The sequence below is a fragment of the Crassostrea angulata genome, chromosome 1, assembly GCF_025612915.1.
Source record: "Crassostrea angulata isolate pt1a10 chromosome 1, ASM2561291v2, whole genome shotgun sequence".
NCBI lineage: Eukaryota > Metazoa > Mollusca > Bivalvia > Ostreida > Ostreidae > Magallana > Magallana angulata.
The window spans coordinates 1,618,699-1,880,543 of record NC_069111.1 but is presented as its reverse complement, the minus strand read 5'-3'; the positions used below and the strand labels follow the sequence as shown (position 1 = coordinate 1,880,543).

Here is a 261,845-nt window from a genome sequence, read left to right as displayed (position 1 = left end):
GTGCTGTAGTCCTGGACCATAGGCGTCGTGGTGGTGTTCAACATCAGAGTGGTTCTCTCCACTGGAAGTTCTACGTGGTATGACCAAGTCAAAATGCTACAATTTATTACATGTAGGCAACCTGAGTGTGGCAAGATATGATGATACTTGAATAAAATAATCATATGATAAGTGTCTGTCACTAATATGTAAACAAAGTTATGTTTCATAGCAACATGTAAAAAATAACAAAACAAATATGGCGCACACTTCCGGTCAATAAGTTCCGGAGAATCACTTCCGCCCAAGACATTCAAATAAATCAGCAAGTTTTATCTAATACAAAAAAATACGCATAGAATAACGTTCAAAGCTATACCATTCTAATACAAGGCTTTATCGATAGTATAAAACTGGTATTTCAACTTCCATACAAAAGATACGCTCGACTGCTCACACAGGTAAGTTTAACAGGTGAACGCTGGCCAAGGTTATATTTAGCTCAATAAACAAGAATTACTAGTCGAATACACTAAAACTGATACATGTAACATAAACTTACCACGGTCTGCTATCCGTGCCCACTTATAACATGGTTCATGCACAATGCATGCTGCAATATCGCTCAGTACAGCAAACAAGAGCTGCCCTCAAAATCGTGTCTCGTTACACGGCAGCCAACCCGGGAATGACCAGGTGTCAGCGGTTCTACCTGACTGCGCATTTGCAAAGACTTATGGGTAACCCGTCTTACAAAATCAAAGGGCCACGAAGCTAGCCTGGTGCTAGTATACAAGTGATTGTCACATATGTCATAGAAATGTTCTATCAGGTTCGAGCTGACTCACTTCCCCAGGTAGATAGGTGGGTCCCAGTCTCCGTTTCCCGTCTCGTTCATTGTCTCACTCAGTGATTTGTTTATTGTCCCGTATATTTTCATAGTGCAACACGTTTGTTTAAGATTCTATTGTGCTAAATTAACATAAGGAATATGCTAGGCGTTAAATTCGTGCCAAGCGGGTTAACTTTAGATTTGGGTTACTTGGACTTTTTTATGTTGTATCTTGGTAAGGATGGTAATAAAGGGAAGTTTTTAACTGTATACTAGTTTTTTTGTATACATTTGTATATCATTATGCTCATTAATAAAAAAAATCGATCGGTTCATAACAAATGTTTTCATTGTGCTAGAACTTGGAATAAATTTAATGTGACGTTGAAATAGTCGTAAATTGATTTGGTAAAGCACGAAATAAGATGAGCATTGCGATATTATAAGTTTCTAGAGTGTTATTATCATTACGATAAATTGGTGACGTGATTATATCATGGAACATGGAATTTGGTGTAAAAAAAAAAAAGCAATAACCACTACTAGTATACAATTACATTGGTACCGTGACTTAACTCTGGAACCGACAGGCTTGTTCCTGGCAGAGAACGATATCAAAACAAGGGTGAAGAACATTTTAGATATTGTTTAGATTTTGTGGTTTTGCTCTTCTATCAGAATTTTTTTCTGACATACTTGCATATGGCCCTATAAGTACGTGTAGAAGGAAAACATGTGTAGCTTGCATAGTGACCATTTAATGGTGTGAAGTGTACGAGGGTCAATAAAAAAATACGAAGACTTTTGTCATAGCTATGTTACTTTACGTCATATCATTACTAAATTTGGTAGACATAATTTAGCAATAGTTTCAGACAATTTGCAAGAAAAAAAGTTAATAAATTTCTTTATTTGTAAGAATTATTTAGAATTTAATCCTGCAAAAATGAGGTCACGGCGCACGGTCAAAATTTCTGTTATGTCAACAATAAACCATATAATGTTGAAAGTATTATCTCTATAAATTTGGCTTAAAACCAATTTATATTAAAACTTCAAATTTAGTATAGTCATGGTATTCTATGTACCAAATAATGACGGGATATATTGTTTTGTCGAACAGATATTAGTAACTAAAGTCAGATAGTCCTCTTTAGAATTGACTAAAAACATCGCCGTCGCCTGACGTCACGGCGCAACGAGAAGTGCAAATTAAATGGATTTAACTCAGGAAAAAGCCGATACAAGCTGTGAAAATGCTCAATGGTGCAAAAAATAAGTCAACAATTATTTGCAAGTTTGTGTTTAACTGTAATAAATTTTGTGGGGGTGGTGGTCATTGTATTTTGAATATGAGACAGTCCGAAAGAGAGTAGAATATCTGTAAATATTTGGTCATAAAAGAAGTAACGTCAACCAACGTTCAGGGTTATCCTGACTGTAAACTAAGATATACACGGTTAGAAAATGAAAACATTGAAGAACTAACTTATTGTTCTTGAGCAAATGTGTGCAAATAAGATGTTAAGTGGTTCAGTGCCATTTTAAATTGTAAGGAGAAAGGCACAAGAGACTAAGCGTGATATATAGATGTAATATATCTATAAACTGTGCGTGTTTAATTTTGACGTCATGTTTTGAACGTTACCGTGCGCCGTGGTGACAAAACATGTTGTTTTTAAAAAGGGGTAACAAAAATACCGTTTCAATAAATGGACTAAAACTTTGCATATCAATAAAATAAGTGTTAGTGCACAGATTAATCTGTTAACTATGACTTTCATGAAAAATATACGATAGACAGCCGCATTGTCTTCGTATTTTTTGATTGACCCTCGTAAATATTAAAGTCCTAACTTTTATTTTTCTAAAAATCTACGTAATACAGTCTTCAAAGAATGTTATTCTGTGTTATCGATGTCCAATGAGAGAGAAATATGTGATCTACATAAAAAGTGTATTTTGGCTTGGAAGTTCCTAGATAAAGTTTGTTTGCTCTAGATACATGGTCATAGGACGAGACGGGAGAGGAGATTGGTGGCATTTCCGCTATATATTCAAGACTTATCACCATCCTAGTAACACCAGCCAAATAAATATCGTCTGATTTTGGAGACAAGTAAAACGTCAAATAATTCACTCCCTGTTATTTAAAAGAAGTAAACATAAGTTTAAAATTGCATCAGCAGGCTTCTTCAATTGGTATTTTTTTTATTGCATAATATCACACAATACTGCATAATATTAAGGAAGAAACGCTTTCTGTTCTCGTTGATAGCATAAGTAATCTGCAATTTGCTAACTGATTTTATTTTTAAAATGAAATGAGTTTCTTTGTATACTGTATAAGATAACAAGGTATTAATTAAATGTTCTATATTTATTCATTAACAGATTCTCTTTTATATTGGTATGGGTGTTCTAGATGCTGTAGCATATGATATATCCTATACCTTGATTTGCGTGCAGATTGCCTGGAAGTCCGCGGAAATCAGGAGATTCTCTTCGCCTCAATTGTTTAAAAGACTTGTGAATTAGTTCCACCGTCGAGGAGTTCGCTTACGACGTTCTGTAGAGATTGTGCAGTCGCGAAATTATACGGATTGCGAAAGATAGTGATGTCTTCAGTTTCTACAGTGATGAAATATATTTGTGCTGTAATATGATGAATATACCAAATACTTGTGAAAAGTTATATTTCCTGTAAAGTTTACTTATTTCATTTTGAATATTACGTACTTGTACGTCATTATTTTGTGAACTTCTGAAACAATTAATTTGATTTACAGATATTTTAGTGACTTAAAAATTAAAGAAAAATTAAAGTTAAATGATTTATTTCTTTGTGTTTATTCCTGTGTCAATACCTCAATATCTTATTCGGTTTTTGTGTAGGGAGAGTGTCGTGGGATTATATTTAGCATGATTACATGACATGACATGTTCGTCTTTGGCATAAGCAGAACGTATCTACACATATGATTGGTTCTGACCGTTTAATTTACATTCGGAGAGTTTCTGTGTTATTCATAATTATTTGGGAAAACGCTAGTTCGAGTTAAAATATATATTATAGTTGTTCTGACAAGTTAAGAGAAACACACCCCCAGAGCGCGGTGTATGTAAAGTCAGGATTTGCCTTAGTGATGTATATGTTTATGTATGTGAGTGAAAACAGTCGTAATCACAGTCGGAGAAGGAAAACCTTCTGCACAGTGCGTACACAATCAGTGACCCTTTGACAGTAGTTTTAAAAAACATTATATTTTACTTTTACCTTGTGAATAAAATTGTGATAAATAGTATTGTGCAGGAGTTGCCATTTATTTCATAAATAACTCAGATAATATAAAATTAATGAAAAACGTTTTGCTAGATAACAGTTACAATGAAATATATTCATAGGACAGATATCATAAAAGAAGCCGTACATTTTGCATCTGAAACAAATTGAACAGTTATCCTCCCTTAAGGAAAAAAAGATAAAAAACAATTTCTGACAAAATATCTATGGTACATGATGTTTCATTTTATTTCACGATTTAATACAGAGAAAAGAACTGTATGTAAATGACAAATGTGGGATTATGTTTCTCTCGCCTTCAACATTGAAGTTTTGTGACGAATTTTTTTAATGAGGGTGGAAGAATGTTGAAATAATATTGAAAATAAGTGTAAACATCACAGTGACGTCATAATATAAAAAAAAAAACGTCAGGAGGAATGTCTTATTTTGATTATTGTTTTGGAGCGGAATATTAGTGTTTTCCGATGTTTTTTTCGACTGAGAAACATTGAGCACATACTTATTTAAAAAGTACCATTTTTAGTATAATGCGTTTGACCATATTAACAAAATCATATGAAAAAGTCGTAATTGAGTTGACCGGTGCTAAAGTTTTGATAAAGTTTATTTGATAAAGTGTGTATCTTTCAAATTATTCACATAAAATTAAAGACGTGTTTTGAAAAAACCATAATAGTTACTTTCTAAAGAACCCATCAACGGTATATCTGAAGTAAAAAGACATGATTTTTAATTGAAGAGAAATTAGAGAAACTAATGCAAAATTAAATCAAAAGCTGGTAGCTCGGTTTAAGATATGAATGTCAAAAACAAAGAATAAGGAAAATTTGAAAACGTATTCGATATGGTTTCTTGTCTGTACAGTATGCAACTAAATTAATGATACACTACTTCATGGATCGCAGTTCTCAGTACTCATATAGTTTCATTCTCTCAAATAACTCGTTGCATGGTTCGTCAAACTCTTTTCTGTTGTCTGATAATTTACTCTGTACAGATTAAGAATGTGAATGTTTCTTCTTTATCACATTTCTCAAAAGCTTGGTTCATACACTGACTGGTTCCAGCCTGCTGCTTTGGTCTGTTTGGTTTTGATTGTTGTTTTCTAATCCTTATGGAAAGGTTGCTTCTTTATTTTAAATACAGTCAGTTTTCGTAGTTTCGTTGTACAACGTGGCACAACGGCTTGCCTTTGACACAAAATGTTCGCTTACTGATTTATTCTTTGGCCTTTCTATTTTGAACGATGTTCGTTATCACCACATGTCATTTATAACTTTTCAGATCAAAATTTTTATCTATAAATCATAAAAGTAGCCTGTTTTTATTTTTGTTTGATTGAAATAATTAAAATCTTTAGATTTAATAATATTTGTTTTTATTGCTGCGAATTACATTTTAGGTTGAAATTTCATACTGCAGACACTTTTGATTTGATGAGGCGATTGAAATAGGACATACTTATAAAACATTTGAACGTCTCATAATGTATTTTTTTAGGTTTGTTTTAACCCGCTGTCTGTTTATGTATCTGAAATACTTTGTATCTAGCTTAGTTTAAAGGAATCTGTTCACTATCCCAAAAGGTGAGAACAGTACCTTATATCATTACCGTGACCTCATGTGATACTTAGTTTCACCTCTGCCATAGTTTGCATTTGCCTTAAAAATGTGTTTGAAAAACTTGTGTAAACATACGATCGAGGATTTGTTTCAACATGTTCTGACATTTCTACATCCTTGACTTATCTTCAACACTCACCAAAACTATTCAAGATATTTTAATTATTTCCATAAATGATTAATATGCATGGATGAATTCATCGTATATCAATGAAACAATTTATTTTTTAACTGCAACAGTATATTCAAGAAGCAGTTATATCAGACGCGGTTGCTAAAACATTCGGAGAAACTTTCAGAAAATTTGAAATCACAAAATTTATCAAAAGCAATCGCATCAAACTTGCGACTTTTCTACAATGTAGACAACCATTCCTTACGATAAATTAAAGTCCAAGCCTTTTACCATCATTGATTGCTGCTTTTATAATAAAAATTGATCTCTTAAATTTACATGCATAAAAAGATGCTTGTGTTTCTCATTGACAACATCTATGTAGTTTTTTAAAATCAGGTCTTCCAACAATCTGTTGGAATTCCCATGGGTACCAATTGCTCACCATTGTTAGCAGACACATTTCTATATTCATTTGAAGCAGAAATTATTCAAAGACATATACATGAAACTAATCACCCGTTGTGACCTTCAAATCGACATTTAGGTATATCGACAACGTATAATCAATTAAGAATTGAAACTTCCTTTCTTACGTTGGATCGATATATCCCAGTAAACTTTAAAAAGGGGATATCACACAGTCTGAGTCATCTGTTTTATATTTAGATATTTACTAGAAAAAGACATTAATTGTATCCTAACAATATAAACCTTTATGATTAACGTGATGACTTCAATTTTGTTTAGCAATTTAACTTCATCACCTGCATATGGATTTTCTTTCAATCAGTTAAATCGATGCGCAATGACATGCTTTACGTACGATCAATTTTTAAAACAAAGCAAGCTACTGACAAACAAGTTGATAAAATAATCAAGTCTTGAGTAAAGTAAACATTTCGTAAGTTCTATGGTTGATACAACGACCTTGTTAGCAAATACAATTTTTAGCTAGGTCGCATGCTGACTTTTTTTTCAAACTTAATTTTAGAACATTATCAATCACCGGATTGTCTAAATTGTGAAATTCATTCAAGGAAAACAGTTTGTAAAAGAGTTGTCCAAACTTATTTTCGAATCGTTTGTAAATTTGTAACCGTAAGATATCTGGATTTTGTAATATGTTGTGCTTCTATTTATATCTCCGTGTATATCTGTTGGCAGATAACATGAACAAAGATTTAATCTTATTGACTGTAAATGTTAAGAAATAAAGTGTTAAGTGTAAAAAAAAAATCTTCCTTGATAATACATGTACTTACAATGGGTAATTAACCTGAATGAATTGGTTTCGAATGTTATTACCGTTTTAATAAAACAAAATTCTCTCTTGATAGTGTGTTCCTCCTCAGTGACTTTTGATTTATAATCGTGGTTATTTCTGTGAGAGGCGTTTTAACGGTATTTCACGAGAGCAGGATTTGATCATGAGAAACCAGAATCAGTTTGTTTCTCTCTTAGTGATATTCAAAAACAAAATCCCATAATATACTGATTCCTAATTATACGCAAAGAATTAATGTCTGCTTATTAAATCGCGAGTACCAAATCTCGCGGATTTTAAATTTTCGCTTTTATTCACGGAAAGACGAATGTGCAAGGTAACTACGATAAAAATTAGGCGTTTGCGATTTTATATTCTTGCGATTTGATGCAAAACAGTTAAAATTGCTGAATTAAGCATTCGTTAAAAAAGGAATCTACGGAATATATATAGACAGGCCAGACTAGGATCAGTTTATTTCTCCCTAATTGATATGTTAAAAAAAAAAAAAACTACAGAATATAAATGCAGACAGGTAATCCTTCTTAAAATATTGATTAAGATATATATCTAGTACGCTTCATTTCTGTGTATAATTTACCCATCATTTTTCTATTAAACTTTCCAGAGGAGACAGCTTTTAAGGTTTAATTCTTTAATCTAATGAAGCAAGAGATCAAATATCATAGGGTTGAGTGCATTGAATGCTCGGCTGTACGGGCCTTATCTGTTTTAAACCCATTTACAACTAACTATGACTTATTTACTTGCGATGGTCTGGAAACTATTTAGATAAGGCTACTAAGTGATACATGTATGCCGTTTATGTTGACTTTAACTTCGCGAAGAAGAAAAACTATCCATACCTGATTATATGAAATCTACTCTAATGAGTATGTCACTTAGCCAATCGGTTAACTTAATTTTGACTAAGTGATTGGATCCCTCTCCTCAGAAATTTGTAAAGCTGAAGGACATTGTTTCGTACTTTAACAAAATAGATCCAGGAATAAAGTTGCATTAAACACAGAAGGTTATATGAATATACAGCAACTTGTTCAATAAGAAATTTAGTTGTATGTTAAAAATATGTGTTATTGTGTAACAGTGCATTCATTTTTTTTTCAATTATTTGTGAATGTTTTATAAAAGCTGAACTCTGTCTATCACTCAATTTCCCTGGATAATATACAGGTCTACAACTAATAAGGATTGTAAAGCAGTTTCCAAAGGAGACGTGACTGTAAGTACAAGCTCATTAGTCAAGTTGAAGTGTACACGGGAGAAGATGGCCACTTTTAACACCGACATACAGACTATCAGGTAAACAATTATTCAGTTCATAACTGCAACAATAAGAAACAAAACGATGTTCTTAAGGGTATATCCGCTTTATGAAAGATTTGGTTTTTTTCATTAAGCAACCAGAAGGTAGGGATTTTGGTTTGAACACGGTTAACGTAATTATAAAAAAGGGGTTATCCCAAAAACAAAAGGTCTAATACTTAGTACGCCAAACCATATTAAAATAAACGTCAGGAGCGATCCAGCCTCGCTTTATCGTTTTGTATTATCGAAATAGTATATGTGGCAAAGAATCGGTTTCTTTGGTTTTCAATTTTCTCTCTTTGAAATTTGTCCCAAAAGCACATCAACATTTTTAGTTGGAAACGAGCTTCCCGAAACCTCCAGACGTATAAAATCGGGTTTATAATGCTGTTCAAAAGCAAGACACCCAAAGCCACGGTGTGAATAAAACCAAAAGCAGCAGACGTGTTGATTTCCGGAATAACTTGTATCAAACAGTACGGCGAATAGCATATGCAGAAAAATCCAGTGATCATTGAGAGTTTGCCGACAATACCGTTGAGATCATTGTTTGGTTTATAATCTCTCTTGCCCATATATGGACTTGTAAATAGGTACGACATCAGATATCCATTCATCAAAATATTTGCGATTAATATGAAAATGCACGACCACTTGGCAACCATATTGACAGGGAGTCTTGGTGCTAAGTACAGTACTCCACAGTAAATCCCGTATGGAGACTCAGCATCGTAGAATATAAAGTACGTGAGTAATACAGCAATGAACCAACACACGACACACAGGATCAGGAGTAAACGCGTGGTCATGATTTTGTAATAGCTGATGGCGAATCTGATGGCACAACACCGGTCAATGTTAAACATGGTGATGGTCAGTAGGGAGACAATAATGAAGGGGCTAGCCAGATACTTCTTGTGGGTACAGTTGATGGCGATGTCATCGGGAACACACAACACGAGTCCGCCCAGAAGGTCCGTGATACTCAGATTGATGGACAGGATGCGGATCTGTACAAGCATTTTGCTACATCGGAACAGGATCACAATGGATATCAAGTTCTCCACACAGATAGGAACCCCCATCGGTATTATCACGGAGTTGGTCAGAATTTTGGATGACATTTGTATTGTCTCACTTCCTTGTCTGTAGCTCAAGAGGACTTTGTGAATAGTTTCTCTCGAGTGCGATGCTTGGTCTGAAGTGTTAGGCTTACTACCCACGAAGATAAATAAGATCAATAGAGCCAGTAGTGTCAAGAATCCATGACTGATACATTCTTCATATTAAAATATTTTTGAGTTTAGGCTCATTGCTCATTTCAAGTTTTAAAAGATTCTATTAACAAACCAAAGATTCCAATGTGGTGTACATAGAATTCATATAAAAAGGATCAAACTCTCTTAATGATGTTTGACATATAATGATCTCTAAAAATTCGAACATTATATGCTTCGTTTATATTGCTTTTAATAGCCTTTTCCTAGCTATATTGTTACTATTTGCTCCTTTAATTCATAAAACATGCCTTATAAAAGCCAAACATAATGGGTTTTTGGATTTTCTCGATTGTTGCAAAATATAAAGGAAAACTATAAAGCGGTCGTATTTTTCAATATATATTCGTCTTAATGAACTAAATGAGAAATTGAAAGGGTTTTATAAGTATTGCGTGTTATACTACTTTAATGTATTTCATCTTTTAGATGGTCAATATACAAGTTAACTGTTTCTATGAACCAGCTTATTATTTGTTTATTATGACATGTATGTATCACTGTTAGAACTTCAGATAGGAATAAAAAGTTTGTTGAAAAATATATTGAAAAAATCCATCTTTTTATCCAAATCCATATTTGGAATGACCCGTAAAACAAATAAAAAATCAATGAATTCTTGTTAATTTTTAGCCCAGTTGACTTTATCAAATCAATATACATCCCACTCAAATAAGAAAAAAGTGCTATATAAAATGTAAGGTATATACAAGGCTGTAAAATGTTACAGTAAATGATATCATGAGCAAAACTGTTTCATGTTAATTTGGCTATTACATGTACAAATTTTGATTTTCAATAATCTAAATTTTTGTAAAGGACAATATATCTACTGTTAAATTCTTTGCAATTAGATAATGAAAATTAAAAGGTTCTGTTTTTGTTACAAAAATGTGTTGCCCCTATAGATATAATGTTTATTTTGGGGGAATTATAAAATATTAAAGATGAAATTTTTGACCTATTATTAGATAATCGTCTTCAACGGTAATTTCATTTGAATATATATATTTCGTGGGAACGACTTTTATCAAAAAATATCTCAAGCATATGTCCTAAGGCAGCCACCGTAGAAATCACATCAAAAATATGTATGTAAAAAGTAATTACCCAGTGGCGTAATAATGTATAAATGACGTCATGAAGATTGTATTATTTTGTTAAATGAATGTTATGGGGCAAAATGGTGTTTTTTCATGTTTTTTTTTTTTTGAATGGGAAACATCGAGAGCATGCTTGTTCACGTACCATTTTTAAGTGTGCGGTGAATAATCGTACAAAGACATATGTAAAAATTGTACTTGAGCAGACCTGCGCTCTATAGTATCAAAGCCCCCAAAAAATGAAGGAAATATTACTTTATTCTCATTTGTCTAAAGTTGTGGGAATTTGCCCATTTTTGTGACGCCATAGATGAACAGCTATTGGACATTGTTTACTAATATTACGATTGATGTAATTAGCATCCTCTGTTTAATGTTTTGTAAAGATTTAATTAGGATACGATACTATTTAAAAATTGGTTAACATTGAGGGCAGATCTTTGACAATACCAAATAAAATCCTTAAACTTTAAGGTATTATGTTATTACCATTCATGTCTAAGAGAAAGGATACAAAAACTAAAGAGTTAATCATGAAATTGATAGGCATCTTTACTTCGATGTCGTGTTATTTAAGATCATATACTAATGTTTACTAGTACATGTACATCAAAAAAAAAATTCTTGACTTCGTTGACCACTGTTGTAAAAATGATTGAGAAACGGGTTGAGATTATTGAAGAAACTAGAGCCTCTATTAATGTTTGCACAAAACTCGGTCATTTGGTAAAGGAGATTATATTGAATTGTGGGAAGTTTATGGGTCTGATAAGGTAAGAGACAGAACAAAGAAAGTTTTGACTGGCACAGAGCCTTAAAGATGCAGCAAAATCTTGTAGACCCGTTGACTGTCGCAAATGTCTTAAAAGTAAGGGAAATAGTTTAAAGTATCGGCAGATACATAATTCGTGATTTTGCCAAAATTGTTGGCATATCGCAAATACGGATGCATTGTATTTTATTTTAAAGCATATTTTGAAAGTGCTAAAGCTTTCTGCCGAATGGATACCACAAATATTGACAGATGAGAAAAATCAGTTACGTTTACAAACCGCTAAGCAAATTCAATCAAGACGATTCACTGGCGTCGGAAGCAAATTGAAAGTGGGGGGCTAAACTAATCCTCAGAAATATCGCGGAAAAAAACCACTAATTCCCAAAATCATGGAAATCCTCATCCGTGGGGGGGGGGGGGGGGGGGGGGCTAGTATGCCTATGACTCCAACGTCTCAATCTTTCAAGGTAAATTTAGGAACAATTATCTTTGCTGCGAGAAAAAGTGGGGGGGGGGGGGGCTGAACACTCTATGATGATATGTCCCTAATGGTTAGGTCTAACTTTACAAATGCCTATGCGATTCATTCATATTCTTAATTATGACGAAACACTGGATCACTATTTCGAACCAGTAAGAAACATTTGAAACAAAACCTGGCTTACTATGCACTCTTTAACGCCTCTACCTGCCAGAAGAACCATTTTTCATTTTCTTAATCTTAAAAAGTTATTATATGAACGTCGTTACAAGTATGCTCTTGGTTCAGCCGTCAGCCAGTGCCTAGGTGGTCTACCTGAATTAGCGTACCGTGATGCATTTTAGAAATGGATTCAGAAATTGAAATTTTTGACAATTTCTTTGAAGGGATGAAATGCTCTTTCACTATTTGAATCGAATCTTTTTTACTTATGTGATATCGTACAATACACATTATATACCATATTACAATTTCAACCCTAGTACATGACAAGACCAAAAAAAAATGTTTTAGATAATAAACGTACAACAGACACGCTATTTTTCTATCATTGCTTAAAATATAAGAAATTCAATTGTGGTGGCATCTGAAACAAGTTAATCAAGCATGTATTTCGTATATATAATCAAGATTAGATAAGGTAAAAAATCAGTTCATATAAACACATATCAATTAACCGAGGCCAAATCGGCCAGGAACTTCAAACAGTTTTTTCCAAAACGAAATAGGAATATTCATAAAATGGTCGGAGATGCTACGCGCGCGGCTCTGTACGGGATTAGCGGTCAGCTGGAATCCCCGGCCATGGTTCCTGGCATCTGTCCTCAGAGTGACGATTGTGAAGTTACCCTTTGACACCAGGGTTGTGTTGGTCAGCTCCGAGCCACAGTACCTGAGAATACATATGAAGCAATCACTCAGTACTTATTAAGCATTGTTAATATAGAACTGTAGTCCTTATCGCTATACATCTATATTATGCATTCGAAAAAATCTACATAACACCAAACTGTAATTAATCATTTTGACGAATTTCAGTAAGATATGGAACAGTTTTTGTCCTCCTTGTCACCAAAACAAAGTACAAAGTATAACAAACATGATTTCATTTATAAAATCCATCTCCTCACACGGATCGCTCTTCATTCCAAAGGCAATCCATATCATCTCATGTAGTTTTCATTTTTTATAGAATGCGAAAAGGTGCGTTTGTTTTGCATTTTAACGGAATAAGGAACCTGGTGAATCAGTCATGTAACTTTTTATTTTTAATTTTGGCTTTTGATTTGATGAGAATTTATTCAATCGGGGTTTGAAATTCAAGTGAGGTGATTGATCTATCACCTTTGTGTAACATGTATTAAAACACATCAACAAATCATAAATAATCTTTTTTCTGCTTGTAACAAGTATGCATAAATGCACAGCCTACTTCATATTCTCTCTCTCTCTCTCTCTCTCTCTCTCTCTCTCTCTCTCTCTCTCTCTGTGTCTCTCTCTGTGTCTCTCTCTCTCTCTCTCTCTCTTACCTTTTCCCGGGGATAGATACATCTGTCTCCAGTTGAACCTCCAGGGAGTCTGATTGACAATTGTTGGAGTATTCCAGGAGGAAATCCTTGAAGGTAATCTCTATTCTATTGTTTCCGGATATCTGGGGAGATAACTTTACAGGTAGGATAACACGGCCATACATGTTGTCTACAACTTTTCATGAGCAACTTTTGCTACATTTTCCTTATATGGACATGGTAAATAAAGAACACTCTTGATACAAAAAAACACCAAATTGTCTCTATGAATATAAATATTCAGTTATTTGTCGACAATGAAGCACCTAACAATTATTTTTTTCACATATGGATTAATCCTGCAAAATTTCTTTGATAAAATCATGTAGAAAATCAATTGAAATTTGACTCAGCAATACAAGATATTTATATTTTGTGATTTGTTAATCATATATAGTCAATGACATTTAGTACATGTTAAGTGTTAACCAAATGTTTGAAATATCATTTTACATTCAGTGTAGATTTTCCCTTATGTTTGCATTGGAAATCTGTGGCCTTTATTTTTTCAGTAACATGCTAAACCTGATCACTGCGTATGAGCACAAAAAAGTCATCGTGCGTTTTGAATAAATTTATTATTGCAAGCTTAGATGAATCGTTTAAACTTACACAACCATTCTGATTTGTACTCATGAAAAACAATCGTTAAATCATATCTATTCGTTCATAAAAAAGAGTTTCTCAACAAAGTTTCTGGCACTATATTTTTAGCCTCGGAAGTGAAATGAATAACATGTTTTATAGCTATTTTCGTAGATGGGATAATCTTGGTTGAAATATTGATGTAAAAATTGATTTTAGCTCTGGTTTAATGTATTAACCATTTGGAGTTTCCGAAGAATTTTATTTTCTTATCAGATTCTAAAGAAGAACGTTTCATTTTTCCGAGAGACAGTGGTTTGGACTGAATATTTGTTGAATTTCTCTAAGTCATTGAAACGTTTTGCAGTGTTGTAAGAAGCACGGAGAAGGGTGACCGAGTGATAGTTGTGTGCTCATCCCTACCTTATAAATAAAGGAAGGCCTTTACTATTAAGTTTTTCTGTTTTTATGATATACTGAATTTCATATGAACAAAACTTTAACGGTGCACACAATCCCTCTAAGGATATATAAATAACATGTGATTGTACTTGGGTTGAGTGAAGATGTAGTTTTTGTCTATATAAAACAAGTAAACTCAAAAAACAGAGAAAGCTCTATAGGAAAGGCCTTTCTTTTTTTTAGTAGGAAGCACTCAACTTTTCACCGAATTTATTTCAATAAACGCCCACCGCCATCACAACAGGGCACGGTTAACTCTCTTTTCAATTTATTTCTTCAATAAATCTAAGCCCGGCAGACTTGTTTTCTCTAAAACATTGTCTAAATGGCATATTTATTGAAACATATATAATTCAATGTATCATTTTCAAATATCACATTTTACCGATGAAGAAAGGTTTTTTTTTTTATATATGTCGGTGGAAAATGCAAATTTTTAAAATACATGTAGTTCATAATTCAAAATGGATACATGTATGTAAATGTTATGAATATTAAAACATAAATTACGAAAAAAAAAATATTGCATGTCTGTCCTAATTTTATTTTTAACTTTCACAGTTATATAGAAAAGAGGAGGAATACATCCAATACATGAAGATAAAACAGAATTGTAAATGCTTTTATATTTTTATGTTTTGTTTATCAAAAGATCATTTCACCGCGAGGCCTAGCAGCAAATACCAATATACAGCCAGGTATTTATTCTGATTTTTTCTATCTTGCTCGGATGATTATTGTTTTTTAATGAGATGAAGATTTTGATTATTAAAATAGTTCTTGGATTCCTTTAATCTGTTGACATGGAAGGGGATCACATTTACGTCGTCTGCATAAAAAAGATGGTACTATGGTGTGTGTGACACTGAGCAGGATATTTGACCCGCTTAAGATGCAGTTTCGTAAAAATCCATATATGATAGACCTTTGTTTAAAGAATATATGATATACATGTAACCACTTTTGTTTAGAGTATAGTTCACCTCTTAGGTGAGAAATTTACCTTTAAAAAATTAATATTCCATTGGAAAATAAAAAAAAATCCCAAAGGAGAACTACCTATCCTACAGGAAACATTGAAAACCTCATATGATTTAATTTTGTAAAAATCGTATAGGAATTATATTTCTTGTAGGAGAGAATTATTTCTTGCAGGAATTTGTTTCAGATGGTTTTCCAATAGAATTTCTATCGGATTTTAAAGACCTGGGAGTTTTGTTCAAATTCTATAGGAATACGAGTTCTTTTCTTTCGGTAGGAAATGCCAAATATCCTCTAGGAAAATTGTTTTTTCTATGAGAAAAATGATTTTCCGGTTGGAATTTATTTTTTAAAGGTAAATATCTCACCTGGCATGTGAGATACAGCAATAACAGAATTGGTTTTAAACTCTTTAAGCGATGGTCATTTAATTTTTGGATACATGCAGCTTAAGCGGATGCAAAAATCCCACCTGGGCACTGGTATAATTGTCCAGCACAGTGATGTGTGTGTTTTGCGGTTTGGGTTTTTATTTTGGTTAACATATAGAGTGTAGTCCTTTAATGATTTTTGTATTCCCGTAGCTCTTTTATACATTGTTAACACAATAAAAGAATGTCGTTTGCTTATATCATATGAAGAGTATAAAGAAACACGAGGCCCATTGGCAACATCGCTCACCTGAGCAAACATAGGCATGATAAAATCAGCTTAATCGAGTCATAATACAAAAAATCTGGACAGTGTAGTATAATACATGCAGATCCTGTATAAATAAAAATCAATTTACCCCTTGGATATATGTTTGTAATCAAGTTCCTTTTCTAGCAGGATTATTTTATAGTCAGTGCTGAATATAACCTTCCACCATTGGTAACGATGGAGACAGCCAAAGATACAACACAATACCCTAATACTTCATTTATTGGATTGCAAACTAAAGGCCCTCGCCTCTTATCTTTCCTACCGAAACATCATATTTAGCAAACATGATTAGAAGGAAGAACAAAAATTGAATAAGTTCTACTGCAATTAAAAGTGCAGCGATTTTGAAAAACAAGCTGACCAAACAATAGTTTCTTCCTTGGTATGAAGCTTTAACTACGTGTGTCTAAAGATTATCTCACTTTTCACATTCAAACAAAATAAATTGATTTCATTTAAAAATAATAATTCTGCTTCTTTTTAAGTTGATCGTGTTTAATAGCTATGTAGCGTAACTTTTCATAATGAAGTGATTTAATTGTTTTGAATTTGAAATGTGGATTTATTTAAAAACGTACAGATTTTGTCTCATGTCATTGAAGAATCAAACTTTGGTCGGCTCATTTTAAATAACATCACTGTACTTCATCCATGTAAAGATTCCTCCTTTTTTAATTATTCTACGTTTACTTTTGCTTGCTAAATAACAATGTTTGGAAAAGAATGGCGACGAATTAGGTACCTTTTGCTGAACCAATTAAAATGATGCATTGAGATTCACTTGGACTGTACCTTTGGGTATCATCTCCCCGTTCATATTGACAGCAGTTTCAGTGCTTACAACCATAATGTCAGCTTTTATTTATTGAAGATGAATTAATGACTATTCGGTCCAATGTTGATGAAATAAATCACTTGTTTAATACGTGTGTTTACGAGAAAACTTATAAATAGAAAAAAAAGTTAATCACATTTTCAACAAAATTCTGTTTCATATCCTATTTACTTAATAAGGTAAAAATATTTATTTCTTGTATTTTTAAAATCTCAATTTTTCAAGTATTAAAATTTATTTTTGTTGATATTGACTATGTTAACAGCCATTGATTTTCTTTTCAAAGTGCGTTGACTTGATCCTAAAATTTACGCACTTTAAACAAAGAAATAATAGTGCGTTATTTTTTAAAATGCGTTAGTTACCATGTCCACATGAGCCCTAACATATAGCATACAGTTGCTATTTTACAGTCCATAATTCTTCTTAAAGCATCTGCATTGTCATATTGCATTTATGTACATGCTTCCACAAGTACATTTGTGCATTTGTATGAATTTTCAGAATTGTTTTTTTTTTTAAATAAAATTGTAATTGAACACATATAGAACATTCCACGAAAGATAATGGCGTTCTTCAGACAATGCAGTCCGTTCATTACCGACTAATGATTGTCACTAAAAAGCGAAGATATTCTGCAAGCAGCTATTGTTTACGGCACCCTTAAAGTATAATTGACAGAGATGTTCAGGTGTGACCAAGTTCAAAAGTTTGCTTACCTTGAAAACGTACTGACACGTGATATCCGGTGGATGGAGATCTGGGTAATTTGGTGACGTCACTTCCACGCCTCTGTTCGTTAGATAAAATACTCCACCGCATGACGGATCTGTTCAAAAGACAACTAAAAATGATTTTTTTTTCATTCTCATCGTAACTGCCCTAGACAGCAAAGAAATGACCACGCAAGGCTCGTATCCTAAAAAGTACGTTTCGAAAAAAAAACTAAGTCTATAATTCAGTAATTTCTTCGACGTTTACGACTATTGTCGAAGACTAAACTTTTAAGAATTTTATTTGAAAAAATATTATTTTTAAAAAAAAATTGTCGCCAATTCCTTTTATTATGATAGCAGTGAGAATGACAAACAAGTAGAACAATACATGATGATCCGGATTCTAGGTAATAAACAATTTTAGTGTCAAAATTCAAGACAGAACCAACTGACCTGAAATGAACAAACATACATACCAAAAGGCGCAACGCAGAGCACCCCGTTATCTGGCTGGAGTCCACAGCTCGTCACAGTTATGGCCGTACCGTTGAAAACAGCGCATGCGCGGTCGGAAGAGAGCTCTCCTGGATTGACAATCCTATAATTAAGATGCATCTCGGTTATTTGTTTTCATAGTTTATTACACTTGAGACATTCATGATTGAGATATAATTTGAGTGCAGACATTACTATATTTACCATTCAGGGTGTTTGAGCTCACTTCCGTCCGCCCACGTGTATAGACCGGAAGTCGTATTAAGTTGTAGCCCTAGCCAGAAAGTTTTAGCAGTTGACAACTCTCTATCCTCGAGAATAAGTTCTCCAGTTATTCTCTAAAAACATGAAATGGATGATTTACACGTTTCCTGTATGACCTTTTCACTTAAGACTGATAGGAAAAGTAAAGTTTCATTGGGTTTTATACTTTAAACCAAATTTATTCGCGTGCGAAAAAAAAAATACGAGATTCATGAGGACCTCGTCTTTGCTTCTGTTTCTCGATTATAACTCTGTTGGATTTGTTTGAGTTTTCTTCAAACCCTCGATTTCGATTAATAATTATTATCAACGAAATATTATATAGGTACATGTAGAAAATTGCAAAATAAAGTGGGTGCAAACGATAAAAACTCGAATGACTTTAAATAAGAAGTTTAGATTCAGCTCTAATTAATAAAGATTTTCGCACCATCAGTTCTGTGTCTGTGATGACCGGAAGCTGCCCACTGTTCTGCTGACAGAGATCGTGCGCCGTTTTCCAGGGCACTGTGGCGTGGGACAGGAACCTGTAACACGTCCCTGCCCTGTAGAACCACCCTGTACGACACGTCCAGTCAACAACTGTACAGAAAGGGAACAATGTAATGAACAGTAGTATTTTTTGTTTAGTAAAATCAGTATTTATGACCTTCTGATCATGACTGTGTACATTTTTTACTAGTATTCATTTTACTCGCAAGTGTATATTTTCATATCATTATCAGAATCGTGTCTATATATCAATCATTATAGATTATCATATGCATTTTTTTTTCATTATACACGATCGTATACGTATACAGTTTTTTACTCAATGTACAAGGTGTGTATCCTTCGACGTTATACATAATTGTGAATATATTCTTATGAGTATAGATGAATGAATACATTTTTTAATCATTATTAAACATAATTGTGTACATTTTTAATCGTTATAAATAAATGTGTAAGTAGTATAAGCCGCCTCGCTGGCCGGGTCAACTGAGTGCACTTTTCAGAGTTGACCCGGCCAGCGATGCGGCTGAAAATCTAGCTCCCTGAGATTTTAAGCTAATAATGCGGGGTGACCAATCTAAAGTAAGCACTTGATCCCATGTTTATAGTTGGCGCATCATAGATCCCGATTTATTAAATGATTTTTTTCCCTCCTTGCAGTATGAAATAATAAAAAAGCGAATAAACAGTCAACATTGGTTTATTGAGAAATGCACGAAAATACGAGAGTAAGCATTTTGACAAAATAGATAGAGAAAAATATTCAAACTTTTTTGTTTAAGACACAGAACAGCAAAGAAAACATCACAAAATCTGATATACCAGCCAGCGACTTCTTTTATTCTATTTTATTTTTTTGTTCGACTTCAAATTTTTACAAACACCAGTACATCTTTTTTATATTTAAGATTTTTAAAACAACAGTTCACCTTTTTTTTCACGGATTATTGTAGAAATCATAATAGACGCAAACACAGTAATAGACCTGACAGATGAAGATACTCGTTCCATACATATTCAGAGATCGTTTAAATGCCATAGACTAAAATCTGATATTCCAGCCAGCGAACAGGTTACACCATAACATGCAAGAGTTTCTATACTTTTTCTCTCAACAAAGCAGAGAACAATGCAGAGCCTTTTTGTGGCGCTGAATAACACTCGTTATATATTTCACTGAAGTACATATTGTCCTTACACGGCATTCTCTGTTTCAGGAAATCTTGAACTTCCCGCATTCTTTGTTCATCATTTTCAGGGATCGTGGCATCGAGCGGTAATTTTAGTAACGCATTTGGTGGTATGGTTAGATCCTCCCTCTCTGGTTTATTCCTGTAGGCCTTTTTAATCTGTTGGAAATTGTAGCGCACTACATCCAGATCCCATTGTGGTAGAGTGTATTCCGCTTTTAGAGAGAAAGTAGCAGCAAGTTTTCTTGGGGAGAGAGGTTCCTTTAGTTTTATCTGTCCCTTGATTTCATTTTGTTCGGCATTGTATAGAAGAGCAAAGCGTGTGCATTTTTCTTTGCATACGTCTCTCAGATCGTAAGTTAGTTCCTTACTTGCCTCTGAAATTTTGATACTCCACGATTTTCTCTTGGGAGATGTTGCAAAAGTTAATAGCAGTTCTTGGCGTTGTTTTTCTTTCTTGATTGCTTCTTTGATGTCAGCTTTCATAGAATCAGTGCTAGTTCCCACATCACGCATCCATCTTCCGCAAAATTCTCCAGGTCTTCTTGGACACATACGCGTATCAGCCCATGAAAATCTAGGCATATCTAACCTCAGTAGAGAGGGTCTTTCAGTGTTTGCCATTTTTTTTTTTAAAACACGTCCGGTCTCTATGAAGTCAGTGAAAGTAATGAGCAATTTTCTCTTATGCAAGCCTCTCTATTCCTTTAAAAGGCATTTATTTAATAATAGATCCGATGCAATAATTATTTTAAAAAAAGCAAATTTCTATAATTGGCCATTATATTTTCCAATTTAAGTGCACGCGGGTCTAAAAATAACAAAAAATATTTTCTTAAAAAAAAAATATATATATATAAAAATAGCAATTTTTCTATTTTAAAAATAGATCCGATGCAATTTCAAAATTAGCGAATTTCTATAAATGGCCATTATTTTTTCCATCTTTAGTGCACGCGGGTCTAAGAATAGTAAAAAAAAAAAATTCTAATAAAAAAATTTTAAAATAGCAATTTTTTCTATTTTAAAAATAGATCCGATGCAATTTCATTTCAAAATTAGCGAATTTCTATAAATGGCTATTATTTTTTCCAACTTTAGTGCACGCGGGTCTAAGAATAGTAAAAAATAATTTCTAATAAAAAAATTTTAAATAACATTTTTTTCTATTTCTAAAATAGATCCGATGCAATAATCATTTCAAAAAAATAGCAAATTTCTATAAATGGCCATTATTTTTTTCCAACTTTAGTGCACGCGGGTCTAAGAATAGCAAAAAAAATATATAATATTAAAAAAATTCTGATAATAGCATTTTTTTCTATACTAATAATAGACCCGATGCAATGTTTATTTTAATAAATAGCAATTTGTTTCTAAAATAACATTTATCGTTTATCTTAATAATAGATCCGATACGATATATTTTATAAATTTCTGTTTAAATAGTAGAGTTTAAGATAATAATCGACATTATTTTCTATTACCCAGTGGCAGTCACAGCAGAGCTATACATTCATCCTAAAATCATGGGAGCCTTTGCGAGTATGGTGCTACCCCAGCTAGATATGCCTTTTAAAGGTTGCGAGTTTGTAAATCTATGTTTAGAATCCGGAGGGTGGGAGGAGAAAAACAAGAAGAATATTGCTGAAATTTCGGAAATTTCACGAGAGATAGACAGCATAGATTTATATAGGAATGTAGTAATGGAATTAGCTCAGAATACCGACAGTCCCGGGAAATTGATGGTCATTCATTACATCGCCGAGGCAGTTAAAAAGCAGTTTTTACCTAAACTGACTGGCGTTTCTTATACAGATTATCAGCAAGATATCCTGGAGTTTATCTTATCCCCCGACAGAAGTAAAAAGTGGATAAAATGTCATCGACTTCATCAACAGATAGAAGCGATTCGTATTACAACCATTCAATTCGGTTGGATGAAGTTATTAAGTCTCAAAAATCTAAAGGAAAACGAGTGACTTTTGATACTGCACAGGATCAAATATATGTTTTACCTCCCGAAGACCGGAGGAGTCCGTGGATGTTCGTGGCCGTAGACCGTGTAAGAACTATGTGTAAATTGAGAAAATTGTTATGGACCTATATCAAACAACAGAGAACTTGAATTTTGTATGTGTGTATTTCACTGTATTCATCGATTAAAATTATTAAACATAACAAAATATTATGTTGTTTATAGTGTGCAAATTCTAATTCAAATTAAAAATGTATTTGTTATTAACAAAATGTTCTGCTTTTCCCGATTTATTTTTTTTATTAAAGTCAGGTATAATATCATGTATTTTAGTGTGTAGTTAAAAAACTGAGTTATTTAACATCAGGGAGTTCAAAGTGACGTCATAAAAAACTATGACTTCATAAGAATCCGTACATTACTGTCATCGATTTCTAGAACTTTCTAGAAAGCCAGCTATATTTTACCACCTTAAACTAATTAATATGCGTTCTAGAACTTTCTGTATTTTGATTTGTCCAATCAGGGTAGGCCACTCATCAGGGTAGGATCTACTGGTAATAAACAAGGGTAGAGTCAAGATGTAACTGCAGATTAAAGGATGTTTTAATTCACAATGGATTTGTTTAAACACATAAGGAATGACTGAAACAAAGGATATTTTATCATGTTTTCCCTTTTTTTCATGTGATTTATATCTGCTGGAGCTTTCTTAGAGTGTTTTTTTTTTAAAAAAATACCGGGAAAACAAAAGAATATACCCCAACGGAATGGGGCTCACCCAGGCGATTTCCTTAAATATCTGTGCGCACTTTGAGCCCATCACTTGTTATCAAGACCATATTCAAAATGTCAAGAATTCATTACATTATTTCGGGGATGCGATACCGGATTGTGCTGTTAGGGGAAGCGCAGCACTTTGAGAACGGGGAGGTGCACTACCGGACCATAGCGGAGATCGAGATCGGGCGGATCTCCCCCCTAGACGTCCGAGGAATGCGGGCGGCACAGCAGCACCAGCAGCAGCCCCCGCCATCGGCAGAGCAGCAGCCCCAAGCAGCGGCAGACCCTCCAGCCCCCCAGTCACCGCCTGCCCAGGCCAGTCCCCTCAGGAGGAGGAGGAGGAGAAGGGAGCACCCTTACAGGCCGCCGGCAATTATCCCCGTTCCTCTCAGGGATATGACACCACCCCCATCGCCGGCCATCCTCCCCGTGCCACGACCTAGCCGCCAGCGGCAAACGGCTAGAATGTCGACTAGCCAGCTGCCGAGGATTCTACATCAGTAGATCAGTAGGGCTTTTTAAAGCCAACCCCCACGGCCCTTTTAAGGGCCACCAGATTTTTAGAAAAGATGCCTCTATTATAGCAGAGAAACGAATTGTTTGTTTTGTCTAAATGTTTTTTGTTTTTCATTCGATTTCATTGTTAAATCATTGTTTCATTGATCTTGCTTTTTTTTTCCAGCGAACCCTGAGACTCTTGGTGTTATTTTGTATGATATATTTATAGATTACTTGTTAAGATATGACAAATAGTCTGTACATATGTCATAGGAAGATACCAACATTTCTTCAATTGATTAATGTTTTGTTTTTTTTAGAGAGAATTATTTCAACTTTATCTTATTTTTTTTTCAGCGAACCCTGAGACTCTTGATGTTTCTTTGTATGATGTATCTATAGGTTGCTTGTTTTTACAAAATAACAGACAACCTGTAGATATGTCATAGGAAGACACTAAAATTCTTCGTTTGTTTGTTTCAATGTTTTTTAGCGGCTCTTCAGTTCCAGTCATAGCAGTATCCCAGGGACGTTTTTTTGATTATGTCTTTGTGGATCATCATGTGGACATTGTTATGAATAAATACAGTACCCCAATGATGATCCAGAAAGGGACCATATCACATCAGCGGATCAACATATCAACGGATGAAAGAAAAGAAATTGGTGATGTCTTTGTTTAATATTATGTGTGATTAATTGAAAAATTAAGTTCAATGATTATGTATAATATTTTACAATGGGACCATATCACAACAGCAGATCAAAAATATACCAGAGAAAAATTGGTGATATCTTTGTGAGTACAATATGAGATCAATTGAAGAATAAGTTCATTGATCTCATATTATATTCCACAAAGTGACCAAAGAATCAGCAATACACTAGTGGAGGAAAAAATGTAGCATCTATGTTGGCTACTTCAAATTTTTAAAACACCAGTTCACCAGTTCACAATTTTGTTTTCATTTTTTACACATGTAATATGATTTTTGGTATATAAATATCAATTCACATATTCTTTTTATATCAATTACTTTTTAAAAGAAAAAATAAATTGATTTCATATTTTTTAATAAATTTATTGAACTATAACACAATCACAAATGCATACATAAGTGAGAATCTATTATATATACACTTATAATTTTTTAACAACAATTAACAGTTTAAATATTCACAATTAAACGTTCACATGATGTCACCCCGTACCGAATTTTGCCCTTTATTGGTTGGCTCTTCTTTAGGGATTACAAGCGCCTCCAAATAAATTTTCCTGCTGAGATTCCTCAGAGTTGTCATGCTCATAAACAGGTAGTCTCTCAACCATGTAGCTACATCCTTAAGGCACTCACGTAGTATGGTTTGAAAATGAAAGGACTCGGAATTTTTTTCCTGAGGTAGATAGATTTTCCACTCATTATGTTCGAATGAAGCAATTATATCTCTTTGAACGCACTCATTCATCAAGCAGACTTCTTTAATGTACTCTTCTCCATTGCGCACTACATCATCTGTGGTCCACTGGCGGTGCTTTTCTATCCCTTTCTGAAGAAAGCGCACGGTCTTCATTTCCTTTAGTTCCATTGCATTTATTTGTGTTGAAAAATAGAGCGCCATACGGCTAGGTGGTTTACTGGCGTTCAATTTCTCGAAGACTATATCCTCCGCTGCCATAAGACTTTCTACAAGACCCAAATATTCCTGTCTCAGGCTTCTTAGGATGGTTTTTTCTTCTTCCTCAGTTTTAATGTAAGGCTCAAAAAGCGGTGGCGTAGAAGTTCGTAGAGATGGAACACATTCCCCTCCGTTGGCTACTTCCATAATTTCCATGTTGTTTGAAATGTCAGAACAAGACGGATGAAATTAAACTGGCGATGCGCTCATTTATATGAGATATTAAATTCTAATATTAGATTATGATATCATTATGACATCATACCTTGTAATCCAACCGTTTTTGATTTAATAATAGTAACTCCTTAAACAGTAGTGTGATATCATTTTAAAAATAAATCCAAAGCAATTTTATGATAATAAATCAGATATCCAACCATAGATCAGATATATTATATTTCTTAAATGCTACAGAAAAAAAATAAACAACATATTTTTTTTTTTAATTAGAATGAACACAACGAAACATCAACAACAATATTAAAACATATTTTGCCAGAAACATTGACAAGTTTGTCCTTGATTTCTTTTAGCTTTACGGTAAGTCTCTCTAAACCACTCAGCTACATAATGATCCCGTTGAAGGGGGGATAACCTCGACGTCTTTGGGAATGGAAAAAGCCAGTCTAAAGCATTCATGTTCCCTCGATGGCGTTGTTGTAAATAATACACACAATATTGTCCACAGACGTCCGTAGAGTAATCCTGATAACGATTCCGATTGTAGTCCCATTGTTGAGCATGTCGAGCTATAAAATCTCTAATTTCATGGTGTAAGGGGGGTAATCCGTATGAATCAAAGTATTCAATGATGGGAGTATTCAAATAAAGGCACACCCAATGCATTCCTGGTCGATCGTGAGGATCTGTATTCACGACGATCGCTTTCTCGTAAGGTCTTAATTGATGGGGAATTAAATCCCTGGGATAGACGCCCGCAAAAGAACTGCCTAAGGATTGTGATAACACGGCTCGTAACTGTCCTGTATCCATAAGTTTTTTTTTTTTTTTTTTTTTGTCGTTTTTAGTAATCTATGTTCACTTCTCGCTGTTTGTTGATTTCCAACAAATTGTCAAATTCGGCATACACTAAACAGTTAAGCGTTTCGGCTGTGTTTTCTGCAAATTGAACTTCGATTCTTAAGTTCCCCGTTTCGATCAGATGAAACTTATCTAGCTGCGCTTCCTGGTCTTTAGTGAAATCAACACACCAAAGTGTGTATCCGTTTTTATACTCTTCCAAGGTAATGTCCGGAGCCCAATCTTCCCCTAATTTTCCGAGCCCTTGATACAGACTCAAGTAAGATCTCAGGTACAGATTGTTCTCAAAATCGGGCTCAAATGGTCTGGTGCTCATACTCTCGCCGTTGATGCTGATTTCTAACTTTTTCACTTTAGCGTTTTTGAAATTAAAGGGGTTTTTGGTTGAATCTCCGTTAAAGGCAGCATTGGCTACAAACCCCAACACCACTCGTTTCGGCATCTGTCCTTGAAAGAGATGATCGCTAATTTTAGATTGAGTGCCCGTGGGGATAGTGAATGTTTTTACTTCGACCCGTCTTAGGGGATATTTTGCTGTTTCAGCATTCAGGCGCTGATTGATGGCATTTAACACGGTTGGAGTAGGCTTGATTTTTCTCACCCACAACAACATATTCTCAATTTTTACTTTTCCACTGCTTAAGGCGGCCGTCATCATGTAGAAATCAGATTTCGCGCGATTGAATCTCAAGCGAAGGTCTACTCCGTTAGGTAGAAATTTATCTTGTTGAAACAAATCAATATAGAGTCGATCCATTAAAATAATTTTTTTACTGTCGTCCACGGCCTTGTGACGTTTACTTAACCCTACATTTCCGGATCCTGCAGGGTAACTCAAGACCAGGTCCGCTGCATCTATCTCAATTTCTTTGGCATCCTCATCATCCTCTTTTGCCCTAACATCAAATGTGTTAGTCGTAAGTTCAGCGGCAGCATAATTAAGATCTTCCATGTGTTCAGCGGTATCTTTCTCCCACAGACTACAAGCTTTCATTTGGGTGGTTAGAGTTCTCGGTTTGTATGAGAGCAATTTCTCCAGGTAGGCTTTGTACGGATAGGTATCCGTTCCGGGGGAAATGACTTTTCCATTGAGACTCACGTCGATTTCCGTGAACAGAGAATGTAAGATATTATTGACGGGAGTCGAGGTACTGTTGGCTCCCGTTAAATTAGTACCATCGGATTTGGTGAATTTACAACAGAGTTGTAGATAGGTTTGTGAGAGATCGAGATATTCATCTCCCTGTCCTTTAATATCAAATTCAATAGGGGCCGTATCAGACTGCAGGGTACTGGAAACAGGGTAATATTCTACCCATTTTGATTCTTCTAAAGCTACGTTCGTGGCAGGGACTTGAAACAGTTCTAAACTGTCCATCCCACACACACATGATTCTCGGTGCATCATCTTGAAGGGGGTATGATGTGTGACTAACGATTCAATGGGTAAAAATGTGTAGGGTAAGGTTGGGGACCGCCTTTTTATAGGTTCAATCAAAGATATCTGCCGTTCGAGATTTTTTAGCTGCGGGTGTCTTAGTTCTTTTTCTTTTTCTTTTGTGGGGGCCTTCCCGGGCCAGAACAATCCCTTGCTTGGGGGGTAAGTATTTCTTTTTCATAGTCCTTCCGGTCCTATGAACGGCCTGTAAACCGCGAGACTTTACGACTTGTTTTAAAGATCCTTTTTGGTTTAAGACATCGAAGCCTGCCTGGGCAGCGCTCTGTAAAGCCTGTTGCGTTCCCGTTTTCACTAAGTCATGTGCACCTTTACGTAAAAAGCGAGGGGCTTGTTGAACTCCCTTTTTCATGAGGGCCTTAGTGCCGTGTTTCATTAAGTGAGGCAAGTGTTTAGCTCCCGTTCTGATTAGTTCAGTGGCGAAACCTTTACCTCTTTGTCCTAAGATCTTATTGACGGTATTATCGATAGCAGTTCCCACTTTTCTCCTGACGACAGGCATCAGTGTCTTATTAAGTACAGATCCGACGATAGGAGCACGGAGGATGGGTAGATTTCGTCTCAGTTGTTGTTCCACGGCATGGACCCCTACGTTTCTAAGTGTTTGGGTACCGTGCCGCCTAAGCCCTTGCATAAATGTTCCTTTATTATTAAGGCTGTCTATGGCGGCATTCCCGGTGACCAAAATACCATGTTTAGCAGCCGTTTTTAAAGCATTTGTAACAAAACCACTTCCTTTCTGACGATGTTTAATTTTTTTTACCAACCCCCCTGCCAAATCGCCGAGAAGGGGAGCCACGGCACTCCCGACTAGGGGCAGTCCTAGTTTTAAAAGTGGTCCCAAAAATCCGTGTCCTCGTTGACGTAATAATCCGCGATGATAATCCATGACGACTGAGGAAGTTGTTTAATGATTCCTTTTTTTATACTTTTTTCTTCTAAGTCTCGACTTTTTTTTCCCTCCTCCTCCTCCTCCTCTTCCTCTCCCTTTCCCAAGCTGAGAGCCTACGGCACTCGCAATGAGTGAAGCAACGATGGGTAAAAAGAATCCACGTCCTCTCTGGCGTCTTCTTCGCCGCGGTGATTGCGGGTACACCATGTTTTTTTTTTTTTTTAAATGTTAAAAATGGTGCGTTTCGAGTCCTTATATAGAGAGGTTTAGTAGTGATGAAAGAAGGCGTAAAAACATTCTATGCAACACATTATACAGGTAACAACAGCAACCAAGATGGAAAAAGTCAAGCTATAGGGATCCATCTGTTTCAATAAAGTTTTTTAAAATGAAGTTTTAAGATGCTTTTTCCACTTATAAAGGGCATCACGGTGCCTAACGGAGTTCTGATCTGTATTTCGATGGTATCGAAATGCTTCTTACTCAATTTCAAATATTCGGCCCTCACAGGCTCCCATTTAGCTTGCATTTGATCGTGAGTACTGTGAGTTACGGGAACGACTCTTAGTAATTTCAAAGCATTAGACCCCACCATCTGAGGTTCTACCACATCGCAATACACGTACATCTGTTTCAAATTCTCGTACAAATCGATCGTGTTTGGAGCTAAATAGGTCACATTGATCCACTTTGTCATGCTCTCATCATTTGTGTTGAAGGCCTTTGTTCCAAACCCCATTTTTAAAGCTAGAGATACTGGGAAGCGAACACTAAAGGGGTTTTTAGTTCGGAGCAGCTCTCCGTTGTACTGATATTCAATCCGATCAAAATTTTCGTAGTACACTAGTTTCATGTTACTCTTCTGTTCTGGATGACCCATGGTTTCCCAGATTCTTTTCAAGCTTAAACTTAGACCCTCATTGATTTCAGAGATTAACGCCTTGGGGTGTACATAAGGACCAGAACGAAATTGAATTCGAAAAATTGTCACTCTTTTATTTTTAATTTCCTCAATTTTAACTTTTCGTCTTGCAGCTCTCTCATCGCGTGCCAAATAAGAATATGTCCAGTCTACTAGTGGGTCAAGTTTAGACAGACGTGTAGTATTCATTTCTTTCATCTGAAAACGATTGATTTTAAAAATGTCGGGATCATCCACAAATGCCTTGAAGTTTTGTGTGACTAAAATATCAAAATAGGATTCGTTTGCTAAAATGTTTTTAACAGAACTCCCGTACATCATTTCAGTCAAACCCATTTGCCATTCTCCATCTGTTAAATCGACTGTCTGAGGTAACAACGTTTTAAACTGAGCTACCGTATTTTCTGGAAAAGTCTCCATCGACCCATCACTGGGTAAGGTCAAATAGAACCCATCACTTCCAGCCATATTAATAATTACAATGAAACAATTATTTTCTAAACCCCTCTATTTATACCTTTATTTAATTTGACAATAATATACCCTCCAATATTCATCAATTTTTTTTTTATTTTTTTTTAACCTAGAAAAATTTAGTCATTTTTAAAAAAAACTTATATTCTGAACCATAACTACATATCAAAATTTGACATTAATAACCACACTTTTTTATACACATATATTTATTTCAAAACAGAAAAAACAAAGAACACATTCATTAATATTTTTTGAATGACAAAAAATCACTAATTATGAGGTTTTGTTTTTGTTTTTAGCCAGTCACACACTCTTGGATCTCCCCCGCTTTACTTTAATCGGAAATGGTCTCCGCATGTATAGGTACTCGTAAGGCACACAGGAGTCCACAAAATCATAACCTTTGGTAATCGTCTCATGAAAGTCTTTAGAACACTTTTTGAAATCATCTGTCCAGTCTCCCTCGATTAGAGTCCATGCAGGTTCGTGGTTTTTTGAAGGGTGAAACACATTCCATTGACATTTGACTTTCCATCGAAATTGTTCATATTTACTTTTGCCAATCATCCGGAAATATCTTTTTCCAGCGGGAATCGGAATTCTTTTGTATAAGTAGATTTTTCTCTCTTCCTGAGGAACGTGAGGATTCTGCATGAAATCATGTAAACAATTCTGTTTAGTAGACATCCATTCTCCCTTAAGGACTCCCTGAGGATCTATAATTTTCCACCGGTACTGTATTTCATTCATCTTAGGTGTGTCTCAGATCACAAAAAACCATGCAGCTTGATCTCAGCGCTCACGCTAATAATAAGTCAGTGACTAGCGCTGCACTTCATATTTAAGATGGAAAAATGATCACGTGACTTTTTTTCATGCAGATTCTGGTTTGTTGGAACTTTTGAGTTGGAGAGTAGGACTGGGCATAATGTAACCCACGGTCGAACTAAGACAAATCATCCAATATTCTCGATTAGAGTCATGTAAGACTAACATGACGATACAAGCGATTATTAATATCAGGCAGATCAGAAGTTGAGCAAAATACACAATTTCAGCTCTAGGAATCTTTTCACCAAACATTTTCCATTGATCACTCATTTGGGAAGTAGGAGATCTGTTTGAGGAATCCATGAGTCAAAGCTAGGAGGATATCCTTTCCAACGCACTTTGATTTCAGTTATGATTTTTTTTCCTACTCGCCGCTTTTTATAGTCTAATATTTCCTCCACTTCATATACATCGTCTTTTTTTATGACTTTTTGCATTTCTGATTCGTAAAATGTTCCTTCTAATTCTTCTCCATGATAGTCTTGTATTTTATATCTGTATGGAACAGCTCCCTGGACTCGACGAGAAATCGTAAATAACTCTCTGGTCCAGTTAGGCAGATATCCCTTTTCAAAAGTGCGTTTAGCTTTACTGATGCGCACTCTGTCACCTTTGTGAAATTTAGGAGTATAGAAAGTTGTAGATGAATTTTTTTTATACAGATTTTTCCACACTTGTAATACATTAGAGGCATTCACATCAGCTGGAGCTCTTTTTATACTGCGATGATACGAGTGATTGTAGGCGAACACAAGATCCGGTAAGATGTCAAGATATCGGCGAGTTTTATGACGGGTGAAATATCTCCACATGCGAGCTTTAAGTGTGCGTTGAAAGCGCTCCACGATACTTGCTTTTGTTTCTGCATTGCGAGTGGTAAAGAAATGAATGGATTTAAAAGCGCGTAAAAACTCCTTGTTTGTGAATTCCCTCCCCTGGTCCGACTGAATGCGAACGGGTTGTCGCCCGTCTTGTTTAATGATCTGTTGTAATCCTCGTATCATTTCCTTCCCTGTCTTTTGCTTTAATGGCACCACCCAAGCATATTTTGAGAGTACATCGATAGCACACAGTAAAAAGGTATAACCCTCGTTCTCTTTCTTTAACTGTGATACATCTGCTAAGTCTAATTGCCATTGCTCATCGATACCGGTCACTCGAGTTTGTTGTCGCTTAAATTTCCGACGAATGGGTTTATGCAGAGTATATGTTTCTTGTTCTTTTAACCATTTTCTAATATCCGTAAGTGATATAGGATACCCCTTAGCACGTACTTGACGGTATAGGGCTTGTACGCCTCCATATCCAGTCTTAGGATCATAATAAATCTCTCGTAATATGTCTTCTAAAATTTTTTTCTTTTTCTTCATTTCTTGCCCAATTTATCCCAATTTAAGATTTGTGCGTTTCCTCTCTTTTTTACTGTCTTTGATACTTTTGGCGTCATAAAGAAGGGAGAAGCTTGTGGTGTAGTAAACGTAAAAGCTTCCTGAAACCCAGTATCGTCGTCATTATCGTCTTTTTCATCTTGAAGGGGTTTAGGGGTACTGATTTTTCCAGGCTTTTGCATGGCTTTTATAATGTTTGGATTCTGTAGGTAATCCGTCGGCACATTGGTTTCTTTCAAGGCTTGAGCAAATTCGTCAATGCCGATCGGAGAGCGAAATGCTCTACGGGATTTAGTTCTCATTGTATTAGTTACCAGATCAACGATATTAGACTGGGGTATGCGTTTTCCTCGATAACTTATTTCTCCATCGGAGTTCCATTTTAAGACTTTAGTTTTTTTGAGGTGATCTAATAGAAGTCCTGCTCTCTTTTGCATCTGTTTGCTTACACTTTTAATCACCTGTTCTTCTAGTTCTGAGGAACTTGGGTCAGCAGCAACATCAGCAGCAGCCCCATCATCTTCGACTGCCTCTTTATCTTTTTCTGCGCTAGGTAATGGTGTTGTAAATGTCCTCTCCTTTCCTTGATCACGGGCTTGTTGTAAATAATTCCGATAACGATGTAATTGATGACCATAGAGGGCTACTTTTTCTTCTGGGTTTAAATCTTCTCTCCCTTGAATATGGTCTAACTGATGTCCTAAGCCAATGGTAGCTTGAAATTCGGGAGATTTAGGCAATTTACCTTTCAATTCTAGTAACATTGCTTCCGGAACTAACACCATTTTACGACTCATGATTTCAAGACAGTAAACTGAGGATTAGGGGAATGACTGGGAAAACACCTCCTTTTTGATTCAATATTAAAGTTCGTCTGCGTTTCTGTACTGACTGTGGTTGAACGAGGCGCCTCAAGATGTGTTTCTGAGGCGCGAGTTTTTTCTTCTGAGACGACTTTAGTGGTACATTACCTTTTAAGAGGTTGTAAGCAATCTCACAAATCTTTAAAATACAGTCATTAGAACAATGCTTTAAAACCTCATTTTTTAATTTTGATGAATATTTAGGCATCGATAATAATTGTAATATCGGTAAATGAGGTTTTAGTCGAGATTCACAACTGCAGGCTTTGTTCTTTTTCTTTTTCTTCTGGTTTGAACCCATCTTTGTTCACAATGATAGCTATATCTAGCTTGTGAGGGTTTTTATACTTTTTTAAGGAGGGGCATAGCCAAGATGAGTAGTTTTTTCGTGTTGATCTCTGGATTTTTTCAGTTTAAATTCCATGGGACAGTAGCGACATTCATATTTTCCTTTCTTGTTCTTCTTATCTGGGTCTTGTAACGGACTGAAACCTGTCACTTTACTAAACAATGAGGAAGATCTCGGGATGTGATGAACAGGAACTTTAATTCTGGGAAACACACTGGATTGAATATCAGGCGTTCTTTGACTCCCTATTGGCCCTGCCATCGCTCTATTCATTTTCATTTGAGCCATGGCTAATGTGGTATTGGGGGAAGGCTGGGTCAAAGGAACTTGTTCAGGAGGCTTTTTCTGTCTTGGAGGAAGTTTTACAATCAGTTTTTGTCCTTTCCGAGAGGTTTTCCTGGGAGATCTCTTTTTTCTAGGAGCTTTCCTTTTGCGTGAGGAAACCTTCCCTATGTCTACCATCCACTGGGGTAACTGTCTCAGTTTAGGAGCCTTGGAATTGATTACTTTTCCTATCACACTCTTGAGTCGTCGTCCTTGGGTTTTTTTTCTTGGTTTAGCTGTTCGGGCTTTGGCCAAATTCCATTTCAATAAATGACGAATGATGACTCCTCCAATAAATCCAGCCCCACCTCGTTTCAGAATAGCTCTTATTCTATTATCATCATTTACCTTTTTATTGGCAATGACCCTTAAATCCTCACGATGTTTATCAATGAAACGCTGTGTCTGTTTATTGATAGGAATGACTCCTTTCAATAAATTTTTAGCCCCGGTTAAAAACCATTTCATTAAGGCTTTTCGCCCCAGCTCAATAATTTCCGCGTGTTTCTCAGGATCTCGTTCATGTTGTAAGCGCCGTAATGTGTGTAGTAACTTCTTTCCAGTCATGATTTCAAATGATTCTGGGTATATGTAAACTCTAATATTTATACTCTAGGCATATACACTGTAAGGGTCTGAAACATGTGACTTCTCAGGCGTAATTCATCGGGGGTCTGAGGGCTTAAATCCACAATCAGGTACCCGTGGGGTATTCGAGTGGCATCATGATAGGCCGAGATTAAATGTGGCATATCTAATTGTCGACTCAACACGACAATTTGAGACTTGTCTCTAGGATTTTTAAACAAGACTAAATAATGAGCGTTTAAACTAATAGTGCGATGTTGAGCTGCTCGATCAAATACATTTTGAGTAATGTAAATAACACTAGTATTCCGATGATGGGCTTTTCTTGTAAACCAATCCACAATAGACTCGATAGCCCTGCCTCCCATCATATCATCAAAAATTAAGAGGTGTCGAGTCTCGATATCTGCTACCAATTTCTCATCATCTTCGGGAATATTGCGTATAAACTTTACGCGATGTTGTAGAGATTCGTAGGCTGGTTGCCATTCTCGATAACACCAGATGATTTTTTCGGGGGATGGGGAGATCCAATGAGTATTTTTTACTAGCTTTTTAACAAATTCAGTTTTTCCCGACTTAGAAGGGCCTGCTACCACCATGGTAAATTCATGTTTCAGTTGAAACGGAGTCAGTGTCTCGTAAGTGTACATCTTAAAGAATGAATGAAATTCATCAGAGGCCTTCTTTTTTATTGAATATATAAAAACAACAACATACATTCAATTTAATAGCCAAAGGGTAATGTCTTATAGTCTTTAGTAATTTGACGCTTGTCATAGACAATCTGAAATGTTTTAGTCAATGGCTTGGTTAAGAGCTCATGTCTCTTATTTCTTTGTATTTTGTGCGGATAGGTTACAATGACGTCCTCTAAGTCTTGATAAATCATTTTTTCTAAGGTGTCTAGGGTGATGATTTGAGAGGCGCGATAATTAAGAGTGATGCCCTTGACTTTCTGTACAATGTTTCCACAGTCTGTTTCAAAAGCATAATTCTTTGGGCCCCCTGACATAAACTTGATAATGTGACCCCCGTCTAATTCATCAGTCCATCCTCCTAAACTGTTGACAATTGTAGGATTAAACTCCCCCTGTTCTTGTTGATAAATGATACTGTCTGTATCGAAATATAACACACGTTCTCCCAGTTTTTCCAATGTCTCATACAAATGTAATCGTGCATGAGCCGTGGTGAAACAGGCTAACACCACGTTACCAAAGGGACATTCTTCCACGAATTCTTTTTTCTCCTCATAATTGATCAATATCATGTCAGAGTTAGGATCCTCCAAATTTTGTAAGAGTTCTACCCCTTTGACCTCTAAGCTGGTATCTTGTAATAATTGTTGAAATTCTGCTTCCTCTGTCAGGTATCGAGATTTCGGTAGCTGGATTCTTTGAGCGAATTTCCCCCACAGACAGTTTAAAAACAGTTTAGCTATAGTGCGTTTGACTGGGTTTTTCTCGACTTCTAGCAAATCTAACATGATACCTTCCCTTTGGTAAATATCATGTATGTATGCTTGTTTCTGTTCTTTACTTTCACAGTCGGGTGGAAATCCTGAAGCTTCTTGTTTGATTTTAAGAAAGGTGTCGATGTAAGCTTTGAACAAGGTCTCACTGCTTTGAGGGAAATGCCAGATTTCGTAAATGTGATCAATTTGGTAGCCAATTTCAACCGCTTTCTGTAGTTCTGTGGTTACCCATGTTCCCGTCAGACACCGATCTGAATCCGAATGTTGACATCTGTACTCGGGGTCTAGAGCCAATCGTTGTTTTGCACAGGTCCGACATAAAGGAAACAGTAATTTACCCCCTGTGCGATAGGGTAAGACGGGATGATACAGACCATGTGGGGGTAAGACGCGACATTTGATCAGTCCGAAGTAAGATCTCACATCTCCGAAATTTTCGGTCAGGATTTCGGGGTGGCCCACGGGGAAAGGTTTGTATTTCAAAACGTAAGGATACAGAGAACAAACATCTACATATCGCATATCTCCCTCTGTACAAAACAAACGAGTAGCATTGGTACGACCGCCGTACAAACTATCTCGGGGATTTAAAGGATCTTGAAAGTCTAAATGCTCTAAAAATGTCTGTAACTCTTCCTGGTTTTTCAGTTGTTGGTCAAATTCATGCTCCCAGATACTGACAACATTGTAACCTTCATCTCGTAATGCTTTTTCCCGTCGTAGAGTCTGCTCGTAGACTGTAGCATAAGTCCTATCAAAGTGATGAGGATGAATGTCTGTGACCCTATCTGGATAACATATAGGGCAGCCATGCCAGTAACAACCGTGGAATTCATACACAGTGTTGTTGACCTCATCGTAGCCATCTACTGTAAAATTCCCGAGTCTGACCTCCCCTCCGTTTTTGGCATGTCGAATAGACTTTTCCCGACCCTCCCAGGCCAACCAACGACATGCTTTAATGGAATACTGTCGAGCGGGATGGTATCCCAGATTAGGAATGATAGCTATGGTGTGTTCAGGCATGAAACTCCGTCGGTAAGCGAGATTTGCAGTGCTGGCAAAGGTTATAGCTTCTTGAAAAGGATTCACACGGACAAGGGTTTGAATAGTTGTTCTAAACTGAGCACAACAACGTCTTAAAATATCCACATCTGAAATACAATAGGCTAGGAATTCTTCTTGAAAATTAAACACATTTCCCTGCTGTTTCTCATACCAAGCGTAGAAAGCTTTGCGTCCCGAGGTACTCATGTCGTCTGGATTGTAGAAAGCGGGTGAGGGATAGACTCCTACATAATTCTGGTTCCGTTCGGTATTGAAAAAATGAGGAAAATATCCTTTTTTTAGTTCCCGGAAGCCGAAAGCAGAAGGCATTTTAGACAATGCAAAAGGCAAAAAGTTGTAAGAATCTATGAATTTTACCCCACAAATTTCCATAGATAATATTTTACTTCCGTTCATGATGACAGAGGGTTTGATACAGGCTTTGTGAACTATATAATTCAAGATAAATTGCCCGTCATACCCTTTAAAATTGTGAGCGATAACAATAGCCCCTTCGTGCACTAACTGTGATACGTTGTTAACCTTGCATTCAGGTTGTAATAGCCACTCTACAAAATGTTTTAAGGTATCTGGTCCTCGAAAGACGTGTTGACGGGGTCCTAAAGCCTGACAATTGGTACAGGGTTCGTTAACAGGTAAGTGATCGCAGTGTTGACAGACACGATGGGCCACACATAAATTCGGGATATGAATACCATGTTCTTGTGTGCATTCGAAATCGAAATAAATGTACAGCTGTAATTTGTCTTTTTTCTTTTTCTTTTCGGGTTTCTTCTGAACGTAACATTGGTGGTCCTTGTCAACAATTTTCTTACAGATCTTGCATTTTTTCTGGCCTCCACATTTGTGATTTGCTAACAATTTTTTAGCCATCCAGGACTGACAGTGCTGGCATCGATCCATCATACTGCAAACAGTGGTGCTAGTCTTAGAACTGTACGGTTTTAAGTGACTCTGGTAACATGTCATGCTCTTAAAAAAACCATGACATTCGGAACATTCGATGCAGCTGCCGTCCGGGGGGCAGGGGGTCTCGCTCAGACAAAAAGAGCAGCGATATTGACAAGTGGTACGATGTTCTTCAATGTGGCTGTATCCTACATCACAATCATCACAGTAATACTGGTGTTCACTAATCCCAGGCATAGAGAGTATAGTATCATAATGCCCTTGATCTAACAACACGTTTAAGCACTTGCCGTTTCCATATCCCTTGTATATTGGCTCTAATTTTAATGTAGAACTGTTTGCTTGGAATTGAAATATCTTCAAGCGAAATTCAGGGTACAACACCCCCTGTAAATTCCCCCACTCTAGAGGTCCACAAGAAGATAGAGTTGAATCACACCCGGCAAGTTCCATCAGCTCTAGAGCTTGTTTCTTTTGAACTGCACTTCTACAATCGGCTTCTTGTATCCGCTTCCATTGTTTTTGCCAGGCGTTAAAAGCTCCGGGGTCCTGTGGTTTTTTACTGTGTAGACGAGCAACTACAATAGCGCGAGGTAAACATAAAGAATCTGTGTTCTGAATACTCAGAATGGACTTTTTCCCTTTTTTGAATTTCTCCTTGTTTGTATATAGGTGTTTTTTCTTATTTCCACCACTTCCATGAGGATACTGGACATGAAAAAAATCAAACTGAACAGCTCCGTCCGTCATGGTGAAATCTCTTTTAGATTGTTGTACCCCTTTTATTTTAGCGAGTAATCCCTCAGCATTTAGATGCTTGCATTGAGTAAATTCATACCAAATGTCGGAATCTAAGGAGGGGTGTCGTATGTTTAATCGCAAATAATCGTCGGGGTCACAACGCATTTGTTCTTTTACTTCGTTTAACATCTCACTTATCACATTCCGAACGAAGGGAGAATGATCTTTCTGAGGTATTGGTTTAAAATTCACATTGTATACATTTTCTTGGACCTTAAATTTACGTGAACGACGACCTCGATCCAGTCTGATCTGATAGTACTTGGATTTTTCTCTCGTTTGGGCCAATTTCTTTTTCCGTTGAAGATTTCTTCTAAAAAGCCGTAAATGCTGAAGTATTTGGTTGTTTTCTTTTCTTAGTTTTAAACGTTCTTGCTTCAATCGATATTCTCTCAAACGGCGTTGCTCGCGGAGAAGACTCTTTTTAATAGATGTGAGCGTCATGATCAATTCTCTTCAAGTGCTTCGATCGAACACGCTTTTTATACATATAGGGAAATGAAATCAGATTTATTTTTAGAAATAAATATATGCTATTTGAAACAATTGTTTTTTAAACAATATATATGCTATTTCGTTATTTAATTAGATATTGCATAGGATCTATTAATAAGATAAAAAATTGTTAATTTTAGAAGAAAAAATTAGCTATTTTTAGAGCCGCGTGCAGCAAATATGGAAAAAAATAATAGCCAATTTTAGAAATGTGCTATTTTTAAAATATCTATTGCATCGGATCTATTTAGTATATAGCAAAAATGCTATTTTAAGAAAAAATTGCTATTTTTAGAGCCCCGTGCACAAGACTGCATAAGATTTATAAAGTAGCACATCGCTGCTTTTTCCCTCAGTCTTGCTCTGACATTAAACAGACATGGCGCAGAAACAACTAGACCGCTTTGATAGTCCAGACCCTGTCTCTGCCAGTTTAAATTATAATCATCCTACCACACTTAGGGAATCTATGAATTATTATCAGTCTATCACGGAATCGCAGGATGCAACGGATCTTGAACTGGCATGCTTGGATCAAGAAAAACCAGCTACTAAAGAAGATCTTGCTCTGCTCATGGCCACCCTAGATGGGAGCATCAACAATCTGATGAATCTCGCCAACGAAATCAGTGAAACCAGGAAAAGTATTACCAATGATCTACAGGCTCTAAGCGAACAAGTAGGTGAAATAAAAAATGAGACCAGGAATACGACACCTGTCACATCAAAAATCCCGACCAGGAAAACAAATCCCTGTTATATCTGCGGAGAACTAGGGCATTGGGCACCTGAATGTCCACAAAAGCAGGATCCTCCTAAAAAAAGCAAAGACAAAGATCCCTGCTATATTTGTCAAAACCTTGGACATTGGGCCTCCGAATGCCCTGAAAAAGAAAATAATCCACCAGCCGGTGACAAGAAAAAAACCTCGAGCCCTAGAAAACCGAATCTGAAAAGAGATAATACCATGCAAATCAACAATGAACCGCTTAAGAAAAAATCAAAGCTAGCTCTCGCAAAGAAAAAGTGACAGTATTTTGACTTTTTGTGTAATTGAACTATTTCAGTATTATTTCATGTAAATTTGAATTGTTTCAGTGTTATTTCATACTTGTTTTTATTTTCATACATTTCTCAATAAACCAATGTTCACTGTTTATTCGCTTTTTTATTATTTCATTATGCAAGGAGGGAAGGAAAAATCATTTAATAAATCGGGATCTATGATGCGCGAACTATAAACATGCGATCAAGTGCTTACTTTAGATTGGTCACCCCCGCATTATTAGCTTAAAATCTCAGGGAGCTAGATTTTCAGCCGCATCGCTGGCCGGGTCAACTCTGAAAAGTGCACTCAGTTGACCCGGCCAGCGAGGCGGCTTATACTACTTGTGTACATTTTTTTATCGTTATTCATAATCGTGTACATTTTTAATCATCATACATAATCTTGTTCATTTTTAATCATCATACATAATCTTGTTCATTTTTAATCATTATACATAATCTTGTACATTTTATGATCATACAACATGGCAATGGCAGTTTACATTTTTTTTATCATAAAACATGACCATGTTTATGACTTAATTTCTATAATATTAACATGTATATTTTCTGTCTATATATAATGTATGTCTACCCCCCCCCCCCCCCCGAAACTGTTCAAAATGTTCTAACAATAAATACATAACTACCAGTATTGCAAAAGACTAGTTTTTCCCTTCTTTTCATTTATTAATATTTAATTAATTAAATCCTTTAACAAATCATATATCTCACTTCTGTTCACTCCAGGAAGGCGCTTTTCGCAGTAGTTTCCATGGTAACCATCAGGACAGACGCACCTACACGGGGTCCCTGACGCTACTCCCCCGTTCTCACACCGCATCCACGGACACTGCCCTAGTATTATACTTTCATGTTAAATACTTAAATCTGATTGGTTTAGACGCAGTTGATAATCCGTTCTATTACCCTCAGCGTTAGCAACACACTTAGCATAACGGGTAACACAACGAATTGTTACATGCGCGTAAAGTATGCGCGTACGGTTCGCCGTGGAATTCACGTCATTTCGGTATAAAATCAGTAAAAAATCTCTAAAATTAAGACATTCAGTATAATAAAATAAATAGTGTCGGTTGACAATGGTTTCCTCGGGGTGTCAATTTCAACTGTTACCCTCCCAAACAGGCACTATTTATATACTGTATTACTAATATAACTAAAATGTACTGTAATGATTATATTACTAAAGTGTGCTGTAATATATGTACTTTTATTACTAAAGTGTGCTGTAATACTCATATCAACAAAATATACCGTAATACTTCTATCACTAAAATGTAATGTAATGATTATATTACTAAAGAGTGTTGTAATACAATGTACTTATATTACTAAAAGGTGTTGTAATACTTATATTACTATTATGTGCTTTAATTTATGTACCATTATTCTAAAGTGTGCTGTATAACTTACATTACTAAAATGTGCAGTAAAACTTATATTACAAAAATGTACTGTAAAACTTTTATTTGTGAAGTGTGTTGTAATACTTATATTACTAAAATGTGCTGTAATATTTATACTACTAAATTGTGCAGTAATACTTATATTACTAAAATGTGTTGTAATACTAAACTAATACTTAGACTTTGTTAAGACAAAGGGAAAAGATGTAGCATCGATCTATTCTTTCTGAAATAACCTAGCTCCTCAAATAAGAAACTTTAGCTTAATAAATGTAGGAGCTTCGCAAATATTAAAAGATAGCATTTTGTGTAAAACTTGAACATCTTACGGCAAGTAAAAATGTGCAATTTGTCAAAAAACCATATCCACACTGCACAGATCTATACGTCCTATGGTGTGTACAGAACGTCTCTAAAACGTATACCTACATGAACACAGATAGGCCCTGTTGATGTACAGGTTGTCTCTAAAACTGACGTCGGCAGCCGTTCCAATGATGGTCTGAAATTCTGGTGCTACTGTTACCATGGTATCATTTCCGTTCTTTGACCAAATCTACAAGAGAGAATGAATCTAAAGTTAAAAATTTTGTGTAAGTCTTTTGTTTGTTTGTAGGTGATTTAATCATTGTAAGATCTTCAATATACTGACATAAGGGTCTATCACCTTAGCATTATAGTGCATTATGCTTTTGTAGTCGTACGGTACGCCGTAGGTAAAATACATGTAGCCTCGATCTGATATGCTCATGAAGTTCCGGTCGGATCCGTTGTTTATATTTTCGGCCCGTAGCGTGATATACTGGTCCCGATCATCACGTGACATCGGATGGATCATCCCGAGGGCGTGTCCGAGTTCATGGACAATTGAAGGTATCTAAAAATTAACATATAAACTAGTTGGATAAGTTAGTAGCATCAATGACGATGCGGAATCCAGATCCGTAGCATCGTTCTCAAAGCGGATGGGCGATACAGAAGGTGGAGGGTTGTACAATCATTCCTTATGTAAGAATTTTTAAATGGACGCTCCCCACCCCTTTTGCTATGTGCATGTCTGCATGCACGAGTGTCGCCCAAGACTTACCCCCATGCAGCCGTCACTGAGCCCGAGTAGTTGAGGTTGCTGGGTGGGATTCCTACCAATGTCTGAAAAGCAACTGTCAAAACAGGGTACTAAACATTAAACTTCATACTGTAACTAAAAACAACTGTCAAATTAAAAGAGGTTACAAAACAAAAAGTTCCTTCGGGCTTTATTTGAATAGACCACGCCCCGACCAAAATAATCACTTTATAATATACTCAAAGAATGATTTTTATTCCTTAATTCCATACATATCATGTCTCATTGAAAGCAATGGGGCTTTGAACGTGAATTTCAAGTAAAAGATGTCTATAAGTAAGTTAAAAAGTGGTTAATATCATTATTGTGGTGAGATAATTGTCTGGGGTATACAGGATGTGTATATTTTTTATATGCGGAATTTATGCTAAGACTGAATGTGTATGATTGCTATATGCTACATGCTGTTTTCGGTTCAATGTTTACATTGTCCTTTAGTCCCCTCCTATACACTACTTTATCAGTTTGAATCACTAGTAAAGGTTGGATAAAACTATTAGTCTTTTTGTAGAACAGACGACAGAAAAACTTGTCGAAAAAATATGTCGAATTCTCCTCTGCTTAATTGACATTTTTTATATCTATGACTTTTATTGAATTTCATATTGCTTTCCTCGCTCCCATAAACATTTCTTACTTGAGTACTATTACATATGTAGTATCTAGATAAATGGACCTCCCTCGTAAATCTTAGGAAAAACTAATAAAAACGTAAGTCTTGCGACAGCTACTGGCAAGAGTATATCAAATGTATATTAAATCAAATACTTGTAGTCGGTCATTGGCCTATATATCCTATAAAAAAAAAATTTAACAATAACACTTATAAATGAAAATTGCTGTTGATAATATTTGCCTGTTTTAGTAAACAGGGAATTGATTCCTAGTCTGATATAGATTAATTTGACTTACTTACGAATTTCTCGATTTGTATAACTTTATGTATGCCTCCGATTGCGCATGCTCAGAGCGAGGGACAAATCGGACGCAGGTCTGTCTCTCCCACCTCTTCATTGCGACTTTTATTAGCGCCTTGGATGGTTCATCTGTAATAACAGCAAATCCGACCATTAAAAGATATCGGTAATCTGAACGTACTGTATATTACGAAAGTATGTAAGTATTACGAAAAGATGCGACAACGCTGGGGAAAGCGTAATTTATCATAAAAAAAAAGACTTCAAACGCCTTTTCAAAAGGTGTATTAACGCGATAAAATGGAGCAAAAAGGCATAATAACGCCTTCAATAAAAGTGTTACGATGCCTTTTTTAATAAAACAAATAGTTTTTAAGGACATTTGATTAATCAAAGTGTATTAAGTTTAGCTTTGACCTAGTTTGGAATATATTACGTTTTTTCTGAACGCTTTTAGGTTTAAATAAACCGTTAACTGTTATATCTCAGAGTTTACTCCTATAATTTTGTAACCTTTTAAAGTAATCAAATAACACGTTTGTAGGTATTTCAGAAATTGAAGAATTAATTGCGCAATGAAAATAAAAATCCGTCACTTTAATTACCATGGAATTTTGATATTGAGTTGAACAGGTCATAGAGCTAACGAGCTCAGTTTTGATCTTAGTCTGACATTTCCGCAATATATTCTTCTTGTAAAAAGAAGCTTGGGATCAAACTCAGCTCATTTTAAGTTTTATGTCCCCGGAATTCAAGGTAACGTCTGTAAAAATGTCCAAGGTCATTACAGGATTAAAACATTACCAAAGTCCTCGGGAATCTCGTACGGCACCACTCCACCGGGCCACGTCCACACGGGCACCACAGACCGGACCCCTCTCCCCCGGGCCCGACCCTGGGCCGACACTCCTGTCTGTCGATGAATGACCAACATCGAGTTATGTCAACTTAATGTTTGATTTGATTGAAAGAAAGCACAAATTTAACAAATGGGTGAAGTATGATATTATTAAAACAAAGCTCACCATATTTATGAATAAAACTAGGATTCCACACACAAGTAGGTTCGACATTTCGAGGAATGATTTTTCCCACAAGAACGATAATTTTGTAATTGCATTAATTTTACAGATGACTTGTAAGTTTCCGCGTGTATTTAAGGCGATCTATCATGACGAGTGATGAATTACACCTTGTTTCTACATTTCTATAGATAGTTTTTATCAGTTGGTTTTTTTTTATAAACTTAAAAGATTTACCGTTACCATTTAACCACATTAGCAAGATAGGACAGGTGTTTGTGGCGATTCGATCTCAGAGGTGGGCTGTAGAGACCAATCACTTCATCATCAATTGATCACGTTTAGAATGGAAAGAGATTCATGTACATGTAACTGATTGTTAATGAAAATTCTATCCATAGATTTATTGATCGATAGATCCATGGATATTTATGAATATCATATTTAGTTTATATTACTAATATGCACATCAAAAACTTCCAATTCTGCAAGGCCACTCACATACTCAAAACATAAAAAAAGCCCCCCCCCCCCCCCCCGCGCCCCATTTTTTAGAAAAGTATTTTGTTTTAAAAAAATGAATGCTGTTCCTCTCATACTTCTAAGAGGTGGGATAAGTAATTAATTTTTACAGATTTATCTGCTACTTGCTCTGTTTCTTTCAATCGTTGTACTCTTGGTTTTCAGAAAAATCACCTTTAATGATCGAGATTCTTCATGTTGTGATATCACGAAATCAAGACAGAGACCAGGGTATTGAACCAAAAAAAAAAATCAGTTGGTAGAAGTAACGACCTGTTGGAACGTACGTATGTTACAATAATAATGAACTGCTGGAACTACGACAATTTCGATTCCCTCGTTGCTAACACTGCACGGGTCCTTTTTTTTTTTACCCATAGAGCTTACACAAAGGGTTCTCCGGTTCTGAAATGTACCGTAAAGTGAATTATTTTTGCGTGATGCTACACTTTAATTGTTAATTAATTTGGCGATTTAAACCAAATCACTTAATTTCATAAAAATTGACAGGTGGGGGAGAGGGTAAGATAGCGCAAAGACCCATTTGGTTAGTCGTAAAATACAATTTCAAGTTTCATTTTTTTTCCAATTCAATCTATTAGATAATGTTTCAATACAAGCTTGCAAAAGCACACTTTTTAACAATTCATGGATTCAGTTTTGGATATTTTTATAACGCGGTGAGAAAAAAATTTCCTTTTGTGGTATCGAACTCACAGACCTCAAATAATGTAGCACAGACCCACTTTAAAAAATTAAAGCCATTGGAGTTCTAAAATATGACACTATTTGGAGATTTTGATACGCATAACAGTTTAAATCAACATATTCCAAGTATTAAATATTTTGAAGTGTTAAATCGATGATATTTCAAATATTTGTTGGTTATCAGATTTATTGATATTTGAATTTTTTTGGTACCTTATCCGTCCGTTTGTAAGCGTTTAACACGCCTTATCCACTCGTCGTCTTCATCTTTAATAAACTTTAAGTGATTTTTTTAATCCCGAACAAACTTCCCAATAATTTCTTCAAAGTGCTAAATTTTAAGCCCGCTAATAAGTCTATTTAACTATTTATAAGATTTTCTATGTGACTAACATTATTCATTCAGAAGCCTATTTCAGGCCTTGCCCTTTATGGTAGAACAAATTCATTCGATTTTTTCTAATTTTATTATTGATCACAGAAAAAAAATGATGTATGAAAACATTCAGCACTTGCAGAAGACGTTCAATTCTCAGGATTTGTTCATCTACTTCATAAAGTTCAAGGTCACAGAGGATAGAAAAGGAACAGTGAATATTGCATAGAGGTTCATGTATAATACTGTAAAACAGCTGTCACGGACAGGACAGTACACAATTTTTTTAAAAAGTTGGTAAAAAATCAAAAAATGTTGTCTATCATATGTTCTAGTACATTGTGCAAGAAAATAAAGAGAAATACATCTGCTTATAATTGTGATTCTCCAATCATTTTAAGCAAGTGATCTTACCATAGACGTCAAAACTGGGGGAGGGGGCTGGGGGAGGGCCCCATCTTTTTTTCGGGGGGAGGGGGGGGGGGTTTACAGTCTAGCCCCCCCCCCCCACTTTCAATTTCCTTCCGACGCCACTGCTTACAATCAGTTTGAAAGAAAGAATCAGGGATTATTAATTATATAAAACATATCAGTAAAGAAAACGTTGGTCAAAAAAATGGTGTTCATTATATATATTCTAGTATATTGTATATCAAGAAAGGTACATCTACTTTTAAAGTGGTCCTCCTATCAAACAATCTATCTCACGGTCTGTTTGACAAGCAGAACCGGGGATCATTGATCACATACTGAGCTACAGCAGGTATAGAGTCTGAGGTCAAAGATCGAATGCCTTATTGTTGATCACATCATATAAAACATAGCAGTAAACATGGTGGTATAACCTTACATTTGCAATGTACTACAGTAAACATCACAGAGGGGAATAACTACAGCTATCAATCAACTAAACACTAGGTGTAGATTATCATAATTATATAATACAGTCCTCACTACGTGTAGATTATCAACTAAACACTAGGTGTAGATTATCATAATTATATAATACAGTCCTCACTATGTGTAGATTATCATAATTATCATATACAGTCCTCACTACGTGTAGATAATCGTAATTATATAATACAGTCCTCACTATGTGTAGATTATCATAATTATCATATACAGTCCTCAAGTAGACAAACAAGGTGACTATTCTCTACAAAACAGCAAGACTGCTGGGGAGTGATCAGGAAAATAATAAAAAATGTGGTGGAAAATGACAGAAGATCACAGTAATATAATAAATACAGAGAACAGCTGTATATAGCACAAAAGTACTGGTACATACATTTATCCTCAGGATATAGACAGCAAAATGAAGTAAAACACACAGGGTGTTTAATCACGGATTTCCCTCATACGTGGAAATGGAGAAATCACAATTTGTGACCTTATGATGAAATAAGTCCAGTTTTTATTCATGATTAGTCCATCCATGAAATACAATGTACAATGTACATGTATTATGGAATCCCTGCATTTCGTGACAGATTATTAAGAATCATTCTAAAAAATTTATTGCTATTATGGGTACCCTTTATGCCCATAAATGAATGATAATCTTGAAAAATGATCTTTTAACACAAAACAGACTTTTGTTTTAGGTTTTGGACAATCTGGGAAAAGATACTACAGTGTCAGTTCTATGTAAAGACGTTAATGGCTTGAGTAACCGAGAGCCAAGCCTAATAAACCTGTAAACAAGTTTTAGTTAGACTTAGAGAGCACTTAATCTAGGACTCTAACAGTTGTCTGGGGTAGACTGTTACCATCTACCACTGGGGGTTTGAACCACTGACCTTAAACACATAAATGTATGTTAATGTTAACAATCATAATATAATTTTGATGGATACAAACATTATAGATACACAAACACTAAACATCCTGTATCTTATATCTCTCATACCAGAAATTAACAAGCACCATTTAAACATTTATACACATGACTAAAACTAACCACTATTCCAAGTACCGGTGTAAAAAACTGACAACATATTTTGAACGGTTTAAAAAAGTTACAAGTTTGTTCATGTTGTTTGCATAGATGGACAAAGAATAAGTAGAAAACAAACAGAAATTGCACAGCAATAATTTACAGCAGCACTCACTGATTTCACATTTAGAAAAGAATAGATGTGAAGTGTCTGTATATAAAGTATTCGAAGTATCTGTATAAAAAGTATTCATAGATGTGAAGTATCTGTATAAAAAATATTCACACATTATGAGGCTGACTGGAGGGAAAACTACAAGAGTTGGGACTAACTTCAGGAAGAAGATTGGTGTCTCTAAATCTACTAAACCAAACATATTAGTAAGAAATCGGTGCACATGTGAGACAAAACTTTGTGGACTTTATAAAAAAAATTGGACTATTACCAGTATCTACTACCAGTACATTGTATGTTAATTTCCACATTTCTCATTTACTTGTGCGATTCATCTAAAATTAATCAGATCAAATGATCCATTTGTTCACTCACGAGTGGATACAGAAGTATGAGGTTTTTTGACTGAGCAATATGACAGTCATTTGCTTGTCATTCCTATTACACCATAAGCAGCTTGTTATATTATTTCTATGGATCAGTTACTTATCAATAATTAATATATGGTGGTAAAAAACATTGTAAATTTCTATAAAAAAAAAGAGGGGTATAGATAAATCAATTAGAGAATGCTGAATTTCAGGCAAAAAAAAAATATAAATAAAAGTGCCCCAAAAAAATCTTGTTCAAGATTCACTTGAGTAATTCATACCTGACTAAAGGTAATGTAACTGCAGGTAATGTAACTTTTAAATTGTTGTAACAATAGAAAAATAGTACATCCTCCTCGCTATTAATTTGTATCAATCAAACATGACCACACCACATGAAACAGCTTTCTAAATCCGTACAATCTAACTGGAACTTTTCATCATGTGCTGGCCCTCATTTGTACTTTCTTTCTGTCGTCGAATAAACTTCTGATGAGTAGGACCTGGGTCAAGGCCACGGACAGCATGATGAACACCTGAACGCCCGACAGGAAGTTCACCCGCTGGAAGTTGTTCTCCTGCGTGTTCCGATCCCGTGCCTCAAAGTTCCGGAGCACCTGTTGATCAGAGCGAGCCTTGTCCAGATTATTGTTCACATTATCCAGCAGTTTCTGAAGGAAAAATAATATCAGCAGTATGAAATTTCAGAGGTCAATTAGACACAATGGTGATTGCTTTCGGATGTAACTGAATATATCTGGCTATAAAAATTGGTACGCTTTATTGCTATGGATGGAAAACCTTTTCATAAAATTGCAGTAACAGAATAGCTTCACCAAGAACTATAGGAAATTGATAGATAGCAGACAATGAAAAGTTATGATTCCTGGAATCAAATTCAAGAAATACCAGGCAAATGAATCTGTTTTTAAAATATTGAAATCAAATGGCTTGAAAACACTGTATAAATATTATAAACATGATGTTGTGATACTGAAGGTCAATTTGCATCATAATTTCGTGAGATATAAAATAAAGTAATGTAAAACATTTTTTTTATTTGCAAGTGAGAAAATTTTGCAAGCTTCATGGGAACCCCTTCATATATATTTGTAAAGTCTATTAACATCTCTGTTTGTCTGAATGTCTACATAGGCCTCAAAATATAGGTGGTGCAAATCACTTTATTACATTGTGGCTAATTAAAGTTAGTTAGCAATCGATCATTTGATAAGTAGTTTAATTGTCTCTTAAGGATCATACCTTACAAAGAAAGCCAACAGACCTACCTTAAAATCCTCCAGGGTCATGTCAACAATGGAGGCTAACTCCTCTTGGGCCGCCTTCCAGTCCTTTTTATCGTCATCTTCATCCTCTTCATCATCACCAGCGATGATTTCAAAGAAGACTAGCTTTCTAGCAAAGTGACTGAAGGAGTTGTCAAAGCAAACCTTGTAAACACCCAGATCAACGGCATCAAGTCTGAAATCAAAGTATTGAGAGTATTGAAATTGACAGAGGGACTTTGAAAAGCATCAATTCAAGTCTGAAATCAAAGTATTGAAAGGACTGAAACTGGGTGATTGAGATGTCAACGCAAACTCTAGGTCATCAGATTCCAGCCTAAAATCAGTTTAAACAACCAACTATATAAAGTTTGAGATAAAATTGAAGTGCTTTTGCTGATTTAGAAGGTTGGAATCTACAAATATACCAATCTTTGATTTCAAGATAAATAAACAACTAAGGCCAAAGAAAAAATTTGTTTCTTTCCGCTTTCCAGACTAACCCTAGCTTTTATCGTCTACTTTAAACTTTTTTTAAGGATTTTTGACTGAAGTTCGTCAATTTCCATTTTTATCTAATTTGGTAAAAAAAATTAATGAAATTTTGGTCACAAAAACACTTCAACAGTTTCTCTCTTCAAATCGGTGTAACTGATGGCTGTATGTCTCCACATGCTGAAGATAGCAATAATTCTCTCATCGCTGGCACTCGGAGGAAGAATCATATATATACTATCATTTTTTATTTTTTTAAAGTGAAAGTAGACAATGGCTTCCCGTAATAAACTTTGCAAGAAAGACCATGCCAGTGTTTGTTGTTTATACATGCATCATGTATCATAAGAATTCGTGTGTTGTTTAAACTTGATATAAAATATAAAAAGTAGTTCTCAGTTTATGACAATCAGCAGTGTCATTATCAAACTGGCACTTATATTGCTAACTACATAATGCAATAAAGAAAAAAAATAAGAAATTTTTTTTTTTAATTCTGACCAAACGACACTACTTTTATTAGCATGAAGGCAGACACAAACTTTTTTTTTTAGGCCCAAGGATAAAAATCTTAAAATATCAAATATTACAACTTTGGCAGATCAATTAGACTTTCATGTTTTCATGACAGTTCTAAACTGAAGAAAAACTCCATGTCATGATCAGATATTTCACTTTATGTGTTAACATTTAAATTATCCCCTATATATCTGCAAAAAGTCGTTAAGTGAATCTCTCTTACTTGTGAACAGCATCACTTTTCATCAGCTCAGACACCATTATTCTACCGTGAGGGGATGTCACCATAAAGTTAATGTCTAGGTCACCTCCATCTATAACCTGGCAAAGAATTAAAAAAAAATAAGTAACCATGTATTTAAGTTCCCTACCAAGATATATACATGTATATAGCAACTAAGAATGTCATTATGTACAATAGCAGGCCTGTGATTATTTGTTACATAACGTGTTACGTAATGTAATAAATTCTCAAGAAGAGGCACAGTAATGTGTAGGGAAACTTTTTTAAAACAACAATGGTAAGATAATGAATAATGACAGTTAAACTATGACATCATATGTTATTAATTTGTATTACTGAGGTATCCTTGGGATTCCTAGGGATTCTTTTGTGTATCCTTGGGGTCTATGGGGTTAAATGTGCCAAAACTTTGATATATTGTTTATATTCGAACAATTTAATAGCTAAATCATAGGTTGTAGTGTCGTGTAAATTATACCATGATTAGGAATTCACAAACCAAGATAACCTAACTCGACTTCTATTAGCGAGGTTAAACCCAGTGTGGTGGTCCTGGCGGTGACGGGCATGAACCACCTGGACCAAACTTGAATGCGCGATGACGTATATATTGCCCTTCACTTGCATGTCGTCGAAGATGAATATATTATAGCTGTACGTTATACCGATCGCTTACTACAATATATGTGGCGGTAATTGCCAAGAAATGTCCTACAAAATATCTGTAGTGTTTTTTTCTCTGCAGCATCACCAGCAACCCACAGTAACAGTTAGCGAGAAACGCTACACTGGGGTCGGTGAACCAAACCATGGAGTAATTCACACTGTCTCAACACCACAAAACAGTTAAAAATGTATGGTATATCTATTACTAATTAAAGATAAACACAACATACTTTGAATACTTGCATATTTACATCCACGATGAGTCCATTTCATAAAGAGAAGAATAAGAAAGTTTGAAGTTTATCTTTTAAATGTTCATCCCATTTCCAAATCGTCGAATTTGTTGTGCATGTCATACTTCTAATACATGTGTTAAATATTGTGTTTGCATATCGTAGCAGCGTGTAAGCAAACCAATATGCTAATAACCAGACATCCGTCGAACATTTTGGGGCGAGTATGGGGATTCAAAGATACAAATAGTCATCAATGGCCAAGATTTGACCCTTACCTACCTGGTATTCAATTTCAAAACTCGTTGGCTTCTTAATCTCCTCATAAAAACACTCTTCGTGACCCGGTTTGACATCTACCGTTAAATCAACTTCTAGTGTGTGCACAGAGATCACAAAATTAAAAATAACAGCAGCTAAAAACTTGAAAACTAAAGTTGTCGGCATTTTGCCACACAGCCCAAATTCTCACAGGAAGTAACAATTGTCGTTGTAATATCTGGCCCGAGATGCCGCAAGATCCGGCAAAAGATACCGATTAGCATAAATTTACAAAAATAATCACGCTAAAATGTGACAAATTTAGAATTTGAATTTTTTGATTGGTTGTTGGAAAAATAGTGTAATGTGTTTTGTGGGTTCTAACCACGAATGATATTAATTTTTCTTAACGTTACTTTACGTTTAGTTTGATTATTATAATTAAATGAAAATCACTTCACTTTGATCACAAATATGATTGAATGATATAATAAATTTTCCTTTTAACCCTCTGTGCTTGAAACCTTTATTTGTCTGAAACTCTACGTTCCAGCAAGTGTGCTGAACCAAAGCCTCCCAGACCGCAGTCTGAAACCTAGTGCCTTAAATCACTCTCTTGGCTTTGTATTAACTACTAGTACAGTACCGAAGAATATATAAATCTCAAATGGTCCGTCTGCATTAATTTGAGACACCGCAAATGAGACCTATAATTCTTACCCGTAGAGCTCCTTTCGCTTCTGCAGCAATCCGCCAACTGAACTCCGTTCAATAGCGCGCCGGCCTTTTATAGCCTCTAAAAAATCGCTTTCCGTCACGTGACTCGGGATCATCGTAACGTTTTATCTAATAACCAAACACAGAGGAAATTATCTGATTCAATGATGCTTTAATTGGAATATTTACTACAATACCCACGCCTCCGAAACTTATGCGTCCCGCATATTGATTGAACTGACGTGCTTTGTACAAACTACATACATATTTTCCAAAAGTTAAGTTTACTCTTATAATTTACAAACATGTGTTTTAACCGAGTGTTATCTTACACTGGCAACTAAGATGATTAGTTAATTTTCATATTCAAACTCTTCTTCCTCTATGATCTCTTCCACGTTCTTGTCATCTTTAACATAGCTAAAGGTGGTCTTGTGAAGTTTTCTCTTTTTGATTCTGGTTTGAGCAGCATGGCAAACATCTTCTGTTTGTGTGCTGGTTGAGCATTTTGAGGAGAAGTGGAATCGTTTTAGGGAAACGTTCTTATCGGGTAAGTTCAGAGGTACCCTTCTCTGAGGAGCAAATACCGGAACCGGTATTGTCGGCTTCCTTATTATCCTTCCTTTCTCTAAGGAACTGCTACATGAATTTTCTTCACCACCCTTCTCTTCTACCTTCTTGATCTCTTGTGGTACCTGACGCTCATTATCTTTCCCAGGCTCATCCACCTTACTTTCTTCAACCACGTCTTCCTCTTCACTAGAATCAATACTACTGGAGCTTGAATCGCTTTCATTGGATACTTCCCCAATTAGTTCTCCTGGGTCTTGCTCTAACCACTCTTTATCATCCTCGGTCTTCTTCTCCAGAACCTCCGCTGGGTGGAACTTCTTCTCATGACGCTGAAGGTAGGAACTCTTCTTAAAAAGTTTACCACATATCTTGCATGGAAACTTCCCTCCATTACACATCAGCAAGTGCTCCCGCCACTTATTGTCCTGAACTCCTTGTTCACACAATGGACACTTGTCCCTCGACTTTGCTTTGGTAATTTTAGTGTTTGGCATTTTCTGAAAATATATAAATAGATACATGTTATTTGTTTTGTCTAGCTAGACTGCAAATCATTTTTTTTTTTTCAAACAATAAACAAAACAAGTTTTATAACTCATAGTCTTCCAACCATTTAGGCGGTCGACGAATTCGCTTTTGCTCAGTCCCTTTTACTAACTCTTGAACAGTATCTAACTCGTTTGTTTCACCCAGTTCGAACGTGTCTGTCTCTTCAGCTTTTAAGATAGATTCATCTCTTGCCTCGGGCGTATCACACTCAAAATTCATTCAGAACTTGCTCTCTTTTCTTTCGCATCCTATCACAGTGAATAATTTGTTTGTCTCCTTTTCTGCCACAAGCTACCGCATAAAGTACATCCGACCACTGTTCAAGCACCTCAAATGGTCCTCGCCAAAACGAGGTGAGTTTTGGAGAGCAACCAACTTTTCTCTGAGGAAAGTACACAAATACTTTATCTCCTTTCTTGAACTTTTCCCACGACATTTTCATGTCATGATATTTCTTTTGCCGATTCATGGCATCTTCTATATGCTGACGGACGACATTGTGTGCACGCTCAAGTCTCTCCCGTAAGATCCAGACCCACTCATTCGGAGTTTCTTCTTTCATGTGTTCAGGCATCTCATACTGCAAGTCTAAAGGTAATGTAGTTTCCCTTCCTAACATAAGCATATTCGGTGTGAATTGAGTAGACTTATGTTCTGCAGACCGGTAGGCCATCATGACATAAGGAATGTGTTCATCCCAGTCTGTCTGATTTTCCTGTACAAATGCACTGAGCATAGAAGTCAATGTCCGGTTGAACCTTTCAACCATACCATCCGACTGAGGATGGTAGGCGGTGGTTCGTGTTTTCTGGATATGAAACAGTCGACATACTTCCCTAAACAATTCGCTTTCAAACTGCCTCCCCTGATCTGAATGTATTATTCTAGGCGTTCCTAGCCTAACAAATACTTCCTCTGCCATTATTTTTGCCACTGTTTTGGCTTCCATGTTTGGCATTGCGAACGCTTCCGTCCATTTCGTGAAGTAGTCTGAAACTACTAAGATGTATCTATTGCCCTTGGCAGTGATAGGTAATTCTCCCAGAATATCAGCTGCAATGCGGTCCATTGGCAAGCCTGATGGTACTAGTTGCATGGGTGCAATTTTCTTTTTATTTGGGTTTTTACGTTTGGTGCAAGTATCGCAGCCTGTTACATACTGTCTCACATCCTGCTGTAGACCAGGCCAATAATATCTTTGTCGAACCCTTGCTAATGTTTTATGTACGCCCAAATGTCCCGATGTTCTCTCATCATGGCAATATCTCAAAATGCTTCTTCTTCCAGATAGTGGTATCACTTGCTGCAGTATATCTTCTTTTGTCTCTAACACAGTCCACTTTCTACAAAGTATTTCGTCTGTTATAGTAAGTCTATGCCACTGACACCACAATGATCGAAGAAAATAACCTTTACTTCGAACGTCGTCAAAAACGGGTCTTCTTTCACTTTCTAGCCATGACTTTACAAGTGTTATGTCTTTATCATGTTCTTGCATTTCCAAAATTGACATTTTGCTTGTGTCTTCAGTCTCTTTCTGTTCGAACAATGCTCGTACCTGCGCTCTGGTTTCCTCAGATTTGCTAGAACAGTAGTCGTTTCCGCATTGTCTACACGGAATCCTACTTAGGGCATCTGCGTTTTTATGTAATCTTCCTGGCCTGTGTTGGATTTGTATCTCGTAGGTCGAAAGTGTCTCTATCCATCGTGCCAGCTGACCCTCTGCATCTTTCTTGTTCATTAACCACCTTAAAGAACTGTGGTCGGTTCTTACCAAGAAAGGTTTGCCGTACAGATAGTGCCTAAAATATTTCACAAAATGCACTATAGCTAGTAACTCTTTTCGTGTTACACAGTACTTGCGCTCGGCCTTAGTTAAACACCGACTTGCATAAGAGATGACTCGCTCATCTCCATCCTGTACTTGAGACAGTACAGCACCCATTGCCATGTCACTAGCATCCGTGTCTAGAATAAAAGGTTTCGTAAAATCCGGATGCGCTAACATCGGAGCTTTAACAAGTTTATCGCGCAAAACTTCAAATGCACTTTGGCACTCCTCTGACCATGTGAATTTATTGCCTTTCTGAGTTAAAGCATGAAGTGGTTTGGCAATGGCAGCAAAGCTGTGAACAAATTTTCTGTAGTAACTACAGAACCCTAAAAAGGACCTGAGCTCTGTGATGTTGCGGGGTTTAGGCCACTTGCGTATTGCTTCGGTTTTCTTAGGATCGGTAGAGATCCCATGTTCCGAAACAACATGTCCTAGATATTCAACTGTTTGTGCAAATAATGTGCACTTTTTGGCCTTCAGCTTTAGCCCTGCAGCAGCCAACTTTTCAAATACCTTCGCCAGATTGTTGTTCATCTCCTCAAATGTCTTTGCATACACAATTATATCGTCCAAGTAAATGAGACAGATATCCCATTGCAGTCCCGCCAACGTGGTTTCCATTAACCTTTCAAACGTTGCTGGGGCATTGCAGAGCCCAAATGGCATTACGTTGAAATGATACAACCCATTCCGAGTTACAAATGCCGTTTTAGCTTTATCATTTTGTTCCATTTCAATTTGCCAGTACCCTGAATGTAAGTCAAGAGTTGAGAACCATTTACAACCCGCAAGCTGGTCTAAAGTCTCGTCTATACGTGGCAATGGATAGGCGTCCTTTTCTGTGATAGCATTTAAACGCCTGTAGTCCACACAGAATCGCGTCGAGCCATCCTTTTTCTTAACTAACACAACTCTAGACGACCAGGGGCTATTGGACGGTTCTATAACTCCATGCTTTAGCATATCTTTAACATGTTTCTCTACTTCAGCATTCATATGCTCAGGAAGTCTCCTCGGAACTTCCCTTATTGGTTTGTTTTCACCCGTGTCAATTGTATGCTTAGCTAAGCCAGTTCGTCCAAGATCGTCGTCAGACTTGGTAAATAAATTTGCATGCCTACCTAAAAGTGACTTCACAATTTTCGATTTCTGTTTGCTCAAATTGGAACAGGTTTTCTTGAACAGAACTTGCAAATGTTCCGGCAACATAGCTGTATTTTCCAAGGTTCCAAGTTCTCCGTCAATCACATCAGCTATTGATGACAGTTGCCCAATTGTTGTTCCTGTTCGAATCATCATATCTTTATCTGAAGGATTCAACAATCTAATTGGAATGGTCTGACCACCTTTCACTAAAATACGGCCAACCATACCTCTATCTGAATTCAGAAATGTTTCGGACGGCTCCACAATGCCAACATCAAAATCCATTCGATCACCGTCTGGCACTATTACTTTTCCTGTCGCAATAATCTCGGATCTTGATGGCAAGGAGATGGTGTCTGAAGCTACGATTCTAAAACAGCCTATTCTGCCTTCGAATTCTAGCGCATGTGTTTCACCTCCCAGTATTAGACTTTTATCACTTAGACTAATAACGCCGTTATTAGCCGTCAAGCAATCTAAGCCCAGGACAGCCTCTACCTTCATGTCTGCAACAATCACATTCTGAAAAATCACCTTCTCTCCAAACTTGAACTGTACCAATGCCTTACCATAGACATGAAGAGGGGTACCTGAAGCGGATAGAATTTCCTGCTTTGTTTCAATAAGCTCTAAACTATTGTGTCTGTTAATAGAATCATAACTCTTCTTTGAGATGAGTGTCACAGTAGCACCAGTATCTACTAGTATCATGACAGGCTCATTATGAACAGTTCCACGTATGTACATGCCAGCTTCGCTTGGTTTCCTTTGAACTCCAACACAACCCTTATTCTGAACCTCTCGTGGAGTCTCATCGTTAGAAAACATTTTAACTTGTCCAGAACGCTCGATTGTGTTCTTATTCATTTTCTCATCGTCTTGTTTCTTTTTATCTTGCTTAGGCCTAACTCTACAATCTTTTTTAAAGTGTCCAATATTACCACACTTGTAGCACTTCAATGTATTTCGTGACGAAACATTCCTTTCTTGGTTTCTTCGTGGTCCATAATTTGTCTGTGCCTTCTGTTGCTGTTTCATCTTATTTATATCTTCCTGCAGAGACTGCAGCACTTCCTTTATCGATTTTACAGCATCTTCCAAACTCTCTGTTTTTGAATCAGGCATTGAACTTTCACTTACTGCTCCGCGGCATAATCCACTGTCTTCATGTCTCTTGCACTCCGATCCCACAAACGCGTGTAGCTCCACCGCATGCCTAATTGCATCGTTTAAGTTTACAGGTCTGGATTGCTTAATCCTGAGACGCATGTCAAAACTTGGTAATGCATCATTAAAATATTCTTTGGCTAGCGTTTCACACACATCCCCTGGAGCCGTAGGATATGCTAAGCGTGTTAAACGCCTAATGTCTTGTCCAAGCTGAGGTATAGACTCAGTTGCTTTCTGCCGTCTTTCTCTAAGTTGTGCCCTATACAGTTCGGTTTGATTGACAGGAGAAAAGCGTTCTTCCAGGGATTTACTCAGCTCTTTGAAGTTCATCTGCAAGTATTCGGGAAGATTCCCAAGCACCCCCTGGGCTTGACCTCTCAAAGAAACGGCCAAATACATTCCTTTCTCTGCTTCAGACCAGTGATTCAGACAAGCGCATGCATTGAAATGTGACCTATAGTCCAACCACGAAGTTGATCCGTCATATGTTGCAGGCTTTAGCTTGCTAGAATTATCCTTTTCTACTGGATCATTTGGCGTTCGAGCTCTATCAGCCTTATACTTCCGTGTTGTGATGTTTGTCTGAACGCGGTGCGGTGTTTCGAAGAACTCTTCATTATCCAGTACAGGTCTCACATATCTGGGACTATATTATTCGAATCATCCTCAGGGTGAGCTTCAAACTTTACTTTCGGACGAGCTCCGCCAAACTCAATACTACTTTTTGCACCCTTTGATTGTGCCGAAGCACCAATGCCAGAATCTCTGGCTGTAAGTGGTGTTGATTCTCTGTGATTCTCTTTTTCTTTCAAACGTATACTTTCGTCTGAAAGTTCCTTTATTTTTTCTTGGAGGAAACTTATTTCTTTATCAATATCATCCATAATTAGATCTAAACTTAATGTTTCAAACTACAAGCAATATGTTTATGGAAAAAAAAATTATAAATCTAATGTTTAGATCATCCCACCGCTGCCACCAAAATTTGTAATGTGTTTTGTGGGTTCTAACCACGAATGATATTAATTTTTCTTAACGTTACTTTACGTTTAGTTTGATTATTATAATTAAATGAAAATCACTTCACTTTGATCACAAATATGATTGAATGATATAATAAATTTTCCTTTTAACCCTCTGTGCTTGAAACCTTTATTTGTCTGAAACTCTACGTTCCAGCAAGTGTGCTGAACCAAAGCCTCCCAGACCGCAGTCTGAAACCTAGTGCCTTAAATCACTCTCTTGGCTTTGTATTAACTACTAGTACAGTACCGAAGAATATATAAATCTCAAATGGTCCGTCTGCATTAATTTGAGACACCGCAAATGAGACCTATAATTCTTACCCGTAGAGCTCCTTTCGCTTCTGCAGCAATCCGCCAACTGAACTCCGTTCAATAGCGCGCCGGCCTTTTATAGCCTCTAAAAAATCGCTTTCCGTCACGTGACTCGGGATCATCGTAACGTTTTATCTAATAACCAAACACAGAGGAAATTATCTGATTCAATGATGCTTTAATTGGAATATTTACTACAATAGATTTAAAAAAGCAAATTGGCGAATTGCTCACCTAAGCAGCAGATCTGAAGGGAGTTTTTCTATTCTTGCATAGTAACTTAGGCTAATTAATATTGAAAAGAAGAAAGGTTTTTAATATATAATTATTAAATTAATTTATAGTTATTAAATTAATATGTAGAAAATTGCTCCTTATGTTATAGTACAGGTGTCTGAGGACAAGATCCACCCCCCCCCCCCCCTTCCGTCCCACACACACAGTGCAGCTGAGCTTATAAGCTTTAAGAAGTATACCTTGAACTTCAATTTCACTGTTCATTTCCTTATTTTCAATTCAAATTTTTACATTGTCCCATAAAAGGGGGGGGGGGGGCAACTCCATGTTATTTCAATTTTTTGTAGGTAAATTTAATAAAAATCTAAAAATCTATGCTGCGTAAAAAAGTGGAGGAGGGGCAGCCCCCACCCCCTGATGCTACATGCCTGGTACATTTGACAATAAGAATGTAAACATTTTTTGAACTGACTTGTTTCTGTCCAAAACTGGCCAAAAATGTTGCCAAAAGATATAAAAGCAATAAATATGGCGTCCTAATCCGTGGGGGGGGGGGGGGGGGGGGGGTAGTATTTAACTTTAATTTCAATCCTCATTTCCTTATTTTCATATCAATTTTTTACATCCATCAAAAAAAGTGGGGGGGGGGGGGGGCAACTCCATCTTATCCTCAAATGTACAAGATAGCCGTACATCCCCTTTATAGTACCTACCTTCTTACAAAATAACAGGGCCTGCATTTTATGGGAGAGCGTCCAATGAGAACAGCTTACTTGAGCTTATAGTGAAGGTGAGTTAAAAGTCTTTAGTGCATTTTTTAAATATTTTATATTAAATATACATAAAATTTATTATAATCATTTACAAAGACACTATCATAACAATTATAACAAATACAAGAACATGCATATAAGGTCCAAAGTGTTGACAAATTAATCATCCTGCATGGATTCATCCTGGGAACCTATATTGAATGTTTCTACATAGTCCCCTCTGGGTATGAATTCCTTATTATCAGCCTCGGGACTAGTCTCTGAAGAAATACTTGTATCTTTCTGAGCAATGTCTGTTTCCTCCATTCCTTCATCAATTGACTGATCTCCCTTCTCCTTTGCTGTACTTTCTTCAGATTTCACATCTTCTTTCTTGTCTCTAGTATTGCTGTCAGAATTCAAATCTTCATTCCCCTCTCCAGAATTCCCATCATCCTTCACTTCTTCCTGTTTTGTTTCACTTTCCTCCTCTTCTTTGGCACGTTTAGATTCCACCTCAATGACATGAGCTTCAAGCTCCGACAAGTGCCTCTCTGCAATCACACGTTCGATTTCACATGGCGACAGAAAACTCTCAGAGCTTGTCAATTTGTTGTTGGTTGTATAGCCAGCAAACTCTGCACCTAAAACAACATAAACAAGTCCATTTAATTGTAATCATTTTTAACAACTGGCAATCCTAATATCAAGTTCAAATTAGGATAGCCAGCTAGTTCCCAATGTTACCCTTGGTGGCATGCAATATTCAAGATTATAAATGCCTGTATGATAGATTATGCATTTACCTGCCATGTAAGCAGCCTCTGAAGCATCATTCACGAGTCTCTGACACACAGACAATAGCATCATCAAGTCCTGGAAAACAAAAACAAGGCCAGGATTAAACAGACAGCTGCATCATCAAGTCCTGGAAAACAAAAACAAGGCCAGGATTAAACAGACAGCTGCATCATCAAGTCCTGGATAACAAAGACAATGCCAGGATTAAACAGACAGCAGCATCATCAAGTCCTGGAAAACAAAAACATGATATGGCCAGGATTAAACAGACAACAACAGCATTAAGTCCTGGAAAACAAAGAGAAGGACAGGATTAAACAGACAGCAGCATCATCAGGTCCTGGAAAACAAAGACAAGGCCAGGATTAAACAGACAGCAGCATCATCAAGTCCTGGAAAACAAATATAAGGCCAGGATAAAACAGACAGCAGCATCATCAAGTCCTGGAAAACAAAAACATGGCCATGCTTAAATGGAAAGCAGCATCACTAAGTCCTAGATAACAAAAACAAGGCCAGGATTAAATGGACAGCAGCATCATCAAGTCCTGGAAAACAAAGACAAGGACAGGATTAAACAGACAACAGCATCATCAAGTCCTGGAAAACAAAGACAAAGACAGGATAAAACAGACAGCAGCATCATCAAGTCCTGGAAAACAAAAACATGGCCATGATTAAATTGACAGCAGCATCACTAAGTCCTAGATAACAAAAACAAGGCCAGGATTAAATGGACAGCAGCATCATCAAGTCCTGGAAAACAAAGACAAGGACAGGATTAAACAGACAACAGCATCATCAAGTCCTGGAAAACAAAGACAAAGACAGAATAAAACAGACAGCAGCATCATCAAGTCCTGGAAAACAAAAACATGGCCATGATTAAATGGACAGCAGCATCACTAAGTCCTAGATAACAAAAACAAGGCCAGGATTAAATGGACAGCAGCATCATCAAGTCCTGGAAAACAAAGACAAGGACAGGATTAAACAGACAACAGCATCATCAAGTCCTGGAAAACAAAGACAAGGACAGGATTTAACAGACAGCAGCATCATCAAATCCTGGAAAACAAAGACAAGGACAGGATTAAACAGACAGCAGCATCATCAAGTCCTGGAAAACAAAGACAAGGACAGGATTAAACAGACAACAGCATCATCAAGTCCTGGAAAACAAAGACAAAGACAGAATAAAACAGACAGCAGCATCATCAAGTCCTGGAAAACAAAAACATGGCCATGCTTAAATGGAAAGCAGCATCACTAAGTCCTAGATAACAAAAACAAGGCCAGGATTAAATGGACAGCAGCATCATCAAGTCCTGGAAAACAAAGACAAGGACAGGATTAAACAGACAACAGCATCATCAAGTCCTGGAAAACAAAGACAAGGACAGGATTTAACAGACAGCAGCATCATCAAATCCTGGAAAACAAAGACAAGGACAGGATTAAACAGACAGCAGCATCATCAAGTCCTGGAAAACAAAGACAAGGACAGGATTAAACAGACAGCATCATCATCAAATCCTCGAAAACAAAAACATGGCCAGGATTTAACAGACAGCATCATCATCAAATCCTCGAAAACAAAAACATGGCCAGGATTGAGAGGGTTGGATGGTTAATGCCATTTTTAGACTATAGTAATCTCTGTAAGACGAGCTCTGTATAGAGATATACAAAAATATTAAAATTTTCAAATTAATATATTTGGAATTTTTTCAAACTATATTTAAAATAGTTTATTTGGCAATGTTTTTACCATCTTGTCTCCTTGACCTGCAGTTACTTAGTACAACTATACACACATGGCTGAACAATCAACATTCTTCTTGTTAGTCAATTTGTTTTTAATGTCCAAAAGTTAAATTATGTTTATCTAAATCAATTCAGCTGTCAAATTAAATGGGTGCAAGTGACCTAGGCTCAACAGATGTAGGTATGCCCACTGACATCGTCACGCTGTACCAACAGATGTAGGTATGCCCACTGACATCGTCACGCTGTACCAACAGATGTAGGTATGCCCACTGACATCGTCACGCTGTACCAACAGATGTAGGTATGCCCACAGATTGTACCAACCTGTCTCTTCTTCTTCAGGGACTTGACCTGGATCCTGGTCTCTACAATAAGTTCCTCCATCTTGTCCTGATCCGGATGACCCGGATTCTCCAGTCTCATCTCTATCAGCTTTATCATGGTGTAAATCCCCTACATCAGACACAAAGATAAGCAATAACAGGCAAACATGAAAAACTTCAATACCAATTATAAATACTGTAAACAGGGAAACATTCGCCCCCGTTTTATTTTTGCCCCTTTCGCCCTCGTTGTAAGCGGGCAAATTTAAGACTGGCCGAACTCTAATATCTCATAATATCTCTTTTTAGACACAACTGTGTCTGGGCGAATTCAAGATGGGGCGAAACTGTTTGCAAATGTAAAAAGGTGAATATTACACGAGGTGAAAATAACCCTGTATGCAGTAAGCTCTAACACGTTGTGATACTGATGGAAAGACAAACAAATACCCGTAAGTAAATACTGTAAAGGTCTTCAATTCCATGCTTTTTGATATTTCATGACTGTGAAATCATGTTTTTAATTATAATTATATATTAATAAATTATGCAGAGTACGGAAATCAAAGTTACGAAAGTACTGATAGGTAGCTGATTCAATGCATTTCACGTTTCTTTAGATTTTTTTGGTACATGTTTCTTCTTTTAAACATTTAAATGCAATATCCTTTATTGCCTTTTTCAAATAAAATGAATTAATTACTAAATGATGTACCTTTGAGTTTTTGTTCTCTGTTTTATTGAGTATCATGGTGACATAAGACAGAAGAGCTTTACCATACCCTTGTGTTTTTCGTCTATGTTACTGTAGAAGCATATATTTCATTGGATCAAAATTTCGTTGTTTTTAAACCAAATTAGATTTCGTTGGCATTTAATTTCGTAATATCATAATCTCTTTGTATTCATTAATACAAAGAGGTTTAACTGATCGTCATGGATTTAATTTTGTTGATTTATATTGCCAACGAAAATAACAAAATTAAATCCTCAACGAATATTTCTGCTTCTACGGTATATAGAGAACTATTGTGACATACAACATAAGGACTGTATGCTACATTTGTGTATTCACTTACAATAGAAGAACTGTATCATACCTTTGTGTATTCTTTGTGTTATATAGAGAACTATTGTGACATACAACATAAGAACTGTATGCTACATTTGTGTATTCACTTACAACATAAGAACTGTACCATAACTTTGTGTATTCTTTCACTGTGTTATATAGAGAACTATTGTGACATACAACAGAAGAGCTGAAAATTTGTGTTTTCTTCTCTTTGCTATATAGCTCAACGGTGACATACTTAGAAGGATTGTATCATGCATTTGTGTTTTCTTTCTCTGTATTATACAAAGTGTGGTGACATACGATAGAAGAGCTGTACCACGCCTTTGAGTATTCCTTCTCTGTGTTGTAAAGAGTCATGTTCATGACAGAAGAGTTGTACCATAACTTAATCTGTTTATTTCTTCTGTGTTATATAGAGCCATTGTGACAAACAACATAAGAGCTATGCTATACCTTTGTGTATTCCTTCTCTGTGTTGTATAGAGCCATGGTGACATATGACAGAAATGCTGATGCTGCCTCAGCACTTGCCACACTTGAGTTTTGGAGGAGCTTGGACATGGCATAGTCATCAACATTTGGAATCTATAGAAAAGAACTCTATATATATTAAGATTTGTGAAACATTTGTATTTTATCTTATATATCAATGACTGTAATTCCCCGATAACTTTCTGTACTGGAAACCATTCTTAAAGTTATTCTAAGGGCCATCATTCAACTAACTGCTTATTTTTATTTACATGTAATTGTCAATTGTTGAAAATTATAGTTTTCACACAAACTTTGATATAAACTTACTTTTCCTACTTACAGAACCCAATTTGAACCCGAGGAAGGCAAATAAATTTAAAAAAATGGCCTATAAAGTGCTCCTACTGATAATTTAGTTTTTATGAAATTGTCATCTTTATTGTGTTAATATTATCACTTTCAATTCACCATTATCTATAAGCTGTCATTACTCAGTGTCAGAAAATATGCTCGGTCTATACATGTAGTAATGTGAATATTTTTAGACCGACTTGTCTATGTAACGAATGCGGCCTGTGTTCTACCTGTAGTCAAATAAACGTTTTACACAATACCTTTTATACCTTTTTTTTTAAAATACCCTGGGGGGGGGGGGGGGGGGTCCAATTACATGCTCATCTCATAATTTTCTAACCATCCAAACATTTTCTTTCTTGCAATTATATATACCAATTATTTACTAATAAAGATAGTAATGAATATATTTTATTATCTTTGTGGTGAAAAACAATATTTAATAAACATTGTCATTTTTGAAGATTTAAGTGTCATCCCGGTAATTTTGTGTGTCATTTCGGTAAAAACTGTCATTTCGGTAAATACTGTCATTTCGGTTTTCCTAGTTAACTCAGGGTTATGGAATGAGATTTCCTCCCGAGTAAATTCGGGCTAATTGTTTACCTCCATTGCACTGACCACTGGCATTAAACATAATGTCACTGAGGACCCTGTAAAGATCTTGAGGAAGGTGCTACCACCAGAAAAAGTCGGCAATTTTCTACCCAAGACCTGTCGGACACATGACCGCAGGGCGCGAATTCTGACCCATGTGTTGCGAATCATTCCAACCGGATGTTTACGTTTTTAGCGCATGCAAATGACAATCGTTCTTACTCGGACGATTCCGGCGACGAAAATTACCTACCAGCGGAAATGACCGATCGAGTATTACGACTTACAACATATTTATAACTCGGTGCCTCATGGCCTCACCCATCTGCTTGTATCGAAAAAAGATAGACCACTGTTTTTAAAAGAGTTCATTACCACCTTTGTTATTAATGTCTCTCACCTGTCAGTAAATATACAGGTATTTACCTTTTAAAAAAAATCCTACATGAGAAGATATACTGAATAGTTCCCATAGGAAAAAAATTGCCTGAACGATATTTGGCGTTTCCTACCGGAATAATAGAACTTGCTATAGGGATATAAATACCGATAGGATTTGAATAAAACTCCAATAGGATTTTAAAATCCGATAGGACATATTAATTTCCTATAGGACAACTCCCTCTCTGAACTTCAGATTTCTGCAAGAAATACTTTTCTCCTATAGGAAATATCATGAATTCCTAAGGATTCCTACAGGATTTTAAATATTTCTTGTAGAAAAATTTTTCAGTCTCGTATGCTATGGGAATATACATGTATTATCTTCGGCCTGTGGGATATTAAATTTTTCAAGGGAAATATATCTTGATCACCTGTTAGGTGAAACACACTAAAAGCAAAAATGGTTATATATACTCTCCAGACAATGGTCTATCATTTGGTACATGTATGAATGGATTTTAACAAAACTGCATTAAAAATGCCACCTTGGCACTGTCATATATATCCTGCAAAGTCCTTTATATTAAGTATTTGTCGACATTTGGCATGTTGACATAATTACAGTATGCAGAAAAATAACTGGAATGTTAGGGACCTAAAATATTTTTATATGCACAGATGGGAACCGTAGGATTATGGAGGGTAATCGTGTTCAAAAATCCAGACATGTAAACTTGTAAATCCGAATATGCAATCGTGTTGATGTGTGAACCTGAGCATGAATATGTGTAATTCTGATCGAGTAACCTATAAAACTCGGGCGTAAACACGTGTAAGATTTGACTCAGTTCCTTCGCATGATGCACATTTTGCAACTTTATTGTTTACATTAGTTAATTAAACCTTCAACTTTGCACACTTTCAATCCGTAGTTTCTGCGTTCGTAACTCCAGGTTCGGCAATATCACATCTGACATGATACAAATTGACAAATGTAAAGTCTACAAGTTTGTCGAATTTTGACATGACCTTATATGGCAACTGCCTTGCTACGGGAAAAGGCATGCCGTAACCGCCGGACCGGAATGAACGAAAATTAAACATAATATTCAGCTTAACTGTTGCAATAAGCTTTTACTGAACGACACCTTTTCTATCGAAAACACCGGTATTATTTTTAGAAAAAATAATTGAGGTATGATTGAAACTGGACCAAACAGGAAGAGGTTCATGTAGAAAAAAAATCGTTGCCGATGTGACGAATGCGCTAATTTCCGTAATATAATTCTCATGGAATTATAAAAGGAAATGCCTAATATCTTATATCTCTAAAAAAAAAATGACATGTAATTTAAACTGGAATATAAGTAAATGCGTACTCTTTTCTAGAAATGAGACGGATCAAGAAATTTCCTAAGGGGGTAAATATATTTTGAGCGGCATTGGGTTCGAAGACCGCCGTGAGGTCCCATGTAACTCCATTGCTCTGAATTCTAAGAATTTTGAGAGTGAATTTTTAACCGGGTTTCCGACTATTGAAATAGTAAAAATTGCAGACGGGTGAATGGCTGTCAAAAAGGTACCCTTATTGTACCGATAACTCCTCGAACAGTTTTCAAGATAGGAAGTTGTTCTTTTGCAGATAATTTATACGTATATATCAGAAGTATGCAAATTGCTAGGATTTTGATTTCTGATAATTTATAAAAATATCAGCTGTTGAACTTAGTCATTTTTGGGCAAAAACATTGCATATAGAGTACCCCATTTTTACTCTTGTTATTTTTCTGAAATAGTTAGAATAAACGACCTGCAAGGATTTGGTAATTTTTCGCGGAAAAATTTATGTTACTTTACATGTATTTATACTTTTTATTGTTGTGTAAGTAAAAGATAAATAATAACACAATCTTCAATAATAATAAAAACTAGAGCAAAGCTCGTTGCAAAGCAACGAGTGGGTCTTCCGTTAATGTCGGAAGTAAAGCTGGAAGTTCCTGTAAGAAGCAGAGCTCTTAAACCAATAACAAGAGTACCTTAAATAAAAAGATGAAAAAATCGAATTATTCCTGGTACGACTTAACAAAAACCGAATAATTTTACGTACGACTTAACAAAAACCTTTCCCATTTCAAGAACGACTTAGCAAAAAAAATCCGAATGTGTTACAGTAGGACTTAACAATTAATTTTTAGGTACAAGTTAATTTAACCAAGAACTTGATACTAATTTCTTAACCAAAAACGCGGAATCAAAATTTCCGGAAAAATCATTTTTTGAACTCGTATATCTCTGTAATGCACCGTCCGATTTTAAAACGGCTTTCAGTGTTAGATTCAGCTAAATAAGCTCTATAAAACACATATTCATTTTTGATTTGATCAGAAAATTCATTTTTTCGAAAAATTTGATTCCCTTCCGGTTTCGACCGGAAGTGACAGATTTTCATTTCCAGCCTTATTACAGAGGTAAATCGATTATTTCATAAACATTGAAAATTTCAAGCCTCTATCTTAAAGCATTTTTGAGAAACGCCGCTGACAAAATGACTTTTTGAAAATTTTTAAAATGACGTAACGTAAAAACGGAAGTGACGTTTTCAAAGAAACTTCACAAACTTTGAGGTATTATAGTTTCACACAACCTCTGAAAATTTCATTAAAATCGGTTGTAAACTTTTTGAGTTATAAAGCCGAAAAGGAGTCAGAAAAAAAAATAAAAAGAATAATAACTAGAGCAAAGCTCGTTGCAAAGCAACGAGTGGGTCTTCCGTTAATGTCGGAAGTAAAGCTGGAAGTTCCTGTAAGAAGTAGAGCTCTTAAACCAATAATAAGAGTACCTTAAATAAAAAGATGAAAAAAATCGAATTATTCCTGGTACGACTTAACAAAAACCGAATAATTTTACGTACGACTTAACAAAAACCTTTCCGATTTCAAGAACGACTTAACAAAAAAAATCCGAATGTGTTACAGAACGACTTAACAATTGATTTTTAGGTACAAGTTAATTTAACCAAAACTTGATACTAATTTCTTAACCAAAAACGCGGAATCAAAATTTCCGGAAAAATCATTTTTTGAACTCGTATATCTCTGTAATGCATCGTCCGATTTTAAAACGGCTTTCAGTGTTAGATTCAGCTTAATAAGCTCTATAAAACACATATTCATTTTTGATTTGATCAGAAAATTTATTTTTTCGAAAAATTTGATTCCCTTCCGGTTTCGACCGGAAGTGACAGATTTTCATTTCCAGCCTTATTACAGATGTAAATCGATTAAATCATTAACCATTGAAAATTTCAAGCCTTTATCATAAAGCGTTTTTGAGAAACGCCGCGGACAAAATGACTTTTTGAAAATTTTAAAAATGACGTAACGTAAAAACGGAAGTGACGTTTTCAAAGAAACTTCACAAACTTTGAGGTATTATAGTTGCACACAACTTCTGAAAATTTCATCAAAATTGGTTGTAAACTTTTTGAGTTATAAAGCCGAAAAGGAGTCAGAAAAAAAAATAAAAAGAATAATAATAACTAGAGCAAAGCTCGTTGCAAAGCAACGAGTGGGTCTTCCGTTAATACCGGAAGTAAAGCTGGAAGCTCCTGTAAGAAGCAGAGCTCTTAAACCAATAACAAGAGTAACTAAAATAAAAAGATGAAAAAAATCGAATTATTCCTGGTACGACTTAACAAAATCCGAATGATTTTAAGTACGAATTAACAAAAACCTTTTTGATTTTAAGAACGACTTAACCAAAAAATCTGAATGTGTTTAAGTACGACTTAACAATTATTTTTGGTAAGAGTTAACTTTACTATTAACGTTATGCTATTTTTAAAACCAAGGACGCGGAATCAAAATTTCCGGAAAAATCAATTTTTAAATCCCGATATCTCAGTAATGCATCGTCCGATTTTAAAACGGCTTTTAGTGTTAGATTCAGCTTAATAAGCTCTACAAAACACATATTCGTTTTTGATTTGATCAGAAAATTCATTTTTTCGAAAAATTTGTTTCACTTCCGGTTTCGACCGGAAGTGACAGATTTTCATTTCGAGCCTTATTACAGAGGTAAATCGATTAAATCATAACCATTGAAAATTTCAAGTCTCTATCTTAAAGCATTTTTGAGAAACGCCGCGGACAAAATGACTTTTTGAAAATTTTAAAAATGACGTAACGTAAAAACGGAAGTGACGTTGTCAGGAAAACTTTAACATCTTTGAGGGATAATAGTGTGTCATTATCTCTGAAAGTTTCATCAAAATCGGTTGGAAACTTTTTGAGTTATAAAGCCGAGAAGGAGTCAGAAAAAAAAAGAAAAAGTATAATAATAACTAGAGCAAAGCTCGTTGCAAAGCAACGAGTGGGTCTTCCGTTAATGTCGGAAGTAAAGCTGGAAGTTCCTGTAAGAAGCAGAGCTCTTAAACCAATAACAAGAGTAACAAAAATAAAAAGATGAAAAAATCGAATTATTCCTGGTACGACTTAACAAAATCCGAATGATTTTTAGTACGACTTAACAAAAACCTTTCTGATTTCAAGAACGACTTCACAAAACAAATCCGAATGTTTTCAAGTACGACTTAACAATAATTTGGGTACGAGTTAATTTTAGTTTGAACATTACGCTATTTTTTAAACCAAGGACGCGGAATAAAAATTTCCGGAAAAATCAACTTTTGAACCCCGATATCTCTGTATATCTCTGTATTGCATCGTCCGATTTTAAAACGGACTTCAGTGTTAGTTTCAGCTTATTAAGGTCTACAAAACACATATTCATTTTTGATTTGATCAGAAAATTCATTTTTTCGAAAAATTTGTTTCACTTCCGGTTTCGACCGGAAGTGACAGATTTTCATTTCCAGCCTTATTACAGAGGTAAATCGACCAAATCATAATCATTGAAAATTTCAAGCCTCTATCTTAAAGCGTTTTTGAGAAACGCCGCGGACAAAATGACTTTTTGAAAATTTTAAAAATGACGTAACGTAAAAACGGAAGTGACGTTTTCAAAGAAACTTCACAAACTTTGAGGTATTACAGTTGCACACAACCTCTGAAAATTTCATTAAAATCGGTTGTAAACTTTTTGAGTTATAAAGCCGAAAAGGAGTCAGAAAAAAAAAATAAAAAGAACTAGAGCAAAGCTCGTTGCAAAGCAACGAGTGGGTCTTCCGTCAATGTCGGAAGTAAAGCTGGAAGTTCCTGTAAGAAGCAGAGCTCTTAAACCAACAACAAGAGTAACTAAAAGAAAAAAATGAAAAAAATCGAATTATTCCTGGTACGACTTAACAAAAGACGAATGATTTTAAGTACGACTTAACAAAAACTTTTCCGATTTCAAGTACGACTTAACAAAAAATTCCGAATGTGTTACAGTCTGACTTAACAAATATTTTTGGTACGAGTTAATTTTACTTTTAACATTACGCTATTTTTTAAACCAAGGACGCGGAATCAAAATTTCCGGAAAAATCAATTTTTAAACCCCAATATCTCTTTAATGCATCGTCCGATTTTAAAACGGATTTCAGTGTTACATTCAGCCTAATAAGCTCTACAAAACACATATTCATTTTTGATTTGATCAGAAAATTCATTTTTTCGAAAAATTTGTTTCACTTCCGGTTTCGACCGGAAGTGACAGATTTTCATTTCCAGCCTTATTACAAAGGTAAATCGACCAAATCATAACCATTGAAAATTTCAAGCCTCTATCTTTAAGTGTTTTTGAGAAACGCCGCGGACAAAATGACTTTTTGAAAAATTTTAAAATGACGTAACGTAAAAACGGAAGCGACGTGGTCAAGAAAACTTTAACATCTTTGCGGGATAATAGTTTCACATTATCTCTGAAAATTTCATCAAAATCGGTTGGAAACTTTTTGAGTTATAAAGCCGAGAAGGAGTCAGAAAAAAAAAGAAAAAGTATAATAATAATAAAAAGAAACCGAAGAATAACAAGAGGGTCTTCCGTTGAAAACGGAAGACCCTAATAATAACTAGAGCAAAGCTCGTTGCAAAGCAACGAGTGGGTTTTCCGTTAATGTCGGAAGTAAAGCTGGAAGTTCCTGTAAGAAGCAGAGCTCATAAAATAATTAAATAGTAACTAAAATATAAAAGATGAAAAAAATCGAATTATTCCTGGTACGACTTAACAAAATACGAATGATTTTAAGTACGACTTAACAAACACCTTTCCGATTTCAAGAACGACTTAACAAAAACAATCCAAATGTGTTCAAGTACGACTTAACAATTATTTTTGGTACGAGTTGATTTCACTTTAAACATTACGCTTTTTTTAAACCAAGGACGCGGAATCAAAATTTCCGGAAAAATCAATTTTTGAACCCCGATATCTCTGTAATGCATCGTCCGATTTTAAAACGGGTTTCGGTTTTAAATTAAGCTTAATAAAAGCTTCTTTGTTGCTTTATGATTAATATCAAATTATTGGTCAGAAAAGAGTTATTATGAAAAGACTTAGTAGCCCTTCTGGCCCCTAATTTGAGGGGTCAGCCCCTTTTCTTGATATCAAATAAAAGGTCTCGCTAATATAAACATATTTTGTTCTACAAGTGTTCATGAATTGTAAACCGTTCTCGAGATATCTGTACAAATGTGTTTTAGGGGCCGACCCTTTAACCCCTGACCGGGGCCACTAACAACAACATTTTTTGTATCACATTGTTAAGAACATTATTTTGAAGAACTTTTGTTCTACATTGCTTTTAAAAATATTTCTCCTTTTTCAGATATTAATGATCAGAGTTTTGAGTTCTGGCCCCTTGAAACCTCTAATTACTTAATATATGACTTAGGTATGGTACTGTATATATGAACAGCTGTACAATGAACATTTTTGCTTCTATAATTAATAACACAATATTGTTCAGTAAAGAGTTATTATAAGAAGACATTAGAGCCCTCTTGACCCCTAATTTGAGGGGCCAGCCCCTTTTTCTTGACATCAAATAAAAGGTCTTGTAAATATAAACATATTTTGTTTAACAAGTGTTCACAAAATGTTTACCGTTCTTGAGATATCTGTACAAATGTGTTTTAGGGGCCGACCCTTTAACTCCTAAATGGAGTCATCAACAAAAAAATTTAAGGTAGCATATTGTACAAAACATTATTTTGAACAACTTTTATTCTACATTGCTTTAAAAAATATTTCTCCTTTTTCAGATATTAATGATCAAAGTTTTGAACTTCTGGCCCCTTGAAACCCCTAATTACGTAATATATGACTTAAGTATGGTACTGTATATATGAACAGCTGTACAATGAACATTTTTGCTTCTATAATTAATAACACAATATTGTTCAGTAAAGAGTTATTATAAGAAGACATTAGAGCCCTCTTGGCCCCTAATTTGAGGGGACAGCCCTTTTTTCTTGATATCAAATAAAAGCCCGTGCAAATTGAAACAGCTTTTGCATTACATGTTTTAACAAAATATTTATACGTCAAAAGATATTACGGAAAATGTGCGAAAATTTTGTGAAAAAATTTGGTGCTAATTTTCAGGTTCAGGCGAGCTTCTAGGCCTTGCGCATTTTTCGCAATTGGAAGCATGGAGGGAAATCTACAGACATTCATCTACAATCCCTGCAAATTTCAAGCTTTTATCATGATTAGTTTCAGAGGAGATGCGTGGACAAAATGACCCTTAAAAATTTACAAAATCGTCCATATCTGAAACCGGAAGTGACGTAATCATTTGAAATTTTAATGATCAGTAGCAACATTGATGCTTTATAACTCCTAAAAATTTGGTGTAAATCGGTTGAATAGTTTCTGAGAAATAACGCTCCAAAAAAGTCAGAAAAAGAAAAAAAAGTATAATAATAAAGAAAAAGAAACCGTAGAATAACAGAAGGGTTTTCCGTTGAAAACGGAAAACCCTAATAATAATAGAAAGAAACCGAAGAATAACAAGAGGGTCTTCCGTTGGAAACGGAAGACCCTAATAATAACTAGAGCAAAGCTCGTTGCAAAGCAACGAGTGGGTCTTCCGTTAATGTCGGAAGTAAAGCTGGAAGTTCCTGTAAGAAACAGAGCTCTTAAACCAATAACAAGAGTAATTTAAATAAAAAGATGAAAAAATTCGAATTATTCCTGGTACGACTTAACAAAATACGAATGATTTTAAGTACGACTTAACAAAAACCTTTCCGATTTCAAGAACGAATTAACAAAAAAAAATCCGAATCTGTTTAGGTACGACTTAACAATTATTTTTGGTACGAGTTAACTTTACGATAAACATTATGCTATTTTTTAAACCAAGGACGCGGAATCAAAATTTCCGGAAAAATCCATTTTTAAACCCCGATATCTCTGTAATGCATTGTCCGATTTTAAAACGGCTTTCAGGGTTAGATTCAGCTTAATAAGCTTTACAAAACTCATATTCATTTTTGATTTGATCAGAAAATTCATTTTTTCGAAAAATTTGTTTCACTTCCGGTTTCGACCGGAAGTGACAGATTTTCATTTTGAGCCTTATTACAGAGGTAAATCGATTAAATCATAACCTTTCAAAATTTCAAGCCTCTATCTTAAAGCATTTTTGAGAAACGCCGCGGACAAAATGACTTTTTGAAAATTTTAAAAATGACGTAACGTAAAAATGGAAGTGACGTTGTCAAAAAAACTTCATCATCTTTGAGGGATAATAATTTCACATTATCTCTGAAAATTTCATCAAAATCGGTTAAAAACCTTTTGAGTTATAAAGCCGAGAAGGAGTCAGAAAAAAAAAGAAAAAGTATAATAATAATAACTAGAGCAAAGCTCGTTGCAAAGCAACGAGTGGGTCTTCCGTTAATGTCGGAAGTAAAGCTGGAAGTTCCTGTAAGAAGCAGAGCTCTTAAACCAAAAACAAGAGTAACTAAAAAAAAATATGAAAAAATCGAATTATTCCTAGTACGACTTAACAAAATCCGAATGATTTTAAGTACGACTTAACAAAAACCTACCTGATTTCAAGAACGACTTAACAAAAAAAATCCGAATGTGTTCAAGTACGACTTAACAATTATTTTTGGTACGAGTTAATAATACTTTGAACATTACGCTATTTTTTAAACCAAGGACGCGGAATCAAAATTTCCGGAAAAATCAATTTTTAAACCCCGATATCTCTGTAATGCATCGTCCGATTTTCAAACGGCTTTCAGTGTTAGATTCAGCTTAATAAACTCTACAAAACACTTATTCATTTTTGATTTGATCAGAAAATTCATTTTTTCGAAAAATTTGTTTCACTTCCGGTTTCGACCGGAAGTGACAGATTTTCATTTCCGGCCTTATTACAGAGGTAAATCGATTAAATCATAATCATTGAAAATTTCAAGCCTCTATCTTAGAGCGGTTTTGAGAAAAGTCCGGGACAAAATGACTTTTTAAAATTTTTAAAAATGACGTCACGTCAAAACGGAGGTGACGTTCTCTTTAAAACTTTAACATTTTTGAGGGACGCCAACTTGCAAAAATCTCTGAAAATTTCATCAAAATCGTTTAAAAACTTTTTGAGTTATGAAGCAAAAAAGGAGTCAGAAGAAAAGAAAAAGAATAATAACTAGAGCAAAGCTCGTTGCAAAGCAACGAGTGGGTCTTCCTTTAATGTCAGAAGTAAAGCTAGAAGATCTTGTAAAAAGCAGAGCTCTCAAACCAATAACAAAAGTAACTAAAATAAAAAGATGAAAATATCGAATTACTCCTGGTACGACTTAACAATTCCGAATGATTTTAAGTACGAATTAACAAAACCTTTTTTTGATTTTTTGAACGACTTAACAAAAAAAATCCGAATGTGTTTAAGTACGACTTAACAATTATTTTTGGTACGAGTTAACTGTACTATAAACATTACGCTATTTTTTAAACCAAGGACGCGGAATAAAAATTTCCGGAAAAATCAATTTTTAAACCCCGATATCTCTGTAATGCATCGTCCGATTTTAAAACGGCTTTCAGTTTTAGATTAAGCTTCATAAGTTCTACAAAACGCATATTCATTTTTGATTTGATCAGAAAATTCATTTTTTCGAAAAATTTGTTTCACTTCCGGTTTCAACCGGAAGTGACAGATTTTCATTTCGAGCCTTATTACAGAGGTAAATCGACCAAATCATAACCATTGAAAATTTCAAGCCTCTATCTTAAAGCGTTTTTGAGAAACGCAGCGGACAAAATGACTTTTTGAAAATTTTAAAAATGACGTAACGTTAAAACGGAAGTGATGTTTTCAAAGAAACTTCATAAACTTTGAGGTATTATAATTGCACATAATCTCTGAAAGTTTCATTAAAATCGGTTGTAAACTTTTTGAGTTATAAAGCCGAAAAGAAGTCAGAAAAAAAAATAAAAAGAATAATAATAACTAGAGCAAAGCTCGTTGCAAAGCAACGAGTGGGTCTTCCGTTAATGTCGGAAGTAAAGCTGGAAGTTCCTGTAAGAAGCAGAGCTCTTAAACCAATAACAATAGTACCTTAAATAAAAAGTTGAAAAAATCGAATTATTCCTGGTACGACTTAACAAAATCCGAATGATTTTACGTACGACTTAACAAAAACCTTTCCGATTTCAAGAACGACTAAACAAAAAAAATCCGAATGTGTTACAGTACGACTTAACAATTAATTTTTAGGTACAAGTTAATATAACCAAGAACTTGATACTAATTTCTTAACCAAAAACGCGGAATCAAAATTTCCGGAAAAATCATTTTTTGAACTCGTATATCTCTGTAATGCATCGTCCGATTTTAAAACGGATTTCGGTGTTAGATTCAGCTCAATAAGCTCTACAAAACACATATTCATTTTTGTTTTGATCTGAAAATTCATTTTTTCGAAAAATTTGATTCTCTTCCGGTTTCGACCGGAAGTGACAGATTTTCATTTCGAGCCTTATTACAGAGGTAAATCGATTAAATCATAATCATTGAAAATTTCAAGCCTCTATCTTAAAGCATTTTTGAGAAACGCCGCGGACAAAATGACTTTTTGAAAATTTTAAAAATGACGTAACGTAAAAACGGAAGTGACGTTTTCTAAGAAACTTCACAAACGTTGAGGTATTATAGTTGCAGACAACCTCTGAAAATTTCATCAAAATCAGTTGTAAACTTTTTGAGTTATAAAGCCGAAAAGAAGTCAGAAAAAAAAATAAAAAGAATAACTAGAGCAAAGCTCGTTGCAAAGCAACGAGTGGGTCTTCCGTTATTGTCGGAAGTAAAGCTGGAAGTTCCTGTAAGAAGTAAAGCTCTTAAACCAATAACAAGAGTAACAAAAATAAAAAGATGAAAAAAATCGAATTATTCCTGGTACGACTTAACAAAATCCGAATGATTTTAAGTACGACTTAACAAAAACCTTTCCGATTTCAAGAACGACTTAACAAAAAAAATCCGAATGTGTTCAAGTACGACTTAACAATTATTTTTGGTACGAGTTAGTTTTACTTTGAACATTACACTATTTTTTAAACCAAGGACGCGGAATAAAAATTTCCGGAAAAATCAATTTTTAAACCCCGATATCTCTGTAATGCATCGTCCGATTTTAAAACGGCTTTCAGTGTGAGATTCAGCTTAATAAGCTCTACAAAACACATATTCATTTTTGATTTGATCAGAAAATTCATTTTTTCGAAAAATTTGTTTCACTTCCAGTTTCGACCGGAAGTGACAGATTTTCATTTCGAGCCTTATTACAGAGGTAAATCGATTAAATCATAACCATTGAAAATTTCAAGCCTCTATCTTAAAGCGTTTTTGAGAAAAGTCCGGGACAAAATGACTTTTTGAAATTTTTAAAAATGACGTAACGTCAAAACGGGAGTGACGTTCTCTTTAAAACTTTAATATTTTTGAGGGACGCCAACTAACAAAAATCTCTGAAAATTTCATCAAAATTGGTTAAACACTTTTTGAGTTATGAAGCAAAAAAGGAGTCAGAAGAAAAGAAAAAGAATAATAATAATAACTAGAGCAAAGCTCGTTGCAAAGCAACGAGTGGGTCTTCCGTTAATGTCGGAAGTAAAGCTGGAAGTTCCTGTAAGAAGCAGAGTAACTAAAATAAAAAGATAAAAAAATCGAATTATTCCTGGTACGACTTAACAAAATACGAATGATTTAAAGTACGACTTAACAAAAACCTTTCCGATTTCAAGAACGACTTAACAAAAAAATCCGAATGTGTTATTGTACGACTTAACAATTATTTTTGGTACGAGTTAATTGTACTTTGAACATTATGCTATTTTTTAAACCAAGGACGCGGAATCAAAATTTCCGGAAAAATCAATTTTTAAACCCCGATATCTCTGTAATGCATCATCCGATTTTAATACGACTTTCAGTGTTAGATTCAGCTTAATAAGGTCTACAAAACACATATTCATTTTTGATTTGATCAGAAAATTCATTTTTTCGAAAATTTTGTTTCATTTCCGGTTTCGACTGGAAATGACAGATTTTCATTTCCGGCCTTATTACAGAGGTAAATCGACCAAATCATAACCATTGAAAATTTCAAGCCTCTATCTTAAAGCGTTTTTGAGAAAAGTCCGGGACAAAATGACTTTTTGAAATTTTTAAAAATGACGTCACGTCAAAACGGAGGTGACGTTCTCTTTAAAACTTTAGCATTTCTGAGGGACGCCAACTTGCAAAAATCTCTGAAAATTTCATCAATATCGGTTTTAAACCTTTTGAGTTATGAAGCAAAAAAGGAGTCAGAAGAAAAGAAAAAGAATAATAATAATAATAAAAAGAAACCGAAGAATAACAAGAGGGTCTTCCGTTGGAAACGGAAGACCCTAACTAGAGCAAAGCTCGTTGCAAAGCAACGAGTGGGTCTTCCGTTAATGTCGGAAGTAAAGCTGGAAGTTCCTGTAAGAAGCAGAGCTCTTAAACCAATAACAAGAGTAATTTTTAAAAAAGATGAAAAAATCGAATTATTCCTTGTACGACTTAACAAAATCCGAATGATTTTAAGTACGAATTAACAAAAACCTTTTTGATTTTAAGAACGACTTAACAAAAAAATCCGAATGTGTTTAAGTACGACTTAACAATTTTTTTTGTACGAGTTAACTTTACGATAAACATTATGCTATTTTTTAAACCAAGGACGCGGAATCAAAATTTCCGGAAAAATCAATTTTTAAACCCCGATATCTCTGTAATGCATCGTCCGATTTTTAAAAGGTTTTCAGTGTTAGGTTCAGCTTAATAAGCCCTACAAAACACATATTCATTTTTGAATAAATCAGAAAATTCATTTTTTCGAAAATTTTGTTTCACTTCCGGTTTCGAGCGGAAGTGACAGATTTTCATTTCCAGCCTTATTACAAAGGTAAATCGACCAAATCAGAACCATTAAAGATTTCAAGCCTCTATCTCAAAGCGTTTTTCAGAAAAGTCCGGGACAAAATGACTTTTTGAAATTTTTAAAAATGACGTCACGTCAAAACGGAGGTGACGTTCTCTTGAAAACTTTAACATTTTTGAGGGACGCCAACTTGCAAAAATCTCTGAAAATTTCATCAAAATCGGTTAAAAACTTTTTGAGTTATGAGGCAAAAAAGGAGTCAGAAGAAAAGAAAAAGAATAATAATAATAATAAAAAGAAACAATAGAATAACAAGAGGGTCTTCCGTTGGAAACGGAAGACCCTAATAATAAAAAGAAACCGAAGAATAACAAGAGGGTCTTCCGTTGAAAACGGAAGACCCTAACTAGACACGATCTCGTTGCGAGCAACGAGGAGGTCTTCCGTCCGATTTTTAGGATAAGGAATGACCTTACTCTTGATCTTCGTCAACGAAACTTATCCGGAAAAGGAGGCGGAATCTATGAGTGTAATGGGTGAAAGACTATCTATCCCTTTGGTGTGCCTTATTTGAGGGATCAACTCCTTTTCATTCGTTTTCGTTAAAAGGTATTTTTGTGTACCGCTAATAAGTGTTTAGAAATTGGTTACCGTTTTTGAGATATCTGGGAAAAATCGTTTTGATATCCAGTACTAAAACTCCTTTAAGGGGCTAGATAGCAAACAATATATGGTTGTACATTATAAAGTGTTGGACTTCTGGCCCCTTAAAATCCCTAATTACATAACATAGGAGGAAATGATTACCATGTGTAGGTAAATAACCTTAGAATGAAATTAATTGCCTCTATAACGTATCGCAAAATATTTCACACTAAAAAGTTATCATTAAAATTTTTTAGAGCCCCCTCAGTCCCTTATTTGAAGAGCCAGCCCCTTTTTCTTGATTTCATAAGAATGTTCTTGTCAATTTAAACACATTTTGTTCAACAAGTGTTTACAAATTTTGTACCGTTCTCGAGATATCTTGAGAGGGTCGTTTTAGGGGCCGACCCTGTAACTCCTTTTAGGGACCGCATAACAAAGAAATTATGACTGCAGATTGTTACGCTCAATATGTTGAGCATCTTTTGTTCAATATTGCTTTTCAGAATTGTCCTCTATTTTGAACTATTGAGCATCAAAGTTTTTGACCTCTGGCCCCTTAAATCCCCTAATTATGTAACATAGAAATTAATGATTGCCATGTGTAGGTGGATAACGTTAGAATAAACATAATTGCTTCTATAATGTATCACATAATATTTCACGGTAAAAAGTTATCATTAAAAGACTTTAGAGCTCCCTCAGCCCCTTATATAAAGGACCAGCCCCTTTTTCGTGATTTTAAATGAAAGCTCTAATCAATTCAAACACTTTTTGTTCAACCAGTGTTTACAAATTTTGTACCGTTCTCGAGATATCTTGAGAGGGTCGTTTTAGGGGCCGACCCTGTAACTCCTTTTAGGGACCGCATAACAAAGAAATTATGGCTGCAGATTGTTACGCTCAATATGTTGAGCATCTTTTGTTCAATATTGCTTTTCAAAATTGTCCTCTATTTTGAACAATTGAGCATCAAAGTTTTCGACCTCTGGCCCCTTAAATCCCCTTATTATGTACAATAGAAATTAATGATTGCCATGTGTAGGTGGATAACGTTAGAATAAACATAATTGCTTCTATAATGTATCACAAAATATTTCACGGTAAAAAGTTATCATTAAAAGACTTTAGAGCTCCCTCAGCCCCTTATATAAAGGGCCAGCCCCTTTTTCGTGATTTTAAATGAAAGCTCTAATCAATTCAAACACTTTTTGTTCAACAAGTGTTTACAAATTTTGTACCGTTCTCGAGATATCTTGAGAGGGTCGTTTTAGGGGCCGACCCTGTAACTCCTTTTAGGGACCGCATAACAAAGAAATTATGGTTGCAGATTGTTACGCTCAATATGTTGAGCATCTTTTGTTCAATATTGCTTTTCAAAATTGTCCTCTATTTTGAACTATTGAGCATCAAAGTTTTCGACCTCTGGCCCCTTAAATCCCCTAATTATGTAACATAGAAATTAATGATTGCCATGTGTAGGTGGATAACGTTAGAATAAACATAATTGCTTCTATAATGTATCACAAAATATTTCACGGTAAAAAGTTATCATTAAAAGACTTTAGAGCTCCCTCAGCCCCTTATATAAAGGACCAGCCCCTTTTTTGTGATTTTAAATGAAAGCTCTAATCAATTCAAACACTTTTTGTTCAACAAGTGTTTACAAATTTTGTACCGTTCTCGAGTTATCTTGAGAGGGTCGTTTTAGGGGCCGACCCTGTAACTCCTTTTAGGGACTGCATAACAAAGACATTATGGTTGCAGATTGTTAAGCTCAATATTTTGAGCATCTTTTGTTCAATATTGCTTTTCAAAATTGTCCTCTATTTTGAACTATTGAGCATCAAAGTTTTCGACCTCTGGCCCCTTAAATCCCTTAATTATGTAACATAGAAATAAATGATTGCCATGTGTAGGTGAATAACGTTAGAATAAACATAATTGCTTCTATAATGTATCACAAAATATTTCACGGTAAAAAGTTATCATTAAAAGACTTTAGAGCTCCCTCAGCCCCTTATATGAATGGCCAGCCCCTTTTTCATGATTTTAAATGAAAGCTCTAATCAATTCAAACACTTTTTGTTCAACAAGTGTTTACAAATTTTGTACCGTTCTCGAGATATCTTGAGAGGGTCGTTTTAGGGGCCGACCCTGTAACTCCTTTTAGGGACCGCATAACAAAGAAATTATGGCTGCAGATTGTTACGCTCAATATGTTGAGCATCTTTTGTTCAATATTGCTTTTCAAAATTGTCCTCCATTTTGAGATATTGAGCATCAAAGTTTACGACTTCTGGCCCCTTAAAATCCCTAATTACGTAACATAGGAGTAAATGATTGCCATGTGTAGGTGGATAACGTTAGAATGAACATAATTGCTTCTATAACATATCACAAAATATTTCACAGTGAAAAGTTATCATAAAAAGACTTTAGAGCCCCTTCAGCCCCTTATTTGAAGGGCCAGCCCCTTTTTCATGATGTCACATAAAAGGTCTTGACTTTACAAAGATTTTTTGTTCTACATGTTATAACAAAATACAGTCGAGGAAAGAGATATTGAAAGAAAACCATGAAAAATCACGACGCTTTTTTAACTCTAATTTTCGAGCTCAGGCGAACTTCAGCCCTATTGGTCACAGGAAAATATAAATACCAAATGTCAGATCTACAACCTTTTGTCTACAATCCCTGAAATTTTGAACTCAATATCTTAAATCGTTTAGGAGTTTACCCCTGGACAAGCCGACCCTCTGAAAATCGTTAAATTGTAAATAACTCAAAACCGGAAGTGACGTCATCATTAAAAAAAAAATCCAATAAGGTTCAGATCATTATCTATCAGACCTGAAAGTTTCATGTAAATCGATGGAGTAGTTTTAGAGAAATTGCGTACACAAAATTGGTTGGAAAAAAAAAAGAAAAATAACTAGAGCAAAGCTCGTTGCAAAGCAACGAGTGGGTCTTCCGTTAATGTCGGAAGTAATGCTAGAAGTTCCTGTAAGAAGCAGACCTCTAAAACCAATAACAAGAGAAACTAAAATAAAAAGATGAAAAATATCGAATCATTCCTGGTACGAATTACCAAAATCCGAATGATTTAAGTACGACTTAACAAAAACCTTTCCGATTTCAAGAACGACTTAACAAAAAAAATTCGAATGTATTCAAGTACGACTTAGCAATTATTTTTGGTACGAGTTAATTTTACTTTGAACATTATGCTATTTTTTAAACCAAGGACGCGGAATCAAAATTTCCGGAAAAGTCAATTTTTAAACCCCGATATCTCTGTAATGCATCGTCCGATTTTCAAACGGATTTCAGTTTCGTATTCAGCATGACCAGCTCTACAAACCTCGTAAACATTTGAAATTAAAACGAAAAATTCGAAAATTCAAAAATTTTAAAACGCTTCCGGTTTGGTCCGGAAGTGACGGAAACTAAATTCCAACCTTATGTCCAAATAAAAACGATCAATGCTTCAACACAGAAAATTCCCAGTCTTTATCTTAAAGCGTTTTTGAAAAACGCCCTGGACAAAATCACTTTTTGAAAATTTAAAATTTGACGTAACGTAAAAACGGATGTGACGTTGTAAATAAAAATTTAACATCTTTAAGACACAATAATGCTACATCATCCCTGAAAGTTTCATGTAAATCCGTTGAAAACTGTTGGAGATATTAAGGTTTAAAAAAGTCAGAAAAATAAAGAAAAAGAAAAAAAATAATAATAAAAAGAAACAATAGAATAACAAGAGGGTCTTCCGTTCAAAAACGGAAGACCCTAATAATAATAATAGAAAGAAACAATAGAATAACAAGAGGGTCTTCCGTTGGAAACGGAAGACCCTAAAAAGAAACCGAAGAATAACAAGAGGGTCTTCCGTTGAAAACGGAAGACCCTAATAATAGAAAGAAACAATAGAATAACAAGAGGGTCTTCCGTTGGAAACGGAAGACCCTAATAATAATAGAAAGAAACCGAAGAATAACAAGAGGGTCTTCCGTTGGAAACGGAAGACCCTAAAAATCAAAGTACTGAAAGTACTGAAAAGCGCTAACCTAGCTTGGTTCTAAGAAAATTTACTGTGTGCATGCGTAGGCGGAAATAAGCCTTATTGAAATTTTGGTTTATGTTTAATGAATATCAATTTAAAGTATCGAAGGCCAGATTTCTTTAAATATATGTTACTTTCTAAAGATGATGTGAATTAAAGCTGAACACGACTTGTATATGGATACTTGCCTGAAAAAAAGATATGTTAAAATCACAAATTATACCTTTTGAAGAGTAATTTATCACAGTATTTGACATTTTCCTGCAAAGAATCGATTTTATTTTTCTATATTTTAGCTTCTGAATACGCACTATATTTTTTCATCACTGCGTAGCATCCTGTGCTGATGTACGTAAGCCCCGCAAACCAATCGTATCTACTCGGCCATTTCCGTCACCCAGATAACTGGTTCCCTATACCTCTTACCAGTTTAAATGATGTATATTTCTGCTCATAGAGGGCAGTTATTCCTTGCACCGGAAATAGAAGTCTAACGACAATAAAGCGCTGAGCTATGCTTAGCGCTTTAAAAACTAGCGCATATTTTTTGTGCGCCGTAAATTGAAGTTTTACTATGGGAGGCACTGTAGCTCAAAGATCGTCCATCTGTATTTTTAGACAGGGAGCTACAGACCTGCAGCTAGTTCACAAGTGGCTGTAAAGCTGTATTATACTAGCTCTCCAGAAAATTTTCATCAGCCAACTTCACAAAGTGAGTCTGTATTGAACCGACATTCAGGACGTCATACTCAATCCCGTAATAATTGCTTAAAATAATTTTTAAAAAATGTCAATTTTTACCTGCATGATAGGTTTTTTTTCCTATATATTGCCGACAATGCAAAGAAACATTTCTTAAAATAATTTATACACATTTTAATTTCACGACATGCAGTTAACCTTATATTTGGAATTTTTATTCATTTTTTTAAAGAGGGTGTCGCTTCTTATGTCTCATATTACCGGGTAATCACAATCTCAAAACCAATGTCTTTAATCAAATAGTTTGTTTTTTTTATCGATAACTTTGCAACTCAGCTGACGGACCCCGTGTAATTTTTCGCGTGGGGGGGGGGGGGGGGGGTCTTGTCACAACTTTTTGGTAGCGATAAGGATGCATTTGGAGATATTTTCTAATTCAGCCGAGGCCTATACTTTAACAATTTGTTGCATGTACTCTAATAACAGTGGCGTCGGAAGCAAATTGAAGGGGGGGGGGGGGGCTAAACTAATCATGAAAAATATTGACAAAAATTCCCATAATCATGAAAATTCTAATCCGTGGGGGAGGGTATACCAATAACTCCAATCTTACCTGCCCAATTTTCCCCCCAAATCATGAAATTCCTAATCCGTGATGGTGGTGGTTGGGGGGGGGGGGGGGGGTGTGCTAGTATACCTACTATGACTCTAATTTTCAATATCACTATTAATATTTCATTCTCTTTAAGGTCTTTTAAGGAACAATTTTGTTTGTTGCGAGGAAAAAGTAGGGGGGGGGTGAATCCTCCCTGTTGCTATGTTCCTAATGGTTAGGTCTTACTTGGCAGAAAAAGTGGGGGGGGGGGCTAAGTTCCCCCCTCCCCTTTAGGCCCCCTCCCGGTTCAGACGCATATGAAGAAAAATGCGTATATATCTTTATACACGTGTATTTAAACAAAGTCATTAAATGTAATTTTTTTCAGTTCTAAGAGGATATCTGAAGCCGATCGAATTTTTTACTCGCATCTTTTATACATTCTCTTGATAAAATGTGCACCAATCTCATAATTTAATTTTCCGAAAAATAATACTCTATGAAATGTTGTTATCCAGAGATAATATGATTATAGGCTTGCCTAATATTTTTTTTCTATTTATTCCGTCCCTATTCCGGCGATAACGGCATGCCTTTACCTGCAGCTAACCTTTTTTTATCAGTGACGTCACTGTTTCCATATAAGGTCATGTCAAAATTCGACAAACTTGTAGACTTTACATTATGTCAGATATGCTATTGCCCAGCCTGAAGTTACGAATGCAGAAACTACGGATTGAAAGTGTGCAAAGTTGTAGGTTTAATTAACTAATGTAAACAATAAAGTTGCAAAATGTGCATCATGCGAAGGAACTGAGTCAAATCTTACACGTGTTTACGCCCGAGTTTTATAGGTTACACGATCAGAATTACACATATTCATGCTCAGGTTCACACATCAACACGATTGCATTTTCGGATTTACAAGTTTACATGTCTGGATTTTTGAACACGATTACCCTCCATATAAAATTGCATGCACTTCAAGTTTCGTTACAAATCGTTCTTTTTTCTCAATTTTAAAAACCGTATTATCAAGGGAACCTTCAAATTTTAAAATTTGTTGGAAAGGTAAAAAATTTTAATCCCCAGCGGGAATCGAATTCATGACTTACAGATTTGTAGTAAACCCCTATACCCACTGCACTACGATGTAGGTCATAACTTTGGGAAAGAATTAAACTATTTATAAAATTACACTTTATTTTATTGTTTATTTCGGTAAATAGTTCATCAGAACATGTAAGTGTCCCATACCATCTTAATAGCATTTGTCAGTGTGTTCAATCAAGAGACATAAAGCCAGTGTACATGTACAATTTTTGTCTTAAGTCGAAGATTGCCTCATGACCCTGGAGCCTTATCAATAACATACTCAAGGCCAATACATTAGTTCACTGACCAACTAAACAATATTTGAGGATGATTTTTTAAATGAAGGTTTACTAAAGGGGCTGCTTTAATGATTGCAGTGCCACTCTCTCTGATCTGAGTAGAGTGTTATTAAATTCGAACCACTGCCCCATGCCCGTTGAGTAGCGATTTAGATACATTATGAAATTACCGCATTGCAGGCTTAATTGCAATGGGAATATCTGAAACTGCCACCCCGGAAAATATTGCTGTAGCATGCAATACCAATACATTGCCTGTTTACAGCATAGGTACTCGACAACGTGGTTTTGCAGTAAATCGAACACTCCTTGCATTACAATTGAACAAGCGAGTGTTTGGCCCACGACATAGATTATTAATAAAGTACTAACTTCATATTGTTCAAATACATATCAAAGTAGTCAAAAGTGCAGTGTCACATGCTCCAATTAAATCCATAAAGCACCCGTAAAGGTCTCTTTGAACAAGCGATGCAGTTTTTGGAGCATTAATAACATACCATTTTTTAATGAACTCAAATTTGATTCCGATTAGGTACTACATGTATTTGCAAAAAAATTTGACATGCATGGATTCCTTCTATTTTACTATCTATTAATGTATTTTTATGATTTATGTCTTTTGGGATAAATTAAGTCCAAGAAACATTCAGAATAATGTTGAAAATCATTAAAAATTATAATGCATAGGCAATGAACTTTTGATATACAATGTTAGAAAATATTGCTAAGACATCAAATTCATTAAATACTGCGGATTTCTTATTTGTCAGACTGCAAGAAATTATGATCATCTTAATTAAAGGTCAGTGGTGTATTCCAGCCTCAAACTCGGATCGTAAGCATTCATATATTGCGTATAAGGACTATGCATGTAAGAGATGATAAATAAATGACAAGTTGAGTTTCTTATCTTTTTTATTTATTTATTAAAGCCAATACTCAAACTAAAACAGACATTCCTTGCTACACCCTATCACAATGTTTCAGACAATGTTGGCAATGATCAACGTAGTAAACCATAATGGGCTGTTTTAATGGCTCCCACATCTCTAGCTTTAACTTCACAGATTGCAACCATCACATTTACACGTGTAACAGTTAAGCTAAGTCATTTAATAGGAGATGTAAATACTGGACATGCATTTATCATTTACGCAACAGTCTAAACTGGTTCTTATCAGTAAATTGGTCAAATGGAGGACCAGCCATCACAGGCTTTTATAGTTGTGTACAACCTTGTAAGTTATACAATTTTTGAAATATCTCACATTTTAAAAAAAAAAATACAATTGATTGTGAATTTAGAATTTGCGAACAGTTTCCATCTTTCATGATATGGTCTAAAATAGTGGGTGGGGGGTTAAGTTTATATTTAAAAGATTTTAAATAGTTAACTACACCAGATCTTCTCAATATACACATATACACAAACATATACAAACATATTAAAAGTTATAAACTTACTCAAGTACTAACTGAACAACATTTGAGGGGGTATTAAAATCTTTAAGAAGTCATACAGTCAATGATACATCATATAACTTGTTCACTCCAAGAACAAACACACATACATATATATCTACAATGAACTCATCAAACTTGGAAAAAAAATCAATTACATCACCTTGAAAACCCAGACCACATTGATTCTTTGTTACAGACATTATGGCCCTTTAAACTTAAAACATGATGGCCCTTTAACCTTAAAGTCAATCAAAGTAAATATAAGTTTATCTACTGACATAATGTAATTTTCAAATCAAACAATTAGTTATTGGGGCTTCATAATTTTTGACATTCCACTTTATTCACATTTCAAAGTATTATTTAATTCTAAATTTAGTTACATCCAAGGAAATATTCATATCATGATTGATAAGAGTCTAAATTATTGCAACATATGAGCACCTTTAAAAAAACGAACAAACGAACAGATTTAAATCAAGTTGCTAACAAATATTGGCTAAAGGTCTATCATTTCTACATAACAGATCCCCTACTGGTCTGGGGTGAATGCCTTATTTGTATTATTACACCAAAAAGCCTCCACTTTATATAGTATTTTATACCAGTACTGTCATTTACATTATTTTAAATAATATTAAACAAGTTTTGTTATGCATCTGTGGACCCTATGATAAGTCCAAATGCAGAATGAATTTGCAAATCAACCCAGAAACTGTGTGGATCAAAAAAAGAACTTGGTAGGTGTCTCATCTAAATAAAAAGAAAAAAATTGACTTGAAATGAGGTCATACTTTAGATGACAGTGCTGGTAGTTGGATGTTGCCATTGTTACATCACAGTACTTTGATTATTATAACCCCCAAGAAAAACAGAGCAATGGAAAGACTTAATTACAGGATGTATGGAATCGAAAATACTATATAACAGTTCATAGATACAATATCAGACAAACCAAAAACAGTGACAATTGTAACAGGTTTATATTACTCTATTATAACAGGTGCCCCTCAACGGGTGCTTGGGAATGTCACACACTTCCACAGAGAATACACTCAATTCTCTACATCTGCAGTATACTGAGGAATCATCTTATTTCATGAGGGTCAATGTTTGTGAATAGACTGGTTGTGGACATAATTTTGCACCTGAATGTCCTAGAAAACAAACTTCCAAGTAAATCAAAACTTGTACAAAGTAAGTGTGGATGTGAATTCACTGATAAGTGGCATCCACAATTTTCGCGAACATTGAGCAACCATGAACAGTGCTGATTTCCCAGTATCTCCATTATATACACTACCTAGCTATACTTGAGTTTATACATCATCTATACATGGACAGAATTATGCCTGTGACACACTCACACATTCACTTAAGCCTCATGCCTTATCTTCACATACATACATCTCTACCAAAGGTTCCAACAGTTTACTCTCAATAAGAACAGAATGAATATTCTACCATTAGTTTATCATCCACGTTATTGTTTCACGCATTTTATGGCTATGTTGATACTTGTTGATTACCAATTTTGATGTATTTCACGGTTAAGCAAAAACATGACACCTTTTTTTATGTCTAATAATTCGTGCTTTTGACAAAATACACAAAAATTGATGGCCATAAACATTGATAAATCCATAGTGAGTTTGAGATTGATATAATGTGTGGGTAGTTACAAGTATACAGAGAACCCGATCCTTCGTATATAAATACAGGTATATATATATTCACCATCCATACATATTGAATACAAGAGTGAAGTACATGTATCAGAGTAACAGGATTGTCAACAAAAAATGATCTAGCACTACACACAGCTATATCTCGGGCTACAAGCACAGCTCACCATATAACTCTGTCCCTGTATTGGCAACAACAAACAGCACTTGGCCAATGATAAGTGTTTTAACAGTAAGTACAGAGAACTGAATCGTACTACAATGTACAATAATCAGGATACATTCAAGATATACAGTACAATATACAATACTGTATGTAAACCTGCAACACATGCTACATTTTGTGGTAGTTTATTAGAAGCATACCGCTAATGTACACAAACGATCAAGCTACGTTTATTCTCAACATCTCAGACCAGATAGTAACACCCTCATCAAGGGGAGACAATCCTCCTGTAATAACAACCTTACAGATACAGATCAAATACTTGGGTAACAAATGGTTCAAACACACAAGTCTTATGTATTGTTAGTTAACTGCTGGTACAGCAAGTGAAGTAGTATTTTAGCATTACATTGGCTGTAAAAATACTGAGACTGGACAATCACATATAACACTGTAACAGATCAACTTCTAATCACATTTCATCACTCCTCTGCCAGATTTCCTTCCATCACAGCACGAGTCAGCTTTCCTCTAATTAAAACTCAATGTGAGATTTTAAGTTTGGCTCCTTCAGCTGGAGTAGTTGTATTCAATGAGGTAGTCTGGGTAAGCTTGACTGCTGTCAAATATAACAAACACCTTTGGATTGTGGATATTATCCACGCACGAGTCATAACACTTCCCGTATGGGTCGTTGACGGGGTCGAGGGGCGGGGGCTTCCTGTAGGTGCTACTTCCTCCAGTGAACCTCCCTACAAGTACTTTTGCCATAAACATTTTGTGGAGTGTTTTCTCCCCTGATTCTGCTGGACGATGATGAAAAGGCTTTGGCGGAAAGTGTTGAATTGAGTGCAGAGCATGAAGCTTCCTTGTATAAACAGAGCTCCCTAAAGGATCTATGGATGTTGAAGAATCTTGTTGAGAAGGCCCAGGGTTCATTTGCTGAGAAGGCCCAGGGTTAATTTGTTGGGAAGGCCCAGGGTTCATTGCTTGTGATGGCCCAGGGTTCATCTGTTGTGAAGGCCCAGGGTTCATTTGTTGTGATGGCCCAGGGTTCATTTGCTGAGAAGACCCAGGGTTCATTGCTTGTGAAGGCCCAGGGTTCATTTGCTGAGAAGTCCCAGGATTCATTTGTTGAGAAGGTCCAAGGTTCATTGCTTGTGATGGCCCAGGGTTCATCTGTTGTGAAGGCCCAGGGTTCATTTGCTGAGAAGGCCCAGGGTTCATTTGTTGTAAAGGCCCAGGGTTCATCTGTTGTGAATGCCCAGGGTTTATTTGTTGAGAAGGCCCAGGGTTCATTTGTTGAGAAGGCCCAGGGTTCATTGCTTGTGATGGCCCAGGGTTTATTGCTTGTGATGGCCCAGGGTTCAGCTGCTGTGAAGGCCCAGGGTTCATTTGCTGAGAAGGTCCAGGGTTCATTTGTTGAGATGGCCCAGGGTTCATCTGCTGAGAAGGTCCAGGATTTGTTGTTGAATTTTGCATTGAGTTTGGCTGGTTCTGGACATCTGAGGAGACACCCGCTATGGTTTGCAGAGACTGGGGCTGCATGAACCCACTGGAATACTTCCGGCTGGCAAATGCACTCTGACTTCCATTTTGAAACAAATTCTGATTGGTCAGAATGTTCGGAGAGCTGCTGGAACTTGAGGCATTCTGAAAAGGCTGAATGCTTGGACCACTGAACTGATTTGGTCCTCCATTCTGTATATTATTGCTTGAGGAATTGGAATTAGATGAAGCATCCTGGGCAGTTCCTGTGGACAAAACCTGACCAGGAAACAGTTTATCATTCAGACTTGACGAATGGCCACTGTGCATAGCAAGGGCAGTCGCCAGTCTTCTAGTGTTACACTTAGACAGGTTTGTCAGATTTGGGTCAGTAGGCAGTGCGGCATTGTGCGTAAACTTTGAAAACCCTGACCCTCCAGCAGCAGAGCTTGAAGAAGCAGCAGGTGCCCCATTACTGCCGTCACCCGCAGTTCCGTAAAGCCTTCGCCTGCTAAATATGCTGGACGGGACGACAATCTGATTGGGCAGGGACACAAAGGAGAAGTGGGTGGAGTTCTGGAAGGGGACCATGCCCATCTGGAGCAGCGTGCCATGCATCATCTGAAAACTGCGGCGACGGTCTGCCTTGTCTGTGTACTGGTGAGAGTAGGAGGAATGGGCAGCAAAGTAGGAACCTGTAACAAAGAGCACCTGTCAATCACAGCTGTCAATCACAAACTTGTGTGGTTGGTGGATAGGCTACACGGTATGGATGGTTGAGATTATACAGTTCACCAGTATTTTGAGCAAGGTTTTCAATTGCGAGATAATGTTTCTGTTGATTGTGGTTTAAAATGTGGATTTAAAAAAGTATTTGAATTTTTGATTTTTTTCATGCAAGTCTTATTCGAATGTCAAAATATACAAAATGTCAAACCAGGATAAATCTTTTCCAAAGTGCTAGGAAGCAAAGATTTATTTGGAAAATACGGTACATAAATTTAATGATACAAAGGATAATTAAGAGGTCCAAAATCCGCTTAAAATCTCTATCATTTCAGTTGCTGAGTAAACAAATAATGAGACAAAAATTCTTGCAAGTTATTTTGGTTAATGAACCTTGAAAACAGTTTTTCAATACAATAACTAAACTGTATCTCAAATCAAAGATGGCTGAACTAAGAAAACATTTAATACAATAATTAATTGCATGAAAAATGATTTTGATTCATGGTCAAGTTACTTATTAATGAATTAATATGAAAAATCTCATTGAACTAAGGTATCTCACCATGACCATAGACGGTGCCATTTTTGCCGCAGACTCGCCAGTCAAAGCCCTTCCTACAGATGGCTTCCAGCACCGAGGCGTGCGTCCCGTGGAACAGGTATTTCTCCACTACCGCTAGGCCATCATTTTCATGTATCATCTCAGTCCTTTTACTGATAAACAAAAAAACAGAAATCTTTAGGTTATCTTACTGACAAACGTAAAAACAGATAGAGTTGGACAGGCACTCTTACATCATTTAAGAATTCTTTAAGGAACATTAGTAATTTAGATTCAAGATTCTCATTGTAGTGTTCGCTCTTCTTTTCTTTGATATGTATCTGAATTAAATGTGATAAAAATGGCCGCAATTGTTGAATCAAAATTTTTCAAAAACTTTGCCAAAGGAAAGACACACAGTCTAAGCCAGCCCTTCATATCAAATTCGAACTCCCATAAAGTGAAGCGCTATTGCTTTACTTCTCGACCTCTCTCAGTAGGCTTCATCTACTTACACAGTGAAGTACTTCCACTGTATGGGGTTCTGAATGCGACTAATCTTTACAATATCTGCCTGAGGGAAATGAAGAGTCTCGTAGAACTTGGAACACACTTCTATGTATTCTGGAGAGTCTGGAACCAAGTCCACCATCACATAGCCCTGTAAAGGTAACTGTTACACATCACTACACTAGTCTATTTATAGCCCTGTAAAGTAACTGTTACACATCAGTATAATAGTCGATTTATAGCCCTGTAAAGGTAACTGTTACACATCAGTACACTAGTCTATTTATAAATGCAACCACAATATATTTCTTATCATTATATACAAAAATTTCATTTATGAATCTTCACACTCAAAATTAAATGTGGGTTAAATAGGCTTTAAAGCTTCAATCCCCCGCCCCCAAATTTTTATACAAAAAAATGACAAAACAAATGTCATAAATGCATTGTTATAAATACAGTATACTGGAAATCCTCATAGATATTTACTTAACTTACTTACAAAAAAAAAAAAAAAAATTTCTCTGAAAAACATATCCACAGGAAATAATGACTGTATCAGATATAAACAACATGCAGAAATATTCAGGACAATAGATACATGTAGAAACATTTTTGTCATAACTGTCATTTCATTAACATTAAGACGAATCAATTTTCGTGGATTAAGAAAAATCCAGTGTTGAAGATATTTAAATTTGTGGAGTTTTTCTTTTGATGTCATTTCTAATAATTTTTCATTTCTGATAAATGTTTCATTTTATAGATTCATTCACAATAAAATCCTGGAAAATTGTTGATTGAGGAATATTGATGAAACTAGAAATAATATCAATTCATTTCTTCTAGTAATGTTAACCCAGAGTAAATAATATCCATTTATTTCATTTAACAATGTTAATCCGGAGTCCATTAGCCATCTGCAGAGATCCATACGATCTGGAGCACTGACCTGTCTTGGATCCATATAATCCCAATGTATCGGCCAGTCGGTTGGGTTTTTACGACTGTCCTCGGACTTCTCCTCCCAGTTGCTGGTCCTGTTGTCTGGTTCCTGGTCCTCCAGTGCCGTGTCATCGGAGGTCTTCTTGGCGATCATATTGGCGATGTACTCGATGTAGTCATCGTCTAGTTTAGTCTCAAGGATCTCTACAACCATGCTGGGTAACGACTGCTTTAGTTCACCTACACACAGAAAGAGAATTTAACCCACCTACACAGACAAAGAATTTAACTCATACATACAGAAAGAGAATATAACCCACCTACACAGACAAAGAATTTAACTCATACACACAGAAAGAGAATTTAACCCACCTACACAAACAAAGAATTTAACTCATACATACAGAAAGAAAATTTAACCCACCTACACAGACAAAGAATTTAACTCATACATACAGAAAGAGAATTTAACCCACCTATACAGACAAAGAATTTAACTCATACATACAGAAAGAGAATTTAACCCACCTATACAGACAAAGAATTTAACTCATACATACAGAAGGAAAATTGAACTTGCTTACACTAGAGAATTTAATTCACCTACACACAGATTTTACTTTTAAGCTCACATATGCTCAGATAAAGACTTTATATTACCATCACAAAGAGAGAGACTTTATATATCTACACAGACAGAGAATTTATTTCATCTACACAGATTCTGATTCACCTATACAGAGAGACTTCTCAGTTAATCAAGGCTGTCAGAACAATGCAGAATGAGGTACAATATCAACATGCCAACAATCATCTTCACTAACCAATTGTTTGATTTGTATCCCCTCATCACCACCTATATCAGCCAGGGCGGAGTTGAGGGGATTTAAATTGAACACTAGGCTAGTAAAGATATCCATGCGAGCAGAAATACTAAAAAAAAATTATGTAGTTATTAAAAACTATGTACATGTGAACTGACACATGTTTTGTTAACATTCAAAACTTAAATCTTCCTGATACTATTTATGATATTTTACAGTTTGTTACTATTTATAGATTTATACATTTTCCTTTTCCTATTAATAGCTGTTGTTTTTGTTGTACTCACTCATTGGATAATAACTGTCACAACCTCCCTGAACACAAAACAATGATTTCTGTAAAAAAAAAAAAAATACACAAAAAAGATACAGTAATGCTCACATGAATCATGATACCAAAACACATAACTGAGACCTACAGTGTATTATTCAGCATTTTAAATAATACCTTCACCTTAAGTGTATTATTTTGGCGTGTACGGTATTTGGCAGAAATTAGTTTTTTAACAAGTTGGCATGGATTTGAATACGCATATTCCTGAATGTGACTAATTTCATATATATGTGCATGTCATTTAGCACTGTACTTGATTTGGCGGAAGCCGCATTCCGCCAAAAACGCTAAATAGAATACACAGCCAAATGTAGTACGTTTACAGTATTACTGTACATAAAAACAAATAAACTTCTCCTTTATGCACAAATTTTACATAAAATCAGACACCGTTTATTCGAAATGCTTCAATCTCTATAAATTTTCTTTACTGGTACATGAATTAATTTGTAAAGTATTAAAAGCTTGTTATTATTGTTAAGATAATTTTGAAATCAAAGTTAACTTCTGTATACAGGATTGTTTTTGCCCTGCAGATTTTTTTTTGGTCCATCTACACTTGCAAAGTGTTTTCTCCCTCCCCCCATATTTGAATTCACCCTGACAATAGAATAAATGATTGATACTCTACCTAACACAATTTTGAATTTGCCATATTAAATTTGTCTGCTGACAACAAGGACAAAAATAAAACAGGGGGCGAATATTTCACTGTATATAGTGCTCATTGAGTTCCCTTTTTTTTTTTTTGGTAAAATAAACTCCGATATTATGTGTCAGTGACAGTCTGGACAACTGATTCTGTACCTTGGTTTTGCCGGTCAGAACAAGTTTGACTTGTTCCTCCAGACAGAAAGCACAGGTGGGATGTCCCTGGATACACCTGGATATCCGGAACCCCAGCAGTGAGATGTTACAGCTGGTGCATTTCTCTGACCCCCAGCTACTACAGGAAGGCTGGGGAGAGGTAGGGTGACTGGCGGCACTGAACCCAGGGTCACTGGCTTGTCGGAAGCAACTCTGCTTCTTTGGAGGCAGGTGCTTGGTGGAGGTCTCTATGGATATACTTAGAGAGCGACCCGTGATAACGTGGGTAGCAGGAGGTCCCCCCTGGGCCCCAGCGGACAGGTTTTGGTTGCTATCACAACCATTATTGTTCGTGTAGGAACTAGAGCCCGATTCTGACAGGAAATCCAAGTCCAACGCCTTCCATGCTTCACTGTCGAATAAATCTGTCTCTTTTTTAACCTTCTTGGCATTGAACGAATCATCCGTGGAGGAGGATAGAGACCGTTTACAGGACTGTTTGTTGTCGCTGTCTGAGGAGAAGTCGACCGGAATGTCGCCGACGCTGGTATTAGGGGGAATGACCGTGGGAACAGGCACAGAGCCCAAAACAGACAGATCAGTGGCAGACAGACTGGGCCCAGGCATTAAAGAGCTCTCAAACAGATCCATCTTCTTGTGGTACGGATCAAGGGTTTTAGAATCAGAATTATCACAGTTAGAGGGTACACAGAGGTTGTCTGACTTGGACAGTAGTTTGACGTTTGAGGAAAACGACTCTTTAAAGAAGTTTGTAAAGGTATTAGCAGTCTGCTCTGCAATGATCATGGTAGGGCTGCTAGAATCCAAATCAAGATCTGTGTCATCACCGGAGCACTTTTTTGACGACAGATTGAGAGGTGTGGCCACGGCTGATGAACTGTCCTCGTCATCACAATCATCAAGAGATAGGTCCACCTGAACCTCGCGACGCAAGCTCTGACAGGAGTGGACCGACTTGGATCCTGCCACACCCCCTGTCCCCATCTCTAGCCTTTGGACTGGCTTGACCGTTGTCTCCGCGACAATAATTACATCTAAATCCTCGTTCTTTTCCTCCCGGAGAATTTCAACATCACTGTCACTCTCATCTAAAAGAAATCAATACAACATTAAAATGTGCAATACTTATACTATGGTATGTGAATATGCGAAAGTTCAATAAAAAAAAAAAAAAAAAAAAAATCTACCCTAGCATGCAAGTGTCAAGTGACCTACAGTACGCTGTTCTTATATCACTCAATATATTCAATATCATAAATAATAAAATAAAAATCTGTATGGTGTTCTAGGTTTTGCTTCATAGAAATTTTGTCTTAAAAGGTTCGGTGTTCAAGACTAAATAACCTAAATATGATTATCAATATGAACTTCAGTCTTGTTTTGATGTCAACATCAGCACTTATAAACTGCTCCTAGCTTTAAAAGAACCACTGGCTTTTCCTATCAGATGTTTTATCTTGGCAGATATTTCAACTCATTACAGCTGCAAAAGTAACTGATATGATTTAAAGCATGCATTTCTATGTAATGTTGAACACAAATATTTGTTGTGGTTCAATATTCATGGATTTCTTAATTTACATCTTCAACAAATAATTAAATTTAGTGATAATTAATTTTTTTTTTAATTATTCATTAGACAACAAAATTATTTTTCAACGAACCTGTCAAAAACTAGCAACTTGGCCCCTTCAAATTTATATGTTTCCACAATACAAGTGATAAATACACAGGGCCCTTTTTAAGCACCCTGCTTCGTGAACTTTTCCATCTTAAGCCCCCCCCCCCCTCCACAACACCCTCTATTCCAATGTAAGTCATACACAACACAGTTTTCCTTTTTTATGCCATACAAAATTCAATACATGTACCACTTTACTTCTTTCTTCCTTCCCCATAATATAAAAAGATACATATTTATCCAATATATCATCCGTGCTCTTTTAAAGATACTCCACATCCACTATATATATAATGAGTCCCCCCCCCCCTATTTTTTTAGTATGTAAACTTTTTCATTCACATAAGTTCTCGTTTGCATGGCCCAAACCCCACCTACATTGTAAATCATTAAATGTGTAATTCATTGATTAGTTTATTTACTAAGTAACAGATCCTCTACTAAGCACCCCGTCCCCTTCTAGTTACCTATCAGTTAGTGATAGGCTCTAAGGCTTGGTGTATTTTTACAATGTATAACATACATGGATCAGTGCTCTTTTCCTTTGTATAAATTTTACTATAAGCATGTCATTCCAAATCTAAACATTTGGTATTTTATTACAACATACATCCCCAGGTTTGAAGGCAGACATGACAATTGCTCTCACAGTACCAAACATCACATGTGATCATATTTAATTATAAAATTAAATGTCTGTACATGTATTACTTTGATCACCTGCTGCGGTAGACTTATTTAGAATTTGTTTACTGAAAATAATTACGTGTTTAATGATATTATTTTCCTCTTTGAGCCTCAATATAAACACAGTTAATCTGTGAACACTGTACAAGAAGCCCAACATCAGAACCCATTTTAACAACAGCTTGGACTGTGGGTAGTTGCTTTAAACAGCAATGTGACGTAGGCCTGTTTATTTCATTACTAGCTCCTCAGATATGGCGCTTTGAAATCAAAAAGATTTGTCTGGTTTTTGAGCTAAGACTATGCAATCAGTGTATATTATGCAGATTTATGCTTGAAACCAGCGTCATCTTTAACTTGTTCCTAGACAAGAAATAGATTATTACATCCTACTAAAAGTCCACGGTCTTGTTAAAATGGTTCTCTCTTTTCATTTTCGTTATTTTTCCTTTCAAATTTCTGTGGCATTACTAGTACACCTACACGCCTTGACCTGGAGTTTATAACATTCATAAACTAGGCAACAGTACCATTCACAAATAAAACATGCATCACTGTAAACAGGAAAACAAAATAAGCTCATTCAATACAGTACATTATGTTATCTTAGGTACAGCTTAGTGTCTACGCTCTCTCTCTCTCTCTCTCTCTCTCTCTCTCTCTCTCTCTCTCTCTCTCTCTCTCTCTCAAGAACTGAGATTTTATTTGGATTGGATTATGCTTTTGTACTAGTTTGTTTCAAAGTTCAAAAATTAATTTTCCTTTCACTGATTCCCTTTGACATTGATCCAACAAATAACTGCTATATAACTGAAGTTTGCTTTCACTTTCACTTTCTTTACCGTTATCTTGGCACATGTGGGAAATTACTCAATTTCAAAATTTCTATTAACTTTTTTCCTTATAAATCTAATTATTACACAGAATCAATATGGTACTATTACCTAGAACTATTTATTTTTTAAAATATTTTATATATTTTTCTTCCTACCAACCCCCAAGTAGTTTTATTTTTAAGTGCTTTTTACACTGTGTGATAATGCCATGATAAAAAAAAATTATCATATTCTATTGATAACTTTTATCAGACAAGACCAATAAAAAAAGGTAAATTAAAATAATAATTGACATTTTTGTGACGGTGGTGTTTATCACCCAACCCCGGGTGTATTTTTCATGTTAACTGCATGGACACACAGAGATGACTTAAGACAAGGTCTGATTGTGCCTGGAAATTTCCATCATTTCCTCGTGTTCCTGGTTAAATTGTTCATCAGGATAACCTTCAAGTGATAGGAGTGCCATGAGTTTGCTAAAACATCAGCTTTTATTTACAGACCATATCAAATTGCGATCAGTGTCAAGTCTACATTTCCATTTTTCCTTTTTCATTCAAATTAGGATATTTTTATACATGGAAATTCAAAGACAAGAAACCAAAAATTAATCACTAAATCAATAGAAGTATACAGTACAAGAGTTTAGTGTCTATTTCAACGAAAACTTGTGTTTAGGCCCATCTTATTCAATGTGGCTGGCCCACTCCCAAAAATTGTATTCTTAACTTCGATCACAACTGCATTTATGACTCGGACCAGGGGGTCCAAGAAAGATCTGTCAGATGTGAAATTTCAAATGAAAAACACAAACCAAAAACTGTACAGTGTCTACGGAAGATCTAGAACAACACAACCGTCAATACCGCCCCAATCCCCTTAGATCCACCTAAATTGATCTTCCCAACTTGTAAACATTGAAGAATCCAATGGCGTACTTATGAAATTTTGCTTAATTTGAAGACGGAATCCTCGCCCTTTTCTTTATATAAACCTACCGTCCGAGGCAATGACGATTGCTAAACTCTCCGATGTCGCCATCTTCTGAGGAAACCCCTCGGGAATGGCCGTATTTTATCAGTAATGCCCCATTCTTTTCCACACCAATACACTCAGAATGAAGAAGGATAAAACCGGAAGTTATTGTGAATGAAGTCACGTGGTTGGATCAGGAATTTTTGTGCGTGGATCTAGAGTTTTAGAATGTAATATAATATTTTCCAAGAATAACTTTTGCAATTATTGACGTGGTATATACAGTTTCTCAGTTTTCATCATACAGCAGTTAAAGTGATTGTGGATCTACCAGCGAATGGTACGGAGCGAAAAACTTGAATGTCTGGTGTAGACCTGTGTTCACTCCAGTAATGTTCCAATTTCTAACTCCCTTTGTATAAATAGATATAGCACAATAAAACACATACACATGTTATAAACACTGCATGAGTGAAACCTCATCCTTTAATATATTGAGGGTGGATTTTCATGCGCGGAACCAGAAAATTTTTCCAGGATGGCGGGGTCAGACGGCTATTTGAGTTTACCGGGAGGAGGGGGGTCCGAGGCATATTTTGGGTAATTTAAAAAAATTCAATTTTGCAGAAGGGGGGGGGAGGACACCCCCCCCCCCCCCTAGTTCCGCGCATGAATTTTTTTGTTTGTTTGTGGGGTGTTTTTTTTGCTCAATTAAATCACATCAAACATCCATCATATTTTTTTGGGGGGGGGGGGGTGTACTGTCATTTTCCATGCCTCAATCTATATCACTGTAAGTCGTCCAAAGGCAAAGCAGAACCCCTTTTTAAGGATATATTTTCTTAAAGCACACAGACGTACATATAAAAAGCTTTTGTAAGACTCATTTTGATTTTGCTACTCCAGTGTCTGTCTACGTGTTAAAAATCGAACAAACCCAAGAATTTTTCCCACAAAAACTATAAATAAACAGGAACACACCTACTCGCTCGTGTTAACTTTCTTTTAAAAAGAGAGAACATAAATAGGCATTGTGCCTGCTGTTCAATCCATTTCAATGTATTTATATACTTGAACAAAATACTTCTTAAATTAAATTAACTTTCTTTTAAAATTAAATATAATTTCCCTAGAACATTGGTTTATATTTAAAAATGATGTCCGTATTTCGTTAACTTGTGTTTTTTTCTTTATATATAAATAAGAAGGATAACTGTCATTAAAAATAAACGTAGGTGTAAACACTTGTACATAAAATATTGCCTTTTCTTATAATTGTTTTTTTTTTTTTTATTTAATAGGTTCTCACTGTAGTTATATATATATCTCAGTCGGGAATATAGGAATATTGTGTAAATATGACGCGGACTCTGATCCGGTTTGGGCGGGGTAAGGGAAAGCTTTACAACATAGAACATTAAAGTACATTACATTGAACTTTACCTGGATTATATGCTCAGCTATGTAAAATGCCATTGATGAGCGAGATTAGATTTAATTTGTCAAATCTTTTATCACCATGGAGGCTACATGTAGGATTTCAAATATTTGACAAAGGACACTAGACTCCTCCAAACTAAGACCACCACAAAGGATTACCCATAACTGGTCACAGTATCGAAGTGACTCATATCACAAACCACGACAGGAACCAATAATTCTTCATCCCCGCATGCATGCATCGACCTACAAAGGAATTGGTGGCCTAGATATCCACAAAGGGGTTGGCGTCCTAGATATCCACAAAGGGTTTGGCGTCCTAGATATCCACAAAGGGTTTGGCGGCCTAGCTATCCACAAAGGGTTTGGGGGCCTAGCTATCCACAAAGGGTTTGGCGTCCTAGATATCCACAAAAGGTTTGGCGGCCTAGATATCCACAAAGAGTTTGGTGGCCTAGATACCCACAAAGGATTTGGCGTCCTAGATATCCGCAAAGGATTTGGCAGTCTAGATAGCCACAAAAAGGTTTGGTGGCCTAGATATCCACAAAGAGCTTGGTGGCCTAGATACCCACAAAAGGTTTGGCGGTCTAGATATCCACGAAGGGGTTTATCACCACAGATATCTATAAATATTTAACCTCCACATGGACTCGCCAACTTCTGAAGGCGAAAGAAACGCACAAATCTGATATCAACAAGCTTTGAGCGTCACAGTCTGTAAAAATCAAAGACTGTTACGGATATCAACATATCTATGACCATCGCAAATATCCAGAAATGTTCCACGCATCCTTTACCGCCCGCAGAGGCAAAAATTCTTTGACTGGACTGTTCCGAAACGACAGACAAATCATTAGAAGTATTTTAACAAGACGTCGGACTTTCGGTAGGACTTATTAAACTATTTTTTTCTTGCGGGAAAACAAGTTAAAAATGACGCTGGTTTCAAGCAAAATATATTCACCAATTGCGTAATCTTAGCTCGAAAGCCAGACAAATCTTGTTGATTTCAATGAGCCATGGCTGAGTGGCCAACGATAAAATAAATATGCCTACTATACGTCACATTGCTATTTGACACAACTACCCAAAGTCCAAGCTCTTGTTAAAATGGTTCTGAAACTAACGCATTTTAACTCTTCACACAATTTTCATATCAACCACAAAAAGAGAGAACAAGTAGTAGTTTTTAATCATAACATTACTAGCAAGAAAAAAAACTGTTTAAATTTGTGAAACCATGCAGCAAATCACTTTTTGTCCCCCATAAGCCCGATTGTTATGTCTGTAGGTAGACGTCGATTCACCAACCGTGGACAATTGGATGGACATAATAATAATCGCAGGCAAACAATTTTCATTGCGTGCTTTACAGTTTGAGATAAAAAAATAATAATAACATTTTTAACAAACTCGTCGTTATTATTTTTTTTTTTTTACAGGTAATCTATTCGGACAGTATATAACCATTGATATCACCAAGACTTTCTCAGTACATCACACGAGAGGCTATTCAGTCCAGATTACAGGACACCCCCTCACCTTACATTTAATGGATTATTGTACAACATAGAAAATGTTTGTTTGTAAGACAGTTTATTAGAACCACGGGATCTTTTGACCTGTTTTTGCGACCTCCTGTATCCTTTAGAATTAACCATATTGTTTTTTCGTGATAATGCAGTTCACGGGAAGATAGAATAAGTAAACAGAGCCATTATCTTTATTTAATCTAATTCCCACCTTTCAGGTGACACCAGTACCTGAGGAACGCATTAAAAATCATCAAAAATTCATCATGTTTCGCAAACCTTCCTTTGACAGGGTAAAGGAAAATGATGCGGGTATCACAACAAAGTTGTTTTCTGTTTTTGTCGACTCGAGATACAGATATGACTGGTGTGACAATCTGTCCCACTCACTTAACACCGTCAAATAAATTGTAGTAGTCAAAACTTTCGCACACCATCCGTAATTCAAAAAAATCCTAACATACCAGAATGGCAACCCTCGCTCCGCTAGTCAAAGGATTGGGGTGACATTTAGTGGCTACATGTCGCAAATTGACAGCGTTGTGACACTCAAAAATGAAAGAATTATTGCGTATTATATGTTTAATAATAAAGGTTTGAAAAATATTTGGGACTCAAAAAGGTATTTCTAGTAAAAAGAAGCTGTTTAACTCAAACTTCAATCTTTTCATGCTACGTTAAAGATTAAGTACATCTAAATTCCCAACATTCGACTTCTGAGTGGGGTAGGGTTTTTTTTATCTTCAAGCAGCTGTCCTCTAACAAGTCAATACTTTGGCCACATCACCAGAATGTCAATGACCTATTTCCTTATTCGAGTATAAATTTCATAATTTTTAATCACAATCAAATGCAAATATTTTTAATGGCACCCAAGTCGAACATCTTAAATTCAGATGTTATACTGTAAGTTCAAACAAATGTATTTCAGTGTATACAGGTAGTACACTGGCAGAACTTGTAGATTTTTTACTTTAGTACTACTTACACTCAAACGATACGGTTGAGTAGCGCGCACTACTACTGAAACCCGACATAGATGTAATACCCGACATAGAGGTCTGCTCTGAATGAAATCCAAACGCGCACTGCTTCTCAAACAGGAAATCCGTGCCTTTTTATACTGCAGGAGTTAAAGGTCAACATTGTGAATATCAAATTTTTTTGGTGACGTTGGTTGCCACGTGCCATTTCAAAATTCAAAATTATCAGGGATTGGCTAAGTCACGTTTTACTTCTTCTAAATTCCGCACCCCGATTGAGAAAGATTGATAAGCATAGCATTTTATAACTCACGCCTTTTACAAATACTGTAGTTTTTATGGATATCGGCATACAAGGGGCGGTTGAAGTTTATACTATATGATAACTGTTCTATTTATGGTTTGTACCCCACTTTGGTATTATAATCTTTCTTTGTGCGAGTGTGCGTGTATGTAGGGGGGCGGGGGGGGGGGGGGGGGGTCATGGGCTTTTTTTCTTTCTTGTATATACATACGTATCTGAAGTTTTGCTTGTAAGGATTTTTAACTTTTAAAAATTATTTACCAAAAACTTTATTGTGACCAGGCGATGGCTGACAGACCCATTAATTATTGCACTGTTTCCTAACCACTATACATGTAGTTACCATCCTGATTATACGGGCGAAAAATAGTTCTTAAAGAATGAATTTCCAATAGTTAAAGATAACTTACAACATTTGAACTTTACAGTAATATCTCCAACATTTAGTGAAACCATATGTTAATTGTTCCTCCCTTAGATATGACAATAGATAGTTACTCATCAAAGACAACAAGGATGAGTGGCACACATTACGATAGATACCCGACATAGTTGTGATACACGGTGGGTGATTGCCCTGACCCGAATACAGTCGCACACAAAAATGTTGGAAATTCAGGTAACAGCGTATTTAAACTATAATGACTTTAAAAAAATGGTTGCCTTTTATCAAATGACGTAAACCACAGGCACCTGTTACAAATTTTTCTCAGAAAAAAATTATATATACCTATAATTACAATGTAACTAATAATGTATTACTAAATATAGGGTATTTGTGTTTATTTTGAGAAAAATATATAACGTCGAGTGCCTGTGACGTAAATGTATCGTGGTTTCCCAATAACGATTCAAAAATGTTGGCATTTATTGTTATCTATATAACTAAAGTCTTTTTACTTGATATATTCATCTCTTACTTTCTTAAAAATGACTCAAATTTACTTAATTTTACAACCATTGCGAGTTCCGGGAAAGATGGATCACTTCAATGACTGTAAAATCGTCATTTGTTATTCTGATAAAATAACTAATTATCATATTTCTTTACATGTTAAGTTGGGCATTGTTGTTTGATGTCAGAAACTGGTGCGGGTAATTTAAGTAAATTTTCTATTTAAAAAAAGATTCTTTTAAAAAGACATTACTTTTTAGCTCACCTGAGCCAAAGGCTCAAGTGAGCTTTTCTGATCACAGTTTGTCCGTTGTCTGTCGTTGTCGTCGTCGTAATGGTCGCTGTCGTTGTAAACTTTTCACATTTTCATCTTCTTCTCAAGAACCACTTGGCAGATTTCAACCAAATTTGGCACAAAGCACTCATAGGTGAAGGGAATTCAAGTTTGTTCAAAAGAAGAGCCACGCCCTCTTTAAAGGGGAGATAATTGAGAATTATTGAAAATTTGTTGGTATTTTTCAAAAATCTTCTTCTCAAAAACTATTTGGCCTGAAAAGCCTAAACTTTTGTGGAGGCATCCTCAGATAGTGTAGATTCAAGTTTGTTCAAATCATGGTACCCGGGGGTAGGGTGGGGCCACAATTGGGGGATCAAGTTTAACATAGGAATATATAGATAAAATCTTTAAAATCTTTTTCTTAAAAACTATTAGGCCAGAAAAGCTCAAATTAAAATGGAAGCATCCTCAGGTAGTGTAGATTCAGATTTCTTCAAATCATGGTCCCCGGGGGTAGGGTGGGGCCACAATTGGGGGATAAAGTTTTACATAGGAATATATAGAGAAAATCATTAAAATTCTTCTTTTCAAAAACTATCAGGCCAGAAAAGCTCAAATTAAAATGAAAGCATCCTCAGGTAGTGTAGATTCAAGTTTGTTCAAATCATAGTCCCTGGGGGTAGGGTGGGGCCATAATGGGGGGATCAAGTTTTACATAGGAATATATAGAGAAAATCATTAAAAATCTTCTTTTCAAAATCTATTAGGCCAGGAAAGCTCAAATTTGAGTGGAAGCATCCTCAGATAGTGTGTATTCATGTTTGTTCAAATCATGGTACCCGGGGGTAGGATGGGGCCACAATGGGGGGATCAAATTTTACATAGGAATATGTAGAGAAAATCTTTAAAAATCTTTTTCTCAAAAACTATTAGGTCAGGAAAGCTCAAATTAAAATGGAAGCATCCTCAGGTAGTGTAGATTCAGGTTTCTTCAAATCATGGTCCCCGGGGGTAGGGTGGGGCCACAATTGGGGGATAAAGTTTTACATAGGAATATATTGAGAAAATCTTTAAAAATCTTCTTCTCAAAAACTATTTGGCCAAGAAAGCTCTAATTGGCGTGTAACTATCATCAGATAATGTAGATTCAGGTTTGTTCAAATCATGGTCCCTGGGGGTAGGGCGGGGCCACAATTGGGGATAAATATTTATATATAGAGAAAATGTTTAAAAATCTTCTTCTCAAAACTATTAAGCCAGGAAAGCCCAAATTTGAGTGGAAGCATCCCCAGATCGTATAGATTCAAGTTTCTTCAAATAGTAGTCCAGGGGTAGGATGAGGCCACAATGGGGGATGAATTTTTACATAGGAATATATATAGAAAATCTTTAAAAATCTTCTCTTAAAGACTATTTGGCCAGAAAAGCTTAAACTTGTGTAGAGGCATCCTCGGGTAGTGTAAATTCAATTTTGCAAAATCACAGTCCCTAGTGGTTGGGCGGGGCCGTGATGGCGGTTTGAATTTTTAAATAGGAATATATAGAGAAAATCTTTAAAAATATTCTGGGAAAGTTTTCGGTCCAAAACTCAGTACTTAGTGTGAAAGCACAGGTTATGCAGATTTAAGTTTGATGAAACCATGATTCCCTAGAGAAAAGTGGGGCCATTAAATGGGGGAGGGGGGTATATAGGAATAGAGAAAAATCTTCTTACAGGTACAACAACAAAAGGGGCTTGGTATTTACCAAAAAAAGAGGTGGATAAAATTTGGCAGATTTTCAATTTTTTTGTAGCAAGATCTACTATACTTAGTTGTCAAGATATTTTGATACTGTAATGCTAATTTGATCAGAATTAAGGCAATTGTTCCTCAGGTGAGCGATGTGGCCCCTAGGCCTCTTGTTTTATTTTCATCTGAAGTTGTGCTTTCTTGGTGAAATAAACAATGAAATTTTATACCGTGGTGCTATCATACCGATAAAACAGAAAATCGCTGCATGTCTCTTTTGTTTGTTTGTTTTGTTGTTGGGGTTTTTTTTTGGGGGGGGGGGGGGGTATTTTTTTTTCGATGGAAAGTCTTTTGTATTATGGCCAAGTACTGTACATGTATATATATTCTTAAAGGGGCATGTTCACGATTTAAGCCAAATTTTATTTTCCTATTTTTATTATTTACAATGCTTTAGGAATGCATTTCTAGTGATCAAGTGGAATTTGAGAGCCAGTCGTAGAGTTATAAGCAAGATACAGGGCTCACAATTCCTTGTCATGTAAACAAGGCTCGTATACCAGAAAAAAAAATCTTATTTTAGTTGATTTGTCTGTCTATTTATTCATTTTGAGCATAAATAAACAGTTCCTAACGTTTAACACATATATTCTAGGTCTAAAAGTGACCTAAAATGAAATAAAATTAAGTTTTTACTTTACATTCAAAACGTAAACAAAACCTTCATTTTCACTGCAAAGAAATGCAAGCTCCGTAACTCGCATATGACTCAACGAATAGCACCCAAATTTTAGTTGACTACTAAAAAGGCCTTAGTGGAGCACTGTAAACATTAAGATCGGAAAAATATTTAATACCATGGTGTTACTATACCGATAAAATGGAAAATCACTGCATGTTATTTTTTTCTCGGCGGAAATTTATTCATTGTATTGTGGCCAAATACTGTACATCTATATTTAAAGGGGCATGGTCACGATTTGGTTAAATTTTCTTCTTTCTTTTTTTATTATATTTACAATGCTTCAGTAATGTATTTATACTGATCAATCAAAATATGAGTGTCAATCGTAGTTATTAGCAAGATAGAGAACTCACAATCAAATTATTCTTTCTAATGTGAATAAGGCTCGTGCCATGTTTTTGTTTACAATGGTCCAATATACCGGTAAAAGTTTTATTTTATAAGCTGATTTTTTTACCTGCTAATTCGTTTTGAACATAATTTAACAGTTCCTACAGTTTGTTATTGATAATGGGTTATGGTTCTTTTGGCAATGAGTTCGATATTCAGAGTTGTTGTCAATGAGCAGTGAGCGTCGCCAGTCCTCTGAATAAATGATCATGTGTAATGGGATGATATCATTAAGAGGTGTCTTCTAATTAGTACATTAATCTACAGAACACTAACAGGAGTCTTAGTATAATAGAACGGCCACCCTTAAACAATAGTCTACTGATATTGTATTTTAGTCAGTAGTAAACTGTCGGTATGATATATAGTAAATTCCTCATTCATACCACAGAAAACTATAACAAAACTCTTAAGGTATTTAATGTATATTGAAGGGATATTGAACAATTTTGAATCATTTTAAACTAGTTAAATTTGTATTGCTAGATAACTATCAAAGTGAAATGAACCAAATTCATATGACAGACAACATATAAGGAGCTAGTCATTTCGGACTTTTTTTTTTTAAAGAGTTATCTTCCCTTGATGAAAAAAAGAAAATTTTAATTTCGTCAAAATGTCTGCGGTAAATGATTCATTGTAATTCATATCTAAATAAAGAAAAAGTTTATGCATGTATTAACCAAAAGAGTTTTAGGAATTTTAAGTTACTTTTTACAATATCTTAATAAAACATACATTGCCCATAGACTTCAATGCAAAATTCAAGGTGTAATTAGTTGGACCATAACCAAAATTTTGAAAATTCCTTTAGTGGAGTATTTTTATTTTATAACACCTTCAAAATGATATCATGATTAAGAATATCGGACCATTCATTTATAAGGTACAAAATGTGGTCATTATACATCGAATTAAACATCAGTAAAGAAAGATACATGTATCTATATAGTGTGTTGTACAACTTTTACAGACATAAATGATAATGGATATCTATCGTGTTAATTGTTCTTAGCAGCTGTAATATCTGGATATCAAACGTAATGTGCTACCAGTAATTACTGGATATAAAACGTAATGTGCTACCAGAAATTACAAGATATCATACGTATTGCAATATCAGAAATTAATGGATATCAAACTTATTGTTCTACCTGTAATTACATGATATCAAATTATACTATATCAGAAATTACAGGATATCAAACGTATTGTACTACCAGTAATTACATGATATCAATCGTATTGTACTACCAGTAATTACAGGATATCAAACGTATTGTTCTACCAGTAATTACTTGATATCAAACGTATTGTACCACCAGTAATTACAGGATATCAAACATATTGTACTTTCAGCAAATACTGGATATTAAACGTATTGTACATGTACTATAAGTAATTACTTGATATCAAACCTATTGTACTACCAGTAATTACAGGAAATTAAACTTATTGTACTATCAGCAAATACTGGATATTAAACGTATTGTACTATCAGTAATTACATGATATCAAACCTATTGTACTAACAGTAATTACATGATATCAAACCATTGTACTATCAGAAATTACATGATATCAAAACATTGTACTACCAGTAATAACAGGATATCAAACGTATTGTACTATCTGCAATTACTGGATATCAAACTATTGTACTATCAGAAATTACAGGATATCAAACGTATTGTACTACCAGTAATTACTGGATATCAAACGTATTGTACTACCAGTAATTACTGGATATCAAACGTATTGTACTACCAGTAATTGCAGAATATCAGGCGTATTGGGCTAACAGTAATTACTGGATATCAAACATATTGTACTATCAGCAATTACTGGATATCAATTGTATTGTACTACCAGTAATTACTGGATATCAAACGTATTGTACTATTTCAAAGACATAAGTAAATATTGTTTATCAAGCGTATAGAGTCATCTAAGACTTTATCAATTGATAGATATATACACAGCGTGTTGCACTATTTCTAGGACATCAGTTATAAAAGGTTATCTAGCATGTCGTTATATCTCATAAACATCAGCGAATAAAAGTTATCTAACCTGAAGTACTTAATCCAAGATGTCAGAAATTAAAGAATATGTAGCGTGCTGTAATAGTTATTTGAATATATCTAGCGAGTAGCACTAGTACTAAGACCTCAGTAATTAAATGATATCCAGAATGTTGTAATCTTTCTAAAACATTTGTAGTGTTCCAGTACAAAAGTAATTAAATGAAATCCGACTTGTAGTACTAAATCTAAGGCATCAGTAATGAAAGAATACATAGCGTGTTGTTATACTTCTAAAACATCACATTTACGGAGATCTAGCGCGGTGAACTATTTCTAAGACATTAATAATTCAAAAAAAAAAAATTATATAGCGTGAAGCGCTAGTTCTAACACATCAATCATTAGGGATATCTAGTTGTTGTATTAGTTCTATTACATCATTGATTCAATTTCATTTAGCATGTTCTATAATTTTCAGTCATCTAGCGTGTCAGTAATTAAATGAAATCTAGCGTGGTAATTACTTTTTTTAATGCACTACTAATTAAATACTATAGTTCATCTAGCTAGCGTGTTGTTTTATTTCTTATACATTAGTTATTCAATTAAATCTAGCGTGTACTTTTTCTAATACACAAGTGATTAAAGATGAATTATATCTAAAGTGTTGTACTTTTTCTAATACACCGATTAAAGAATTCATCTATAGCGGTTGTTTTATTGTTCTTAAGGCATCAGACATAAAATGGTGTTTAGTGTATTATACTATTTCAAAAATATCAGTTATAAAATTGGTTGTTGTATTCTTGTGATAAAAGTGCTAAAGTGCTAGAGACGTGTTTTATTATTTTCAAAGATTCTAAGACTTTAGAAATTAGAGGATATTTTGAATAAAGCTTATTCTGGGGCCATGTACTTTTCTAATGTTAAATCGACATCAGAAATCCACAGCTTTCTGATTACAGGATATCAGTCGAGCTGTTGTAATCTTTTGCTGTCTAATGAGGGACACCGTGAATTACTTCTGAGACACCAGTAATCCTTAGCCCCTCTTCCATCAGACACGACATCGCTGTCACTAAACACCACGTGCTTCCTGGCGCCCGATCACTCGGCTCTAACTATTACATTCGATTTGTCACATCTGTTGTGCGTAGATTTATACTCTGTATTATCCGTAGACAGACTAGATGATTTAAACTTTTTTCTATAATCTGTAAGACATGGCCAGATTCTGTGACGGGTGATTTCCTCCAAGTCTACCTTCGATGTCGACATTCCTTCTTCTTTCCAAGAAAACCATTCACTGAGCGCCGGATGGGTTAAACATCTTTCTTGATCAGTTTACGAAAAGATAACTTAACATCTGTTGAACACATTCAGTCATTTTTTGAGGTTGAGTGCTTGTTATAACATTTATGATATTTTAGAGGTATTGTCAAGTATTGTCAAGTGCTGCCTGCAGTTTTCCGTTAGGTGGTCCCTACCTGTAGGCCCGGTGCCTCTGTCCGTGGTAGAGGGTGGCGTCAGCAGATTTCTCCATGCGCTGTAAGTACATTTTATAAGTTGATATGTAGCTTAGATATTTTGATGGAGTCATTGATACTAGTGTAAGATCATGGTTTAGTTGTACGTGGGTATTGGCTATCACTGGTTGATACATGGGTACTGGCTGGTATATAGATATGTACTAACTAATATCTGGGTTCTGGTGAGTGTATCGCTGCTTGCTGGTATATAAGTACTGGCTGGTACATGATCACTAAGTAGTATATGGCTATAGTGGCTTGTATATTGTTGCTTTCTGGTATTTGGGTATTCCGGTTGGTATATGGATTCTGGCTGGTATGTATGTATTATATGGTAAATTCATGATAGTGGATGGTCGGCGGGTGTTGACTGGTAGATAAGTACTGGCTGGTATATTAGTACTGGCTGGTATATTAGTACTGGCTAGTATATTTGTACTGGCTGATATATTAGTATGGCTGGTATATTAGTACTGGCTGGTATATAAGTACTGGATGGTATATCAGTACTGACTGGTATATTAGTACTGGCTGGTATATTAGTACTGGCTGGTATATAAGTACTGGATGGTATATCAGTACTGACTGGTATATTAGTATGGCTGGTATATTAGTACTGGCTGGTATATAAGTACTGGATGGTATATCAGTACTGACTGGTATATTAGTACTGGCTGGTATATTAGTACTGGATGGTATATTAGTACTGGCTGGTATATTAGTATTGGATGGTATATCAGTACTGACTGGTATATTAGTACTGGCTAGTATATTTGTACTGGCTGATATATTAGTATGGCTGGTATATTAGTACTGGCTGGTATATTAGTATTGGATGGTATATCAGTACTGACTGGTATATTAGTACTGGCTAGTATATTTGTACTGGCTGATATATTAGTATGGCTGGTATATTAGTACTGGATGGTATATCAGTACTGACTGGTATATTAGTACTGGCTGGTATATTAGTACTGGCTGGTTTATTAGTACTGACTGGTATATTAGTACTGACTGGTATATTAGTACTGACTGGTGGTAAATAAGTACTGGCTGGTAAATGAGTATTTGCTGGTTAATACGTGCTTGATAGAACATAAGTATCGGCTGCTGTATCTGCAAGAAGGGTGGTTTTTGTTGGGTTGTACTGGTCTGCGGTATAAGGTGTATGGCTGATATTTTTGCGGCGGGGCGGTGGTCTGTGTTTGAGAGGTTCTTTCAGTCTCTCTTCTCTATCACAACTTCTCTCTGCCGATTCTGTGGGTTAACCTCGCCGTCTCTCTATCATCGCCCCTTCCTGTCGTGTCTGTGGGTTAACATTGCCGTATATCTATCATGGCCCCTCCCTGTCGTGTCTGTGGGTTAACATCGCCGTCTCTCTATCACGGCCCCTCCCTGTCGTGTCTTTGGGTTAAGATTGCCGTATATAACATTTTTGAATAAGTTTTCTCGTTATGTAACAAATAAGATGATTTTATTACTTTGCCCTGTAAATTGGTAATCACACCGGAAATAGTTATATTGCTCTACCGGAAAAAAGTTAGATTTCACAGGAAATGGTTATATCGCCCTTCCGAAACTGTTATATCACCCTCGCGTGCAATAATTCTGCATATTAATTACGTTGGGTCCGATATTTAGCTAAGAAAACGGAAACAGTTCCTCAAAAATAAAAATGTCATGACAGTGTCTGCTATTTAGAGAAACTTCCTTTAATTGTTTAATTTGAAAAATGATATTCTTTTTGAAATCATCGATCAGTATTTTACAAGAAAATTGATTTGTAAGATATGAAGATGCATTAATAATTGAAATAACCAGTTGATGAGGTAAATATATTCTTAAACAGATTTTTATTTTTTAAAATGTTATATAACATATATTACATGTCTTCTCGGGCGACAATACCAGAATATTTGTCCCTCGGTGACAGGAAAGCCCTAGAGTGTTATGTCACCCGATGGCGAAGGCAAAGGGCGACATAACACTCTAGGGTTTTCCTGTCTCGGGGCAAATATTCTGGTATGTCGCCCTCGGATCCATGTAATATAAATTATGTATAGTATCTATCATGGCCCTTCCCTGCCGTGTCTGTGGGTTAGCCTTGCCGTCTCTCTATCTCGGCCCCTCCCTGCCGTGTCTGTGGGTTATCCTCTCCGTCTATCAATCACGGCCCCTCCCTGCCGTGTCTGTGGGTTATCCTCTCCGTCTATCTATCACGGCCCCTCCCTGCCGTGTGTGTGGGTTAACATTGTCGTCTCTCTATCTCGGCCCCTCCCTAACGTGTCTGTGGGTTAACCTTGCCGTCTCTCTATCACGGCCCCTCCTGCCGTGTTTATGGGTATCCTCTCCGTCTATCTATCACGACCCCTCCTGCCGTGTCTGTGGGTTATCCTCTCCGTCTATCAATCACGGCCCCTCCCTGCCGTGTCTGTGGGTTATCCTCTCCGTCTATCTATCACGGCCCTCCCTGCCGTGTCTGTGGGTTATCCTCTCCGTCTATCAATCACGGCCCCTCCCTACCGTGTCTGTGGGTTATCCTAACCGTCTCTCTATCACGGCCCCTCCTGCCGTGTTTATGGGTATCCTCTCCGTCTATCTATCACGACCCCTCCTGCCGTGTCTGTGTGGTAACCTTGCCGTCTCTCTATCACGGCCCCTCCCTGCCGTGTCTGTGGGTTATCCTCTCCGTCTAACTATCACGGCCCCTCCCTGCCGTGTCTGTGGGTTAACCTTGCCGTCTCTCTATCACGGCCCCTCCCTGCCGTGTCTGTGGGTTATCCTCTCCGTCTAACTATCACGGCCCCTCCCTGCCGTGTCTGTGGGTTAACCTTGCCGTCTCTCTATCACGGCCCCTCCCTGCCGTGTCTGTGGGTTAACCTTGCCGTCTCTCTATCACTGCCCCTCCCTGCCGTGTCTGTGGGTTATCCTCTCCGTCTCTCTATCACGGCCCCTCCCTGCCGTGTCTGTGGGTTATCCTCTCCGTCTCTCTATCACGGCCCCTCCCTAACGTGTCTGTGGGTTAACCTTGCCGTCTCTCTATCACGGCCCCTCCCTGCCGTGTCTGTGGGTTAACCTTGCCGTCTCTCTATCACGGCCCCTCCCTGCCGTGTCTGTGGGTTAACCTTGCCGTCTCTCTATCACGGCCCCTCCCTGCCGTGTCTGTGGGTTATCCTCTCCGTCTATCAATCACGGCCCCTCCCTGCCGTGTCTGTGGGTTATCCTCTCCGTCTCTCTATCACGGCCCCTCCCTAACGTGTCTGTGGGTAAACCTTGCCGTCTCTCTATCACGGCCCCTCCCTGCCGTGTTTATGGTTATCCTCTCCGTTTATCTATCACGGCCCCTCCCTGCCGTGTCTGTGGGTTATCCTCTCCGTCTCTCTATCACGGCCCCTCCCTGCCGTGTCTGTGGGTTATCCTCTCCGTCTATCAATCACGGCCCCTCCCTGCCGTGTCTCTGGGTTAACCTTGCCGTCTCTCTATCACGGCCCCTCCCTGCCGTGTCTGTGGGTTAACCTTGCCGTCTCTCTATCACGGCCCCTCCCTACCGTGTCTGTGTAGTAACCTTGCCGTCTCTCTATCACTGCCCCTCCCTGCCGTGTCTGTGGGTTAACCTTGCCGTCTCTCTATCACGGCCCCTCCCTACCGTGTCTGTGGGTTATCCTCTCCGTCTATCAATCACGGCCCCTCCCTGCCGTGTCTGTGGGTTAACCTTGCCGTCTCTCTATCACGGCCCCTCCCTACCGTGTCTGTGGGTTATCCTCTCCGTCTCTCTATCACGGCCCCTCCCTGCCGTGTCTGTGGGTTAACCTTGCCGTCTCTCTATCACGGCCCCTCCCTACCGTGTCTGTGGGTTATCCTCTCCGTCTCTCTATCACTGCCCCTCCCTGCCGTGTCTGTGGGTTAACCTTGCCGTCTCTCTATCACGGTCCCTCCCTACCGTGTCTGTGGGTTAACCTTGCCGTCTCTCTATCACGGCCCCTCCTGCCGTGTTTATGGGTATCCTCTCCGTCTATCTATCACGGCCCCTCCCTAACGTGTCTGTGGGTTAACCTTGCCGCCTTTCTATCACGGCCCCTCCCTGTCCTGTCTGTGGGTTATCCTCTCCGTCTATCAATCACGGCCCCTCCCTGCCGTGTCTGTTGGTTAACCTTGCCGTCTCTCTATCACGGCCCCTCCCTGCCGTGTCTGTGGGTTATCCTCTCCGTCTATCCATCACGGCCCCTCCCTGCCGTGTCTCTGGGTTAACCTTGCCGTCTCTCTATCACGGCCCCTCCCTGCCGTGTCTGTGGGTTAACCTTGCCGTCTCTCTATCACGGCCCCATCCCTTCCGTGTCTGTGTAGTAACCTTGCCGTCTCTCTATCACTGCCCCTCCCTGCCGTGTCTGTGGGTTAACCTTGCCGTCTCTCTATCACGGCCCCTACCTGCCGTGTCTGTGTAGTAACCTTGCCGTCTCTCTATCTCGGCCCCTCCCTGCCGTGTCTGTGGGTTAACCTTGTCGTCTCTCTATCTCGGCCCCTCCCTACCGTGTCTGTGGGTTATCCTCTCCGTCTATCAATCACGGCCCCTCCCTGCCGTGTCTGTGTGGTAACCTTGCCGTCTATCTATCACGGCCCCTCCCTGCCGTGTCTGTGTGGTAACCTTGCCGTCTATCTATCACGGCCCCTCCCTGCCGTGTCTGTGGGTTTAATCTTGTCGTCTCTCTATCTCGGCCCCTCCCTACCGTGTCTGTGGGTTATCCTCTCCGTCTATCAATCACGGCCCCTCCCTGCCGTGTCTGTGGGTTAACCTTGCCGTCTCTCTATCACGCCCCTCCCTGCCGTGTCTGCGGGTTAACCTTGCCGTCTCTCTATCACGCCCCTCCCTGCCGTGTCTGTGGGTTAACCTTGCCGTCTCTCTATCACGGCCCCTCCCTGCCGTGTCTGTGGGTTAACCTTGCCGTCTATCTATCACGGCCCCTCCCTGCCGTGTCTGTGGGTTAACCTTGCCGCCTTTCTATCTCGGCCCCTCCCTACCGTGTCTGTGGGTTAACCTCGCCGTCTATCTATCACGGCCCCTCCTGCCGTGTATGTGGGTTAACCTTGCCGTCTCTCTATCACGCCCCTCCCTGCCGTGTCTGTGGGTTAACCTTGCCGTCTCTCTATCACGCCCCTCCCTGCCGTGTCTGTGGGTTAACCTTGCCGCCTTTCTATCACGGCCCCTCCTGCCGTGTCTGTGGGTTATCCTCTCCGTCTATCTATCACGGCCCCTCCCTGCCGTGTCTGTGGGTTAACCTTGTCGTCTCTCTATCTCGGCCCCTCCCTACCGTGTCTGTGGGTTAACCTCGCCGTCTATCTATCACGGCCCCTCCCTGCCGTGTCTGTGGGTAAACCTTGCCGTCTCTCTATCTCGGCCCCTCCCTACCGTGTCTGTGGGTTATCCTCTCCGTCTATCTATCACGGCCCCTCCCTGCCGTGTCTGTGGGTTATCCTCTCCGTCTGTCTATCACGGCCCCTCCCTGCCGTGTCTGTGGGTTATCCTCTCCGTCCATCTATCACGGCCCCTCCCTGCCGTGTCTGTGGGTTAACCTTGCCGTCTCTCTATCACGGCCCCTCCTGCCGTGTCTGTGGGTTATCCTCTCCGTCTATCTATCACGGCCCCTCCCTGCCGTGTCTGTGGGTAAACCTTGCCGTCTATCTATCACGGCCCCTCCCTGCCGTGTATGTGGGTTATCCTCTCCGTCTGTCTATCACGGCCCCTCCCTGCCGTGTCTATGGGTTATCCTCTCCGTCTGTCTATCACGGCCCCTCCCTGCCGTGTCTGTGGGTTATCCTCTCCGTCCATCTATCACGGCCCCTCCCTGCCGTGTCTGTGGGTTATCCTCTCCGTCCATCTATCACGGCCCCTCCCTGCCGTGTTTATGGGTATCCTCTCCGTCTATCTATCACGGTTAACCTGTAACCTCGCCGTCTCTCTATCACGACCCCTCCTGCCGTGTCTGTGGGTTATCCTCTCCGTCTATCTATCAGGGCCCCTCCCTGTCGTTTCTGTGGGTTAACCAGACCCTTGGAAGGACAATCAATGAATGGATTTGAAAGATTAATGCATGTTGCAACAAGGCCGACCAAATTCCATTGTCTAATGGATTGTCTTCCTTCTAATGTTTGGCAGGTTCTTAATGGCGATAGCGTTTTGGGGGTTTCTTCCTAATTTAAGTGGGAAGAAATCAGTTGCGGCCACGGGTCGAACATTTCTGTAAATTGAATTATCTGTTCGTTAAATGACTATAAGTGTTTATTGAGAACTCAGCCCTGACAAAACGCTATCCTTTCTCCACATAGACGTGTTGATTTAACTATAATAACGGGATCGATATGCAGGCTTGATTGGTTTGTTAACTGGAGGTGTATCGTTTCTCCCGTCCGCATTGTATTTCGTCTGTCTGTGTGTAGCGCACTGTCTCTGCTAGGTGGGCGGGGCCCCAGCACACGCAGGCATTGATCCGTGTCAAGTCGCAGCTGCCAGATGCTGATGTGCATTACCTAACTTCCATCTATCGAGGCTTCTCTGGCTTTACTGCTTTAATGAGTGGGGAGAAAAGTCAATTAGCCCCGCAGTGCGCCTGGTAGCCTTTGATTAGTTGTCGTTTGAACTTTATACCTGTGTTCTTGTGTCTCTCTATTTTGTGGTTGGAGTTATCCAAAGGAAAAGAAAAATGAGCAAAGGATATTAAATTAAAGGTAAAATTTATTTTATTTAATAATCAACTTTGGCAAAGTTGTTTTTATTTTTACTTCATTGTAAATAATGCCAAATAAATTTATAGAGAGAGAGAGAGAGAGAGAGAATGAGAGAGAGAGGAGAGAGAGAATATTCAGCAGTCAGTTAAACTGGTATCCTTTTTCTGGTCAGCATCATTTAAATATTTGACCAATCGACCACTGGGCCGGTCAATTTGTGCTTAACGTAAATTTAATGTACCTTAAAGTTCTATAGATATAGTACATGTATACTCTAAAATCAGTTTCATGCAGTGTAAATATTTACTAACACGAAAACCATTAAAAATGTTAAAGTATCGCAATGGTCAATATATATACGGGTATATCTGTTCATGACGCGGTCAATTTCTGTATATAAACCTCAGACCGACCCGACCATCTTTCTGGGTTTTCACCAATGGACCGGGGCCTGCTATTATCGACAGACAGTTAAGGCCCCTGCTACTACCCCCCCCCCCCCACTTGCCGTCTGAGAGAGAGAGAGAGAGAGAGAGAGAGAGAGAGAGAGAGAGAGAGATGTACATTCTCTAAGAGGACAAACGACCACTCCATCGTTTCGTTTAGACGTGTTTTAGCTGCCATCTGTATTGGGACGACAGTTTATCTATTGGATAATGATCGCTGTATACATTGTGTATATTCACACAGAACACGCTGATTTCTGGGTGTTTAAGGATCAATAAAACATTCTAAACATTCTATACATATTTATTAATGAGCGTAATACACAATACTTTAAAGCTATTGTGTTTATTCTATCAAATATAACACCAATGTTTGGTTATTGAAAAACAAATCAATTGCAAGTGAGTTGTGGATAGAAGCACTTCTATAGATTCTAAGTGGAGATAGCCATATGTTTTGTACAGGTAAACTGTAATCTTATTTGAAACTTGTGTAAGGGCACGGTATATGTAAGATCATACAGGCCTACTTTTGTTAAGGAATAATATGAAAGCAATGTGACACTTATTTCTAAAGCGCCACCTGTTGGGTGCTGGATCTGCTGAAATACATGATCGAGAGCGGTCTCCGTTGTTGTCTTGTCCTTGGAAGCATCGGGGTTTTTTTTTAGAATAAAAAAACACAGCATACAAGAGATACAGCAGCGGATTCCAGCAGATATTTCAGTACGCCCCCTCCTCCCCTTGCGATGGTCTGTTAGGGATGAATTCCGTCGCTCAGCGAGCAATGCTGCTCGGATCTCGATGCTAGTTGACGACTGACAATAGAATACCGTAATGGGTCCTCCTCTCTTTGATGTCAACAAAGCCAGTGAAATCAGTGACATTATATCCAGACATTTATCACCGATCACACTAAGATGTGATTTAGATAGCGCTGAAATCAATACTGTTCATTTTATGACTCGATTCCACAGAAATAAAATTTACAAAGAGTGTCCTTCTTCAAAGAAACAAAACAAATGGTAAATATTTCTATATGAAGTAACCAGAGTGCATGAAATATTGAATCCAAGTTTTATTGATTGACACGTTATATTTCCGTAAAACGGTCTTTGATAATTGCTTTAACATTTATGGGTTTTATTTCTCATCACCCCCTCCTCTTATTTCAACTCATACAGCGTTCAACTATGTAAGAATTGAACTGATACAAACTGCTGAATGTTGGTTACCTCACGTGACCTTTATGATATCTGACTGCAACATTGTACACCTTACCCCGGGCAGTTGTTCTTGTGGTGAGACTTCCGGTGTAGCAAGGTCTCTTCCGGTGCCAACAGTCTGACTCTCATGGTCTCTATCAATAAAAGTACTAACGATTACTGTGTGTCAAACTTTATAAGTTCATTTCATGTATTTCGTCCTTGAAAAAAGGAGGTTAACAGGTATTGGATGGATGGATGGAGGGATGGATGGATGGATGGATGGGTTAGAATGCATGCATACCATTAGGTCTCAACGAGACTATTTTATCAAGATCTTTTTAAAATGATAGTTCTGCTGTACATGGAGAATAACCCTTTCATAACCTTGACCCCAATCTATTTTCTGTCAGCCGAAATAAGAAAACAACCCTTACATGTGGCTTATATAATCATTTGTATAAAGAGTTGAATGAATCAACGGAAGAAGGTTCTGAGTCCTACCCTAACTTGACATCAAAGTAGAATTATGAACCAGAAAACATGGAGGATTCCCTCCCCGCTGTCTGTCGGGTCTGATGGAGCTACAGAGGACGGACAGTAAGGGGGATTCCAGCACCCCACCGTCACCCCTGGAGTGCACCTAATCTTGGCGCGTTTAGTGATGCATGCGCGTGAGGAGGTTGCATTTCGCCCCCTCAGGTTTTTTTCTGTCTAGATTTGTGTAATGGAGTTAATTGCTTTCATATTGCTTGCTCCAATTTAAGCAGGGCATTTTAATCAAATGAGCATGATATTGAAAATTTATCTGCTATTTAAAATCGTCTGATTTTTAATTGATACCGATCAGGAATCACATTGTAACATCTAATGTACCTGAGTAAAATTACTAAGGGATAAGAATGAAAAAAAAACTCACTCGGTCATATCATTTAAAATCGACGGAGAGTAGAAATACATTAAAGTTTCTAAAATTAGGCCTATAAATCTATAAATAAAATGATTCATTAGGAGCATGTACCCTTTTATTCAATGACCCTGGCATTATGACGTTTCCGTGTGTTCCATTCATCTACAGTCCAATCAGCTTGCGTTTGGCGTTTTCTGAAGTATGAAGCTTTGCAATGTACAAAACAGCAACAAGTGTAACTAACCTACAAAATCATCATCCGCAATGTATAAGGACACAGCATACATTAATTAGATTTGTGGGTTAATTAATGTCGCTATCCTGTATGGAGGAAATTTGCATGGTGAAAACATGTTGAAAGTTTCTCATTTGTGCTATAGCCTTATAGCCTTCGAAAAGAAATTAACAAACTGTATTTTGATAGATTGGCAATTATATAACCTTTCAAAAACTGTTAAGGTTTTTTTATATAACTTATCTTTAGATAGATGGTAATAATAGAAATAAAGCATGAAAAAAATTATCTTTAGACTCATTTGCTGTATTTTTAACCTTCCTCAGTTTGGATATACGTATTTCGAAACACGTATGTACGCAACTCGTCTAAATGAGGACTTACCCCACATGTGTCTTGGATAGGTTTTGTTTACTATTAAAATCTAACTTTGTATACGGCAAAGGGTTAATTCTGTGTCTGTACTTTCCTCTGTGTTTCTTCAGAGAGCCTGTACATGTAATACATAAGGGGTTGTTATTGAAATTAGAATAGTCAAATGAATGGAATAAGATAATGCTTTTTTTACTTTAACTGTGCTAATATTAACTAATTCGTTAATTACAGTATTTTGTCGTGTTTTTTTTTTGGGGGGGGGGGGGGCAGTTTAGCTACTGATACGAAATACCGGAAGTGACCCGCAATACGCTATTTAAAGTGATGGTGTCGCTTTGTCAAAGATAGAATTTATTGGTGAAATATATTTGTTTCCTAACAATAATTTTTCTTTTCTGTTGATACCAAACAACCATGTATAATTATGAATTTTACATATTTTGCAACCAAGCTCTGAAAACGTGATTTGAAATACCCCAAATGACTATATACAGATAATTCTTAAAATTAAATATTTTTCGGACATCAAAGACGTCTTTCTTTGTAATATGTTTACATTTTCAACTGTCTTTATCTGTGATAACATTACGAATCAACTTTGAACCCAAAAACCCAACAGAACCATTTTAACAAGGGCTTGGACTTTAGGTAGTTGTCTCAAACAGCAATGTGACGTAGGTCTGTCAATTGCATTGCTGGCAACTCGGCAATGGCTCTTTGACATCAACAAGATTTGTCTGGCCCTTGAGCAAAGACTACGCAATCTGTGTATATTTTACTTGAAACCATCGCCATGTTTAACGTGTTTTTTGACGCAAGAAAAAGATAGTTACATCTTACCGAAAGTCCAAGGTTCTAACTTCATAAAACATGAGTGACACAAAATGGGTGTGCTAAGCCGCGTAGTAAAATATAGCATGTGCTACATTAAAAAAATAGTGGTTTTAAAATAATGTTGTAATGGAAATATAAGTAATAAGGAATCATTCTTTGAATATTATAAAGTGATAATTTCTGTCAGAGCGTGGTCAAATCTATCATAACGCCCTTCGGGATTTATTGGATTTGACCACGCCCCGATCGAAATTATCTCCTCATAATACTCAAAGAATGATTCATTATTTCTTAAATAAATTGCATCGACTGGGCAGATGCCGATACTGGACGGCTAAATTAAATATGTCCGTTTGACGAATTTCGATTATAAAAGTTGTTTCTAATCGATGATGATTTAGTTTTTTAAAGGGCCTTAAGATACCTAATTTATGATTATTGTTATCTTTAGAAAACTGAAAGAATTGTTACCAGTGCATTGGGACAAGTATTTTTAACCGGGTTTTCCAACGGAAAAATCCGGTTATTAAAATGGTGAAAATGGCGGGCGGGCGGCTGCCAAATACAGTTCTCAAGATAGGAAGTTGTTCTTTTGCAGATCAATTGTACATATATTAGAGGTGTGCGTATTGCTAGGATTTTGATTTCTGATAATTTATTAAAAAAAATACCAGCTTTTGAACTCAGTCATTTTATGGCAAAATATTGCATATAGGGTACCATCATTGTACGGATAACTCCTCCTACAGTTCTCAAAATAGGAAGTTGCTCTTTTGCAAATCAATTGTACATATATCAGAGGTGTGCATGTGCTAGGATTTTGATTTCCGATAATTTATGACAAAAATACCAGCTCTTGAACTTAATCATTTTTGGCAAAATAGTGCATATAGGGTACCCTCATTGTACGGATAACTCCCCCTACAGTTCTCAAGATAGGAAGTTGTTCTTTTGCAGATCAATTATAAATATATCAGAGGTGTGCATGTGCTAGGATTTTGATTTCCGATAATTTATGATAAAAATACCAGCTTTTGAACTTAGTCATTTTTTGGCAAAATATTGCATAATGGGTACTCCATTTCACTGGATACGGGTTGACATGGATTATTGATACAGTTCACATAAATGAAAACCCGGTTTGCTGTCACATTGACAGCTTTTCACTTGTATAGAGGTTGGCTCTGGGGCTGAATGGGTCCGGGGTGGTAGGGTCATATACATGTAATGGTTGGTGGGTTAGTGTTGTAGACTTCCTGTCTAGTACTGTAGACTTCCTGTCCGGCACTCTAAACTTCCTGTCCAGTACTGTAGATTTCCTGTCCAATACTGAAGATTTCCTGTCCGGTAATGTACACTTCCTGTCCAGTACTGTAGATTTCCTTTCCGGTAATGTAGACTTACTGTCCGATATTGTAGATTTCCTGTCTGATATTGTAGACTTCCCGTCCGATACTGTAGACTTCCTGTAAGTACTGTAGATTTCCTGTCCGGTACTGTAGACTTGCTGTCCGGCACTCTAGACTTCCTGTCCTGTACTGTAGATTTCCTGTCCGATACTGTATACTTCCTGTCCAATATTGTAGATTTCCTGTCCGGTAATGTAGACTTCCTGTCCGAAACTGTAGACTTCCTGTCCGATACTGTAGACTTCCTGTCCGATACTGTAGACTTCCTGTCCGATACTGTAGACTTCCTGTCCGATACTGTAGACTTCCTGTCCGATATTGTAGATTTCCTGTCCGGTAATGTAGACTTCCTGTCCGATATTGTAGATTTTCTGTCCAGTACTGTAGACTTCCTGTCCGGTACTGTAGACTTCCTGTCCGATACAGTAGACTTCCTGTCCGATACTTCTGTTCGGACGATTCACCAATGATGAACTCCTGAGCGTGTTGCTTTGGCAGTGTTGCATGCGAGACAAACGACTATTACAAACAATGTTCTTTTCATGTTTATTTTTGTGGTACATTGTATGTATTCTTTGCAAAAACTAATGCTAATTACATTAATGAAGAAATAACTCGATGTTAATGAAATTCGGCCGAGTTCTTCCCACACACCAGTGAGGCTTAACTCATACATTCGGTTGTGCACATTATTTTTGCATTTGTTTAGTTGGCTATAACATATTCGGTCTATATCGAATTCGGTGTAAATGAACACAAGATCAAAGTGAATGACGCCATTTAGCCCACTGTACATATACTTTGGGTTTTGTAGATTGCTTATTCGAGCATTCATGAGCATCTCACATGGAGGAGACAGCTGCATGCCACTATATAGTTCCATTAATGCAATCAGCTATCATTGCTGAAAATTGAGAAATTACTTGTATCAATCTAAGATTCCAGCTATTGCTTACAATCAAATAATTCAGAGAGAGAGAGAGAGAGAGAGAGAGAGAGAGAGAGAGAGAGAGAGAGAGAGAGAGAGAGAGAGAGAGAATGAATATGGTATTATGAATGTTGTGAAATATTAACCTAGATCTATCACGGTTTAATGTGAGTAGCACATTGTGTACAGAGAGAGAGCTCATTGTAGCGTGTATCCTGTCAACATTCCATGGACCCCGACCTAATCACCGCATCACCGACCGCCGTAATACTAGCAGACTCTCAGATCAAAAGTCTGCAGGTCCCCGCTGATGACGGGTTACGCTATAGATAGATGGTTCTTGTGTATTATATCTTACTGCAGGTGAATTTATAACGTGATAAACAGTCCACGGGAACAAAACAGCATTAAATACATCCATCTTATTGCATACTCTCTCTCTCTCTCTCTCTCTCTCTCTCTCTCTCTCTCTCTCTCTCTCTCTCTCTCTCACTCACTCACCTACAGAACTATTGAATTCCGAGACATTAATTATGAATGTCAGATGATGTGAGCGTTATCAGCTTCCGTTAGTATCACTGATTAGATTATAGTTCTGGGGTTCTTAGTGACTCTACATACCGGTACTGGATACTCCCTAATGGCGGATTAATACTCGTTACTTACAGGTGCGCCACCTAGACACCCCACAGATGACGCCGAGGCAGGCTCTGCTTTCTTGCTATAGTGTGTTCGTGGACGCTGAGTGAGTCATGCAGTCCGGATACCCCAAACATCGGTGTTACGCCGACTTCACCCATCGCTCCTTTGCCGAGTTCATCAAACTTCACAATGCCTCGGCTCTGCGCCTGGCGCTTTTGGGTAAGTCATCGCCCCCATCCAGCCCCACCCCACTTTTTATGCCTTATGGCCCCTCTACACCCCGTGTCTTATGCATGGAAATCGAGAACTATTTTTGTTAAATGTTGAACTTGTAGATCAGTTGTTTTTAGTTAGTGCCGCTAACCAACAGATACCGCGGGTTCGAATGCAGCAGGAACGTTTTTGTTGAATAGCAATAAAAATCTAAAATTTATATCATCCCCCAGAAACTACAGTTTCTATAATGTTTAAGTCGTGTATATGCAGAAATATTCTTGAAGGATACATCAGTTTAATTGCAGGTTTAAAAAACTCTTCCCAAAGTGTGGAGTAAACTTAAAGGCAATTGCGCCTTGCTTAAATCAATCTAAAGAACTTCATTTGGGGGGTAGAGAAATTTGCGCTGTGAATTAGTTTTCTATCTTGCCCGTTCATGCAATTTGCAATTAGTTACGATGTACCAACAGATCCACCTCATAGCACGCATCAAGATGCCCGTACAATTCATGTCTATCTATCTATATAGCTTTGTTCAAACACAGACTGACAAAGGATGATTTTATCTCGTACACTGACGATCTACTTTTAATCAAAATTTTCCCCGAAACCACGTCAGAACCGATCCATAGAAATAAAGGGTATCCAAAACTAGCATCAGGTTTCCTTATTTGTAGACACACAATCAATATGACGTCACTAGCAGACGACATACTAATTGTGATAACTCGTTTTTAGCAGAAACTTCACAGAAATTTGATTAGAATGTAATTCGCTTTGCGAAAGCCGATGGCATCTTTTTTGGGGTTACAAAAACAAATGGTGAATTCGTGTTCTCTTCTTTCGATAAAGTCTACACACAGACCCAAATGGTTCTCTCTGCGGAAGGTGTATATATTTAGTGATCGGAAGTCGATGTGTTTCGTCTTTCCATTATAAATGTGACAACACGTGCATGTGCGGGTCTTTTTTGTTATTAAGAGATTATTGGATGACCACAGTTTTTAACTGAGTTTTCTCCTGTTATATACGCATGCACGTACCAGTGTTATTAGGCAAAGTCTAATCTGATATATCACAGTATTCTTTAACATAAATTTATTGACAAATTTATTATGAGCTAAGCCGACTGGTTATTTATTTTTTTATTTATGTATTCATTTATTTATTTTATTATTTTTTGTATTATTTAATTTATTCTGGTAAATAAAGCTGATCATTACAATGGATGCAGACCAGTCATCTACAATAAGTTAGACAAATAGCATGGACTACAATTTTTTAAGACATCTGTCTGTCTGCTTATATATTAATAACGTAAAGAAAGTACAGATACACAATACAAAAAACACACAATTCAGAGTTCCCTTCCCTCCACTCTAATTGCTTGCATCTGTTGGTGACCCTTTGGTCTTCCTGTAGGCTCGCTCTAAGGCCACCGGTAATGAGGGTTTATGGAAGAAGTCTGGTCCGAGAGGAGTAGATCCTCGTTTTATTGTCCGACCAATAAAATCTGGCAAATTAGAACAACTAATTAACTCGTCCTTCCTGTTGCTGTCCGGTGGCCATTGATCAAAGGAGCCCTATTACCAGCCGTGACGTCATTGGTCCGCCGCCGGAAGCAAAACGAGGGGAGGGGGAAGTAGATCTACTGTAATTTGGACTTATGGGAGGAAATCATGATTTTGTATTAGTTGATGAAGTTCTGGTGAATGTAAGATTTAAATACTTTGGAGTCCCAAAACTTCGGTACATAGGACTGGACGTGGTTCTACCATTTATATCCCTCTATCGATTGAAACATTCATACCCTGTCGGCACAATTGTGTGATATCATATTATGATAAAACGTGCGTAAATTAATATCCTATGGATATCAAATTTATCATTTACAGTGTAAGAATCTATGAAAATTATTCGTATCAAATTAAGCATTGCGCAAAAACCGGAAAATGAAAAACTACGAAAATCCTCGTAAGCAGTGATTTTTGTTATGAAGATTGGAGGGGCGGCATCTGTCAAATACATATCATAGGAACAAAATCAATGCTGTTATAAGGATCTCTCTCTCTCTCTCTCTCTCTCTCTCTCTCTCTCTCATATACTCACTCTTTGACCTCAAGGGCAGTATGTTCGTTTCGCTTTAACTTATGGCATCGCAAAGAAATGATACAGAGAGGTCCTTTATTAAGAAAAACCGGACCGGGTCCGGACCAACAAACCGCTTTGTTTGGCAGACAATGCCAAATTTTTAAAATTGATTTTAAAACATAGATTTGTCCTGAAAAGTTTACTGTTTGTGCTCTTCATTGTTCTTTGGTAGCACTTAAAGATTACAGATCAATGCGTCGGCACTGGTGGGAAAAAAGTTGAAATTAGAATGGTAGGCCGGCCATGTTCCTATAACTCTCCAGAGGGGACTGCGATGATCCGTAAGACCGACATAAAAGCAATATTTTCGACGTTTTCAGTTTTTTGTTTTGTTTTGTTTTGTTTTTGTGGGGTTTTTTGTGGGTTTTGTTTTTTTTGGGTTTTTTTGAATAACCAATAAAAATCATTGGCCTAGTTTTAAGTATCAGAACCAACAAAGCGGAATTTTAAAACAATGAAAATAATTAATTATCAAATTAGAGGAAAAAATACTCTGTCTACAAATTCCTAAGTTAGTGCAGCCTTGGTATAGATTCGAGTAATCAATAATTTACAAATTATTGATCATCGTAATTCAGTATGCTCCAGTGGGAATGCAGATAATAAAAAAAAAAATAAAAATGAAGAGATTGATAAATGATTTGAATGCATGTTTATTTTATTATTTATGCTTTTTGCAGTTACATTTCAGATTCAAATCAAAATTATTGATCAAATAGGGGTCCTTAACAGACAACAAAATGATCGTACAACTGTATGATTGTATGTAAATAAAACAATATGCACAATATACAGAAAAATAAGATGGAAAGAGCTGTATGATTGAAAGGAGTATATAAGTAACAGATCGCTGAGTCTTTGGTATTCATGAAAAATGAAACTACAGAAAATTATTTAAATCTTCAGAACACAAGTAGAGGACAAAAAATGATTGATCAAAAATGATTCTCGTACATGTATATTGAGCTAGACAACAATTTATTATACTTGCATATTTTGAATTAACTTTGTGTTAATACATATACATGTATAACGAATGTTTGGTTGGAATTTTAGTGCATAAACATATACAAATAGTTCTAACACAATCTTTAACAACTTACGAGGTTCTTTCCATGTATAACAATTGACAACTGCAAGTCCGTGTGATAGGTAGAATTTGAAGTACATTGTATGCATAGTAATATTAAAATGGTTAAATTATTGAACAAGCGTAGATGTATTTATAAATATTGACAGTAATGCATTGAAAAAACGAATGTTTGATTGCTTTCAATGTTTATATCAAAATTAACAACGTAATGTTTGATTGTATTTTGTATACTATATCAGGAGTCTGATTATAACGTAATTGATGACGTCAGTCAAATTCTGGATTTCATTCAGTGCCCTGGTTTAGGTTCCTATTACAATGTCTGGGTTATTTCCAGCCCTGGGTATAGTCCCTGGCTTATCAGGTGTCTCTCCAGATTCTCCGGTGTAAGTCAATATTTGCATTCCATCCTCCTACAATTTACACAGTGAGTTTTAATAGGGTATAAAATGGCGGGCCACTTCTGGCGCCAACTCACAACAAAGCACACATATTCATTTCGAGAGTGAGCAATGATTTATAAATTGATCAGAGCGAAACATAAAACCAATTTCTTCACTATGGTTATCAAAATCCATCGTTCCATTCACTTTGATTCGGGGGCGGGATGAGGAAGAAGCGTTAATTACGGTACTGTAAATATTGGTCCCCCGCCCCCACCCCCAAGTTTTTAAGTGGTGTTTTGAGCACCCTTTGTAAGCCCAGCTATCTCTGTAACGAAATTAAAATACACACCGACGCAGTGGATACAAACTCCTATTGTTTTTCCTTGTCAGCAAAACAAGTTTTATTGTATTTCATTGTGATGAAGTCATGGACTGTTAAATTGGTCCTCCGGTGGGAGTGAGTGATATAGGTCACGCACAGGTGAACAATGGACAGGTATACGTGTCCCCCTACTCACTCCGGACGTTTCCAATCAGCCGTATTGATTTTCATAAAAGCTCTTAAAAGTTATGACATTGACATTCACAGAAACCGTTTTAAAGTCAGTAGACCATTATAAGCAATTTTTGCGGAATTACTCGGTTTTTTTTTTTTAGGTTTTTAGCGCAAGCATTCCACATACTTTTAAATAATCCAAGAGCCATTAGCCCGTACTATACCAGAAAAGCAATTCTTCATTTTCTCACAATGATTTTTAAGGGTTTAAGGTAGTTTCCTTATGCACTTAAAACCCTCTGAAGCATAACTTTAGTATATCATTTTGCTAATTATTATGTTCTACCACGGCAATGAGTTCAATACAATTATTGGGGGCAGTATATGTTATGCACTTGTAGAAACATTTAGCAAAGCCCGGGGTCTCTCTTCCTCCGAGTAGAATCAACAAATTCCTGTGTTTTGATCCCCCTAATTCAGTGGATCATTACGTTGTATCATCATAAGGCTTCAGTAATGCTGTGACTGGAAATATCGTAAGAATGTGATTGAGGAACTCGCCATTAATCTTAGCACAGGTTCACTTGGTGTGTTATATCAATATCAATAAATTTGGTATTTATTTCTGAAAATTTTTCTCTCTATGTGAAAATATTCCATATCCATGGAGAGTAAATTCGGAAAAAGAATTCGAACGCGCACCAGGCCCTGAGATACACAAGTAAAGCGCACCCCCCCCCCCCCCACCCCAATTCTATAAAAGAGAAAAATCACCAACTGTTGTGGAATAATGCATTCACTTAGAATTAAATGCGTTACATCAATATAGATACTTAGCGTCTATTCTTATTGCAATAATTGAGACGTAACACATGTTTACTCTCGCTCATACATGTAATATATTATGCATCTAAATGTAATAAAAATCTGCAAAAACGTAAGGTTCTGATGAAAGACGGTGACAAAAATGTCCCGCGATCTGGTGATCTTGTAAAAAAAATTACAGAACTTTAGAAAATATCTGTCTCTCCGATTATAGTCGGTTTGTTGCTTGTTTTGTTTCAGTATCTGATTTCGCCCGGCAGATGGCGGCAGTGTATGAACAGTTTGCCAAAGACATACAGACAATCATTTCAGCATTCAAAGCCAAGTACAGTGATCTCAATCATGATAGGTGAGAGAGAGAGAGAGAGAGAGAGAGAGAGAGAGAGAGAGAGAGAGAGAGAGAGAGTTGAGTTTTTAACTCAATTTAATGGTTTATTGACGTCACCATGTTGGCATAGTCAAAATGAAATCAAATGACAGACAAGGGAATATTATAACATAAAGGTTATAGCATGCAAGACAATTTTTAAGTTATGCAATTACAACTTTTTATCTATTTTTTTTTTATTTCTGGATCCAAATTTCGGAACATTGTGGTTAGTTGGGTGGGAATCAAAACATCGGTCTTTATGATCAAGGGACACCACTCTGATTAAAGATATTGACAAGTTACAATAATTGATCATTACTGACGGTTGATTATGTCTAAAATGTTGATTTGGTGTCTTAAACACACAGACCCACGGACACACCTTCCACGATCCTGTCCGCCTGGGAATGTCTCCTGTACGGGACGGAAAACGACGCACAGGTAAAACTAATCATACAGGTGAAACTTATCACACAGGTAAAACAATAATCACATAGATAAAACTAATCACACGGGAAAAACTGAACATACAGATAAAAATGAACACAAAAACACATAGGTAAAACTGAACAAGCAGGTAAACCCGAAAACACAAGTAAAACTAATCACACAAGTAAAACTAATCACACAGGTAAAACCAATCACATAGGTAAAACTAGTCACACAGGTAAAACTAAACACATAAGTAAAACTTATCAAACACGTATAACTAATTACACAAGTAAAACTAAATAACAGGTAAAACTGAACATATAGGTAAAACTGAACAAGCAGGTAAACCCAAAAACACAGGTAACACTAATCACGCAGGTAAAACTGAACACATAAATAAAATTTATCACACAGGTAAAACAAATCACATAGGTAAAACCAATTACACAGGTAAAACTAAACATAAAGGTAAAACTGAACACATAAGTTAAACTGAACAAGCAGGTAAACCCGAAAACACAGCTAAAACTAATCACACAGGTAAAACTAATCACACAGGTACAACTAATCACAGGTAAAACCAAACATACAAGTAAAACTATACCCATAGGTAAAATTGAACACACATGTTAAACTGAACACATAAGTAAAACTTATCAGACAGGTAAAACACAAGTAAATCTAACGACACAGGAAAAACACGGGTACCACTATTCACACAGGTAAAACTGAACAATTCGCTTAAACTGAACACGGGTTAAACTGAAAATGTGCAAAGCCAATATCACAAACACTGATAATCTACATTAATTCGAGCAAATGCCAGCAGATAATTTATAGATGAAAAAAAGACAAATCCTGCAACTTAAAATGACTTTCTGTAGAGAAGTTTGTCCTTCAACATAGTTGACAAGTACATATACCCAGGGGATATGTCCTCTTATCAGGTGTAGCTTTTTGTTCTGTATGATGTAAAATGACACCGATTATCTCCGTTCCCCAGGCACACATGGACGTAGCGGTGCTCCTGAGGAAGAACGTGTACCGTCCCCTGGAGGAGGTGGCCGTCCACAAACAGACCCAGACCCACAAACTGAACGGCTACCGAGACCAGCTGGAGGAGACCATGGACAAGGTGGAGCACGACCTACAAGTCGTGAGTAATTGTGACGTCATCTTTTGTTAAACCGGGTCAAGTCAGTCTCTTATTGTCCTACAAACCGTCCGATACGTTACTTGAAGCTGTCTGGTATGTTTCTACTTGTGTATTCCGTTCCAAGTCTTATGTATCTTCAACGATCGTATCATATCGGATGTATTTCTATCAGGTGACTGCACTGTCGTATCAGGTTGTATACGTAAACTTAGCACTGCGATCTACAACAGTTGTCTTAATGCATCAATGGAAGCTGTATTAAGTCGCATGTCTTGTTTTTCATAACAAAATTGATAGTGCTATTATCAACTAAGATCATGACGAGTTCTTTGAACGCCAATCAACTTTATCTTAAGGTCAATTATGTCTTCTGTGTTTCTGTCAGCTATGCGTTGTACCAAGAAATAGAGTGTACATGTATTTGATCAAATAATGTCATCTAAGCTCACCGCTCGTTAAATAGTCTCATATTGTTAATTCTGTATTTACACCCACTCAGTTTCAAAAATTTACAATATGACACATGCACATGCACAACGCATATAAAAGTTCTCGTCACTCGTCTATTTACACCAAGTAATTCATTAGGAAACAGTTGTACCTGTTTCTGTCACTATGTCCTTAACATTCTCCATAAATAAGTTACCCTACATTTTATCTATGAACAATTCACATATGTTTTCTATCATAAAGTCGCCAAATGTTTCTATGCGTATCTGTTGACAATTATTAATACAATTTGTCTTTTTCTGAACGTTTTCCACGGAATAGACAATTGTTTTCCAACTTTTAAACTGTACATTTCCTCTTCTTAGTGATTTATAGAGAAACAAGATGTAAAATAATTGAAAATGTTAATTTATCTTATTCGTTAAAAACAGCCCCCGCAAGACAGATCCAGTTTAATAACGTGCGATACTAGTAATTTTTTTGCAAAATTTTCAATCTTTCAACAGAATTGAAAAATTAACAAATAAAACAGATCCTGAATAGCGATATCAAAACAAGGCGCTTTTTAAATCAATGTCAATGATTTCAAATCTATTAATGATTCATCAAGCGTGTAGGCACATAACTATGTAACATACATGTAGTATAGAAAGAATATTTCGTCGAGTAATAATTCATATATGTGTGAAGTCAAACTTTCTAAATGTCATCATTAATACTAAAACACAAATATTATCGATTACACACTGAATTTAGAACGCACTTCAAATTACATTTATGAATTCTATAAATTTACATTATTTTTTTTGCATTAACATCATCAAACTTTCTGACCAATAATGAGATTTGGAAGGTATTATATTAATTTTTTTAGGGGGAGGGGTAGTTTTAGGCCATTATATTTAAAAACATCTGTACAACCAGCGCACTATCCTTTAATAAATTCAAGATTATTTTTACATGCATGTATTCTTCGTTTTGAAATTGTATGTATTGAATTGAAAATCTGTGAAGGAGTCGCACTTCTTTTTATCACCAGGTCGTACACATCCTCTATCAAAGAATTATATACATGCATCTGAAGTTTTCTCTATCAGCAAGCAAAGATCCATTTGTTTTACAAACATGTACTTCTCTACATCATTTTCTATCAACAAGTCATACAGATTCTTTTGCCAACACTTAAGTCTTACATTCCCTAATTCCCTAGAAATAGGTCATACATATATATATATATATATATATATATATATATATATATATATATATATATATATATATATATATATATATATATATATATATATATATATATATGTATGTGTCCTATTTCAACTATTTTCCCTAACTTTTTTTGTATTGCCGAGAGCTTGTATTTTCTTATCCAGCTATTGATACGTCTTCAACACCTGTCTCTCTCTCTTGTCCTGGTCTATGTAAGATATTGGATTATGAAATCAATCTAATTACTCCAGTGTGGCTCGGTGGTGAAGACTGATGAATAAGTAACAAGTCTACATCACTGACCTTTAGAAGTCCGACAATTTCCGCACCACAGATGTAAAATCCGAATTTGCCCTTTACTCAAAATCCATTGATTGTGTTTTTATTCGATTTTTAACACCCAGAGAGAGAGAGAGAGAGAGAGAGAGAGAGAGAGAGAGAGAGAGAGAGAGAGAGAGAGAGAGAGAGAGAGAGATTTTTTAATTGTTTCCCCTGATCGTTGCACAAATGCAAGAACAGTTTTAAATCATCTTGGACAAAAAAGAAATTAAATACGATTTGCTAAGGGTGTAAATATTGAGTTTTTAAAAATGTTTATACATTTGAATTTCTGAAAAAAGGGTTCAGATAAAGAGTTATTTGCATTTTGACTGAGGTGGTCAAATAAAATTGTAAAAAATTATATGCTACAAATGGTTCATCTATAACTTTTCAAGTTGATACAGATTATGTGATGACCAAATAATATTTTATTCAAGAAATACATGTATTTAGGAATATTAGTCTCTCTCTCTCTCTCTCTCTCTCTCTCTCTCTCTCTCTCTCTCTCTCTCTCTCTCTCTGACCGCCGTCCCCTGTCTCCCCACAGGCCGAGGAGAACTACCAGAGGTCAGTGAAGGCCTCACCCACCGGCTCTAACTTCGTGGCCCGCCAACAATTCCACACCGCTCACAACGAATACCTGTGTCACCTGTGTGCTTCCAACAGAACCATTGAGGAGTTCCACTACCTCGTCCCACAGGTGTTAGAGGTAAGGTCGCCAAGTGAACAGAAAATTATATTTAAACAAAATACGAAATAAACAATTTATAACAAATAATGTGATGCTGTAGGCATTTTGAAAAATCCTTTGCTTCAAAAACTCAACGCAGGTCGAAAAAATGATTTTATTTTGCACAAGACACCATTTGAACCACGGGTTTTTCGAGACCATTGTAAGAACTAAGAGACCGATAGAAAGCCCGTGGGTTCCGACGATGTAATAATGCAGCAGTGTATATACAATCTACAGTATTGACTTTTCTGGTTATGTATTGTTTGCTAAAAATACTTACATGTCTTTTAATTCAGTGGTGTATATTTTATATCAGAAAGGTCGGTAGGTTCTTATCCCCCCCCCCCCAACAATAAAGCCGCTGCCCGGCCTAGTCTCCGACTATGACGTATTTTTCATCATTTATTACAGGAGCTGGAGGAGATCTATATTGACACAAGTAACACGGTGAACATCGCCATGGAGAGTCACGCGCTGATGTTACTGACCAAGGTAAGAAAGACAACTCTAGCTAAATCAAAGTGAGATAACTCTGTTATAACTGTCAGACTCGAGGGAGTTCGATGCGCTCTTTCAATGTGATGAGCAATTTAGCAGATTCTGCTGACTGTCTTCCTTCTGATCTACTCATTTCCATACTAATAACATCACCCTTAGATATTTGATCAGGTTGAATTTAATTTGTCATGCCGCGAAATACCGTGTGACTTGGGGATTAAAGAGTTCGTCTTGAGGGGACCACGTGGTTCTGTATCGTCAGATACTGTTAGTAATCTTATTTATCCAGCCTCTTACGATTTAGTGTAAATTCCTACGAGAAAAGAAATATTGTGGGAGTATACGTGGTTGGAAATACATTTCATTAAAATCTAGCTACATTGTACAACAGATTGGACATTTGTAAGAGCAGCCTTTTAATATAAGCAGACTGTTCATATAAGCGGATTTTAGTGGATTTTTTTTTTCATAAGTTGCCTTTTATTATAAGCCAATATCTAATATAATAAGCGTACTTTTTTAAAAGCGGAATTTTTGTTATAAGCAGCCTTTTATATAAGACTTTTTATTACAACCGGAATTTTTATCACAAGCAGTCTTCTGTTATAAGCCAACTCTTATTTTAGCGGACTTTTAATCATCAGTGAACTTTTTTATTTTAAGCGGAATTTTTATTTTATAAGTGACCTTTTATTATAAGCAGACTTTTCTTAAAAGCGGATTTTTTTATTAGCAGATTTTTTTTATCATAATTGGCCTTTTATTATATTAAGCATACTTTACAATAAACGATATCTAATCCACACTTTCCAAAAGTAGCATCCATTTGCAGGGTCAACCCAAAGGTCAATATGAACACAATAAATCCCTTCTAGGCGGCGGGCCTGTGATGAAATCTCTTTGAATTTGATTTATTCTTTTAATGTGTGGGTTGCCACATCCTGGGGCACTCAAAACACAACAGAAACGGACTTTTGAGGTCAAATGACAGAGTTACAAACTTCTAAACTACAAAGGCTACTGTGAGAAATCTATGACTTTTTTCCCTACAGATGGCAACCAAGGGACATAACTTTTTGAAAGTGTGGATTGGTCCATTATAAGTTGACTTTTTATATTTAAAAGCAGACTTTGATTATAAGCAGACTTTTTATTTTACGCGGACTGTAATCTTACTTTTAATTGTCAGGCGGATGAGCAACACCATCGTTACAAGGAAATGTTAAAGGTCTGCCGCCAGGTGACGCCACAGTCAGACATCACTTATTTCCTGTCAGCCATAGAAATGGAGCCAACAAAGATAGAACTGTCCACGCACACTTTTAGACCCAGTGATGTCAGCATCTACAACGCAGAGGTACGCTGATGTGTGTAAAGCATGTCAACTGAAGAGAGTAATCTCCCTTTGGTCGTGACCTTTCGTAGGAGTTATGTCCCTTCATACCCCCATGCACAGTGAATAATGTCATCTTCTTCACTAGATAATGATATCTGATCCCTAATCTATTTATTTCTGTTTGTTTTTTCCCACCCCCATCCCAACCCCGTCTGTGGACTAACTGGATACTGAGATTACCAAAGACATGCTTATGGTCAGTAATATTATCACTAGAAACTCGAGAAATGCATTGTTAACCTACACAGTACACATAAAGGCCCACAAACAGACCAGTTTTATAAACTTCTGTGTATGAATTCTTCCCAAAAATTCAATCTACACAAACCAGAAGTTACATGTACATCCCATAATAACATAAATGGTTGATACGTGGGTTGACTGAAGTAATTGGCAGTAAACACTGCTGTATTCCTCGCACACAATTGTTTGATAAATAAGTAATGAGAAAGAATGTTCAACTGCTATTAAATTACATTGTTATACTTTCATGTTAAATACTGAGATCTGATTGGTTAAGACGCAGTTAATAATATTTACTATTACCCTCAGCGTTAGCAACGCACTTGGCAACGGGTAACATTAAAAAATGTTACATGCGCGAAAATTATGCGCGTACGGTTCGCTGTAGAATTCACGTTATTCCTATATAAAAGCAGTAAAATTTTCTTAAAAATTTTAAAAAAGACATTCAGTATAACAAAATAAATAGTGCCTGTTTGGGAGGATAACAGTTGAAATTGACACCCCTCGAAAACCATTGTCAACCTCCGCTTCGCGTCGGTTGACAATGGTTTTCTCGGGGTGTCAATTTCAACTGTTACCCTCCCAAACAGGCACTATTTATATAATACAGCACTCTTTTTACATTATCCACATGTACTAGTAGTTTCTAATTGTAGTTTTGAATGTAATTTGATATTGAAGAGGTGACATTTATTGGCTGAATCATGGATTCTTGGAATTGAATAACTTTATAACGATTATGTTAGTTATAGAAAAAACACAACCTACTGAAAATTAGTTAGATCATGGAAATTTGTGTGGGCCGATTTTTGCAAATATTTCATTTTTCACAGGTTGGTGGGGATTTAATTTTGTGGAAGAGATTTTTTAGATAATAAATAATCAATTTTCATGACTCGTCGAGGACGTAAATTGTTGGATAGAGGACCCTTATACCATTGATCAAAATCCACAAAAAATTGAGCCCTAGTAAAGTCTAATGATTTCTCTGTATTAAGTTTTGATATATACATTTTTTATTACTCTTTAATACACTTACATGGGCAGTAACCTTTTATTTCTTTGTGTGTCTATTGGTTAAGAGGATGAAATAAGGAGGAGTTGATGACTCCCTGGTACAGCTGATTGGGATAGAATTTCCGTAAAAACACGATTCTGAAGGACAACCATCGCCCTATGATTTATGATGTGCTTACTGCCAAATTAGATTGTCAAGAATTTTTTTTTTCGCAAAAATTGGTTGCGTAGAAAGTGATTTCAAAAACCATGTGTGCTCAATGTGTAGTGCATATACGCAGGTCAGGCGGTAAACAGCTTTATTTCAGGTGAACGTTACTCCTAGTTTATTATGCCTACTTTCGACTTCAGGTGTTATTTCACCGCTCCAGGTTTCACTCGGTTTGCAACTTATTTGTTTCATTAGATTACAACAGACCCAAGATCAGTTCCAAGAAATTATTCAAGATCATGGCTGTTTTCCTGTAGCCAATTATTGCTGTAGCTTTTGATATTTTGTGACCTTTATTTTACCTTGAAATGGAAAGGAAGACATGTGGTGCATTGAGTGCATCAAAGATCTAATTTATTACATGTTTTGAGTATAATGCTATATGGTGCAGAAATATGAGTACACTATATAAGCATCTTTCCTTTCATAACTCTGGATCAATGTTGCAGATTTTATCGAATTATGATAGTTTTGAGAGTTGAAGATTCTTGAGCAAAATTATGGAATTGCAGGTTCTACAGAGATTTCACTCAGCCTGTTTTTCTACTGATGCTTTCTATAACAAGTGCTCACAGATGGGAAAAAAATCCACAGCAGCTTTCAAAGGATCGCAGATAGGAAGAAACAAGTTGCTAATGTATAATATTGTTAAAGCATTTCATTATAGTAGCTTGAGAAAAACACATCATCGATTTATGGGGATTTTGATGGTTTTCAAGCAGTGAGAAATCTAGTTGAATGCAGTATCATTTTTTGAGAGTATTCTTCTGCAATCATAACAAAGCAAGGCTTTTGATAAAATAATGGCGCTGTTTTCACAAGATTTATGTCAGACATTTTAATTTGCTTCAAAAAGACTTTTGTCAGGAAAATAAAAGAAATATTTTTTTGCCCATGTAGAAACAGAATGTCTGAAATAAGATGATGAACTTCACTAAAGTCCCAACTTTCAAGGTCATTCAAGGACACTTGAGGTCACTTTGAACATTACAGGCCCTTAGTTATAGGACCCTTAGAGTGATGATGTAAAACAAAGCTGAACAATGGCCTGACAAAGTTAATCATTTCTGCCTTTGCTGCTTAATGTGTTTAGCTTCTATCTGACATAATCTGACACACAACCCAAAATAAGTGGCACTTTCTCCCGGCTTTCCCTTGAGAGCCTTACTTCACTGGCAAATAGAACCAGGGCAGTCATCAAAGACAGTGGCTAAATATTTACAAGCACACTGAGTGCTGGTAGGTTTAAGAGAGAGAGAGAGAAAGAGAGATTTTCCTGTTCTGTCACAAAAATTTGCAGACAATAATAAACTATAATAGAAAGGAAAATCCTGAAGATAGAGTTTATGAAGAGAGAATGAGGGAGAGAGAAAGAGGGAGAGAGAAAGAGGGAAAGAGAGTCTTGAGATCAGGTGTATTGTGTAGATAAAACAAAGCATCTGGAGGCATTGTCCTGCATTCTGTTGGAGGTCTGTGAACAAGCCCTTATGGCAGGTGCTCTCTGGTTCCCAGTCAGGATCCATCACAGTTCATTAAGTAATTGGTCTTCTCCAGGCTCTGCCAAATCAGGGCTGACCAGTCTGAATCCTGAAGATGCTTGCAGTCAACAAGTGCTTGTCTCGCGGATATCTATGGATCATGTTCTCAGTTTGAATCGCTTTCTGACGTAAAGCCTCCGCGTCCCTGTAACTGGCATGCACTTCAGGCTCTGTGTTGTGTGTGAATTTGATTGTTCCCTGTTAGATCTATGTTGTGCACTTTATGCCTGGTTTATAAATGTAACGAACTAAGTCATATTGCTGCTTCAACACAGAGGGATTAATTTAGGGTTTGATGTCAAATGTTTGTTTACTTTGTCGGTTTTGACTTTACTCTGTATTATTAAGATAATGGATTTTGTTGATGTAATAGATGCGATGGAAATATGTTTTCAAATTCCAAGATCAAAACCTGCCTATCAGATATTTGTTAACTGCGTGCCGTGATGTGTTGTTAACAGTGATGGAGTAATAGTTACTTTGTAACTCCTACAGACACTTTTCTATAATTAACTTAAAGATCAAGAAAATATTCTAAAACCCAGCTGCAATGTTTTCCAAGAAAAATCGTCTCTGGAATGAAATTCTGAACAGAAATGGAATATCTACAGTTGATATCTTTTATTGATATGTATGCATGTTGATATGACCCTGTTATTAAATACCTGTCAATTATTTACTTGAGACACCTTCACTGTTAAATATATCAACTGCATTCACATAGAAAATGTTTTACATATCTAAGAAAAATATGACAGTTTTATAGAGTATGCAGACAGTAAGGTCACAGTTCAATGTATTTTAGAGCTGCCTCTATCTGACAGACAGATATTCAGTGATACAGGGGGACCCCGTCTAGAGAAACGCCCCCCTGGGATGACGTTGTTTGGGTGGGTCAGACTTGGCCCTATCTTGATAGAGATTGATACCAAGACTTTATATAAGTGTGTTATATATGATCAGTCAATTATGAGCTACACTGCCGGGAGCTGACATTACATAGGGACCAGTCAATTTCTCAATGTTAGATTAGAAAATGGGTGTTATTGAATTGATTGTTGCTGCTTCAGAAGCAATTTAAACAAAAAAAGACAAGAATATTTTGCAAGACAACCAATCCATTTTTCTTTGAATCAGTAATTATAGGAGTTCTGAAATTTGGGTTTCTCCAACAAATGCTTTATCAGTGTCAGTAATCTTCTATCTAGTGGATATGTGATGTATCATTCATAATGGACCTTTCTTTGCATTAATGATAATGGTCATGAAGTTTGTCTCTACATGATTTTTTTTCTAATACATGGACTAACAGATCAGGTATCAGATATATTAAATAGCAAACAAGATGCTGACTTGGCCCAAAGTCTAACCATAAAACAGAATATTATTTAATAAATATTTACCGAACCAATCCTGATTTTAACACCAAATTTGTTTGGCTTGTATAATTTAACTTGTAAAATACTGCATTGTTTTCCTTTCTTTTTAAATCAAATGGATAAAAATTAACATCTCCTTTATATTTCTAATTGATGAAAACAAGACTCATATGCCTGGTACATTAACCAATAAGAAATTATATTACATGTATGAATATTATGCAAATACTTGAAACTCATCCTTTTTCATCCAAGCCGCAAATCATATTTTCTGTAATTGAATAAACTACCCTTTATGTTGATGTTACTTACCTTTTATCATGATCAGCTGGAAAGTTTGCCATATTGATGACTTTAATATACAAGTATATGATATCAAGTTCAACATTTAATTACTCAGGGTAGTACATGTACCCCTTTTTTTTTATAAAAGGTTATAAAATTAAAGTTCAGAACTAAATGTAACATTGTGAAATACACCCAGTGTCTTTGACTATACAGTTTGCAGCAATCAGTACATGGTTAGGACAAAGGTCACCTGAAGGTCTTTGGTATTTGCCAGAGCTTTCAGGGATTGTTGAACTTTTCCATCTCACTTTTTAAAGAGATCTTGAATTGGTCTTATGATGTAGCAAAATCACTGAATTCTGTTCAGAGCCTAGCTGACACATGTTTTTTACTGTTGTGTAGACTTTGACGGTTAACCAGCTTATTGTTAACCAACACACGGAACCAATCATCTTGGAGCGGCGACAGAAACTCCAGAAAGAGGCTGCCATCCTGACATCGTACATCAAACACAACCAGGACAGCATCCACACCCTGATGATGATCTGTCAAAGGTCAGTACACAGGGTCAAAGGTCAAGGTCAAAGACAAAAATTTAAGAGATTTAATATGCAAAATTCAGAACAGTATTCAATGTATAATATATGAATGTGCTCATGGTATATTGAGAGACGAACTGATGAATCTGTCAAATTGAATAAATTTTGGGGCCAAAGGTCAAAGACAACAGTTGATTATAAGATTTTTACTAAATTCAGAACATTGATATCATGTACGTGTGCCTATGGCATACTGAGAGACTAATTTGAGAATGACATATTGCGACCAAGATTATTAAGGTTTAGATTAGTATCTCCAACTATTTTCAAAGGGGCTTTCATGAATGTTAAGAGTAAAATTTAAGCAGGTATTGAAGTTAAAGGGTACCTGCAGTGCCGGTCAATTTTTGATATATTGGAGATCTATGTGTAAAAACATCATCCTGAAAATTTTACAGCGATCGTATAAGTAGTTTTCGAGATATTTGGGGAAAACCCGATTTCACACCTGAACGAGTTTTGAATCAAGCAGATTTGGCGCGAGATGAACTGTGACGTCACGGGGTCAACGCCGCTGTATGAGAAACAGGAATATCGTATGAAAACTGTTCGTTTTCTTGCATTGTTTTATCGATATATGAATATTTTTTTCTGTTGTTTTATTTCCTTATCAACCCTGGATGACTAATTATACTGTTGTTTGAGTTTAACCCGTATTTTATCGAACAAAAATGCCGAATTCGGACAATTGTTTGCTTCATGAATTTCGTCAAATGTGTAACACATTTTACATATAAATGCACACCATATGTAGCAAAATGACAATTTATCAAAGCATTATTGTTATAAGAAACATATTTTGTTAATATTGTCATTCTTTCCAATGATTTCTCAGTGACATTATTAACTGATTAATACTGAATATTGATAATACATAATGATATTTCGTAAAAGGTAACTCGGGGTCTATTCCTCGTATAAGGCATAAAATTACAAATGATGTCGCCCGATTATTCAATAATATTGATATCGGACCAATAACAATCAAAATAGTATGCACACGGGATTATAAACGGATCAAGGCGAAAGTCCAAGATGGCTGTCTCGTATTCTATTAAAAATACGATAATGGAATTTAATTTTACATTTATTTACATCCTTTGTCAAAATGTTCCAGTTTATTCAGATTTCATAATGATTCGTTGTCAATATTACAATTTCAGCTGTACGGAGTTATAAAGCGTTTAATTGCTGACCATAGCGCTCGAAAGAAAGTTGCACTTTATTAAATAAGAAATTATAAAGACCATCGTAATTGCTTCCGAAATAATTACTTGATCACATAAAAAAGGTTTCAATTGCTGAATTGTAAATTTGGTCATTATTTGAGTGATTAGGTAAGTAACAATAAAGGCATTTACTTCGAACATTAGTTTTACTATTTAATAGTATCATGCATGATTCTTTAATCACTGACGGACTATACACATGTTTTAGCTGACGATTGCTTGATTTTACACAGTCTAAATTATTTTTCTGTTTTATCTTTTAACAATTGAGTAGCTAATTATACACAAATCAATTTACCGTCTAGAGGTGTGAAATCCTCTCTTCGTTCACCAGACTCGTGTACCTTGTGTATACATACCCTAGATACACGTGTGTTTGGAGCAGTGGCTTCGTTAGTTTACCTGTTTACCTGTGTCATTGCCTCGGATCACTCGTGTGTGAAAGGATATTATGTAATCAAAAAATGAATAATAAACATAAATTTGCCCATGTAAGCGTTTTAAGATATCGTATTCATCGGTAAAAAGGCGACGAGAATAACAAATTTTAAAATCCTTCAAACAGAATCCTGATTGTAATAAAATAATAACGGATATAAATTTCTAGATCTGCAATACTTAAAAAAACAAGATAATTCAAAACATCAGATCTATATCAATCATTTTGGCTGAAAAATCGAATTTAATTTGTATAGCTTTGTAAGGAAATTTCCCTCCTGTTGACCTCGTGACGTCACTTCCGCTGAAGCCTCGTTATCGCCTAATTCTGTTTTCTCTTGATTAGATTTCCAAAAGCAGGTAAAAATAGCCACTTTGAAGAGGCGTAACTCCGTTATTTTTGCACCGATTTCGATGAAGTTTTTTGCATTAAATTTTAGCAAATAAACTCTTTAACATATGTTTCACATCGGCTGGGCTGCAGGTACCCTTTAAAATGGTAAGATATGGTCCATTTTCAATGATTATTTTATTCAGGTGTTTCAAGTTTCTCTGATTTCACTTCCAAAAATAAGAGTCTCATGTTCCCCCTTCCCCTTTTAATGCTTGTAAACAGAAAGTACTAGTGAAAATGTCATCAGAGTTCAATATTCCCAGATAACCATTTGATATACAATCTATAGACCTTCATTGTTTCCTTGAAATAAGATTAATGTATGAATTTCAAAAGGATTAATGGCTGCTAATTGAGTTTGTTGATTTCTGTGAACTGTTTATACCTCCCTGGACCAGTATATAGGGTCCGTTCATTGAAGTGAAGGAAATCAATGATTGGATGTTCCTGACAGACAGCAAGAAGATGCCGCTCATAATTTGATATAGCTAAATAATGCTTTTCTGGAGAGGGTGAATTACTGAAGAGGTTTGATCAGCAGATCTCTGGTAAATATATGTATGCCCAAGCTGTGTTATGGAACTTGAGGATAAGGGGAGAGAACTGAGGATCAGATGTCCAAGAGTGGTCCAAGGCCTTTCAAAAGTCCAATAGCATTACCCAAGACCTACAAAATTCCATACAAAATGCCTTAGGACCTACCAAAGTCCAACAGGAATTTTGTAAAAAATGAATGGTCTATTGACATGCTGTATTTGACCTGAGCCTCATGTACATTGTAATCTGTTATGCTGTAGTCATGTTTCCCCACCGGATGTTTTATGAGGGACAGGAATTGATTTGTGGGGGGAGACATGGCCAATTACTGCACCTCATCCTGCTAATCTTGTCAGTCGGGATCCCACGGGACTCGGTAGCCCAGAAATGATTTGGAGATTTCTGAATGAGAGACCACAAAACTCAAGATTTTCTATAGTCTCAGAGCATGGACACATAGAACTACATTCAAAGTTTCCAAGGATGCTTCCCATTATCTTACATGTAGTAGTTTTGTTTTAATTAAGGATGATTTGATTCGTACATATTTTTATTGTGCTAATATACAACTGGATGGGGCACAAGTTCTAAAGATACTTATCCCATCATCAACTAGGTAATCAGTTATTTTATTTCCTCTTGTACAATGATATATGGACCTGACCAGTTTTGAACTTCAAATATATGGGGAATAGTAATATGAAATCCAGTATCCTATCGCTGTTATGTATAGATCCATGTACAAAGCATAATTACAATATTACATTAATTTGTTCCTATCGAACCAACTTTTGAGAGTAAAATCTCTTGTTTCTATAATAGAATTTTCAGACATGTCGAAATTCAATAAAAATTGGCTTTCATTAACTGGTGATATCAGAATTTATGAATCCAGAGTAACAGACAGGAATTTCTAAATGTGTTTTGAATATTATCGTGAATGCTCTTAACCATACAAAAAAAGTTTTAAATGTTGTGTTTGAAATATTTTTAGTTTATCCTGAAAATAAACACATCAGAGTCATGCGCTCAGAATTACATCTTTAGAATTAAAAAAAAAAAGGCGGAGGGGGGATTTATTGTTAAATGCACGCGCACTGCATCACAATAAGCATCAGTTCCTTTTTACTCCTTACACCTGGAGAAGGAAGAAGCTCGGTAAAGTAGAAGATCAGTCGGATCGGAGGCCCGTGATTCATTTACCGGGTTTCTCCGCTAATTAGTCTTTGATTACAAATAACTTTGACTGTTTTCATTTTCTACCTCTGCTTCATCGCCTGATTGAAGATTGAACATCAAACAGCGCAGCTTTCTCCTTCAGACACTTGCAAAGAGAAATGATTTCTGGTGGTATTGATCCACCGGCCCACACTTAAATATTAATAACCCTTGTATGCTCCTCTCTGGAACTATATAGTTTTGTACAGGAATTATTTCATTTCTTAAGTTCCCAGTCTCAGAGCCTGGTTATAAGTACATTTACACTGAAGTATCAAAGTAGTTCTACTGTAAACTAGAGAGGAAGAGCTTCTCTTGATTTTATTGTCCTGAAGGGGTAGAGGTGTATATAACAGGTGTATGGAGAGGAGGGGATGTATACTTATGTCTAACATTGTTACAGCAAAAGAATAATTTTTCCTTGGGATAAAAAAATATGTTTCATTAAGGGGAGGGGAATATATTGATTTTTGTAGATTGGAAAGGGGAGGGGGTAAGAAGGTTATATTGAGGAGGGGGGGTCCATATGATAATTGTACTGAGAAGAGAGTTCTATACAGTCTATGTACAGCTCTCTGTGAGATGAAGCAGTGATAAGCTGATCATAATAGAAGGAAATGCCCTGATGCACAGATAAAGTACATCTCCTGCTGAGCTCTCCCTGAGACTTTGGTGTCTGGTCAGCTAATCCCCTCCCCCTCACTGTCTCACTACCCTGCTCTTCTTACTCCATACTGTACCACTGGGTTCCAGGAAGCTCCAGTCGAAACTAAGTGTGTGGAGCCGACAAATCATCCTGTACAGAGAGTTTTGTCATTGTCAGAGTGGACAATTATAAGTTGGAACCTTCCGCTGACATTGGAGAAATATCTGAATCAGGGGTCCTGAGTTTGCTGTGAGAGTCGTCTGCTGACTGGTTATGTCTGAATGATTATGTTGATGGATTAATGACAATGTCAGGATCTTGTTTTGTACCGGACAAACACAGTAGTTGTGGCTGCTGTAAGTGAAGGAGAGGGAGAGTAAACTTCCCAGTTACAGTGCCCCTGTGTTCTTGGGCTCCCATTCAATTGGAAAGGGAATTAATCATATTTCAGAGAGAACTATCATATACAGGTACCAATAGGCAATGAACATGTGAAAGTTATTATCTTTTCTGTGGCAGAGCTAAAAAACTGGTGTGTTTGAGACAACATCTTCAGGCTTGTTTTTTATGCAGGATGACAAAATGTGTAACTCTTAGATAATAACACATCAGCAAGCTAACCAAGAGTTCCATCACAGAAAAAGCAAAATTTCTATCAGCTGTAAATTGAAAAGAAATCTTCCTCATGAATAATTGCAGTATGTAGACACTTTACATGTACATTTAATTAGGAGTTTTGTGTATTTCTTGATCAGCGGAGAACTTTAAAGACTGCCGCACTGTTGTGAGTGGCTCAGTGGTTGCGGGTCTCGGCCGAGCCACAATACGCCAGTAGAGGGGAAACCTCGGCTGTTTATACTTGAAACTTATTATACTCCTGTTGGATGTTTGGCAAAACAAACAGAAATTGGAGAATACTTCAGCCATTTATGTTTCTTCCTTCAATATTTGATTTGGAAAAAAATCCCAGCTACCTGCAGCCACTGGGAATTGCTTCTCAGAAGCTGAGACTCTCAGGAGAAGTCAGAAGGAGGGATAAGTTAGGTAGGAGATGCCAAGTGACATCATCACATGCAATGTAATGGAGAGATTTTGACAGTGCTCCATACAAGTTTTTTTTTACAGTCATTAATTGAAGAGGCTGCACAGTCGCCAGAATCCTGATGGTTAAAGGCAAAATCTGATTCTGTTCTGAGTCTGTGTGAAATCCCTAGGTGGAATTTTAATGCTCACTTCTTCCAACCATGCATAATATACAAAGGACACTCTAGTAGTTGCTGTGACATTGTGGTTTTTTTTAAATTGATGAATAAGCAGTGAGGATCTTTGTGTGTGTTGATTGGACTGACACTATCTGAGTAGGCGACGTAAAAACACCAAGCTTTACCTTTATTGATAATTGTGTTAAGGATAACGTGATGTCAGTTTTTGAGGCAGAGCCATCAATGCGACAGAGAGCCGGGGAGCAGAGGAATGGGGATCCTTACAAAGGGAGTTTACTCCGTACAGAGGGCTCCGTGTCACGACAAAATAGTGGCGAAGAGGAGCTAAAAATTCGTAGACAGATGCATAAACAGGAGAGTAAGGACAGCGGAATAGTGACGGAAATGTCCACGCGACCAAAGGATTACGCCCGCAGTAAAACCGAAAAAATCCACCGCTCCGACAGTAGTAAAACCAAGTCCCGTAAAAGTGATAGTTTTAAGTCGAGTGTTAAGAGAAGTCAAAGCATGAAAGCCCCTAATTCTGGCCGACATTTATCACAGTCCTCAAACAAAAGTACGGGAAACCTTAAAGACATGGACGACAGTAACCAGGTGAGAACAGTTTTCTAATTTGTACTTCTATTTTTTACAGAAACTTAGCAAATCATCTTTATTCAAAAGTGTATGAAACCCAAGGAGACATGTGTTGCAAACGCAATGAAATACGGCTGGCAAATTTGCAATTAGCTTCCATCCGAGCCCAGGTAAGCCTGATGAAGAAGCTTGTTTTTTATCTCGTATTGATTTAGGCTTTAAAGTTGATTTTAATGAATCCAGGAATTAACTGACTTATCCTATATAGAGAGGTGATAAAGTTCATTAGATGGAGCAGAGATTAGTGATAGCGAGGGCTATGGTTGAAATCTGCATATTCAGTCTGGGAAAGAGCCTTCGATTAAATCTCTATTAGACATTGCAGTTATGAGGCATGTTCCAAGTTCATTTGAATTGTGACTGACAAAGTATAATAAGTGTGTATATTTATAAGAATGTGCACCAAGTGACGTAGAATAAAGGGGGGGGGGATTTATCCTAGAACCGCTGACCTGATACCTGTTGGTGTGAATAACTAAACAAAATTTATAGCTTGAGAAAGAAAAAACTGCCAAAAAGCAAACGGCTGAACAATAAAGATATGACAGTTCGGCGCAGGGAGTTTCAGTGTAGAGGCTGGGGGATGTTCTTGTCTCGTGTATCTTTATGGCTTTTTAGATTATTGTTTTTTTGCAAGTTTTCCCATTCCTAGCTCGGTAGTGGTTTTATTAAATATCTGATAAATGGCTCCAGCGTTTAACTTTTACGCTACACCCAAAAGCTCATCAGTTCTGCTCCTGAGACAGAAAAAAAATGGCAGGTTTTTTACCCTGCAGCATCATAGTTGATTTATGTTTGAAAAGAACAGGCCCAATGTCATTTTTTTGGGGTAATTAATCTATAGACCGCCCCACAGAATTTTCCCTGAGATATTATAACCATCTGGTGATTTCATCTATGATGCTTTTATTTTCTGAACTTTTTGGGGTGGAAAATCAATCAGCTCCTTGTACTGTGTGGATAGATTTCAAAACTAGCTGATTCAAGGGAAGGAGTGTTTTTGGGATGTTTCATGTAATTTGTTCATGGGAAAATTCAAAATTGCAAAAAATTGAAAGAACTGTAAAGAATACATTAAAAGAAGAATCTTTTCAATTTTAATTATTATATTTATAAAAAGATTTTTGACAACCACTCTAACTTAATTAGTAGGGCGAAGCGCAATCGGGTACATAAAAATTAAACAGTGTGTGACATACTTAATCATAATTCTTGGTTCTACCCTACTTTATTTTCTTTTTCATGAAAAATTAAAATGCATTCAGTAGCAGTTGATGGGTTGTGTTTTAATATTGATGAGACTGGAGGCTGAGTAGGCACTGGTACGCTGATATATCATACATAAATTAAACATGTAATTAACAGTTTGACAACAACCTATTACAGAAGTAGTCCACCGATATCTTTTAATTAGGTTAACGAACTACAAGGTTAACCTGAAGCAGACTGGCATAAGTAGAGAGACTTCGGATAACTAAATCTCTCTCCAAGATGCACAATCCAACATTTATAGACTATTTTAATCTTCTTCAGAAGAAAAGCTATGTAAAAAGATTCAGGAAAATTAAAGCTAAAAATATTTTTTACTTAATGATAATTTATGGCTGAAAGATATTCATGTTTAAATTTTGCAGACAAATCTTATGGTTAATTTGTTGATCATTTGGACTCCTTGAAACTCAGCGAAAAGTCATTTATTGTCGCTTCTTTAAATTTAGGGTGAAAAAGTTATAGGCATGCAGTCATTCCTGTAGGATATTGTGTGGGCTAAACTGAATATTAGAAAGAATGTAAATTAGCATGATGATGCATATAAAACTATTTACTTATTAGATATAAATGGTTAGTCCATCAGTAGTAAACAGTGGTGTTTCCCTCATCACTGGTGTTCAAGCTCTGCTGGTCGCTGGCATATTGCCTCTGTGTAACTCAGAGAGAGAGAGAGAGAGAGAGAGAGAGAGAGAGAGAGAGTGTATTGTCTAAGATAAATGTTATCAAGCGTGACCCCTCTCATGTCAGATGAAGAGAGTTGAGTGTTGAGTGAATTTGAGTCAATAAGTGCGTTATAAGATGAAGAGGCAAGGTGTCATCTGATGCATTAATGGATAAGCCCAGGGAATTGTATAGGATATCGTAGGAAAAGCCTTCGCTTGTCAGGTGTTAATAGAAAGTGATCACCAGTAAGTAACCCCACTGAGGAGAGAGACCGCTCTCTGTCTGATGCCCAATCCATGCATGTTTTCAATACATGATAAAATACTGATTAAAGCAAAGCAGCTTATTATGATAAAAAACAAACAACTTGATCTTCCAGTAAATCAACAACCCCCTCCCCACCATAACAAATTGAGCCCCCCCCCCCCCCCCCCCCACCTCACTTCGGCAGGTTGTTTGGATGCTTCCATGCCAGGGTATTAATTAATATGACTACTGGTATAATTACTTCCTGATGGTGCTGGAATGTCTGCCACTATGTTGGTATGTTATGGTTTCAATGCTTCATATCTCTTGATCCATCGCTGATGGCTGATTTATATCAAATAAATCACACTGCCCAAGTCAGGGGAGATAATGATGGATGTTATCTATAACTCCAGATCGGATTTACTGCCCCTGGTTGTCTCCCTTTTTTTGCGGTAGACCTATTTATTTATGTCTCCTTTTTTGTGATAGATCTATTTATGACTGGTTGAGTGTCCTAATGCAGTGATCACTCAGGCCCATGAGAAAGTGGCAAAAATAGATAGTCATCCTGTCTAAATACTTTAAGCTGAGAGCTAATGAAATTTCTGACAAGCTCCCTGCAGATGAATTACCAGTGAACTAATGTATATACTCTCTCTCTCTCTCTCTCTCTCTCTCTCTCTCTCTCTCTCTCTCTCTCTTCCCTCTCTCTCAGCATCTTTAAGTTTGTTGACCTTTCAGAATTGTGATTTTTCACTAGGATATTGATATGTACCAGTTACCCAGCAGTTACTACTGTTGATTCTTTTATATGATATACCCCTTTATCTTCTCTTTCTCTTTCTAAAACACTGACAATGTATAGATATAGACAGATAGAAGAATTACAGGAACCGGGTGAGTCTGTGTGCCACCTTCTGTTTATGAGTCTATTCTATTGATATGACCTGACGTGAATCAAGGTTGTTTGATAAGGCAAAAGGTCAAGATTAACATCTGTCTACACCAGTGTTCCATCAAGACAATAACACATAAATACTCAGATTGTCTGTAACTGGTACCTGATGTTTCAAGGTTGGTAGGAATCACCTTCTGGACCTCCATTAAATTAGATCAACTGTAAATGTTTCATATTTAGCATGCATGATATTTGGTGAAGATTGGTTTCTCAGCTAGTCGAATGAATCTTAATTGGTGTTGTTATTTTTATATATATATATTGATGAACTTTATTAATGAAAGCTACTTTATGATAAAATTCACAGCTTAAAAAAATGAGTATATTACAGTAACTGCTTACAATTTATCAGGCCATGAAAAAGAGTGACTTTTAGTGTATTTGACAGACTTTGTCAGCTTCTACTTTCTGGATGTTGTAGATTGAGGCGCTGTCTCCCAAACAGAACGGCTCAGTGGAGAGTCTGGACCAGGACAGTAAGAAATCCTCGGCCACCATCAAAAGCATGTGGAAGAAGGCCTTCAAGAGTCTCAAGAGCACCTCAGACACTAAGCTGGTGAGTCGGAGACCTCAATACTATCTTTCTCAATGTGAAATATCTCTCTCAACTTCCCCACACAGGGCCAAATCTTTAACTGCCTTACACAAGGCTAAATATCTCTCTCAACTACTTTACATAGGGCCAAATATATCTATCAACTATCTCAAACAGGGCAAAATATCTCTCACCTCAGACACAAGCTGGTGAGTCTCAGACCTATCTCGCTCAGGATGTTATATCCTTATAAAATTTCTCACACAGGGCAAAATATCTCTCAGCTCAAATATTAATAAGCCTGTGAGTCAGGGACCTCAAAACTATCTCACTCAGGATGAAATAGCTGTCTCACTTGTCTCACACTAAGCAAAATAGATCATAATAAAAGACCTCAATACTATCTAAAAAGCAAAACATCTCCCTCAAATATCTCGCACCAAACAAAATATCTTGTTGTCAAATACCTCTTATCCATCTCACACAAGGAAAATATCTATCTCAAACTGAGCAAAATATCTTATATTCAAAGACCTCAAATCTATCTCACACAAGCAAAATATCACTCTCAACTACCTCCCTCAGGGCCAAGGCCAAGATTCTCTTTAAACTGTATCACAAGAGCAAAATAATTTTGTATTCACAAACCTCTAAACTATCTCACACTATGAAAAATATCTCTCTCAACTATCTCCACAGAGCAATATATCCTTTAAACTATCTCACATTGAGCAAAATAACATTCTCATCTATCTCACACCAAGCAATATATTTCGTATTCACAAACCTCTAAACTAAAATCACCTCAGTTATAACAAAGGGACCTTTGAACTGTCTTTTGTACAGTAGAGTGATGAGTTGAGGGACCTTTAAATGAGAATCACCTACTTAAAATCAATTCTATTGTCTGTATAACAAAAACTTACATCTCAATCAGAAAGATTGGCAGTCAGGAGATGAGAAGAACTCAGCATCTCTTTATGAAGTAGCTCAGTTCTTCTAATTACAAGATCAGTCATATGGAGACAAACTGCTGGATCTAGTTAAACAATTGAATTAAATAATTAGTACACCCTACTCATGTGTTTTAAATGTAATTAAAGGTATCTCATGCTCTATAGAAACTTCAGGGGGAAGGGGGGGTTGATACTGCTGGAGATTGCCTGAGTTTTAAGAGTGCAGCATGCACCAGTTTGTGAAATACTTCTGTCATTGGAAACACCTGTGAATTGAGAGGAATTACATTCTAGAAGATCTCTTCATGCTGGGGAGCCTCTACTGATCTGTAATATCTGAAACGAGAGTACTGCTGCCCTGATATGAGAAATCCTCTGCAATAAGAAAAACATGCCATCGGGCTTCTGATCCCTTCATCTTTCACTGCAGTGAGGACTGAATGCATCTGCAATACCCTCAGGCATGTTGTCATGCATCAGTGTCCATTGAGATATAAACAATGGGGTTATCTCTGTTCTAGTCAGACTCAGAGGGGGGGGGGGGGCAGCCATTGATTGGGGTGGTACAGATGGAGCATTGTCAGTGTATTATGGACCATCAGGGCTAGATATTGTCAGTGTATTATGGACCATCAGGGCTAGATATTGCCAGTGTATTATGGACCATCAGGGCTAGATATTGTCAGTGTATAATGGACCATCAGGGCTAGATATTGTCAGTGTATAATGGACCATCAGGGCTAGATATTGTCAGTGTATTATGGACCATCAGGGCTAGATATTGTCAGTGTATTATGGACCATCAGGGCTAGATATTGTCAGTGTATAATGGACCATCAGGGCTAGATATTGTCTGTATTATGGACCATCAGGGCTAGATATTGTCTGTATTATGGACCATCAGGGCTAAATATTGTCAGCGTATAATGGACCATCAGGGCTAGATATTGTCAGTGTCATCAGGGCTAGATATGCAAATTTGTAGCAGATGAGTAGACAGTTTACCTGTCCAGTAGGTATCTAAAACACCTGGGTAAAGTTAGAGAAGTTGAAATAGGGAGAGAGTCACATTGATTGATAGCCTTATTTGGAAGTAACATTTCATATGGACAAAACCAAAAACATGTATCGATAGAGCATTGTTTTTCTAATAAATTCTAATAAAACACCGTTAAATAATTGATTCTAACCCCAAATCCCCCCACCCCCACTCCCAACACAGAAACTTCCAACCCAAGTCAGATGTAAAAATTGTAAACCCCCTAGTACTCAATGTATTAACAATGCTGCTATCCTCAAGTATTATGGTTCTATCCATATTGTCAGTACAAAAAGAATGAGGTACAGTTATATGAGTGGGGCTGCCTTAAATTTCAATAATTTTGTCTTTTCAGTCTTATGAAATGAAAAAAATCATCCCAATTATTTCAATCTTCTTACATATAAAGTTAAGACATTTATTAGCTAACATGCTATTAGCATTTACAAATTCTAAATAGTCTTAAATTCTTTTGTTGATTGTAATCCTGGTGCTGAAGTCAGCACAAATGTAGAAATTAGAATAATTATGGACTGGTTGTAAAAATGAGAATTAAGCTAGGTCCGATGCTCAATATATGATTTGTTCAGTATTGAAATTGAGCCCCTGCTGCCATTAGATAGCTAGGGATGGATTATCATAATGCTCACAGGAAATTAAGCTTCCCAAAATCATTACGCTAAATGATTAAAAAAATAGCAGTCCATTACATCAAAAAGTCAATAACAAAATCCATTAGATTTTCAACATATTAACTCATCAACCTCTTAATAAATATGTTATTAGAAAATGAAATGCCTGCTTTATTGATGCGGACCACAAGGATATTAGCATTCAACATTTTTGACAGATTTGTCTTGTGTTTTTAGCTCTTGCGTCTGAAAAATGTTTTTTAAAGATCCCAGTGGTACTTTTCCGATCGAATTCGTGCTGTAGCAATTGTAGAATTGTCAGAAATAGAAAGCTGAGTGTGAAGTCATGGAGATCTTTCTAAAACTGGACATGTTTTTCTGGGCTTCTGTGGTTTGATTCGTGTCAGATCGGGTCACAGAGGTCGTAGTGTTCTGTACCAATTAACTGGGAGAGAGCCCAGATCCTGGGTTTTGACAGACATATTCTATGATTCAATCAGTATATTTGGGAGCCTCCAAATTGTAAGAGGGATACAGTTGTATATGTAGTGATAATATCTTATTGTAGCCCTTACTTACATTTTCCCTAAAGTTAGACAAGGACATGGAGAAACACCCCAAACGCATCCTGGGTGAGCTAAAAAATCCCTCCTCAGCATTTTGCTCCCTCTTATTTATTATAAAGCTACCGGTACATTGTAAATGTATAGTTATCAGGGTTGTTAATCATCTTAGCAATTTATGACTTTTCAAAATCTATTTTTTATGTATGCATGGAAAGAAGGTGGGGGTACTTGTTTAGGGGGATAGTGGGGATGTAGTGTGGGAGTGTCAAAAGGTATTAGATAATGTGTACAACTCACATGAACACTTTGAATGAATCATATTGTAACAAATAAGTCAGCAGAACTACCTGCAGAAATAAGTGGCAGAGCAGAGAGTGGTTGAGTTACACAGTAAGGCAGATGGACACCACATGTAGATTGATCAGTGCCACTTTTTTGCCATGGTTGTGATGGAGATACATGTAGATGTATTGGACGCTATTCCTGGGTCTGTGTAACAAGTGACACATGTTACCAGCTTAGTCAGGGAGTCGGCCATTGTGGGGGGAGTTTCTGTTAGTGTGGGGGTTGTGAGGAATCTATGTCAGAATTTATACTGAGGAGTCAACTGAAGGTTTTATGAGACAAAATATTAACTACTTTTGTGTTAGTGTAGTTCATGAGTAATTCGAAGGAAAGATTTACTGATTAATCAAGACTTAATGTGAATCATGTGGAAAAAAGTGGTGCAGAAATTGAAACTGAATCGTGATGATGCGACCTTAGAGTCTGAGAGAAGGGAGGTCAAGGACAGAGGCCAGGAGTCCTTGACCTCTTCACGCAGTGCTCCAGAACTCATCAACAATAATGTCAACCTCAATGCAAAGGTCGACACAGAACTGCTGGTAAGGACTTCCGCGAGTGTCTACATTATAATGCTGGGGTGAGAGGTTGAAGTACCGGTAACTGTAGGGGTGGTAGATTTTCAAAGGTTACCTAAAGTTCTCTTGCTGTCAATCACTTACTAGAAAGTCTAACTGTATGTGTATTGTCAACATGGCAAGGCATGTAGGTTTTATGTACGGAAGTAGAATGGACACAGACCCTGTGGCTTGCTACTGTGGTTTCATTAATATTCAAGGGTATCAATTTTTGTGGATAAAATGAAAATCACAGTTTTAAGAATACGTAAATTCGTGGCCAATGACCCTATCAATACAAATTATAACTACAAATTGCACTTCAATGAACATTTAATTTCATGGATAAACTTAACAACGAAATCCACTAAAATTGGTGTTCAACGAATATTGATGAAACCACAGTATTATGGTTTGTTTTTTTATCTGTCATCTTTTCTGCTAAGTTTACCAATTCTCCCTCTGTAATGTGTAATGTATGGTATTTTGTGGGGGTGGGGGTTTCTGTGTGTATACTGTTGATGTAGACAGGAGATACTGAGTGTTGGCCAGCCCTGTACCTGTTTTCTCGAGATCTCAGACCTCCCTAGAGTCTGACCTTGATCTACAACCATCTGTTGTCAGCAAGTCTGTGTTAGACAGCTATACTGCTGTATAGTAATGGCTACCACAAGGTCAGTATCAGAGGCCAATTACAGCTACTAGTAGGTACATATAGCTGTGTACTTATCTTCCTTAGTATTGGAGGGGGCTGTAGGGTAAGCAATGAGAACTTTCCTTGTATGGAAGGAGTTAAAGTGAGGTGGTCTTTTTGTAGTGTTTAACCCAGAACTTCGAAGATACCAGTCCCCCCACTTGACACTAGACAAAAGTATTTTTGTTTTGAACATGCTTGGATATCTCCTATGTAATATGTGGATGTGTTATGTGTAATTGTAACTAACTTTTGTTTTAGCTAAGGTATCTATTCCTTTAGGGGTTTTCTTGTCCTTGACATCACTCAAGGTTAACATATCCCCTGACCAATAGACTTCAAATTCTGTGAGGTCTTTGAACCCTAAAGATTTCTCTCTATTTCGTAAAAGAGTTAAGAAGGCTTTCCTCTGAGGAAAAAAAAAAGGATGAAGTTAGATGCAGTTTGCATGAATTCCTGCTAAAGCAGATAGGGACTGCTTGTGTATTCTGGAGGCAATATTCTGGTAAACCTCTCCTGTGGTTTGTTGTTGTTTTGGTCTGAGTAAGTTAGAACTGGGTTACGCACCATAAGAGGGTGTGAAATATTCATTACAAGATATACAGTACAGTTAGATTGGATTGGTGGAGTTTGGGGAATTGAAGCTTTCTATAAATGGGTACAGTTGTAAATAGATATGCATAAGAATAAGGGTTCTCATGGAAAAAGTTTCGAGATATCAGACTAGTTGTCTGTGTAAGAGGATTGTCATGGCTAAAAAATAAGTGTAAATTTTCAAATCTTGATTATGATTAAGTAAGATTTCAGAAGTTGTTGATTGATGGTACAAGACTGTTGAAGTGATGTTTAAATTTTGTTGCTTCATTGTTTAAGTCGTGGAATATAAACTTGTTGAGATGTGATGGAAGCTTATGGAATCCACAATTAAGGTTTGAAGTGATGCTTTCAGCGCAGTATGATGAATTTGTTTACAGCCTGTTGGTCTCAGCCAGTTGTAGACAACTGGAAGCAGGTAATTTTTCTTCCTGGCATTATATGGACAGCGAACTAGCTAATTGTTTGTTTCAGCATCGGAACTCTTCAGTCAATATTATCGCTGATACTTGTCAATGTTTGTCAGACACTTGTTATAAGAGCTCAATATTATGATAAGACTTGATGTAATATAGACACCCAGGAAACGATGTCTTGCCAATATTCAGGGCAGTGAAATCATGTTTGTTTACAGAAGAGCTTGTTCTCTTGATTGCTGCTCTGTAAATCAGTTTAAAGTCTAATTAGGCCTAACAGTGGTGCATATGTAACACTGGATACCATTTGACAGCCACTGAACACCTCTGGGAACTTTTGTTGTCCTATGCACTTGACAACCATGTGAACTCATGTCCATTCACAATTCTGTTACACTTGATATTCATTGACAACCATTAGAAACACCTCAGGGAAAGCTGTTATAACTCCAAATATGAGAGCAACTATTCGGAACACCTCAAGTGACTTCTGTTGTAGAAATTGATATCATTTGTCAACCATTAAGAGCACATCCAAATTGTAATTTTTAAATCAAAGTACAAATATAGCTTTTGTAGTTAATGTTTCCAATAATAATTTACTGTAAACCTGGTCTTATAAAGGAGTGGAAAATATCTGAAAAAAATTATGGTTATAGATTCCTTGATAATAATCCCCTGTCTAATACTGAATCCCTTGTCTGATACTGAATCCCTTGTCTGATACTGAATCCCTTGTCTGATACTGAATCCCTTGTCTGATACTGAATCACAAGTCCGATAATTACAATATCACCTAGTCTCTTGTTTTATACTGAATCCCTTGTCTGATAACAAAATCCCTCATCTGATGATGAGTCCCTTGTCATACGATGAATCCATTTTCTTACAATGAATTACTGGTCTGATATTGAATTTCTTGTAATATAACAAATTCCTTGTCTTATAATAAATCCCTTGTCTTACAATTAATCCATTATCTTATAATAATTATATCTCTTGTCTAGCAATGAATCTCTTGCCTTATAATGAATCACTTGTTTGCTAGTGAATCTCTTGTCTGATAATCCCTTATCTGACAATGAATTCCTCGTCTTATAATAAATCCCATTTCCTACAATAAATCCCTTATATGGCAGTGAATCTCCTATCTGATAATGAATCCCTGGTCTGAAAATAAATCCCTTGTCTTACAATGAATCCCTTATCTTATAATAAATCCCTTTTCTGATATTAAATCCCTTGTCTGATAATGAATCTCTTGTCTGATAATGAATCCCGGGTCTTGTAATTAAACCCTCGTCTTATAATGAATCCCATTTCCTACAATAAATCCCTTATCTTGCAGTGAATCCCTTATCTTATAATAAATCCCTTCTCTAATATCAAATCCCTTGTCTGATAATGAATCACTGGTCTTTTAATTAAACCCTTTTCTGCTACTGAATCCCTTGTCTAATAATGAAACTCTAGTAGTATGATATTAAAATCCTGTCTGATAATGAAACTCTTGTCGCATAACGAATCCCTTGTCTGATAATAAATCCCTTATTTGAAAAGGAATTCCTGTTTACATAAAATAAAAAGGCCAACATTTGCCATTCTCAGCATCATTGGCTATAGTTTAAGTGAAATAATATTGAATGAAGAACATGTAGATCATCAACGATAGATATTAATACATGTGTGTATCTTTATTGAGTACGGTAAGTGTTTTTTGCCTTTCATTTTTTTTTTCAGATTATGAATTTTTATTTATTTCATTTCCCCCTTTTTTTGTAGACCAAAAAGGGGAGTTTGATCAAGAAGAAGCAGAATTCTCAAGAAGTGGAAGTAGAGGAGAATGCTGAACGTAAGTGTTTCCATGGCAACACATGCCTTGATATGGTTAAAGGAAAAAACTTACTAAAGCACTGGCATAAAATTTGTCAACAAAAGGAATGTACTTTATATGCAATCTTCATTTATCTGTTCTGTGTAAAAATCAAAATTCTTCAAAAGAGGTCTGAGGAGGCATGATCAGCAATTAATTTTCTTAATATTTCATACAGTTAGATATATTGTAATAATTATATTGAAAGAAACGCAGGTTAGTTGCTATGGGTATTCAAAGCTCAGATGAAAAACTTGGCAAATTTTAACTTTCATATGAAAAGGTTAGACAGAATAACATATATATGCTATCAAAAGTAAAATCATAAATCTATTTTGACAATATTGTTAATTAATTTGTAAATTATAGAAAAACATATTATGTGGTTAATCAAATTTGTAAGGAATCTGCCCTGGTATCTTCTGAATAATTTTGAAATTTTGAAAAAGTGATACTTTTAAAGCCCAATTGGATTGCTCTGGAAAATTTAAAATTCCTTTAAATGTTTTTAAAATTGTATAACATATATGAAAACAGATACCCATTCCTATAGAAACAAGGTAGAAAAAAGAGGAAATTGAAAAATCATTAGTGATTTTAAAAGGCTAGGTTGCATTATTGTTTTTGACAGATTTTTTTACCATTTTGTTATTCCCACAACTACTGAGTGAAATATTATAACTTTTGGAATACAATGTTCTTGTATAAGTTACCATGGTAACATTCATAAAATACCAGTATAGATTTACCCATATTTTTCTTTCACTTGAAAATAGAAACATTTTTGCTTTTCACATTTCACTGTACTTATTTTAGACTGTTGTGACTTCTTAATAAAATTTGTCCAAAGAGTAGCTAAAACTGTCATTTCTCCATTTCAAACCTTTATTACCATGGCAAGGAGGTCACATTTAGCAAAAGTTTAAGGATGTTGTGCTTTATCAATTTTAAAGAGCATCAAACTAAAAAAAAGTTAAGGAATTTTGGCAGAGATTAATGAGTTAGAATTATATGTTCATAAAATTGGATGGTCAGACCAGTCGACTACCGGCGCCAGATACCTCAGTTGGTAGAGCACCTACCTAGAGATTTTGGGGGCCCGGGTTCGAATCCCGGTCCGGTCTGTCATTATTTCTCCCATCCCGTTACAAAAATATAAATGTAATTGTATATCATTGTTGAATATTACAGCACATTGGTTTAACTATAGACAATAGCTAGAAGATTAGGCAATGACAGGCCTCTCTTTGCAATTAGGCTAAGTTTTTATTAACCTAGATATATATTTTTTCTTTTTCTGAGAACTTTGTCCATCTATTGACAGTTGTAATACTCAGTGGAATAGAAATGACCATCATTACATGCATTAACAAATTCTATATATGGTTGGTTTATAAGAGTTCTTCCTTTGGGAGACTCTCTATTCTAGGAGGCTGCACTGGTCAGTTGATGAGATCTGTCAAGTACTGACAGGATGTGATGGATATTGATACAGTGCTTTAGTGGTAGATAAATGATGGTTAAATATAAAGTTACATTTAACTTGGGAAATCTCAAAGCCCTCAAGCCTAGACTGATTCCATTGCCAGTCTGCACACATATAAGCAAGGAGTTTATTTGTACATACATCAGAGTGTGGGGATCAGATCTTGATTTCTTCATCATTGCTGATAGTTTTATTGCTCGGATTGTCAGAATTTAATCCCTATGCGATTATCTTAATGTCAGTAAATGTAACCTTTTTTATCAGATGAACCTACAAAGACAGAAGATTTTGCTCCCATGACCTTTGTGCACTTATCAATTTTACTCAATTTTTTAACTTAATTTGAAAGTAAATAATCTTTTTCCCAGTGAATTCTTTTTAATCCAATGGTTCCCCACAGGATCTAATTAAGAATTGATTTGTGTTTTAAAAGGGAAGATTCCCATACTGTGATATTGAAGAGGTCCCTGTTAAAGCTATCAGAACTTTGACAACCATCATAAAGATTTTGAATGTTTTGTGATATTTTGAGTCGGTAGGAGTCTATAAGTGGAGTGAGCATCATAAGTACGTAGGTAGTGATGACGCACAATAACGCTGGAGAAATCATTTAAATGTGTTCGCCTCGGCAGGCTAACCCCTTCAGTTGCTGGCACAACTTCCATAATGTGCCGCTAATTTTTTCAGACCTCGATCGTCTCTTTGTTTTGTTATGCATCGTTTGCTATTCATAGAAAAGGTACTCACCTTTTAAAAAAAAAGAACCTGTAGAAAAAGGGTTCTCTGCCTGTCCTAGCTGTCGGCGGAACATTCGGTGTATTCCATAGGTTAATCTGGTTTCTGACCCCATATTTATTTATAAGTAATTCCTATTCATATTATGACTTAGCTGACAGAGAGAAGGACAAATTTACTTTGACATTTTGGAGTGTTTCCCTGGCAGAACTGCCATTGTCTGTAACAAATAAAGTCCCTTCTCTCCATTGTTGACACTTCAGTAATTAAGGTAATAACGTGTTTCAGACAGTTTGTACTGGTAGCTAAAACTGTAAACACAATATCAGCCTCCACTGGTGCTTTTAGTTCAAGCCTATAAGAATAAACCAAAGACTAAAATTTTCAAAGTGTGGAAGAATTGATTTTCCTATGGTTCAAGCCCATTAAAGTTAACACACTGAAAAATGGAAGAGATACTTTTCTTCTCAATTAATCCAATGTCCAGTGTCACATGTAAGTTAGGGCTTATATTATGGGGGTAGGAGTTGGGGGTTAACCATTAGCTAGTTGTCATCAGAAGTTTTGGGGGTGGGAGTCGGGGTTAACCATTAGATAGTTGTCATCAGAAGTTTTGGGGGTGGGAGTCTGGGTTAACCATTAGCTAGTTGTTATCGGAAGTTTCGGGGGTGGGAGTCGGGATTAACCATTAGCTAGTTGTCATCAGAAGTTTTGGGGGTGGGAGTCAGGGTTAACCATTAGCTAGTTGTCATCAGAAGTTTTGGGCTCTGACTGTCCTTGAGGTATATAAAGATACAAGACCCTAGTGTAACAGACAATGACCAGATGAAAGATCATTTGACATGACAATTTGTGGTTTCTTTATTCATTGAAAAGTTTCCATGGATATCATTGTTGAGTCAACCCATGTGCAAAATCAAATGTTTATTGTGGAAAGAAACGCAACAAAATTTATTATTGGAATGACTACTGTGAGTAGTGTCCACAAATTTATGTATCCTTGAAACTGTGAATTTTACTAAATCTAGGAATATTGCTGTCCTCTGATTATTGAAAACACAGTACATGTATCAACTTCCCAACATGTATGTATCACAATGTGTGAAAAATCAGCTGTCTTCAGGTTTATGAAGAGTCTAGCAAGTGATCAAGATATCATAGCTTCAATAAATATCTTGATTGATACACTAATTGAAGAAAATTTCTATAAAGATCTATATAATGATATTGAAACCCAGAACCACATCAAACAAGCACCTGTTTCTGATTGTGCACTCTCTCTCTCTCTCTCTCTCTCTCTCTCTCTCTCTCTCTCTCTCTCTCTCTCTCTCTCTCTCTCTCTCTCTCTGCTGTCTGTGTTTTCTCCATGCTGAGCAGACTGTGAAACATTCTGTCTGCAATGAGTGACAAGTTCACCACTGTTGATTTCTAGCTGGCCAGTGTCTGTTAACTGTTGATTTCTAGCTGGCCAGTCTCTGTTAACTAGCTGTTGAAACAGCCTCTGTAACAATGGTAATAAGAAAAAAAAGTCAGGTGAATGTCCCATACCTATGGTTAGATGATTGAATGATGAATTCTGTTCTTTGATATCGAGCTCTAGTTGTAAGGTCAAGATCTCCCACATGAAAGGAGCATACAGGTGTCTGGACTTTGGTACATATGAATTCTGTTTATCATGCTTAATAACTACTGCTTTGCTAAAAAAAATGTTCATGGCATAATTTCTTTGTAAAAATAATGAACAAATGTGTTTAAACTGTCATTTCAATGATAAAATAAAACAAGATACATTTATCCTAGTCTGACAAATTGAATGCATCTGGATTGCCTTAAACTTACCACCCAGATTTCAAAAATAATATTAAAATAAGTTCCAATACATGCACGGTATCTATATTACTTTTTAACATGATTTTAAACCATAACCTTAACCCTGATTTAAAATGGAATGCAAATGAAAGATTTCAGTTTTTAAAAATTGGTGTTGTTTTCATGAAAATGGACTTGGGAGGTTTATAGGTTTTAGCCACAGGTGAAAAATGTTTAGTATGTGTAAAGGACATTTAAATGTTGGAATTACTATAACATAGGCTATTTATGATTGAAAAAAAGTTATCAATTGTTGCTCTTGAAAACTTATCTATAATTTGAACTGATTCTTAACAATTGGGTTAGGATCAGCATTGATTTAGATAAATTAGCTATTCATTGTATAAAAAAAATGAATTGCTGTTTTTTGAAACTTGTCTCACTAAATTGAATTTTTAGCAGGGGAGATTGACCCGGTTTACAGCCTGCTGAAGTGTGCAGCAGACCTTCCCAAGGCCAGCAAGCCAAGCTGTGGGATCCATGCGCAGTGTTCCGGCCACCACTCGTCCGCCTCCACCAAGGGCGAGTCCAGCAGTACGAGCACATCCAAGACAACAAGCCCCGCCTCCTCAGGTAAGCCACACCCACCTGTAGACACTGACACCTGTCAATCTATAGTGATGGCTGTTTGATAGCATCTAGTAATGAGTGTTGGGTAAGCACCCATAGCTAGGTATTTTGTAAAGAAAAAAATACTTGTTTTTGTAATTCAATTAATAGTTGTATTTACATGTAGTTGTTGGTAAAGTAAAATTTAGTGAAATTTCAACTCTCTAGTTTGTACCATGGAGATTTAGTCATAGTCACATTGCAGTTGTATTACTCTGTTTTCAAAATCAGATGATCAGTTTGATACCTGGTAATTCATTAGCTCGGGTGTTATAGCAGTTATTAAGTAGTTGTAGTTCGAAGTATCCCCAGGCATTGTCAATATTATAATTGACTGATTCATTTTCAATCTAAAAAACAAAATCCATTATACACAAAAATATAGACACTTATACATTAAAATAACATCTATGGGACCTAATACAATGAAATATTACTTCACTGAAGAATTTAAATCAGTTTGCCAGAATACTTATTGTGTGCTAAATGTTGTTGAGCGCTTACTGTCTACTCATTGTGTATAGAACAATTCTGTCAAGTATCTGATGTCACTAACAAACTAACACTTATTAACACACATATCAGCTCTCTTTTTAACTTGTTAGGTGTCAAGGAAAGAGCTCTACCACAATGAGGCCTTGCCAATCAGGGATCTTCTACAAGCTTAATTGTGATTGGCCGATATAACACTTCTTACAAGCAAGCTGATTGGCTATATATAAATAGCTAATCTATGCAAACCTCTCATTGGCTGCTTTCATTTTGAATGTTGCTTGGAGGAACACTGTTGTTTATCATGTCTGATAAAGTTTGATATCTTTGAATCTATTTGTAGATACAGTTTACTGTTAAAAGATTCTTGATAAGCAGTTTGTTTTTCAAAGCAATTTGTTTTTCGAAGCAATTTGTTTTTCGAAGCTATTTGTCATCACTTGCTCTCTGTTGGAAATCTACTAAGATATCCAATTGACTTTAAATCAAGTTGTACACTTTTATTACATTGTTATTTTGTTTTGCTTTACTAAGCTTAAGAGCATTTTTTCATATGCTTTCACACTTTTGCTAAAGCTGCACTGTCTATATATTAAGCTTATAACTTTTTCTTTTTTTTTGCGACTTCCTTTTTTCAGCTTCAGCTTGGCATTTGAATTTTTCTATTGTCAATATGAATTAACAGCATATTTTAAAAGAGTCGCTGTTTTAAGACAGACATTGTTTTTGACAGGCCCAGCTGACCCAAGCTTAGGCGGTGATTTCAAGAATTACTACAAACAAACCTGCCCAGTCATCAAAAAGCAGAGCTCTTCTCCCTTCATAATTCCTTTTTGACCGCGACCTTTGACCTTGGGTCACTTCCTGTCTACACTCGGTTACTTCTTGCCTACACTTGCCAGACCTAGGCAATCCTCATACATTGCCTGGTTTACAATGACAAAATGGCTTTGTTACAATGTTAGAGCCAAAGTCAACCAATTCCATTGTGAAACTAAATTTATTGTGATTTAAAGCTATTTCTAACAAATTTTTCTAACAAAATATTTCTAACTGTATATTTGTTAACAATCTTTTCTCCCAAGTTTTTAACTAATTGTTTATCCGAAGTTAATTTAACTTTTTTCTGAGAAAAGATTTATGACATTAAATTATGGTATAGTCCAACAAGATAAGACTACTCTCATCTTTCTGATCGAAAGTATCAACAACCGCCAAATCTTCTGGGTATACCTACATACCACAAATAACAAATTATCAGCCCAAAGTTATCAGTAAGCCCCAAAGTTTGTAAGTAACACACTATACCATTGGACAGTATTGAACATTAACTCTATATTGTTGATTCCGTTAAGTCTTTTTGTCATCTATGACTGTAACCAACTGTAATTATGTGTGATATTTGTAACCTTTTTGTATTGTAATAACCCCCTCCCCTTTGAGCTATTATATCGCCCTCCCCTACCCTTTACTCCCTTCAGTGCATCCTAGAACATTCCTTTCTGACGTTTAACCCTACATGGTAATTTTTATTGATGGTTTTCCATTAGGACCACTTTGTGGCTATGTATTGTTTACATTTAGCTTTCTTGTAGATTGACAGTCTTTTATCTTACCTTTGTAAGCAACATCCTGCTTTTATGAAGTTTTGACATTGATTGAACTCTGTAAAAATTGTCTATACTCTTGTTTTGAAAGGCAGTAATAGCTTGACCTACTTTTTATATTGGCTTTTGACACCAATTTTTTTTTGGTTGATTGTTTTTGTTCTGGCTTAATTCATTTCAATTAAACAGAAGTAAAATGCACCGGCTGTTTTCTTTTCAAATTGTAAAAACTTGCTGCTTTCTATTTTTAATTTTTTTCTTAAGTCAACTGTTAAAAGCCAGCAATCTGTTTTGTAATTTACACTTTGCTAAATTTCTGCAAACATTTCTTCTTTTATTTTTACCCTGTAAAGAAAACACTTATCCATTCTGTGAATGAGAAATAAAGAGATGAAGAACAACAGCTTTATTTTCATCTCACTTTTTGTAATTTTGACAATGGAAATTATATACCGGGTATTTCTTTTATGGGTCCATACAATTTAGCTTTCGTAATTAAAAATTTTTTGCAATAAAACCTGAAATGTTACAGCCATGTGTTGAGAAGATTTTGTGGCTAATTTTTCTATGTGTACACGTTATACTGCTCTGCCGCTGTTGTATTGACTTTCATGTTGAATTGTCATGTTGTTCAAATGGGATTTTATCAATCCTATAATGCCCTATCTTTTTTACAAACATTTTCCATTTTTTCATTGTTGTTATTTCTATATATATATATGTATGTAGATATTAATCATTTTCAATCAGCATTTTGTGATAACATTAGTGTGTAAAGAATTGTTTTTGTTTGACTTTGATATTACACACATAGATTTATTATTGTCTGCACAGTACCTTGTTTCTTACTCTGAAATCAAGTCAGAACTTTTGATGTAGCCGTATTTTTTACCATAATTGATCCTATTACCGTCCCAAACAGTGAGAAAGCGTGTATCGGCAAATTTTTTTGTGTTGTAATTGATCCTCTTGTTAATAAATTGATATACCGATGTCATATGCGGTAATATTTTGGACCCTGCGAAATATTGATTACATATACTTTTAAATCAGATGTGCTGTTTTGAATCAATTCAAGAACTACCTCCTTTTTGAAAAATAATGTATTATATATTAATTGTTTTGTCATTAAAAGAAAAAAGTGCAATGATGCTTGGTTACTGGTCAAAAGCTTTTGATTGCATCACTTTAGGACATCAATAGGAACAAGTATGGTAATCTAAACTTGATTTTGATGACTTAACACGTTACTTCAAAGTTCTTTGCTCTTTTTCCTCTGTTATGGTTCAAGCATATATGACAAATGTTTTACTAGCTGTATTGCTTTTTTTTTGGTTTAATTACCAGCCCTGTATAACTGGACTCTTCTGAGAGGTGCTGTATTTGCTTAATTTAGCAGTATCATTTCAAGTGTTAAAAAATCAATTGTAAAAAAACGTGAATCTTATACTTATATAGTCACTGATTCAGAAGTCACAAAAAAGTTATGCAGTAAAAAAACCAGAATAATTCTATTTCAGCATCGAAAAAGCACCCACAGAAAAAAACAGTTCTACAGTAATTTGTTTTGTTCCTGATGGATGTCTATAGCAGATGTTTTGTTGTTGTTTTTGATATTTTCTTAAGATTTTCTTTTATTTCAATATACGCCTTCCTTTATAGGCATACAGATCTATGACTCTTTGAACCTTTGACCTACCCCACCCAGGTTAACTTACTGGGAGGGATGGTGAAGGGGACAATACACCATTAAATTAGTAATTGTACGACTAATGTTGTCCGTGTAGAATTTAAACAAGAAGAATCAAGTTACAGCTAGAAGCATTGTGTGTGTCACTTGTTCTCAATATATTATTTTTTTTGTCCTTACTATTGATTATAGAACATTAAATCTTTGTGAAAGTGATAGAAAACAAGTTTTGTCAGTGAGGTTGATACACTGTAATATGACATTTGTTGGTCTAGTAATAAAGACAATATACTGTAATACATCTTCTGTTTCTCCATTCTGGGTCTGGCTCTGTAGCCATCTTAATGACTCTCACCTCGGTGACAGACTGGAGTTTTATATCGGCCAGCTATTGCCTTTGTTCTAATTTCTGGCTGTCCGGAGGCAGGGTTCCGTTATTGTCACATTACTGCTGGGCGCTAATTTCTGTGTCATGTTGGCTTTGTCCCACGCTATTATACTTATTGGTATTACACTTATTGGTGTTATACCGGCTCTGTGCGGTAGATAGGAGATGAGATTCTGGCTAGACAACGTTATGGCTAATCAAGCTAGAGTCATTCCAGTGAAATATATTGAAAGTTAAGTAGTTTATTGTCTTTCAGTTCAAGAATGATAAGGTCTAGTGGAAGTTCATGAAAGGTTTCTGTGACACTAAAATAAATACATTATTCATAAATGGTAATAATCAAAGTACCATCATGTGCGACGGTTCTGAGTGATACTCTATATTAGCTCTGTGAAGTTTCTACATTCTGTTTGTAGCAAGCCACAGTCCGAAAAATCGGCGAAAAAAGTTGAATTCTCGCATGAAAAGTTTTTCGTTGGACACCCCTGAACCGTCGAAACATCTGCTGGCAATCGACGAGACGACAAAGAAAAAGAGCAGCTCCTTTACTAACACATGTTTTGGAGGTGACTTTATGTTAACCAGTGCTAACTCTTTGTTGATGTCTTACCCTCCCTGTCTTATCTGTTTTCAGCCATTCCTCTTAATTAATCATCTAGCTAATTATCCCTTTTCCTAATTACAGTTATTTCCTGGCTGTGTATAACTGAAGCACCCTTTTAATATTGTGGTATATTATTTGCAAAATCTTAATATGATTTGAAGTAATTTGAGCTCAGTATTATTCTAATCAATTTTTGTGTGTGTGTAATGTAGAGCTATTAATTCTAACTACCTATCAATTTTAATTCTCTCAGTATTAATTTGCAAAAAGATTAAAAAATTAATGTAACACAACAATTTTCATCATCTTGTCTGTGGTAAATCTTTTTCATATCATAAGTAGGATGACAAATTTATTTGATTTATATGTACAAGCTTAAATCAAGAATATGAATTGAAGAAGGAAAAGGGGTGACACAAGGGATTCATTAAATGTCAGATCCCCCTCGTAATGATTTAGAAATCGATGCCACTACAATTCTCAGAGCGCCTAGAGACAAGGCTTACTTGTAGATGATATTTTTCTCTCTGTCAACTTTTAGTTGTAGTCCTTTAATTTGTAATAAATCTTAGTTCATTTCTGACAAATATTATGTAGCTTTACAGTTTTTTTTTCTCTTAATGATATTCCCATGGCTTTTGATGATAAAAATCTCTATTTTCTCTCTTTTTGTCTTGACTTCTTTTTCCTAAATCTGTTATCTCCCTTTCTCCAATTGTTATATTAATTAATTCCCTTTGACTGAAGGCGACTGTTTTGCCCTTTTTTCCTGACCTTTGGCAATGTTGTGAGTTATCCCCCTTTGTGATCTGACTTCTCTTTTCCTACATAGGTCCACTAAATTCGCGGCTGGCTCCAGAGAATGTAGGTAAGTACCCTGCGGGCGGGCTCCGAGGTCGACCTGCCACTCGGGGTCAGAAACATGATGCATGCCTTTTTTTTATCAACACAAAAATAAGCAATTTCAGTATTATACTCCACATCTATTTGTATGCATTACTCGTTCATTATTACAGAGATTATATATGTACTTATCCCCAATTAAAAGAAGACAATTGTTTTTCTATAGTCTTTCATCCTGGTTAAAAGCATTCATTCTGATGTATATTTTGAGATATTAATGAACTTGCGAATTAACTTACCGATAAATGCAACTCAATTCATACAAGAATTAATTGGCTTCACATGGAACAGTTTAGAATGCTTTCTTATAAATCAACTGGCAGTTTATAAGTCATATGGTGCCCCAACCCAGTTTATATTCATAACAATTGGGTAGGTTACGAATTCATTACTATAGTAAACTTTTATGCCTACAATTTCAAAATGAGTTTCAAAATTATTGAAATTAATATCTTTACATAAGTTAACCATGATTTTCAGGTAAAAACATTTAGACAAGTTTTGTAAATTAGAAATATTTTACTGAAAATAAAGAAATCTTAAGTCACCTTTAAATAGTATCTGAGATGCAAAAAATAGTGTTTTTGATTATCTAATACGACATATCTTCCCTTCTTCAGTAGTATTTCAGACAATATACGATTCACATTGTTTTACCTGAAAACTTATCAATATACATGCACATATGAATTTATTACACTGTTTGAATAATAAGTTGATTGGAAATTAAATTATATTGCTAATACATCTTACAGACTTGAACACAAGCAAAATCTCGTTAATCACTGTGGATGATTACAGAACCTTACAGGAACCATGTATATATTTGACAAGTTGCCATGACTAGGCAAAGTTTTGCTATAACCATGAATTTGCTATGTCTGTGTTTGTACTAAAGGAGTTTTACTGTAGAAAGTTTAGTTCCTTCTGTAAGTGTGTAGCCTGATTGAAGAGGCATAATTGTTTCAATATTGGTTTCCATCTAACGCTAAAGAACTGAAGAAATAATAAATGGGAAAAAGGTAGCATCATAAACGATATCATTAATTTAATTGTTTAAATTGTCTGTCTCATATAACAAAAGATCATAAAAGATTTTCTCTTGTCGGTTTACAACACACAGCTATTAATCTGTAATTTGTTTTTCTTCAGGACCTTTATAATTTAACCAAACAGAAGCATGATAGAAGTTGTTTTTATCTTACCCTTGAAAATAATCGCCTTTTTATGACAACAAATAAGGAAGCTACTACAGAACATTGATAATTTGATAGCTCAAACTTATCGAGCCGTTTAATAATAATTCACAAATCAGGTGGAAGTAGAAATATTAAATTTGATTTAAGGCTTAATGCACTGTACATAGTACGTAGTTTAAATTTTCTAAAGGCACTCCAATTTACTGAACTGCATGCAGCACCAATTTCTACATTCCCTTAGTTTTACATCACTGAACACAAAATCAATCATCTAGATGCATTCCTAACTTTCAAATCATAATTACCACAGTGTACAGCTATTTCTGGGACAAGTTATCATATAACGTGCATAATTTAAATTATCGTAAATGGCAATGCATTGCATGTTGTTTGTGAAATACATGAATGAACGATTTTGCAATTCTTGAATTATTCATGTGTCAGTTAAAGGATGAAATTATTTCATTTTCCATTACAACACATTCAGTTGAGAAACACCTATCATAGAAATATGCCAAGAAAAATATGATACTATAAACAAAGAAAGAAAGTTATGTACATGTATATTTAAACAATGATGTATATATTAAAAAGATTTAATGATTATACTGAACATAGAAGTTCATTATTTTGTAAGGATTATAATAAAATGTTTATCAAACATGATTACAAAAGATAATATTACATAAGATCTACGATTGCATTCTGTAGAGTGACAAATTTTGATGATAATGTGTCTTTGCTATAAAATACTTGTATATCCAAAAATGTATTGTCTAAGTAAGATTTACACCTGTGACCTCTGACAAATTGAGTGTAACCGTTTTATTTGTAAACAATCTTGCCATTTGTTTTAAACAGGGTCCACAAGCCCCGATGAGAAGTATGTATTTTCAGCAGCAAATCTACGCAAGAAGTTTGCTAGTTCCTCCAATCGAGCGAGTTCCCTGGAGCTGGAGGACAAACTGAGCTACACTCAATCACCAAAGGATTCCCCAGTAAGCACCAAATATAACTTGTGTTTGGTTTGGGAGATAGATCTACAAGTGGCGGGTCCTTTGTTAGTTACTAATATGTGATTGATTTGTAAGATAGATATAGGACTGGGAGATTCCTAAATAATTAGATAAGTTGTAATGGCTAGTTCATGAGATAGATCTAGGACTGGGGGATTCCCTAATTAGGGCTGTCTGTGATTGGTTCATGAGATAGATCTAGGACTGGGGGATTCCCTAATTAGGGCTGTCTGTGATTTGTTTATGAGATAGATCTAAGACTGGGAGATTCCCTAATTAGGGCTGTCTGTGATTTGTTCATGAGATAGATCTAGGACTGGGGGATTCCCAAATTAGGGCTGTCTGTGATTTGTTCATGAGATAGATCTAAGACTGGGAGATTCCCTAATTAGGGCTGTCTGTGATTTGTTCATGAGATAGATCTAGGACTGGGGGATTCCCAAATTAGGGCTGTCTGTGATTGGTTCATGAGATAGATCTAGGACTGGGAGATTCCCAAATTAGGGCTTGTTGTGATTGGTTCATGAGATAGATTTAGGACTGGGAGATTCCCAAATTAGGACTGCCTGTGATTTGTTCATGAGATAGATCTAGGACTGGGAGATTCCCTGATTAGGGCTTGCTGTGATTGGCTCATGAGATAGATCTAGGAGTGGGAGATTCCCAAACAAGGGCTGTCTGTGATTTGTTCATGAGATAGATCTAGGACTGGGGGATTCCCTAATTAGGGCTGTCTGTGATTTGTTCATGAGATAGATCTAAGACTGGGAGATTCCCTAATTAGGGCTGTCTGTGATTTGTTCGTGAGATAGATCTAGGACTGGGGGATTCCCAAATTAGGGCTGTCTGTGATTGGTTCATGAGATAGATCTAGGACTGGGGGATTCCCAAATTAGGGCTGTCTGTGATTTGTTCATGAGATAGATCTAAGACTGGGAGATTCCCAAATTAGGGCTGTCTGTGATTGGTTCATGAGATAGATCTAAGACTGGGAGATTCCCTAATTAGGGCTGTCTGTGATTTGTTCATGAGATAGATCTATGACTGGGGGATTCCCAAATTAGGGCTTGTTGTGATTGGTTCATGAGATAGATCTAGGACTGGGAGATTCCCAAACAAGAGCTGTCTGTGATTTGTTCATGAGATAGATCTAGGACTGGGGGATTCCCAAATTAGGGCTGTCTGTGATTGGTTCATGAGATAGATCTAGGACTGGGAGATTCCCAAACAAGGGCTGTCTGTGATTTGTTCATGAGATAGATCTAGGACTGGGGGATTCCCAAACAAGGGCTGTCTGTGATTGGTTCATGAGATAGATCTAGGACTGGGAGATTCCCAAATTAGGGCTGCCTGTGATTGGTTCATGAGATAGATCTAGGACTGGGAGATTCCCAAATTAGGGCTGTCTGTGATTGGTTCATGAGATAGATCTAGGACTGGGGGATTCCCAAATTAGGGCTGCCTGTGAATGGTTCATGAGATAGATCTAGGACTGGGAGATTCCCTAATTAGGGCTTGTTGTGATTGGTTCATGAGATAGATCTAGGACTGGGAGATTCCTTAATTAGGGCTGTCTGTGATTGGTTCATGAGATAGATCTAGGAGTGGGAGATTCCCAAACAAGGGCTGTCTGTGATTGGTTCATGAGATAGATCTAGGACTGGGAGATTCCCTAATTAGGACTGTCTGTGATTGGTTCATGAGATAGATCTAGGACTGGGGGATTCCCTAATTAGGACTGCCTGTGATTGGTTCGTGAGATAGATTTAGGACAGGGGGATTCTCTACATAGAGGCTGCCTGCGATTAGTTCGTGAGATAGATTTAGGAATGGAGATTCCCTACTTAGGGGCTGCCTGTAATTGGTTCTTGAGATAGATCTAGGACTGGGGGATTCCCTACATAGAGGCTGCCTGTGATTTGTTGTGAGATAGATCTAGGACATTTAGGGGCTGCCTGTGATTGGTTTGTGAGAAAAGTTTAGGACTGGGAGATTCTCCTGTAAATGGCTATGATTCCACACTATCTATATAAATTTTGTTGTGGGGGATGGTTGCATTAACACATTCTTTCCTCCTAAAAAACCATGAGAATTTAAAATGTGCCATTTTTTTCTTTTGACATATTGTTGATGTCATCATTTCCTAATTAAAGCAAAATAGTAGTGGAAACATGCTATCTTTTACACACACTATTTCAGGATGTAAATGTGCATTTGCTAGAGTTTTAGCAGCTTTTAAGTTTTGGGCATATGTTAAAGGAAGCCGTACATCATTCTTTGGGAAAGCTTAGTTCACTTTAAGTAAATCTGTGGTACATGCACTTACATGCAGACTTCAGAACCCTGCACTTAGCTTGATTCAGCAATGAATTGAATGCAATCTCTTAATATTCATGTTAAATCATTCATTTCATTGCTGAATTTCAAATTTCATGTACCATTACATACTGCATGCATGATTCTCTTGTCAATGAATGTCCCTTGGTGGCAATAACAACTGTTTCATTTTTAACCCATTACATCAAACCTTTTAAATTTTTAACAAAATTATTTTAGGAAAAACATGAGATATATTCTTTTTCCAAGCTACTGAATGATTTCATGACTTTTTCATTCTGTATTGTCAGTTGCAAGATTAATGATTAATGGTTTCCATTAAAACAACAGCTGTGACAATAATACAACTGCTATTCTGTTAATATTGATAAGTACGTTTAAGAGAGAAGCTAAAGTACTCTTAGGTAAGGTTACCTGTTAAAAAAGAAATAGAGATGATTGTTAGTCAAATTCCATGGAGAGAAATATGGTGTTGGACTCAGAGTTACCGTTTATCATCTGAAATTTTTCTAATTTTACTTCCAGAAAAGCCAAAAGAAACAGAATACTCAGTTGTACGTTGTGTTGTACAATTTCAAAGGAAAAGAAAAAGACGACCTTGACCTTAGGTATGAATCAAGGTCACACAGGTCAGATTTGTCGTAGTGGTTAATACTGTTAAAGATTTAAATTTACCTCCCATATCAAACTCTAGGTGGACTCTCTTACTTTTGTGTGAATTAGTACAGAATTTCACAATCAAAAGCCACATCTGGTCATAAAAACATGCTTTTTTTTTCAATAACAAGACACTGGCCACATCAAATGACTTCTCTGAGTCCTTTCCAATGACAAACCTGTACACTGCTCTATATCAATGACTAGCCGTTAGATTTGTCAATTTTCTGCGTCTTGTATTGACCGAGTCTGAGTCTGAGTGTAATCTTGTTTTTGGCAGGGCGGGGTGGAGGGTCAATGTGTTGGACAGCTCTGATCAGGACTGGTGGAAGGTAAGTGACCTTCACATTGTCTTAGCGGTCAGTCTGTGAAGTTTCACAAGGTGGTGAGAGAACTGTTGAAGTGAAACTTGCATGTTTTTATTTAAAGAATAGTTCTTTTTTAAGAGAATAAAATAGTTTTGTATTTCTTTTGTTAAGAAAGTACTATAAAATAGTATGTACACTATTAAAAGAAGACATCTACATATTTTTAAATTTGCTCTGTTTTATTTTTCAGGGTAAATGCAATGGCAAGGTTGGTTATTTTCCAGCGACTTACCTGATCCCGATCCAGACCGGACAGCGCGTGTTTCAGGTGATCCATTCCATGCACCTGACGGAGGGGGGCAACGGGATGAAGCTCCACAAGGACCAGGTAAATTTACACCTGTAAATTACCATCGATTATCTTCCCTGTCCCTAATTGACATTTTCTAGCTGTTCCTTGTTCTGTATGTAGATTTCTTTTTGTCAAGTATCATTATTGATTATCTGCTCCAAAAGGAAAGAAGTTTGAAATGAGGATGAAGAAATAAAGGAAAGAGGAACTTGTGTTGAATAGATAAGAATGGAGCAGAAGGGAGGGAGGGGAATTTAAAGACCATAATCTGTGTCACAATGCTTACCATCAGTGACAGTTATTTATTATTTTTGACTTTCAGATCGTGTTACAGATAGGGGAGGAGAATATGGGAATGGTTCGTGTCCAAGCAGCCAACAAAAAGCATGCCCTGTGTCCCCTCAAATACCTGAAGGAGGTATAACAGGGCACAGGTATAAACACCTGGGCAGGTGTGACAAAGACAGAAACCTGACAGGTGTGTAAACATGATTTTGTGTAAAGCATACTCAATCCTACAGCCAAAGATGTCCACAAACAAACATTGCCATACATATCAGGAAGGACAACCATGTCTGAACAAGTGGTTAGGATTTTGAACGGATCGCTCAAAAAAGGAAAGAGTTCTGAAACAGCGGCCAGAGGAATCCTATAGTGAAGGGGACAGTACTCTGATAAATCCCAAAACCAACGAAAAATCTGATGTTCTGAATTTAATTCACAGCATCACTTATACGCATAGTGTTTTTTAATTGATGTGAAAGGCCTTTTATGGGGTCTGTCATTCAGATTTTTCTGTTTATATATATCTTAAAAATACATGTAGCCATTATGGATGTAAATATTTTTTACCGTTGTTTTTATCTTTTACACTTTGGTGAAACATGCAAACAAATGAAATAGCTTTCATGCGAGAAGATTTTAAGTTTCAACACTTGATGTTTGCTGTGTGATTTATGAGACGTAATTGCTTAGATGATCTTTGCATTAAATTCTAGAGTTACAATTTTGATTTCTGGTACCACCATGTAATTCAGTGCGGCCTCTGTTGAAGGTTGACTTGTTATTGCTATCTTGGTGGTGTGTGTACATGTATTTGGAGAGGGTTTACATAGACTATGCCTGTTACACAATTTATTTGAATTTCAATAAAAAACATGTTTCAATATGATAGTACATGTATGTGCATGTATAGATTGTTTTATTTCATTACGATGTCTTTCATTTTGTATCCAATGAGATTTGTAAATTTCTTGCAATATGTATGTTATTATATATGGCTGAAGCATGAAATGGACCAAGAGTGTGGCACATGTTTATGAGTGTGGAATTTTCGTATAGATTGTTTCCTGATTTATGTTAATGTTCACCATGACTTTATATATATATATATGTGACATTGTTTACTATCTGTTGACCATCAAATTTGATTTTATTTGGCAATTTATGAATGATTAACTCGTTTACAGTGACTAATATTTGCAATCAATTTTTTTTCATAATAAAACAAAGGGCAAAAAATATTAAAGACCTGGTTTGTAATGAGAAATATTCCGAATAATGTGATTCTTGTGAACTTGAGAATATTTCTTGTAATCAATTGAAAGTTGGATTAAGGTGATGATTTGACTGCTCGCATGAGTGTGTCCTGACCAGTATTTAATTTTTGTTGGCCTATTTTACACTAGTTTGTTATGCCATAGATCTTTAACATACACATAGGAATTATTGTGAATGCATGTTTCAAAGGGGCCAGTCATTGTCAATTTGTTTTTATAACTTTGTGTAGAGATGGTGAAGTCATTATTCAAATGATTTTGACATAATTTAATTGTACAGATAAAAAATTTGGATTGGGCACAAGTTCAGAGACATACAGACTGCCTTCTCTCTTTTTGTGAAAATAATTTATGTTTTCAATTTGAGGGTTTATCGTATACAGGTTTATTTTCGCCCTGTATATTTTTCGCCCTTCTACACTTGCAAACAGTTGCACCTTGTCTTAAACTTGCCTAAAGTTGGGTGAAAAAAGATAACTTAAGACATTGGAATTTGCCCAGTCTTAAATTTGCCCACCAAGGACAGGGGTGAGATGGGCTGAAATAAAACAGGGGCAAATAGTTCATTGTATACAGTATTCATGTATAAACTAATATATTTGTTAAATGTAGAATCTATATGTTTGTATCTGGCCATTGTTTTTGTTACTAGCAGTCTTAAAGGTTTCATAGATAGGTCTAAAATTGGCAAGAGTATTTTCTTCTTTTTTTTTTTAAATAAAACATAATTAATTGGGGTAGTTTCATAGAGATTTTTGAGGAGTATGACTAAGGTTATTTTGTCACAGTGTGAATTTTACTGCCATTCATTATTTATCCATCAGATTGAGTAAGATACCAAACATTTTATTTCAAATGCATGCAGATGTTCCGATCGCCACAATTTAGGAAAGGGAAGCAACTGGTGACTCTAGAACCAGACAGGTCTTTAGATCTGTTCTTAATGTTTACCATACATTCACATTGTTTACGATTAAATGTTCATTTTATGACCCATCTCTTTGCTATAGCCCTGTAATTGTTGATACAGAGTTGTGTATACCCTCAGTATATATCTACCTACCCACCAAAAGCATTATCAACATGGCTTATTATTACCTCCCACAACTAATTTTGATGTTGTACAGGCAAAGTATGTGCCAAGATGATAGAACTCAATAAACTGTTGTTTTTGTTTTACCATTGCTCGTTATGTTTCTTACTATATAGATAATCCAGAGGCCATAACTGGATAAACAAGTATGACTTGGATGATCAAGTGGTCATTATTGGATAGACAAGTCTGAATACGGATGATCTAGGGGCCATAACTGGATAAACAAGTCTGACTTGGATGATCAAGTGGTCATTATTGGATAAACAAGTCTGAATACGGATGATCCAGGGGCCATAAATGGATAAACAAGTCTGACTTGGATGATAAAGGGGTCATTATTGGATAAACAAGTCTGAATACGGATGATCCAGAGGCCATAACTGGATAAACAAGTATGACTTGGATGATCAAGTGGTCATTATTGGATAGACAAGTCTGAATACGGATGATCCAGAGGCCATACCTGGATACACAAGTCTTACTTTGCTTTAAGAGAGCTGGATAGACATCATTTTGGGCTATGTTTACCTCCTTTAGATGAAGAGCTCTCTAAAGATAAAAAAAAGTTCAAATCTTAAAGCTTAAATGTTTGGATTTTCTGTTTACTTAACAATAGTTTATGGCCAAAAATATTGAAATTTAAGGCAGATCTGATGGTTACTTTGTTGACCCACCAGCCTCCTTAAACTCTTGCACAATGGTAGTACATGTAGTGTGTACTTGTATTTGAGGTAATGGCACTCAATATTTAGCATTTTTAGAGTTTGAACATCTCTTTCCATTTGCTCTCTTTCCAAACCAAAGTACCATAAATATGACAGTTTTTTTCCTTCTTTCCATACAGACAGTAACTATGGATGTAATACAAAAGATTTTTATTGTTGTTTTTTTGGTCACCACAAATCTATATTGGATTTACTGCAAGTACATTGTGCAAAAAAAAAATCAACATAAACCAAATGAAATCTTTGACAGATCCTCACAATGGAGGAATGAACACAATCACTGCTGCATGTTACAAATAGGAACACAAATATACTGCAATAAAAATTTAAGAAATAAAAATTTACTCATTTTTAAAAATCAACATTAGGCAAGCTCTAATCAAACGTCTAAAAATCACCATGTGTGCAAGGTTTGAAAGAAATAAAAATCTACAGAGTCACAAAATTCTGAACACAGTGGATAATGTTGAACATTTTAAGACAAAAACCAAGGAGTGAACAAAATGGGGTCAAGGTCACTAAACACTGTACACATAGCACTAGGTGAAATTAATCTGTGATGTTTCCGCAAAACATTGTAATATACTGTACATCTGAATCAAAGTTGTAATATGAAAAAAAAAACAATCTTATGGAAGCATACAAGAACACTTGATTGCTCCATTATTATAACAGATAGGTAGGTATAAGTGTCAACACGCCACTGAAATCTACTCATTAAATAGCCTACAATGGATTATACTGTAACACGACGTTACTAAAGCAAAGATTGAGCCACTGGTTAGATCATCAGATCCAAGGAAGGAAACAGGGGTGAAGCAGTTGATGGTGATCATATTGTGGAGCAAAGAAAGTTTTTACCATTGAAAAATATCTAGATCTGGGCTTTTAAATCTAAAACTCTGGATGACAAATTTCTAAATCTAAGCATATTGGACAAGTTAAGAAAAACCCAAAGTGAACCCTCTATATATCACCAGAGTAAGCTAATCTACTCCTACATCCTTGTCTAAGCTCCAACCCTAGGTTCCCAATCCTCTTGGTTTACGCTGAACCCCTGATCTCTTGGTTGGAGCTGAACACCCATAAACCATTGATTTAGGCTGATCCCCTGATCCCTTGGTCTGAACTGAATCCCTGATCCCCTAGTCCTGCTCTGATCTCCAGATCCCCTTGGTCCGAGCTGAACCCCTGGGTCTGAAATGAACCTCTCAAACCCTTGATCTATTCTGAACCCACTTTATTCCCTTGGTCTGATTGAGCTGAACCCCTCCCCCCTTATTGGTCTGTGCTGAACCCCTCCCCCCTTATTAGTCTGAGCTGAACCAGTGATCCCTTGGTCTGAGCTGAACCAGTGAGCTCCTGTACAGTGCTGCCTTCAAGGGTTTGTGTCTAGCATGAAGCAATTCACAAAGGAAACTTCATTTTGGCACTTTAACATACAATATTTCATGCCTCCATTTAAATATTAACCTAGCATTCATTCTCGCTATTTACACTTATTATACATTCAAATATCCTCAAACAAATCAGAACAATATGTGAGCAATACTCGTCAACATGTCTCAAAGGGTTTACATAGTTCAATAAAAGATAAAAGCTTGCCATTTCTTCATTAAAAAGCCAGGTAACTAAACGCAAGGAAGACCCCTGTGTACCGCAGAACAACAAACACTAACAGAACAATGTATGATCAACATATTAGGTACAGGATACATCTGTTATAAGTATAAAATCTTAACAAAACAGCCCCGCTTGTCCTCCACTTGGCATAGTCTAACAGACACTGCAGTGTCTCTCAGCCACGACATAGTTTCACTATGTCAAGGAATAGTCTCGATCAACAACAGCATAGTTTCACATAGACATGGAATAGTTTCACTCAGCTATGGTGTAGTCTCACTCAGCTTTGGTGTAGTCTCACTCAGCTATGGTGTAGTCTCACTTAGACATGGAATAGTCTCACTCAGCTATGGTGTAGTCTCACTCAGCTATGGTGTAGTCTCACTTAGACATGGAATAGTCTCACTTAGACATGGAATAGTCTCACTCAGCTATGGTGTAGTCTCACTCAGCTATAGTGTAGTCTCACTTAGACATGGATTAGGCTCACTAAGCCATTGCATAGTCTCACTATGTCACAGAATAGTCATGCTCAACAATGACATAGTCTCACTATATTTCATATAGCTGCTGTGAAGTCTCTAAACTAGTGGTATGAACTTTTCAAAGGCAACCAGTAACTGGGAGCCCTGGTATCCTTCACAGAAGAGACGGTAGCCGAGTGGTGGTGTGGGGACAAGCAGTGTGGGACAAGTTATATTAGTGAAATGTATTGAGCAGTTCACTAAAACATCAGCTGCCTCACAACAGAAAACAGGCTAACTAAGCTTTCTGTCTGAACACAAAATGGCTTTCTGCACCAAGATTGCATAGACAAATGTGTAAGGGTACATTGTGAAAAATATAGAGAACATGATCCATACAACAAGGTTTAAAACTTCAGATCTATTTACAACATATGACACATAGTGCTCGATTTACTTTCTAATATACACATGATTTGAAATCATCTCCTCACACACTCACAATTCTTCAACATTGGAGGGAAGATGACTCTAGCAGACCTGAAATCTCGCTCAGTTAGACTGGCGATGTCTGGAATGTTTTGAACACAGCGGCGACTAGGCTCATGGACGGCATCTAACTACTCGGGGTCACTGAGGAATTCTGGGTAAGGGGACTTGTGCAGGTAAGAATTCCATATAAACTGCCATTCCCTGTAGTGAAAAAATTACAATTAGTACACAAAATAAACACTGACAACTCATGGTCCTGTCTATATATTGCAGGTAACAGCATTGTTTAATAGCACTGATCCTGTCATTTATTGCATTGTTTACCTGTTGCTAAGGTAGTGGGGCCTGTTAAGGGGGCAGCACTAATTGTAAGGACTTGTGTTGTGGAGGGTGACGTCACAGAATCAATTCGGATCTCATCCCAAATACCAGAGCTCTGAAACAAGGGAGATAACCTCAATTTTAATCACAGTTTTCATGAAATATTGTAAAATGCATTCTTGATTTTCTTTTATTCTTATACAAATATGTGAATATTTATGTTGTTAATTCTGTAAAACCATGATAAAAAAGGTTGGAGCATGCATGGATAGTTCTTAGAGGAATGTTCTCAAATAAGGAAACTAGTATGCATTTGAATACTGGTGTCATTACTTCTTTAACACTTAGCAGTTCTAAACCCTTTCTACACATCAGTGGGTAACATTTATAGATGAGGAAGGTTATATTGGGCTCATTGATCCCTTACCTGGAAGTTGATATCTGGGAGTTCGTGCTCGAGTCCGATCCCGTTCTCTAGGATGTTGACGTCGGTCGTCAGGTAAGCCGTCTTCTGATCTCTGATTGGCTGCTTTGGGGAGGGTGGTTCATTTGGTGACCCCACTGGACCTGCCTTCCCCGCCTCTATCAACTCCAGATTTTCTGTAATGTAACAGTTATGTAACCAGTAATGTAATGTAACTAGTACAAGTGTAACAGAAAGACAAACAGTCATACATAGATTTCACTAACAAATCAAATAATGAATAATAGTTTCTCTTTTGAAAACTGTGTTAATTTCACAAGCACTTATTTTTTTTCACAAACTAGTTCATTCTTTTATATCTTGTATACTTTATTTTTCTATCTTTTTTTTTTTTTTTTATCTGAGTTACTCCAAAATCTCTCTAAATATACATAAAAGTGCCAATTTTGAAGAAAGTTTTAAATTCAATCACAATTCATATTCCAGTTTTAAATGTTGCAAAATCTTCCATAACTTATACAATCAATATCAGTCATTATGTAATCTTGCACATAATTGTAATGGTTTTAAAAAATTGTACTGACTATAATGATTAAAAATGTAACTTTACTTTGTGAGTAACAATGCCATTTTCTATTAACATTCAATGATCATAAAAAAGCAAGTTTTCAAACACTCCATTAATTAAGACACCTCTCTGACAGAATAAATCATGTAGATGATAGGGACTTAATCCTATCCATCAATTAACAGGCTGTATTGACTGTGGGTGCCATTGCCCTGTTTATGATTTATGACAGGTTTCTGTATCAATATTGTTATTTGCAGTGTGGAGTTTTACTGGCAGATAAGGACTGACAACTCTGTTACTGCTGGTCACTCACAGAGTGACACCTGTCAAAAGCCTGGCCCTGACTACAGGTGATCATTAGTGACCTTAATTAATGCTCCTCCTCAGGTGAGGGGCTTACCTGCCTACTCTCACTGCGCTCTACATGGGCCACTAACCCATTGGTATGCAGGTCACTCTCTCTGTTACATGTTAATTAACCCATGAATAATCCATTACATCACAGGATTAATGATAAGCCAATAAACTTTTCTTCAATTTATGTACTTTATGATTATTATTTATGATAATCCCAAATATTCTAAACAGCTTAAGGTCCATCTCATCAGTACATTCACAAAGTACCTTTCAGGGTTATTTTCTGCTGTTTGATTTTCAATTCATTTAAATTAAGAGTCTGATTAATTAGCATTTATTGATTCTTGTTAGCTTTGACATTTACCGGGTAACTGCATTAACTTAATTCTCATGGCCCAGAGTTACTTCCCATTGATAAACTCTTCTATACCCTTACAATCAGTGTCAATTACACTCTATATAGAGGTGTTATAATCGGGACTCCAAGGGCTCTAACTCTTGGTGAATCACTCAGGTGTAAAATTTTCCCCTCAGGGCACCCCTTGTAAAGACCTACTGTTAACATACACATCTGCCCTAAGTCAATTTGTGTATACAGTATCAGAAAATCTCCTGTTCTTTATCTAGGTAGCCTTTGATGTTTAATCAATTAGATAATTGTATTATAAATAAGTCTTTGATGTCAGCTAAAAGAATGTTGTTGTTATAAGACATAACTGTATCGGCCATGAAGACTAACTTACTGATCTGAATGTCTGCATACAAAAATCAAAACTCATGCATCTTTGGATGTCATTATCAAATTTCTCAATAATCTAATTAATTAATCCTACTTTAATTCCTGATTTATTTGTGATCATGTTAAGATATTTCATTCATCAATGTAATTATACATACCTGGATCAGACATGCTCTTTAATATTGAATCCAGGTCCTTCTTTCTGTGCTTTGCAATTTCATCCTCCATTTTTTCTATTTTGGCCGGATTGAGAGCCCAGAGACAACCTTTCTTTGTATTTCCATTCAGTTTGGGGGAATCCACTTTCTCAAAACATTTATTTAATGAGAGATTGTGTCGAACTGAATTCTACAAGAGAATATATAAAAACATATATATAATTTTTAACCAATATTTCAATTATTGATTGCTTAAATTAAAAATAAATTAAATTTGAACAAGTTTATTCCATTTGAAATCTTATCAAGAGAAGCTTCAATTTCATTGTTAAAAACGTGGGTTAAACCACAAATCATTGAAATCATTTTCATTGCAAACGGAATATTGAATCAAAAATAATTTTGGAAAATAGTATGATCAAGCACCTATTTAAAAAATCCTTGATTTTGGAGAATATTCTCTTTAGTAAGGTATACTTTTTTTTCTCAATGACATGCAGTTTTACTATTAGTTTTGGAGGATATTCTCTCTAGGAAGGCATACTTTTTTTTCTCAATGACATACAGTTTTACTATCAGTCACAGTTCACTGCTTACAAACCCGGATGGTAAACCCCAAATTTATGAATACCAAAGGAAATATCCTGAAGTGAACTTTAAACTTCCCGTTGTAATTTAAATCCCACCGCCCTCCCTAAGCCACCTGTTTAAATATGGTGCGCAGTAGGCCAGAATAAATTTAAACTTATCCGTATGAAATTACATATACATACCTTCCATCCATCAGGGGCCGTTTTGAAGTATGGGAAATGTTCACTGTAAAAAGAAAATCAGACATTGCTTTAATATCTATGCTACAAGAAAAGAAAACTTTACATGATCAAACATGATTAATGTCAACGTAAAGTTATTAAAACATATGAAAGGTTTTCATAAATATAAAAAAATATTTTTCTACTTTCTCTTTAGTTTTTTTCCCCCTGATAACAGATCATTGAGTGTGAAGTTCAAAGGAGCAGGACCATTTATTTATTGGTGATGTGTATCAATAGCTCTTTGTAATAGTGTATTCAGAAATGATGTTTAATTAATACATGTTTTAGCAATACCTGCTAAATACATGATATAGATATATATGAGTAAATTTAAAAAGAATAGGATAAACTATTTTAATATGCATCAGAGTTGAGCAGCTTGTGCACATATTTACTTGAAGAATGATATTCGGGAAAGTGATATTCTTATTGGAACAAAACCTAAAATTTACTCTTCACAATCTGATCTCCTATATTGAGCATGCATTTTATTTAAGCTAGTACTTGATGTACATATTCCAATATGATTTCATCAAATAAGGACATTTTAAGCAAGTAAATCGACTAACATTTTAAAGTTCTGCTACACAGAATACTGAATAAAAGATAGGTAAAATCCATAGCCACTCACGTCATGAAGCTATATATTTCACTGACAGGAAGACTTCCATGGCGACTGTTCTTTAAAGCCATGGCGATCAGACAACTATATGAATACACAGGCTTAGGGAACACTTTTTCTTGGTCTTCCATTAAATCTATGGGCGACACAGCACTATTGGATATAGACACTGTTACTGGTTTCGACACTCTGCTGGGAGAATGCACAGACACCGAGTTTCCTTGTAAAGACGATAACTGGTTGTTGTTTTTCTCGTTGAATTGTGGATTTAGACTTACGACATTTTCAATTTTTAGTCCAAGGTTTGACCCATACACAGAGCCCTGTAGATTGACTGCTGTGGAGTTTGGCTTCGTCTGTGTGCTTACTTGTGAGAACGCCGTCTTTTTCGGCGAGCTGTGGTGAGTTGGGCGTACTGCGATGGGCATCACAGATTGTGGGTTGACAATCAGGTTTGGATTGTTGTTGTCTATCTCAAAAGAGGAGTCCATCATATTCTGAACTTTGGCCACATCATTCCACTGAATATTTTGTATCCAGTCATCAATGGACGGCCCTGTGTTGTCGAAGTCAAAAGCACTGTTGGCATGGTTGCTGTTATCATTATTTAGGAAATCGGCGTTTGCCAGAATTTTCTCCATTTCACTTTGAATATCGTGGGAGTCCATCGACACAGTGTCTAGAAAATCCATGTCGGACGGATTACAATACGCCATGCTTAACATTGTGCTCTGGCGCAGACTTCACTCTACAACAAAAAATTACAAATGGTGTCATCTTTAAACCCTAAAAGAAAGCCTACAACACACGTGGAGAGTATTTACACTCTAATTTTTCAAACTTGGCGCAAACATAACGTCATGTTTTGAACGAGATTCAAGTCTCGGACCAGCGAGGTAAATTCAAACTTCGGACATGACAAATATTGACTTCAAGCAGTGATCGATTGATTGCACACACAAAATGGCTACATATCGGTTAAAAATCATGAAATATATCACTTACCACGACTGTCACTTGTTCCAACAGTAGTTTAAAGTGTATCTCACGTAGTTTCACTTTTTGAACAAGGAATTTCGGATGTTATCCCAAGAGCCTTACAACTATAGTAAAATCCCGAGATCAACCTAACGAACAAAGAGAACCACTACAGTTTGAATGAAGTGATGTGATTGGTTGACCTATATTTTCCGATTTGAAGTAGCCCCAGTTTTCATTGGCTGTTCCATGGCGATGACCTTGTATACACCCCTTATTTGGAAAATCACCTACCGTAACTAACAGGTGCCCGTACTTGTAAATAAATCATAGAAAAATGTAGGATTTCGCTAGGGCATATTTTGAAATGTTTACATAATGAATGTTATTGATTATGTAGGTGCACTTATTATTTAACTTGGCTATTTATTTGATACTCTGTATAGAATCGATGCTAGGGGATTTTTTGAAGGAGAAATTGGAACCAATTTTTAAATGTTTGCGCCGGTTTGAAAGAACTTTGAGGAAGAGGAAAAGGTGGAATTTAAAACCTTAATGTGATAACTAAAAACCGGAAACATTATGCAATAAAATATTTCCTAGAACAAATTCATAGCGTATTAGACTGCAATCAGTTAATAAAGGAATTTACGAAATATATAACCTCACTAAATAACATCAAAAGATTTTTTAGGTGTAATATGATAGAATTCTCTCTCTCTTTTCGTAAATCAATCTTATAGTAATTTTTTTTAAAAGTGATTTGTATGAATGGCTTTGTACAAAAGCATTTGGGTTTCCCCCCGAATTTCATAAGGTTTGAAATTATTATTTTTACACGGAATATTGATTTGTTTTCTTACCTTTTTATATTTTTAGACTAATTATTGAATCAATCTGGTTATGTATATTTACATTTTAAAGAGACGTCTATTATATGTTTATATTATATTATATATATATATATACCAATCCAGAGTCTTCGGAAGTATAGAGCATCTATTAATTTTGATTCTACAATATGATAGATCACGTTTGATAATTACACATATTGCATTGTATATAAATGAATCAATATATAAATTAGAATATACATACACTTACATGTAATATAATCAGCCCTGCCCTTTTAAAACACCTTTTAAGTCCAGAGCGTTATTTAGAAATGTTTTATGATAATTGTGTAGATTATGAATCTTCAGTGAATGCAAAACGCCATAAAAATCGACGGAAAACTAGTATACATCTAGGGACGTATAATAATACTACATGCAGTAAAATTAGCATATATATACGGTTCTGATTCACCAAATAAAGAACTTGTTTTAATGCTCAACTAACTACTGCAATAAATATTTAGTAACTCAGACAGATCGTAAAAAATGTCATAGCGATTGTAAATTATATACATCCAACATTTTTTTTAATTTATTAGAAGCGTCGTTCTATATCTATAATTAACAACCGTTATTATAACACTGTATTAACGTTATAATTCTGACTCATATTTGTCACTGATAAGCAATTTTCTAATTAACGGTAAATCTTTGAGGTTTCGTTTGAATTCTGAACCAATCAATTATTGAAAATGTTGAATAGCTTTCAAATTGGAAAATTCAAACTCAAGAAATACTAGATGGCATGTAATAAAACTCAAACCATAAATCAATAATTCAATATACATGGACACTAATTGATCTTTGTAGATATGGAATAATACTACAAACGTTTATCTAATTAATTAATTATAAATGACAAACAGAGTATATATCTAGATCTACCTATGAATTGAAGACACGTGATAGAGCAGTATTTATGACCTGGGGTATTTTTACAATTTCATTGGTCTCTTTTTAATTTCCCCGTTAAGAAATTCTGTTATTTGTCATTTAATTTTCTGTCACACTCACTTTAACGGTACTCCTCTGGCATTTGACACCGATCGAGGCTGGCCGTCATGCTTCACATGGAGAGGTTGTAATTGCGGGGAGGGGGGCCTCTATTTCCAAATTTATACAACTTTGAAATAAGTATACCTTCGATATTTACGTGCACTTGGCACCTTCTTTTAACATCAATACTATATCGCAAAATATCAATAAATCATTGCTTTCCAAAGAATCATAATTATTTGAGGGTAGCTGCAGGTCTTTAGCTCCTGGTCTGAAGAAAATTGGATGGACGACTTCCCAGGTCATCTATCCGAATATTTTAGACCGCGAGCTACAGACCTGCAGCTCATTCAAGGAGCAAATTTTCCTTGATTGTGAATTTCTTAGACAGCTAGGTTCATACCAACGGATATGATTTAATTTTCATTAAGGAGTAATTTAAGAAGATGATATTGTTGTATAGTTGTGTGGACGTTAATTTGTGGGCAAGGGATACCAACAAAATCCATCATACTAAGACATTATGAATCCACAAAATTGGCTGTATGCTTGTATATCACCATCCGCCATGCTGTAAAATTTTTACTTCTTTTCCATTACTTTCATGCGAGATACTGTTTTAAGTCCTATATTCAAATGCCCAATTGTGATGAAATTCATAGATTCAGTTTAGTGCAAACCTACAGGACAAGTCATTTGTTACAATACCAGTACTATACAGAAATCGCTCCACAATACATGTACAAACTAAGCTTAACAATGATGTTCTCAGTGCATTTATTCAGCAGTTTACAAGTCATAATACAGTTTTGGGCTAAATTGCACTATATACATGTATGTGATGTATAAATCATATACTGCATTAAATACTTTTGAATTCTATCTAACAATACATTGCACTATTTAAGTACGAATATAAATTTAAAAGTCGTACAAAATCCGTAATTTTCTCACCATATTACTTAAATCTCTGCATACAATCATATAAATAATCTTTTACAACAAAAAAATTTGGCAGATTCCACCTCTGACACGGCAATGCTTTCAGTGACTTCACACACCTCATTTATTTATTTACTGCCATTTATTGCAAGTGCTAACGAAAACAGAGTTCTGTCCCTTGATAACCATCATAATTACACAGAAATCCTAGAATTTCAGAGAATTCCTGAATACCGACACAAACATTCCTTGGAAGTTACATGTACTCTGTCGTTAGCTAGCACATTCATAGATCACATGTTGACAGTTAATATACAGAGTTTTAATTTACAGAATAGTTGATGTGTGTTTATAACAAAATGCAGATTTTGGTAAATTGAAACAAAGCTAAATGTTTATAAAACTTCACACAACATCGATCACTTCTCATCTCATCAATGACAGATTGTCAACAATCTTTGATAAAAAGGCACATTGTCAGAACTCTTGTAAGTGAAAAAACATTGTGAAAATGTTTGGCTATCTAAGTTTGTATAAAAAAGCACTAAGCATTAATTAAAAAAAAATCTTGACATAAATAACACACACACCACATCAGAGACAAGTTAGCACCATTGCTGTCAGACCGGCAACCCGGCCCGCATCAGTGACCTTTACCTTTCAAGGTTACTGAATTTTAAATTACTCAGATTCTATCAGAGACTTCACTCTTCCAATTTGTTCAATTAACTGGTAGTAATACAGTCTTTTCCACATCTAAGCAAGTTTTGGTTAAAAGTAAAAATAGAAATAGCTATAAATATGTCTAATAATGCAAAAATAAGAACAACAAAAAATAGATATCACTCAGCTATGCATACAGAAATCAACATTAATAAAAATGATGAATAGAAACAAAACAATCACAGATCTGTTGCTTCATATCACTACTCAATTCTGAAGAATACAGTTCATCCTTCAGGATCATATCCGTTAAATAGCCGAAATAAAATTGATAGAAATAACTGAAAATTTATAAAGACTGAATGCGAATCAACCCCTGGGAGCCTTATAACAGAGTCCCAGGCCCATGCTACATAAAACAATAGATATGTCAGTCACATGTTACACCTAGGTATATATACGCGATACACACTACCGGACCCCCTCAACTCGTCCCCGGGGTGTTCCGGTCCTGGGTAATAGAAGATCCTAGAGACATCCGACTCACGAGGTGTACCAGGGTCTGCGTCTGAGCCAGCGGATTGTGTAGCCAGAATCCACGCGGATTTTGATGGAGGCTGCCTCTGCCGCTCGCACCGTCTCTTTGACGGCCTGCATCAGGTTCTGGGCATTTCCCACCAACATCTCCGTCGCTTCCTGGTCCTCTTTAGAACCTACAAATACCCACAATGCACTGTTACAAACACATACCACATTGTTTTAGAGGCTCAGTGTCCTCTACTTTGTCTGTCTTTCCTGTCTTTATATGTAACGTAATGATTTTACTTTCAATCTAATAGTTAAACACTGCTATAATCTAAAGCTATTGGAAGACTTTTTGGGTAATGAGGGTAAACAGTGCTATTGTCTCTAACCATAGAGCTTCTGTATAATTTTTTATGACAATGCAGGGTCAGTACACATGCTCAGAACCCGGGGACGAGGCAATGGCTTGTTGATGCTCAAATCTTTTTACTTTGCTCCAGATTTTAAATAATTGACATAATTAAAATAAGAAATAACCAACCTATGATGTACATTCTGTATTTACAGATTTATGCATACAGATAGAATTTTTTTTTACAGCTGCAAATTTGTAAGTATGTTTAACTTTGATGATTCTTTTGAGGGACTGCAGAGAATGGTTTAGGAGCTACATTTATCATCCGGTCAATGTGACTTTGAACCGGGAATCTTCTTGCATGGGATCAGTACATCAGTACCACAGGCCCCTAAGAACTGAGCTGTAATGACTAATGACTACTTCATTTCAATCTTTGGTGTATGTAAAGAGAAAAATGTGCTGTAGATTCCAAATTATATACAATGAATCCATATAAAATCCATATAAAATCATGAGAAACATCCCTTGCAAATTTTAAAATCTTGCTTTTATTATTTTGGACAGTTCTAAAACCACATGAAATTTTAACAAAAATTTGGTACTTACGACCTTTATGTCTCGCCATTTGATACAAAACTGCGGAATAAGGTACTCACATAAAATAAGGAATCTACAGTACCGGTACATATGTAACTTATAGAAAAAAGAAGACTCAAAGACTACTTGGCATAAAATAGTTTCCAGAAAATAAGGATGGAATTCTTTTAAAAACAAGTGGAGATAACTGAGTAAATATAGCTGAAAATGTCAGAAAATGTCAGGGTTTGCACTCATTCCATGACCAGTTATAAGAAGCTTCTCCAAATCAATTAGTAAATTTTGCCTATTATAATTAAGTACTTGCAGTTTTCTTCAAACAGTATCTATATTCAGGGGAATAATTGAAGACAAGTTTGTGAGCCTACTACAAATACAGAAATGTTGGTGCAGAGGAAACTTTGTTTGGATTGCAAAATTCTTTTTTTTTAATTTAAAATTCCATAAAATCAACCTAATATGGTTTGAAAAGATATGCAAAATTTTATCTTCATTTTTATTTTTACAGTACATTGATTCTAGAAATGAGCCAAACCCTGCTTTGAGTCTACATTACAGGAGAGAATTGATGGTCGTCTACACTGTGTAACTGATTAATGAGGGGGGAGATCAAACAGCACTTACTAGATTCTGTTTCCATGGAATCCAAGAAAATGCACAAAAAGAAAAAAAAGCCAAAATGCAAGATCAGTTAGATGAACACAAAGCAAGATTAGCAAGCACACAACAGCACACAGCACAAAAAACAGTGCATATAAAAGTAAAAATGACAAGCAAATGATTGTTCTGTCACAACTTGAAATGAGTTTTAAGGACATAGCAACAGTCATTATTGTATCTAAAACCAATCTTTATTAAAAAAAAAAAGTTTGGTAAGGTTGAGCACATTTTGTCATACTCTATGAGATGTTTGAAGATTTGCTTAATGTGACTACAGGAAACATGCTGGTAGATATAAGAAGGCTATAGTCTTGTACTGTCATGTCTGGTAGATATAAGAAGGCTATAGTCTTGTACTGTCATGATTGGGGGTACACACCTCTTGCTGATTACAAACCACCTGTCTCAGAGTACACAGCCAGAATACACATATTTACAGTCATAAACAAAGTGTACCAGCACATGCATAACAATAATTGTCCATATAAACAAATTTTCCTACATAGTTTAGTACCCAAAGAATTGCTATACAGAGCTAGCCAAATAGATTAATCAGATATACATATATGATAGTGGTATAAGGTTAATTTTGATATACCAGGTAGGTATAAAAGTTTCCAAGTGTATGGAGAGAGAGAGAAGTCAGCTTATTGAAACAATGTAGGCATGCTTTGATAGGATTTTCTCACGGATAAAAATAACGATTTCAATAATATGATAGTTATAGAGCTCAGATAACAACACATTTTGATGAAAGACTTAAAGAATATTTCAAATAATAGTATGATATCAATATCTGTTTTTACATCTCACAGATGAAATCTATAGGAACTTAGCAACTATCTCAAATATATGCCTATATAAATTTTAATTTGGTAACCGTTTCTTTTCTCCTATAGATGCAATTCCATACCAAGGTGCATATACATCTATCATGGGTGACTGAGCTTTTGTTACAGCTTGTTAATCCTTGTCTCCCTTAATCCCCTTACGATGTTAGATAAGTAAAGTAGGCAAGACTAAGTTCTTAACATCTGCCTTATGTATCATTTAGGGCAACTTTACATAGTGTATATTGGGTGAAATTGTAAAACCCTGGCTTTATACACCTAATATTTAGGGCTTAAAAAATGACAAAGCTAAGCTTTGGGCAAAATATTGCCACCCCAAGGCAGTGATAGTGACATCTCCAACTCAAACAATCTCAATGGGACTTCAAACAACACTGTGTTTGTAATATTGAACTCATTCCATGTTAGTAACTACGGTAGACTTGTTCTGTTCCAATAACACAATGCATTCAATTTGGTGGATCTAGATTTTTTTCTTTCTGTGCCTATTACACACACAAAACACAGAGTCAGACATGTTAATGAGGGGGTGGGGCTTCATGCCTACAAATTCTTTACCACACTCTATCTCGCTGCCGTCTGGGGCTGGTATAGGCTCTACATAAAATATCACTCATCATCAGACATTGTCAACTGTGCATGTTCATCTTATCCCCAGTAAGCTAATTTTAAATTTCCATTTTAAAGCATTATGAAATCATTGTTTCTGTACATTAACAAGTAAGACTACAAAGTTTGGGTGAAAGCTGAAATAACTGACCTTAACCTGATGAAGATTTGACTATGCAAGACATCACTCATTGTAAAACATTTTCAACATTCTATGTAACTATATCAAGGAAGTTGTAACATTCCATTTTGAAGTATTATAAAATCATTGATGTTCATGTACATTAACAAATTTTTGTTAAGAGTAAAAATATTTGACCTTGACCCAGTGACCTACCCTGGGCTCCTAACATGGTGGCCTTGACTGTAGACAGGATCTTCAGCTGTGTGCCAATGGTTGGGATCCGCTCACACACTTGTAAGAGATTCTACAACCAGAGTGAAAATTGTTATACTTCTAAAGAAAACATCAAAAACATCAATTTTCTCCACTGAAATCTTATAGATTTCTGTATCACTCTACATTATTATCTTTTCAAAGACTTGGTTGACAAACACAATGCATGTGAAGCTACAGTTTCTTAATATACTTTGGATTAATTTTTCTCCATTTGACATGACAACAGTGGAGTCTAACTTTCCAGTCACACCACTGTGATCAATAATCAACAGGAGTATGTTTTCAAACTCTAAGTGAAGAAAACAGAGCATGTTAATCAGAATCCAATTTCATCAGATTTCAATGAAGCAAATATTCTACAGCTGACAAGACAATGATGGAGTCTGACCTTCCTCATCTGTTTGTCTGTACATTCCGCTGCCAGTTTCTTGGCGAGTCGTGTCACTTCCTCTGAGGACTCTGCGATGGATTTAGCCGTAGCGATAAGGTCCTTCTTACTTCCTCCCTCTCCTCTTTAAGAATAAGGAAATGTTCATGAAAACCCGCTCAAAAATAGATGACACAAAACAAAGCTGATTTTATACATACCAAGAGGGAAAATCTCAATACCTTCACAATTCATGTACCAATCAAACACTGTTACATTGATGACTAAATAAAACTTTCGAAAAATGATTTGGAAATAAATGACAAAATAAAATTGATCTTATTCTGTTATAGTTAATATCAGGCATTGGTTGTAAATCTTGTAGTAAAGCAGCTGGATGCTTGAAAAAATTAAAAAAATGAAAATGAGTTGTTTGAATAATTGTTATATGAGAAAATAAGGCAGTGAGCATGCAAAAAGCAACTGCTTTCATTAAAATTAGACCAAGAAATGGTTAGGCAAATCTCGTTGGTGGAAGATTTTCCAGAGAGGCCTGCGCAGAAGACATTATATATACCCAAGTACGGGCGATTCCTTCAGACCCAGCACTGAGTTGAGGCCCTTGAAATCGAACGGAATCCTGTCCACAGTTGTGTTCCAAATAAATACATTAATTCATAATTCTTGTTCAATGAATGAACACTGTTATATCAGTTTATTAGAGTCACAGCAAATTACATGAATAATCCTTTGAGCAAATATCAGTTTATCAAATTCACATCGAATCTAATTTGAATAAACATAATATGAGCTAGTTCAATAACTAAGCAATGATTTAGGGACACTGGGCTGAGATGCTGAATTTCAACTATTTTCCTGATATTTACTTCAAGCATGTGTACCAGGTATTTTTTTTAGTGATATTCTAACCCCAAATCAACATCTCATACCTTTCCAATAACTGGGAAAGCAATGTATTATGATGTATTGTACATTTTTGTGTATTACTTAGGCATACACAAAAACATAGGGGAACCTGCCTGTATAATTTTGATTCCAATTGGTCTTGACTTAGTTTTAAAATTTTTGTTTTAACAATGTTTTTTTTTTATTTTGCAACAATGAACTAAAATTTAAGTTAATCTGTAGCACTTTATTGTTATTCAAACTGAGTTTGAACATGAATATTCATTTTTCTGACCCCTATTGGTATATTAAGAACAACATTAACACTGACATTAATATGGTCATTATCTCTATATTTAGTAACATGGTTATATGTTTTGATCTCTTTATGTATTGTCCCAATCGCAACTTCTCGGGCCTTTCTGGCAGGCTCAGAAAAACACCTTGAATGTATTTACATTACCGGATATTAAAATCTTATACAATGCGGAGTTGCTTCCCATTAAAATGAGTATCGGCTAGACAGCCATGTGTGTTGCTTTTGTGATATGTTTAAGGGTATTTCATTGACTTTAATGAAGTCTAGCTTACATCTCAACTGATCGTAAAATGTATTGTATTTATATCAAGTTTTTTTAAAAAAGGGGGGCTGTTATGGATGCCTATGTAATACATTCAAGATGCTTTTCCAAGCCTACCGGAAAGATCCGCGAAGTTGTGATTGCTATTGTCCTTGCTGACATTAGCCTGACCTATGTATTCAGTAACCCCCTTACTGTCCTGACATTAGCCTGACCTCTGTATTCAGTAACCCCCGTACTGACCTGACATTAGCCTGACCTCTGTATTCAGTAACCCCCGTACTGTCCTGACATTAGCCTGACCTCTGTATTCAGTAACCCCCTTACTGACCTGACATTAGCCTGACCTCTGTATTCAGTAACCCCCGTACTGACCTGACATTAGCCTGACCTCTGTATTCAGTAACCCCCATACTGACCTGACATTAGCCTGACCTCTGAATTCAGTAACCCCCGTACTGACCTGACATTAGCCTGACCTCTGTATTCAGTGACCCCCGTACTGACCTGACATTAGCCTGACCTCTGTATTCAGTAACCCCCGTACTGACCTGACATTAGCCTGACCTCTGTATTCAGTAACCCCTGTACTGACCTGACATTAGCCTGACCTCTGTATTCAGTAACCCCCTTACTGTCCTGACATTAGCCTGACCTATGTATTCAGTAACCCCCTTACTGTCCTGACATTAGCCTGACCTCTGTATTCAGTGACCCCCGTACTGACCTGACTAGCTGACTGAGCTTGGCCATCAGTAAGGCCATTTTTTTGGCAGCAGCGATGATGTCATTGTCCTTACTGGACCACTGCTTGGCCTCCATGTGGAGAGCATGGGCTGCCATCTGCAAAGAATAAATCCATATACAACCATGCAAAATTTTTAATAAAGCCAAAAAACTACCAGTAGTTTTTTGATAAACATTAATTCAAATTCAATTCAATGAAGTCAGTTTTATTCTCCTGATTTTGAAATATATTTAAAGCCTATCTGATATATAGAGTTACATTAATAAGAAATCAAAATAGTTTGTGTTTAATTACACATAGTCCAATTGCAAATCAGCAGAAAGATTGACTTGACTACTGTCACAGACAACCCCAGTAACTTACCATGATTGGCTGGTTCGCCTGGGGGGTTGGGAAGGCCGCCTCATCCTCATCGTCCGTCTCTGGGGGCGGGGGTCTGGGGGGTGTGGCATTGTCATTGGGGAGTGGAGGTCTGGGTGGAGCTCCACCATCTGTAAACACCAACAATAACAGTGAGATGTGACCATAAATAACATTGGGTGGCAGCTACTCAAGCATTGCAGTATACAACTAAAGAGTATATCTTAATCATTCTCTGTAATAAACTGATTAAATTAAATTTGAAAAATGTATATGCCATATCTATATGAGTCAAAATACATGTTCAAATACACCAATACTTCATTTATAAAAGAAATGTTTAGATACATGTTTATTCTTCAAACGTTACACATTCTGAATTCTCAATGTAAATAAAATTCATGAGTGATGCTGACATGCAAAAGAATGGTGATGTTAATGTGATTTATCATTTCAAGATCTAAAATAAAATATGATTGTTGATGCGGTTGTCCAGGAGATCTGTGGAGATAAAAGGTTAGGTCAGGGTGAACCATGAAGGTCAAAGGTCAAACAGGAGATCTGGAAACAAAAGTGAGGTCAGACTGCCATGCCTTGTTGACCCAGACTGTGGAGTAGACCCATTGTCTGAGAGTCCATGCCTTGTTGACCCAGACTGTGGAGTAGACCCATTGTCTGAGAGTCAGACTTCCTTCTCCAGATTATTTGTCTTTTATATCATCAGTAATCCACACAATCTGGGGTCTCCTACTCTATAACTAGTGAGAAGACAACATCCAACATACCAATCAAAACGGACAGTTACTTTAACACTGTGGATTGTCATATAACGGCTAGGAGAGAGAGAAAGAAAGATAGAGAAACTGTTGGTATGGTTACCGAGTGCAGACAGTGATCTACAAGAGGATTAACTCTCTACTGTACAGATGTATCTATCAGAACAGTTATTCTTTCTCTCCATCCTGTTATCTTTCATTACATCTTACTTTAGACCAAGATTTTTAATATTAGGTAATTATCTCAATATAAAACTTCTCTAGTATCCAATGTTTCAAATGAAAAGGTAAGAAAGATTACTAGTATTTTACTTTTTCCATTTTTTTGGAGTGTATCTTTTCATTTTTATGATTTTACAACAAAAGCAAACCTTGAAATAAGGAGGGAAAAGGGAAAAAAAAAATATCTATCAAAGTATAATCAACATAACAGTCATCAGATGGTAAAATGAGCCAATAAATTAAACTTAAAAAACCAAAAGAAATGAGCATTGGGGCGATGGATAACTAAACATAAGGCAAAGTGACACACTGAAACATAAAATATAAACAATGCACAAGAAGGCAGGGTTAATAATGCACGCTTAGTACAGCACCTCTGCCATAGAACCCGTACTCCTGTGGGGGCGGGGGTACGGGGGGTGGGGGCACCAACGGAGCACAGGACTGTCCCTGGTATAGGGGGTCCTGATGTAGGGTCGCTGAAAATTAAAACTGTTCAATCAGTACAAAGAATATATGTATATTAATGACCATATGCATAAAGCAATACACAATATAAAATACATATAATACAAATCTAAGCTAATGTCCATATCTCTAACATTTAACTGACAATATTTCTATCAGGATTGGTATATTTATGCTTTATAGTGACAAAAGCCAAGAGATATATGACTGTTTACATATGCCCAGCATTTTTCAATGCTATTTTTGATGCTGATGCAATACAATAAGCTTTATGATAAAATCCTGAGTTAAGCAGCATGATGAGGAATATCATGTCCATGTATAACCAAAAACATACTGATCAGCCAGAAATAAACAGGAGAGTATAAAACGTTTCATCACAAAGTACAAACATTGCAATAATCTATGAACAAAAATTAACATAAGAAAAATGAACCAAAGATATGACAAAAAAAATAAATTGAAAATGAAAAAAAAAAATGAAATGATAAAAAAGAAAATAAACAAAACGAAAGACAGATGAAAAGTAAAACAGATTTAGTATAACGCTAATTGAATCCAGCCTGTAAAAATTGAAGCTTTCTTTAGAAAATGAACAAAAATAAAAACACAAGACTTAGTCCAGAATAAAAAAAAATGAAATCTGTTGATAGATTCGGCCAATCAGAGGCAAAAGCTGTATTTATTACGGGGCAATACCTTGGGGCTGGTACATGATAGGTCCGTCAGCGAACTGGTCCGGCACTAGAGACGGTAAATAAACAACAAGATGATGAGATGAGATTGATGATTGGACGATTGATGAGCGAAGACGTCACAGAGATACAATAAGTGGTATTTGTATAAAATGTGCTATAATATATCAACAAACTAAAACCTGTGTTAGAACAGTTAGGATAAAACATCAGAATATCTCATAAAACAGGTGTTAGTGCCCACTCTATACACAGTGCACAGACAACCGAATACAGGGGTGCAAAAATGGGACAAATTCTCCGGATAAAATCTACAGTATGTGGTTACTTAAATTAACTGTGGTTTATTAATCAATTGTTTCATCAGCAAAATTTGTAAATCAGTAACAGCACTTAAGTAATTACTCCGAACTACCTGGAGAAAGTCAACAATGTCTCACAAATTCAAGTTTTACCTTTACTGTAATCAAAACTTTTCACATTGCTCTCCATTCAAAAAACTATAAAGTGTTGTCATGTTATAAGATCAGAGCAAACTTAATTGATAAGACATAAAGAACAGTTCCTAAACATTGACATAAACCACAGCTGATGTGTTAGTGGGAGGAGTGTGGTAATAGGGTGGTATAACACGGTGCTCAGTCTTACATGCAGGGGGAGTTTCCTCTGGGGGCTCAGGCTCACTGTCTGTAAAACACAACATCAGTAGATCTAACAATACCCCACTAACATACAACGGACACACAACAACACACTAAGATACACATGTACAGCAACATACATACATACAGACACAAGGTACATCTAACAATACCCCACAAACACACACAAGGTCTCACATTAAAAAACAGACAGTGACAGAAAAATTGGGCAAATATTTCTCTAAATCCTCAAAGAGGATCCGAACATATGCTGCTACACATGCCTAATTGAGCTGCAATCTAGAATATAAATTACTATGCATAGAATATCGAGTATCAACATTTTTCAAGTTGGGTTTTTTTGTCCACTCTAAAAGGTATGGTGATACTAATGTAGCATATATCTGAATACATCTTGATAGGAATGGAAACTAATATTCCAGATCTGTTTTTATTTCATTATTAAAGGGCAATATGAAATAAGTGTATGTTATCTAATGATGTTAACAATATCACTTAGAATTGTGTCTTATTTATCTCTATCAGAACCACTCACAAAGTAGGAACTTCCAAAAATGTTTCGGAATGCTTTGGAGGAATACATTGCTCATCTCTTATTTTGTAAGCCTCTGGCCATTAATTAGTTTAACTATAAAAGAAGTTAATATCTGTTTATCGGACTTTCCCTATCGCTATTTTATCTTGTGAACCAAATGTTCATGCATCAATTTTTAGAGGCGGGAGAACACTCCAATCCACCAAGCACAGAACGGCATGCTGGGAAGCCATCTACCTCTAGTGTTCACATTTCTATAGTGAGGGTCACTGTGGGGGGAGAAGACTGGAGCCCTGGGGGGTCGCGGACTGACCGGGACAGGCGCAGCCTGAGGCCGGGCTCGGCTGGGGGTGATCGGCTCCCACCGAGGGGGGCCATACAAGTCTACGTAAAAATGTCAACAATAGGGTTACAACAGTTACTGGTTTCTAAAGCGCAGCTAGTTACTGGTTTCTACAAAGCAAGAGGTCGTTATAACAATGGAAACATGGAGCTCTACTAATTCGGGTATAGTATTTTCTGACAATTTCATAAATAGATGTAATCTTGATGGATTTTGTATGGCATTTCTAGGATTATTATGATACACAATGTATGACAAAGAATACATGTAGTAACTTAGAATGTTAAAACTACAATATTTTACAAGAGATACATGTATACAAAGTAGTATAATCTAATGTATAAATTCTTTTTTTAAATATCTATACATACAATTTCACAATACAATGTACATACATCTATATCAAAAATTCATATAAACTACACATATTCAATCTATTATAAATATAATTTACCTTTAACTCCAAGATCAATTACATGTTATATACATCCCATACACCTAATATCGAATATTTGAAAGGATCCTAATACAAACAGAGTTCTACATGCCAATATTGTAAATAACTGTACCATTATAATCAGAAGCCTACTATATCAAGCTTGTATAAAACATTGGTTTATCTACACTATAAGCAATGATTACAGACATACCTGATATTTTGAGTTCGGACAGGTCTGGGGGAGGGGGTGGGGGAAACTGGTCAACTCCAGCATCCACGGTAACCGCTCCCCTCACATCACGGACAGCATCAATCAGCTACACACAAAACAACGGCCATTACAAGTATGTTTATAAGTGTTAGAAAAAATTGGACAGTTTTACTATTATTAATACAAGTACATAATTTAATGTTTGGGAAGCCATTCAAATCATTTTGAGTTTAGTTTTTAGAAATGCAAAGATAAATGATGACTTTAGAAGTTACAAAATTATATGTAATTAATCACTTATTATTCCAGTGTAGATTTTATGTTGATATCAAAGAGATTCATAATATTACACACGTACTCTGATTGGATGAGACAGAACAATAAATGTTAGGTACACTCTGATTGGGTACGATGGAATGTTACGTACAGTTTGATTGGCTTTCCTCCAGTTCTGCTGGGCGTTTGTGTCTGCTGGATTCATGGAGACTCCTTTGGCTCCTTGTACCATGGGGGCAATGGCTGGAATCAACAGAGAACAGACAGTTAGTACCGGGCTACAGTTCTATAAGTCACTAAGGCACCAATGTATAACTATAGACTGACTACTGGTAAATGTACAAGTCATCGCATGTACTAGTTAGTACTTGATTGCTGATCGACTTTATAGTTTATATAGCACAGAAATAATATTCCGGTACTGGTACTCTCTTTTCTCATAATGATAGAGACAAAAACTATAAAACAATAATTTGGATTACAGTTTTTCAAAACAGCTGTTTAGTAAACCTTAGTACCGTAATCGGCCATTCTTGTTTATGATGACAGAATTTTACAGTTAGCAAGAGTCTTTAATATTAAATGTTAACAATTACTCAGTGTTCTTTGATTGTAAACATATCAAAAGATAACAATAATTCTGATTTCCTTTATAGTTAACCAGTTGTTATCATTAGAAACATTGCAAGTTGTTAGCAAGCAGAATAAAGAGTGAATTAAACCGATACCTACATTCTACCACACCTAAATCTGTGCAGATACAAATCAATTTAGAAAATTTAAATAAATAATATGTAAAATTAATCAATCCCTTATTTTTAAAAACAGCCCTTGACACAGTACAGTAAAACACGCTTATAACAAAGTCCCAGGGACGGACGATTTTAATTCGTTATATGCGTAATTCGTTATATCCATCAAGTTTACAACATGTAATGAAGTCTCAGGGAATGAAAATAACTTCGCTGTAAGCATCAATTCATTAAAAGCGTGTTCGCTATAACCATGTTTTACTGTATAAGTTTGCAAAATCTGATCACCATGACGAAACAGAATAAAAGCTTTCAAATTATAACATTTCGATCATCAACATTTTATCATTATGATACAATTATATCAAATGCTGCGTAACTGACTAGTCTAGTTTAACAATAATGATAGGGATGTAACTCCTTACTTGCGCGTAGATTAGAGGCCGCCTGGTTGACGTGGTCCACATATTTTGGGTCCTCGCTATTCTCCGCCTCCTGTTGCGCCACCTGCAGGACACGGTTTGCTCGCCGCGCAATGTTTGAGGCGTGGGCCCCGATACGAGGGGGGTCCTTCATCTGTATAGCATCCTCCACTCTCTCTGTGTCCCGCATAATCCCCTCCTCTGTAATACATACAAAGTGTCACAAAATCTTTATGAGCAGCAGAAAGAAGGGGATAGAATACATTACAGAATCGTCTTCTCTGTAATAAACACAGTGTCACTAAATCTTTACTGAGATTTTCGGAAACACAACACTCAGTTAGCTGATTTTCCTGCTAGCATATACAGAGACATCACAATAAAAGTGTTTTAGCTGTACCTTGTGGAAATGTTACAAATGACATACCAGTAGGTATGTTCTTGGCAGGACAGATGTAATGAGATCATCGGTCTTTAGCCTTAATTTATAACAACGCTTCCCTTTGAGGGAGGAGGTTGGGGAATAATTATATCTGAGGCCTTGTAGATCTACTGTATAATGTGGTCACATTTGTTCACTAAATTATGTGCTCTGACTGATTATATCCACCCTCAGCCTTGATGAGGAACTGGGAAGAGGGAGGGGTATATCTTGTAGTGGGCACTTAGTGTCTGACCTTACCCACCCATCCTAAGCCTTGATGAGGGCAGGGTAGAGGTATATATAATAGGCTACATTATGGGCACTAAGCTAATAATGACACCTACCCTCAGCCTTGATGAGGGCCGATGAGTCGACCGCCTCGTCCACCAGTCCCCGAAGTCTCTCCATGTTGTCCATCCAGCGCTTCTTCATCAGGTCAAAGTGCTCCTGGGCTGCTTGGTTCCCGGGGTCCTGGAACACAATCTTGGCTGCTGTGGTTACCTGGGGGGTCAGGTCATCCACCTAGGGAGGGAGAAATAGTGAAGGTCAATGAAACAAAGTCTTAGGAGAATGATGGTATAGTAAATCTAAGATTCTATAAGAAAGAAATCAACCAAGAAAATAATGACACAATTTTTCCTGCTTAAGCTGAATTCATGACAAACTATGAACTAGTAGTGATTGATTACTTCATTTTCATATACCAGGTAACTTTCAAGTACATTGCTTCTCATTCATCTACATGAACTTGAAATATTTCTCAATGAAGCTTCATATATCTTATCTAGACTAAGTGTTACATTCCATCTTATCACTGTAGGACTAATCATATTTCCACTTAAAACAGTTTCTCAACAGAATTGTCCACCCTTTGAGACCACCTTTTAAAAGTTGTTTGCCCTCACCCAACTCCGTCTCTAAACATTGGTTATTCAGGCTGAGTTGGGTACTCTACTTTTTTTACTTCTGTCAGGGGAGGGTGGACAAACAATTTTGAAATATGGTCTCAGTTAAAGCCTCCTCAGAGTTCTGTATGATGTAAATCTCACCTGAGCCGAGGTTTTGAAGATCTCCTCGACCGTTTTCTTGTTGCGACATCCTCCAGCAGTGGCCACCATTTTTGCTGTGTCAGCAAGTTTATTTGCATGTCCCTCAAAATTCTGAGATTTTTCTGCAAAGTTCTGGTCTCTACCTGGAGTACCTGTTATACAAAGGGCGGTAATTATTGCCAGAAATCACAAATATTTACACAATACAACATTGCTGTTTACAACAAATTTTATCAAGAAAACATTATACACTACTACAGTAAATGAAAATATATGTAACTCATAGAGGATGAAACACAAAATAAGTGATAAACACACTTACCGATAGGAACAATGGATGCCTCACTGAGATGTTTAAGAGGAGTAGAGATGTCGATGAAATCCTCAGCCACCTACAAAATAAGTCGCCTAATTATCTATTGTGTACCAACAATACAGGTTTTTCCCTATGAAAAACACTTTTTATGATCAATGATGATAAATGAACTGATATCATTAATATCAGTACTGGTAATCAATAGACTGATTTATAGGAACTCTTCAGTGAGATATATACCTGGTTAATGAGGGCCTCTTTGATTTTATTTTTCAACTGGAACAGCTTCTCTGACAAATGATTGGCTATGGCTCGGGCTTGAGGCGAATTTCCCTAAAATCACAATAGCCAACATAAGAAATGAGTCCCAAAGAGTCGTAATACATGGCAGCTGATTGGATGATGTTCACCATTACCTGCCCATTCCTAATGAGATCTGCCAGCTGATTGGTCAGTATCTCAGTCTCGTCACACAAACGTAATAGTTCCTTCCTCATGGGCTCGGGACAAGAGTTGGCGATCTTCCTCCCCTCCGACACGACCAGACGAGTGGCCTGCTCACCTGTAGTAGGTACACAAGCAAAAGTAGAACTAAGGAACTCAGAAACTCAAGTACACAAGCAAGGTGAATAGGACTCAGATACTGTGGAACATGCTGCTCTTGTGTTCATTTGTAAACATTTCAATAATCTTCAATAACTTCAAGATAATTTAACAGTTAATATCTGTTATAATGTTATAAATATTTTTGACAACAAATCAGCCTATTCTGGTGATCAAAGATACAAAAATACATCTAAAAGAAATATATATAATACAGTAGCCACCAATCTTAAACTCGGGCAGGGGTTGAGGTTGAAAAAATGAATATTACCTCAACCTTGTTTATACTCTTTTATATTTGAAAGGTATCAATTTGGTACCTATAATATTGGTTGGTATTGATCTACTAACTAATAAATTGGTAGCTATAAATTTGGTAGCTATTTATATGGTTCTTTAACAGACAGCCAATCAGGGGCTCTGACCTAGTCCTTTGTCGTCCATCCCAGGGTTGGCCAGCCATGTCCGGGCCTGTTCTACTTTGCCGTCCACTGTGGGAGCAGGGCGACGGATCCCACTCCGCTCCGTGTTGGCAATGGCTACATTGGTCATGTTCTGGAGATCTCCCAGCTTCTTCTGGATTTCTCGGGCCAATGACATGGCTTGTGGGGAATCCCCCTGTCATGTGAAGGAAAATACCATCTTATCACTCATGTAATGATAAATTATAATCCCTATCAAGCTGTAAAACACAGTATCAGAAAGTATTGATGACATGGAGTGAAGAGATGAACCTTTACAAACAGCATGCAATATTTTTTTGCTACAAAATGTAAGGTTGACAAGTTGACAAGCCTTGTCTTTACGAACCTTTCCGAGCTGTCTCAGCTCACACAGGGCATCCACCATTGACTCAATGTCTCCCACCGTCTTGAGGATTTGATCCCGGTCGGCTGGGTTGGTACATCTTTCTGCGATCTTCCTGGCATCGTCCAACACCTGGTGAAGGGCTTTATCTCCTACAATAAAAACACTGCACATGAACTATCAACATTAATAAGAATGTTGTATGATAATAATCCTTTATAAAATGTAAATTAAATGCAGTTTAGTTTCAAAAGCAAATCTTGAACTTTGACCTACCCAAACTACCAATCAGAGCGGCTGGATCTTGTAGCCAATCAGTGGCCTGCTTCATCTTCTGTTCAATACCACTCTGTAACCAGAAAATCAAATAGTGCAGGTTATTAAAAATGCTGCTTCAAGTACATGTACATGAACATTCTAATCATTCTAAATAACGCGAGATCTCCCGTTGCGTTACAGACCTGGGCCTTCTTCATGACGGTGATGTCATCTGCGTCCCATTCCTCCTCGTCGTACGTCGTCAGCTGTAGCACGCGGATTATCTCGTGGATCTCATCCGACATCTTCCTCACCAGGTAATCTCTGTTGGCCTGGGTGTCCTGGGGGTTCTTACCTGTATAATATAAAGCATAGAGACTATTATCATAGTCAACAGACTTATGATACTAAAGATATATGTACTAACAAATGATTGAAATTTAGTTTGAGTAATTAATTAGTGCAACTATTTCCTAGCTCCTTGACTGAGTAAAGGCTTTAACTCTCACCTGAACCTCTCTTTGAGTGATTGACCACTGATTATCATTCCAATCGTGACTCACTTTTCCAACACCTGAGTTCCGTCTGAGTTACTGACCACACAGGGTCTTACCTGAGACCTTGTCTGATTGACACTCACCTGAGTCCTTGACTGTGATGAAGGTTTTGATGCCACTGATCAGTACAGGTGTGAGGTTTTTCACCTGTTCCAGGGACCGGACCAGCATCTCCCGGTGAACCTGGTGGGTCAGCTCCTTCTCCCTGGCGTCCACTTCCTTTGTCATGCGGGTCAGTACTGGGGTCAGGTTCTGAAAAACAGATATAGGGCAAGTTGACATGGGATCTAACTTACCAACTGACCATGACATGGATTCAAATGTGCTTTATGACTTAACATAGGATCAGATCTACGATTTGACCTAGACATAGGATAAAATCTACAATATGATCTAGAAATAGGATCAAATCAACAATTTGACCTAGAAATAAGATCAAATCTACAATATGACCTAGAAATAGGATCAAATCTACAATATGACCTAGAAATAGGATCAAATCTACAATATGACCTAGATATAGGATCAAATCTGCCTTGCCATGGTAGAAGATGATCACTCTTACCCTGACATAGGTGACCAGATCTTCCATCACTCTTACCCTGGCATAGGTGACTAGATCTTCCATCATTCTTACCCTGGCATAGGTGACTAGATCTTCCATCACTCTTACCCTGGCATAGGTGACTAGATCTTCCATCATTCTTACCCTGACATAGGTGACCAGATCTTCCATCACTCTTACCCTGACATAGGTGACTAGATCTTCCATCACTCTTACCCTGGCATAGGTGACTAGATCTTCCATCACTCTTACCCTGACATAGTTGACTAGATCTTCCATCACTCTTACCCTGACATAGGTGACCAGATCTTCCATCCTCTCCACCACCTCTGTGATAGCCAGGTACTCCAGCACATTCTTACACACACGGATGATCTTCCTGACCTCAGACTCATCAAAGGCCAGCAACAGAGAGGAGGTCCCCTGGAGGATGCCTACAAAACAAACACAGCAATCAAATACAGTAGGGAAGAGGTCCCCTGGAGGATGCCTACAAAACAAACACAACAATCACTACACTAATATAGGTAACCCTCTTGACTTTAATGACCTAGTATGATTTTACACATTTCATTAAAAAAATTAAATAATGGAGGAATGAGGCTATACTTTAAAAAAGCATAAACACGAAATGTGTTGTTGGAAAAAAAATCAAACCTGTAGATGCTGACAGGCAGAACATTTATCTCCATTATACATTGAGAAGTTAAAATTGGGAGACTGTAAAGATAAATGTAGATGTTGACAGATGGTTTACTTACCTCTGGAGCCCTCAATGAGCTTCTTCCTTGCGGGGGCAGAGTAAGGGTCTGCCCTCAACATCTCCGAGGCCTGGAGGAGCAGCAGGGACGCCTCCTCCACACGATTGAGGGCGGGGGGCATATCCTGCTTAAGAATCTGGTCCTCACTGCTATTAATTGTGTCATATCCCACCTGTATAATTAAATAGATAAAGGTGAACAACCAAGGTACACATCAAAGTAATGCAAATATACATCAAAACAAACTACATGTTTATTTTATCTCATCTACAATACCAAAAAAAGTCAACCATACTTTGAAACTTACGATATTAAACTCTTTCCTTAATATATCTTGAAAAGAAACTCAGCTATGGAACACTTTACCACCTCCAACCCAGAAAGGGGCCTAACCCATGAATCAAACATGAATACATATGGTTTGAAATTCACTTAAATGTATCTTTAGGTTGATTTTATCTGAATAGCCCTCAGTCTTCCCCATATGTATCATGTACACTGACATCAGCTATATTTACAATATAAAGACCAAAAGTCATATTACACTATCGATCCATTTGCATCATCTAAAACCCTGAATATGTACCCGACAAACATGCCATTGCTGGAGAATTTGTTTGGTTTTACATTATCCTCACATTAATTAGTTTAGACTAATTTTTTACATATAAAAATCAAAAACATGTTTTCTCTTTCACAAAAGGTGAAGACACAATACAGACATAATAAACTGATGTTAGAATTGTTTGAGGTAGCTTTCAATGTCAATATATTCTGTTGGGAGAAAGGAAATTGAATCAAAACTAATCATTTGACCTTAAAGCTGACATGAATTCATAAATACGCATTATTTCCCTTTTTTCTCCGCCTACCGCCATATTAGTTGTCGATTTCTATTGTTCTGTTCATCGCTACACACCCCCTATATAAGGCCGAGAATACTATTCATGCTTCACCGCATTCAGGAATTTCGGATGGAAACGTTGTTACTTTCTTGGATTTACTATCATTTAGCTACTGTGTTGGATGTAGTGTCGCTGGGGTTTTCAAGAAGATGCAGACGTTATGCACTCTGTATGAACGACACACATGTTCGATGTGCATGCGAAGTAAGGCAGCACAGTCTGAGCAAAATAATACAGATAACTTGGAAATCCTTTCAAAGAATAAATATATCTTGTATTTCATTGATTGTTGTTTTCTTTATTCTTTATTACTACATTTTACTACAGTGTGTAGTTTATGCATTTTGAAGTCCGTGCAACGTGAATGCCTCGATCGGAAAGAAACTGACCGTAACTTTCTCAACCGGTATATATACCCCAGTGGCAGTAGAGGAGCGATCGAAAATAATATGGCAACCAAATGCTTTTATGAATTCATGTCAGCTTTAAGCTTTCAGAATGACCTTGAATATACCTGTCACTTCAATAAGAATGACCATGAATTTACATTTTTTTATGACTGTGATTTTGTTCTCTCAAAATATGAAAAAATGCTTTTGGTACACCCAAATCTATGTCCTCACCCCTGTCATCTATTTACACAAGTGCCTTTTGACTACGTCATTCTTCAATATCTGTGAGATCCAGAAAGCACATTTTAAATTTATTTAATTTCATAGAAATTATAAAATTCAAAGACAGATTATAGTGTTGTCTCATTTAAACATTTCCCTTGAAGTAATTTTAGATCTTATTTAGCATGTTTAGGGATAATACAAACTCTGTGTTTTTAAATTACAAGACAGGACATGATTTAGAGGTCCCTTAACATTACATAAACTTCCTACTCATAAAACCACCAAATATAGCAAACAAGGAAATTTATTTACATATACATTATTTTTAAGAAATCCCACTAATAGGTCCTTGGTGGTAAGAGGGCTGTTTGTGAGAGCCACCTTCTTACGTTTGTTTTAGAATTTGAATCTTTGTCAACACAGCAAACAATACCAGGACCAGGACAGAAAGCCAGGAAGAACCCCCGCATCAGGACGGAAGTCATTCAATCAGTCCACTTATAGATCAATGGAATGTTTAAACAAATCTCAAGTACTCAGAAAAACCTAAATACAGTACAGAACCTAAATATAGCGTAGCATGCTGCACTTAAAAACTCCCAGAGTTTGGAATGTGTGTTAATATACACTACCAGTATATTTTGAGGACTTAGGCTTTCTATACCCCAACCTCCACAACTGTGAATTGATGACTAAAACAAGTATAAATGCTCTAAATATCTCATTTGTTTGCTTTCTCTTTAATTAATCATTATTAGGCAGAATTGTATACTGCTCACAAACCCATTTCTCTTTCTAACTCCTTCATCCTCTCAGTAAGTGTTACAAACCCTGGTTGATTGTGATGAAATCATTAATTCCCCCCTACCTCCCTCCCAGTGCCCACTACAACTGAGAACATCTTATATGACTAGCCCTATCTGCTCACACATTTTATCAAAACCCCATCACCCCTCCCTGCTGAGGTGGAATTTCATTCATACACTGATCATACTCTTCATCATTAATATGTACAGTAAATGTATACAGTGTTATTTCGACCCGTGTAATTTTCGTCCTTCTACACTTGCAAACAATTTCGCCCTGTCTTGAATTCACCCAGACACAGTTGAGTTTAAAGAGATATAATATGAGACATTGAAAATCGCCCAGTTTTAAAATCACCTGCTGAAAAGGGGCAAATATATTGGGGGTGGGGGGATGTATACAGTATTTGTACATGTGTATATTGTACACTGCTTTAATAATCCCTCCCATCAAACACACACACATACACCCCAAACAATGCCCCTTCTACACAGACATGATTCCCCCTAACTTTACAGGTCTGACCTCCGCCTTTAACTGATGCATTAGTCATCGATGTCTCTGAGTGATTAACATCAAACAAAGGAACAATGTAATTATGTATGCAGACCAATGCAGTATCAATATTACTCAGATATCATCACCTGCACCATATCTGCAGGCCACAGAAGATTCGTGTTACTGGAACCCCCCACCTCCCCTCCTAAACAATCAAAATTGTAAGAGACAAGTTTATCTCAATATATATTATACAGACTCTGAGGGTATCAATTCTGCAGAAAACTGCTCATGCACATCAGGAAATGTGATGTTATTTCTATAAGAGGAAACAGTAACGAATTTTAATTCCCTGTACACAGTATTAACCAACAGACTAAAATTTGTTCCAAAGATTCCAAACTTATTTCACTTTTTTACCTACCAAAGACTTATGTTCTAAATCAATATATAAATGTTTTATATTAATTGCTTTAAAAAATATTTTTAAATACAAAATTAATTTTTATTAATAAATGACCCTACTGAGAGACCTGTCTATTACAACACCTTGATAACCCGACACAAAGTAGCAGGTAAATGATGACGACTACCGTACTAGGCGCTGCTGTAAGAGAGACTGACCTTGACCAGGTTGTCGACCGCCAGTTTGACCGTCTGTACGGGGCGGGCCAGGTCCGGCATGGCGTTCCCATCCTCAGCCTCTTCATGGAGAATGACCAGTCTGGACACCTAAAACACACACACAAAGTTAGATACAGGGTTATGTAAAATCTCACAAACACAGATACAGGAAAAACTTCATACATTGTACTGTATAGTTATACAACTAGAATTAGAACTGTTCATGATGGACCAATATCATTTGCACAAGATGGAGTAATAACCCATGCAGTTTTTGATGATGTAACCTTGACCTTTTGCATTGATATCAAAACAAGGTCATAATGCACCATTAGATCATGGACAATCTTTCTGAAAGGTATGGATCCCGTTCCTTTTTTCTTTTTCTTGTAAATGTTATGGAACAGATATGAAACAAATATGGATTGAGAGTTTGATAGAACAGACAGATGACAGATGAACAGGATACCAGGGACCCAACAATTTGCTTGTACTAGTTAGCAGAGCTGGAAGATTCTCTACTTATATAATGCTAGTAATGACTGAGTTAACTGTCATTCCCTGATAAAGTCACCAAATGTCTGAATTTAAAAATAAACATGATTTGATTTTGATTACTGCAGCATTCACAGCAAAATTACATGTAAACGCATTACAAAAACTTCAACCATATCTGATAGATGAGGCATCTAGCCACTGAACAATAATTGTTACAAGCTTCCTGAGAGACTTTTTTATGAACACTTTGAATGCTATTGTACATAGAGCACTATTGATACTGCTGTAACATTATTGTTGCTCTCCCAATAGTTCCACTGGTTTTACTTATTAATTCCGATTAATTTCAGATTAGGCATGTCAGCAGTATTCATTCTCTCCTTCTGATGTTATATCACTGATTACAGGAATTACCAATAATGTTAATCCTTAATGAAAGGGAGATAAATCACCCAATGCACTGATTCTTCTTAAGAAATCAAGGCAGGCACTTCAAAAGCTAATCACCAAATCACCAGATTAACTGGATCAATCACAGAGTGAAATGTTAATACCTAAAGCTCACTTTAATCTCTCACTCTCTCACCCTCTCTTATGAACATTTGACAACCAAGTATCTTTTTTATTGTCTCTTCAAAGCCCTCATCTACATTTTTTCTCTTCTCTCTTTCCCTTCCTGCCTTCAGTCTCCATCATATGTTTTAAAATTCCTAATCTCTCTCTCTCTCTCTCTCTGTCTCTCTCTCTCTCTCTCTGCCTTCAGTCTCCATCATCTGTTGTGTACACTGTGTGATGCTGACAGGAACACAAGGAACATGACAATCATTGTAACTACACAATACCAGAGATGTCTGAGAGATTCCAGGTGTAAACACAGCGGGTCATCAACATGTGGTGTGTGTGCTCCTGTAGCAGCTTCCGATTCCTACACCCCCCTATATCAGGCCATGTTCCTGTTGACGCCCCCACTTCCACTTATTTCTATCCACCCTACTACCATCCAACACCCTTTTCAGCTGAAATATTTTAGCTACATCCTACATGTATCTATTACAATTCCTCAGCCTATCAGTGAATGCACATCTGGTTAACTGTTAATGGTTATGTTGTGGTTTTTAGTGCAAACTATCAAAGCTTCATTGTATCCTCCTGCTCTTACATCCCTACTGCTTACATCCCCTCCCCCATTACACCAGCAAATCTGACTGTGTGGTTGATCTGTGTGGTTCATACTAAAGCAATATCTCTTACACCTGAGTGTGTGGTTTACAGTAAACTAGGCTGTTTTCTAATGCTCTATAACAGACTAGCACACATCCCACCCCCTCACTCCCCCACACTGGATGTGTGGTGTTCACTAAGCTTAGTGTAGTGTTCTCATCTATAGTTACACCCCAACCCCCGAACCCCACACAAAATTATTAAATACTAAACCTTTCCCTTGAATGGGTGTTACTGTACCAAACTAAGATACACACATCTCACCTTCCGACCCCTCCCCCAAATCTGTGAGTGTGTGCTGTACATGATCCCTCACACACCCCCATTCCCTACACATTGTACACTTGGCTTGTAGCTGGGCTATCAACACCCCCCCCCCCCCCCCATAATCAGAATCACACACAGCATGTTCTTACACTCAGAATACACAACTGTCTCACTACATCAATCCTATCTCCAAACAGTTGCAATCCAAACTAAAAAACAACTATCAAAATATTTCAAATTCCCAAACCCTCCTGATTCAGCTTTATCAACATAAAGGTTATGATGCCACACAAACATGTGTATCTTCCTGTATATCAACATCTTCGCCAGCCAAGGGTTTTCGGTCCACTTTGCTCCCCATAAACCCTTGGCGGATTTCATTACGAAAACTCGGTGATGTGGTGGCGCTATCTAGCGAGCAACTTGAGTTGCGCCCCTTGCATATTTACATTTTAATCGAAGTAAACAACGGGTTTTATATACACTACGGCATTAATACAACTTGAAAACATGTTGACTACCGAATATCGGAACATAATTAACGATGCTATTAAATACGAATTAAGTTATAACCATGGGAAAGCACGGAATGTTCTATTCATAGTGTTTTGTAAGGATCTGTACCGGGAGTGAAAAAGTCGCCGATTTATATGAAAGCTTTCATGCCATAAAGCCAGGTATCGTTGTCGTGAATAATGCGAACCAAACAAATAAAATAAAACAGAGCTCATTGAACCTTTAAAAGCAATAACCATAAGCAAGAACGAATATACTAACAGGATAGGCAACTTCTACATTCGCCATGTTTACTTCCCATGCTATCACGCGAGCATTGACAAGTTTGCAGAACTATGTATAATCCCAGTAAAATACGTAGGTTTTTAAAGCGATCTGGTTAGACCATCGTTGGGGAGGCACTGTACTCGAGAACTTGTGCCTCAACTTGTTAAAAGCACCGAATGTTTTACCAAATATCACACACGTGTTTTCTTTTAAAGTTTTTATTTACAAGCACTGCGATTGGATCAGCTACTCCCAGCTGCAGCCAATCATAAAACGGAGCTTGTCACCGAGTTTTCGTAATGAAATCCGCCAAGGGTTTATGGGGAGCAAAGTGGACCGAAAACCCTTGGCTAGCGAAGATGGTATATCAATGACCCAATATTATTCAAACTGAGCACAGATCTATAGATACTCATAAATAGATAGACAATTGATATCATATAAAAATCTGCACAGACAGCTGCCAATAGTGCAGAAACGACCTTGACCTTTTCTTTATGACTGGTCAGAGTCTGTTGAATCAGATTCAATCCTGAGCCAACATTCCTCAGAGCATTGGATCATTCCACTGGAAACATTTGACCATCTGTGTAATATTACTACTGGAAGATCTAGAGATGTGGGAGCCTGTATGAATCATACTAAGTACATGTAGCTGTTTTTTCCAAATCTTGATGCTTTAATTATCACTTTGGGTGTTAGACTCCTGCGGGAAGTCTAATGAGGTCAGACTACACAAACGAGTGGAATGTGACCCCTTAATTCATTAACAAACTATAGCAATCAGATCTCACCCCCCTCCACAGAGGAAGGTAGAGCACTGACTCAGCTTCCACATGCTACGGCGTTCAGGGCATAAAGACGCATTTTTCTTTTCTTAGTGGGGTATATTGTTCATGAAATATTCAGCAGGTCTAGATACCAAACTGAACAGAGGGGGATTGTGAGTGTGGAATTTAAAGTGACGGCATGTGGAAGAATGTTGATAAACTGTTTTATATAAGTACTCCACTACAATACCATCACCATCCCTGAGTGTTAGTACCACAGGTTGCTACCGAGTGATGACTTAGCACTTCCTTATTAGCATGAGTGCAAATAATTAAAAAAAGCTGTAACATGTACTTCACTATCAATCCAATTACGTTGGCTAAATAATGAGTCCATGATTGCATGTACATTTTTAGTTATAAATAAGACATTATAAATCCTACGCCTGTTCTAAGACAGTTAACAAAGTTTTATTTTGGCTTTTATTTGTCCTTGACCTTTTCACCCACCCCCTCATTTCAAGGTAAGATCATGCGATTCCTGTTTAGAAATGAGATGTCATCAGGTGTGAGTTAGTCAACTTTTTACGCTTCATGCTCTGTGAAGACTGCACATAAATTTGTAAACTAAAACCTCCTTCCAATAAAATTATTTCCAGACAAGAACAAGCTACTTCGTGATTAGCTTTCACTATCTGCTGGATGCAGTGGGTTTTTGTTTGTGATTACTTATACATGAAGATGAGCTGTCTAGACAACCTGACCAATAAACCAAACCCCCCCCCCCCCCCCCCCATCCATAGAGATTTAGAAAGGGAGAGGTAAGAGGATGACCAACTGTCAGTTTTGCTTGCTCAAACAAATATTAATCTGATCACTTCTCATAATAGGCCATTAATACTTTCTAACAATTTTTTGACAGAACAAAAATAAGGAACATTTACTTGTGATTGATTTTATTCCACATAGGATAGGCTTAGCCCCAGCTCCACATAGGATAGGCTTAGCCCCAGCTCCACATAGGATAGGCTTAGCCCCAGCTGACTGGGGTTAATCCCAATAATGCAATTGGTCTAATAGTTGGTGGGGTTTTTTTTATCTTTGACTGATAAAGCTTTGATGAGATATTGCTATGATTGTATACTTTTTGTCTACAGTAGTAGCATGTGTACATGTTGCTTGGTGTGGTGATAAATCCTCCCTGTGGTAGGGCCAAACAAACATTATTCCAGTAAAGAGAAGGCTGATGCCCTTCATGAGGATGTAATAACACTCTTTTATCAAAAACAATTGGAAGGAATCACAGAATCTTAATTGTGATCTCATTCATGAGAAGTTAGTCACTCAGAGCAATTGGCACAGCCCCACGGCAACAAGTAGCAGGGCATCAAAAGCCATCACCGATACGCTCATCCATCTGTCAGAATGAATTGTTCATTTCCTTGTCAATATCATTTTGCCAATCTTCAAGAATATGTCCCTCCCAGCTAATGGACCATTCAACAGCTCATGCTGTAGTTTTTATAACAATGACATCTAAGTGACTCAGCCTCCCTATTCCCAAAATCAACTGTATCTAATTATCACTGTCTACACATCTGTTCTGCTCTCCCATCTTTTTTGCTTTGTTAAAGTAATACCCTACATTAAATCTAATCACACATTTAAATCTGTCAATTGTTATAATTTACAAAATTACCCAAAATTTACACAGCATAATGCAACATAACAGTTGCAAGAGAAGGGCTTTCTGCATCAGTGATCGTAGATATTACAGGTTTCTTTGTCGGATAAAAAAAACCTGTGTTATGTGGGAAAACTCTGCTTATCTGACATTTATGTAATAATAGGTTATGTGGATTGTGTGATCATGTGTTAGATAGTGATAGGTCAAAATAATATGTATCACTTCTTATTTATTATGAAATCTATATATCACTTGATGGATCTCTCTCTCCCTTTCTCTCTCACTCTCTCGTCTCTTTCACTGATCTATGAACTCTCTATTGCATTTAATACAAACCTTAATTATTTTAAGACGAGTATTTTATAAATGAGGATATCAACAATTTTAATTGTTTTAATTAGACAACAAGTACTTTGCACATGAAGTGGTTTGTGACATTATGCATTGAGGGCTGTCACGATATATTTGTCTACTTAATTTTGTTTTCAAGTGCAAAAATATAGAGAACTCAGAAGAAAACATGTTTATTATCATGACAATGTACCACTGTCACGATCTGATTAAAATACAGATCTCTACATAAGCGCACAGTGCAGAGAGCTGTGCGCTTATGTAGAGATCTGTATTTTAATCAGATTGGCATTGTCATTAATGTTTTTTGCAACTTTTCTAACAGCTGGAAAATAACCATGATAACATGATTTTTTTTTAATTTCCAAGACTTTACAATTGTTTTACATGATTTATTTAATTCCAGGTGAATTTAATATAAATGTTTTCTCGACAATTTCTACATCTCATTCTATGACAGATATGAAGATGTAAATACAAGGGGCAGACAACTTTACCTACCTGCTGTGCCACTGGCTCCAGAATGCTTTCTATGGTTTTTGTGTGGAACACAGGCATCTTGAATAATCCCGAGTCCAGAAACACAACCAGCTACAAATGCAGCCTGAAAACTTATCACTTAAACACTTCCGTCCTGCCCTCGGATCGCAATAATTAAATCACAAGTATTCGACAGCCAAACTCTGGAAAATCCGGAAGTAACTTTCACTTCGTAGACTTAGTTTCGTATTCAAGCGGCCTTCAATATATGTTTAAAAATTCTTTTTCTGTATGGTATTGTATACTTAAAATATAATTAGGAACCTATATAAAGTTTTCTGTGCATCAGATTGTTTTTAAGTTATTGAAAAACGCGAATAGAAACTTGAGAAGGCGCGTGCTAATTACCATATTTGGAAAGTCGACCCCTGATCAACAAGGTCAACCGGAACAGGTGCGCTTATTTGTTTATTTCACTATAATTAATCATATGTCAACTGTCGGATCAAATTATTTCAGATATGAACAAAACTAGTCTTAACTCTTAATTTTCTGGGAATATTAATAAACATTAAGTAAAATAATTTAATCGATTTTCTTTTATTTAGAAATGGCTTGTAAATATTTGTAAATGTTTTACTTTTAAAATTTACTTTGAATTTTAAAAAGGTGATCGCTAATCGTTTACATTTTATTTCACCATAAAATTTAGGCGATAAAACAACGCACCAATTACTTCGGTGAAATTTTATCCACACTTTCATTCATTATCTCAAACAAATCGATCGATCAATCAATCAATCACTATAACTAACTCAATTAATCAATAAGTTTTTGCACAGAACGCTCAATTTAATTGATTCTTGACAGACTTTAGTGATATTTTAGTTCAGCCAAAAAAAGATGAATGAATAAATAAATAAACAAAACACAACAAGAGAAACACACACACAACTCCCGTCAATTAAACTTCAAAATCCTTATCCATTGAGAAGGAGGAGGAGGGGAGAGAACAGGGACGCGCACACTTTCTTGGCTTGTCGATTTCCCCGTACCATTATAATGTCTTATAAGATATAATTTAACACGCATCGGTTAATTAATAATACATATAAATTATAGCACACAAAGCATCAATGATAAACCTTCATTAAATACATGTATTGATTTTTTTCCTCTATTGAAAAAAAGATCCATTTAGATTCGATCGCCGAACAGAGTATACTGTACTTGCCGCAGAAAACCAAACTATGCTCTATTGATGCATACTAATTTTGAGTCAATTCTGGATTGTGATTTCATTTTTGTCGACGATGATAAAAAGGTTTGAAAATAATTCTACTTTAAACAAAAATATTGTCAACATAGTTATGTTGCATGTTGACATAACTATCTTGCATTTCATCATATTTATCTTGCATGTCGACATAATTAATAGAAAAATAACTTGTACACAAGGGGCAGAGATATGCCACCATAAATCCGAGATTTTTTAAGTAAAAATTTAATAATTTGTTTTTTTTATTTAGATTAATTTGATAAATATAGCCCCAATGAATTATGTTGCATGTAGACATAACTATCTTGCATGTCGACATATTTGATAAAAAAAAATAACTTGCACACAAGGGACAGAAATATGCCACCATAGTTTTGTGAAAAGAAATTGATTTCCAATTTCTTCCAAATGGACATATCTCTCTAGGCACGTAGCATCGATTTTGAAAAGGGGTGGGGGGAGGTGGAGTTGGGCAAGACTCGATCATCCAAAAAATCTTGACAAGCTAAAAAAAAATAACTTTCCAGATATCAAGAAAATCGTTATCCGTGGGGGGTGGATACCATAGTATACCTATAACTTAAATTACACTTTTTAATTTCCTATTTTATTTTCATTTCATTTTTTTTACATACTCTCGAAAAAGTGGGGAGGGGCAGCTCCATGCGCCATATGTAAATTCATTTTTTTAATATGTAAATTTAAGAAAAATATTTACTGCGAGAAAAAGTGTGGGGGCACCCCCCCCCCCCCCCTACATATATGTACCTACTCTCCTCCTCCTCCCTCTCTAATTTAAGGCTTGGGGTAAAATGCTGACGATGGACCCTCCACTTTGGAGGGTCCATAGTGGAGGGGGTGGAGCTTGGCGTGTCAGTCTTAATTCAGAGTCCGATTGATCTGTCGTTCCAATTATGTTATCAGAAACAGAATGGGGCACATTGTTTTATTTATATGACTTTTAAACACAAGCACATAAAACTTCTCTCCCCTAATTGACGATGACGAATGGTGGCACTTTCATTTAGGTGCTGGGTTTTTTAAAAGTACATATTGTTCATTAGTTCTACACAAGGTGTTTATAGTAAAAATATTACAGTTGCATTATTGCTGAAATGGACAAAATTTTTAAAATTTATAACAGCTTATGAATTTTATTCTACAAAAGTGTAAGTCTTGTAAAAATGATTAATTCATTTTATATTACATTTCCTTTAAATGTCCCTATGTCCTGAAGATAATTGTGCTGAAATTTCTAAATGCACTATGACATGGCGAGACATTTCAAACACCGGACATTGTCTCCGACAACAATCCGCATTGTTAATACATATTTTGCAACGAAGCTGACACTCTTGGTGACTTGGAATTCGGACTCAGATATTTCCGATAATCATATTGTTTGAGAACAAGATCATCGGGTGGTTTTCTTAATTTTTCTGTAAATAATTGTCAACATCCATAGCATTTTTTTTACTTTTAATATATTAACATTTGTTACTCGGGGGAAAAAAGATAAATCTCTCCCAACGTTGAGGTGAGTTAACCTCCTGTTCACAGTCTCACTGGACTCAGAATAATTGTTACACAAACATAGAGTAATTTATGTATCCTGATAAAGTTCATTTGAAGTTGCTAAATTCATTAAATGTTAGGACCTCCCTCTCCTTTTTTTTTTAAATATCTAATAAACAACCCATATGTTTTAGCTATTTGGTGCATGATAAATTGGAATGACAGATCAAACGGACTCTGAATTAAGACTGACACGCCAAGCTCCACCCCCTCCACTATGGACCCTCCAAAGTGGAGGGTCCATCGTCAGCATTTTACCCAAAAGCCCTTATTTAATCCGGAAAAGTTATTTATTAGCGTCATATTTGTACATCCGGTTTATTTTTATCCCGAATTTGCTGTGCGGGGTCCATCACGTCGACACAGGTTTGTAGAAAATCTATCTGTGTCACTAGACAGGAAAGGTATCTGTAAACTGAAGTTAATTGTGTCTCATATTCTACGATAGTTTTACTTTTAAAGGCAATAAAGAATCGATGCCTTTTCTTTTGTGTTTAAAAACCGGTTTGTCCTTGAGCATACGTTACATTACACTGCAAAGAATCGGCCAATGTTGTTATTTTACATTTTGACAGATTGAATAGCTACACGTATTTTTCTACAGGTGATGGAGTTGGAGGCTTCTACTTTAGCGGAGATCCCTGTAAGCAACTTTAAATGATAATTTCTCATTTTCTGAATCACTTTCAAATTGAAACTAAATTTTCTGCATATTTATGAAAACAAGCTACACAATGATACAAGACATTTAGAGTGAAAATCTGCAATTTTCCTTGCCTTTGTGACATGTATGGTTTTGTATTGATATTCCGGATATTTAATGTTTTTATTTTTAATATTCTATTCATTTTTATTCCACTGAATGGAGTACATACACAAAATATTACTTTTAAGTAAGTTTACAGTTTTATTTTTATGGACTTGTTTGTTTCTTTATATTTTGCAAATTTTTAATATGTCACTCAATTTTTGTGACACCTATTACATTGTTTTATAAAGGCAAGGGTGAATAAAATCATCGTAGAAGGCATTAAGAAGACGAAGGATGATTTCATACAGAAGAAACTTGAAAGTATATTTACAGCAAGTACAGTCGAGGAGGTAGGAAGGAGTAACTGACTGAAGTATTTATAAACTCGAAAATACAGTTATATCTATTGAATAATTTACGTAAAATGTGAGAGAGATACACTGAATTGTACACCTTTGTTTCGTAGATGCTGTTGCTGTGTCAGTCAGCGAAAATGGATCTCAGTCGGATGAACATCTTCAAATCGGTCCAAATCAAGATAGACACAACAAAAAATGGTATGTACGAGTATGTAAGTGTCCATCCACATGTATATGAATCAAAAATACATTCAACTACAATCTTGTCTAACTATATGAGGGTAATGAATTAAAACACCTCTCCAAGTTTTGAGTTGATGTTGGTGCAATCAAAAATCTTCAGAGCTCTCAGTTGTCTATAATTGGAGGGGACTGAATGACCCAGTTCAATTCTGGTATATGGAAAATAGGTCCCTTTTTTTTCCAACTGAGACCCCCCCCCCTCACAAAATTGTCATTTAATATTGAAACATAAGAAAATCTTAAAATTAGTTACTGTTGTGTCAATTTTTCCAATTCCCTCTGAATAGTCACCAGTTTTCCAAACTGTTGTATTCTGGTCATGATCTGATACTGACGTCACAGATACTTGGTGAAATGTCCTTGTAACAGAAATCAGATATAAGATCTTAATTATTGGGGCAGCTCTCTGTTTGTAGTGGATGAAGACGACAGATATGATGTGACGTTTCATATGAAGGAGAAGCGCTGGTTTGGTGGGGGAATTCATGCCACATTTGGTGGAGAAAACAATGCTACAATGGTAAAAGTCTATGCTTTATCAATATTATAAATAAAGAAGGAATTGTCAATTTATACAGGTCTGCTAATACATATAACTGATCATTTACATAAAATCAATGATACAGCAATTAAAAGTCATTATAAAGAATCTAAGAGAACACACCATTATTATAGACTATAGACATATTGGGTAACTGTTTCACATTTTATCAATTTATCAGAAATGAATAGATTTTCAGTGGATTTAGATATGGTTAGCTACTAATACAGAGGACACAATCACTGATTTAATCCTGCTTTGTTTGACTCTCTAAGGTCAGCCGCCTACAGTTTCCCAACACGTTTGGTCGAGCAGAGAACGTTGCCCTGGAATACAACAAAAGTCTGAAGGGGGACCACGGAGGGGCGCTCCGCTTCTCCAAACCATTAAACGGCAACCCGGATGTCAGGTAAACAACATCCTAAAGGACAAGGAGGACATTACAATAACTCTTTGTTACATCATTTAAAGTTAATGTCTTCATGAAATAGTACAAGAATCAAGCTCAAGCAAGAATCTTGCTATATAATTTTACATCAATCATTTACTAGACTCTTATCTTTGAAACATCTTGTATCATACAATTTAGAAATGAATTCATGACATCAGAGACTAGCAGAAAGAACAGATCTAGGGGAATTCATTTCATGTATTTATAAATAGTCCTAATTCCATTCTCAGTCCCTGTTTATCTTAATGTACCACACTATGTTTACAGGATTTTGATGTACTTTGATTGCACTTTGTTGACAGGTTTTCTACATCTGTATACAAAATGAACTTAGAGTATCCCTGGAGCGGATTCAAAGAAACATCAAGGGGTGTCAACTTTGATTTCACAGTGAGTAAACTAACATTTGGAAAAAAATCTCCTTTGTTTAAAATATCTTTAAAGAATTTTTTTATTTTGCTTTTAAAGGTACATATTCAAAATATTATGAAAATTTGACATTTTAAACATAACATTTGTATATCTTGCCCATTAATTCATGCATTGAATATCAGTAATTTTGATTCAGTTTCCCTCAAATTTTGGTGACCACTGTTTGCGATGGGAGGGTGTCTGGAGAGATTTACGGACCATGAACAGGTCAACTTCCTTCACAGTCAGAGAACAAGCCGGCCATTCCTTAAAGTCCAGTATCAAAGTAAGTCCAGTGTCAAAGTAAGTCCAGTGTCAATTGAAAGTAAGTCATTTTTTAAACTTTATTCCAGTGTCAAATCAAGCATCAGAGTAGGTTTTAAGTCCATGCAGTTTAATAGTTAATCAAATATCAAAGTAAGTCCATTGTCAAAGTAAGTCCAGCATCAAAGTAAGTTCAGTGTCAAAGTAAGTCTTTTGTCAAAGAAAGTCAAGTGACAAAGTAAGTCCAGTTTAAAAGTAAATCAAGTGTCAAAATAAGATCAATGTTGAAGAAAAGTCATTGTCAGAATAGTTTAGCGGCGAAGTGAGTCCACGGAACAAATAAGTAAGTTAAGAGTGAAATTAAGTCCAGAGTCCAAGTAAGTTCAGTTTCAATGTATGTCTCGTGTCAATGTAAGTCCAGTGTCAATGCAAGTCCAGTGTCAAAGTAAGTCCAGTGTCAAAGTAGATCTAGTTTCAAATTAAGACAGTTCTAATAGTTAGTCCGATACCAAGGTATCTTTAATTTCAAAGTGGTTTTGGGTGTAAAAGTAAGCTTAGTGTTAAAGTCATTCCTGTGTTAAGCATTTCCAGTGTCAGAATTAGTGTCAAAGAATGTCTGGTGTTATTACTAAAGAACTAAAATAAGTCTAGTGTGTAGGCCTGTATCTTCTACAGTAAGTTTGATTGACATTAAATTTTGTCCAATTAGGGTAAGTTATCTATATTCCCAAAAATCACTGTGTTTATTATCAAAATAATATTTTGTTGCTGTTAACTCTTATATATTACCTGTGTTTTATCTTAAATTTGTTTACTAATACATGTAGTATATAGTGAGTGAAGGTTGAATTATCAGCCTAGCACAGATGAACACTAAAGCTTAGATGTCATGTTTTCTTTATTTACCAGCACCAGTTCACACGAGACGAGAGAGACAGCCCCATCTTACCTAGTCGCGGATCACTCATCAAAATGGAGCAGGTGAACACACACCACCCTTCCCTCAAAAAAATCTTTAAAATCATAAACCATTATTATTTCATAATTTGTACAAAATCCATTGTCAGAACCTTTCATCCTTCATTTCATCAAACAAAACATATGAAATTATCAAAATTGAAAATACAAACAATACAAAGCAAACAGCACCGAGACACAATTATAAAGCTACTGAGACTTTGCAAAAAAACCAATGAAAAACAAATTATCAGATTGAAAGCGTCATAAGATTTTGCACCTTATTTCTGGGTTTCTATTGACAGGAATTTGCAGGTCTTGGAGGAAATGTGGAATTTTTTAGACATGATATGGAATTGCAGTTTAACAAAAAATTGATATTGGACAGTGTAAGTAGAATGTGGAAACTAAGAACAGGATATCACATGATCAAAAAAATCTGTTCAGAAAATTATCTGAACTAAAAACTAAACTTAATATTGATACATGTATATAATATATAAATATTTTTTATCATCCATCATAATTATGTAATACGTTACATGTACCTCATTTTGCAATAATAAATTTTTCATTTCCTTTTTCTATTATTATTCTTCCATCAGAAAAATAACAATGACTTGGTCTCTTGTGTATTCTTTTTGTCAAAGACTTCTGTCCATTATCTAGGTCATTCAGTTGTCCCTGGCCGGAGGGATCATGAAGAACCCCAACCCTAACACCGAGATACGCATCAACGACCGCTTCTTCCTGGGGGGTCCGCTGACTTTGCGAGGGTTCAACACCAAGGGTGTGGGTCCTCATAGCGAGGGTGAGTCCAGTGGTCAGCGACCTAGTTACATAGGTCACTGTAGTGATCATAGACTCCGTGAGGAGTTACTGTACATTTTTATCTACATGTACAGTGTACTCCCCAGTAAGCTTACAGCAAAACTCACATATAGCAATTTAAGGTACCTCACCTTAAGAAAAACTTTGTTATAACCCTAATTTGCTATTTGGTTAAAGCAAGTTCATAAGAAATCTTACAGCGAATTCATTTTAAGAAGTCTTATAACTACTTGGTTATCGGGCAATTTTCTGAAGGTTTATATAAGGACCTTGCCAGAACATGAATAAGAATTTGTTTTAGCTGTAAATTTTGCTATGTCCATGTTTGTTATATTAATATGTACATATTGTGCACATGGTTTCTGTATTGACAGATTAATTAGTGTGGTGGTTTTGATGGTTATGTTTAGCTAAACATGTACTAAAGCTAGTATTTTATCTGTTGACAGGGAACGCTCTGGGTGGTGACGTCTACTGGGCCAGTGGCCTACATTTGTACACACCCCTCCCATTCAGGCCAGGCAAAGGCGGATTTGGCGATTTCTTCCGCTCACATTTCTTTGTAAATGCTGGGAATGTTTATAACATACAGACAGGTAGGAAAGTAGTAGGAAAAACTTGGTATCCCAAACATGTCTGGTATTCAGTCATTGTAATTGTTGTCCCATACCACTAACTACTACGAATACCAAGTATCTGTTAGTTTTTGTAATCTACTGTACACATCTCTTTGGATGTACTCTCAAATACATGTGTTGGATAAGAGAATTGGATCTTGAATGAGCTATCATTACAATTTAAAAGTTCATAACCTCACCTTGAAATAATGTACAGCCAGGTATATTTATGTCTTTTTTCAGATAAACCCATCATAGAAAACTTACGTGGGCTATCTGAGGAGTTCCGCCTGGCATATGGAGCGGGCATTGTGCTGATGATGGGCAACATAGCCCGGCTAGAGCTTAACTATGTGGTGCCCGTCAGAGCCCAGACTGGTGACAGGTGAGAGAGAGAGAGAGAGAGAGAGAGAGAGAGAGAGAGAGAGAGAGAGAGAGAGAGAGAGAGATCTCCTTATATGAAAGAGGGAAAATAGGCAATGGAGAAAAAAGAGATGAGTAACAAGATCAATAGAGGAAGAAAATGTACAAAAAAAAATGAATAGAAAAATTGTTGAGGAAGCACCAGTAATGTCAGATGGAACATATTTTTATCATCAAAAACTCATACATGTAATGATTCAAAAACAATTACCGGTGTATGTAAAAAAATAAAAGGTAATTGAGAAAAAAATCAACCTCTATAATAAAAATTTGACCCTTTATTTCAGTATAAATTCGGGTTTGCAGTTTGGCATTGGAGTGACCTTTCTGTGATGGAGTGAAGTCATGTGATCTTCATGGGATTATTCATTGTGACATTATACCGGACATAAGGATAAATGTGTGTGTTGAGAAAAAAGACAGAAAATAAACGGGATGACTTGGTTATTGGTGCCTTTTTTTAATGCCCCAACACGGTTACACCCCACGGATATGTTTTATAGAATGAAATAAATGCTTATTGAATATTATTGTATAATTTACTGCAGTTTGTGTCATTTCACACATGAGAGTGTATTGCCTCCCCTACACATCAGGCTGTCTAGGGGTCAGACACCAGTGATACAAGGTGGCCTCTCATAATGAAAATACAAGTAATGAGGAATGCAGCACATCAGCCTTCCTAGACACAATCACTGGTGACTTGCTACCATAGTGTCAGTATAAGGTTTCTGTGGTTTTGTTGGAAAGAAATCTAAAACTGATAAGTTCCATAGGGACCCACAAACCTGTATAGTCAATACTCTGTTATTGCATTTTACATTACATATGATTTTAAATAGGAACAAATCAGTGAAATTCCTCAATTTATCTGCATAATTTGTGATACCAAAGATAAACTCATATGATGATTTCAATTGATATGTAATTTAAATGGGAACAAATTTGCTCAATTCCTGAATACTGGTATAACTGCATATGTAATGGCATATAATATTTTATACCAAAATAAACCTGAATAAGACACAATGCTTTGATTACATTTTAATTGATTACGTTTTAATTGATTACGTTTTAATACTACATGCATCTTGTCCTGGGCAGCACTTTTGACATTGTAGAATGTGTTAAATACAAAATATAGACTTGTCGAATAAAGGATACATGTACATTTGTACAAAAGATTTAGATGAGGCATATAATACAAAAAAACGGTATTACAATCAAAGAGAAAAACATATACAATGTACAAGTAACTTGCATATATTATGAACATCAATGTTACACATAAAATGAGTGGTTGTATTCTTATACATTTAATGCATGTATATATATACATTAAACATATTTTACGCTTGTTTAACAAGAATGTAAACATCCAATGACAAATTGAAATATCACAATTGACATGTAGAGTGTACATATAGAATCATTTCAATAAGAGTATACATAGTAAATTCACTTTTTGAATTCAGTGTTGGGGTCAGATCATATTATCAGAATTTGGTTTCTTCTCTCTCTTGGGGAGATGACCTGGGTTGTTCATTGTTGACAGTCAGGGTACAGACATAGGTCCCTTCTGTCCCCCCACCCCCAGGGGTCACACTGTCCACCTGTGTACCACTCACTATATCACTGTATTGTTCACTCTCAGACTTATTTCGAGGTACACCATTACTTATAATCTTACTCACACTGTTCAGCTTCTGCTCAGTCAAAGAGTCCTTCCGGTCACTCACAGGATGTCCAGGGGAGGAGCTTGGGTCAGACCCCGCTTCCTCCCTGTCACTCACTGAGAGAGAGGGGCTAACCACAGCATGCCCCGATTTCTTTCTGCTTTCCTTTACAGCTAGGGCGGGGCTCTCAACAGGAGACACAACAGGAGAAACAAGCTGCTCGTTCTCCTCAATAATTCTAGAGCGGAGAATGAAGTTAGGGTTAGTCCTTGCGTTTGAGGTACAGTTATTGTAATTGGAGGAGCTGCTGTCTATTTCGAGGGAGGAACTGCTAGAGGGCCCAGGGTCCACGCTGTTTGACCTCTGTATGATGTCCATTGGCTCCGTGTTACTGACCGTCTGGTTGTCCAGGGACAGCGACCTCAGTGGTCTCCCCTCTAGGAGCCCAGGGGTGGAGGCACGGGCTCCTGTAAATAACGCTCTCTCCCTGTCAGAAAGGAAAATCACACTGCTGATTTGAGCAATTCATCATGGAAGCAAAAAAAAAAATCAGTCCATAGATTAAATCAAGTGTTTCATAAAGGTAAGATGGATGATTATATTTATTGTTTACCAATTTGTTTACATCACATTATCCAAAAGAGAAATTCAAAACTCTTTTAAACTGAAAAAATACAACTCATTAATTAGGAGCATGAACAAAGAAGATATCAAAATAATTAACTTGCACAAGTAACTAGGAGTGTACAATCACAGTGCAATGTGTGCAAAAGTGAAGGTTAAATGAACAGAAATTACGAGGATTGTTTTACACAAAGCTTGTCAACACAATTTACCTGTCCAACCATAACATGCTGTGATAAAAGATGAAATAATCCTGATATACCAAATATCTTTAACTTGAAATGTACTAGAATGAATGTTACAAGTATTTGACTTGAATTTAAACTGGTTACATTACAAATCTTTGACTTGACTAGTTCCTCACTGACCTGGTTCCCAGCACTTACCGGTTCTCAGCCTTAGGTTGGAACTGAACATGTGCTTTCTGATCGGGAGATAACTCCTTATTTTTGCTGGACAAAAGCCCTAGACTCTTTGCTTGCTGGATTTTCTGCAATGATTAGTGGGTTAGTTTGTGAGTTTGTGGCTACAATCTATTCCTCTACAAAACACCAGAAGTGTTAGTCAATACACAAATACAGATACACAAATCTATAAACATTAATACAGGTGTGGTAGAGTGCTTAAGACAAGGGTGCTATGTTCTGGTGAGCCACACAGGCCCTGTGAGATTACAGTTTGTGTGTAAGCTTTGTGTTAGCTCTGCTGGGGACACAACATTGAAGCAGTGAAGCAAGAGCAGTTCATAGATCAATGGCCTACCTCTTCTTCTTACTATTCTTTTTGAGAGATTCCTGATTAATTAAAGGATAAATAAATCACTTAATGAATGTACATGCATTAAGAAATAATTAAGTAGCATTCTTGATTATTAGATATTTAGCAATTATTTTTTAGAAATATTATTTTGAAATGTTAGTATGTAGTAAAGTAACAAATTAGATATCATTTTTTTTAAAAATTGTCACGGCAATAAAGAATGAATAAAGATAAAAAATAGTAAACAAAAATAATATATTAAAATTTTTGAGGACTTCCAAATTTAAAACACAAACAACAACAATAACTGACAAAATGGGAACCTCTGCTGTCCTTATTTGCTACAATCATTGTAATACATGTACAAAGATATTGTAATATATAAAATTACTGTAATTGGCACAAATGTACAGAGCTCTGTAACTCTCATAACATTACTTGAAAATTTATAAGAGTCAATAAGTTACATCATTTTGCTTTTGAATTTTTTAATGCTTGGTTTTTTTTTAATGTATTAAATATGGAGGAAAAAAAATTCAATGGAAATTAGAATCTGAATAATGAAAATACCTGAAGATGTTCAATTGCCTGAAACACACAACTTCAAAGCTTTCAAAGTGTATGAACCACACCATATAACTTATTTTTTTCCAATAAATATTTATTGTTAGAGTCTTATTATCTATGATTTTGAAACACAACACCTGATTTCAGTACAGACACGTCACAAACAGACAGAACACAGAAGACTCGGATACTATAAGGTCAGACACACACAGTTTCTGGCACAGATCTTGGGCAACAGTTAGGTGTGTATCATTACTCCCCCTCCCAGGGAGTGGGTCACTTCTCCCCCTCCATCTCCTCATCCTCTAGGATAGGGTTGGCCCCCAGGGTTTGCCTTCTCTGTCTACTACCTCCATGGGGAGAGGGGGGCAGCATTGAGCGTGGGGCCACACATGGACAGGAATTTAGGCGTGGTCGGATGAAGCCGGAAAACGCGGGGTGGGGTTTATTTACCTTCCACTTGGACATGACCTTGGTCCGGTGGTTGGAGGCATGCTTCAGACACAGCTGACTGATGGAGCGGACAAACGCCCCATGTCCGTGTTTTGCATCGTGACCCGATACGTGCTGAGAGTGAGTGGGCTGGCCCATCTCGGTGGGGACGATCAGGAGAACCACTTTATGACTCTTCTCTGGCTGCAAAAAAACAGAGCAGGTGGACTCATTTAGTCACCATTTACATTATAATATCGACTTCAAGTAAATTTAAGTTCAAGTTTCTTTGTAAGAAAGGAAGGACAGGATGTGTTAGGTACCAGTAGTTCTAGTTTTAGAACGGTCCAAGGAATGTAGCAGGGTGCTGTAAACCCTTCTTTAGTGAACACATTCTGGGCGTGTCCTACACAAAACACAAAAAGGCAGACACTGTTACAGTATGTATTATGAAGATTGCTGTCACTTTGAAGAAAATAAAATAATGAATTTAATCAAATTAAGTAATAAAAGTACTGACATGCAATAAACTTAGTAGGAATGACTTGATCATCAACAAATTTATTTTGGTACAAGAATTTGCAGAGATAATTACTTCCAGTCCAATGGATGACACTGGATCTTATAAATCCCTGTCTTTTGATCAAAGCCTAACATTAGTTTAACCTTTTCGTGATTTATAAAGTGTTCTACAAGTAGAAGTCATGAAGTACACACCATTGATTAGAACTACATCACTCATGGTTGAGTCGACTGTGAACACATCAATGTCATCAGAGTCCAGCAGGTAGGAGTTCTCCAGCTGTAGCTTGATCTTCTCCTTGGTCCAGCCCTGAAACAAACAAACAAGTTCATGTACAGCATTGATTCCTTCTCTCCAAATCATCAACAGATAAAGCAACTTCTGCCCAATGACAGGCTGTTTAACCAGTAACAGGCAAACCGACCAATGACTGTCTGCCCAGTAAGACCTAGATTGCTCAAACGGACTGACCTGGTAGGCAGTCTGCTTCATCAGTATGGAGGTGGCGATGCGGTTGGCACACACATGCCAGAGTCGGTACTCCAGTGATGGCTCGCTGTCCTGGAATTCCTCCAACGCTTTCTCCATGTCCTCACCACTGATAAACAACACCTACAACACAATGTTATATATTTACAGAAATAACACATACAACACACAACATTATATATTTACAGAAACATCACCTACAACACAATGTTATATTTTTACAGAAATAACACATACAACACACAACATTATATATTTACAGAAACATCACCTACAACACAATGTTATATATTTACAGAAATAACACATACAACACACAACATTATATATTTACAGAAACATCACCTACAACACAATGTTATATTTTTACAGAAATAACACATACAACACACAACATTATATATTTACAGAAACATCACCTACAACACAATGTTATATATTTACAGAAATAACACATACAACACACAACATTATATATTTACAGAAACATCACCTACAACACAATGTTATATTTTTACAGAAATAACACATACAACACACAACATTATATATTTACAGAAACATCACCTACAACACAATGTTATATATTTACAGAAATAACACATACAACACACAACATTATATATTTACAGAAACATCACCTACAACACGTTATATATTTACAGAAATAACACATACAACACACAACATTATATATTTACAGAAACAACACCTGTACTAGGATATTTACCTGGATAAAGTACACAGACAACAGAATAAGCCTGTACTAGGATATTTACCTGGACGGCTGTCTCACAGGTGACGGTAGCTGACCGCGGTCTCTTGGTCAGCAGCCCCATCTCCCCAATGATGTTCCCCGAGGTCAAGAAGTCAATCAGATTGGCCTTGACCTGCAGCCCCGACCCACTGACAGGCTTACCCTCGTAGATGATTGGTTTACCAGGCTGTGTGGTGGACTCCAGCTGTTAAAGGTTATATTTACAAATATTAGATGACATGGATATGATGACATGATTGAAGAAAATCAGATCTGCATGTGGAATCACTACAGAAGGAAAGAAAGTGATAAAGAACTAAACTATAAATATGTGGAGCAGCTGTAAAATCTCACTACAGAAAAGAAAGAAGCAAAAAACAGAAGGTCATTAATTTATGTATGTTCTGGAATAGCTGTAAAATCTAACTACCGGGTACAGACAGAGTCAGACACAGTAAAAAGGCAGATAATTTGTGTGTAGAAAAGCTGTAAAATCTATCCTTAGAAGATGAAAAGAAAAGAAAACAGAGAAAATAATTTAGGGAAATCAAATAACAAATCGGTGGAATATATTCAACAAAATCTTTTCTCGGAAGGTGGATAAATTTGTGGGGGGGGGGGGGGGGGGTGGGGGACAGAAATCTCTCTATGGAATAGCTGTAAAATCTTACCAAGAGCTATGAAAGAAAAGAAGTTGTATGTGGAGACAATATCTACTTGTGGAATAGTTATGAAATCTAAATGCAGATAAGGGAAAGAAACCAAAAAGTGGGTGAGCATCCTAGTATTCTAGTATCTATCTGTAGAATAGCTGTAAAACAAAACTCTCACTAGAGATGGAGAGAAAAGCACTGAATGTGGACTAGACTATTAGTCCCTGGAATAGCTTATAATAATGAGGACATACAGACCTGGTACAAGTGATCACATTGTATAGCTTTAGTAATCTGTAACAGAAATGTCAGCATGTACCGAGCATCATTGTCAGTGAGGAGGTTTGGGGATTTATACAGGTTCCCGGGGTGGAGACTTACCCGCACCATCCCAGACACAATGATGTAGATTCCTCCCGGCGGGTCTCCCTCGTAGATTATCACATCTTCGTAGTTGTAACTGATTAGTTTGGCCTGATTCTGTAAATGACATAAAAAAGATCATATTAGTGTCTAAATCCTTGAAGTAAAAGTTCTGAATCAATGTACAAGATGGTATTCATGTTCTTCACATGGGTTACCTTGATGTAGGCGATGAGCTTGGCATCGTTTCTGAGCCAGAAGACATGCTTCAACATGTAGTCAGGAGGTGGCAGGGGCAGACTGGGAGGGAAACTCAACAGCCGCTTCATCTTCTCTTCTATCATCTACAACATACACCGACTTATCAAAATCCAAAGAAAATAATTCATCATACACAAAAACTTGCCAGAGACCTTTCCTTTTCCTTTTTCCACTTTCCTTTTTATTTAGACCTACCTTTTCTTTGACTTTTGTATTTGGTCTGACCTTCTCCACGACCTTTGTAAGTCTGACATTCTCTCTGATCTCTTCATATAGTCTAAAAATAACATTTGATCTGACCTGAGACTAACCTACGTCTCACCTATGGTTGACCTTTGTCTGAACTTCTTTTTGACCTCTGTCTCAATGTGACCTTCTTGGTGACCTTTGCATCAAGTCTGACATTCTCTTTAAATTTTGTATATAGTTTGACTAACATTTGGTATGATCTAAGCTCTAAGGTTGACCTTTGGCTGACATTATCTTTAACTTTTGTCTGACCTTCTCTTTGACGTTTGTCTAACCTTCTGTTTGACCTTTGACCTACCTTCTCTAGCTTGGTGCCCTCCGCCTCCTCCAGGATCCCGTCCATCAGCAATTCATGGACGCCATCCCTCAGGTTGTTGAGCACGCTGCGGATCGCCTGACGTGTTTTGATGGACAGGGCGATGTCAGGGTGCTGCTTCTGTAACATACCTACAATCAACATAAATAGTCACATGTTAAGAGACAACTGTAATAAAGCTTCTTAGAGACAATTTCAATAAACAGTCCTCTCAAAGACAATTGTAATGGACAGTCAAATCTCAGAGACAATCAAACTGAACAGTCAACTCTGGTGTACCCAGAGACAAGATAACATCCTGATGGTTTAAGTCAAGAACTCTTAAAGACTGCTGAATACTTTTCAGATTACATCCAAACAACAATTCTCTGGATTTTGTTACACAATTACCCAGACTATCATCAAATTGCTTCAGACACTTACCCAGACATCGGATGACGTCAAGCCGCCCATTATCACTGGACTGTTTGAGGTTCTTGGCGATGTCCTTCTGGTCGATCATGTGATCTATCAGCTTCCTGACCTCCTCCTCCCCCGCCACGTAGCCCCGCCCCACGTCATAGCCGTAACTCAGCTGTTTACTGATCTGTCGCTTCAACAGCTTCACAATCAGAGGCATCAGCGGCTAAACAAGGAGGATGCATGTTTTGTAAATTTATCTGGTTATACCATTCATATTTTACTAAATTCTGGGTATTTTTATAAAGATGTCTTTGTTATCATTTCGTTACAATAAGAATTGTTCTCTCAAGATCAATGTCCACACTTCATTTAGAATTATACAGCCACCATTAAATGATAAAGCCACAATCACATCCATACATGTACTGTATACAGTGAAATATTTGTCCACCTATTAATATCACTCCTTTTGCCCTGGTTGACAGCGGGCAAATTTAAGACTTGGCAAATTGCATTGTCCTAATTATCTCTCTTTAAACACAACTTTGTCTTGTTGAATTCAAGATGGGGGGGGGGGGGGGGGGGGGAACCGTTTGAAATCAAAGGAGGGCGAGAATAACCCTGTATACAGTATTCCGAGTTATTTTACATCTATCACTGACCTCCAGCAGCCGGAAGAGTCTAATGACCCTGAAGAGGAGGAAGATGACGATGATGATGGCCACAGCATTGTGATCTTCACCGTACACAGCGGGGAGGGAGAAGCCGATGATGATGTCCAGCAGACCCAGCGAGATGATGACCAGACACAGCTTGTTCCAGCCAGTCCTGATGTACTCCTGTCTCTGGACAAGCACCTGTTGAAAAACCAATTACACAGTCAGTCAGTTCAAATGTAAAAAAGGGAGAATAAGTAGTTCTCAAGTCAATGGGGGATTATACATGTCACTGGAACTATATTAATATGGGTATCATAAATAAAATATTTTGTTACCTTTACAATTTGTTTTCCTTTGAAAGGTACATGTATATTTTAAAATCAAAAGCCTATAAACTATATATGATAATTTTTCTCAAACTATAGATTTTCCCCAAAACATCAATAATTCAATTTAAACAATAACTGCAAAAATGCTGATACCTTGGCAACACACTCCATGATGTAGAGCGCCACAAACATGACATTGAGGCTGCGGAAGATGTTGCGTTTGTCCTTCCAGTCGTCATGGTACTGACAGACGATGGAGAAGGCCACATTGACCATGTCGATGATGATGATGGAGACCATGGTCAGGTAGAAGGCCTGGTGCTGGGTCACCGTGTACAGGTGTCGCACCACCCCCGATTTAGGGGTGGGGATCATAACCTGACCAATCAGACGCAACACAAATCTTTTCTGGAATTAATAGAACAGAAATTTGAATGTGAGTTTGATTTCTAAGGTTGTTCTCAAGTAACCTTGACCTCAACAATTAAGTTTTTGTAAAATTTGCAAAGTTGAAATTGGGAATAAAATTTCAGATCATACTAGACAGATGGCCATTCGGACTTGCAATGTACGTTGGTATATACTGACATCAGAACTTTGTAAACAAGTAGAGCCTAAATCTACATTCTGTTCTTTAAATACTTACCACATTTACATAAAACTTGGGCACTTCCCAGCTCTTTTTGATTTCATCTACATCTAAGAATCTGGAATAAGTTGAGGTCATTAATAAAACTGATTCTAAAAGGGTATCTCGAGTTCTCTGAATATACACCTAATATTAGTGCTCCTATTAATCATTGACAACCGGACTTACTTCCCCTGTTTGTCTGCGGCGGTATCTGTACAGTCATGAAGTTTGCGGACGGCTTCCCTCGACAGCATGCCTTGTTCAAACTGTCGCCAGTAACTCATCTAAAATCATAATAAACAAATAAATAAAAAATCAGGGTGACTAAAATAATCACTATCACTTTTTTTTTGGCAGCTTTAAGATCAACTTCATGGTAATTTACCATAGCTAGTCAAAAGAACTGTACAATAGATTGACAGGTACAGTACAACAGTACAACATAAACTGTACAGTAGATTGTCAGTAACAGTACAACAGATCAACATAAACTGTACAGTAGATTGACAGGTACAGTACAACAGTACAACATAAACTGTACAGTAGATTGACAGTAACAGTACAACAGATCCACATAAACTGTACAGTAGATTGACAGTAACAGTACAACAGATCCACATAAACTGTACAGTAGATTGACAGTAACAGTACAACAGATCAACATAAACTGTACAGCTTAATACTGAACAGTACTTTACAAAGGATTGACAGTTATTGTACAGCAGATTGACATATAAAGTACATCACCTTCTCTGCCTTGAGCATCCTGAGGATGGCTTCATTGGTCATGTCCCGGAGCTCCTTGCGAGTGTACTGGGCAGGGAGTTTGGCATCACACTCAGGACAGATTGAGTTCGGCCGGACGTCAAGCGAGTCCTCAACCTCAGCTTCCTCCTGCGTTGTGATGTACGGGTCATCAATTTCACAGCTCTTCTCTACTGTGTCCCAGTCAGCGTCGGCCAAAAACCTGATCAAATGTCAACGATACTTTCTTGTTGTATTATCATATGTGTGTTGTAGATTTCTTTATTTTATGCAAAAATTTTTTTTTTGCAAAATTTCAATTTCGGAGCATCAAACCACCAAAAATTTCATGGTGAATTCATAATGCTAAGGTTTATGTAAATTAATCAATGTATTTAAATGAGATAGTACATTACAAATGAATTATGATAAAATAATAAATAAATATGAGCAAAACATGTTTGCAATGTCAATCATTTACTATATGATAGTAAATAGAAAGTTTGGACAATTTTATGGTGCTTTTCAAAGTTAAACAAGTCCACTTTTGATATCTTAGTTTTACTTTCCCCAACATTCTTTTTGTGTAAATTAAGACTAATATCAGAAGATTATTGTCCTTTAGAATCTTGACAACTCAGCAAATGATTTAATATAAGATACCAAGTACTGAAACAACCAAATGTGAATAGAAGTTTATTAGCTCCCGTGAGCAGAGTGGTGCTGGACCTACAGATATATCATCTATATGACCAGGAAAGTCTAGACTTCTCTGATTAAGGTACCGTGAGCTTTTACCTGTCTGATTTTAACATGTTTAATGTCTTTTCCCGCATGTCTTCCAGAAATCGCAGTGAGTTGGCCATGGACATTTTCTTGGCAGGGGAGATGTCACTCATTCCTGCAAAATTATCATAATTGTAAAACATGAGTTATAAAATCATGATTCTTTTTCAGCACAAGGAACAAGATGAATTTGCTTAATATAGTACATTAAAAAAAGTCCCTATTTTGATTACTGACCAAGAACATTGAGGAGAGCAGAGCAGGTGGTGGCGTTGATCAACAGAGTCAGGAACACAATACCCGATACATGGACCAGGACCTACAGGTAAAAATAAAGGTACAGGTAACTCAAAACTTGATAAATGGACTAAAATCTATGGATAGAAGTGTCATAGACTATGATACAATTGAATCAGAAACTACAGGTACTTGTTACTCAGAGCACAGAGAGCACCAAATTCAGGTTCTGTTAAGATGGTATGCAAGGTGAGAAAACACTACTGAAAATTGTGTCATTTGATTTATACAAGGACTTACTAGATATATACCGGTAACTACAAAAACACAATTATCAGACAACGTTTCAGTATGTACACCCTTACACCACACATGCAGTGAATATCGGCCGTCTACTCACCCGGATGCCGACAGTCTCAGAGTCAATCTCATCGTGATGGGCCACCTGTAGGGCCAGGGCTAGCCCCACAGCCCCCCTCAGACCGCCCCACGTCATCACCATACCCTCCTGCCAGGACAGACCATACCCTGTGTGTCGTAGAATCGGACTGAAGATGGCGATCACCAGGCCTCTACAAAACAGAATACAATATATATTATCACCTCACCACATGTCACTGTGACAGACTAGAGAAATATATATACCCATACCTATATAATGTGTGTAACTGTCCATTAGCCAGCAAATTCACATTCATATCATTTTAATGAATATTCTGTTTAATTTTATCCCCCCCCCCCCCCCCCCCGAAGACTTTGAGTTGATGCATGTTGAACTTCGAAATGGTCACAGTAAGCAATCCCTGTCCAACACCTGAGGGGGGCTGCTCTGATGTTCACATAGTTATAAATCCATTGTGTAATCAACATAAACACTGCATTTATAGGGACTTTCTACTACTGTACAGATTTCTTGTCACCATTAAAATGTTTGTACCGGTATATGTCATTCTATGTAGAACTATTTATGTACAGTTTGACCAATTATCTTTTAATTTGACCCATAGAAATTAAGCTGGAATAAGATCAAAATATTTGTTTTATTTGAAATATACTGCAAATGCTCCATCTTAGCTTCACAAGCCAACAAACCAAAAATAACTATTTCGTGTCACATCAATGACAGTAGGTAAAAAGTCTTTAAAAAAAACACCAAAACTTTGTATGCACTAAAGAAACAGTATATTTATTTGTGTAGATAAGTGTGAAACTGGATATCCAGTTCCAAAGATTTTCAATCTTTCTACAGAAATGAAAACTTTTTAATATTTTTTTATAACATGCTTTTTTATGAGTCACCTAGGTGTAGACTGGGAGTCTGTGAGACAGGAGAATGCCCTTATCTTCACACCTATAGGACTGTTAACGTCCCCAGCTCTGCACCGCACAGGTAGCAAGTCAGACGTGTTTTTACCTGGCCGTTACCACACGCTTAATTGTTGTTTATTTTCATTACTTTACTTTCATTAATGACCTCATTTGTCAGACTGCTACATAACACTGACTTCCAACAGCCGAGCATTGACAAATAGCTCTAGGTCCCCGTTATGTATCGTATCTTATACTGCACCTTGCCATCTAGATTGTTTGACATTTGAAGTGTCTTAAATATGGTTTATGTCAATAATAAAAGGTCCATTAAAATAAAAAGATACAAACCTTATGACAAATATTCCAAAGTACAATGCAAACATGTAAAACCAGTCGATGCCGTGGATTTCAAAAATGGCTTTCTCTGCGATCACCATGCCAACAATGATGAAGATGAGGGTGTTTGCTATGTAGGCCAGGGTCTCCCAAAATCTGCAATCACAAACCAACCGTCAATACCTTAGGCAAGACAATATATTTGTTTCATTTTTTCTGCTAACAGTATACCAAAATTTATGGCAACCTTAAGCAAGGTTTTATTAAAGAACTTCTTACATAGTCGCAATTCTTTTTGGTCTCATAGACAATTTGGTCAATATGTAGCTAGAGATTTTACAATACATTTTCTCCAAATTACTTCAATACATGTATCTATATTTACATTACACAGGTATAATTAAATGATAAATAATTTACGTTATTTATAAATTTAGTCGTATGTCAAAAGCTTTTTAACACAAAGAGGTTAATTGTAGTATATCATATCATTACACAATAGCGATACACAATGGTTTGGACACAAAAATGAGGTGTATAACTGGTGTAACCATGTCTACCTGTGAAGGAAGTGCTCCACCTCAGGACTGATCATGGTCTTCTCGGAGTTCATGGTGACCCCCAGGACCACCGTGGCCAGCACCCCCGACACCCCCAGGTACTCCTCACCTACAGACACACAAACAACGATAGATATACTCCTCACCTAGACACACAAACAAAGGTAGTGATCAGTAAAGCTCTGGCTCAATTCAGGCTGAACTCACCCTGTAGTAAGTCAGGTATGTGGAGGCTTAACTAATCTGTAGTAAGTCTGGTATGTAAAGGCTTAACTTACCTATGTAGAAAGCGAGGTATGTGGAGGCTAATCATACTTATAGCTAAGTAGAAGGTCAGGTATGTGGAGGCTTATTTTACCTATGTAGAAAGCCTGGTATGTGGAGGCTAGGCTTACCTTTGTAGAAAGTCACTTTAAGTAAGGTATGTGGAGGCTTAGCTTACTTATGAAGAAAGCCAGGTATGTGGAAGCTTAACTTACCTATGCACAGGTCAGGTATGTGGATGTTTTACTAACCTATATAGAAGGTCAGGTATGTGGAGGCCAGGGTGATTGTGATTTCTACCAGAGCATCGTTGAAGACTCGGGACAAACAGAACAGAGTGATTTTAGCTGTAAAGAACCCCCACAGTGGGCCCCCTAGGGCAACCTGTAGGAACCCCACCACTATCTCTCCACCTGTAATAGACAATGAAAGGGAAAAGTGTTTGTGTTTACTTTTTTTTACCGAACAGCTAAAAAGTTTACAAACAACAACATAATTATATACATATCTGTACTCATGAAATCAACACTACTATAGTATGTGTCTACGCAAAGTAACTATGCTCGCAGTTCATTTAACAACTATTCTAGAAAAACTTAAATCTTAAATTGTAGGTAATCTCTCTCTCTCTTTCTCTCTCTCTCATATATATGTACTGTCTAGATTTGAAAGAAACCAAATCTTACCCATATCTGTGTTAGCAATAAAAGATTAAAAGAGTTGATAGAATAATAAAATGATCATATTTTGCAGTTTTCCAATAATATGGATATGTTTAAAAGGAACAAGCATACATGTAACTTAAATCTAATCACTTGTGTTTTCCCTACCAGTGAGGCCTTCCTCTGATGTTGCCAGTTTAACAAAGACGTTGTAAAAGACGATGGCTGTTCCATCATTTATCAATGACTCCCCCTCTACAACCATAGCCAGCTGCTTAGAGGCACCTAAGTACAGTTGGAAGAAAATTATATACTGGTATATAAATAAAATCATGATACTGTAAAATCGTCATATGTTTATTTGTTAGGTTCTCCCAACAACAATTTAACACCACAAGGCACAACAATTGGCCCCCACAAATCTCAATGATTCAACGGTAATAAAAATGTATTATAATGTCCACAAATGAATAAACTGTTGTTAAGTATCCTTTTTCATCATGTGATGTGTGGCGACTGACCTAGATCTCTCAGTAGGGCCACCACCGCCACTGGATCTGTGGCACTGAGGATGGAGCCAAACATCATGCCGATGTTCCAGTCCCAGTCATAGGTAAACAGGTACCTGGCCAGCAGACAGGTGAACAGGGACGCCACCGCTGGACCAAAGAAAGCATTGATTGAAAGATACATAGCAAGGTAAGGGGAGTTAATGGATTGATACATAGATTGATTGAATGATTAATTGCTTGATTTCATGGGAAAGGTCTCAATATGTACATCCTTGAGGGCCCTTAATTGGTAAATAAAGAAATTGAAATTGAATTGTATTTGACCTTTCAATGTTAAAAAAAAAATCTCATGACTTTTAAAGTATCTGGAAACTAACTAACATCTTTCCAAGACTATTTTGTAAAAACTTATCAGCACGTTGACTTTAACCTCCCAATAGTGTTGCAACAAGGCAGACATCAAACTGTACCCAACTAAGCAGGTTTAAAAATTTACCTAACCCAGGAATGGCCAGGAGTAAAACCTGCATAAAAGTCTTCATAAATGTATGGACCTCCATTCCAAACGCTGACTCAAAGATAAGTACAGGCAGAAATATGAACAGTAGAAGGTGGGGGTCTGTCTCCACCACACGGGCGTAGGAGTGGACTGTGGCATTGTTTGTGGATAGCAGCCCAAACAGCACCCCCAGGACCAATAGCACCACAGTGTAGGGCAGCCGGATCTTCAGCCCATGGATGATCTGTCTAACTAGGGCTGAAAGTGAATGTCATGTGGGAAAAAAATTAGGCATATCAAAAGTAACATTCTGGTTTGTTTACAGCACATTTTGAGTGAAGAAATTTTTGTATATTTGAATCTGTTACAAAGTTTACTGTAATGATTTTCGAGAAAAAAATCAAATGTATAATATAAAAAAATATATAAATCTATAACTCACCTCCCAAGGCACAGCAAAAGAAAATGAAAAATATGATGTTGAGCGCATGTGACGCTTCATTGTGGTAAGTTTTACTGGGTATTCTTGGTGTGTTCGGCGGTGTAAAATTCGATGTAGCATTAGGTGCAGTTAGCATATTTGTTCGCATGGCGGATGATTTTCTGCTGCCAGGCTTCTCTGTACAGTTCTACGGTATGAATTTATCTGTAAATATTAAAAATACATTGTTTTCATTCTGCCGGAAGTCAAAATCATTCACGTCATCACCATAACTGTGCTCATGACGTCACAAGGTCATATGCGCGAAGCGCACTAACCAACCAGTCCGGTAATTAATATTCCCAATATTTGACTATATAGATGCGACCCTCTCCTCGATATCAGGGTTGGTTTTCAGACCGTAACCCATCTCTTGTATGATTCTTTTTTCGGGAAATGTTGCTCGAACTCTCTTTTATCTTTATTTTCGCCACCAATTTTATTTAATTTGATGCGCTCAAAATTCACTTTTCTTTGTATTAAGACTTTGATTACTGAAAGTTAGCCGCGAAGACATGCTATGATATAAATCAACTTCCTACTTTAATGAAAGTAACTGTATTGAAAAATCAAAGCGAAGTTTGTTTCATTTTTTTTGGGGGGGGGGGGGGTGGGGGGGGGGGACCCCGTATGCAATATATTTTTTTAAGCGGGAGATGTTTCAGTCATTAATTTTGGTACTGAATATTACAAATGTACCGATTATTAATTTGTTGTGAAGAATTATTTAGAATGTTTAAAGCAGAAAGGAAATACAACTTATAAATAATCATAGGTACACTCAGGTGCCAAAAGTATGTTACCTTTTTTTTCTTTTCACTATATATTTCATTGAAAACCAACTTTTTTCAAGACTCACTTAAAAACTCCTTGACCGATTTTAAAAAGGCTTGGATTGATAAATTCCAAATTTCTCTGACTTTTTTTGGCATCATATTTAATTATTTTCCCAACTTCAGTTCTTGAGATTTGCATGATGTTTACAATCCAAAGTAAGATTTTTCGGCTCTAATATTGCAGAGCACTTGAAAAATATCTTCGTGTTGTGTTTGAAATATGAAATTTTGCATATGAGTTGTCAAAAAACTATTTCATTGTTTGTCAAAAAGTGCAAATTGAATCTACTTTAATCAATAAAAATTTCATCAAAATTTGATAAAAATTAACATTAAAAAACCCCTTTTAAACATAAGCCTTGTTTTCAATGAAATATATATGGAAAAAAGAAAAGTTGACATACTTCTGGCACGTTAGAGTAGAAAAACAAACCAGTAAAATAATAGCCTTACCTAAAAGACTCTAAGCATTTAAAGCTATTTACAGGAATATCCATCTATGCGTGTAGAAATCGTTGACTTAATTCACTGGCACAAAATTTCCACTCACTGTTAGAAAACACTTTGTCAATTGCTGATTTCAAAACATGACAACAAAATTTATATTTTCCAGATAAACTAGTATTTACATATTCATGGGAAAACACCACGAGAGTGAATGAAAAACTATAAGTATATGCAACCGCAAATCGACTCGTGGAGATGGAGTGAGGGGGCCGTTTCATCATGATTATAAACTTCTTGTTTTTATTGATAACGACAGGATTAATGTCCTTATTAATTTCATTACATGTATATTAATTAATTGGAGGAGCTTGTATTATAGAGTACGTGTGATACTAGAGCGTATAAGAACATCGGTCGAGCGAGGAAGTGGGGACGGGAACTTGACATGTGTCCTTGTCACTGATACCTGTCCATTTCGACCAATCGGTGTCAAGCAAGTTTGATTCATTCACTGTGACGTCACTTTAATTAAATTTTACCGATTAGATTTAAGTTACACACAATAAAAAGCCATTTTGAGAGCGAGAGAGAGAGGGGGGGGGGGGTTATGGTGAGAGTTTAATTGCCATAAGCCTGTGAGAAAACTGTAAAATCGTTGGAACTTTATGTTGTCCCATTAATTGTAGAGGATTACTGCTACATCCCAACGAACATAACTAAACAGTTCAATACAGCTTAGCTAGGGATCAAAGAAGTCGCAAGATAACATTTTTTCCTTAGATCTCTTTTTCTCTAGCTAAACGGCTAAATTATAACGAATAAAAATATATTACATGCATGTTGATGTCTTTCACCAATACATTAGCCCGTCCATGTATATATGAATTCATTAATTCAATTTCAAGTATTTAACTGCTTGGCAAAGGAACAAAAAAATAGTTCAAACAACTGACCATGAATTGCTTCCTTTTGCCACACACCGTATACTGTATAGGAGAACGTCTGATCGAACACGAAGAAATATATAATAAAATCTCTCAAGTTTCTTAATTGGTTGACTTGGATGTCGAATTTGGATCAACCCCAACCAAAAAAAAAAAAATACAAAATCTATGATGCAAAATGTCTTAATAAGCTTTTTTAAACATACATTTTGTTGTACAACTGAAGGAAAAATCTATTGGTAGCAGTTATTCCACGAAATACCTACATGTTATAAGCACTCTGCATGTGCGTACAATAAAAAACCTATGGAATTTAAAACATTTGAAATCTACTTTCCAGATTTACTTAATTTATGCAGTGATCAAGGATTTTTTCGGTAAACATCACAATGTTTCAAGACAAACACAAACTATTTTTGAAAATGAGACTGCTCTTCAATGCAATTCATTTTCAATGTAGTTAGTTAATGTACGTGCAGAGAGAGAGAGAGAGAGAGAGAGAGAGAGAGAGAGAGAGAGAGAGAGAGAGAGAGAGAGAGAGAGAGAGAGATTTTATTTTATCCATCCCGACCCTTGAAATTTAAGATGTAGTAACTTACCCTGAGAAAAGAAAGTACAATATCCGACAGTGTTCATTGATTCCGATTCTGTGTCATTTTCACTCAGTCACCGAGTCTCCTATTGTTCCAGGTTATGTCCCCTGTTTCCAGCGCCTAATCCCCGCCAGATGGTGTGATTTATGTTCGCGGGGTTTTGTCAAACGACCGGACTTAATATCCTCGCATCATAAGACTAGAAACGAGTAATGGCGAGGGATGGCCGAGTCTTATTAATTGCACCAGCTGGGCGGGGCCATTAAATGCAGGCCTTTGAAAGATGTTGAAACTTTATTTTCACGTGAAGAATTGTTTATAACGTCATATAATCTGGACAGAATATACAATGAAAATTAAAATGAATTTCTATGGCTTTTATATCAGATAAGTGTTTTTGAGCGTGAATCAAAAAACAGATAATTACAACCTCCAAATGATCTGTTGATGTAACATTTTTAAAGTTAAAAAACAAACAAGAATCGTATTCCTATACGTCATTTTTAAACCTCAGTATCAAGCTTCGAAGTAGAAGATTCTTCGGTCAGGACATTTTCCGGCTTAATGGAGTGTAATTAGGGGAATTAATTATCCTTCTATAAGGGGCAATAAATGTTTGACAAGCTTTGACCTGGATGAACTCTCTGTCCCAGTGGCAAAGAAGCAGACGACACCATGTGACGTCAGACATACTTATCTCGACCACTGACAACTAACTGGCTGAAATGTGTCGCCAAACTTGTTATTGTCTGTTCATACATAACATGTAATAGCGGTGTAGTACGTATATTGAAGCAATTGTCGGGGAATATTTTCAAAAATCACCGAAATCAAATTATTCAACAGCAGTCTAAATATGCTTAAGCAAATCGGCAAATCTAAATTTAGGAGAGTATATGATTATGCGCATGTACCCTGGGCAGTTTTATACCTAATGGAATGGATGCAGTACTTGGTAAACTTTAAATTATAACACGGTGCTTTGATATTAGGGCCCAAGTATAAAGTATGCTATTCTATAAACACAAAGGACAGGTTTTCAAAAAACATTAAAAAAAAACATATCACACGTCAAAGATGCGCTAAGTTATTTTCATCTCAATTTGTCTTCCGAATTGTCAGAATTAGGTCTAAGGTATTACATTCTGTCATAATGTAGTATGATAAATGAAATTATATACCGAATACGAGTCATTTCTACGCGAGATTATAGATGTTGCTTCCAAAATCGGGGTCAAAGAAAAACGAAGATTTTTAGATGTTTTTTTTTTTTTTATAGAAACTATTTTAATTAGATTTAGAAACAATAATTATATCGGTTGAAATGTGTAGATTTTCACTTATATCATACGTTCTCTGATTTTAATTTGAAATATACATCATATAAATATACGTGTATATTATTTATGATTTAGTTTTTCTACGGGCATATATAATTTGTGTGAATGTGACTTAATGTTGAAAACAAGTCCAGAATCTAGACTTGGACTTGTTTTAATAAATTCTCTATCAATCACTGACAGGAAATAATTACCAACTCACTGATACAATGTTGATTGTAAGTTTTATAAGTATAATGATTTACTCATAAATGTGATGAGGGAGGTTTTGCCTGGAGATTAATTAATAAATTCACACGTGCTCTGCGTTACGATTGTCAAAACAGAAAACAAAATCGGACATAAATCAACTCCTTGTCGTAGAAAAGTACAAAAGTTAAAGTCCGCCAATCGCCATACAGTAACTGTATTGTTCTAGATTGTCACAAACAAAAACCAGCACAAACAAATTGACACATTCACATCAGCATTAATTGTGTACTGTATCAGCGATATTTTGATTGAAGAATATCCAGTGTAGTAATTGTTTATATTTGCACTTTTTCCTCCCTTAATTTTTGAATGGCTTCCCGGAAAATGACTATTTAATGAGTACGATGTATCTATAGTAAATAGAATATTACACATCTGTCGATCGTCATGTCTTCTCCCGGAGGAATGCTGACATTTGAGGGGACAACAATTGTAATTTGTCGGGTCGGTAGTTGACCGATTAATGAGGAAAGTCTACACTCAATTCTCGCATCTTTTTAATTTCATTCACAGCTCTTAATGTTCACGAACAATTTTAAATGGAAAAATTAACTAAACATTACTTCTATACAAATATTTGGACTGTAAACGTACAGTGTTTTGTTAACTTTTTATCTCATACAATTACTTGATAGTAAAAAATAATTACTTTAATTTTATCTCACAATATCCAAACTCAAAGAATCATATTGTATATATCTGTATAATGTGCTGCAATATACATGTAGTAGATCCAAATTTTAATTTAAAATAAAAATAAAAACAACCTAAACCATAGAGTTACCTAAAAAATCTAACAATAGAAATAATTTTGTAACCACGCAGAAAATTCAAATTTCCAATACTGTAATACTGTGACAAGTCAGGGAATCTAGGATATACAGTGCCAGTTATTTTGTAAAAACTCAGTCAAATATATTACTGAGCGTGTGCGGATCTAGAAAGGGGGGATCTGGACCCCCCCCCCCCCCCTTCAAAATTAAAGTTTCTTTAGATTTCATTATAAAATCACCAAAAATATGCCTCAGAACACCCCCCCCCCCCTCCTTGCAAACTAAAATTACCGTCGGACCCCCAGAGACATTTTCTGGATCCGCGCATGTTGAGTATTAAAGAATTATACTACTTCATAAAGTCGTAAATAGTCTATATATAAGTCACTGTTTACTCATCTGTCCTTTACAACACTTTCGATCAAATAATAATTTTTTTTGCCATATACCAATTTTGATTCCCATTAATCCAAAATACAAGACACATTAAGTAAATCTCAATATCTACAGGTCCTTTGTAGTGTAGAAATGTAATTATAGTGGCAAGTGCTCGCTGATTTAAAATTAACAAAAGAACAAAAATGTTATCTATCACCAGTCATCTTATATTGTTACACGTATGTAGTTCTGCACTACATGTAACTATTTTTTGGCTATAAAAAAATCTACATTTTCGTTCCAAATTTCTAATACCTGTTATTGTTCGCGTGTACACATTTCTTGAACCTTTAATCGTCTTCAAACGCACTATTTTAATAGAGTATAATTTATTTAGTGACAGTGTTAATTCAAATACCTTTAATAAATGATGATAAAGATAAACTGAACTCTATTTTACACTTTTGAGGTAGATTAAGCGTGAATTATTTTGTGATCGATCAAAAGTTTCTATATCGAGAGCTTGTAGTCTTAAAGGATACAGACCGAAACGCTGGCTGTTTCTTCAGTGGAAAGTACTGATAGACAATATAATAAATATATCCATTAGATAACGAGAGAGAGAGAGAGAGAGAGAGAGAGAGAGAGAGAGAGAGAGAGAGAGAGAGAGAGAGAGAGAGATAGACGGACGGACGGGGGTTACTTCATTTTCTGCTATGTCCGCTACCTTCAAAAGCATGACCCACCAAAGAAAGCATTTTATCATTTGATTCCGACTCCTCAGTTACCGAGTGCGTTGTAATATTGTAGTCTGGAACATAAAAATCTTCGCAAATATTAGGAAGAAATAGCAACAATAGTAATATTTTTCAAAGTCTTTATTAATTAGAGAACAATGAAATAAGCCTATAGGCCCATAAGCTCACCTGAGTTTTTGTATCATTCCCTAAGTTAACCTTTACTCCTAAAAATAAATTTTCCAAGAATTCTGACAAAACAGAATATTGATTTTAAGAAATTAAGAATATTTATCACAAAATCAGGTGGGTAATTATGTGACTTATATATGCTACCCTTTGTAAGATTCAGACATTCCTTTATTATGAATCATGATTACATGATAGTGCAATACTTATTGTGTTAGATTTAAGTTCAGTGATTTAAATTTCCAAAGTAATTTAGAAAGGTAATACTTTTGATTTTATTAACAAAAAGTTGTAAAAATTATTTTGTTTTTAAAGTTGTACAATCAATTTTATTAGGAAAAATTTTGCACGTAATCTGGTTTAAAAGATGATGTACAAAATAAATTGCTAGAAAAGAAAATAAAGTTAAATTTTTAAAGTTATTCTGTTGATTATAAGTACAAATTATTTTGATATGTACGGTAAAGGTTTGTCATTTCAATTTCTGTGTGAAAGTATACCACTGTATATTCAATACTTCAACTCGATGCTTCAGTCATTACTGAAATATAAATCAACTCATTGATGCCTAAATTTAATAAAGTCTCAAAAAATATATATCAAAATCTGAAAAAATGATATACATGTAGTAGGCATAGGTCTGTTAACATGAAAGTTAACATGATGTCAGTCTGTCTCAAAGCTATAAACTCAATTCTAAAAGAAAATAAAAGGACAACTAGAGCAGAGCTCGTGGCAAAGCCACGAGTAGGTCTTCCGTTGTTGCTGCGGGTTGAAAATATATGTGATATGGTGTCAAACGACAATAATGACTAAACTTTCAGTTCTGCTTTTGTTTTAAAAAAGTGTTGTGATTGAAAGCCTGTATATAAAACATGTTTTGAAAAGAAAGGAAGAAAATGCTGTATGAAAACTGTCGAACACAGTTTGTGTAATCATTTCAAAAATTCTTTAAAAAATGAGACATCATGTTAAATGGCGAGTTAAATCAAAGGGTAACAAGCATTGTTATAAACAGTATGCACTCATGACTCATGTCAGGAATTGTATTTTTCTTTTAAAACCGAACACGCCTACAAAACACGTAACCTTTTCTCTAAGATAACTCCTTTATTCAAATCTTTCTAAATTTTTGAAGACTATATGCAAGTTTAGAATTGTTACGTGCGGACAAACTTTAGTAATTAGTCAAAATTGATGGCATCTCTGAACTTTTCTATAGGGAAATGTGGGTCGTCTGATATCATTTAATGATACGAGTAGACTTGGACATTCAAAATAATATATAATCAGCTAAAAAAAAAAAAGATCAGCGGGAGTATTTATGCAAAAGCGAGCATCTAAATTTTACACCAGATGGTTCTGTTTCATAAAGACACCGCTGTGTAACGTAATGTAATTAAATAACCTTATTTACAGACTGAATAGCACCTCTCTCGACGATGTAATAATATGCAAAATCCTTATTTTTATGTCAGTGGGTTGATTTATAAAATTGAAAAAAAAAACTTCAATTGCGCTTGCGTAAATTGGAATTCTGGGAAGGAATTAGACAGTCCGTATTAGAGAAATTCGAAGAAGTTATGAAACTGGTCAGTTTCTAGATCAAACTGCGCATTGATGTATTAAAAAACTATTATGTGTATCGTCTTGTAGCCACGGTCCGGAATCCGTATGTGCAGTCATACATTGTATGTATATCGATACACCTTTACCTCCTCACCTACATCCATACAAATGAGGGTGCAACTTTCATAAACACATGCATAGTATTATAGTTCTGGAAACTATTTATCTTGTATTTTAATATATTGGGTATTCATTGTTCACCTAAAATTATTATTCCACTGGCTGTAGCTAACCTTGTAAGTAAATTAAGTTGCATCACAACCTCATAATACACAACTTCAATTCATTTTTTTTTTATAAATTTTCATACAATTAGCAATAAATAAAATCCCCAATAACGCACTTAAGTGTAACTTTGAGAAGCGCATATATTTTTTGGATATGTCGCTATATTATAGTTTCAAAGAAATAAGAAATCTGTCGACACTTGCAGTACTTTGATGATTTCTATGGCGATCGACTGCATTGCATAATGTAGTCGTATTTCTAAAGAACAAAATTTCCTTTGACTTCCAACTTTCAATTATAATATATTATGAATTATTCTGTTCATAACTATAGAAGTTTAGTTTAACGGGTTAATTTATTAGCCACACTCTCAGGTAACGATTCCACATCTTTAATGTAAAGATGACTGACTTCGAATAATAGTCTTATTGTTATTAAAAAGCACCTTCCAACTGTTACTCAATTACATATGTTCTGAGTTGTGTGTGCTAAAGTGACACAAGATTTTCGGTCGCACGTGGCGATTGAATTAACACAGACTGACCGAATAAACAATCGGGTGGGAAAGTGAAACACGTTGAATAGAAAATGTTACACATAGGAAGAAGTCACCAAAAATGATTTTCGACAGATCTGGATATCTTTTCGCCAATTTAAAAAAAATCCAGCGCAAGCACTTGTCAGCGGGGCGGGAGGAGGGGATGGGGACGCAGCAATGAATTCGCTTCCACACTCAAACGAACAACCATGTATTAGAAAAACTACAGAGTGATTGATATGGGACCGATAGAATCTAATCTTCAGTTGTTTAAAACTCATGTGAATATTTCTTTCAAATAATCATTCAGGACAATTCAGGACATTCTTTTATCGTGCTAGCACCTACCGCAAACATGTAACATGGAACTTTGATTATAATTTGAGTTGATTTTTAAACTATCTTGTACGCTATAGTATAATTAAATCAATGCTCAATCAGCTGTACAAGCAAACTAAATTTATCTTTTCATCTTAATCCTATATAATAGTTGAAAACATAATAAGTATAGTTCTGTCCGTGCAAAATATGAAACATGAGCGCGTAATAAGGTACATGTAGAAGAACACGAGCCGACTGCGGATCACTTGTCCACTCGCGCTTTATCTCCTCGGCCATGTGCGAGGGATGATCATCATTTAATATTGGGGGAGGGGTGGGGGTTAATTTTTAAATTTTTTTAGATATACAAACCAGCCATTAATTTATGTCTGACAATGTTTCCGATTTGGAGTAATATCGTTCATTAGTTTTCATTTTCACTCCAATGTTTAATTAAATAAATACAAGATGGACAAACTTTTATAACATAACATTAAAACAGTTCTTGTATTTACGGCTATATAAACTCAAACACATTCTTCTTCATCTAAGTATGCGTCGCGGTGTGCGAATCTTGTGTATTAGATAACCGCTTACCGCTAGGTAGTGCAGCCGTGGCTCATCTCCTCGGCCATGGACGAAGGATAGATTACGTAAAGGTTCAACGCACAGACACGCACAGCTCAGAACCCAGGACGATTTGAAAAGTTTGCAGTATAATGACCATATTCTATTAAATAAAAGTTCTTTATTTTAAACTTAAAACCCACAATTGATCTATGTCTAATATTGCTTTAGATTGAGAATGACATTGCTCTTATTTATTAACTGAACAATTTCTTAATTGACACCGAATCGTTTAGTCGATAAACTTTTATGTGTAATCAAAACTAAAACAATTCTTCAGTTGGCGGCTAAATAAACTCGTATATGAGAGACGCAACTCTCGTGTATTAGATATCCGCTGACCGCTAGGTAGCCCAGCCGCGACCATGGTGACCGATTTTCTCGGCCGCGGGCGAGGGAGAGTTTCGTTAACTTGGCCAAATTGCCGCGAGTACTGGTCAACACGTATTACTTTTTCCCTCATATTATGCAATACCCGAACACAAAAACAGTTTTATGAGATCAATAAAGTCACAAACAACATTTTTTGCAGCGACGCCCATATCGAAAAACTTACCGTTTTAGAGTTATGAAGCAAAGACTTTTAAGGGATCTAGACCCCTCATTTTAGGGGCTAGCCCCTTTTTGATGGTATCAAATGAAAGCTCTTAATATTCTGCACAACTTTTGTTCTATATGTGTCTAGAAAAAATTTACAACTAAAAAGTTATTGAGCAAAGATATAAGCAAAATTTAACATTTTTTGAAACATTAATTTCGATGTAATTTTTTAGGAAGTATACGTGGGTTAATCAAACATGTAAAACTAGGAGGACAACGTTCAAGATGTCTACATTAAGGATTTGTAAATTAAAACTACTTGCTACGGATCAACTCGGAGCCTTTGCAGGTACACGAGACCCACTAAAAAAATATTCAAAGGGGAATAACTCAAAACCGGAAGTAGCGATTTCAAATTGTTTTGTGCTATAGTAAGCTATTGTCATTGCCAATAAACCCTGAAAATTTGAATAAAATCTAATGACAAACAAGCGAGATATTACAGTTTAAAGAAACGTCTAGAAGAAAAAGAAGAAGAACTAGAGCAGAGCTCGTTGCAAAGCAACGAGTAGGTCTTCCGTCGAAGCTGCGTGAGTTGAAATAAAAAGAATACAATCGTCAATGTAATGAAACATATACTTGTAAAACCGTGCTCTACGATCCATGTTCTCTATAACTTATTTAATAACATCCCACTCGACGATGTGACCTTTAAAGTATGAATAAACGTAGGTTTTAATAAACAAGTTTCAAAATAATGTGATAGCATTATCTCTTATAAATCGAATTCTCATTCGTCTATTTCAACCAAGATAAGTTTTGCCAACCCAAATTGTAAATAATATCTTTCCGTTATGCTTTCCATTAGATAGTTTGATGGCTTTATTTTTTATAAATCTAGCTAATACTCGATCGTCTATAGACACATGCTCTTCACGATGACTGTTTAGTACACGAGTGGTATTTTAGGTTCATCAGTAATGTTGAAATAAATATTCGAGCTATAAGCCACGATTTCGCTTATAAGTTGAACTTTGTCTTTAAATTGTACTGAAAGGGACATTAGGGATATTTGAGATTAAGTTATAAATAATATCAAATATTGATAAGCTTTTTTAATGCGTTCTAGTATTTTATTTCATTTGGTTATATCTTAAATTTGGCTGAAGAAAGTATTTCTTCATGTCATCTGAATAAGGGTTTTACCAAGAGTTTCATTTTTTAATTTTATTGAATTCGGCTAAATGAAAATAATTTACTTTGTAAAACGAAGTAATTTTGTATCGTATTGATATTTACGAATGTATGTGGACAGGATATACCATTTAAATGATAACTATACTTAAGAAATTTTAAAGTGTATGCATTCGTTTTTCCATGCATGGATATAATTTTAATCTTGAAAGACAAGTTTTCTTTAACACAGAAGCTGGTAAATTACTTTTCTACATTATCTTTTAAGTGCGTATTTCAACGATTAGTTTGAATCGCATGTATTGTATACAATAACGGGCATTGCAGTAGTTTTCCCAGTAAGTTATCCCAAAATCTCCCCCGATTATACATTTTGGCCGATATAGCGATGCGTTTAGTGACGACACTATTTGAGGTTACAGTTGAACAGGTCGAATCACGGGTTGCAGCTTATTAATGAAGCGTTTTATTGTCCGATTTGATGTCCCGCCCACCCCTACACTATATTGATATTTCATTCCTAAATGCGAGCTATGACGTTTTACTTTGTATGAAAACTACAAAAATGAATCAAATATTAATACCGAAAAAGTTGACCAGGGGTTGTTCTTTCAATAATCACTTTTTGTTTCTATGGCGTAAAGATTGATGTTTTAAACAGGTTACCAAATTCATTTATCATTATAGTGCTTTATAGATAAATTCAATCATTCTTTATAATAACGCATCAATATAATTTGTGGCATTATTTATTTTGTGGAGCTTAAATCAAAGAATTCACAAAAGATATTGCAGATATTACATTTTATAGAACATAAATCGATCAATGGCACAACTGACATGTGCCTTCAAACATACTAGTACATAAATCTTTTTACGGTGCAAACTAGTACATTATTGTAGATTGATCTGTGATTGATTCTATTTTGTAACTCAGTCTGTAGTTACCTCAAAATTCATCAATTACTATAAATGTTGACGCTTTATTTTCCGCAGACTCTCTAAACCTCGCTAACCGATGACGAAGTGTTAAATATACTAGCAGGTCGTGTCGCCATTTTACAGTTTTAGACTTTTTTATTTTACGTAGATGGTGACGATGTTTCAAAGATTTTAGTGCAGATTTATTGAAAGTAAATGAGTGCAGACATTTACTGAAACACGTCTAATGGATTTACAATGTATCAACTCGAATTTTCCCATGGATCAATTTTGGTACAAATTTGGAACAAGCTATTCACTCACGTAATATTCCAAATTTAGTCCATTGTGAACGGTAACGTAACATATATTTGTTCAGAGTTTCTCGAGATTTTTTTTATTGACATAAACTGAATACGGTCATTCGATGAACGAAGAACAATTCGTATTTGTTTAAACTATAAATGCACCAACATTGTTTACACATACACATATACGTTAACATCACCCTGTTTGTTCTTAAATGCCTTTTATTTTTAACTAGCAAATTTAATTTTATTATTAGTTTTTTTTCCTGATGTTTGTTAGTACGTGATATGTATTTAATAGACGGAAGGGTTTATAAAATATACGCGAATCAAAATGTTTGCTCCAAATCGCAAGTGTAATACACACCTATTAGAAGATATAATTACTCAACGCAATGCTGTATCGACCGCAGGGTATACTTTCAAGCGATATTTAGCTATACCTCCATGGGAAAGCAGAATCTGAAAACTTGTTTTTTAAAGAAAGCACAGTTTAAATCAACCCAACAAAAACAAAGCAAAGACTTTCTATACATAAATTTTGTCATCTCGATTTATTGAAAACACAACTATCATAATAACATCCCACTAAACAGGCCAAAGAACCAATTTCTCTGGTGGATATCTATTTGTAAGTTGTAACAACATTGGTCGCAATTCAAAAAATCAGTATAACCAACGGAAAATGGATACCCGATTATCTCTCATCTCGTCAAATATCGTTTTTAGCCTAGTAGCTTATCTGTGAAATATTTAATGAAATAGCCTCATGGTAGCTATAATAAATTGGCATCGGCTTTGCTTGAATTTTTGATCGATGTAGTTTTGAATACACATGGTCAATAAGTGTAGCATTTTCTGTAGTTGGGAAATCTACAGACTGGTGATATCCATATTGTTCCATGAGTTTGAAAACTGAAACATCCGATGCAAATAAATTTTCATTAAAGTCTCCCATAACAACCTTGTCGTCTGTTTTGTTGTCCAACTCCTGTAAAAGCATTTCTAAATTCATTAAAAATTTCTGGGAGGTGTAAACGTTTGGTCTGTAAAGAACAACATAGATAACTTGATTCATTGGATCTTCCAAAAGAATACCCTCAATGTTGTTTACAGGAAGCTGTTTTCTTATAATATTGCAGGTATTTTTAATATATATTGCTATGCCACCGCCTTTTGATGTTTTTAACTTTTTGTAAATGTCATCCACGTCGTCGTAGGCTTGATATCTTGTAAGCTGGTGAAATTTGAAATTTTCGATATAGAATTTTTCTATGTCGTCAAAATTCGTCAACCATGTTTCAGTCAAGCATATCATATCTGAATCTAAAATTCTGGAATCGTGTACCATCTCATCAAAATGCTTGCGGAGGCTTTGAACATTGTGAAGAACGATAGTTCTGTCCACTGTGTGATCTCTTGTACAATCATTGTCTCTGAAGAGATGCGGCATTTTAGACAGTGCTTCGGACACCTCTTTATCGGCATAAATTTTGTTTTTTAGTACATTGTCACTGGAAACTGATATACTTAAACCTAGCTCAGACGTAACCCTACTTAGAGCAACATATGCCTGACCAGGAGAGAAAACTCTGTTTAAATCAACAACTATTTCAGAAGTTGTAAGTCCTTGCACTTTGTGTGCAGTACAAGCCCATGCTAATCGAAGCGGAAACTGATGTCTGATGAAAGTTTTATTTGTTGCTGTTTTCATTTCTTCTTCACTTCTATGAATCTGAACGACAAAACTTTCATCTTTTCTTATTCCGCTTTTTTTGCCAACAATTTGGTTGTCAAACAAAACATTAATTGATTTAAGGTCTCCATTTGATTCTTCTTGAAATTCAGTGATTGTTCCAATAACCCCATTTACAAGTCCATCTGATACATCAATATTTCGAATTAACATGACTCTTGCATTAACAGATAATACTAGCAAGCTGGACATACCATCGCTTTTGTGTCGTACAAACGGCTTTTCCCTCAAAGACATTTTCCCACTTGTTTTGTCCCTTTCGAAATCTTTTGCCAATATTTCTCGTAAATCTGTGCAAGTACCCTTAATCATCTTCAAATTATGTTCATTCACCTCATCGTTTGTTGCAAACACATGTAAAGCATTTTCATTTCCTACTCGAATACATCGTTTCAGCATATGCAAAACCTGTTCTCCTAATTCCTGATTTAAAGTTCTAGTACGTAGCGAATTGAGGTTGTTTGCAAAGGCTAGATCTTCCCTTTGACGCATTATTTCATCTAACTCTACAAGTTTGAAATACTCATTCCAAAAGTCACAAGGATAGCTAGCATTTTCTTTGTACAATCTTTCAGCTTTACTTTGCTTCACGGGTGGTAGTTGATAAAAGTCCCCAACGGCAAGAACTGATACACCACCAAAAGGACACTTATTTCTTTTAATTTGTATCAGCCTTTCGTGTATATAATACAACAGTTTCTTGTAAACCATGGATACTTCATCTATGACAAGTATTTGCAAATTTTCCAACTTAGCACGTAGTGGACTTAAACTTTGCTCTCTCAGTGGTTCGTATGGAATTGGCATGTACTTATTCAAAGAGAATGCATGGTGGATTGTGCAACCACCTATATTGAATGCAGCTGTTCCTGTAAATGCTGTCAACAATATTGTAGTTTCTTCCGGTTCAGAGCAAATTTTTTGCAAAAGCCTAGAAGCCTCATAATTAATTGATTTGATAAGGTGACTTTTGCCAGTTCCTGCACCTCCTGTCACAAACAAATAAAATGGTGTAGGGTTGCATCCAGCAGCTTTCTTTAAACACCACTCTCTCAAATGATAGAACATTTTGCGTTGCTTGTAATTCAGTGACCTCAACATGGGAAATATTTCTTCCCTTGAAGTGTTTTGATGTGCCACTGTATATGCGATGTTCAAAGTATGATCAGGCGTTTCAAGCTCTGGAATAGAATCAGTATTGACATTATCATGAGTCTTTCTTTTTTGCATTTCACATAAATCCCTCTCATTCTCGGTTTCTGGACATAATGAAGCCCATGCGTCTTGAACATCTCCAACTAATTCGTACACTTGTTGAGCTTCATTTAACATCTGTTCGTTGGAAGCAAAACGTGTCCAATTTGTATCTACAATTTGTTTCACATGCTCTAATTTGTTAGATCCTTCTAAACAAACATAACCACTTTCGTAAAATGTTTGATACATGTCAAACCCTGGCGGCTTTAGATGTACTACTTGCCTGTAAGGTAGATACAACTGAAGAAGAGATTGATAATGTTTTTCAGAGTTCTTTTCTGTATTGAACCTCGGATACCGAATAACAGCTGGATCAGTTTTACATCTTTTTTGAACAAACCCTTTGTTATTCTGCAACATATAAACACCCTCGCGTTGCTTTTGGGGAATTTGTGACTTTGACAGAACTCTGTATTCAGAACAGAATGTTGCTAGACACATATTTGGAAAAGGTTCACAAACGGGTCTTTGTTGATAGCGATCAACAATGTTCGTCATCCAAATGTCATCTTCATCGTTCTGGTTCTCTGAATCACCGTCTTCCAGTTCAGGGATCTGTGTTTTGTTTTTAGTCAATACAGAGAGTGGTTTGCTCAACCTTGTCGGGTTTTCTCCTACTGGAACGAACACCACTTTTCTCGAGCATTCTCTCATTCTCAGATTGCAAATTCGAAAAACAGCCTCTTGAGCACTGACCTCCCGATTAGATAAATATGCCGATCCAATCTTTTTCATGGTTTCCTTTGCATTCATGTTTCCTTCCGAAGCTTCTATCTTTGTCTGTTTCAAAAGCATGCCCATTTCTCTCTCAGCTTTTGATATATAGGAGACCACATAGACAATACAACTGAAAGGATCAAGAACAAACTGTATGTCCATATTGGCATCCCAGCATTTAAGTAAATATGGATTATACTGATTAATCCACTGTTCTTTGGGGTTTCTCTTAAGGACAATAGTTTGTTTCGCCGTCATCAACTGAAACGCTTCTTCATAGAGCTCTTGTGTGATTTTAAGATCTTTGAAAATGTCTGTTGTTGTTTTATCAACATCAAAATCATCGGCTTGAATTTTTTCCCAAACATTCTGTAAAACATTCCTTGCCTCTGATCTTTGTAGCTTTATTTCATCATCTGCAACTTCGACTTCAGCTTTTGATGTTTCCTCAGTTGGTGATGAAATGAACGTTTTGCTTGATGGCGGTCTGGGGAAATTAAATCGACATTCTTTCCCACCTTTTCTACACGACTTAGAATGGTTTTTACTGTGTTGCTGGACTTGGAGAACAGCATTGTGCAACTTAAAATCTTCCTCTCCGCTTGGAATGGAGCATGTGATATATTTGTCAATAAAATCACACACTGTCTGCTTTCCGTCTTGCACTAAATTTGGGGCGTTTTGAACCCAGAACATACAATGCACATGTGGTGAACCCCTTTGCTGAAATTCTACTCGGTAAAAGTAGTCCTGAATTTTTCCAATGGGTTCTGCTGGGCTTAATATAACTTCATGAAGAAATACATGAAATCTGCGTTCAAACATGCGTGCAACAATTACGGGATTTGATTTCAACAATTTACTCTTTTCCGTCCAGTCTAG

General features: G+C 36.3%; 8 protein-coding genes across 31 annotated transcripts; 2 read left to right on the top strand and 6 right to left on the bottom strand.

Moving 5' to 3' along the window:
- Positions 1-12,427: 12,427 nt before the first annotated feature.
- On the bottom strand, positions 12,428-52,769 carry LOC128180912 (uncharacterized). The gene is made up of 16 exons (XM_052849109.1): positions 52,560-52,769; positions 51,358-51,455; positions 50,124-50,316; positions 49,299-49,505; positions 44,526-44,634; positions 43,721-43,850; positions 42,766-42,838; positions 42,346-42,555; positions 42,108-42,234; positions 40,984-41,106; positions 19,130-19,281; positions 18,640-18,773; positions 18,417-18,538; positions 17,944-18,053; positions 13,618-13,739; positions 12,428-12,980 (listed from the first exon to the last, which is right to left on the bottom strand). The coding sequence occupies exons 1-16, from the start codon at positions 52,722-52,724 to the stop codon at positions 12,761-12,763; spliced, it is 2,295 nt and encodes a 764-aa protein (XP_052705069.1). The 5' UTR covers positions 52,725-52,769; the 3' UTR covers positions 12,428-12,760.
- An 8,147-nt stretch (positions 52,770-60,916) lies between these two features.
- Positions 60,917-66,435, bottom strand: LOC128191530 (diablo IAP-binding mitochondrial protein-like). The gene is made up of 5 exons (XM_052863659.1): positions 66,260-66,435; positions 65,279-65,410; positions 63,749-63,877; positions 61,660-61,729; positions 60,917-61,497 (listed from the first exon to the last, which is right to left on the bottom strand). The coding sequence occupies exons 1-5, from the start codon at positions 66,419-66,421 to the stop codon at positions 61,034-61,036; spliced, it is 957 nt and encodes a 318-aa protein (XP_052719619.1). The 5' UTR covers positions 66,422-66,435; the 3' UTR covers positions 60,917-61,033.
- A 21,868-nt stretch (positions 66,436-88,303) lies between these two features.
- Positions 88,304-101,281, bottom strand: LOC128180463 (uncharacterized). Its single transcript, XM_052848591.1, has 7 exons — positions 101,123-101,281; positions 96,900-98,008; positions 96,046-96,094; positions 94,942-95,174; positions 93,995-94,140; positions 93,501-93,652; positions 88,304-92,904 (listed from the first exon to the last, which is right to left on the bottom strand). The coding sequence occupies exons 1-7, from the start codon at positions 101,163-101,165 to the stop codon at positions 91,292-91,294; spliced, it is 3,345 nt and encodes a 1,114-aa protein (XP_052704551.1). The 5' UTR covers positions 101,166-101,281; the 3' UTR covers positions 88,304-91,291.
- Positions 101,282-112,870: 11,589 nt separating this feature from the next.
- Positions 112,871-179,873, top strand: LOC128185726 (nostrin-like). Of its 6 annotated transcripts, none has more exons than XM_052855374.1 (20): positions 112,871-112,973; positions 126,685-126,877; positions 132,066-132,174; positions 132,564-132,636; positions 133,631-133,783; positions 136,326-136,487; positions 136,923-137,003; positions 138,199-138,366; positions 143,487-143,638; positions 150,003-150,114; positions 153,568-153,702; positions 161,260-161,329; positions 165,840-166,013; positions 170,643-170,792; positions 171,663-171,698; positions 173,794-173,930; positions 176,811-176,893; positions 177,223-177,274; positions 177,501-177,638; positions 177,925-179,873. In XM_052855374.1, exons 2-20 carry the CDS (start codon positions 126,769-126,771, stop codon positions 178,024-178,026), a joined length of 2,196 nt encoding a protein of 731 aa, XP_052711334.1. In that variant the 5' UTR covers positions 112,871-112,973; positions 126,685-126,768; the 3' UTR covers positions 178,027-179,873. The 6 variants fall into 6 exon arrangements, with proteins under 6 accessions (XP_052711334.1, XP_052711325.1, XP_052711349.1 ...); XM_052855365.1 differs by lacking the exon at positions 112,871-112,973 and adding an exon at positions 119,378-119,674; XM_052855382.1 differs by lacking the exon at positions 112,871-112,973 and adding an exon at positions 126,319-126,379.
- A 1,244-nt stretch (positions 179,874-181,117) lies between these two features.
- Positions 181,118-189,171, bottom strand: LOC128185716 (forkhead box protein N4-like). Its single transcript, XM_052855354.1, has 7 exons — positions 188,574-189,171; positions 187,578-188,316; positions 186,905-186,947; positions 186,132-186,321; positions 184,310-184,482; positions 183,886-183,997; positions 181,118-183,762 (listed from the first exon to the last, which is right to left on the bottom strand). Exons 2-7 carry the CDS (start codon positions 188,291-188,293, stop codon positions 183,686-183,688), a joined length of 1,311 nt encoding a protein of 436 aa, XP_052711314.1. The 5' UTR covers positions 188,294-188,316; positions 188,574-189,171; the 3' UTR covers positions 181,118-183,685.
- A 2,027-nt stretch (positions 189,172-191,198) lies between these two features.
- Positions 191,199-219,897, bottom strand: LOC128185627 (vinculin-like). 16 transcript variants are annotated; one of them, XM_052855231.1, is made up of 28 exons: positions 219,676-219,897; positions 213,598-213,705; positions 210,147-210,318; positions 209,674-209,819; positions 208,904-209,072; positions 208,467-208,618; positions 208,282-208,354; positions 208,009-208,157; positions 207,624-207,816; positions 207,012-207,157; positions 206,836-206,928; positions 206,602-206,671; positions 206,280-206,431; positions 205,575-205,752; positions 204,810-205,007; positions 204,365-204,382; positions 203,784-203,875; positions 203,357-203,462; positions 202,601-202,747; positions 201,171-201,215; positions 200,378-200,482; positions 199,009-199,136; positions 198,625-198,740; positions 196,988-197,050; positions 196,432-196,555; positions 195,981-196,071; positions 195,593-195,631; positions 191,199-192,756 (listed from the first exon to the last, which is right to left on the bottom strand). In XM_052855231.1, the coding sequence occupies exons 1-28, from the start codon at positions 219,730-219,732 to the stop codon at positions 192,587-192,589; spliced, it is 3,300 nt and encodes a 1,099-aa protein (XP_052711191.1). In that variant the 5' UTR covers positions 219,733-219,897; the 3' UTR covers positions 191,199-192,586. The 16 variants fall into 16 exon arrangements, with proteins under 16 accessions (XP_052711191.1, XP_052711243.1, XP_052711205.1 ...); XM_052855283.1 differs by lacking the exon at positions 202,601-202,747 and adding an exon at positions 201,815-201,853 and having other exon boundaries at positions 219,676-219,896; XM_052855245.1 differs by lacking the exon at positions 195,593-195,631 and having other exon boundaries at positions 219,676-219,896.
- Positions 219,898-222,818: 2,921 nt separating this feature from the next.
- LOC128158396 (sorting and assembly machinery component 50 homolog) lies at positions 222,819-228,886 on the top strand. Of its 2 annotated transcripts, none has more exons than XM_052821207.1 (14): positions 222,819-222,874; positions 223,113-223,151; positions 223,508-223,609; positions 223,726-223,816; positions 224,278-224,381; positions 224,678-224,811; positions 225,156-225,243; positions 225,422-225,550; positions 226,438-226,509; positions 226,791-226,874; positions 227,155-227,296; positions 227,766-227,912; positions 228,177-228,318; positions 228,644-228,886. In XM_052821207.1, exons 2-14 carry the CDS (start codon positions 223,116-223,118, stop codon positions 228,687-228,689), a joined length of 1,317 nt encoding a protein of 438 aa, XP_052677167.1. In that variant the 5' UTR covers positions 222,819-222,874; positions 223,113-223,115; the 3' UTR covers positions 228,690-228,886. The 2 variants fall into 2 exon arrangements, with proteins under 2 accessions (XP_052677167.1, XP_052677162.1); XM_052821202.1 differs by having other exon boundaries at positions 222,821-222,912.
- Positions 228,887-229,037: 151 nt separating this feature from the next.
- LOC128158380 (sodium/hydrogen exchanger 10-like) lies at positions 229,038-244,652 on the bottom strand. Of its 3 annotated transcripts, XM_052821172.1 has the most exons (27): positions 244,400-244,652; positions 243,955-244,215; positions 243,468-243,605; positions 243,115-243,231; positions 242,536-242,697; positions 242,021-242,129; positions 241,473-241,616; positions 240,214-240,385; positions 239,814-239,895; positions 239,589-239,691; positions 238,794-239,013; positions 238,233-238,330; positions 238,062-238,122; positions 237,569-237,823; positions 237,090-237,284; positions 236,449-236,650; positions 236,008-236,156; positions 235,418-235,543; positions 235,218-235,316; positions 234,206-234,388; positions 233,409-233,549; positions 233,132-233,246; positions 232,738-232,820; positions 232,436-232,618; positions 231,043-231,146; positions 230,869-230,886; positions 229,038-230,519 (listed from the first exon to the last, which is right to left on the bottom strand). In XM_052821172.1, the coding sequence occupies exons 1-27, from the start codon at positions 244,545-244,547 to the stop codon at positions 229,853-229,855; spliced, it is 4,335 nt and encodes a 1,444-aa protein (XP_052677132.1). In that variant the 5' UTR covers positions 244,548-244,652; the 3' UTR covers positions 229,038-229,852. The 3 variants fall into 3 exon arrangements, with proteins under 3 accessions (XP_052677132.1, XP_052677150.1, XP_052677141.1); XM_052821190.1 differs by lacking the exons at positions 230,869-230,886; positions 231,043-231,146 and adding an exon at positions 231,419-231,450; XM_052821181.1 differs by lacking the exon at positions 230,869-230,886 and having other exon boundaries at positions 244,400-244,651.
- Between the last annotated feature and the right edge of the window lie 17,193 nt (positions 244,653-261,845).

What these genes read in the sequence shown, in the direction of transcription:
- LOC128180912 (XM_052849109.1), bottom strand. Translation starts at nt 52,724, where the DNA reads ATGCCGACAACTTTAGTTTTCAAGTTTTTAGCTGCTGTTATTTTTAAT. An exon ending in TTATACAAATCGAGAAATTC is followed by an intron (nt 42,839 to 43,720) that starts GTAAGTAAGTCA and finishes CTGTTTTGACAG; the next exon opens with TTGCTTTTCAGACATTGGTA. An exon ending in TCACAGACACAGAACTGATG is followed by an intron (nt 18,774 to 19,129) that starts GTGCGAAAATCT and finishes TCATGTTTTTAG; the next exon opens with AGAATAACTGGAGAACTTAT.
- LOC128191530 (XM_052863659.1), bottom strand. Translation starts at nt 66,421, where the DNA reads ATGATTCGCAACACATGGGTCAGAATTCGCGCCCTGCGGTCATGTGTC. An exon ending in CCCTGAAGAAGAAGAGACAG is followed by an intron (nt 61,730 to 63,748) that starts GTTGGTACAATC and finishes TTTGTTTTCCAG; the next exon opens with GACTTGATGATGCTATTGTC. An exon ending in AGAGGCTGCTTACATGGCAG is followed by an intron (nt 61,498 to 61,659) that starts GTAAATGCATAA and finishes ATGTTGTTTTAG; the next exon opens with GTGCAGAGTTTGCTGGCTAT.
- LOC128180463 (XM_052848591.1), bottom strand. Translation starts at nt 101,165, where the DNA reads ATGGCGACATCGGAGAGTTTAGCAATCGTCATTGCCTCGGACG. An exon ending in ATTATATGGATCCAAGACAG is followed by an intron (nt 94,141 to 94,941) that starts GTCAGTGCTCCA and finishes TTACCTTTACAG; the next exon opens with GGCTATGTGATGGTGGACTT. An exon ending in CAGTGGAAGTACTTCACTGT is followed by an intron (nt 93,653 to 93,994) that starts GTAAGTAGATGA and finishes TTTGTTTATCAG; the next exon opens with TAAAAGGACTGAGATGATAC.
- LOC128185726 (XM_052855374.1), top strand. Translation starts at nt 126,769, where the DNA reads ATGCAGTCCGGATACCCCAAACATCGGTGTTACGCCGACTTCACCCAT. An exon ending in AGTAGAGGAGAATGCTGAAC is followed by an intron (nt 161,330 to 165,839) that starts GTAAGTGTTTCC and finishes TTGAATTTTTAG; the next exon opens with CAGGGGAGATTGACCCGGTT. An exon ending in CTGATCAGGACTGGTGGAAG is followed by an intron (nt 177,275 to 177,500) that starts GTAAGTGACCTT and finishes TTTATTTTTCAG; the next exon opens with GGTAAATGCAATGGCAAGGT.
- LOC128185716 (XM_052855354.1), bottom strand. Translation starts at nt 188,293, where the DNA reads ATGTTAAGCATGGCGTATTGTAATCCGTCCGACATGGATTTTCTAGAC. An exon ending in AAAGAGCATGTCTGATCCAG is followed by an intron (nt 184,483 to 186,131) that starts GTATGTATAATT and finishes GTTACATTACAG; the next exon opens with AAAATCTGGAGTTGATAGAG. An exon ending in TCCCAGATATCAACTTCCAG is followed by an intron (nt 183,998 to 184,309) that starts GTAAGGGATCAA and finishes CCCTTGTTTCAG; the next exon opens with AGCTCTGGTATTTGGGATGA.
- LOC128185627 (XM_052855231.1), bottom strand. Translation starts at nt 219,732, where the DNA reads ATGCCTGTGTTCCACACAAAAACCATAGAAAGCATTCTGGAGCCAGTG. An exon ending in ATCTGGTCACCTATGTCAGG is followed by an intron (nt 209,073 to 209,673) that starts GTAAGAGTGATG and finishes TCTGTTTTTCAG; the next exon opens with AACCTGACCCCAGTACTGAC. An exon ending in GTACGGGTTCTATGGCAGAG is followed by an intron (nt 199,137 to 200,377) that starts GTGCTGTACTAA and finishes TGGTGTTTACAG; the next exon opens with ATGGTGGAGCTCCACCCAGA.
- LOC128158396 (XM_052821207.1), top strand. Translation starts at nt 223,116, where the DNA reads ATGGAGTTGGAGGCTTCTACTTTAGCGGAGATCCCT. An exon ending in GTGTCAACTTTGATTTCACA is followed by an intron (nt 225,244 to 225,421) that starts GTGAGTAAACTA and finishes ATTTTGATTCAG; the next exon opens with TTTCCCTCAAATTTTGGTGA. An exon ending in AAAAATTGATATTGGACAGT is followed by an intron (nt 226,875 to 227,154) that starts GTAAGTAGAATG and finishes TCCATTATCTAG; the next exon opens with GTCATTCAGTTGTCCCTGGC.
- LOC128158380 (XM_052821172.1), bottom strand. Translation starts at nt 244,547, where the DNA reads ATGCGAACAAATATGCTAACTGCACCTAATGCTACATCGAATTTTACA. An exon ending in CCTGGCCATTCCTGGGTTAG is followed by an intron (nt 243,606 to 243,954) that starts GTAAATTTTTAA and finishes TCTTTGGTCCAG; the next exon opens with CGGTGGCGTCCCTGTTCACC. An exon ending in AGCTCATCGCCTACATCAAG is followed by an intron (nt 235,317 to 235,417) that starts GTAACCCATGTG and finishes TGTCATTTACAG; the next exon opens with AATCAGGCCAAACTAATCAG.